This window comes from Paramacrobiotus metropolitanus, unplaced genomic scaffold, assembly GCF_019649055.1.
Source record: "Paramacrobiotus metropolitanus isolate TYO unplaced genomic scaffold, Prichtersi_v1.0 Parri_scaffold0000011, whole genome shotgun sequence".
Lineage (NCBI taxonomy): Eukaryota > Metazoa > Tardigrada > Eutardigrada > Parachela > Macrobiotidae > Paramacrobiotus > Paramacrobiotus metropolitanus.
Genome location: NW_026570231.1, coordinates 935,593 through 1,166,571, shown reverse-complemented (window position 1 = coordinate 1,166,571; position 230,979 = coordinate 935,593). Strand labels below are relative to the sequence as shown.

Sequence of the window (230,979 nt, the reverse complement as noted above, 5' to 3'; positions counted from 1 at the left end):
TGCCGGTTTGTATGACGCTTTCCACTGCCATAGTGCGCGCACCGATTGTCTTCAGTACGTGCAGGTGTCATTCTATCAATGGACAACCTTGAACGTGGAAGAAAAGTGCCATCAATTCAACACAACAAAAAGCGAGTACGCAAATTTTCTACATTTCCACCACTGCGAAATGTACGGATTCCGGTATATTCGATACTGTTGAATTTGCGTGGCTGATTGCTTATTATTGTGAGAAGAGATCTTTATATGGCCGAAAGTACCACCGCCAGTTTTACTAAAGATTCAGCGACCTTAAACGAAAGCTGCACTATTTAAAAGTACTTCATAGCAACTCAGTATCTAGAAAAAAATTACATTGTTTGCGTTCATCATAAATATCTGAGTTTGTTAATGTTAACATGAAACTGCTGCGGTATATTTCGTATTATTTATTGGCTGCGGACATATATCGTGTTTCTCGTCTGCGCACATTTAATGTCTCTTGAATTAATAGCTTTGACAATCGGATCAGTAAACTGTTAGCTGATGTTAAATATAATGAAGATCTATCGCGGTGAAGTGCTGATTCAAAAGAGCCTGATTTCTTTTCTCAAGTTCAGAATACACATATCAGCGCGAACTAATACGTTTGGTCAGTTATTAACCGGTGAAAGCAGTGTTTACAAGAACATATATGAACACACACAAATATATAGACTCTTAGCAAGTGCCACAATATGTACCATCTAAAGAGCTTTACAACTGTGTATGTACAGAGCAGATTTTGTAATGAAGATTTGAATTGCCATCCAAACAATCCAAGTGTTAAATGCATACATACAAAGATAGCTTAGCCAAATTTGTTCAGAAATACAAGTAGCAAATATCAATTTTACTATTCCCGTAAATATCTCTTAAACGGCACAGGCAGCGTATGTGCATGAGCAATAAAATGCGTCGTTCTTCCACAGACAACAGCTGATCGTGCAATTGGTTCTCCCTAAATATAATAACCGATTACCGACGAATGACACAATTGTCACATAATTAAGGGCTACTGCATTTACGGAGTTTGTTAGAAGTCTAGAATACATCCATCAATAAATTACGCTGAATCTCCGTAATTACAGCCTTGTTGTGCTGTGAGCAACTGAAAAACTGGTAGTGAACTGTGTTTGGTTCTCTGGCTTCAAAGGTCACAGGCGCGCCTAATATACTATTACATATCTGGTAGAACATTGGCTGTAATCTCAAAGTAGGACACAGCGCGCGGTCGTGTGTATGATGGAAAACTTTTTCGAGAACACACTTATATGCATCCTGAGAAGTATTTTTAAAACATATTTTCTCGATGGCACCAGTGTCATCGTATATCAAGAATCACTTCATGCCAGCCTAGACATCTCGATGATTCGATCAATCTTTTTCTGTTCTTTATGATTTATGTGAAACGTCCAAAGCGCCATTGACGGGATCTTGCAGCAGAAATAGCTTGCCGTATCTACTTTGGACGGCGTAAAATTTGAAATTTCGAACCTACTCATGGGTTTGATCACACTGCTTATACGTAGATAAGTTGCAAAAGCCTTTCTTTTATCTATTTTACTCTCACAGGTATGCATGGAAAAGCACTTCAAATATAGACAGCAGACCTAGCAGAGATAAGTTTGCGGTAATTTACCGCCCTGATAATCGTATGCTATAGCTGGAATAATGCGCTTTTGTGGAATGCAAGCGTTTAAAATCAATATTCAAATAAATAAGAAAAAGGACCACCATATGCCGCGATACTTCACTAAACACAATCATCATAATTATTACATACAAGTAGTTTTATCGCAGACCATACGTGTCATTATATGACCCTACGCAAGACGGCAAGATCTAGAGCTCTACATATTTTAGAAAATTCACGGAAGACAAAACTTCATGAGCTTGTACACCTATATAATTTCTATGTATGCAGCGTAAAATAATTTTTGAATAGCCCAAGTAGTAGTTCAACGTGCTGTTTTCCTTTACTAAACTGAGAAAATAAAAGTGCGCCAGTGTATTTCGGTAATCAGCAGGCTGGAGATAGCCACACGTCTTGCAAGAAGCAAGCAACCGAGCTGATCGTTATGTATGGAAGTATGCAGTCTGAAGAATCTTTAAATTATTGATTTTCTATAAGAGCGATGCAGGCGGCTCGGCATGTACTGTCTACTAATTTAAAGTAAACATGCATCACCATAATGGTGCATAAAAATATAATTGCTTTGATCGAGCTGACCACCTATCGGCCCGTTTAAATGTCAAATTAACGGAATCGACATTACGCGGCCAGAGTGTGAACGCTGACAACCAGTCGGAAACAGGTTCACACACCGGCACAAGCTAAGACAGGCAGAGATCCGTTAGTTGTCCTAATGGGTGTCCTGATGAAAACAGCGGCGTAAAGCGTCTTGTGGTTGTGGATTGAAATTTATATCCATGTTGTGGAGGGAATAATGTACTCTTAGCGCACTGCGAACTATTGTCATGCTAGACAATGCCGGAAAAGGTTTTGGATGAAAAGGCCAAGAGAGCGTTGACGAGTAAGGCCACAACAAGTAAGACATAATTTGAAAGGAAACGAGAGCATGTGAAAAGAGAGAGAAAGAGAGTGTGTGCGCATTGCCAGGCAGAGGAAGCGGTTCAATCTATCTAACGATGTGGTTGGCATGGTCAATTGGAGCACAACTGAGGGCCAACGAGGTTGAACGAGGTGAACTAATATTGACTCAGTAAATGCCCAACAAACTCATTATGAAGATGGAGAATATCAGCGCTTATGACATATTGCTGGCTTGTTTGTCGCACTGTTTTGCATTCTTTTAAGCATTTTAATGTACGACGGAAACGTAAAAGAGTCATGTATAAACGTATAAACAGGAGGACAAACACAGATTCGGACCCCAATGTTACATACATAATTATAGGCAGAAACATTTAAGATAAGCTGCAAAAGCTATTATCGACCATTTGTTGAATTTAATCTGCGACATCAGTTTTACTTACTTCAGTTTTTATGTGTTCATTACGATTAAAGTTGTGATCATGAATTAAACGAGTGACCTTCTGCTACCTGAACATCGGTAAATTTTGTATAGTTTTTGGTATTTCGTATATATACGTACGTATCAATGTTTGCAAATTGCTATCACTACTTCTATTGAAGGACATAAAAAGTGAAATAACGACCGAATAATTTATTGAAATGTTGATAACAATTACAACCACACAGAGCCAAATGAGTTTCTGCTGATGACAGCAAATTTTCTGCCGCATATTTGACATTTATTCCAGTTTTGATTGACAAGAATTTCCGCCAAGGATCAAAGCCTCCGAAATAAAGCGCGCACAACTGAAAATGGCTCTCACGACGTCGTCGCTTGAATATTTAGTGCCATCGAAACGGAGCTGTGTAATGCACAAACGCCGGTGCGAATAGAAACGAACAACGACGACGCTCCATATTCTCGAATTCATGGTGCAGTATGTCTGCCGTCAAGCCATACAAACGCGAGTTGATCAAAAGCAAATCCGTAATAATCGCGTTGGCGTCAGCGGAATTGTGGCAATGTTTGTTTTAGATTCAAGCTCAAAGTGCATTACGCTTGATGGAAATTCACCTACCTGTCGTTCTTTTTATCGCGCCACTCCGCGAGGGACTACGACATATACAGCGTGCGCACCTATCCGTCTCACACGGAACTCTTTTGCTCTCGTCGCTCGACTTGATCTGGCGCTGGCTAAACACTCGGCTCATTTCCAATCGGCTTATGGCTTACCGGAAATATTTTTCACCATCTTCCAAATATAAGCCTCTGTCAGATGAAAAGGTCTCAAATTGTCATTTTATGCTGCAGCGAACGGAATCGCAGCCGAAGCCGAAAAGGTCACGGATTTTGTAACATCTGTGCAGCTTTATTTTAATGACCTGTAGACGTATATACGGTAATTTAATAATGAGTCATTGACCTCATTTTCGATAAGAATACGCACAAACAACAGCTTATAAACCATACGGTTTTGATAGGATTAATGCCTCACGGATAATTCGCTGCTAATTTGTTGAATCATTAACCACAGTGGCGTCCGGTATTTGAATACACTGACGTCTATGGCGAAATGTCTATATACATCGTCAGCAAGTGCAATTGTAACCGCACACATTGAACAGCGCGTTCGGCAATAGAGTGGACTTATTTATTTAAAGTTAAGAGGGTTCTTCAAAATTATTAAAAATGAGATAGTTAGGCAAATAATACCTGAACTTGAAAGCGCAAAGATTTTCAGGTGACACAAACTTGTTGATCTATATTTATTTTCCACTGCAGTGTATTATACAAGCAGTCTCATGTTTAACTTATACAAATTTGCACTCTCGTTTATTTATCCACTGCGGCATACCGGCATTGTTTAGTGCGCTTTGAGTTTGTTATATGATTGTTCGGCTATAGTGTATCATTTCTTTGGTTTGTTGATAAAGGCAGCTGTTAATCAACACCCTAGAAGAATAAAACGATAACAAGTACGTGTGCGCTGTAAACTTGTACTTCAGCGTTCGTTTCTAGTGTGTACATTGTACATTATTTTATTAGTAAATTCTCGCGCGTGAATTTTCTCTTGGAGCAAATACATTTCGAAGCTTAAAAGGGCAAGTATGAGAAATGAGAAACAGTTTATGTGTACGAGCTACGTATTTCAGATATCATAATATTGCGTAAGAAAGCGGCAAGTACTTTGTATTATAAACGTAGAATTCGCTTTAATACTCTTTACCGCTGCACTTAAAAAAAATAATTAAAGTAACTACATATTTCCCACTTGTAAAAGTACGGTGACTTCCCCCGCAAATGAGAAAGTGTGAGAACACTAATGTTATAAAAATTTCGGTTCAAAGTCGCTTTGGCACAGAAACGGATGTTGGCTTTGGTAAATATTTGTGCGATAGTTCTGTAATACCTTACATTTTCGTTTTTAGACTGTGTGTTCAAGGTTGTACGACTTTGATGGATGGATGAATTCCATGCAATCTTTTGGCTGAGCCGCTGACTAATAATTTTGGCATATTTTAGTAATATTCTAGACATGCTATATCGTTCACAGTATGCGGACTTTTTAGATCGTACAATGTCATAATTACAATGTGTATCATTCAAATACAAGTATTTAATTAGTTGTTGTGCGCATTGCGTTATCTTTGAAAGTTCGGTAACGATATATCTATCGGGTATATTCTGTTTTGATCGTATATGCACAGGCAGAAATAAATAAGAGTTTTTAAATATAACATTCCAAACTGTCAGAAATGCTGCGAAATGAACAACAAAATGTCTTTCGGCGGCACTGGCAGCACTCCTTACAACATGGCCTTTTCTTGCTCCAGATGAATATGTTATATACAGAGGAACAGTTCCAAAACAAGAAACTTATAATACGCGTATTCATGCTAGTTGGCCATCTGGCCACTTTTCGATTTCCACAAGCGCTTTCACCTGGCTTGTTCAAGTACAGTTTCCGAATAGACTATGAAAGGCATTATAACGAGGAAAGCACAATTTACAGGGTGGAAAGTGTTGAGATCATTATTACTGCTGCATGCACCAGGATGTATTCCTGTTTGAAGCTCAACTGCACAAGACACTGTCTGTTGACCTTAGATCGTTTCATAGCCTTCTGTCAGAATAATATGCCCTATATGGTATAGTAGCCACATAAAAATTGCTAATAATATTCCCCTGCATTCAAAATTAAATCAGCTGTTATTGCCTGATGTATGGAACCGGGCTGATATCTTTTCACTTCGATTCGAGGGATGGCAAGGGTGTTTCTCAATCATTTAAGCGATTCTCTCTTCCTCAATTAGTCTTCTGGTATTGCCCCGGCATAACAGCCTTAATTAATAATGAGACACGCGTTCGACAAAGGGTGGTTAACCAACCGTGCTACGCGAGCAGTAAACAATGGCTCAATTAGTCCTGCTGTGAGCGCATTCGTCAAAGTGAAAACACGATGATATCTATAAACGATATCGATCGGCCCCGAAACAGCCTCGCTAATTCCTTTAATATCACAATTTACCACCAGGAGGCCTAATTGTTCGATTAAACGCCGCAGAGATACAATCTGGGATTTGTTGAAGGATGCTGTGCGAATACCGTAGCGCAGGACATAACTGATTTTCACAAGACGTGATAATTACGTATATCTCCACGCATACGGTGATGCTACTTAATAATATAATAAGTTTCACAAGATTTTGGGTTTTCGACACCCTGCTTTCGAATTAACGGTTGGAAATCGTTTTTTGAAAGCTTTATGCCAGAGAAAACATTTATTTATTAATTATCAAGTGCAACAAAATTTTCGATGATGCTGTATCTTTTGTGTGTTGCTTAACCGTCTTAACTGTGTTTTTAACTGTTTTATGCAGTTATCAAAGGCTATTTCATCGTCGCAACCAACCACGCAACCGAATTCTAATTATTATGTGCTGTATGCTGCAGTAAGAACTGATTTTTAATGATGAATGAGACTTGGTACTTATATCTTTAGAAGCTAATGTAAAAGCTAACATATAGTGGAGCATGGTACAATTAAACAAATTTTTCTTTTGATTAGAATAGTGTTCGTAATGAACAATTTTCATTACCAGATTTAGGAATCTCTGTTATTCCTCTTCAAAAACACTCTTTCCATATTGAGCATCCGCTATGAAATTTTAGTTGTACCCATTCCGATAAACGAGAAATAGATATGAAAACTCGGTACATAAACAGCCTTGTAAGAGCGCCCGGTCGGCATCGATCGCGGCATGAAAGCTAATAAAAGTGTGCTAGTGTACGGGCTGACCTTATGTCAACACATATCGCTGTGCGCTTCTTCATTATTGAAAATGCCTCTTTGGGAGGAATATCCCTTCCTCAATCTTCCGGGCATACATATGCGAAATCCATCTATAAATGCGGACGCATAGACCAAAATGGAAATTTTATTTAGTTCACTGCCCGACAGAGACTGCCTGCTCGACTGTATATTCAGTAGTGACCAGCGATGGATGCGGCTGACCCATCCCTGATTTCCGTTGTGTATTATTGATGTTCGATATAATTCCCTGGTTTCGGCATTTATTATTGTCGTACTGGTCACCCTGGCTGGCTGGTTATACATGATTGTTAATGCAGTGGGATATGTCTAGAGAAATATAATCGTCTATCGAACGCATCAGTCGATTGGCGAGCGGCAATTAGTTGACGACAAACGTCCTGCGGCTTCACATACTGCACACGGACGGCTCTGTACCGGATATTACGCGGTCTAACTGGATAGAAATATATGGTTCCGAACAAAAACGCTTTCTCCCGCCGGCGGCAATCGTAATAACTTTCTTTATTTTGTACAACGGAGAAAAGACATTTTGTTAGTAAATTTCTTTTCCTTCGACAAACAGTAATTACCCACATTGAAAATACCGCTCTGGTGTTTTTCCCTTCTCTTCTGCAGAAAACCAATCGAAAGCAATTAGCAGTCGAGCATTTACGGGCTTAATTCATTGATGGGAGGCCTTCGTAATACGCTTAGAGAAAATATGATCAAGTACATTTTGTGCGCAGAGCACACAACAGACATGTCTGTATCGGCAACCAGGTTGTGGCGGTGTGTTTCCGTGTGAGGCGCAGCAGAGCGCATTTTCATTTTGGCCGACGTGCCATGATGATGGTTTGAGGATAGGAAAAAGGATTCGATTAGCCGTACTGTTTGCACAAGCCTGATCGTGTTACCGGCCCCAGTTGCCCATCCAGCTTATGCGTCTGACTTCGGAGTCGGATGTGGGAAAACGAGTTTTTGCCCCCGATAGAGATGACGATGGAACAAAATGTAGTGGTAGTCGGACCCATATGCACGCTCGTTCCCAAATGGATTCCTGTGTGTGGCATCGCTCGTACACGGTTACGTGCCATAGCACTTAATTGATGTACTCAAAATTTCCATCTAACTAGATTTGCGCCGGGCATGCACTTTACGCTAGCCCTAAGATGCGAGCGCGTAATCAAATGCGATTTGTCGTTAGTCTTTTATTACCGGGCCCCTCTTGTTGAGGGAAAATCCTTTTATCGAAGGAAAAAAGAGTGGCTAAAAAGGTTTCGTGGACTGTGAGAATCGGGACAGCTTTGTGCTGCGCGGGATGGATAATGCATGCGTGCACGACTGACATTTCCATATCCGGTCTGATACCATTTTTAAGGTCGCCGAATTTGCTCAGTATCTGCCAAAGCTTTCGCTTAAATAACTGTAGTAAACGTCCACCGTAGAATTATTAAGTGATTATCAGAAATTCAAAAGTGTCGAAAACAAAGGTCACTGCAGCACAATTACATTTATTTTGATGTGTAGTGACGGCAACTCGTATGTACTGCACGCGCAACACAACAAAACGCAAAGGATTGGTTTTCGCCATTATTGTAGTACGCTCGATGCATCATCCTAGCATAGCACAACGTGAGAATTGCGGTCAACCGGATCTCTACAACAAACAGAATTGTGAATAAATTGTCTAAGTGCCCAGCCCGAACAGTCTTGAAAGAGCCTTCAGGAATGCCGAATCGACGGGAAAAAAACTAACTTGAGATGATCACCCTGACCACTATCTGACCCTGATATACACTGCCACATAATTAAACTGTTTTCTTTGCATACAGATAGGCAACAAAAGTGCACCGGAAATGCAAACGATCATCGCTTCATTCAGTTATGTTTATTTAAGATACACTTGTGTACATTCAAAGAAAAGGTTTCTTTGCCAATTGTGCATGTCGCTTTCCCAACATCAATTATAGCTTTTATAATTTAGAGGGAAGAGAAATGACGAGTATATTCACACGTGCATTCGATATACGAGTACTTATCACATTTTATGTAATAAGACAAATCGACAGCACTGCAACAATACAGAATAAAATTTCTTAAACTTGCCTTAAATGTGTATATAATAATTAGTTTGTCTAGTATTTTTTAAAAGGGCTGTATTTAGCCGGGAAAATAATTTCTTGATATCATGGTTTGAACATAAACATACGCGAAAACCAGTTCTCAGTGGTCGAGATGAAGTTATAAAATACCAGTTCATTTCCATCGTTAAACTGTCGCTCTTAACAGAGACGACTACAACAAGGGTGATTTATCGTAACGGATAAGACTTTTACACTTATGCCGTACAGATTAATCTGTGATAAGATAATTTTAAGCCGCCAATAGTCGGCGATTGTTTTATTTGTCATCCATAACAATGACGTTAACGGCTTAATTTCCAACTATTGTTTGCTTCCTTGTTTGCGGTTTGCAGCCAAAGTAATCGTGCATAAACTGATAAAATCATCCATAAGCGCCGTGTTTAGCAGGGTTTATCGTCTGTCTACGTAGCAGGGTTCCGTGTTCCCAAGTCTGTTGTAAACTTCCGGTGCGTTTTGTGCCGATTTTCATGGGTTTCCAATCATTTTAGCCCACAGTGAACAATCGAATAAAGCTACGAGCACTACGAGTATTGGAGTTGTCTTGGTAGACAGTTATACAGTGCAAAATGGTATAATTATGCAGAATGCAAATCTATTCTACACTGGTCGTTAACCGGATCGTATTAAAGATTTAAAGATTTGTTGGGAACAAAGATCTTGCTGCACTGCAAACGCTTCTTTACCCTCTGTAATTAAGCAGTTTTAAGTATAATTAGTAACTACTAATTAACACAATTATCCAAGAGCGTAAAATCAAACCAGACGCCTTTTATACATCAAAAGCATAACTGACAATATAATTATGCAATCGAGCTCTAGGGAAAGTGTTTTTTTCTTGCTTAAACTACGTATAGCCAGTTAAAAAGATAATCACAGGAAACTTGTTTATTTTACCGTATACGCATTTGCATATAGTAAATAAGCAGTCTGTTAACGGGGCATATCGAATCAACGGATAGCATCGCAGTATATCAATACAAATGTTGACAAGTTTGTATACGGAACAATTATGACTATCATCATTTGTTGCTAAATCAATTCACGGGCACAGTGAGTGCCGTAAAGGGAATGTTTTGTTATCAAATATTAGTCAAAGATATTTATAAGGGTTTACTTTACAGCTTCCTCAGTGTGGATATTTGCGCCTGGCCTCATCTGGCCCGAACAAATTCATGCAAAATGGTTTCAAGTTTGGAGAGATGATCAGTTTAACAACGCTTCTCTTCTTTCCTCTGCAGAGTGCAAACCCACTGTGTGCACGTATTATTGCTTGTTTATAAACGTGTGTTGTTTGGCACTGTATAAAATGACTACATGCACATCTTCCTTACTGGACTTTCCACACTTTAAAGTTAACACTTTCTCCTTGACAAGCCGCACTGTCCAATCACCTTTTACACACCGTTATTCTGATGAATACAGTCTTTGTGCACACTTCATAAAAGATCTTTTAATGATAAATTTGTCGTCGTCATTCATTATCTGCTATGAGACATATTTTGTGCCGCACAAGTCAAAATGCTGTTCGCTATGGTCGCTGTTATCTCGAGCGAAAAATTGCTGGCTTCTCAGTTCTCACTTCTCAGTGCACCGGTTACAAAGGCCATTTACATGTACAGCCTGTGCAGTTTGGCAGCGGCCGGTATTCAGCTAACTACGGCGATGCCGCCAAACACAACGGCTGATGCTTGGGTTTGACCTTTATCTGCATTTATTTAGCCTTCTCTAGTAGAATCGTGACCCACCATGCATTAAATAACACACGAACGTAGTAGAATTTAACTGAGCAAAACGAAACAAAGTTGTCTCACTTATTTTTTAAATTTTATTCCTACCCAGCACTGCGATTTTCAAAATATCCATTCCTTGCCGTAAGGGTTGATATCATGCAAATGGTAAACGAAAACAGTTTTTAAGCTCTTTATCAATTTAACGATGTTAATTTTAAAGGTTTAAGCCGGACAAGCAAGATCGCGGTGACTTTTTACGAACTATGCAGTACATTGGGCTCGATGGCGAACGGTATGGTACGCTGACTTGCAAGTTCCAATTTACTAATGAGTATCCGTTTCACACGCTCTCAACATGGTAAGAGCCGTTTCCTCAATATTTTCGTGACTTTTCTACGGTGGTGATTGATCTCCGTCTCAAGACATCGTAAGAGGAAGCATCCGGTTCCTTATAGCAAGATTTGCGCATTATAGGAAGTATCCGTACATTCAGTCACTATACAGTCTTAGGTACATGTTTTAAAAGATATTGTGAAGGATAGAGACATGTACAGTACATACAACAAAGTAACATTAATTTATATGCAGAACGCCAATAAAATTTTTTTTATATATAGTTTAAACGTCATAGTTGAAGGAATTATGGAATTTATAAGTACAGTACGGCATAAAATCAGTTATATTTAACTGAGTCACCCATTATTGGCGGCAAACTGCAAACTTAATATGCGTAGACAGATCAATCAGAAAGTTCGATTACAGACATAGAACTGAACTGCAAATGCATAATTCACAGTTACTGAACTAGCGGTATTTACAGCAAGTGGTCAGCTTTTACGCCCCAGTTGTAATGAAATAAAAGTTAGCAACACTTTTATTTGGTCTGGATACCGTGAAATCACAAACCTGCGAACTTAACGACTGATTTATGCATTTACAATTTCCTTTTGTGCCGTGTAACCTCCAAAACAACTGAACGTGTTTCGTACAGTTTCCTGCCATAATCAGACTATGAGATTGGCTAAATAATGATCGAAGACCACTGCCGTCGAACGAGCTACGGAGCTAGGTAATAATTTCTTGTGGTCTCTGAAACGAAATACTAAATTTGTGAAACAAAAGCAATGTGCTGCTGACTTCAAAACGTCCACTTTCAGCCTGAAATTATTTGTACAATCGTCAAAAATATCGGTGCTGACAGCAAAATCGAGTTCAGTCTTTATGAATGCCGTAATGCTAAATAAAATAACTGCAAATTAATAATAGCTACTGAAAGAATGACGAAAATAACAAGGAAGTAAAAGTGCACAGAAAATTAATGCGCAGATGGGAGCGCGCAGTCAAAAAGTGCCAAATTCAACTAAGCCGGCAGGCATAAGTGATGGATAGACGCATGATGCACTTCCCTACAGCTGCAGCTAAAAATTGTGCAAGACCATATCTATCCATCCATATTTTAATCCACAGCAATTGAATCAAACTGTTCAATCGAGATCACTTGGCCGCCAGCTATTGGACAAGATGGCTCAAAATTTTTTAATTGTGCAGAAAGTCGATTTAGTTGAATACGAGAGGAGAAGCACTCGAGAAATTTTCTGCACAACACAGCATCGCGCAAGCGCAGACTGCCGTTTCCTCTTTCATCGCCCGTCGAATACTTGTCTGTAACAGCTAACTAGTTCTCCGGCATTCCATCACAAGAGGAAATGAGTCAAATGCTTTTTGCAAAATACTCTAGTATTGTTATTATCATCGGTTTTCTATAAAAAGTGTCAAGCGAAAAAGCGCTATGAACTATCAGTATCGATGCAGCCGCAGACTATTTGCCGTTTTATGTAAATGAGATTCTTTCATAATGCAAAGGTCACGAGAATAGAACAGGTAAAAAAATACGGTACAACTACAGTTTCTATAGATTTTTTTATTCAAAGATTGATAGCATTGTTTTCTAATAAAAACATAAGTGAAGCGGTAACCACCAAATAAAACGAAGCTTTTCATAGAATTTTGAAAACATGAGCTATTTAATAGCTGTACCAGCAGTGTATGCTAATACCGCAATCATCACCGGATGAACTGATGCTTTCGCAGCCTTTGATGCATGTTGGTTTATGATCGTTAATGGTGTAGTCGCGAGACTCTTTTAAATGTCTACTTAACCAACATAATATAACAGTGGACCGGAGAACCGGAATTCTGTGGTGAAGGAAATGATCGAATAACTGCTCAAGCCGAAGCTCGTTGATCAATCTTTTATTGAAAAAATAAACTTCTAATCACTGTACAACACGCGTGTCTCGTGTGTTAAAAATTTCCAACAGGACAACAAAATAACATAGACGAGTGATTATTATTGTTATTACCCACTTTTTACAGCTGCTTCACAGGCAAAAGTGTACATAGTCAAATATTTAGTTTCAATACATTAAGAATGCCAACTTGAAAAACGATACCAAAAGCCGGCGGGCCTATAGTCTGTACTCTCGCGCGCTTGGCACTTCAGAATTCAAAATATTTGATTACAATACCAATAACTGCGGTAAAACGGTTAATAAACATTGTAGGCTATTCGATTATTAATGCTTAAAACTGGAGAGAGCGTGAAGAGAGAAACAAACATCAGCGTTATTTTGTCTTCGGCGGACAAGTGCATATAATTGTATCATTCGAATATTAACCGTCAACATACACAATAAAACGTGTACACAATTAAAACAGGCAAAAAAAGAAAAAAACAACAGTAGATCATGAAAGGAAAGAGATTATTGTTAAAGAAGAGGTAAAACGTCAACTTAAATAAAGTTTTTGGCTTTTAGGAACTATTATCCTGAGAGACAAAGAAAAACTACTGCAAAAACATAGGTCATCTCGCAGACTAACCTATACATAGGTCGGCCGGATCCTCTGGTATTGTTATAATTTTGCTAATAATATTTGTACAACGCACAGACATATTGCGATCATAGTCCCGATGTGCTGTAGCCGAAATATGATTCGGGATTGCTTTGAAATGCCGGCGGATAGGCGCTGGTCATGGAATTCAGTGCTGCATAGGAACTGTCGTACGGCCCATTGGCCGACACTGTGCCGCTGGGCTTATAATGCTCGGACATAATCCCGGGCAGGCGATTCTCCGAACTGTACGGGCCCTGAGCGGCCATCAGGTTGGCAATGGAGAAGTGGGCCGGATGGAGATGGGAGAAATCCGTGCCCTGAATCTTCCACTGACTGGAGAACAGCGCCGGATTCGAGGCGAACATGGACGACGAGGTAGCTGCTGTCGTGGGATAGTGGCTTTGGAGATTGGCCGAGGTCATGGATTGTGTCACCGGGTTCAGACTGCTGCTGTCTCCTATTTTGGCATTATTGGGATTATTGTACAAGGAGGCAGGCGAATGACGCTGTTGCTGTTGTGCGGTGGAATTATTAGGTGGTTGGGTAACGTTAGGTCCGGCAGTGATGCAGGATACGTTAACCGGCGCTGGAGAGCTGTTGTGCGGACTGGCTGTGTTGTCGTTGACGGCGGATGCGCAATCTTCCGATGGCTCAGATTTGATCGGCGCATCTTCGCTGGCAGCGTCTTGGTTCGAGTCTTCGTTTCCGCAGCTATTGCTCGTTCCACTTGAACCTGTCCAAAGCGAACTCGAATTAGATTACTGGACGCAATAACAACGTCAAGCCAAACCGAATAATTTTGATGTACATTTTCGGATACAAAAATTTGATGTACTAGGAGCATATTCACAACTTGCTCTGCATAATGCGCATGCACATAATTAAACTTGTAACTAACAGTTAGTGTGACTAGAAATATCGAGAAATTCAAAATATTACCGGTGCGCAGCACAAAAATTATTCGTTTTCAATAAGCTTGCTGACTCTCACACGTTATGGTTAGCAGGCGTCATAAAGAAAACGAATCAGAGATAATTAAAACTGAACTACCATATCAAACTGACAGAACATATCTTAATATAGGTAATCAGGCAATCGCTTTAAAGTTATTTAATAATTAAAAGAAACCACATTAGCACAATGTTGTCAAAAATTTTGGTACTGGCTGTTTTGGTCATTAGTACAACTGTCACAACGTGACTGCGAATAATAATATTGAAACGGTGTACTTGCAGCAAGCTATATGAGCGACCATACGCACGAACTGGCTAATTATAATTCGCGGGGACTGTCCCCATGCACCACAAAGTCACATTCATGTTAAATATACATGTATATGTAGCACAGTGAGAATAAGAATCGGTTCTATAAGAACTAATATTTTTGTTGAATTAAGTTGTATGTTTGTTTGTACAATATCATGAGACAACAATTTACGAGTGTTTAAGGAATCTATTCTTTAACGACCACCAGCTGGCATCATTGACAAATCTAGCATAAATAAATAAACACAAGTAAACTGATTATACGTTTAGATTCACCCAATAACCGCAGGAATTATCTGTTCCTCTTATGCTCTTCTTGGACAAAAATAACGATTTTTAATCGTAGTCGGCAACTTTAGTTACTCCAGAACTTAAGGCCGCAGTCAAACTAGCGAAAATATATTTAATAAAGAGTCGTAAACGTTGTAACATTATAAATGTGCAGTGTTGTGCCAAACGAACAAAAATTTCCGCAGAGTTTTCTTAAATTACTGTTGTTAGAAAACAGTGCATTTTATATTGTCTTTAAATCCACCAGGAAATGAAGTTAAGACGATTAAGATCATGTGAGTGTCAAGAAAGCGAAAATTCATCAACAACTGAAAAAATAACGGGCCTGTCAACACATATTAAGAGCAGCCGAGCTGCGCGCACTAACCTTTGTTTGTGCTACGGCTTGCCTCACGTTTCTCGCACTTGAACCGTTTTTGTCGTCTCAGATAACAGCCATTTTCAAACATATTACCCGATTCCGGGTGTAAACCCCAGAAACTTCCTTTGCCCGGTTTGTCAGGCGTACGAGGCACTTTAACGAAGCAGTCATTAAAGGATAATGAATGGCGAATACTGTTCTGCCATCGTTGTTGATTCTGGCGATAGAAGGGAAAATTATCCATGATAAACTGATAGATCTCACTCAATGTACACATGCGGGCCGGTGAATGCTGGATGGCCATGGTAATCAAGGAAATGTAGGAATACGGCGGTTTGGCGTGAGTGTAATTTCTACGATAACTCTTCTCGGGATTCCTCGAACGTTGCACCATTAATGAAGGTGATAAGGCATCGGATGATACGCCATTCTGCGTTAAATTGGCGCGCACATTAACGGGCGGCAGATTGGTGGTGTGGGCACTGGAAAAGTGACCGGGCATGGCCGTAATAGTGGATGGTGTATGGGCGATAGCGGATGTCATAAAATTCCCGGCCGCATAACCGTTATACTGCATGTGACCACCGGGCATGGTGGCCGCTGTCATGCTGGACATTTGCGGAAATGTTGAGCCCATAACCGAATAATTATTAGTAATATTATCCGCCGAATAATGCATGATGTTGTCGGCTGTATAGTTGTTATTAATGTCCACACAGTGTCCTATGTCCACAACATAAGGAATCTTGAGATGCAGAGGAAAAAGTCAATAAGAAATTAAAAAAGCGGATCACAATTATCCGCATCAATTCACTCTACTTGCCGCTTACAGCACGGACAGTGCGTAAAAACTTGTTCGAATGTTCACCATAAACACCGTGGCTAGAAACACTTGTGCACAACCAACGAAGTGACTTTCGCAAGATCTCCGTATCGCATAGCTGATTCGAGTTTTCGCTTCTTGAAACGTGGGACCAAGCAATACATACACACACTCACTCGCATACCAATCAGCGCCAGCGTACAGATCTTTTTCTTGAATATATTTCAAATCAGACCAAATCGCTATGTGCCGGTAGAACATATCTTTGATGCACTCGGCGAACAGCGGGTGGGCTTTCATCATATAGTGTTTCCGACATGATCTCCATGGCGAGGGGCGGGTCAAGGTGGGCACAAGACCGGCCCTGTCGTGTGCTGGTGCTATGAAATACGCCGCATTCGAATCAGTCATCGATTATTACGCACCAATGATTATCGCCCGCAAGTCCCAAACCGGCTAGTGCTATCGATCGTGCACACATATTCCCAAGATTGTAAAACTCCGGAAAAACTTACTTAATTCTAACGGTTACGTTTAGATTAAGCTTAATTAATCATTGCCGTGCACTGAAAAATTTTTATAACTTATCAAATGTTTTTTATTGTCGTTGTTGCAGTTCAGTATTCAGTGAGTTAAATCTCATTCTTGAGCTTCTGCAAGTTGGAGTGTAGTCATATATACAAACGGTACAAGTAAATTTATTGCGACCGTTACCGGCATCCTTGCCGGCATGTTGTAACCAACTGCAGTTCTCGTGAACTTCCTGCTCTCGTATGCTGATATTATATCCGTTGAAAAATGAGTCATTAGAAATTTTGACATTTACTGCTGGTAACTGATTAAGTACCCATAATCGCATATGACACATCATAACTTAATCAGCAGAAACTACCTGCAAGTAGGTAGGATAGGTATAGATATCCGCCTGGCTACACCCAGTTCAAAAATATGTTCCACGAAGGACTCCCGACAAGCATTTACTTCAGAGTTGCCGGCCATTTGCGGCATGCTGTGCCGAAAACGAATATAAAGGTGTCAACAGCTTTAAGAAGGTATGTGACCAATTAGTACCAATAATAACATTTGTCCGCTTAACAACTATACCACACAAGTTGTTGATAACAGGGCTGCGAGCCTGCGAAAGCCGACTATTATCAACCAGCACTACGTTCGTACTGCCACGCAGTATTTTCTGCACTTTATGCGCACTTTCAACCGAAAATACAGCTCTACATCAGAACAAGCTACCGAAATGCAGCTAAAAATTCTGTACAAAGTACGACTATGATCTAACGAGTTCAAATTAATATTCTACAGATTACGCGCTATACTTGGCAGTCCATCTCTTTAACTTTAATTGACCCAGAAACTAGCCAATAAGTAACAAAAACCCAAAAATTTAAAACATATGAATGCCGCACGTGTTTCTAAAATGAACATACCATACTTACAAGTTGAAGGTCTACAGTTTTTACACTTTTAACACTAGAAGTACTGCAGATTATATCGGTGCGAATTATTAGGTATCCCTACCTCAACGCTATTGTCAGCTGCTAATCAGTTGTATAATTTGTGCAAAGCAGCCGCGAAGCAGAACAGTTCTCCGTGCGCTCTTAGTTTGTTATATTACGGCAATCAAAAGAGCATCATACCGGCTAATCAGAACTGCCTGGATTGCTTTACACAATCATGCCCTGCCTCATACTGACCGGTGCTTTTGTTAATACGCTAATTGTTCCAGTGGGCACAATATATCGCTTTCACGTTCTGCCATCCCACTAAACTTCCCGCTAACAATTGGAGTTTGACATTTTCACACCATGTTCTTAATTGCTATGTTTATTCGCTACATTTATATTGTTTGATGACCACCGGTAGGTAATACAATAATATGAGCTACTGTGATAAAAGGTTTTCCATCACAGCTGACCAGCGATGAAAAGACAATCATGTAAGTCCACGTGCATCATGAAATGGAGATCTCTCACGATGTCCTGCCTTAATTAAGGACAATTAATCCTTATTGTCCTTACGGCCAACTAAAGTTCTCTTGGTCTTTTGTGATGCTACTACAATCTCAAGCTGTACTTCCGCTGATGTAAGAAACCGCAACACGTGCACCGTAATCATTAATATCAAAGCATTCCACTAAATCTTCACCTGCACTTTTTCTCAGACAATTACACAACCTTGTCGAAATGCCCACTAAATTCACCAAGAATCTCATTACCTTCCAGAATTTCATTAGAAATTTTATGCAGTATCGGTCATGGCTTCATGAAATTATTGGTTATCACAGAGCAGTATCGAAACTGAGGTTTGAGTAACTCCATCTGAGCCCATCACATAATATTAAATGCATTTAATACAATTCGCCGCACATACAAAGCACCGATCTAATCAGATGACACAATATTAAATCCGGAACAAAATACATTTTCCTAACCACTAGACTCTGGTAAAAGTTTTGACTAAAACAAAAGCGTCCATCGATGCACCGCCGGAACAATAACAAAAAATCTCCTTTCCTGCTTAACTTAAGTTCCATAAATTACGATTCCAGACAAAAAAATAACTGAAATACAAATCTGTACAAAATGTCAGCAACTGGCAAGAACCAAAGAAATATGTGCGAAAACGCAAATCATTAAACTTAAAAGAAAAATCCGAAGAAGTCCTAAGACTTCTGGTTTGGATGGGGATATGGTGCTCCGTCTGCAAACTTCTTACCGAATTCCTTGTACTTGTAATACTCCGGATGATCAGTTTTACGAGCAATTTTCTCAACCAATGTCTTCGGCATTGGGTTGGGATACGTACATTTCCCACATGTGCACTACAAAAATATACATGACTTCTGAAGTAAGCACTAAGCACACCGCCATGAGCTCTTAAAATATGAAATTACTGATCTTAGATACTTGGTTTCTTTATGTTGCACATACCGAACGAGCCGCCAGGCCGTACGGAATCCAGTCTGACAACGCCACATTTCTTGCTTCCGCCACATTGTCGCCGCTGTTGAAGCCGCCATGATATGCGTAAGGAAAGGTAACAATAATCTGATGCTTTCCTTGGCTCGCCTGAACAAACGAGTAATTAAACACGAAAATAATCATATGACAGATGCCATAACCGGACAACAGTTAGAAATTAATGTTAAAAATGTGTTAATCATAACTTCTTCCCTACATTAGCCTGTACGACTATATACAAATCCAGAATACGAGCAATTTGGCGATGAAATCTTTATCCATTTACGCGTTTCAACAAAGTTTTAAGCACAACATGTCCCTAACCGGTAAAATACTCCTGCCGTTCCGAATAATGAATGCTACTGATAGTATACAACTAACCCGATAGACAGGAACTCCTTCCTTCAAGAGGACATCCGGTCGTATCACATGAGACTTTTCACGCATAAAAGCTGGACATTTGTCCGGTCCGTACTGGAAGAGTTCTAAAAAACATCGAATCATAATTTCCGACTTAGTTAAGTTAACAAACAGCAATGGTTTTTCGAAACACAAGTGCAAAACTGACTAATTTTAACCTGTATCCCGAACTATCGCTAGCTTACATGTGTAAGCTATAACCATTCAAACAGGTCTAAATTCGGATGAACGCCTACATTTAAAAGACACGCATGTTGATCCTTCGTACGAAGGCGTCAAATATCTGTGCCATGGAAGCACTAAACGTGTAGTGAAATGCTTTCCCTTTTTCTGGATTTATGGAACAAACATTTTCGATTCACAGCCATACAGGTTAACAGTTTGATCTAGTCAGTGTTATTGTCAGGCAAATTTAGAAAATTCTCAAAACTACTTTACTGATAGTCTATCATTCCCAATAACTATCTTAGTAGGGGCCCGATATCTTATCTACTTAATCTTACTTTTAACCACGTTCTCCAATTTTTCACCATATGCCGCGGGAACCGCGGTCCATTCCTTTGGGGAGCCTTCAACTAGATAGTTAATTGAATAGAGATCCGCATCTTCCGTGTGATACCCAAACGTTGTCCCGAATGCTCCAAAATACAAATAAGGTGACGTCACCCCAGGAATGTTTCGCTCTTCGCGACCCAGGTTCTGCGTGAGGCAATGTAAGTTACCGCTTCCAAGATTCCAGTGCTGCAAAACAAACCATAAAGCAAGACAGAAGACAACAAACAATACAAAATGCTGTATATTTCTTAGAATACTAAGAACCCTTCGCCCAAAACCCGAAACATTAACAAAGACGTTCAATAAGTTATCGTCATTTCTTAAATTCAGTGTGTGTTTCTCCTGGAACAGGCGCACTGAAAAATGAATATGAACCTCAAGCTCCTTTCTCATGAGCGATCCAGAAACATCCGCGGCATATTGAGCTCTCTGGCTCAGCAGTGTGGACCAGTACTTCTCCGTCTTGTCGGAGAATGCAGACTTCGTTTTTCCCTTGCAGATGTCTCGCCATTCTTCATCTATTACTTCGTCGTTCTCCGCAACTCGTCTGCCCCACACACCCAGATTTATTTCCTCAGGTTCATCTCGATAGAAATAATAACATCCATCACATTTCTGCTCAAATGTCTGCGTCACGACAGGAACTGACGTCAACCGCTGAACTGCCGAATTGTCTACCGGTTGCCATGTCGGAGGACATACAATCTGGCAATTAGAGAATCGACACTGCTACACAGCAAAATAATATATTGTAAACTACATAACGAAACAAGACGAGACATCAGAGGGAGTACGCTAGAGAGCAATTGAAATTAACACACCATAATATCGCAAGACTGTGAAACAGTGAAATAGTGCATAAAGACTAAATCATCTAGAATTCATCAAGCATTCATGACGAAAGGGCCAAATACTTCATACTTACCTTAATTATCCCACAGCGCATCCCTGCCTCTTTCACATCCTCTCTATGGAGAAAACATGGCATGTCCTGAAATTCCTCCCAGGTGGGCTCAAAAATAGGGGCTTCTTCAATCCGGAGAACTTTCGAGGATTTGACACGCGAGGACGAGTCTTCATCCTCAGCATCCAGAGGGACCTTTCGCTTGGACCGTTTAGAACGGGTCCGAGACATTCTAAGCGCACGAGCGTTCTGTAAAACTAGAACTGAAACAAGAAGCGACCGAACGTCTAAATTCAAACAGAAGCTATGGCTTTCAAAAGATTGATTCACTAAGCCTAAGGAAAATGTGCAAAAAATTCCTCAGGCAAAAGCCTACAAAGAACTCAAAGGGAATCCGACGAACGCTTTAAAAAATTCGAAAGTCGTATGACTTATTTCTATTGTATCTCGATCACTGCACGGTGTACGAAAAGCAGGCCGGTTGGCACAGCCAGAACACGGTAGACAGTCGCTCAAGCCTTGGCAACGTACCACGATACCAGAATACTTCGCGTAAAAGTTAAAACAATAGAGTAGGCAATTAACGACCCTGCGCTTGCAGACATTGCTGAGTAATTATTGTGATTGCTAAAGTTATTAAACCATGACGAAAACAATCGCTGATGTCAGTGATGTGAGTGATGTCACTTTTTATCGAACGGGTACAAAACTAACAAAGATAGAGTACGTTTCCTTTTTGTGTCGTTCAAGGTGCCATAGTCACTCGCAACCCAAAACGGTGCGCGACTACGTTAAGTACTGTTTCGAAAAACCTTTTTGCCTATACTTTTTTTACTGTAGGACTAATCTGAATCTGAAAAGTGAAAACCATATAATAATATTTTAAAAAGTTGCTGTTATTAGTATTATAAGGAATTCTGTTACGTTCAGTCCTCAAAGTGTTGGAGGAGTACAGCGTTCGGGATTCATTTACGCTCTCTCCCGTTAAGACATTTTCAGCCTTGTCGAGATTTGTTTGCAAAAAGTCTTCGAAGTGTGCATGGGAGCTTATCTACCTGGTGTGGTGGACCTACGTACTGACAATTGGAGTATCCGTATCGAATATTGACTAATTGTACATTGCTGAAGTGGGATAGTGATCTGTTTGCATTAACACATTTAACTGGACTGCATGTCTGGACAGTCTTCCAGTTCTTTGGTGCTTCTTTGTGAATAAATTGTGCTTGTCGTGGATAATTTTGTTTCTTTTATAAAACTTCGGATCTTTTGCTATAAAGATGGCAGGGCATCACGATCTCGATAGGTAAGTGAAGTCGTGAATAATGAATTTGCATAAATTTGATTTGGTGATAGGACGGATATGTTGTTAGTTTTGCTGTGTACATCACCTGTAGTACGCTGATGTAAATGATACATGCAATAGAAATTTCTACATTTGAAGAGCTCGCTGCTCGGGTGATCAAGCGCGCACAATCTACATGAAGATTTTGTATTTTCAGGCAGATCGAAATGTTGCGACAATGTGAGCCTATTTCGGAAGCTGAAGTGAAGGCCCTGTGCGCCAAGGCGCGCGAGATTCTCGTGGAAGAGGGCAATGTACAGCGAGTGGATGCGCCTGTTACAGTAAATGATTTTATGGGCTTGACATTTTGTTCGTATTGATTTTCATTTTGTCTCAACTTTTCTGTTAGATATGTGGGGACATTCACGGCCAGTTCTACGATCTTAAAGAGTTATTCAAAATGGGGGGCGACGTTCCGGACACAAATTATTTATTCATGGGCGACTTCGTGGATCGTGGGTATTATTCCGTGGAAACATTCCTCCTTCTCCTGGCCTACAAAGTAAGTACAAATGATTAAATTTCCCTGGGATTGCGCGTTGGAACATACTGTATTTCTGCACCAGCTGAAAATTGTAGTACATGTTGAGGTTTGTGACTCAATGTCTTGGAAAGAATGTGCGTTCGTTTGGTGCTTAAGTTTTGAGTTTTGTAATGGTTTAGGAGCTGTTAATTTTGATGTGATTAGTGGCGGTGTTTCAACAGGTGCGGTATCCAGACAGAATCACTCTGATAAGAGGAAACCACGAATCGAGGCAGATCACACAAGTGTATGGATTTTATGACGAGTGCATTCGCAAATGTAAGAATAACTGATTTGATTTGGATTTTTGATGAATTGTTATGGTTTGGTGTTGTTGCTGGTAATTCATTTGATAGTGACTCAATATGTTGTAGATGGCGGAGTAAATGTGTGGAGATACTGCACAGAAATATTCGATTATCTTAGCCTGGCAGCGCTTATCGACGGAAAGGTATGGTTTTTTATTTTTGCATGTACAAGTTTTTATTTGGTTAAAACCATAGACAATGGAGAATTTACTAATTCGCTGTGGCTGAAAAGCTTTTTTTGACTGTCTTATTTAATGAGATCGGTATCTTTAAGGGAAGTGGCCCGGTACATGGTACCAAATTCATGTACATGCACGAAATCTTTCACTTTCGCGCACTCCCAAACCGTTTTTTCTCTAGTTTTATGACATTCTGTAGTCAAATGATTTGTATACACAGGCCTGAAAACCGTTTGCGCGCGCAACATCCGGTTCGGGAGTTATGGCTGTAAGAAAATTCCCAATAGTTTAAATGCTTTCAGGTGTACCAAAAGTCTCATTATGGACCGATCTCCTTCAAATTTTGCATGTAAATGCACATGGCCATGAAGATCGTTTTTACACCGATCCAGACTTCCACAATTTTTTTCAAATTTTAAAATGAATTTTAAAATTTTTGAAATTCATTTTAAAATTTGAAAAACATGCTAGAACAGTGGATCGGTGTAAAAACGTTCTTCGTGGTTATGTGCATTTACGTGCAAAATCTGAAAGAGATCGGTCCATAATGAGACTTTTGGTACACCTGAATGCATTTAAACTTTTTGGAATTTTCTAACAGCCATAACTCGCGAACCGGATGTTGCGCGCGCAAACGGTTTTCAGGCCTGTGTATACGAATCATTTGACTACAGATTGTCATAAAACAAGAGAAAAAAGGGTTTGGGAGTGCGCGAAAGTGGAAGATTTCGTGCATGTACACGAATTTGGTACCATGTACCGGGCCACTTCCCTTAAGTCAGGATGTTCCAATTAGAGTGCTTATTTTGTTATAACTTCCGTCCGGCCGTCTTTCTTCCGTTTAGCATTTAGCATTAAGTTTTTTTAACATCTTTCTGACATTCTGATACGAAATTTTAAGTTCATGTTTTTTAATAAGTCACCGATGAAAGAATGGCTGAGAAACCATAATATTGAATTTTGTAGATTTTCTGTGTGCACGGTGGGTTGTCGCCCTCGATTCAGACCTTGGATCAGATTCGCATGATCGACCGGAAACAGGAAGTTCCTCATGACGGACCGATGTGTGATTTACTGTGGTCGGACCCAGAAGACAATAACGAAGGTTGGGGCATCAGTCCGCGAGGCGCGGGATATCTGTTTGGATCTGACGTAGCGCAGACTTTCAACGAAGCTAATAATGTGGAACTCATTTGCCGTGCGCATCAGCTTGTAATGGAAGGTACGATATGTACTTCGTATATCTATATGATAATATAGATATAAATACGATATAATATACGTATAACTCGTACATATATTACACGGATAAGATATGATATTATATTATTGTATTTCGTATATGGTTTTTGTATACGTACATCGTGTTTCTGTTGTGGAATATCACCTTATTACCTTCTAAAAATATTTTTGTAAGCATGTTATTTACGGAAACAACAGACTTACAGTTACTTTTCTATGCGGCGTGATCACGGAGAAGTGCTTTTAGGTTACAAGTGGCATTTCAACGAAACTGTGCTTACTGTCTGGTCAGCACCGAACTACTGCTATCGGTAAGAAATAAGTATGGTAATAAGTGGTGAGTGGAAATTTCACCGATCTTTGGTTTAGGTGTGGAAATGTTGCTGCTATTCTTGAACTGAACGACAAACTTGGGAGGAACTTTATTATCTTCGAAGCAGCCGCCCATGATCTCCGTAGTGGACCTACGAAAAAGCCACAACCAGAATACTTTCTGTGATATTTTGTTTGTTTCTGAGGTTCGTTTTAAACAGTGTTGCGGATTCACACGACGCTTTCGAGGCTCTATTCCTATTTATTGCTGCATGCCTTTTGCGGGTTTTTCCTTAGACTTCTGATATGTTTCAGTATGAACTGTTTTTTAATCAACAGAATTTTTGTAGTTTGATATTATCTGCAGACCGTAAATTTGTGGTCAGTGGTCACCCAAGTGGTGCATGAAAAGCTGTGCTGTTTTTTGAATTTCAAGATTGTGCAGAATATCATCAGTAGATAGCCAGTAAGCACTTTACTGAGGAACGAGTCTTGTGCTTTTATTGTGGAAAAGGAATTTTTACCGACTGCTGTATCATGTAGTAATACAAAGGAACAAAAATTGTTCAAATAAAAATGTGTAGATCAATGTGGCAAAATTAGAAAAATGCTTTGTCGCACTGCTTGGAAAAGGTTAATTTATTTCTTTCCATACTGCGAGGGCAGACCTACGGACGATCCATAAGTATTACCGCTTATGGGTTGTGCGGCATAAATCTGCTGCTGTTGGGCATATCCACCCAGCATCCCTTGGTTGTATCCGCTATATCCCTGATTTCCGTAGCCTCGGCTCATTCCATATCCCCCAGTAAGTCCGGAGCCGTATGACCCGTAACCCGACGTTCCCAAACCAGCGCCGTATCCGGAGTTATATCCCTGTCCGTAGCCCGATCCCAGTCCAATTTGAGAACCGTACGAGCTGCCCAGACCTGCACCCATTCCATACCCGGAGCTGTAGCTATTGAGACCGCTCCCCAGTCCGTTGTAACCGCTGCCATAGGTTGATCCATAGTTGCTTCCCATACCGTAACCGGTGTTGCCATATCCGCCACTGTTTCCGTATCCGCCGTTTGACCCATAGCTGCTCACACCACCGCCGTATAATCCGCTGCCCAGTCCGCTGTATGAGTTACCGAGCCCGGAGCTGGTGCCGTACGATGTGGTCGTGCCATAGCCGCTGCCCAGTCCACTGCCGTATTGCATACCCGAGTTGTAGCCGCTGCCGTAACCGCCACCTAGACCGCTGGTGCCGTATCCACTGCCGGTTCCATATCCACTACCAATACCGGACAGACCGTAGCTGGATCCCAAACCCGATGAACCGTACCCGCTGGACAACCCGGATCCGTAACCCGCTCCAAGACCAGTGTTGGCGTATGTTGATCCATATGAACTCAGTCCCGTGCCCAGACCGTAGTTATTACCACCGGAATATCCACCACTTCCCAAACCTGATGATCCGTAGCTGTTACCATACAATCCGTTGTTCAGTCCGGACGTGTATGAAATACTCAGTCCACCGGTGTTGCCGTAGCCGGTATTTCCGTAACCAGTGTTTCCATAGCCTGTGCTGCCATAACCAGTGTTGCCTCCGTAACCGGTACTGGCGTACCCAGTGTTGCCCCCATAGCCAGTGTTACCGTAACCAGTACCACGGTTACCGTATGTTGAAATGGCTCCGCTGTATAATCCACTGCCGGTGCCTCCTCCATATCCTCCAGAAACTCCGCCTCCTCCGTATCCTCCAGAAACACCAGCTCCATATCTATACCATCAGCAATCCAAAATTATTATCGTGAAAGCTACCAGTTACCTAATCGTAAGATGCACACCTACTATAATAATGTCTTGGATTTGCAAAACTTGCACTAATACGATGGCTTCTACATTCTACCGTTGGTTTTTTTCGTTTTGCCCACATACCAGTATGTATAACGCACTAAACGAAGCAAACTGAGACAGATACTATAATATACTAACTATATTATTAGATCTAAATGTAAAGTTTATCGCTTAACTAACTTCCAGTTTTTTACGCTGATAAGTGGGTAAGAATGACCAATCATTTGTCAATACTGAGCACTCACTGACTGGTGAGCTCATGTTTACTATCCCAATAGGCAATAGCTGGCACATCTACTGCAGCTCTACGCTGGCAAATACCAGTAAATAGTAATGTACGCTAAAAGGTCTTTCTGGAAAGCTCAGATTTCAGAACATCTGTATTTAATGTAGTTGCCTCTGTACAATAGTCGATCGCGATGACTTTAGTTAAATCACGAACGTGTTATAGCGTAAGTGCAAAATAAATATTATTATTATTTAATTTTATAAGTGCTATAACCTAATCGTAAGCAAAACCGTATGTATAGGTAGAATAGAGATCTCATCGTCAGATCACTACAGCCAGAAGACTAAGATGAAGAATGCCGGCGGATGCAGACCGTGGCACGATTCCAGATTTAAAACGAAACCTTGGTGGCCGAAATTCCTTTCAAATTTCTAGATGCTTAGTTCCAGTTTCCTAATATTGTCGGCCGTTTTGGGGGCGATATAAGCATTAACACTTACCCCTGACCAAGAAGGCTACCACCGCCATAAATCTGGGCGGCACTCAAGCGCGCTAATAACGCCATTACAGGCACGACAGAATTTATTCTGAATCCCATTTTATGGAATAAAACTTGCATCCACAAATTGAAACTGTGAGATTTCGAATTAAAGGACGAATTCAAAAATTTCTGCGTAACGGTCGATCCCGGGTGCCGAGAAATTAAACAAGTTTAGCTAACAATCAACGGTGCCTCGCAGTGGCAACTGACCACAGCAGCTAACGTAAGATGTTTGTTTACCGTTATAAAAGAACAGTTTGCCGATCCGGTCTAGTTTATATATTATTATCTTGATGCCGTGCAGGTTATTAGTCGGCTCGTTATCATAAATATACAATAAAAATCGGTAAGTCTGTGAGAGCAAAAGACAATCTGTATGATTAGGGAGGGTGTTAGCATGTACGTGCTGTTGAAGATTGTCAAAAAACAGTTGATCACTGGCCCGGTGTCTTCATCTGCTGGATAGCGATGCACAAACCGATTTTGTTCGATCATCGTCGATCAGAAAATACCCTGGGAGGTGCCTTAGGGGGCATCCATAAATTACGTACGCAGAAAACCACGACTTTTTACCCCCTCCCTCCCCCTTCGTAGCGGTCCGTCACGTTTGCTTGACCCCTCCCCCCTGGTTCGCTCAATCATAATACATGGAGCTGACCACCCCTCCCCCTAGGTTCGCCGGGGGCCGTCACAGCTTGTCACATTTTTTGGACCCGTCCCTCCCTGGTTCGCTGCGTACGTAATTTATGGATCCCCCCTTACAGTACATGACCGGTGATACTAAATCGCCCGTACGACATCGTTGTCGGCCGGCCGACAGCTGAATCCTCTCCACTGAATTTCCTGACCTATTGTTCGTCCATTCATACAGACCAATGTAAAGCTTTACTGTTTGCTCAATCGGAAATTGTTGAGTAACTGATTATATTTATGTTGACGTGCAGTCACAATGTTGATATTAATGCTCATCTTTTCATAATTTGATACGGTGATTAAGCAACATCAAAGTTCGCAATGAATCCAACCAGAGCGACACGCGCGACTGTTATGAGACTTCCTTACCATATCAGTTTCAAAAACAAAAAAAATGGTTTGCAGTATGATTATGGACATTACCAAAATCCGGTGGCAACTTGTAAGTCACCAACGACACTGGTGATGGTAACTAACTGAAAGACAAACAGTATATGGAGAAGAAAACTGCATTTTACGCGAGGTTATGCATGATGACAATCACTTTCATCAAATCACTCGACATATCACAACAAATCAGTTTTCAGCAGTTAACGCGGCAAGTAATACCCACATACCACTATATACACACTCAACATTTATGGTAAGCAGAGCAATCATTCATTAAAGAAATCTAGCTGAATAATTACCAGAATGCATTTGCATTTAAATGATTTACTGTAATAGAAGGATGTCTGAAAGGTGGCACGCATTAAGTTTCAGCAACGTTTTCCAAAGTCCCTTGAAATACACATGATATTGGGCTAGATCGTAGCCTTGTCGCCAGAAGGCAGAACGTAATATTCCAGTCGGAATCTGCAAACACGATCCCCAAGGGTTTTGGATTTAAACAATACAGTAGCAGTAGAAAATGCGGGAATTCCACTCCAAGAAACCGGCAAACTCTGCTGAAATAAAATTACATAATTACTATTCTTCAGCTATGGCATTTTCTTTCGAATGCAAACGAGAAGCAATGCGTTTCGCTTCTCAAACATTAACGTAATGTACCGATTTACTAAAGCATGACGCTCACGCTCTTGAGCTGCCGTGAGGAAATATTCGGAAAATGATGTATCCTTACTTTACCTTCACGGCAATCAGAACACGATCACCACGAAATAAGGAGCGTAAGGAGACCAGCAGAACTGCACACACTTCTGATATATGCATACGGCCGGTAAGTTTTTTGTGAGCCCGCACTTACACATACAAAGTCTGTATATTCGGTACAAACCGAAGCCACAAACTGATGAACCCCGTTATCACTTAAACGAAGCTACAGATATAAACATAATTTCACGAATTAGTTACCGTTATATTATTGCCGATATCAAAGGCATATCGCCGTTCCCGCAAGAATGGGGCAAGTGGCAAGTCCATATCATCAGCCAGGCGCAAAATGCACTATAACATCCACAGATGCGGAAATCCATGGATAGACAATAACGGTAAAGTATTCCTTCCAGGATCACTCAGGATCAATCCTCGACAACAGCCGTCTGCGATTTCCCGTTGGCATGCTCGAATGTAACTGTTTACCTTCTGGTTTCCACTGACAACTGTGCTATCTGATCAAATTGTTTGGCTAACCGTAAAAGATTCACTGGCACCCGTCGCAACCTCTTGTTCTGGAACGAATTGAACCGAACGTTTCTCTGGAATGACGCCTTTAGTCTCCAGCGCAGGCAGAACGCTGGCAACCGAGGGATTATCACTATAACAAAAATAAGCATTTAACCATACAAAAAGTGTAAAACAACATGTGAGGTCGCCCTTAACCGTTTACCCAACGTTCCCTTTCCGTGTTTCTCTTACTTGCGAAGGGGCCATGGTGCTCAATGACAGATCCACCAGAAACATTACGCGCGGCCACCAATGCTATAAGCACGTGGGATTAACACTTCCATCCCATTCGGATCCGATTCCGTCTCCTTCCCCGTAGCACAGTAAACTTTCTGAAATCATCCTTAATCGAAATAACACTCTCCGAAAAATCTCAAATCTTTAGAAAAATTTAAATTTTTCCAGAAACGGTAGTAAGTTTAATTAATTCCTGCACTAACCTAGATTAACACCTTTGCAATTTGCTATTTGCAATTTATCCAAAACAAATCCCTTGACGTCGGCGATGTTGATATCATGCGGATCCACTGCCAACATCGGGTTCTTTCGCGTTTGCAGTCTGAAAATGAAAGCATGCTGTAAATAATTGTACAGACCACGGAAGTTGACTGCACAATGGAATGATGATAGACTATTCCGAGTAGGATGCCATAAATAAAAATTCAAACATTTGTTTTCAGCTTCTGCCCCAACTCGGGACTAAATTCACCGTTCGGGACATTGCACTGCCATACAAAATCAACCGTTCGAATGAAACCTGTGTTATAAACTTATAATTATAATCGATGTACTTTAACTTACCATAATATGGTTTTCTTGAATACAGGTCACAAGTGCACTAAAATTTCCTCGCTCAATTCGAGCGACCTGTTCATGGGGATAGCTGGCGCTGTCGAAAAGGGCTGCGGCATCGACTCCACAGGAACGGGTGACTCTATCGTACGAACGCTTACCAAATACCACCCTTACCAAATACCACCCTATTAGAAATAATAATATTATAATAATACAAAATTGTTAATGAAAATTAATTTTTACTTTTAATTATGTAGTGGACGAAAGCCTTCGCACTACGATACAAAACGGCGAAACCTTTCATACACTCCGGGAGGCAGCCTGCACAGTTGCGGCATGGTTGCGGAATACTTATGGATTTCATTCCTTTTTCAGTCACTCACTTTCTGTAAGTACGAATGCCTTAGAAGTTTTACTTGTTTACGGAATAAGCTTGTTTTATGTTGGTCATACAATTCATACTCACAAAATAATACTGTACATACTCCCAAAAATTGCTTCGATTACGTTCTGCCATTCTTGGAAAATGTCATTTAAAAAAGAAACCCAATGCTATGCAATTATTGGCGGAGGTGGATACGTTGGATGGAACATTGCTCAAAGTCTGGTTTCAAGCGATCCAAGGTGTCTTGTTGTGGCAGTCGACATAAATTTCTCCCAACATCAGGACTGCACGATTAGTGGTCAAATTAAATTTATAAAGGTTTGTTTACCGTGCTTGCTTGCTGCTTGTGCAATACGTAATGGAAAACGGACTGTGCTTTTTTATTTTTCTGTTCACTTGTAAACTCGTATGCTAAAGTGTACGTATACTAACCCGTAACTTAGTGCACCACATGACGTCCACATCCTTTCATAGTTCACACATTTCCCTCTACTGACAGATTGACGTTCGAAACGCTGGCGAGCTGGAAAAATGTTTAATATTCTGGAAGCCGGACACGGTTTTCCACGTTGCATCATACGGAATGTCCGGAAAGGAGATGGTATTAACTGATAACTGTTAAGTGTTCCATCAATCACTCTGTGCAGAATCTTATCTTGCCTGCTTTTTGGAGCAACAGGTGTACGGTCGGGTACCAGTGATTCTGGATTTTCGTAGTTAAATAAACGTCTGATAGAAGAAGTCAATGTTGGAGGAATCAAAAATGTCCTTGCTGCCATCGTAAAAGCAAACGTTGGAAGCTTGGTATATACTTCAACCTATAACACAGTATTCGGTGGACAAGAAATTATCAACGGGGACGAAGCAACACAGCCGTTTTTGCCCTTGCACCTGGTATGATGGCATGAGGGGTGCTGCTTAAATGATTATTTTATTTTTAATTTGAGTACCGTGGTTTCTTTTATTTCAGCATCCGGATCATTATGCATTGACCAAGTCAGTTAGCGAACAGCTAGTGCTTATGGCCGACCGGAAGTTGTGTCGCGATGGCCAGACAATACTACGCACTTGCTGTCTTCGGTTGGCAGGAATTTATGGACCAGGAGAAGAGCGGCATTTACCGCGAATTGTCGACTATTTGGAAAGGGGGTGGATCAAATTTCTTTACGGAGAAGCGATAGTGGATTTCGTTCACATCGATAATGTGGTCCAGGCGCATACCAAAGCAGCGGAAGCACTGAAGACGGATACGGAATTTGTTGCTGTAAGCAGTACAGTAGGATCAGTTTTTTACGAAAAGTATACTGATAGAAACGAAGATTGGAGCACTTTTATCGCACTACTCGCATCAGATTTTTCAGGGTGGAAATAGTTACTTTATCAGCGATGGACAACCGATCAGTAACTTCCAGTTTTTTCGACCTTTGGTCAGTATCAAGTGATGTTTCGTGCATCCTGTTTGTTTGTCGCAGTTGTCTTATGTATTCGCTGTTTGTACTGTAGATCGAAGGGCTTGGATATTCGTTTCCGTCCGTGCGATTGCCTTTGGGAATAATTTTTGCCTTTGGTAAGCAAACTGTTTGTGTGTTCTGTATTGTACACAATTTTGCAGTCGTGATTTAGTGACATAATTAATATCGTCTTTTAAGGAGTGTGGATAGTTTGGCATAACAGTTAATAATGGCTCACGAGCTTAGTTCAGATGGCGGTCAATGTCGTGTGCTTTTGCAATTTACTGGTACCTAATTTATTGGTATTAACTATTCCGATTCAGTGTGCACACTATAAACGGGGTACCCTTTTGCAGCTCGTATTTCGGAATGTGTCTCCGGGTTCTGGTTTTTTACTCAGCACCGCCTTGACCAATATTTGCCCTTGCTGACGCGCACAGAGGTGTTCAAGACGGGTGTGACCCATTTCTTTAGCATCGAGCGAGCGCGGAAGGATTTAGGCTACGAACCAAGAACACCTCCAAACGATTTAACGGAGACTGTTAACAAATTTCTGTTAGCAGGTAGACAGAAAAAACGTTTTTCCACGCACGCCTCCTTGATTCACTTTTTTGTGATATTTATTTTAGGCTTAATAGTTATTTTATTTTTTAATTTTGTACTCGTACAGTAGTCTGAATTCTGACGATGATTCTGTAACTACCACTCTAGTGTTAAAGACATCAACTTATTTAGCTTCGTCTCGATTTCCCTATTTCTAGTCATCTGCTGTACGAACAGCAACGGATTTACAGATGATACCTCTAGAAATAGGAGATAACTCCAGAAATACGAACATTGGTACTTGGAATTATTACTAAATTTAACCCTCGACAAAAATCGTACGTATGCTGTAGCTCTCAACTTCTGACAATAAGCATTACAATAGTACTGTTACAACACATATAGCTCATTTCATTTAATTCATTGTTAACAAAATCACAGCAAAGCTGCCAAGAAAAACAACATCAGGCACTAATCATTCCCGACCAGCCAATCTAAAAGCTAAAAACACATCATCCTCGTTATCTCTCATGTCGTTAAAAGTTTCGAGGACAGCCACTGCACTTCCTCGTTGTATCAGTACTGATTCTCTGGCGCAAAAACTCTCCCAACCGTGGGTTACCGCTACATTCGCAAATCTTCTTTGATAACTCCTTAAAAAATTTCTTTGTTAGCGGTCCAAGGGTTCCTGTAGTTTCAAAAGCCAGAGGATGTATTACACATATTGCTTTTACCTACATGTAGTTCTGATTAGTTACTACGCAATTTACAAAACACGAATCGTACACTTGCGTGTGGCACAACGAGCATGCAAAAGCGCTGTTCCGTTTTACGTATACCCTAGAAGTTACAGTATAATCTAGTCGTTGCTTGTGTGACCTCTTTTGTGATCGTTCAAGTATTATACTGAAACGAAAACTGTAGGAGATGCGTGGAACTTGGGTGGTTTTACTTAGCACCGCTATGTGTATTGGATTATCTCACGCCATGTACAACTCTTGGGAAGGCCACCAGAATGCCCCTTTCGGTCGGCAGGCTGGAAATCCCAGCTATAATTTTTGGAATCAAGAGTCTGCGGCGTTTCAGAGACAAGGCTACGGAAACTTTGAGCGGGTCGAGAACAATTTGCAACGGCAAAGCCAGGCTACCCCGTTAGCCGACCAGTATTTCCTTTTTGGTTTGACTCCTTTCTATTCTGACGGCCCAGACTATGATTAAATGACCGATGAGGTTGTAAGCTCATAACCCTTTTTTGAGTTCGGTGACGGGCTTTTCGTTATTATCAGCCCGCAAAATGGATTTGATTATTTTAGTTCTCATATACAACTTTAAGATCAACCTATGTTTTTATCGTAAACAAATCATTTTCTCTCCATTATCGACTCACAATATGAATCGTTACGGTAATACTCGTACTAGTACGGAAGTGTCATACTCTGGACTTGGAGTACAAAATCAGTGCCATCAACAAATCCAGTTATGTTCGGCAACGTTCGCAAAAACAGTAGCAGCATTTCCTTGTACGTTTCTACTTTCTAGTGCAATTTGGGTAAGTAATTTTTAACTTGCCGCAGAAACAACTGTAAACACAAAAACTAACCATAAAGTCTGCATAACGATTTGCCATAGCTGACCGCGATGAAATTGTTAGCAGTGGCCGGCAAATTAACCTTGATGCTAGCTAGCAATTGTAAGCTGCGTTTTGGCTGTTTGCTATTTCGCAAAATTCAGTTTATGTTTGTATAAAAAAATCTGTCACTTTTCTACAGTTCTTGGCGTAAAAACAATGCTGCCTTTTGCTAGCCATAAAAACTGTTAGAAATTTAAAAAACCTGTAAAGACTTAAAAAAGCGTAATACAAAAATTCAGTTGGTTATGTGTAGGACTGTTTTACTGACCAGTACGGATACAAATATAAATTTGAATGACATTGTATCTTATGGTTAGAGTGAAACTTAGAGCATCATAGCAATGATACCATTCGAAATGGAGCTCTTGAATTAAAGTTGTTCAAAAAGCTGCAGGGTTCGAAGCAAATCCTGCAGGAGCCACGAAGTATCGATTTTTTGCGTGGGAAATATTTGGTTGCATGCTGCCTTTGCGCAATCTCGACGGATATTGTGTCTTACAAACTGCATCATAATCCATAGCACGGCAAGCCAGAAACAGCGCGCAGACTGCAGAGTGCAGAAATTGTTTTTATGTACAGTACTTATAACTTACGGTAGCTAGAACCTTGGACAGATGTGGTGACCAATTTGAATTATTTTTGTTTTCTGAAACTGGAAACAGACATAAATATTGAGACAGTTGTTTCAAAAGTATCGAAAAATCGTTACCCTTTATTTTTTAATTCTTCTTATAACTTTGATCAACAATGCCTAAGAATAAAGGAAAAGGAGGAAAAAATCGTCGACGTGGAAAAAACGAGAATGAGAACGACAAGCGTGAGCTGGTTTTTAAAGAAGATGGTCAGGAGTATGCCCAAGTAATCAAAATGCTAGGCAATGGACGAGTGGAGGCCGTGTGTTTTGATGGAACGAAGCGTTTGTGCCATATTCGCGGGAAACTACGGAAGAAGGTATGGATTAACCAAGGTGACATCATCCTGGTGGGTCTCCGCGATTATCAGGACGGCAAGGCGGATGTTATCATGAAGTATTTTCCCGAAGAGGCACGTCTGTTGAAGTCCTACGGTGAAATTCCTGAGTCTACGAAAGTTAACGAGGCGACCTTCGTCGATCAGGATATGGAGAATGACGGTATTGAGTTCGACGATGCAGCTGGCGGAGGAAGTGCCAGTGAAAGCGACAGCGAGGATAGTAAAAGCGATGTTGATGTGGACGACGTGTGATATTGCAGTATCACAATCTCTGGTGCACCGTGGAATTCTGCCGGGAGGCTCTGTAGAGATCAGGGATAGATCCGAGGTGTTTCCATTTCAGTTTCACTTGTTAGCACTTAGCATCTTTGCGTAATCGTTCGCTCCCACTAATCGTTCGTTCGTCTTTTCGTGTCAGTCACAGTCAGTGGATTAAGTTTTCTTCCAGCCTTTTTCGGTGGTGAAAAGATTAACGGTTTTGTAACTTACAGAAATTATTTCGGTTTTGTAAATTGTATTGCTGATTAAATTTATTATTAAAGACGAAAGATGTTAACATTCGCAGTAACTGTACATATCTTGTCGAAGTTGTCATGAATACTCGTGGCACAATAAATGAATAGTACATTTTTTATTAAAAGGATGCCATGCTGTACTGCGGATTTTTACCATCAACTTGGGTTTGTTGATTTCTTTATTATAATTTATAACCACTATTTGCGATTCATTTTAAATCAAATATCGAGTGGCCGATGAGAAACCAGAAAGTTTACCGTGAACTGTTTACGGAACCTGAGCCTATAAGTTACAAGCCTAATTTTTAAGCGCGGTGTTCCGCGAGTGTCATTTTATTTCGCATGACGAGTGTTATAATAGACAGTAATGAGTGTTTTGCAGAATCGTAAGTTTTGTCGCTAATAATTCGTCATCATCAGCAGTTTCGAATAAATGTAAACAAATGTTCCAAGTACGGCTCCGACACCACTATAAGTCCACAACATGATTGTTACACATAGAAGTATAGATATAGCTGCTCGTAACCGAGGAATAATTTTTATCTTTTCTTTTTGTCTTCTGGCACTTGTCTGCTAAGATAACTTATTTCTGATAGAATGCGAATTTCTTGAGTTCTCGTCGCTTAAGGCATGTTACTTATTTTGTAATTCGTATCTGGGCTTCAGGAAACGTTATGACTCACGCCTGCCCTTATGAAGTTTTGGCACTAACACATTGTGCGGCATCGTTTTTGGTTTTTTATGAAGTTTTATTGACACCTGTGTTGGCTATTGGAACATGGAACCAGTTATTAGCGGGCGCATGCTGTTTCCACATGTGCGCGGAATTCGCTGACACTCTTGAGTTCACAATTGGTCGTTAACTATGGTTTGTCCATAAACCTCCAAGGCGACAACTAATCCATTCATTCCAAGCTTTTGCGAAGCCGCGCCTGACATTTCTAAAACTCTCAATTAGTTTCTATAAACCTTTAACAACTAATTTCATTACAGCTTGATGAAACATGGACTAGAGAGCACCATCGCTTTCCGCATTATATATATTAACAATATTAATCATCACATCAGTGTCCGAAAATTGAATAGATCCGTCACGTGTTAAGGAATGAAACCGTTAAAAGTGACCACTGATGATAACGCGCCGAATTATGCAGCAACTAACGGAATTAACACCACAACTGACGGACATGCGATTACTGCGGGATACATACCCAACTCGAATCCTTTAAAAGACAGCGACTGGACACTGGAGGAAAGTACCGAGCGTTGTGTGACTACCGGCGGTGATCCGACAACTAACGGCCTAAAGCGGACCGCTATCGGATGCTGTACATTGCAGAAATGGCGCTCCAGATTGCCCATTTCCTTATGGCTGCCCAAATATAGTTTGCTGGATTTCAAGGGAGATCTCGTTGCGGGCTTAACCGTCGGTATGAGTTTGATTTTGTTTTTATTTATCTGATGTATGATGCAAACACAGTCCAGGTTTCCTCTCGCTGCTTTAACATTTACGATTAGTAACATACACAATTACATGAACGACGTCTTCTTACTGTTAGTTGATACCAGAGCTGGTCCGATATGAATTTTTCGCCTCCGCTACGATACCGCTCCGATACGATAAATCCGATGATCCGATAAAAAAAACCAAAACTTTCAAGTGAAAATTCGCGCAGGCCGGCATTCACCAGTGCATTTCACAAAATTCAGTTTACGATTTTAAAAAAAATAAGCTGCTAATATTTTGGCGGAAAGTGCGCTTCATCAGTTTCGTGACGTCTTTTAGTGAGGCACCAACATAGAAAGTCACCTTCTGACTCATTTTTTTCTGAAAAAGTTCGTCGAAAACCTTTAGAACTACGTTTTTTTGCTTCTATCGGGTGGAATTTCCGCTACGCTAAAGATTTTGCAGCTCCGCCCGATAAACAATTTTTCCGATCCGCTACGATACGCTACAGAACTTTTCCGATACCGCTTTTTCCGATGAAAACATCGGAATTATCGGAGTTATCGGACACAGCGGAGGTCTCCGATGACTTATCGGACCAGCTCTGGTTGATACGTATAATAATCGTGTTTTTTCGTAAAACTGTCTTTTACAGGCCTTACCGTGGTGCCACAAGGTCTGGCGTATGCAGCGATCGCGGAAGTCCCTCTCGAGGTTAGCATTTATGGGTAATAATGTGAAGTGATTGAGCATTTATACGAGCAGGACGTCTCTACCGGTTTTCCGCATGACTGATTTGCAGTTTATTGTCAAAACGAATAGTTAGCTACTGCCTGTAATATTACTGTATACGCCAGATAAGTTCGGGCATCATCGTAAGTTAAGTGTTGATATACTTATCTTGCCCGATACACGGTTTTGTAGTTTTATTATATTCATTTTATCAGAGTAGTTTTTTTTGGAAATTAAGATGCAGATGTAAAATTAATCAAGCTAAGCGTGACACAATATGGGCACTACATACTCTACATGATACTGTCGTCAGTCTATTGTGTCTGGACCGGCGTTGCGAGGCCGCACATCACAGAATTTTTCTTAGGTATCAATCCTAATTAAATTATTAAAAGAATGACTGTTATTGTTTACATATTGTTTAAATGCTTCTAACAGCTTAGATATCTTTCAAGGCTTCCTGCTTCGAGGTTTGCATAATTTTGCTTTGGTTGTGCAAAAGCCTACAGATAGCGTTTGGACATCTTTTTGCAGTATGGATTGTATTCTGCTTTTATGGGATGTTTCATGTACACCTTATTCGGAACCGCAAAGGACATCACTTTAGGACCAACAGCAGTGCTATCCCTGATGACCGCTGCCGCTTTTCCTAAAGATGCCACACCAGAAGACAAAGCACATTATGCTGTGATACTCAGCTTCTTTTCCGGAGTTAGCCAGTTGTTTTTGGGAATATTTAACTTAGGTAAGGTCGTTAGTATAGCTGAACTTTTGCAAGCCTCTTTCGAACATTTGCAAGATTTTTTCACATTAACAATAACAGGAAGTATCCAGCTGTTTAGCAATACGGTAACGGAACATGTTCTTCGTTTTCGCATGTGAAAACACTGAGTACGGTAGGTAATGGATGAACTACGGTTATTCGTAGTCATTGCGCAAGATCCCGATTCATATCATATCAATCTAAACAGAGCAGCGTCTTTATTTGTTTGTATTTGGTTGACTGACTTTGGCTGTGGATGTCCTGCACCGAAGCCTACCATAAATCATGGCTCTTTTATAGGTTTTCTGATAAACTTCATTTCGGCTCCAGTGATCAGCGGCTTTACTACCACATCCGCTTTCATCATTTTATATGGACAAATAAAAACGCTAACGGGCTTGAAACTTCCCTCCAAAATTTGGACACCTAGTGGAAACAAAGCATCCGCAGACAGCGTGTGGGAAATCAGTCAGGCATACGTGATGAGTATCCGAACGATTAAGTAAGCGAATACTGTAGTTAACCAGTCAGCGATAAATTTAATTAAATCCTTTTGTAGAAGGATAAACAAAGCTTGAAAGTTGCAATAATTATTATTATTCTTAGCTTGTTGAAGTTCCAATACATGGTCACTATCGTTAATTAATTTGCATTACTCGTGCAGTCGTACCAGACATTTCCTACCAAGCAATAGCGACTTAACTAAAGCGAATTCATAAAAATAATTATTATGATAGTAAATTTGCAGTGGTTGGGATACGCTGATGGGTATGATCTGCTTGACTGTCCTTTTGTTGATGAAAGAAATGAAGCTGCCCAGGCGACCACGCTTTGGATGTTCCAAACGCACTTGGAATATTCTTCGCGAAGTCGTGCGCACCATCTGCGTGACACGTTACGCATTAGTTATTATTGTGGCTACGGGAATAAGCTACTACGTGACCGCTGTCCTAGGGATCAAGGGATATTTAAGTATAACCAGTGATGTCAATGCTACCATTCCCAAGTTCGGTCCACCGGATTTCAGTTGGAATAATCATTCGGCATCGGCCAGTATAGCAGCAATTTTACCAAGTGTTCCCATGATTGTCTTGGTTGGTGCCCTGGAGTCGTAAGTAAAGTTAAGTCGTTTTGTCCAGTTAGTTTCGACTAGTAAGGGTGACCTTTGGATTTCAGGATTGCTGTTGCGAAGGCGTTTGCATTCCAGTTCCAATATCGCATAGAGCCTACTCAAGAATTATTTGCTCTTGGCTTATCAAATCTGTTATGTTCATTCTTTCATGCTTATCCGGTGACTGGAAGTTTCACCCGATCAGCATTAAAGGCGCAATCTGGAGTGCGGACACCATTCGGTTGCACGTGGACCGGGGCGTTTGTCTTAATAGCGATGTCTGTAATTTCTCCCGCCTTTAAGTACGGTAAGGATTGCGTACTTGATGTTTTGCGGACATTTTGTTTCGTAAGAAAGCATACAAGCATATTTGAGGTTTCTTTTTGGTTACCCACAAAATATAGAAAAAATGAGGGTTCGACTAACACCGATGAATTACAGTTCCCAAATCAGCATTAAGTGCGGTGATTATTGCGGCTATCTTGATCCTGTTCGAATTTAAAATCTTCAAAGATTTGTGGCTGATCAGCAAAAAAGAGCTTCTCGCCATTGGAACTGTCGTCGTTATTGGTTTTACATTCAGCGTCGACTATGGAATTTTGGCAGGAATAGGGTAAGTTACGCTGATGGGCATTTTTTTCTGTAAGTAGTTGTTTTGATTTTTATGCTAAAACTTTAAAAAAAACTTTGAAGAACGTGCGTTTCTTAAGCTATTCAGACATTTGTCATGTTGAGAAAAAATGAGTGTAATTTGAACTTGGATACTTGCATGTGTAATGTTCTCGATGATGAGAATTGACGGGAATATAACCGGAATAATTCACTGGAACAGGCGTGATTAACCCAGCGAATCTCTTGCGTTGCAGGGTATCAATGCTGCTGCTATTGTATCCTATCGCGCGACCTGTAATTATTGCGTATTTTAAGCAGTCGCTGTACAGCTTGCGGCCTATAAATCCGACAACCGGCAAGCGCACGATAAATGTCGCCGTGACGCCTCAAGGCGCGATCTACTTTCCTGCTGCCGAGTACCTCAAGGATTTCTTCCAGGATGAAATTGTGACTAAGGAATATAATGATGTAACTATGTCGCCTACGAATAATTCATCCACTCTTTTGGAGATTGCGGAGATCAAGGAGGAGATCGTCTTCGACGGGATTCATTTGACTGCATCTGACTATACAACGCTGCGCGCGCTGCGATCGGTGGTCATGAATTGTAAACGCTGGAACAAGAGCATCCGCTTCGTCAATACACCAGCGGAAATTCTGCGGATTGTGCTACCAAAAGATCTCCGCAATGTTAACGATGCCAGATCTGAAGATGGAAATCGCATGGATGTTTCTACCATCGATGTTTTTTCACAGTCCACAGCTGAACGAATGGCTAGTACTTCCGAGGTGGCGATAAGATCAATGGAGGCAACGGAGAGTGCGTATTCGACGTCTCAAGCGGATTTATTAGACGAAGACGAACTTGAAAAGCTGGATTACGAACAAAATTTACCAAAATCTTCGCCGACTTTGTCATCTTTCTTGCGGAGGACATCGAGAAATAAATAATTTCGTTTGACCGTGAACTAACCCAATCGTCCACCCAATTTGTAATCAGGTGACCGCATATGCGGTTGCCATCGCATATATTAAGTCAAATCGCGGCGGTACACTGTTTAAAATGGCATTCCCTCTTAAATTCAAAACCGGTTATTGACTCATTGACCACGCACTATATGGTTTTTGCGATATTAGCCGCTATTCTGGAACTTAGCATTTTATTACAGAATTCGGTTCTAAATTATGAATACACTGAAGATTTGTATTTTCTGGCAAATTGTTGCTGATATCTCGTTCTGCCGGTGCTCAAACCGATTACTCAGTTTTTGATTGCGTTTTATTTTGCATCCGCGGGTTACATCCCGGTGTGTCACTCAAAAGGTCATGGAGTTGTAATACAAAATCAGACATGTTTTCACTGCATTGTTGAAAACCAAGTTATGCCAGGTAATTAAGTTCTACCAAGGGGTGCATCTTTGAGCGCTAAAGGAACGCTAGAATGTCACAGTTGGACAAACAGGATGCTGTTTAGCAGACTATATGTTGGTTCAGAGGAATCTTGTACATGCGGTATCGGTAGTATAGCCTGTAATGGAAAACAATACGTAGGTTTCAGTGCAAGTATGTTGTTTGAGCGAGCTGCAGACGTAATGTTAAGAAAAAAGCTTAGTTTGACTCGCAGCACTGCAGGAAGTGACTATAGGTACTTCATTTACTTGAAACTGGAAGGATCTAGAAAGGTCGCAGTACACTCTTTAATTCGACTCCATGGTGTGATGTCCGCATGTTCCTCGTTAGCATGTTCCGCTAATTTTTTAAATTCGAAAAGGCATTCAAACCGATTTATCAAATCAGGCGATGAAATATCGTCAATATCCACAATTTGCACTCGTAGATTTCCCTGCAGGTTCACAATGTGGATTGTTAGCTTGCAGGAGTTGGTGTATACGTAATTAGTTACGTACCGTATTTCCTAGTTTCTTTCCGGGACAAAAATCCTTTGAAACAGCTTGGGCAATATTAAAGACATCTTGATTGCTAATCTCGTAAAGTATCTGGTATGTTTCCGGATGCCGTGGTCCAGGCCATATTGCATAGGGTGATTCCCTGCAATGTAGGTATTTTAATTTTCAATAGTTGCGAACTGCGTATACTGCAGAGTGCAGAGTCCAATAAACAAAATATTGTGCCGTATTATTGTACCACAGTCAAACGCACTGAATCTACTTAATTTAGGTATTATGGTAGATTACATCTCACTTAAACTATGTTGTACTCACTACTCAGTGATCCGAATAGGTATGTATTTATACAACAAACTAGTTAGGGTGCTAACTGTTAACTGTTAAAAAACTGTTAAGTTGCACTAACTGTGCGCTCGCTTGAGCGAAAATGTCTTTATACGCGACCAGATAACTGACCGGTGCTAGAAGTTGCCTTACCGTAACGCAAAGTGAATGTTCTTTTTGGACAATTCACAATACATACGATATATACTCGTACCCAACATTTGATGGTTTCCGTATTATTTCGCTCAAAGTTCACATTTAGTACGAGCTTTGATCCACTTACACGTCCAGATCCACGGCGATTCGGGGATCGCATTTGCTGACAACATCACAGTATCGTCCATCAAACATCAAGGAATTAGGATTTTCAAAACGTACAAGTTGCACTTGAACTCTGGTGGCATTTGAACTCTAAAATTCAAATAGGACAAGTAGCTTGAAAACTGATTGAAAAATGAAATAACTGAATGGCAGATAGTCAGGAAATTCAACCCGAGTTGAGTGCTACAGTAGTGACGTGCAAGAGCGATTATCGGCCTGCCGTTCGCAAACTACAGCAAAACGGAAACAATTAACTGCTGGATATAGGATTAACGCGGAGTTACTGTTACATTGGTTCTTAATGAACTGGTTGTTCATTTTATACCTTTTAAACTTTAGGGCAGTAAAAAGAGTCAAGGTTAGCGTTGTTAAAACGCATGCTCAGGGTTTTTTAATTTGCCGGTATGTTTACATTCATGCTCTGTTGTGGATATGGACACGACCCATGCACCACGCTGGCAACTTGATAAGTTGAAAAATCTGACCTCGTACGCTAAATATAATAATAATCAATAAAATTAATAATTACTGCACCTAAATGTCTGGAAATGGAATTCAGAAATAATTTGCTGAGAAAACATAATCAGCGTTTTGGGCAAGAAATACCGCGACCGGGCAACAGTTTACAAAATGTTTACAGGACTTGAAAGGAACTACACGTCTAAACTAAACATAAACATCTGTACCGAAAATTAGATAACAAGAGAGGAAGTCTGAATTTCGTTTGCTCCGGTCAGTAAAATAAATGCACCGAGTCAAAGGTAGGGCCGTAAGATTTCAATACTTCGAGATTCGAGTGCTTTAATTTGTGAAACAACTCTGTCTGGATCCGGAATCCGGATTTTAAACCATGTTTTGTTTCGTGCAAAGGCTTTGCTTCAAGTATATTGATATCACGGAGAAACAAAAATCTACGATGGTTTTCGTAAAGGGAATTTGTTGAAGTCCTAAAAGGCTTTAACCGCCATTTAAAATACGGAAATATGCGATAAGTATCGAGCAGTATTATACTCACGGGCGTAAGTGCTGTTTCATTCATATCTTGCGTTGGTGTTGAAAGCGGGGAATTGGGAAGCAGTGCTGAAGCATTGTCTGCAGCCGGTAGAACTTTGGCTAGGAACTGCGGACACAGTACTCCAAAAAATAGAAAAGTAAGTAGCTGCAAAGTGCAAACCACTGCCATAAATTTCAGTAAATTTTTTTATTATTGAACGTTGTAAATACTTCCGCAAATGCCTCAGTCAATTTACAAAAACACACAGAGTATGTATAGAATATGCACTGATTCGTAGCTACAACACCTACGGTTAAACGTTACTGATAAGTGATAACTATTGCATTTTAAGTTATCTATTTGCGCACTAATACTCCAGTTACATACCTTCCCGTAGGACATTGAATGCGTTGTAGTTTGTAGCTCCATTGCAAAACAAAACATTTGTTTCTGCAGTGAGAAAAAAGAAAGAGAGAGGAAGAGAATTTAAGGTAAATTAAGCTAAACTGTAAAATTCTTTTGTTAATCACTAACAATAGGATCAGAGACTTAGTACAATATCCACTAAGAATATATGTTCAAAAGCGACCTTACAAAATTCCCCGCCACACGGCCACAGTTGCAGTGCCTAAAACTAGAGGAATTGCTTTATATATACATTCCCCTGCAGTTTCGCACACGTTGAGACGGCGCAAGAGACATGGATGACTGTTCTGAACGATTTCCCGATTACACTACCGTGATTGTTTGAGGAAGAAGTTCTTCATTAAACAGTAGTACGAGTAGTACTTCCTTCGTCGGCGATCATGTTCCGGCATAACTGACTTTCTTCGATTCAGCAGATTCATCGGTGCATAATGTTGCCGGACCATACAGCAAGTTTAAGGATATATTTACTGTTTTATATAAATTAGTATACGAGTGAGTACCTTTGCACTGGAGAAACTAGGCTGAACTTAAGAACCACATGTATAATTATAATTCTGCCATACCAGGACGTTATTATCGTTCCTCATTGACTCAGACTTTTGAGCAATTGTGCCTCGACTGGCTGCATTTAGCACATCAACAATTTGCCACCAAAATGGCAAAAAGATAAAGCAATTTTCTCACGAAAAATTCAAAGCACGGATAAAATTTATGCCATACAGTAAGGACTGCAAGACGTAGAAGGATTCATAAGTGGATTCATAAATGGAAAACCGAAAAACGGTGTCGAAGTTCAGAAGAACTGAAGATGCGGCTCTGTCGTAAAGCGCATGCCCAATTCCTTTATGTGCAGCCGCGCGGTATATGACTCGTTCTACAATGAAATTTCAAAGCATAATACGGGTATAATCTAAGTTGACTTATGTGAAAAGTTGTACTTACCTGTCGGCTGACGCACAGGTCACTGAATCTTAAAGTAGCACTAATACTAATATAATACTAATTCTAATAATACTAATAATATAACGCTAATAATATAATACTAAACCACCATTAATAAACATCTATCGATTGATGGTGATAAAAATCGCTTAGCAAACATTTTTTTACTCAACTGTTGAGTTCTTGTTCAGGTGAGGTACCGCTGTTATCTCGTGCTATCCGAACTACGTCTTACATTCCACTTATACCAGCTATTTATTGTCTCCCATACCATTAGCGCTTCATGCAATAAATACTCCAGATAAAGCCATACCTCAAAGAAATACTTTAAACCTTTAAAATCAAATCACAGCACTTGTAGCCAAATAGACGATTAAAGCGCACAAAACTGTATAACACTTGGTACACATGCGATACTTTCTGTTCCACAGATAGGTCATAATCAACTCCAGCAATACAAGCGGACAATACAATCATTATTGCAGTGCCTCCTATTTCTCTCATGCGCGGTAAAATCCACTAGTACAAGACAATCTCAGGATAAAATAATCAAACCACATGAACAATCCTATGATAAATCTTCCGCTCACTGCGGAGTTCTCTGAGGCGGCGGGGGAGCCCCTTGGCCGGGTCGCTGCGGCACGAGAGGCGCACCCGGGCCCATCTGTTGCATCATGTTCATCATCTGGCCAGCCATCTGCAGGCCGGCTCGCACCTGTTCCGGTCGAATGGGCGGCATACCCGGTGGCATCATGCCTGGTGGAAGAGGACCTCGGGGCCCTCCCGGCGGTGGTCCACGGAAGCCCGGTGGTGGCGGGCCGCCTGGACGCGGTGGCGGGGGACCGCCTGGCCCTCCGGGTGGAAGACCTGGACCAGGAGGTCGAACGGGCTGCGGTGAAGGTGGAGGACGCCGACTGCAATTGTTTCGTTACATGTTTATTTGTTGTTTTGTTCATATACAAATGCAAGTTTAGCCAGCCACTATGTAGAACAAGTGTCGTAGATGATTGATTTTATGGCTTCAATCATTCTAACGTATTTTGTAGTATTAATACGTGCACTTTTAAACACTTCAAGCAAAAAGTAGATGAATATGCAAACTGCAGACACCAGTTACTACGTTCCAACCGAAACCTAATTGCGACACTGCACAATGCACACTTACGCTCCGCCGCCGCCGGGATCTAATCCAATACGCCAATCATTGGCAACGGGAGCCGGTAGGGGTGTCGACACCGTTTGCATGGACACATCACCGATGATTCGTAAAGCCTCACTACAAGCATGGTACATCCGCAACATTTCATCGCGCCGCCGGGACTCTTCGGGACTTTCCTCCATCAACTGTGATTGATCGGTTGTGGAGTACAACTGAGCTAGCAGCTCACCGTGTATAAACTCTTTAGTCTAGAATAGCCTCTATTAGAGGACGTTTTCCACAGAAGCAAGACTGAAGCTCTGCTAATACATACTTCGTTCATTAACAGATGCATCACGGTCTTCGGAACGAGATCTTTGATTGTTTTATTGATAATCTGCATGTATGAACCGACAAGATTGCGAATCGTTTCCACCTGACGCTCCAGCTGTGGATCAATGGACGCGGTGTCCGCCGAACCATCCATGCCCTTTAAGAAAGAACGGTCATGCAATATTTCGAAATAAAACAAAAAAATGCTTATTACATTTTCGTGTGGACCGTTCTCCTCTACTCGCTTCTCCGGATACACACCCGCCCGCAAAAAGGACGCTTTCCAGCCGTCCACATCATCCTGGCTGGCACAGGACAACTCAAGCTGCTTGAATTCCTTGTAAACATTTCTGCCATCGGGATAGAAAATTACAAACATAGGCCTGCGTGATAGAAAACCCGCGTCCAAATCCTTCAGTTTTAGCCCATCCAACATCAGCATGAATTTCTTATCCTTCTCTTCTTGGTCCCGAAACCACGCTAAACTTTCGCTGGTTAACACGAACCAGAACTCTTTCGAGCCACCGCGCATTATACTGAAATTGTGTATCGCCATCCAGCCTTTTCGTATAACTTGGTTACCGATCTTTTTCACTGCTTGGGCTGCGGACTGGTCTGTTGATCCGCTCGTAGCAGCTGCACTATAGATCAAGTACATTGCCACGATTTAAGGCAATTTACGATAAGTAAATTTTAATTATTTTGTTATAACCTATCCTTAGTTAAGCCATCGGTAATTCTGATTGGTTTTTGAACAATGATTACTATACAGTACGCTGCACGCCTTGCACCATCGAACAGGTAAAGACAGTTACCGGCAACGGTGACCTTTATAGCAACGCTACGATACAGTTACCGGCATTACGTACGCGCTAAAACCAACAAAGTCTTCGTGGTTGGTATTCATGTAAGCCAGCTCGATCTCAACCAGGAGGTTCAATTGATTTTTGGTGAACTGCTCCCTATCGCGAATATGTTGCGCAACGATCCTCTCAATCTCCTCCCGTAGATGAGGATATCGATTCATCTGCAAGAGGTACCAAGAAAGAATGTGAAGGAAATATGCTAATACCACCCGTTCATCCACAAGCGACGACATATATGGATTAGGTCGAGCTGTACCCGTTCACTACATCGGCGAATCACACTGGATAATTCAGCTACCACCAAATCCACACATTTCAGTGATGGCTCCTTTAAGCGGGCAATTTGTCGTTTAGTCATGGCTTCGAATGCTTTATCAGGCGTGAACAATCCCACGCGAATGCCGTGGATATTGCGGATGGCATAAGCAATTTCGCGGCGCAGCTCCTTCTCATCGAATTCCATCTGTACAAAAGAGTGTTATTATTCATGCCATCACTACTAAATAAACGGGAAAGAAGGTAAATATTTCAGTTCGGTAATAAGGATCCAGTTAGCTAAATACGCCAATTTCAGAATTTCGTTCACGCATTCTGTTAACAATATAACTCGTCGACTTTCATTTAGAAAGATACGAACAATTGTTGAAATTCAACAAGTCGTAGGAGCAAGCTAAATCGAACAAGCTAAATTAGTCGAATTAAGCAATAAAAAAACTTTTCGCACCTTGACAATTTCAAATGGAAATCGTTCGTGGAAGATGCGATTGATTTTTGCACCACCTGACAGCTCCAGTGTGTTGATTTCACCTGTTCCCATAGCATTCCCTTCAATGTTCTTTTCGAAGTCCACAGCGAAAGTCTGAATCATTCTGCGTCACACAAAACAGATTTAGGAAAGCAATACAACGCATTGTGGAATCAATCCAAATTACTAATCGCAAACGTACTGCATCATCGCTTTGGTTTTACGACCAGGATCATCTGGGCGGTAATTCTTATACTCGGCCACATCTTTTTCCATGGCTAATAGTTGTTTCTGCAGTTTATCCCGTAGACCAGGAAGAGTTTCACGAATGTGGTTGGTGAGCTGCTGATTCAGGACGCGTTGGAGATAAGATGTTCCCATTCGTTCGGCAATATGTCTAAAATTTGTATGTGTGAAGTGACAGTTACTTATACTTAATCGCTTTCATTTTTTCGACAAACTGCTTTTTCATATACTACTTTTGTCTACTCATTTAGGCCAGCTATTCGTTCAGCAATTTCCTCTTTGAATACAAAAGCCGGTTATAATTGTACTGCATATGCAGAGTGAGTGGTTTTTTTAAATGTCTGGACCATCAGTCCAGACGCTAAAATTACCAATTACCGATAAGATGGGTGCGTAATGAAAAATTTTCTCTCCGCATCTTGTGCGGCTTTGATGTCCTTCTTCCCGTCGATATCCCGCTGGCTGCGATTAACAATGCCAATGTATCCACGGCGCAAAGGCAGCAGTTTATTCTCCAATATGTCCCGTGCGTCCGTGCCTTCGTCCATAAGATCCAGTTTGGTAATAACGCCAATTGTGCGCAGTCCTAAACGAAAACCATCGATAAAACGTACGGAAGCACGAAGAGCGTGAATACTGTGTAAATGTGATATACCGTACGAGTACTTCTTTGTGCATCACTCGAAATGAACAAAGCGCAACTGCCACGGGAATTTCTTTAAAACGGATACTCACCTAACATTTTTTCTATCAGGTAAGTAGTTAAAAATTACACCAACAAGCAATTTATAAATAAGTATTTAAGCAGCAGTTAAAAATTACTGCTTCAAGTGCTAACCTTCTGGGTCAACTTCCTTTGCAATTTTTAACGCATCCGAATTAGCGAGATCCGAGTTGGCCGGAGATACAGCCAAAATTAGGCAGTTTTCGTTAGAAATAAACGTCAGAATCATGTTGCGAATTTGAACTTCAATATCAATCGGTTGATCACCAACGGGCACTTTGGTCATGCCAGGAAGATCAATCAGCGTTAGGTTCAACACTGTAAAAACGTTAAAAACTAGGAAAGCATAGAAATGTAGAATTTTTCTCCAGTTACCGTGTGGCGAATACACTCGGAGGTTGATGGGAGCCGGTGAAATGTTTTTATCGCTACCCGTAACACGTTCTGTTTCATCCTCGATTTCCTTACGTATCGCATCAAAGTCTTGATATATCTTGCCGCGCTGATGTAGAAATTCTCCATATTCTAAAGCAAATCACAATGCACAAAAATTATAATACTGAAATTTGCGCAGTTTATTGTAAGAAAACACCAGCATACCGGTTGGACTGTTAATTAGCTGCAGCACTAAAGGTCGACGTGTAACGATTCCAGAGCCTCGAGGAAGGAAATCTCTGCAAATCAATCGGGGATTAAGTAGACGACACGTTAAGTAAACACGTTTACGTTATGGCTTCCTTACTTAAATAATTAACCTAATAACACTGGAAGTACAAATAAGTGTTTCTTCATAAAATTTTGACATCTTAAAATACTACAAAGAACCACAAAGACTGTAACTTCCTCGGCGCCTCGAAATATCGGCTCAGTTATGTAACCTGTACACTGTACAAGCTGTACTCAAATTGAGGCCACTTTTGATTATGCGATAATTTATTGCTCTACTGTATATGACGATTACCGGACGATGCGTCACATTATCCTAATTACATCTTTTATGACATTTTTTTGCGATCTGAGTGACGATATAGTTAGCCAAACTTGTATTCATAATGCTCAGTAAGCTAATTCCTTTTGCAAAACAAAATTATTCAGTTCATTTTCACTACATCACGCGCAAAGTACTACATAGCCATGTTACTAGTATTACGCAGTTCCCATCACCCGGTAGTCGTTGCCAGCGAGAAAGACTTTATTTCAAAATCAAAATTAACTGAATTTCAACTAGAAACAGCAATCGTGATTTAATAGCATGATGTATTCGTAGTGTGCGTAAACAAAAAACAAACAAGTCTGGTTGGCGATTACTGTGATTGCTAAGTCATCGTACAACAACTCGATCTGAAGGATTTCATCCATAATTACACTACGCGGCTAGCCCAAAGCTTCAACGAAACACCCTGCACATGGGAAAGCGCATTTCCGCTCCGGCCTGCGACAATCGATTTTCAAACAACACAGAAGACCACACACTCCTAACAAACTGACTGGGATACGCTGTAACGACCAAGCCAAAAATGTAGGCTTATCGCAAAGTGCTTTAAATCTCCAGTAAGCCCAACATGTGCCCGTTCCCTGAACTAAAGAAAGCTGAAAGCAATTGCGTTTCTTACCTGCCGACAAAATTCTCCAAGACACTACTTTTTCCGGCGCTTTGACTGCCGACCACAGCAATCTGTGGCAGATCCAGCGATAAGGGCACACCCAACTGGGCAAAAGCATCCTGCAGTTTGTTGACAATGGGGATCAGCTGTTCCATCCCGCTGTTGCCCGGTGCCGCCATTGTTACGAGGAATGCGATGGAAAGGCTCAAAATTAAAACAATGGCAACACGGTCAACCGATTGGTGACTAGTTGCGCTCGGCGATAGCAGCAGCTACAGATCCGCACAATGGACCCTGGAAAGGGAGCGCCACACTGCCAGGGATCACAGAAGGAAACAGCGCATGCAGCGGGAAAAGGGAACTGCGCGGAATGACAAGGCGCGGTGGACTATTATGCATCACATGTGCGCCTACTGTTGAGCAGCGCTGGCTGACAGCTCAGGACTCTCAGCGCACTCATCCATTTCCCTCTCTACTGATTCCCTGCTCCGCGTGATATATCGACGATCGTTGAATACTGTTCGGTTCAATATTATTCCCTGCTTCGTACGACAACCACATCAGCCGGACGGTTCCAACAGACAAACAACTGCCATAGGGTAAAAGCGGAGATCCAAGTCGTACGCGATGAATCCGGCGTCAGGTTTATTGTACACAAATCAAAATGAGTCCCGAATATGCTGTGAACATCAGTGCGTGGTGTAGCGCGGCACGCATTTAAATTGTGTTGTCTTCGGTCTGGCGAATTGCCGATTGTTATCGCTGTCATGATGGGCAAAGGCGGGACCGGCATTCTAATCACAAACATTAATAATTTGTATAATTTGTATGTTAGCAGCAACAATTAGTTTGCTCGCTTTAATGCTTTTGCTGTAACGCGATAGCGGCACGTCGACAAATTAAACCTCTTAAAATTAATGCGGAACAACGCGCAGTGATTCACTTCCAGTGGCCCTTCCGGGATCAACAACAGATCTGATCCAGCGAGGAAACGCAGCATCTACTATAGCGTACTCGTGCCTATACTGTGAACAGACACCGGCGGCGAATTTCCACGAAATTTTTCAGTTATTCGACCGTCTACATTTGTCGATGTTGTGTGACTCAACTTGCCCAAAATTCCACATTCCTGTGGTTTTTTGAATTTTGAAAAATGCCGGGTTGTAGCACGCATAGAATAATTGTTTCGTCTTAGGGTTTCTTACCCTCAACCAGCTCTTCTGTAACGGTATTTTATGTTTTTGATGCAATATGGAACTGGATTGCTTTGTATTTTATGGTAATCCAAATTCCTAGAACTATATAGATCCCGAAAGGACAGAAAGAGCGGAAAATTAGCAAAACGGCAGCTTTACGTTTTTTAACACGTTATGTGTCTTGAACTGTCTTCGACCGAATCTGTGTACCTACTGTGTTACTGTATGAACATGAACTTTCCTACAGTTGAAATATTACACTTTGTAAAATTTTTTTTACATCTGTAACTTGGGAATAATACCCATAAAAGACACTATTAAAGGGAAGACTTTTTATAGGTTTGTACAGGTGTACCGGCTGTAAGTCACATCCCGAATATTATAGATATACCGATTCCATAACAAAGACACTTCCACCGTTTGTCATTGCACTTCCGGTTTGGTACGATGCATTATTACAGTACGTAGCGGTAGGTGCAATGTGCAACTGCAAACTACGCTGCACGGGAAAATACAGCAGCGCAAAGGCAGGTTTTCCGGCAGGCGGTGGGGTTGCCACTGCGACAGAGGGTGTTTAGCACCCGAGACCATATGGCTCTGTTGTGTAGAATTTGTAAGGGTAGTCTTTTTTGTAGAAGCAGTAGTTTAGCCATATGTGTCCTGTCAAGGACGATTTTCGGGTTGGGTGTTTCGATATAAATGAGGCCGCTTTTAAAGTTCTCTGACGAAATGATTTTGGATTGGAAGTTATCGGATGGGGGAGGTAGGTATTTGCTGGTGATTGGTGGTTTTGTGAAGTATAGTGTGCTGTGGGTATATAAAAGGAAATCGGAGTGCGGTGGAAATTTAGTTGGTTAAGGGAAGTTGTGAGAAGTTTGTTGTCTGGATTGTGTTGTAAGATTTTATTTGATAGTTTGATAGTAAAGGTTGTTGTAGTAAGGTGGAGAGTGATTTGGAGTGCCCGGGAAGAGGTGTTTGAAGGGATTTTGGCAGATTTGTGACAAGTAAGGAATATTTGTTTATAGTGAAATTTTTTTATTTATTGTTAATTTTTTAATGTATTTGGTTTCTTAAGTTAAATAGATTAAGAGATATTAAGGAATAAATAGAGTATTGGTTGGCTTTTGACTTTATGGCAGTGTGGTTTAAAACGAGAGTTTTAAGGAGGTTAGTTAATTTTTTCTTGCAATTTTATACAGTATATCTGTATATTCGGATGTTTGGTGTGTAGATGCTATTGAGAGTACGTTTATAAAGTAGAAAAACTAGGTGTGCATTGGCAGACCGGAGCGCAGCAGCTTTTCGCTTGTGTGAAAGATAAATAATTTTTAACGTGCTACCAGTAGCACTTTTAGTGCTTAACATTATCAATAATTTAACCTACAATTATAACGAGCTAGGAACATTTTCGTAATGACCTTTGGTAACAACCTTTCGTAACGAACACAGATACATTTTTGCATTGGCGCTGAACTTAGAGGACTTTCGGTACGATTTAAGTAAGGAAATTGATTTGATTCTACGAAAGATTTATTTAGATGTTATATCATCATTTAGTTTCAGACTGTCAAAAAAAGTTGGAAATGAGTGATTTGGATAGGCAGAAGTTAAAATGAAAATTATCTTAAGGTATAGTGAGTTGATTAATAGGGTGGTAGAAATAATATTTATGTTAATAAATGATGAAAGATATTATGTAAGAAAAGGAAAATATGGAATATATGAAGGAAAATAGAAAATATATTACGGAAAATATGGAAAAGGATATTGTGGTAAAATATAGAAAGAATAAGTGGCATTATAGGAAATTTATTTGGCATTATGGAGTTATGTTGTGTAGATATTGTAGTTGATAAAATCAAATTAAAGAAACAGGTGGATGTAGTGTTCCGTATGGTTTATTGTATAGTACATGGTGCGTATAATGTACTGTAAAGTTGACTGGTTTTATGGTTTGAATCTGGGTATATTATGGAGTAAATATAGTTATGGATGAATGATTATTTGTGTGGGAATAAGATATTTTGAAGAAACAGGTGGGTGTAACGATCCGTATGATGTGAAGTCTGTTGTATTTAGGGATTTTTATTTTACTACAGCTAATAAATATTTTGAAGAAACAGGTGGGTGTAATGTTCCCTATCATTCAGTATTTTAGGGTATTTTGATTCGTTTGGAGATTGGCAAGTGAAGTTGGAGTTATGAGAGACAGGTGGGTGCAATGTTCCGTTTAGAGGTTTACAAATGTTTTTATTGTGGATGAAAATCGGAAAAATTTGGAGAACATGATTTTCATTCCGCTTTTTGTTCCGGTTGTTTGGTTGTATGTTGGAGTTGTTTTTGTATACATGCCATTTCAGGTGTATGGTTATTATTGGTAAGTGTTTTAATTTAATTTGATTGTGCAAAAAGTTTTATTTACTGGTTTTTTAAGGTATTCAAAGGAAAGTGGGGGACAAGAATTTGGGTAGGTTATACAAAGATGGAAAAAAGAAGTGTTAAGCTCAAGTGTGAAAAGAGTTAGAAACCTAAGAAACAGATTAAAAAACAAATATTTGGCAGTTCATATCTTAATAAAATCATGGTTAATTATTATCCTTGACTGAGCCGAAACCATCGGAAGTTACATTTGTCTACAAGCCAGTAACTGTAATTACGATAGTCATGAAGCATAAGGTCATAATTTATATTATAAATTCTTTTGTTATTATAGTTGCAAATCGTTGACGACAGTGGTGTTGTGGATGTTGTGGGACATAATCAAATTCAACAGCAATTATTTGGACATTCAGCTGCTGCGCATCAAAGCGGATTGATTGGGATTCCCGATTTCTCAGCTATGAATAAGCAATATCGCGTCATACTGAAACAGGCTTATACTAATATTGAAGTTAGTAATAAAAACGTTTCATAAATATAACAAGATAATAACACAAGTTATAATTTTTAATTTTTATAAAATATATAGGGTCGGAGCAAAGAAACAATCAGCATAACGTATATGGAAGAAAAAAAGCCAGGTATAACCTTTTTACGAGAATAAATCAATTATTAATATTCAAAATTAATAATGAATTTTTATTTTGATAGACGAAATTCCAGGAAGTGCTATGGATATTGTTGTCAATGACGACAATACAAGCGCATTGCAGCCTGAATCCAGCAAACGATCTGTTGGTAAGAATTTAAATATAATTATTAATTTAAAATTTATTTTTTCTAAATTTATTTCTTTATCATTTATTTGTTTATACAGGAACTCCGAAGAAACGAAATAAATGAATGGAATAGCATGAACCGTTGCTTTTACTTTGAGATGGACCAACCCTTTTCATTTTTATTGTTGTTATTTGAGTGATTCATCAATTTATTACCGCCATTATACCATTTTTTCTAAGTGCATTATAGTTATCTGTGGTATTATTATCTGACAGTGGTGGTGCGGTATTAGTATCTATGTGATGTAATTATGTTGAATTACTCGATTAATACTTGTAAAGTTTGTATCTTAGTATTTTTCTTTTACTGAAATACACTATTATTTTGTTTTTTTGTATTGGTTTTGTAGTAATTAACTTTTAAAGTTACCAATAAATAAAGAACGAAATAAATAAGGCAGTTTCTTGTTTTCAAGTTTGAGTAGATCATAATATTTTATAAATATGCGACCTACTGAGTTCAAGTAACAACTTACTGGTAGCTGAGAACCTTTAATAATTATCATGGTACGAGTACAAAATATGCATTAGAACAAAACGGCCTTAAGGAAAAGAACAGTTGTATTATGCTATCCTGATCGGTACTCATACCGATTACACAAACCGAAAGTCAGCTGGTGTGTGGTAACAATAAGTGAAAATAAAATTAAAAATTAAGACGTGTAAATTTTAAAATATGCGTCCAACTGCGCCCAACCAGCATTTACTGCCAGCTCGTAGGAGGTAGTATTTAGAGTCAGGTGTGTGTTATAAATATGCGCCCAACTGCGCCCAACCAACAGTTACTGCCAGCTCGTAGGAGGTAGCAGTTAGAGTCAGGTGTGTGTTATAAGTATGCGCCCAACTGCTCCCAACCCACACTTACTGCCAGCTCGTAGGAGGTGGGATTTAGAGTCAGGTGTATGTCATAAATATGCTCAGTTAGTTTATGTATGTTATAAACTAACTGAGCTACGTCTCTATCAGAGTCCTACGCACAACCATACTTCCAACTTCATTAACCATTCTTTTTCATTAACCCACATTCAATCATTTATACAAACACCAGGTGGCGCTTCTAACTCTTAAACCGCCTGCCACTTGGCCGCCTCCTCCGAGGTGACCGCCCGTTAGGTGTTCATACTTCTTATCGTTAGTACGTGTACGCATTGGCGGCATTGCGATGGAGTTCGTAGTTTAAAACCGGAACTTTCGACTTTACAACAAAGTTCGATCTTAGAGTCGTCTGCAATGATATCGGCATCGGGTTCGGGTCTTTAAGTCACATGTACCTACAGTGTAAACGCAATACTTTACTACAACTGTAGTACCCTTTTGATCCTATCAAAGCACAACTCAAGCTGCAGTTTGTAATTGAATTCCCATGTGCAGCGATCGCACCTGTGTGCACTGAAGTTTTCGTAAACTCAAGGTCGAGTTTTTTTCAGTCGCGTTACTGCTTGTGTGTAGTCGATAATTTTAACCCGTTAATTAGGATTTTTGGTAAAAGTAAACAATGCTGTTGTAACTGTTAGTAACGTGTGGTATGCTTTACGCTTATCTCCCGAATGAAATATGGCTGAAAAACAACAACATCTGGCTTTATGGACGGCATTGTCGAAATACGTACAACAGTATTAACAATTCGTTAGAACAAAGATTTTTCTAAAGTCCACGATAACTCATCATCATCTGTAAGTGAATGACTCGATAGTCGAACCAAATAAATTTCCTCCATCGAACACGACCAATTAACATACAGTAAGTAGCTGGGTGGAACTTTCCGGTAAGCGAGCAATATAAAGCAGTGCGTATATAAAATTGAACTTTAATACGAGTACAATATTATTATGCTATGTTAAATACACAGATGCAGCACTTTAATACGTTTTCTAACAACATCTACATTTGCATTGCGTAACACTGGATGTCGGCTGATACATTACTGAACTTTGACAAATGATCTAATGCACAGACTCACTTCAGCAAAATCGGCAATGGATTCCGTCCCCGAATCACCACCACCTATCCCGGAATCAGTTGAGGCTTACTGGAAGCACAGTGAACAACGAAACTCACCTCGTCCCCGCTTGACACGTCGAAGTTCATCCATGATGGATCTCATGAAATACAGTATGGCCTTGTCCACCGAAGCACCGTATCCCGTTTTTCGCAATCTCGGTATGCCACATGCACGGTGCACCTAGCCGTATGATGTTCTTGTTCGATTCCTCGGTTACTCTTACAATTAATGCAAGCGCTTTGCAAATTTTACGAACATCAACGATTAGGCTAAACGCTTCTACATGTATTTGTACCAATCTAACGACATATATATAATATGAGTTCAACTACGGCTTTTCTACATAAATGCGATACTTATCTACATGCCGCTTGCCTGATTATTGCGCCATGCGTATTTTACCAATTATAACCTGGTCATGCACCTTCCTGTTAGACTGCAAATTTGTATGAACTAATGTACAATTTAACATTTGTTCGATATTCACAATTTTTTAGCTTATTTAATTTTACCTAACGCACTTTTCCATGGATGTTACTCCTTCACTATTTGCCGGTACGAGTTTGTGACCTTCTTAATATTACTAGATGACTCCAGTCTATCATCGGCCCCGTCAGGACAATGCACATGTTCATCAAATTCGCGAAAAAGAAGAACTGAAAGCGAACCAGCAGAACAGGTCAGAAAACTATTACCTAACTATAATCAAATTTCTGCAATACTTATTACACCCGATTTGGTTCGGTTTTATTATATTTGCATTAAATGACCGTGTACAAAATAAGATACGGTATGTCGGTACTGTATCTGTATTCAATCATTGCTTGGATTAAATAAGTTTTATCACGTAGTAATTTTGCAATCCAGATTTTCTTCGGCAGTGAACTTGGTAACAATCAAGCGATTTCAAAATTAACTTAAACACAGTACGTTAATACTGTATAGTGGACAGCGAAGAGATAAAAATATAGATTTAAAGAAAATTTTATGTGCATCGCATGGACGATCTAGCGCATCAATGCACGGTGCATCTGGCGGGGTATATTATGACAGCTGATTCACTGATTGCGGACGAGTACGCAGTAATGCAGTTGTATGCATTGACAGCATAGCTACATACACATTGGCAATGGCATACGATCATACTGCACATGTTTTGGTTTCAAAAATTGTGACACAATAATGTTGGTGTGATCAGACATTTTTACAAATTTATGTGCTCGCTAGAGCTGATTCTCGCCAAAATTTATTCGGACAATAAATCCTGATGCGCATGACCGGATAACTGCAGCGGTTTTTATCGATATCTAGTTTCGGTCGCGCGTAAGCACCTGGAGCAACAGCGACTTCATGGAGCACAGTCAGGACCATGTGGACGGACTCTTATCCCGTCCAGCTGTTTTGCCCTATACACCCGTCAAGAGTCATTGGTTTTTCTGTCGCAAGGAGAATCACAAAGATGGTTGGGTGCCGTTCACAATGTATGACAGTGGCCGTCTGGAAGAAGCGCACCACAAACGTAAGAATGGCCTTCCATGAAAACCCTGAGTTGACGGATTCTGATTATGAGTTCGCTGTTCAAATGTGAGTATTGGTTTCAACAGATAAGCGCGGCGAAGGTGATGTGGAAATGGTGCCTACACAGGGGGGACGCTATGATGTTAGCTTGAAGGAGAAGCGTCTCTTTGCCGTTTACTGGGATGAAGAAGCTTATCCTGTCCGTCGAGGCACATGGTTTTGGAAAGCAGCTGGAGAAGCATGGGTGCCTTACGAAGAACCTGTTGCTGAAAAATTGGAGGTGAGTAGATTCGAATTTCGTAATTGAAGTAGATGGAATATTCCGTAATCCATACTGAATGAAATTATTTTTTTTCTTCGAAAATGAAAATAATTTACAGGGTTCAACGTTTTGCAAAAATTGAAGTTAATTATTTATTCAGGATAGTTTCCAAATTATCTGCGAAATGTTGTCACTGTAGATCATTGATTGGGTTTGACGTTTGGCTGTTGTTATTCATTTTTGATTTTTACGTTCCGTATGTTTAATTTATCAGTAAATAAAAACTGTTGTGAACTCTGAACTATTTTACATACAATTTATGATGTTTATAATGTATTTCGAATGTCGAAAAAATTTGTGGCAATATCATGGCGCGAAGTTTGCATAAACCTTGCCGTCTGTATTGGGAAGAATATAAGGAGCATTTCGAACTTGATAATTATGGAGGATAATTATGGAGATACTTACGGTTAGGTTATTTGGCCATCTCATCAAGTGCAATATTTTAGGGTGAATACAAGCTGATTTGCCGAACAGGAGAATGGCAAAAGCGGATTGATTTACCTGGTGGAGAAACAATTGTCTTACATTCCGAGACAACAATGATACATTATGACTCCACCAAGACTTGGGCGGATATGGCTGTACGTAGACGTGTTTTGGAAATGGCTGACGCTTTCTATGTATGCGAGTTTTATGGTTGATCATAGGAAACATTATACAAAAATCAAAAGATTGTCAAACGTGGTTGGGAAGGAATCTGTGTTCCGGATGAAGGAGAATGGGAGCCAATTGACCATCTTGTCTTCGTTTCCCATGGAATTGGTTCATATTGCGACTTAAAATGGCGCACACTGAATCAGTGTGGTATGCGTTATATTTCATTCTACATAATATTTTGTACTGTGTTTTGTGCTGTATTTCTTAACAAGTTTTTTTCATTATAGTCGATGCGTACAGACTCATGGCCAGAAATTTAATCGCTGAGCATTTTAATTTCGCTGGCAAGAAAGGAAAGAGTTTCCGTGTGGAATTTATCCCTATTAATTGGCACGGTATTCTGCACAGCGATAATGCAGAACTCGAAAAGTATGTAAGGAATTTGTATTGTATAAATTGTGAACTTCTGATCGAGAACATGTTTATATGTTATTTTTAGCCGAATAAAACGAATTACTTTGCCAAGTATACCGATCGTGCGATATTTCGCCAATGATTATGTGCTGGACATCCTGTTTTATGCTAGTCCGATGTATTGCAGGGTAAGATAATCGACCCTTTAATTTCAAATAATTTTGCACTTCTTGCTCTCATCAGAATGGGTGTTGCTACGCCAGTTACCATTTGCGCTCCGTGGTGTGTGCGTGTGTGTGTTCGTTTTCACTTGACTTACTTTTTTGCTTTTGATTGGATCGTTTTTTCTTTGTAGCTCATTGCAGATCATGTGGGCGATGACATGAATCGCCTGTATAACCTGTTTCTCGATAGAAATCCTGGATACAAAGGGAGCGTTTCCATCGTCGGCCATAGCTTAGGTGAAGATTTTATTTTTATCATATTACTCATTAATGTATCGTTTATATGGTAACATTAATAGTGCAAACTTTGTGTTCAAAGGCTCGATCGTGCTGTTCGATATGCTATCGCACCAGCCTGATCCAAATCCACCATCCAGGCAAAAGGAAAACCCGATGGATACCGACTTCTCCACTGTACAAAGGGAAATAACGCTGACGGAATCATTAGTCGGTGATATGGAGCCACGGACAAGTCGGCCACTGGTTGAACGTCATGGTAGGATTTCCGATTTGCAGTCTTTCGCACAAGTTGTGAATTGTATAAAAAAATAGTTGCAGCGCTGACTTCTTTCTTATAGTGTTATCGAACACTAAAATTAGTTCAAATAAATCTTATACAAAATTTTTCGGGAATCTTTGGTGTTAAAAGAGACAAAAACAATGTTTTCTGCTGCTGCTTGTGACAATAATTGTGTTTTTGCTTCCATATTCCTTATTGCTGACCATGAATTGAGCCTTCATGTTACATCTAGTAGCTCTGGCGTGCATTAATATGACATTTTTGTTTTCATTAATAAGAATCCCGAGTTTCGGCACCATACACAGTTCCTGCTTTCTCCGGCGCTGGCTATCCGTCCGTTCAATACCCACGACTGCAGTTTCACCCTTCATGCTTCTTTGCTATCGGATCTCCCGTGGGGATGTTTTTGGCTGTGCGGGGCGTGACCAAGATTGGAGAGGATTACTGTCTACCAACCTGTCCGCGTTTTTTAAATATTTTCCATCCGGTGTGTACGCTGTGGAAGATTTGTGTGATAATGGATGTGAATTTATTTTATTTTGCAGAATGATCCTGTGGCTTATCGTATTGAGCCGCTGATTATTCCTGAAGCTTGCCAAGTCACGCCTTCTGTGATCGAACACCATAAAGGTCGCAAGCGAATGCATCTCGGTACGCAGATCTTGATTCAATATTTCCTTTTAAGTTGATTAGAATTTCCTCAACTTCAAAGAAAAAATATAACAAAATTAGTTGCTTTTTAATGGATATGATTATTGACAGAGGTGCAGAAAAATATTGCTACGGCGGCTTCCACAATTAAATCCAGTCTACTGGACCCCTTCAAACTGCTGTCCAACTTAGCCACAAGTGCCTCTAATTTCATTGGAAAAAGGCGCGCCGAATCTCGTGACCGGGAACAGGAAGGTGTGAATGTCACATCTCCATCAGAGGAACGATTAGAGCGACCGAAAAATACTCTGGGGCCAGCTGCACCCGTACCATCGAGGCGATCAGTCAATGGAGAAGCACCAAAGATCACTAAATTTGGATCCCTAAATGGTGGAAACCGCGTGGACTATGTGCTACAGGAAGCACCTCTGGAAAGTTTGAACCAGTACCTGTTTGCCCTTAACAGCCATGCGGTTTACTGGTCAGTATTAGCATAGGTGCCATTCAGCTGCATTTCGTGATTTACATCGAATTTTGTTCGGTTTAGGGATTCTGAGGACACTCTGCTCTTGATGCTGCGTACAATGATTGATATTGAGAAAGATAATCTGACGCTTTCGCCAGAATCCAGTGAAGAAGAAGAGCATCAGTATATCTAGGACCGGAGTTCTGTGAACCGGTGATCGAAAGTGATTAATTAAAAATGCTCATCCGTTTCTGCCTTTATTTGGGTTTTTTCCTAACTTCCGTTTCGAAGGGGACGGTTGCCTTATTTTCGTTGAGATTTATTATATGATGTGCTCATAATTTGTTGGCCAGTTTGTAAAGTAAAAATTGTTTTCCTGTGCTTTTACGCAGTACGGACCCACAGTTCAGCACTTTCATCTGTTCTTTGTAACTTTTTCTGGTGTTTGCGAATCTGGAAACTGTTTTATCAAAGGGTTCGGGAATTAAATGCAGAAGTATTCCAAATAACGAAAGTTACTGTATCTACAATGACTGAGCAAAACTGCGCCAATCCGAATGCTAATGAACTATTCCGAAAGACTCCAAACAAAGAGAATAATTCAAACAATAAATGAAACAAAATCAGAAATTTCAGCGGTCAGGCATGAGAAAATCCGTTCAAACTCACTGACGACAGGAAACTTCCTCTTCTAATAGCGTCCCATTTTGGATGAACCACCTCTGGATGCGCTGCAATCACAGATCCAGCTACGCACGTGTGCCCAATTAGAAACAGTCAATGTGATACCTTTTTGGTTTGCTGCTCCGAAAAAATTTGGACACATTCTCCATTCTCGGACGGTAAAGTTCATCTGCCACCATGTGATGGTCATCGCCCATGGAGCCCTTGACGTTTTCAATCTAGAAACAAATAAATATTTCGACGTAATAACGTGCAAACTGGCACAAGGACCGTACATGCGCATACTTTATTGTCAATCTGCTTCTTCTGGGCTTCGGCTTGTTTCTTAAATTCTTCAACCCTGGCAGTTTCCGACTTTAGTTTTTCCATGGTGTTCTGACAGGCCATCATGCTGCAACACATGATATGCAGAAAAAATACCAAACCCCTTACACCCAACTAAAAAATCAAAGGCACCGCTTACAATGTGGTGAGTTTAGCCTTAACCATCTTTTCATCGTCCGGCTCAATGTCGCGAGTGACGAAATCCTCCACGTACAACATCTGAGCCGCTTCGTCAATTTTTCCTTTGATGTAACCGTAATTCAGCGCCTCAATGAGGAAGTCGAACACTTGCCATTGATCGCCCAGTCCAAGTTCCTCCTCGATGATGCGGAACGAGATCTTCTACAAAATTTACCACAAAGACATTGCTAATAGCACTAGAAAAACGTTAACGCGATTTGCTATCCGTAGAATTAAAAAAAGAATAATAATACCTGGCTAGAGGAACGCTTCGCCAATGACGCAAGTGATAAGCAGCGTAAGTTGAACACCTGCTTGTTTGACAGACTTGGATAAGCTCCGGTATTTCCTGCATTGCATACATACTGTTATCCACGCTTCCTCAATATTCCTGCAAATTTTTTCTTAGAGCTCACCAGCAAACACCTTGTAGGTTCCAGATGAGAAGAGCGTCAGCAGCTGCACTGCGGGCAAGTAATCTGTCTTCCGGAGCTAAAATGGCAAACAATTATGCTTATTGAACTGAATTTTGCCTTTGGTGTAACCGTAATTCAGCTAGCTGGAGCCGTAATTCCGAACTTCTGGGAGCTAGCTGGAACTACTGACAGTGACCACAGGTCCACATGTCGTGCGTGCACTTACGTCCTGTATGTTAGGGAGCACTAAGTAGTTCTGAAAGCGATAGACGTCGGAGATTTCCGTAAGCTGTCTGATCAAATCTGCTGCCATACGTCCTTTAGCCTTCTTCAGCAAAACTTCCACTTCAGGAAGACGTCCTCGCGATTCTCCCTCCATTATCGCGTTCGACTGCAATATGTGCGAATTTCAGGTCCGAACAGTTCTTCCGAGTACACTGCACACTATACTGTCCTGTGTACGGTATGCACTATGCAGTATTCACTACTATCAGTATTCAGTGAACATAAGTCCGGTACCCATCGGCTCAGCACTAATACACCGTAAAGAGTAAGTACTAAAACTGAATGCTGTGATCACGAGAAAAATAATTCTGCACTCGATGGATAACAATACTTATGATGAAGCCAAAAGAAATTAAGAACTTTTTAATTTTTTCAAAAATTAACAAAATCAACTTTTCATGCGACTGACTTGGACTAAGGCCGAGTCTTGCACGGAACATTTAGTACTCAGCAGTCAGCATTGGCACTTCAAGCCAGATCCCGGAGCGGATGGCATCATGGCACCGCGTACCATGTGGGAACAGGCCATGATGGCTAAGGGCTTCCTTGCGAAACTCAAGCCTGCACCACTGCTCTCTGCAGCCACGGTGGATCTGGTTCTTCATTTTCGGCTGTCGCGATCTGGAGAGAAGTGCTCGAAACGACTTTCGGATAAAAGTGAAACTTCGGTTTATTATTCATCTCCCGATCTAGCGAATCACTGGAAAATGGTAATTACTTGATTTTCAGGAACATTGGGGGATGCCACCCTTGATTGCCTGCTGTATCTTTTCAGGCTGTTAAACGCCGCAATGGAGGTCGCTCTAAGCACGGACGAGGACATGTCAACTTCGTCCGCTGCACAAACTGCGCGCGATGTGTTCCCAAAGATAAAGCAATTAAGAAATTTGTTATCAGGAATATCGTGGAGGCTGCGGCAGTGCGGGATATCACAGAGGCTTCCGTTTATGAACGTAAGTTCAGGACCTCCGCGTTCGCGTCGTACTGCTCAGTGCTAATAGTAGGTTCTTCGTACACTGTATAATATTCTCAGTTCTACGAATTTTGGTATCGTACTTACGTTTCTCAATTTATCAGATTCATGATTCTCTTTTCTAGCACATTTGTTTCTAGATAACACTCTGTGCTTTTCGTTGTGCTTATTACGTATACTGTTTTTCCACATTGAATATTTGGAAGTGGCTTTCTGTTTACTTTCGGATCGTGACATGGAGAATTATATGTTGGCGCCCATAGCGGAATCATAACTACAAAACGTCTACTGTATCTCTGGAATTTATGTTGAAACCTGTTTTGAACTTTTATTCTTAATAGTTTCGTGTCTCGTGTGAACTTTGAGTGAACGACTGCCTGTTGCACAGTACTTACGTATGGTTATAGTGCTCTAGTTGCTTAAGTTCTTAAGACTTGACTCTTAAACTTCCGAACTGACCGTGAGATTTATAACGTACGATGCAGAGGCTCGCGCTGTTAAAATTGCCTGCTTTACATGCATGCACTTAAGTGCTTAATTTAAGAATTAAGATTTAAGAGATACACTGTAAAAATATTAACAGTTGATGTCTTGTTGCAGAATATGCTTTACCCAAACTCTATGCAAAGTTGAACTATTGCGTGAGCTGCGCGATTCACTCTAAAGTCGTTCGCAACCGATCGAAGGAGGACAGGAAGATTAGGACTCCTCCCCAACGATTCCGGCCAACTGATCGACCTGCACAACGGGTAAGATTATTAAAACCGAGAAATTTTTGCCCTGGGTGCCCTCTAGATATGACTGCAACTGCCCAAATGATGCTGTGCCGATAAAATCATCTTCTGTTTTCTTAGGACGGCCAAGGTGGTGGTGCTGGACGTGGTGGTCGCGTCAACGCTTAAGAGGGTTTTTTATGATGCGGGAGTATGCTAGTTAAACTGCATAACATGCGCGCTGATTGTCATCGATTAAAATTAATAATGTGTGTTCCTCTGTCATCTATGTCCACCCGAGCAGGAAGATGTTATAAAAATCTTGAAGTTCAACATTCTGGTTTTGTTCGTCAACGATTAGTACACTACGAGCAGTGAGATTACAGTATGGCTATAGTGTGCTAGACTAAACAGCAAAATTTCGTGCTTTTATGATTGAGCGGCCCCATGATTCACAGGAGCATTGCATGGCAGGTGTGGAAAAGTAGACCCGGTTCAATAGGGAATTAGGGTTTTTAGCACCTTGGAATCTGTTTCGCCGGTTTTTGCATCACGTGATACGATATTCGGCTTGTGAACGATCCGGGTCTAAACTCGTACGAGTGCAATACTTAAGATTTGCAGCATGGGCTTCTATGGGAAAATTCACTAGTACGTACCTAAATACATTCTGGTACGAGTATTAAAGCGTAGTGGACTACTGCCTAGTTGTATTTACTGTTTAGTGTTTACTTACTTGCATAATCTATATGTTTCTGGCGTTCTGGGATAATTTCGGACGTACATCAGCGGTTCAGGCTATTACTCACCGACCACCGTTATTGTAAACCCCTTTAAAGAGGTCAGATTTATTAATATCGTATTAATGTTGATAGCATTTGAGAGAAAACTGGATTTTGAATCCGAACAGGGATCTTGTGCTGCATTTGATGTTAAGGTTAATGGGAATTCGGAAGGTATAGGTGTGGGATGTGTACTAATATCTATATAATTTACGGTGAAGTGGTTTTCGTTCCGTACTCGTATCTGTATCTGTAGTGCTTTCTCGCTATGGTTTTCCCTTTATTACGGATGCAAAATCGGCCAATTTTTTGAGAGCGTCGCAATACGGTACTTTCTTAAAAAGCATTACAATACATAAAATTTCAGACTTGCAGTGATTAGGCTGTACTCGAACGAAGTAGAGAATATCATTAATTTTAAAACACTCGTACAGGAAATCAGAGCAAAAACGATATGCTAATAAAAAAAAACAGCCCTTTGCGATTGCTTTATTTCGGCTACGAGTAAGTAGTTGTTTCGAAGGTAAGTACTACTGTACCAACTACCAAGCAAGTACCGTACAAGAGAGCAAAAATTGCGAAATCGCAGCCACGAATCTGCCTCCAGTGCTCTAGGACAGTGGCGGCAACTCCGTGAAGACACCCCATTACCACCGTCAGTGGTGGCAGTGTCGTGTATTATAGGAAGAGTACGTGTATTGTGCAGTACCTACAATACGTACCGTACTGTTTAGTAATACTACTGTTTATTATTTGTGTAGATAGTAATTTTAGTTCTTCGCTTTTTAGAAAAGATGTCATGGTTTACAGTTTTACGACAGTGTTGCCGCTGTGGGCTTTTGCATAGTATATTTTCAACGGTGTTGGCTGAGTAAAATGATAAGCGACGAAGAGCTATCTTGTTGGACCATCAGTCTATCTTCGGTTTATGATGTTTATCTGATTTGCTGAGTTTGCTGCCATAAGCCCATAACATAATCATACTTTCTTGAAACAGCGGCATCTGCAGATTGCGCCTGAAGGGAATTTCACGACCACTTAAAGTTTAATTCTCCATCAGGGTAAGTTTTTCAGACACTTTCAATACAGTCTATCCTATATACGCGTTGAACGTGGGCCCTTGTTACAATACGTACTTTTCATAGCCTTTTATTAGGACACTACTTCGCCCGGACAATCAGACTCCATTATTTCAGCACTTATTGTTCTTCTTCAATTTTCTGTGTTAGCTGATTAATTTGCCTTGAAGTTCTTTTGTATTTTTTTATTTATGAATTAGTAGCAAAAAATCGGCAGACATGGGTAGACCCGACGAAGAAAATCTCATCGCTACGTTGGATGTGGGGACAAGCAGTATACGATGCATGGTACGCGATTGCGTCATCTGTGTGGCGCAAGCTTATAACGTTAAATTACGCTTGTTGTGGATTTACGCAGTCATGCTAGAAATGGATCTTTACAGATTTTCGATGCCAAGCGCCAGGTGCTAGCCAAGCATCAAATAGAAATACGACGAATTTATCCGGAGCCAAGGTTTGTAATCTCACTGATCTGGGTGGTTTATGAGGGCAGAACAGTACATCAGTGTTGGATTGTTAGGTTGTCACAGTATTTGTAGTGCGGTCTTTGTTAAGACTGGACTTGTTTCACATTTAAGAGCTTTTCTAATTCATATTACAATCATAAAAATCAGTACACATTAGGGGCGTTGCTACTTGCTGGTTTAAGTAAAAATGTATATTAATTTTTGTTTCCGGAAGTAGAGCTGCATAAAAATTATCTCTATCCCATATTAATAAGTGACTTTATGATTAGCTGACGAACCGGTTTTGGTGTTTAACGTTGTTTATTTTGCACTTTCTGAATGAGCTGTTTATACCACTGATGACCTCACGGAGGTGTGCCGCCACATCCTTCCGTACGCGTAAACGTTAGAGTGCCGGTTGCGGTTTTTGTCCGCGGTTTTCGCCCTTCCCATGATTTCGATTTCTGGTACTTACTTATTGTCTACAGTAGGTGATGTTTATGTTGTAATGATGTAAACCACAGACTACTGATGTCGAATTTGATATTTTATACGAGTACAGAAGCATTGCGATAGGGAAGATAGAAAGTACATATCTTCAGGACTTTCTCCCCTGATAGTTCTGTTGAACGTGTTACTTGTTTTTGTAGTTGGGTGGAACAAGATCCTCACGAAATTGTGGATATCTCCATGTTGTGCATGAACAAAGCGGCAGATGATTTGGTTTTTGCCGGATACAGTGTTCAGAATATAACAGGTGCAGTTGGCATTTCTCGGTTATTTTCCCGACTAACTGTATGATTGTTAATACCGTTGTTGGAAGACTTGAATGAAGTAGGGACAACTCCGTAATATTGTCCGCCGACTGGTATTTTAAGATCTGTTTTGCAGGACTGGGAATTTCAAACCAGCGGGAAACGACTGTTGTTTGGGATAAGAAAACCGGAAGAGCACTTTACAATGCGATCGGTAGGCTGAGTTGGGCTTGTCAACATTATAGCATTGTAACATCATAACATTTTTATAGCGATCACGACGATCTAAGGCGAAGAGCAAGCCCGTTAGGGCGTTAAAACTGATATCGCGACGTTCTATGGTAGCCGTAGTTTCAGAAAATGGTTGTGGAAAAATGTAATTTCTGAACTAGTTGTGAGTGGATGTATTTTGAGCAGTGTGGCTGGATAATCGAACTGCTGATTTGGCGGCGGGTCTCATTAAGGACAAAGCCAAGGGGGATCAGGATTACCTCAAGCCATTATGCGGCCTCCCCATTCATCCCTACTTTAGCGCACTCAAGTTGCGCTGGATCATCGATAACGTCGCTCCTGTCCGGGAAGCCATTCGCAACGGGACATGTCTGTTTGGTACAGTGGATTCATGGGTCCTTTGGGTGTGTGTACAAGTAGCTTTTTGGAATGCCATATTAATAATTTTGCCTTGTATGAATTTTTAGAATCTGACGGGTGGTCAAGACGATGGTGTGCACAAGACCGATGTTACAAACGCCAGCCGAACCATGTTGATGAATCTGAAAACAATGGACTGGGACAGCAAGCTCGTGGACTTTTTCAGTATACCAGTGTCGGTTCTTCCAACGATTTGTAGTTCCAGTGAAGAATATGGAATTATGAAATTGACGAATCTGGCGGGTAGGCCTGTTTGTGGGGTACGAAAAGCATGTGATTTCTCCAGCATGTGTTTTGTTGGCTTCCAAGTGGGGGATGTTGCAGATTTTGGGGGATCAGCAAGCGGCGCTGGTTGGCCATGGTTGTTTCCGCCCGGGAATGGCGAAATGCACGTAAGCTGGCCTTCCAGCGGTAGTGAGTAACTGGGCGCTCATTCACTTTTGTGTAGAGTTGTGAACTTTGTTTCCTATAGGTGTTGTGCTGATGAAAGTTTAGAGCAACAAATAATTGATTGATGAGCTAACGATATCAACTGCACTGTGTGCAATAATACGATGATATTTTTAGGTATGGGACCGGTTGTTTCCTGTTAGCCAATGTTGGATATGAGGTAACAGAGCGCTCAGGCTCTTGGGATTTGCATGTAAAATTCGTTAACACGGATTTGACGATTTATAGCCTAAATTATCTCATCATGGACTCCTGACGACGGTGGCATATCAACTAGGTCCGAAATCTCCGGCCGTTTATGCCTTGGAAGGATCGGTCGCGATGGCCGGCGCAGTTGTTAACTGGCTACAGAAAAATCTCGGTGTCATTCAAAAAGCGGAAGATTTAGGTATGTACAAGCGTTTTATCCTATATCTGCAATTTACGTAGAAAATATATAGGAAATTCTTTCGATTTGGACCGTTTACGATTAGAGGTTTTGAACCCCCTTCTTTCGTTTGTTTCAGATGGTATTGCCGGTTCAGTAAAGGATTCTGGAGGTATCTATTTTGTACCGGCTTTCTCTGGATTACTTGCTCCTTACTGGGATACGGAAGCGCGAGGGTAATGGAAAGTCTTCAGCTGTAGTGGCACATAAATGGCATATTTGCTATTTAAGTACTTTACTGTGCTTGTATGCATCTTTCAGGATTATCTGTGGATTAACTGAGTATATTGAACAAGCTCATTTTGCTCGTGCTGCTCTGGAGTCTATTGCTTTCCAGATATGCGAGGTAAACGTCTCAGTGCATTATCGTTATCATAAACTGCTGTATGTACAAATATAACTTTCGTGGATTGTCAGGTTGTGGATGCGGTTAAAACTGACAGCGGTGTTAAATTAATGGGCCTCGAAGTCGATGGCGGTTTGTCGCAAAGTGCGCTGCTGATGCAAATCCAGGCCAACTTTTCCGGCCTACCTGTTCGTAAGCACAGTTTATTATCTTCGTGGTTTGAGGTACAGTAACTTAATGATTCCGTAACAGTATTGTCTGATGTTTTGTATTGCAGATGTGCCGAAAATGTCTGAGATAACTTCCGTGGGCGCCGCGGTAGCTGTGGCGCACGCGACTGGGGTTAAAACGTTCTTGGAAAGTGATGGAGAGCAGTCAGATAAGAGTGGTCTGCGATATGTTGCTGAGATGAAAGATTCGGAACGCCGAGAAAAATACTCTTTTTGGAAGGAGGCAGTGCGCCGATCAATGCACTGGGCGCGCGATCACAGCTCCAAAAGCGAGCTGAAGGCACAGTCTAAGGAAACTTCGGCATTTGTTATCGCAACCGGGAGTGTGTTGTCGACATTGGCTGTGGTTGGTGTAGCTATCTTTTTATGTAAAAAGTATTGGCACTAAAGTATGCGTTTCCCCGCTCTGTCATTCCCCGGTTTCTGTCGGTTACAGCAATTAGCAAAGGCTGTTGAAGCATGTTTGTAAAGCGCACTTTTGGTTTTATTGCAGAGTTTTTATTCAGATTTTAACGTTATTTCGGTTCTGGTTTGATGTGTTTCTAAGTTTTTAATGACTTTTATTAATGTTTTACTGACGTCGTGCGTGCTTGGTACTAACTTTGCTCATTTTCCGTGTGGTACTACGAGATAGCGCAAACCAAGGTTTAATAAAATCATTTATTGTAGAGAATTTTGGTTCTCAACAGGAACAAAAACTGACGTACAAAATCGAATCAAAAATTTGGTCAACAGATGACGAACACAGAGGAAAGTGTAATCCAAAAAAACTGTACAGAAGAAAAACTCCCAAAAGAAAAAAAGCTGCATATTGCAGTTTCCTTGATTGGATTGGACAATGGACAACAGTAGAAAAGACGAAAATTGTACGTATAGGGAAACAGTTGCAGAAAAAACCCAGAGTGAGAGAGAGACAGAGAGAAAAAATACTGCACTCAACTGTTGAGGAGAAAAGGAACATAGAACATTTTATTCTCCAGCAATGCTGCAGCCGCCGCGTGGATCTGCGGATTGAGATTAAGCAGCAGATGGAGTCGCTGTTGTGCATTGCGGCCATGAATGCGTACCAGGTAGCACATCAGCGCATTCATGTATTTCTGTTGGTACAGACGTAATTGCGGCGAGCCACTGGCTGATGAATCCTGCAGCATAATCAGCACCTTCAGTGCCACATACTCCTCCGTGGTCAGTTTAATGTCACGTAAATGCCGGATAAACGAGATCAACTGGCGCAGCATGCTCCCGATTTCCGCTTCCAGCTCATCGTACTCCACATCACGACCCAATAAGCGGCGCAGATAGTACTGCAAATGCAGTAGACTATGGCACAGTTCCTCTTTAAAACTCTCTTCACCGGCAGCAAGAATCGGTTTGGATTCGCTAACTTCACTATCACTGGGATTTGTGGATGATTCTGGTAGTTGAGAATATTTCAGGTCATCTGCAATGAAATGCACAATATAAGTCAACTGCACAAACGAAGAAAAAAACTGACAAAAATGATGAGAATTACAAACTGCAAATCAGATCAACAAAAGTGGCAAAATTTATAAAGAATGACCAGTAAACTACCATATAAACATATTTGCCACATCATGCAGCGTACCCTCCTGTGCAGAATATACTCATGCTAACGGAAAATCCTTTGTAAGACCGAGCCAAATATGCTTTGCAGTTTGCATTAACAAATAACGTTATAAACTGCAAGTACAAACCATCGATATCGCATTTTCCTTTGGTCATTAACTTCTCCTTCCCATGAATGGCTTTTTCACCATTAATGATGGAGTTCTCCATCGGGAATTTGGCGTCGGAAATCTTTCTAACCTTGCGCCATCGGTTTTGTGCATTATAAAAACTGAAACACCAAACACCAAGCTGCAAAGAATTTGTTAAAGAAATACCTGAATTATTTTATCTTACCTTGTAGATAGGAGTAAAATCAGATGCCATCGGTACGTCAAGAGGGACGTCAACAAATTGAGGGGTAATGAGCTAAGGTACGGCAGTCTTTTGGTCCACTCCACCAGTTTAAATACCATTTGGTCCCCCATGGAACGTAATCTCACCGGCAGTTCCACACTCGTATCAGAGAAGAACGACTCCATACTCTTTAACGTAGCTATATCCTCTAATTGGTCCAAATCAATGAGCTTACCCAGAACATGAGCATCTTCTGTAAACAAAAACAACAAAATTAAATTACTAGCATAAAATTTGACAAATAGAAAGCATTAAATGCAAAGAAACCATTAAACTTAATGTAACTTCCACGGGAAAACAAATAGAGCGTTGCGCAGATTAAACAACCTCTACTGCTTTCTTTTTTCAAATTGTCAATTTACCGGGTTCTGAAGGAACAGTGGATTCCGGTGTCTGTTGCGCTTTTATGTGCGGACTGGGCGGTGTGGACTTGTCCACATCGGAATCACGCGGACTGTGATGACCGCCATTCTTCCCCGTCAAGGAATTCTTCCGTTTCCGCGTCCGATACTTGACTTTGTACAGATTATACACCGCGCCACTATTCCGGCCTCCCGGCATGCGGTCTTCGCGGACAGCCGCCAACACCATGCCCTGCTTCAAGCACTTCTGGAAGCGGCAATACTGGCAGCGATTACGCTGTGTCTTGGTTATTTCACACAGGCCACTCCCCACGCAAGTATACACCCGCTTGTTCTGCACGGTCCGCTTGAAGAATCCTTTACATCTACAGAAAACAGTCCGAATGTCAATGCTAATGCGCATGGTGTGCGTAATAATCGGTCGACATTGAAACCAGCAACTGTGCTTGTAGATATAATCGTTACGACAACAAAGTAAGTAAATGATAACAGCCGCACAGACGCTGACCCCAGCATTATTACGAAAAGGCAGCGCCGTAGGGATGCATTTTGTGTAACTGATAAATACGTAACCGGAAGTTCACTACGCCGGAGTGGTATGAACGGACTTCAAGGGCGCCATTTTCCACACAACACACACATCGCAACCTATCTATTAGCACACGTACCCTTCGCACGTAATGATTCCGTAATGCAGACCGGTGGCTTTATCCCCGCAGATCATACATATCATCGGCGATTCCCGCGCCGTCCCATCAGCTTCCTCCTCATCCTCCGATTCCATTTCGCTTTTGGATGTAATGGAACTGGTCGATGGTAGTACTCGTCGTGCCCCGCTGGACGAACTGCTCTCGGGACTCTGTCGGCCCAATGACAAGTTCACCGGCTCTTCGCTGACCTTTGTTGGTGTGGGCGTCGATGTGTGAACGTACTGATTGGGTGAACGCGCCAAGTTGGCATACGACTCCGCCATGGGCATCCCACGTGGCTGCACCAGACACCGGTACAGGATGTTACCGACGAACTGGGTAGCCGCGTTGACGTTGGCTATCATGGCGTTGGGCGGGACCACGATGGAGCCTTTCTGATTGACCAGCTGGAAGGCCGGCTGCGGGAAGACGGTGGGAAAACAGCCGGGATGGGTGGGCAGAGGATTCTTATGCGGTCGTAGTGCTGCCGCAAAATTGACCGCGGGCGATGTGGCCATCGGAGGTGGCTGGCCATTGCGCAGCTGGTGCGATGTGGCAATTGGACTAGATAAAAGTGAATCTCCATCCGATGACCTAGTCGGGCTGATGTCACTGGGTGACCCGGTTTCGCGCTGACACGTACTGCTGCCGCTGCTGAAGCGGCGCGGATGCAGATGGGTCTGATCTAGATCGGTGTGTGAGGGTGATGATGGCGGACTGGAGGAGTCGGCATCGTGATCGCTCACCGAGGAGGAGGATGAATGGGGACCATAGCTGATATCCGGTGATGGGCCGGAAGTGGCGCCAGTTTTCTGCCGTTTGAGTTTCAAATCATAAAAAAGACTCATTCCACATGAAATCCAAATCCCATTAATGTATACTGGGCTCTCTTGTACTGAGATTCAAGCGGGGCGTCCACTTTCCCATCAGTCGCACCATATAGCGGCAGTGTATAATGATCCTGCAAAACGCAGCAGTCTTGTACAATTTGACCTATAAACTCTAGACTCCTATATAATTAATCATATCGTTCGTTTTATTTTATCCACTTCAGCTCCTAGCGGGTTTTGCACTATCTAACGACCGCCATATAAATGGCAGTTTTCGAGAGGAACCGGCGCGCGCTGGGTGATAGGAAAGGCAGTGCGCGCCGCTAAAGTTTGAATCGATCAAATTGAGGTCAGTACGGTATGCCGTATGGAGAGAACGAATCTAGCGCTCTCCCAGGCATGGACTGAGGAACTTGTCGATAAAGTGAACGTGGCTGGAAAGAGAAAACGACAGAAACCAATGCCATGCAGTAATCAACCTATTTCGGACCAAAAGATCTAGGTCAGTCGATGGACCGTAAACTGGGTACGATCTTTATGCCGGAATCCAACTCTACTGTCGTCATAAAACGAAAGAGAAATCTCGTAAAAGATTTTTTTCAATTTCAATAGGTGTTTCTTCCTGAAGATGCACATTTCACGCCACTTCGAGTACTGTACATGTACCAGAGAATTGGTAAAGTTACAGCAGAGAAAACAAAAAGCATACGAGTATATGTGAGGGATCTACGGCTACATACTTCATTAACCTACTAGAAAATATGGGCGTATTTTTCTCATGTCGTTTAATGGGTTACAATTTTCTGCAACCAGCACGGAGACTACTGTAACTGTTGTCGTGTTCCTGACGAACAACAACTGCGTACAATCTACGAAACCTGTGAGAAGAAAATACAAATTTCTGCTCCACTTAAGAACGCTGATACACACTGCAGGAATCTGGAAATCAACTGCAACGTTATCATCGATAATCGTAATATTCGTCATTGATGCACCCGTAATAGCAAACATGTTGTTTAATCACGTTATTCTGGTCTTGTCGTTCTTGTTCGCTCGATGGCTTCCGCATCGCATAACATAATCCATTGCATAATAGCCTTTACCTTCTCCTTGGCCGATCATTGGACTATGCAGTTTCTATTACTAAACGCGACCATACATTAGCACTGTACGATGCGCGGCGGCGGCATCACTGAGCTTGAACAGTTTCACGATGACATTCACCTAAACACATAATATTACGATTTCAAACGTGAAACTTGACTTTTCTCTCCGTTTGTATATGCGCTTGCAGCAGCTTCGTCATTTTCAACTTGACAGAGATTGCGTAGTTAACAAATATTGCTTGACCAGCAAAGCTTGATGACCCAGCCGTACTAGCCAATAGCAGAGCTGGTAGCAGTAAAAAAACGGGTAAATAAACACCCCAACACACGATACGGAAAAGCACGGTGGATTAACAAGTTCGCGCACAATATTTTTCCACGCGGTATTCTTGACCCTTAATCTCCGTCGTGCGAATCCCGCACTTCCTGAATAGACACTTTCACATAACACAAATTCGACAGACACTCTACCCTCAAGAATTTGTTAAAACTACAGCATCCGAGCGCGGTCGTCCGTCAGAATTCGGAACCGGCCAGGAAAGCCGCCCAAAGATTATTGCTGCGTATTAAACTCTAACAAAACTATTCTATAACAACAAATAACTAAAGCTTTATTTCTAGTGCCTCCAATGAGTTTTGACTTTTCTTAATCTTAATGTGCCTGGTCAGTGGTCAGTTTGGAAAATGTCATGTTAATAACATTAATAACAAAATTACTGTAACAAAACAGTCATTTCTTAACAATCAGGTTACCAGATTCAAAACAGTATTCCTCGTAAGTGCGTTTTTCACACTATTATCAAATCCAACTGCGTTTTAACACTGTTTTTCACAATCTTACCCAACCTCGATATTCATGTTTCTAATTATTGTAACTGAATTCTACTGCATTTCTCGCTCTTCTTAAACGGAATATTCTACTTACTTGAATAATAATAATTTAACAATAATACTGTACTATAAAACTGTTTGACAATTACCGGTGTTTTATATAATGGGAAGAACGAAAACAGTCAAAACATAGTATTCTAGGATTTACGTTACAAAGAAACAGTAAAAACTATGTATGTCAATGTACGTAAAGTGACAATGCCTCAGCAATATTGCTGTACAATAAAAATAAAAAGCATTTCTTATTTCGTTGGTTAACTGATAACTTTTCAAACGTAGAATGCATGCAAGGATCCAAGAAATATGAGCAACTCACTACATAACACTTGGAAACTGCCGCCACTCCTGTACCGGTTGCCGTTGCACACACTATCAGCTGTTTGATCGTAAGATTATGTACGCGGTCTACAAGTTAGAAGAACCATGCCGCACCAAAAGTTCGGACGGATGTGCTTTCAAAAATTCTGGGAAGATCTGCACGTTAAGCCAGTAATGGGTACAACGTTCACTTACGATGCTATTCCAAATTTCTCAACCAAGAAAGGCCACCGGAAGTTAAATTCCTTGCGTGAATATCGGCCATTGAAAACTTTTCTCTTTCAAGTAAAAGGCTTATTGGAACGGCAATAAAACGAAAACAAAAGCGGACCGGGAAGCTCATGCAGCTGACCTGAAGATGACTCTAACGGAATGGTCAAGAAAAACGGTATTATTGGGTGATTTTAAGACCGATAAGGAGAGCGCACTTGAAAGGCATGCAGCACTTGCCGGTCGAACACAATCCATACACACAGCCGGCCTACTTTTTTTGCAAGTCCAACCTTCGCAAGTGCGTTGAACGGGGAACGACGCAATCAGAAATCAGAAATTAAACTCTAGCTAGGTCGAGGCTATCGAGCTTATTTCACCGAGCGGGAGTGTGTGTCTGTGGTATACGTACAACACGTAGGGTCTGTCATGTTGTGCTTCGAAAACCCGGCGTGCGTACGCTACATGCCACACTGCTGTGGTTAGAGCGAGAAAGTGATGGCACAGATCAACGGCGTCATCGAACGACCTTACCGGACATGTGCTGTTGATTTTTCATGCCCGATTTTCAAGTTCTTATGAGTACGGACCAATAGTGAAGTGCATTGCTGGTACGTTTCCGTGTAATTTAGTTACAATATGTTTCGTAATAAGCCGGTGTGAGTTACTCGAGAGCGCTCTGCTATGTGCCGGCCTCGTGCGGCCAGCCGACCCATTCGGACGCAAGAAAATGAAAGTTATTACAGCGACAGAATCCGAGATCATCTAAACTTGAATGCCATGAGAAGCCTAATTGAATGTCCGTAAACTAGCACAAGTTCAACACAAAGGTGCAACTTATGCAATGGAGAACATTAACTGTTTAGTGTTTACTCGTGCGTACATGCTCGATCGACAAGGCAGGCATCCGCAGAGATCTTTGCATTTTCAAGATGGAAAAGTGCTTTCTTTATCGAATCTACTTGCCCTTATCGTTTAAACAGCTTCCTAGCCAGAAGTAAGGAAGCGTTCAACGGCACTACACCGTACTCAGTATTGAGTCCTGTTACGACTCCTGTAGCGTTTGCAATTAATATTTCATGTTCAAAAATCGTAACCAAAACTGTACGTTCGATTACTTCGGTAATTATAACTTCAGAAGGACACTTTCCGTATCGCAACGATTCCTGAACTTACGTTTAGTATTAAACAGACTAGACAATGAGACGAGTATTAATACAGACTGTACCAGTACTTCGAAGTACTGCAAGTCTGCATACACTTTTAAGAATCTGATAATTAAACTGCCTGTTTATGTTTATGAATATCTAAGCACGTACAGTCCACAATAACATGAATTATATAAATAAGATAAGATGCGCTCATTTCTAATCGAAATCTATGTATAAGTATGTAGGAAGTACTAGGAACGAAGTATGAGGTATTAAGCGGATTTTCCAAATTCCATTTCATTTGAAGAGAAGATGGATTTCAAACCTACCGATAATGCTCCCCTAGAACATTACATTGCATACAAGTTTCCGTTGTACGGTTAGAAAAAAATCCCGCAAACGTGATCTAAAAATGTTGTCCTAATAATTGTGACAGGCAAAATACTGCGGTAACAATAATTTTAACAGCGACGCACAAGTTTCTTTGTGTCGAATCATAAGGACACAAAACCGCCTTGTTAACGCGCCCGGCGCCGGAGATATGCCGCCACGAGGATCACGCGCCAGAATCACATGCCCGCCATTTCTTTGTGGCTATGCCGATTACGAACGCACCAAGCAGGCAAACTAGTGAAACTACCAAGCGCGTATTGTGAGTTCGTGATCGATAAGATCCAACACAGCGGTACTTCATCAGCTCAGAAATATGGTTATTGATATTCTTACAGCTGTTCGTACTGCGATTTGGTACTCAAAGTAAACTTTAAGTAGCGATATTTTAAATGCGATACATAGCTGGGTGGGTGCATACAATATTTTTCAAGATGAACTTGATTTAGGTAGTCTTCAGTAAAGGGGTCGAAATGAAACTTGTTGAAAAAAGTCAGATCATGCAAAATTTTAAAACCAACTACGGAAGTTTGACCACCACAAGTATCAATAAAACTAATAAGGTGACAAGGACCGCTGCAATATTATAACACAACTCGCAAGCAATTTATAAACAAAGCACGTCCACATTAGAAAAATTCGCTACTGGCCAAGTACTTACTATAGTGTGAGTACTCTACCTAGTACCTATAGTAAGTTCTTGCTACTGCTTAAAAATCAGACTTCCTCCAAAAGTAAATTTGTATTTCCTTGTATTTAGACATGAGAATGAACAAGGAGCACAGAAAAGCTGTGCGGGAAGTTGGAAATTGTAAAAAGATGATTTTTGTTATGCCGTTATGTAAGTTATACATATACTACATCTGTTTATGAGTTCAACTAAATCGCTTAATCGGGGAAAGATAAAAGTTTGTGTTTTCACATTCAAAATTTCAAAATATCATTCACTCCGGTCGACGTTCTCAATGTACAATACAATATGTACGGTACGCAGAAAAACATTCAGATCGCAGAATCCACTATCCGCATTTATGAAGGGCACACTGAAAATCGCACGAGATTTTCACCGAAAAATTGTCAATTTCGGGCAATAATAATATGCACAGTCAGGTCAGCAAACATATGTTTTCGTACTTGAGGGCCTCATTGGGCGACATCGATTTCCAACAGACCCACCGTCCACTACACGGTATTTCCTTACTGCCAGCTACGGCACAACACGCGATGGAAGGCCATTGCCCTGCCGCGCCGCTCAATCTCGATCAGCGATTAGGTGCATACATATACGACACACGGACACAGTGTGGGCAGACTGATAAGTTCCTTTGCTCTAGGCCTCTCTTCCTTGCTTATTTTCCACGGTTTTGAGTCGGGTAAATGACTCGGCTAACCTTGGGGAATGTGTAGTAGTTATGATAGATTCAGCTGGCCGGGCATCGACCTTATCACGTTAGCATACCCATGCACTTGACCTTAACTGCACCAATTAAGCGTTCAACGTCTGCTAGGGAGTCAATTAACAATATCCCCATCACAATCATCTAGATAAAAGTTCAAAGGTAGTCCAAATCCAACAATTTTATCGATCAGCGTAACCACCAAGTTCACAATAAAGCGGTAATGTGCCTTGCAAACAACAAAGAAAAAATGCAGCGGAAACGTATGTATAAAATTTTCGGCCATTAAGCGTTTGCATGAACAATGACTTCAGGAAAGATAATAATAATTGGGCTTTGGTCCTCTCTAATGAATCGACACATTCTACCGTCTCGACGTGAATTTGAAGAAGTCGTCAATACGGATACTCCATAAAGTACGCAAATTTTCATAAAAATTATCTGAAGTACAACAGATGATGACCAAATCTGACCAAATGACCAAATCTGACCAAATGACTAAAATGTTGACCAAATCTGTTTTTTTTATTGAAGTTAGCAAGTTTCGCTGAGCATGCTTTGGTCAAAGTGGATGGGGTTACCCTATCCACCTTGCTTTGATCAATAAATCAACGAAACGTTGATATTTTGAACATATGTACTCTTGCTTAATTCACAATAACGTACGAATCGCAAGATTGTACAGAGCGCTAACATCATAATATTATTATACCTAATAATTACCATATACCTGCTCATGCCTGCAATCGTTCTCCAGGTAATGCGATCCGTCTAAATTACGTGCAAATTAAATTAATTTTATACTAGCAGCTGAATTGAGTTAACACTGGTTAAAAATGTGACACTAGAAACTTGGATTTAATGTATTAAATTTAAATGTTTTAAACAAAAGTTTTCAATCTGAACGCCATAAGCCGCATACCCGGGTATGATAAGCGAGCGTAATGACCCAATAATAGAGCAATGCTGCACTCGAAACGGCTCAATGAATTGCGATACGAACGCTACGTCAACATTAGCCATTGGGAAGCCAACTTCTCGTAATAATTACCGCTTACGTAATCCTAGAATCTCAAGAACAGTTTGATAGTCCAACAAAATTGATGACCATCGTCCGAATTTTCCACTTTATGGCAATACAAAAATCAAAATATGGTTCAGTTGTTGCTGTAACTTGTCGTAATAAGGAATAATACACGAATATTAATAATCGCAACAGTCACGCAGCAAATTCCAATGGTTAAGCACAAGCTGTTGTCAAGATCAGCTGTCAGTCTTGGTCAATCCAGTCAACGTATTATTATTTTTATTAATATCATCGAGAACAACAAATGCGTGTAACACTCCTGTCAAACGTCATGCAGTAAGTAACTGCTGTTGACCTGATTCATCAGCTCTGCACGTTTGAAGAAAAACCGAAATAAGTGAAATGATTTCCATCATTATCGGACTGCACTCGATAATTCACAGAGCATTACTAGATTACTAATCACGTTCAAGTTCAAAATGCCGATTCCGATCAAGCCATGAATTAGTGAAACGTAAAATATTAAAACAGAAAAATAATCAGCCTAGGCCATATTATTACGATTGCGGTAGACTGTCATTGTCATGCCGTTCAGATAAGAAGTTCAACAACAGTGTAAACAAACATGGTTAAATCAAGCAGAGTAACGGCTGGTCAAAATGGATCTACCGTATTTACCTTGAACAGACAGAGATTCTATATCCTGTGTGTGCAGACCGCGCACAGGAGATTGACCGGAGATTAACAACATTACCGGGATCAGACCTTGTTATGGTGGCGTCACACGGCCTCTTAGCCACTCCTATAATTACGTCTGGCCGGCGAATCAAGCTAAGGAACATTTCCTGCACAACCCGGCATCGCTCGTATTATTTTCGGGTTGGCACAGCCTGTTTAAGGTCGTGACTTTGATTCAAAGATGTGTGTTAGCTACGCCCACAACGTGAAATTGCCGACGAGTACAGTGAACCGTTATCAAAACTAGGCCAGTCAATCACCCCATTTTCAGTGGTAATGCCGTAATGAAACCAGAACACGGTGAAGTGGTTTGCTGTATAATGCAGATTTATGTGGTTACCCATTACACGAATAACTTGCGTAATTCAGATATATAATTAGACAGAGATAACTGATGTATAAATCTGCGTTAAAAACGAGGCCGAATTGACTTGAGCAATAATGAGTTTATTAAAAAATTCTAATCAACTTGGCGTAAGCGTTAATCAGAAAATGCTTGTAGTTGTAGGTCGCAGCATGCTCGTAATAAACAGTAGTGCAGTATTCTGGTACTAACGAAACCCACAGTCCCACACATGCTAAAATATTTGCAAATTATAAGCATTTTATTGTTAATAAACATTAATCATAATCATACTATTATCATAGCATGGACAGCATTGGACACCTTGCGGCGCTCACTGATCGCTGGACTCACTCTTAAAACTTGCTAAATTACTCATCCGCATTCCACAAACTCGGTCCAATTAGACATTGCAGTGATTGTACATTGCAGTGCACAGCATTTCGGTCTGATTATTTTTATGTATTTATCTAAAATTCATTAGTAATAATAGTACTAATGAGTTTCCTGTAAATTTATTTGTAAACCCAAGCTGATCCTGAATGCTCGTCAACCCTCGTAATTTTTTGAGACCTTTCAGGGTTTACTTTTCAGTATTTACCTTTTATACGCGTCACATGATCAAATTCAGCCGTTGCATCCCGCGTAATCCAAATCTTTTCCTTGGTTATTGCCTTTTGAGCTCAAAAAGCTAATCATCCTTGCGTTATTAAAACTGTAACGAAAGACAAAAATGTTCAGAAAGTTATCGCAATTTAGCGACCGACAGTTCCTGCCGCACAATTCGGCTCTTACCGGTTGCTTGAGCGTCATCGATGTCTGCGGTTGGCAATGCTCTAACACCTCCAATCCACTGTTTTTCGGAATTAGAGCGCCAGTTGATAATGCCGAGCTGAGCTGCTGCAGTGTGTCGACGCCTTTACGATGTCGGCGTTTGAGGGTTGACACAGTTTTTGCAGCTGAACCAAAATCGCTTTATGCTATGACACAATCAAGTCCTCCTCGGCGAACTGTGACCCACTTCCGCTCTCATCCCTAACCGCCTTGCTGCGGGAATGTGTCAGCTACAACGCGGTCCACGCGTACGTTCAAACCGGAGAAAATGGAGTACTAGTGTATGTCGCTGACAACGTTATCTCCGCCAACGCCAGCCGCCGCGATGAAAAATACTGTCAAATAACCGCACTGTGGGAATATCCTGCCCTATCGAGCATGTGGATTCGTGGTGATATATCCAGCAATGTACAATCAATAGGCTCGGATGGTCAACGTAAATTTGCTACGCATAAACAGAATGCGCTACAAATTCAATGACGGAGGTTGACCTAAACTTGAACATTACGCGTTTGACATTCCATTTCGGCTTCCGTTTTCGTTATATACATGATACATAAGATGTTCATTCTAACGCAGCGAGTCAAATACAGAAGAGAGAGAAAGTAAGAGCGCATAAAAAACAGAACATCTGTCTTGAATGGGAGCCCAGTTTTGCAGTGTATGATGTGCAACAGCCAATTTATCGGCTGTGCTACACGTTCTTCGTGCCACTTGCACAGAAACTGAAAGTAACCTAGAAAAAACCTTTTTATGTCTCTGGGTCAGTAGTGTGCCATTGAAAAAGAAGCTCATCCTCAGCATCTACATTCTACGCTATATACACGAGTAGCCCAGAACTTGTGTGCGGCTTTCTCTGTCAAATAGCACTTAACCAAAAACAGCCATACAACACATGCGCAATCAACCACAAACATCATTTCCATTCAACTAATGCGTAGTAACAAAATTACGCGTTTATAGTGCCATTGATCATGAGGCCGTACATGCTGCCGGTGCTATTGCATAACATTGCACACTTCGGCTACAAAACCGCATTCTCTTAATGCTAATATGATGCCATGTTCTTTACAATACGATTTGCGAATACGATCTTGAATTACGTACACTGATTATAAAGTCTGACAAAAGTTTTAATTCTTGTTGACGGTTTCGAGTTTGTACACGAGCACTGGCTACTGAGTTACAGAGGTCTGTACATATATATAAGACCTGCCGTGACTGCATACTGTAGTTAGTGTAGTATAACTTGTATTTGATTTATCGTATTTAAATTTTAAAGGAAGTTTGCACTGCACAAAATTATTACGTAGTGAAAAGCAAGGTACTAGTACATGGGAGAAATCTTATCCCTCCTATACTTTTATTCCTGGACCAAAGCATGCCTGAATGCGGCCTGAACTTGGTACGCATTAAGTAAGCTTTCAAACATTTTAAACTGCTTTGTATCTGGTTTGCACCACGTTCGTTTAGCGATAGTGATCGTGAGTTATATCGCATTTTTATTTCGTTTAGCGATAGTTCTTACAACGGTCTGCTACTCAATTACACAAGTGCTGTAAATAAGTTAATTTAAACACAATTCACACATAAACAAGAATGTTATTAAAACAAAAAAGAAGCAGTTCACCGATTCGCCTGATTTCTTAACTCAACTTTCTCAAGATAACACCGCAAACTATAGCGCGATACCATCCCATTAGGAACGAAGTTACTAAAACGTTGAGGTTGCAAAATAAACAAAATCAAAATACAAAGTTATGAGGAAAACGCACTGGAACGACCGCTCGAACCAATGAGTTCAAGTGAGCAAATGACAACAGTTACGGGAATAATTTAACCGCTGAGCAAAAGTACTGGAACTATAACCATCCGCAAAGATGTTAATGTGCTACTCGATTTCAGGCGCAAATTCAGGATTATTCCATAGCTGCATTTTTCCATGGACCAGGCTTTTCTTTAACCAGTTTTCATTAACAACATGCACTCCACTGCCTGCCGCCGCATCCCGCAGTGCTTGGCTACATGAGCGTTCAACCACCAGCACTTCAACGCTTTGCAGATCTGAAAATTTTAAATTAAAAATAATCCAAAAACGCAATCTAAACGCCGCGCAATATTCGATACCAGACAAAGACTGACAGAAGTGCCATATACTGTACTACAGTACATACAGCAAGGCCGCAAGGCACAAATGCGTTCTCCGCGATTACGTCTTTGGAAAGTCCAGAAGTCTACCGACATCTCTTCTACTTAAGTCTGAAGTTCCAATACAGGAGCGACAATATCGCATAGAAATAACCTATCTAAAAACTAACCTTTCACAGCGCTATCCGGGTCAACCACATGAACATCCACATTTCCGGACTTGAGCGCCAAAAACCACGTTTCGCACAATTTGGATGCGGCCTCATACAGGCCAATCCGCTGATCGCCAAACATAAAGGTACGTGGATTCCTAAAATCCACCCGTTTTAATGCATTTTTCATCCTTTTTTGGAAAAGTACTGTCTATAACCAAGCGAGCCTGCTTGATGAAACTGCAGGTTTGTCTTCTACCAAATGCTTCCAAATCTCATACACTACCAACCAGAAAAGTAGTTGTAATAACAGTTACGAGTATACAGCTCAAAATTCACCGGCTTAAAGCGTTATAAAAATTACAAACAAGAAACCATACAAGAAAATTGGGCATTTTTGTAAATTTACAGATACTAACCAAAGAACTACTTGCTCCCCGTCCATTCCTGCCGGTAAAATGTATGGACTGATATCCAACTTGGACCGGTCATTGTGGCAGTCGATGATCCACTGGTACGATACGCAGGGAATGTTGGCCGCGAGGCATTGGAAAAACTTGGGAGTTCCACAGGTACACGGTGCGACCAGGTACTTTTCCTCTCCCTGCTACAACACAAGTTAGCAATAAGCAACTTTCGCCAGCGCTTCTGCTTCTGCTCTTGCAGTTGCCAGACTTTATATATTTAATAATCCTTTGCTCATTTCTCTACTTCCGGTATATTCTGTAATTCAATTAAAACAACACACCAGCCTGAGCAACAATTTATTCATTAAACTTACCGCAACAAGATCTTCGAACTTTTTCACTACACTGCCACCCAACGCCTGGATCAGCCCAATGATCTGATCATCGTCGTATCCCTTGAACAAACTGTTCTTCTGCGACGTCAGAATGAAACAGCATCCTCGAAAATACGCTGTGCGAGAACCTCGTGTGACCGTGCGCGGAAACAAATTTGCCGATAAGTTCTGCAGAGCAGCAGCTTCATGTGACTCCAGAGCTTCGTTTAGATATTCTCGTTGTCCATGATCATCATAATCTTCGTATTTCTCATCGGGAACAAATATATCCGCGAGATGACACCTGTTGGTCACAAATATTAACCTTTCCTTAACAGCCACTTATAACCTGCCATGCCACTAGCGGTAAGTACCAAGTAAGTTTAATCGCAAATATTTAGATGCAAGCTGAAAACTTTATAACCATGACGTACCGCTTTTGATGGCCAAACAAATTGAGAATAGAGCAAGAATGGTTGCGATTACGGTCCACAAAAACTGCTCGATGCACTTCGTCCTCATTTCTGTATCGAATTTCTTGGTATGGTTTAAGAACCTCTTCCAGAGAGAAGACGTCTTCTGCTCGTAAACTGGCTGAAGAATTTGCATGCATCCAAGCAACCACAAAGCTGAAAAACGCATAATTCAGAATAAATGAAAAGCCTAAATTAGCTTGGGTAATTTGTTCAAATTTTTACCTGTTCTCCAATTTTTCCACCACTTCTGCGGGATACAAACAGCCATCCCGCGCTCGACCAAAAACCACCGAACCCGGAACAATACGTGCAGTCGTCTGGCCATCGTTACCATCCACGGTAGCAGCCGCCGCCATCGACGTCAGTCCACTGTTCGCAAACATTAAACTATCCGTGAGGCTCTGCAGATTACACTTCTTCTTGCTGGCCCCATTCTCGTTGCGGTGATCCATCTTGGTTCCTTCCTGTGTTGCACCTCCACGATTATCCACGTATGTTGTTTCCACGGGCGGAACAAAGAGGTTGGCTCGGACGTTCTTATTCAGATCGGTCGACGCTACGGAGGCTGTATCATCCGATGTCCCACTGGCATCCGGCGACGCCACCGATCGCGGCGCATAGCCCGGCAGCTCGCGTTTAACGGGATTGTTCTTTCGTTTGCTCTTTACACCGTGACCGTTCATCTGCGAGTGATGCTCGGTTTTCGCGTCGATGACCGGGCTACCGGATGGCGATTCGAGCAGCGATGACAGGGTAGAGCGAACCGCACCGTTGACCACCGGAGGGACACGAATCACGGTAGCGGGATATGCATTCCGCTGAGCCACGGCTCCGTGGTTGGAATCCTGCCCAGAAGCCGAATCGCTCCAGCGCATGGTCGTGCGGTCAAAGGTCACCTGCGGCATCGGTTTCGGTACTTTGCGGCGTGGATCCGAGTAATTAACAGGAGATGGCTGCACATCACGCTTTTGTGTGTGGCCATTAATATAGACACTCGTGGTCGATGAGCTTGAATTACGCCGGGGCACGGACTGTTCAGGATTGCGGGACGCGGCGATCGGTGGTTCCGGAGCGATGATAGTGTTTGACTGCTGCTGATCCTAAATGGATAAAAAACGAATGTCAAGGATATTACTTACAAAAATTCAAAAAAAACCTTTGTGCACAAATTTTATTTAGAGATTAGAACAGTATTGAAGGGTGAGGTCTGTATCATGGAAAACAAAGGTGCAGAAAGGTTACTGGGAACTTGGCAAAACCAACAGCGCTTTAATAAGGCATGAGACTGAAGTTTTTTCAAAAAAATTGATTTCGTATTACTTCTTGGTATCTCCTACGTACCCGGTCTTCCTGCTCAATGGAACGCAGATCCACGAAGGGAATTTGTCCCACTTGCACCAACTGTTCGACCAAATTCATAATTATGCCGACATATTTCTTATTTTTATTGCGTAGACGCTGTATTTCCGCATTGGGATCTTCTCGTCCTTCAGTGCGCACACGAGAAGGTTGGCTAGCCTGCTGGTTCGCATACTGTGCCGTCTGAGTGCCATTTAATTTGGGAGATTTCTGAGGATGACGATCCAAATCCAGCGGTGCCGAAAACTGCGCCTCATGACCTCGATTGCCATCCGCTTTTGGCAACAATGATTTGAGAATGCTGGCATCCTGAGTAGAAAAAAACAACCCGCTGGTCGCTGCATTCACTAAAACGCACTGCCGGTGGCTCAGAAAAAACACAGCCTTTATTGAGTTCTTGTTTTTTACATTTTAGACTTGAATTTGCATTTGTATTTTAGACTGAAATGTATGTTCTTACGTGCTCGTACGGTATCCGATTCTGACTGGGGGGAAATGCAAGAGAATTCCCAGTGAGAGGGTTAGCAAAAGTAGGAAAATTTTTTTCGGGAAGACGCGAAGGCAACTGCGCCAGCTTCGGCGACATATCGTAGGTATCATTCGCGCCCACTCCCATTCCCTCATCATCTCCATTGAAAGGACGTTTACGCTTTTCCTGTTTCGGTGGAGTATCGTGAGCGTTATCCTCTTCTTTGGATTCGTATTCCGCATTGTCTATTGGATATGTTTCCGTTGATCTGAAAAAAACATTACAAGTTACCTTTTTTTACTAAAAAAGTCAGATAATTCATTGTCGCACTAATGAGTGATGACCATATCGCACCGTGGATTGAGGTATTTGAAATCATTGTTAGCGATGCTAGACTTGAACGCATGAGCGATCAGTGTCAGATCGTTGTGGTAGCGGCGGCACAGAAAGGTCAGCTGGTTCATACTAAGTTTTTCTTTCACTTGATCGGTGGGGATATTCGGAAAATCCCTTTCATTCCACTTTGTAATAGCCAGAACGGCCACTTGAAAATCCTTATGCAAAAGCTTGCAGATTGTCATAACACCGCGGTCGTGATTGCCGAAACTGGAGGGATCCTGTAAAATTACGAGCACCACTATAATTTCCCTTGCAGACTGGTTGTGATCTTTGACTATGAGAAGCAAAAGATACCACGGGGAAAACGTACTTTAACCGCATCAAAATTAATAACAAAAATTAGTCACAAAAAAACGCTAGCGTGTGTTGTTTGAAACTCCTACTGGTATTTGTGCAAGGCTCAGTCGCACGGTATAGCCACATACCCGATCCGTAAGAATACTTCCAAGAAGTTTTTTCCAGTAAGACACAATTTTTTGGCATGCTCCGGACTTTTTGGATAGTCGCAGACAGCCAGGTGGATCGAATTCCACATTGTTCCAATTGTCCAAATCCGATCGAATGGCAGCCAAACCGTCTTCACCGAAAGGATTGCCGGCTGCTGACAAATCCGCCTCTTTGCAAGCCATATACAGTGTTTGCCGGTACAACTGAAGTAAATCCGGAATCGAGAACTGAGCGCGGCCGGTTGGAGCAGCGGTACCTGAGTACCATGGTAATTTAAAGATAATATTGCACGCAAGTTTTTATTTTAAATGCAAGTCTATTAGCACTGTAATAGTTTTTTCGGTTCACAAATTTTTACTTTCTTCAACCTTTGCAATAAATAATTCAACAAAGCAGTAATGACGACAACAAAATTTCATTAAGATTCTCTGGGTTTTCCTACTCTGGGTTTAATGCGAGCATGGACGCCGCATTTGAAGTAAAAATTTTTTAACCGTCATTTATCAAAACCATTTTAGCATATAAAAGCAAGTTCGCAACGAGTGTACGAACTGCATGTGCCGGTGTGATCAGTATTAAGTACCTGCATCGTTACTCGTATATAAAATTATAGTTTTATCTTTTGTAGTATCATTCTATTTACTGTTACTAATAAAAAGCCGGTAAACTCGATGAAATATCTAAAATTACAATTATAGATCCAGAATTATAATTATAAGAGCACATGTTTTTGCGTCGGAGTAAACGCAAAAGTTTTTTTGGAGAAAAGCAATAGCTTTTCAAAGAAAGAGTAACAACTTGTGCCGCTGAAACGTACGGCATCAACCCGAAGTCAAACGTCTCACCACAACAGAACAAAGCGACTTGCACTCATAACATCACTGCTGCAGCAGCCAGTGGCCGGCAACCACAAGGCAAACTTGCGCCGAACCACGGCAGATGGCCACTGGCGAGCAAGCTTTCAGGCTTTCACAATTGTCAGATGCACAGGGATCACTATACGTCTATCGTAAATAATGTCCGTTGGTGAGCGCTATAACTGTCGGCCCCATCCTTTATTTCTACCAAACAGGACGCAGTAAAGTTTTGCAGAAATCCAGCACGATGCTGATCATGCTGTTGCAGAGTGCAACTGTTATAAATATGGACTTAAGATGGTGTTAACAGAAACCCCTTCCATACCAAAATATTTAAAATCTATCATAAATCCCACTCAGGAATAAGTTCCGTGCATTTACAACACTGTACCTTAACACACAACCGCCCATAATCGATCCCAAACAATAACTAGGAAGGCGGTAGAATTGTTGTAAGTAAGGATACTGGCTTGTACAATATGAGTATGTACAATGTCCGCTCTATCTCACATTATTAAAATCAAACCAATATTAATATTCCTTAAACTACGTATGGCTAATTGTAAAACATAATCGGCATGCCGCCAGCGCATAATTTTGCGCAGTCTCATTTTTTGTAGATGTAAACAAACAAGTCCGTTACTTATTGTTAATTACCTGGATCCATCGTTGGAGCAGCAGAACTGGACGACTTAGAACGAGACATTATCGTGCCGGCTCGGAAACGAATTTACCACCCGGCAAAGCTGCGTTGCCACTGACACTAACTGGAAAAACTGGAGCAGGCTGCAACAGCCAACGTTAACAAGAACCGAACTGCTGTTGGCAGGTGTCCAAGAATGTGCAACAATCACCGGTGATGTAACTACGCTAGGATTTGCGAGAAGTTGAGAAACGTACGTGTTCAGCAGATGACACGGTGTCTACTGTCTAAACATACAAGCTACTTATATTAATACGCCTAAACTTTGTACAAGATCATCCTGTACTTATTACAAAATTAGCATTGTCGGTAAAACATGCACTCGTGGACCCAGCCAGAAATGCCAAAACATATGGAGCAGGTACAAGAAGAGTTCGCAGACTACGAAGCGACGACTGAATACTGCAGTTTGGGCGAACTAATTTTGTGGAGACTAACAGTTACTGTACTGACGATAAAAGCCGTGCAGCCAATGTCCGGCTTCTTTCTACGGACAGCCAGCCTTTTGAGTGAGCTGATGTTGGACCTGTTATTCAAACCCTTCTGCTGTGTGGTTCAGCGTATGACTGGATGCCTGCTGGCTACTCACAGCGTTGTTCAGTCCTGCCCCTGTTTCGCAGCTTACAAGTGTGATGGCCGGCTGCAAGCAGCAGCAGCATACCCAGCACCTGCTTTACAGGGTCCGTTATTGATTGTAATTTGGCCATGGCGAGATAACTGTGCGGCCTGCAGCCCCGGTTAACGTTGTGGCCGGGTTGTTTGGTGAGTGCGGTCATGTTGTAGCTGTATACAAGCGCCTACATACGCATGCACGACTGACCATAGCGAGTTATCTCCCTGGACAAGAGAGCGAACTGCTGCTGACCAGTGCGTGCAGTAACAATCTGCTGGAGGCAGTTTGAAGGGGAAAGAGAGAAGTGTAGCAGGAGAACGTAAACGTTTACAGTAGTAAATTGAACAAAGAAGTACAACCGTTGGATAGTAAAGCCCATGCTTTCAACTGGTCAAATACAGTTGGTGCCCTGGATAATGTGGCCACTGGTCAACGGGACTATCGACGCATGCACGTGTATGCTATGAATATCCTTCCACTATTAACGAAAAAGCAAGCCCACGCCACACACATTTAACATCGCCCGAGAAACGATGTTCCAAAGGTTATTTACCAGATCCACCGATCTGCCAGTTTCTGCGTTCAACACTTTTAATTCGTAACTTTCCGAAAAACTTCCGTCCAATAAAAAAATACATAAATAATTTCACAATGATACCCAAGGAACATGGAATTTTTCCATAAACAATTATTTACTTGTTAGTTCCTACGAAACTTTTCTTCCAATTACAGTATGTTGGTACTTAATTCATCACATCACGTGTGCGGTGTCATTATTTACACCTACTTAACAATTAACGAACCGCATGCTGTAAAGCTGGCGATTCGCCGATTACCCGACAAAATGTAAAAATTGGGATTTTCGCATAGCTTGTCCATTAATTTGTGCGTACGTCATCGTGGATTCTCCGAAACACGGAAACGGCCAGTTTATTGCTAACGCTGCTGAGTAGTTGCACGGCATAACATTTGTCAGAAATCCTCAGAACAAATCGATGGCGATGCAGCCGGAACGAACATAGTGCACATCACATACGGTCTTCTTGAAACGGTGGGCTACACGTTCAAACGTGGTCAAACTTCTCTCGGTCTAACAAAGTTTACCCACGCCGGCTGGCGCGAGCAAAGGCAAACTTTCCAGAGCAGTGGTGGTGAAGAGTGGTCACTCAGTGGGCAGATCAAGGAATCTAGGTCAAGTACGAGAACATATTCAGCAGTGTGGTGGTTTGGCAAATTAATGTACAGTACGTAAAGGGACGATAAAGTTCGCATGCATATCGCCATGCGGCTGATAAATGACCATAGTCCATAGCACAAATAATGTACATGGACTCGGGTCCGGTTAACATTTCCTCTGCGGAGCCGGGTATCATTCATTAATCAGTAATATCGCCAAAACCGAAAGCATGTTAAAAACTAACTGGAACTGGAAGATGCTAGTAAGGGTCACTAGCGGAAGTCATAATTTAATCGTGGTCCAAAATATTAAATTACTGTATACTGCACAAGCTAAGCAACGACAACGATACTGTATAAAGCAGTTACAGTACTTAAACAATTCCGTCAGCGCTCTGTAACCTATTAGAACTGAACCTCGTCCGTATGTTTAATCCTTATTCCGGTTTAGAATTAAAATTGCCTGCTTTTGGTACTTCAAGATTCTAATGTAATGTTCTCAAACTGGAAGCATTAGACAAACTAATGCCTTCAATTTGGGTAGTACCATGCAAAAATTAACTTATCACATTTTCCAGTAATCTCAGCTTTCGATATTACAAAATAAATTTCGTGCCTGATTTTCACTACAGCATTTCTTAGACCGCTGGCGGCTAAGGAAATATAATAAAAAACAACACCAGACTTACCTAAAAGAGCTGCTGCAGTACACAACCATATACAGGATGCAAAATTAATGATGAATAGTACTGAATTTTACTATCCAGACTCTCAGTCGTTCTCCGATTCTTTGAACTTTTTAGATAGCAGTTCTCTTTCGGTAGCGTATTGATAATAATGTGGTGCAAGTTCATATAACCACTGCGGTTCAATGGCGGTCACATCTCTCATGTATTCCTGATTGGTCTGCAGAACTTCATTGTAAACAACCCTGAAATAACCAAATGACAATCACTAATTAGCAGAGCTTTATAGGGATAATCAATGCACTGAAAGCACACATAAAAATTGTAAAGAACAAAACGAACACAAAAGGAAAAAAAACTCTACTGCGACTGCTAAAACCAAGAGCTTATTGTTACGTAATCAAATTCGGAAGAAAACGCCTACCAGTCTGGAGGTTTTTCCGTATAAAGGACCGATCCAGGATGAATATGCAGCTCGTGATCATCTCGTACCGTACGATACGATCCGGAGTAATGTCGATATGCGGCGTTAGCAAAAAATCCCGATACAATGCAACGGCGAACGTTGTCAATGTCATATAAAGCACCCGCAACTTGCTCTAAACAAAAATACCATAGTTACTCTTGCTCTGCCACGGGCTAATACAAAACACCCATCGCAAAACCAACCTGCAGAATTTTTGGCCGGAACTTTTAACCGGGACAGCAATTTAACCAATTGTGCACGGATTTCCACGGCCCGACACAATCCCTTATAATGCAGAAAATGCTGTCGACACCACTGGCTACTTTTCCCATAATGGAGAAAAGCAGTATATACATTCAGCAATGTGATATGGTCGCCCTCCAAAACGGAGAACTTCCTTCGACACCGTTCAGCGTGGACCTTCAGCTCACCCCGGCCCGGCTTAATGAATACTTGTTCGACCTGGAGGATGGCGGCGATGGATAAGGCCTCCTCCACACAGTCATGTTGGTGCGCAGTTAGCAGCATCTTGGCTAACATGGGCTGCAACGGTAACTCAGCCATACGCATCCCCAGTGGCTCTGTCAGGGTACCATTCTCATCCAGCGCTCCCAAACCATGTAACAACTCCAGACCCTGTATCATATTTTCCGATGGCGGCTGGGACGGATAATTAAATCTCAGGATGTTATCCACACCCAGGGCTTTCAGCTGTAAAATAACCGGTGCCATACTGGTCCGCTGCAGTTCCGGTACGCTAGCGTTTTCTAGAGTTCGGTACGCATCCTCACTATACAATCGGTATGCTTTACCCGAGCGCACACGCCCTGCACGCCCGGCGCGCTGTTCCGCGGATGCCTTACTGGTGGGAACTATGGTAAGACTGTCTATTCCACTTCGAGGATTAAACGCGCGAATTTTCACGAAACCACAATCAACGATGTAGACAATGCCGCTGATGGTGACGCTAGTCTCCGCTATATTTGTAGCCACCACCACTTTCCGTGTTTTTGCTAACGGTAACTCGAAGGCTTTCAGCTGGTCGCCAGGAGGAAGAGCGCCGTACAGTGGTCGAATGCTTAATTTAGTGGCTGTCTCCCGTTCCAACGCATCGGCATGCTCGTCTAACAAGCGACAACACTGGTCGACTTCTTCCATGCCGGTCAGGAATACCAGAACATCACCCATTGGCTCACTGCGATGGATTTTTACCACAGTTTCAACGGACGCATTCAGGTAGTTCGGAGTTGGATCTTGAAGATAAAACACATCTACCGGAAATGTGCGGCCTTCGATAGTCAGAATCGTGGATGTTGGATTAATACTGTCTTTCATGTTAAAAAAGTCTCGAAGATATTCCGCATCCAATGTGGCAGAACTAATGATCAGTCTCAAATTCTCTCTTTTTTTAAGAATTTTCTTTAGCAGTCCAAGGGCGATGTCGGTCTGAATGCTTCTTTCGTGAACTAAAAGAAGTGGACTAACGATTTATTAAAAGTCCCGTTGACAATTTTCAAAAAAAAACTACATAAGCGACTGTTAATGATTTAATCTATTAATAATAACGTTTAATGCGTGCTACGGTAAAAAATAGGTATCACAAAGTTAAACTTTAAGCAAAGAAAGGAGTACTGTGCAATACCTTCATCCAGCATGAGAACACTGTACTGTTGCAGCAAGGGATCTGCCATCATTTCGCGGACAAGAATTCCGTCAGTAACGAATTTTATTTTGGTCTGCGCGCTGGAGCAATCATCAAAACGCACAACATATCCTACTTCGCGACCAAGCTTAACACCGCGTTCTTCTGCTACGCGTTGAGAGATCTGCGAACACACCATCATGGAGTCAGTCTTGTAAATAAAAAAAAGTAAATTCATAAGCTTTTGATTCAAACTAGTCATCCCGACGATGCATACCGTAATGGCTGCAACTCTTCGCGGCTGCGTTACGCCCACTCTGGTTCCTGCTTTGGAACACCATCCCGCCTCCACAAGATACTGTGGAATCTGAGTTGTTTTTCCACATCCCGTTTCACCCACAATAATGGTAGTCTGGAAGTTCTCCAAAGAATACAGGATGTGATTCCGAAACTTGAAGATCGGCAAGCGCTGTCGTTGCTGATCGATCGAGTAATGACGCCATGGATTATAAACAAATGCAGCCCCCGAAAATTCACTGAAATTGTCGAAGCGCTCCTCGCGCCATCCCGGGGCCTGAGGAGCATCATCTGGGACAACATTGACAACACGTATTACAGCTGCATTTACCACAAATTCACCCATTCAAATCAACGACGCAGCCATACTATCTTACCCTGTTCTTAGCCTCGAACAATTTACATACTTTAATTGACCAGTTGTTAGTCTCTAGAGCCTGACAGGGAACATTTTGATAATAGTTCGACGAATAGATATTTGACCGTCTACGGTTGTACCTGGCTTTATAAATCCGCGTTCTTGTGGAGGCATGTCACCAACAATGTGCCAGGGCCACCAGTGTGTTCATACGGTAAAAGGAAAACAAAAAAGTTCCCTAACAGGAAGCTCTTATCAACAGTTTCTCCTGACAGATTCTTAAACAAAACGGTGCGGAACACGGGTGGCTCTACGATTTTTAATTTTAAGAATATCAAAATGCTATGAAAGTGAAACGTTTCGTTAGGCACTATCTTGCCAGCCGTCACTCGCCAGGATATGCACAGCGGGCAAGCGTTTGTGAGGTCCTGCCGGCACCGGAAGCGACCGGTGGCGGTGACCCAATCGAAAGAAGTGTAGAATACTGTCCCGCCCAGTGGCGCAGAAAGAGTCAGTCTCTCACACAAAAATAAGTAACGACGCAACGGCAAATGGACAAATCTCAAATGAGATTATGAGACAAATGCCAATAATGAAAATTTTATGTAAGTATTTTCATCGCTGATTTTCTTTCTGAACTTTACTGTATTGGCTGATTCGGTCGAGTTTGTGGGCATTTCATTTCAGAAATCCTGGAGCCTGGAGGGCGTCTTTTGAAAAGTATTTTCGAGTAGTGCCGCAGTGCCAGGATAAGCCGAGCTACATATATCCATAATGTCTTCACACTATCGGTCTTCAAATTATGGATCAGGAGGGAACGAGTCTCTGGAAGGCCTTACAGAATTTCTCACCCATGATGAGAGTCCAACAGCTCGGACCTTGTTTGCTGGAAATGTGGATGCCCGAGTTACACGGAAAATGTTGTACGAGTTGATGGTGCAGGCAGGTCCAGTAGAGTCGATCAACTTGGTTCCTCCTAAAGAACACGCAACGAAAACTATGGCTTTCGTGCGTTTCGAGCACGCGGTTAGTGTTCGCTATGCTATGCTCGTGCTCGATCAAGTCACCTTGTTTCGCAGTTCGCTGTCGCTGAATTATTCCGGAGTACATAAAGCCAAACCACGTCCTCGGTATCCGCCTTTTGCTCCGACGTTTTTTGAAATTCCGCCTGGCCTGGACCAAGTGAATGACACCAACAAAGAGCTGCTGGTTTCCGTCAATGCCATTCCGCCTCTCAGCTACCTGTCTGGATATTTTCTGACGCCGCAGCCTAGCGCGTCGCCACAGGAAATACCGGGTCAAAATTACGGTTATGGAGATTTAGACAATCATGGATCTTACACTGCATCCGCTTCTTATCGGGGGGATTCTCGTGATGCACGATCGCATCACTCTCACAGTTATGGTTCTCGATCACAGGATTCTGCGTACGAAGATTCACGATATTCTTCTAGCACTCGTCACGATGAATATTATGGAGGCTATGAGAATTACAGTAACCGCGATTACCAGCGATCATTTTCTGCTGGATACAGTCGCTCTGACTCGTATGGGTACGATAATCAGCGAAACAGGGATCGACATGACGCTTACCCGAGCAATCCTCATAAAAGACCACGGCGATGATTCACATCAATCCTCATCGTCAAGTTTTATTAATGGAGTATTTAAATTCCAGCGAGTGGAATTATGTGGCTTTGCTGGTGTTAGATAGCGTCGAATTTATGCGTTGTTGGGTAATGCTGATTTTTGTGTGCGTCAAAATCAGACGTTCAAAACAGCGCTTCAGTGAATTGTACAGTTCCCTTTGTTTTTAATAATCATGGAATAGTTTCAATTTAAAATTAAGAGGTACAGTACATAATTTGGATACGTACGTTGCCTTCACAGCTAATTACGTATGAAAACCCAGGGTCCCAGACTCCCAGCATAGTAAATTTCCACAAGATTAACCACAACACAATAAATGTACACACTTTCGGTAATCATCACTGATTTCAGTAAGTACAGTGTCAGATTATCAATTTTGCCGGCACAAAAAAGGACGTTAAGAATACAAGAAATGCAATAAAAACAACAAAAAATACAAATCACGGGCACCCAGCAAAGAGACAGCACTATCACATAAGGTTACCTAGACACGCGCCCTTTTAACAACCTGTCGTTCAGAAAACATAGGCGGTGGTCTTGTAGTTTTACTTTCTTTTACCAGAGTGGAAGCCTTTAACACCTTGGATTTCCGCTCTAGCCACTGAACAACCATCGTCTGTTCGGCTTTTCCGGTTTTAAGAAGTTGCACCTCCGACCTGTCCAGTCGATTTGTGTATTGCGAAAGAATGTCGCGATGCGTGCTGTTTGACCAGTCAAAAATCTTTCGAAATCGATGAATAAAAGTCTGCAAAATTAATCCGAAACGGTAAATACCCAGGTTCGGTATCTTCGCAATCCAAATTGCAGATTTGCATTTTTCAGTTCTGTTCCTGACTTTCTGTACTTTTGAAGTACTTACTGAAACTAGTCTACGTTAGTACGTATACGAGTGCGGAAATATTTTTTTAAATTATAGTTTTTCATTGGTTAAGTATCGGCAACTTTTGGCAGATCAAACAGGAAAGCCAGAACTTACAAGTTAGAGTAGCAAACAAAACGCAGAACCGCACATAAAATCAATTACAGTATAAAGCACTGCCTCTATGGTCACAATTTAAAATGTAAATATCACCTATACTTCTACTCATAATTAATTTACTAAAATAATTATAATGAGGTATTGTAACAGCCACTATGAGTAAGTACAGTACTTACTTAAAAGTACAGTACCGTCTATGATTCTATGCTCACCTCGTGTCTCGTCACATTTAATAAATAATGCCAGTGAGACAGTGGCAATTAACCGTAACTAATATTTTCAAAAAAAATTGTTTACACCTTTAGAACCACCATTGTGCTTTTTGCTGCAGCTTCAAGCTAGTTTTATACGCTGCACTTGTAAAACCAATCTCCGATAACTATTAACTACATTAGTACTGACTACTGAGTTAGTAATAATTAATTAATCTCGTGATAATTACGTAGCAGTAACTACTCGAGTAATAAGTAAGCTCGTAACCGTTCGCACCGCTTCAAATGCACCAAAGTTTCTCGCAAAGCGAACATTCCACAATTGCACAACATACTTACATCCGTCAATGATTTCTGGATCTCAGTACGGTCCCTGACTGACATCGGTATCACATAAAGTCCCAAAGCATAGTAATTTTCCGAGAATCTCCATTTCGCCCCAGCTGTGCATTCTTTACGTAGATCAACCACACCGGGATCGGCCTTCAAAATACGTCGAGCATCTTCCTGGTAGGCTTTAGGCACACGAACTTCGACATGTCTCCGGTCATATAACGCTTGCGCCATCCACAACGGCAAATCTAAGACTGTGAATACATTTGGATGCGGAGTGGCAAGCAAATCTCCAGAAGCACTATTAGGATGGATGTATCCTAAAATAAAATAGCAAATCTGCAAATGACCAGATGATAAATTGTTAACAAGTTATGAACTCCCTGCCAATCTACACAAATCACACGACCAACAAATAGCTATTCCGATTTCTGAATGTCAGAGCGCTATTGCTAATTTACTAAACAATAGAGTAGGGAACGATGGCATTACAGATTAAGTACTTCTAACTTAAATCAAAAAGTACGAAAATAGAAGATGCGGATTTCTTACCGAGACCCGCGAAATCGACCCGAAGTGAACAGCTGATTTTCTCCTCGGTTACCATGATGTCATTCAAACTTAAATAGGATTCGTGAGTGGTGCCCAGATAAACATCTCTCATGGTTCACGAGACACTAAACGTGGAGTCAAACAGCAATAAAACTTGCGGGAAATAACTTTGCCAGGCTGTTAAGCTGGGCAGCTGGAGAAATCGGTATATTCTATACAGTCTGCAGCGGAAACTTTTGCAGAATGTTGTGGAAAGGGTCTCATCGCGTGATTCTGGACGCAAACTCGATCGTTCTTAACTATATAAAATCCCTTAATATCTAACCATTGACAACAAGAACAGTCATTTCTATTTAAAAAATAGAATTTATAAGCGCTTTCTTTTAATCCGTCTACAACAGATTTCTACCATAATATGGTAGAAAGTGGAAAGTGTAACAAATGCAGTTCTTCAACGATCCTACAGAAAGCTAGGCTGGAAGTTTGGAACAAGGAACAACAGCCAAGGCAGCAAAAGGAGGCACTCAACTACCTTTGACGTCATGTACACGATGCAGGGCCGAATGGTTTATCGAGCAGCCTACATTGTAATCCTAACCATTCATTTGGACTGAATGGCTTTCCATCTCTTTTATTGTGCGCCAAAAGTTCTGTACCGCGGTACGTACGAGCACTTTTATCGCTTGTCAAACTGAAACCGTGAAACGCCGCAGTTTGAGTTGCCATTAATTTTTGAGCTCCGCGCGCACACCTCGGTGTACAATTTATTTTCAAACCGAATCTAACGGTTAGGTTTTCCCGAAACCCGAAACTTGCATTAATTTTTCTTGAAAGGTTTGACTCTATGGTGGTTACGATACCCACTAGAAACAGTCAATTTTTCTTTCGTCAGGACTGTAGGGACATCGGGACTGCTTGACGCCTTGAACTTATAAACTGCTGTTTTCGCATTTTGTCGCCCTTTCAATTTATTTGCCAGGATTTTCAAGGTATGTAGACCGACTGAAACTTAACGACTAAAATTCAAGCTGCAAAACTCGATTGTTATTGTTTACGTCAGTGGCTCTCATGATGATTTGCACCGATGGTATAATTACAAATACAGAAGTACTCTTTAGTTAATAGTAATAATACAGTTATAAAACACACACTGTTAATATCATAGTACAATTATCATATTATGAAATACAAATACCAATTATAAAATACAGATAATTGAGATAAAACTGTCTTGCCGCCCTAAATTAAATGTTTTAAATTAAAAGCTAAATAGCGTCGTTTTTGATTCTGTTACTGTAAAACGGAGTCACTAGTACTCACTACTAGTAAATAGTCTACTACTATGTCAACGGTAAGTGAAACAACAAAAGTTCCAGATTTCGAACCTATCAGTCTGCGTGCGGTAAGGATACGATATATCGGTATTAAACTAATTAAAGGCTAGGATCATCGCTAAAATGTTTTGAGCGGCAAAATGATAAAGCATTCTTGATTCTATGGTCTGCCATCTGCATGCACGTACCAGACTGTTCCGCTACAAGGCGGGAATGGTCTAGCATCATCCCGGTGGTGATTCCGCCTACTATTTTGGCGGCAAGCTGATATGCATGTTGATGGTTGGCAACTTGGCACTTACTCTAAGTAGAGTCTACCGTAGATGGTCGAACAATTCATTGCGAAATCGCCGAAATGAACATTGATAACACGAGTTTTGAGTGTAGTACTGTACATGAAAGTTAATAATAATAGCTTTTGTATTTTTTTTTGCTATGAACCAAAGCTTCGGCAAATTTGCGAATGCTGTAAATTATTTAGTTTTTATGTTGGCATGAGGCGTTTTTAAGAAGATAAACTGTGCTACACGAATTCACCGCAATGGGTTTTGCAGTATATATTTGCAGTTTTGCAGTATACTTTGAAGTGTTATTGATTGTACAAAACTGTAGCGGCATACAGCACTTGTAGTTGAAAACTTTAGGTAAAGAACGGCTGAAAACCGAACGCCTACAAAATTAATAAGTACTATGTATGGCGTAGTTTACTAACAAAAAGCGTGCGATAGGGGATACCGGATAGCAATCACGAAGTTTCATATTTTGTATTTCAGTTTCCGGTTCCAGCATGGCTTCGAAACCTTATTCAAGGCCTTCCCCGAAGAACTCCCCAACTAAAACCCTGTATAAACCTCTGGCCGAAATGAACTTAAGCAGCCCCAAGAAAAACCCCATTCGCAGCCCCTTTAAGGCTATCACGCCCTCAAAAGCCGAAAATACAGAGAACACAGATCGTGAACCGCTTCTGGAGGAAAATCCCGGACGTTTCGTTATTTTCCCCATTCGATATCATGATATCTGGAAGGTGAAAACATGCTAGAGTATTCGGTATTTTCAATCTGATTTCCTTTAAGCTGGAGAAAAATATTTGATTCGTAATTTTTAATATTGTCTGGTATGCATACTGATTACTGAATTTCGGTAGATGTACAAAAAAGCCGTGGCATCCTTCTGGACAACCGAAGAAGTGGACTTGTCGAAAGATGTCAAACACTGGGAGTCGCTGAAAGACGATGAGAGATATTTCATCTCTCACGTGCTTGCCTTCTTCGCCGCTAGCGACGGCATCGTCAACGAAAATCTGGCAAGTTTTGCCTTTGATTTTCTGTCTCCAATTCTGTCAAAAAATAGTAATAACGAATCTCACTCTTATTTTACAGGTAGAGCGTTTCAGCCAAGAAGTGCAAGTTACAGAAGCTCGCTGCTTTTATGGATTTCAAATAGCTATTGAAAATATCCATTCGGAAATGTACAGCCTACTGATCGATACATATATCAAGGATCCTGCTGAACGGTTAGTACAATTACAGTTCGTTAGATTGTTTGAATAACTGCTTTGGTATTTGTGTGTTGAGATTGTAAATCTTTTGTAGATTAATAATAATATACAGCAAGATTACGTAATCTAGGATTCTTTAATGTGTTACTTTTGTAGCGAATACTTGTTTAATGCGATCGAAACAATGCCATGTGTGAAAAAGAAAGCCGATTGGGCGCTGAACTGGATCAGCAATACGAACGCGACATATGGGGAGCGGATAATTGCCTTTGCAGCCGTTGAGGGAATTTTCTTCTCTGGATCGTTTGCATCCATCTTCTGGCTGAAAAAGCGTGGTTTGATGCCGGGACTGACATTTAGCAACGAACTAATCAGTCGCGACGAGGTCTGTGTATTTGCATTATTGCAACTATAAAGTATTTGACGATTAGTTGTTACAGTACGTTATTCACTGAAACCGGCATGACGGCAGGTTTGACATTAAATGCTTCTGAAAACTGTTGATCATTTGTAATACTCATGAAGCTGACTCGGTCGTACACAAACTTGTAGCCGTGCAAATGTGGTATTATTTTCAGGGACTGCACTGTGACTTCGCCTGCCTGATGTTTTCTCACCTCATCCACAAGCCCCCACAAGAGAGAATCAAAGATATTGTATGCGATGCTGTAACGATAGAGCAAGAATTTCTCACGGAAGCCCTTCCGTGCAACTTGATTGGAATGAACTGCACGCTCATGAAGCGCTATATCGAATTTGTAGCGGATCGCCTTCTGATCGAGTTGGGCGTCGATAAGGTGAACATTTGTACAGACAGGGCCTTGTAAAGATAATAATAAAAGTGTCAGGAATCAACGAATACAGTAAGCATGAAGTGATTTGGTGCTGAAAATTTGTTGTTGTTTGATTGTTCTATCGAACCTGTTGCAGCACCAGGCTTTTTGATTGTATTGTACTTCACAAGTGAGCTTGCTGACCGTGAATGGGTGATTTATTTCAGGTTTACGGCGTTGATAATCCTTTTGATTTCATGGAAAACATCTCCTTGGAGGGAAAAACAAATTTCTTCGAAAAACGAGTTGGAGAATACCAGAAGGCCGGTGTCATGAATAATCGTGCCGATTTGTTCGATTTCACAACTTCCGCCGACTTTTAACGCAGCCAAAAGGATCTCCAGTTTGGAGATCGGTCATGATTATTTGTTTGGGCAGTTGTCATTATCGCAACATTTTACCTTTTCAGTATGCTTTCAATCTATCTGAACTTAATATGTTCTGTGCGCGCAGTAAGTACTGTAACGTAGGCATTTCCGCAACCTAACGTAAGTGTTGAAAGTGCTTGTTAAGTGCTTGTTAATTTGTTATTACGCGTTGGAATACTATTTGTACGAGAAATTTTGAACAGCTGCTGTTGCCTTTTGCTGTGTGAAATTGCACTTGTTTTACGACAATCTTCTAAACTTGTTGTTTTTTTCGTTATTTATTGTGTTGAATTCTACAGATTCGTGGACCTTTTTTGTGCGGGTGTGTATTGTTAATGATGAGACATTGAAGACAGTTACGTGTTTGAACGGTGTTTCCCTTATTATCAAAAACGTTTTAGCACCACCACGGTGCTACGAGTGCAGTAAGACCATTACCACTGTTGGCTATTAGAGAAAAAAATGCTCCGGCATTATTCGGTCACCGATACAGCAAGTACTAAGTATAATACTCTCCATTTCAACCAAACTCCCAAAAAGTAGATTCCCAACGCTAGCAGCACACAAAAAGTTTCAACGAAATCTCCAATACCATTGTAGCTAAAAAGTATAAGCTCATCTATTTTTTTTGAGTCTGTACTGTACATGAAAATTCTTAATACTTTTTAATTTTATCAATGATCGAGTGAGTACGTATTAAATTAAAATCATTTGAATGGATTCAAATCGCAATTTGTAAGCCATTGTGCATAATTCCACACCTACGAGCGACAGCTACTTAAATAATGGTAGCCTGGTATTGGGCAAAGGCGAAAGACTGCCAGGGATCTAGACTTCTACGTAGAGTCTCGACTAGTTTCAGTTTGAATTTTTGTGTAGTGAATTTATATAATTTTTATTTGCCAGTCAAATGTTTGACTCTTAAAGACAATTAACAATAACGCCTCACAAATTCCAAGCAGGCAGATTGACGGATTCATCGCAGCGAGAACGGTGAAGTGTGAACTAAGTGGAGTGTGAAGTGGACTGCGATTCGGATTTTATCCTTAATTTTATCATTTTTATGATCCTTTTATTTTTGATACGTTATTGAGCAGCTGTTCGGAATCTTAATTTCGCGGATTCCGATTGAAAGCCGTTATCGGTACAAGCCTACAAGGTTCCGTGCGCACTATGGACCCATCATACCGCTCGCCGTACATCAGACGGAAAGATCCCACTCTCGATCCCCCGGAGAACTGGGTGGAGAAGCTCTCCAACAGGCCCAAAGTTTCGTGGACAAGGAAGCTGTTCCGACGTTTTCGCCTTCGGGATGAACGGACAATTGCTGGGATCCTGGTCGTTGTTTCCGTGGGTACTTTCTTTTACCCTCTTTTTAAAATGGTGGTGGATGATGCGGTAAATTGTTGGAAGCATCCAGGTGAGGAGTACTTGGATAACTGCTGCAGCGCTATGCTTGAATTGTATTAGACTTGTAAAGTTGGCGCGGTTTCATCGTGTAATGTTTCTTTCCTTACCACGAACAGTGCTAACAAATAATTGTTTAGGAATTACTGTCTTCATTTGTCTGGTTACTTGTATGTATTTAGGTTAATGAAGTACAGGTACATGTAGACTAATAACCGTAAGTAGTAGAATTAATTAGTAAATAGGCTAACCGCTAATACTCAGCCTAATAGCTGTAGTCGTGCTTTGTTTCGCAGTATTATCGGTATCATAAACAGTATTACAGTAATTGACAATTTCTGTTGAACATTTTAGAACTAATCGATATATTTGGATATTTCACGCCAGAACAAAAGGCAGAAATCCGACGAGAGCAAATGAGTGTAAAATCATTCAGTGATGCAAGAAAGTTCATAACGCGTCGAGCGGAGATCAAGGAAGAATATCAACGCGAGCTCGACGAGCGATCAGCAGCAGTGAAGGCTGCCAAAGCACAAAAACAGCTCTAAGTTCTTGTTCGCATTGTTGTTTGAATATCTAATTTCTCAGCACGGCTTCAACTGTAAACAAAACATCAAAAAATCTGTAACAAAAAAATTGTGTGTTGTACTGCAAAAATAACCCGCGTGAATAAAAACAATTCGTGTGATATTCAAATCCTGAATGAGATTGAAAAAGCTGGAAAGGAATCATGAAATCGCCTAAACCTATACAAGACCGATTACTTATCTAGTACATATTATTACACCCAACTCGCAAACAATCAAACAAATACATTCAGCGAAGTGAAGGACTGCGGATCGCCCACGCAATGATACTTTTCTCTGATAATTTAGCCGTCAGGGGCGGCCTCCTGGTATGGCCAGCTAGCGAATTCCATTTTCTTTCCGTGAATCAGAGTCTGAATCAGCCATTCCACTGTTGTGACAGGAACACTGTCTTCCTTGCAACCACTGATCAATTCTGCGGGAGCGCGATCTTCGACAATCACCACGTCGAACCGCTTCATGTCTGCAGAGAGCGTCATTATTACAGCCATATCAGTCTTATCAAACCAATAATAGTTTCGCTCATAATATTAATGAACAGCTCGGAAAAAATGAATGACCCGGGCTTACTTGAATCAGTATCCTGATCCTCCAACACTGTCGGTGTAGCTTTCGCCTGTTTAAGCGCAGGAACCCACGTCGATCGGAACGACACGCCTCCATATAAAGCAATCCGCATATTGTCCAACAATGTTTTTCTCGGCGTCCTATTAAAAGTTTAGCAACATGTAGGATTTAACTACGAATTATTATTAAATAAGGTTTTTTCCATGTACGTACAAAGTTACAAACATATGCAATAACGTCTGAATACACTACACATACTACTAATCGTACTCGTACTGTAAGTACTAATGTAATGCTATAACAATGTTAAACGTGTAAAGTAATCGGCAAGGAACATGCATTAGAAGTCAAAATACTTATGTGGTTACCCACTAGTGTAACAACACATTTAAGCCAATATAAAATTAAGTATGCAAAAACTACCTACTCTAGCCATAATTCATTACTGATTTAAAATCGAAAACAAAAATCGTAATTCGGTATTGTATACATTTGCCTTAGGCTTCATACCAATCGATCAGTTTTTGATCCGTGCTTGACTTTCCAGTTTTTAGTCGATACTTGCCACAATCAACGAACTTATTCTTATCGGCTATATCCAGAATCCATTTATGGGATACGCATGGGAAATTAGCGGCCAAACACTGCAGAAATTTGGCGGTACGACAGGGGCTGGGAGAAATCAAATAACGTTTGCCAGCAACCTAAAAATGTGAGACTTTCACTGAATTATATAGTCCACGTGGTTAAAGTCAACTTAACAGTCACATACGTTCACTAGATCGTCAAACGCGTTAAGAACATTCCCTCCCAACTCCGTAACTTTCGAAACAATATAGTCACGATCGAACGACGGATCCTTTTCTCCGCCACTTGTTATAATGAACGAACACTGAGACAACGGCGGTCCTTGCGTATCGCGTGGTGGAGATTCCTCCAGTGGTGAAGAGGCCTTTGCGGCTATTCATGCAAAAGTAATCAGTATTGCCTTCAACATTCTTTATCATGGGACTTTTTTCAACGCTTATGGACCTTACGGACTTGTCAAAATGCAAACTACTGTTGGAGGGGTATTTACCAGGCTTCTTTGAACTTTTTGCCGATTTTATCTCGTCTTCGGAAGAGGTCGATCGCGCACGTTCTAATCAAAAGTAAGAAAGTTAATCAATCAAGTTGGTGCTAAAAATAAATGGTCTCACAACAGATAACTCACTTTTTGTTGATTTATCCTGAGAAACCCTCGGACTCGTCTGTTTGGCCGATGGAGTCGCCTTTGATGAGGATTTGGGCGTTGCAGTTTTCTCCGTCGACGACTCTTCTTTAGAAGTAGTAGGAGTTTTCTGGGCTCGCTTCTTCCTCCAGCGTCCAACTTCATCATTCTGGATCATCATTTCCTCAAACTTCTTCCTGTCAGTCGCAGGGCAATAAACATCACCATCACCATTTAAAAAACAGTGTAAGTTACACGTACTCGATCACTTGTTTCTTTTTGCTTTTCACAAGATGTGGTCCATCATCCACCCACTTCTCAAACACAACCTCATCGTAATAATTCTTCCCCTCCACGATCACATTTACACGAAGTCCTTCCTCAAGGATATCGGCAGCGCGAATAATATCCTCCATTACCAAATGGTTCCGCTGTTGGTTTTCACACCAAGAAACTTCCAGTTTTCTGCTCAAAACAGTTTTTTATCACAACTACTTCAAAGTTCAAAGTGAGTGTCTTACTTATCATCTTTCTGAAAACAAGTACTTACGACTGACGAACTCCCGTTACCCATGCAGCATACCAGCGTCCGTCTTCCCATTTTCCGAACACTTGCTCTTCTGCAATGTGAAATGTCAGTTTAATGCCGTTTACCATGATTTGTAACCTTATAAATCTGTATTTAGCAATGAAATGGGTGCGAGAAACCAAGCGTACTCATTTGTATTGTACTTACTATGCTTGAATGTGGTTTTCCCAACCGTATACGTTTGGCCTTTATCGCTCTCAATGGACTTCCTAGACTGATCATCTTCATCTTCTTCGTCGTCGTCCTCGATTTTTATTTCTTCTACCGCTTTTGACTTTTTAGCAGAGGCTGGTTTCGCTTTTGAAGCCGATTTGGGTTCCGGTTTTGCCTTCGGTGTGGCGGTAGCTTTTTCCGGTTTGGACGCAGCAAGTTTTTCTGGCTTCGGTTTGGGCGGGGAAGTGGTACTACTGATGCGCGTAGACTGTCTAGACCGTTGGGGGGTAGACGTATCGTTGGAGCTGGTGTCAGTATCCTTCTTGGAGACCTTAGCTTTCTGCACCTTTTTGACCTCGCTTTTATCAAAAACAAGCTCGGAAATGTGAACACTGCAAAAATTAAGAATTACTCAAATTTCCAAGAGCGAAAATCAGAAAAAGGCATGAAGCATTTACGAAAGACATGAGGTACTGTCCCACAAAGTCAAAACGATACCGTAATTCAAAGCTAATCATGGGGTATTTTGCTGATGCAGTACTTACTCTTCTTGTTTGGTAGCACTGAATCGCACCATAGCCTGTGTAGTATCTCCGGTACCAGTTACGGAAACAATTTGTCCCTTCTCGTACGCAGTCTTAATTTTGACTTGAACGGAATGATCCGCTTTAACCATATCTTGAGCCAGGACAAGTTGATCAGCAGACAAGGTTGCTGTTTCGTTATCCAAAAATTCGACGTCATATTGTTTGTTCTTGCTATTAAAAGACGTGATCTTTCCAGGGTAATAACATCCATCACTCCATTGCCCAAAGACAACCGTCCCTAAAACCAAGAAGCGGATGGCAAATTTAATAATCACATCATTAGGGTAGATCCGATAAAGTAACGAATTATCCTGTGACGTTCTTTCTGGCTTTCTCTATACAAAATGCTTCGGGACTTTTTTATCAGTTACCTTCATCGAATTCCGCCGCAGATACTGCATTTTTATCTACAAAAGCATTATGAACATAAGAAAAAACAGTCACAGCGTCAAAATTTGTCAGCATATTACGGTAACGCAATCGGAAGAAACGATCCTCTTCAAATGCTTACCAGTGCCAGTTCCATTACCAAATTTTTCTCGAAGCACTTCATCCGCTTCAATTGCCACTTCAGCCAAATTAACTCTGAAAAAACCGCATATTGCAAATATGAGAACTCAATAACGCACACCACTACACAGCTAATGAGAACAGAGTAGCGTACACACTTCGATACCATTTACATTATATTATTAATGCCAAGCTGCTACCAAAACGATACGCAGTAAATGTTTAAAGAATTTCTTACGTTTTGGTTTCCTTGCTGTCCTGGATTTTCACAATGTATCGGGGAGCTTTACCCTCTTCTTTAATCAGTTGTGTGATCGTCGCGCCCTGATATTCTCCCCCTTCAAGACCGTTTCCAGCTTTGATGAGAATAGCACGGTTTACAGTCAGCCAAACACCCGGTTTCAACAAATCGGTCTCGTGAATTTGATCTTCTTCTTTCGAATCCGTAAATTTAACGCGCCATCGACTGCGAATGAAATTATAAATCGGTATTAGAAAAAATTTCTGGCAACAGATAGTATGGAACTGCAGTGGGTTTCACACCTTGGCTGAGCGTCCTTCACGATAATCTGGGCCGGATAATAATTGTTGTCATTATATTTAGCCAATACGTAAGTGCCTATAAATAACAATGCAACAAACTGAATTATTGGAAGAAACTTGAACTATAAATTTCGAAGCACAACTCAGGAGTTGCATGAAACTACGGACCTTTCGTATATTTCTCCTCTACTGGCTCGCTGGATTTCCGTCTTTTCTCGGTAAGCTTTTCAACCTTTTCATCCTCCTCGTCTTCACTCAGCAGAGTCGTCGCCCTGCTGGGACGCTTGCGCTTCACGATCTCACCATCGTTGGTATCTACGAGGTAGAAAATGAAACCAGAATACATGGCAATTCCATCTTGCAAAGGATAATTAAGCCGCAGTCATACCAGAATCGTGAAATTTTTCTGGCTCCGCTTCCTTATCCACAGAAGGAGTTGCGGTGCTTCGCCCAGCAGAACGTTTCTTGGCGCGCATCTCACCCGCCCGGAACGCTTCATCCGTGCATTCGGTGATGTTAACGAAAAAATTGGGTGGGGACGTCTCCACGCGCTGAATGTCCTACAATCCATAACTACACTTAAAAAAATTTCACAGAATGCTAGAATATTTCGCACACAAACTTACGGGCGGATGCGAAAAACGCAGCACTCCATCATCGTAATACTGCTCCGTGACGGTGGTCTCCTTGATGTATTTCGTATTTTCCAAGCGCTTGACATACTTTCCCTTTGAGGGGACCTGCTCGCTCTTTCCATACGATCCCGTTCCATTCTGCATTTTGGAGTCATCCGAAGTTCTCGCTGTTGACATGGTTAGACTTGGCTCGGGTTTCACGATCTGTATCGGCAGCTTTTTCTCCTCGACAACGGACTGGCTGGCTGGCTTCGTATTTTCGTGCTCAGAATCTAAAATTTAATTCTTCAAAATAATGTTTTGCTTAACATTTCTAGTTCATAGCCCACAAACCAAAGCGTAATCTACAGTTCAACTGTTCAAGGTTTAAACTGGCTATAATCTTACCTGTGGTGCCACTTTCAACACCGTTGAGTTTGTGGTTCTCGAGCTTCGCTGCAATCGTATCTGAAAATCAAAAGCAAGTTCAGCGTCAGCATATACGGCAAACAATTACTCAGGTTCCTCAGAGCTGGAAACCATAATACAAAATGAAAAAACCATCAATGTTAGCGCTATAATGTCAATAGTCCGTACCGTGCAGAGCTGGATGTTTTGAAGGAGAAGCGTTACGGTCCTCCACTGCACTCTCAGTGGGGCTTACATCCATCCTGCAAACCAGTATAAAAATTGTCACTACGCTTCTCTCCGGTTGGTAAAACGCAAAAAAAACCGCAGGACTTGGAGAACCAAAACAACAGAATCACTTTTCCAGTTCTATACAGGAACTCACGTACCATCCCTCTCCGTATCAGATGGTCGAAACAATTTAAAAATCCGCGACCGATAAATCACGAAAACTTCTTCAAATTACTAAATAAATATACCAAATAAATATAGTTTTTCCGCAAACTCTAAAGCAAGCAGGGCCTTGCGTTTGAAGTTTTTAGATGTCGAAAAAATTAACTTCTATGCCAAAAATCTTCGCTACAACATTACAACAACCTAAAAAATCAGCGATTTGTTATTTATACGAGAAATTTTGCACACGGATCTGGTTAAAGTGGCGGTACGGTGGTGGCGTACCGGAACTTATGCAGTGCCGGCAAGGCGCGCAAAATTGCCCTTCGTAACCACTAACGCCATCTGCCGGTTCACCCCTCATGTGAGAGATCGTCTCGTTAGCAGGCAGTCCTTATTGGCTTATTCAACATGGCAAACCGCCACGCAAGAAGTGTTCATTTCTTTTATGCTTATAACGCTTAAAAAAACGAAGCTCAAGAATATGTGGAGGACTGGACGTTTTTCTTTTACGCAAAATCTTTTCGAAATTTAGTGATTGCAAAGTCGAGTAGGGTGCATTCTGACCAGAGTCCGAACAACTACGAATTACGGACCAAACGATCTGTCACCATACGGCATACGATCATGGTCTGTTCACGTACTATTTAAACGGTATATGTACCGTACACATTGTACACATCATGAAACGACCAACTTTGCCAGGCCCTGATTTTTCATTAAATTTTATGGAGTACTGCATTATGCTGAATGGCTTATCTAAAATGATCTAGGAAACTAAGGAACGATATAATATTTCAGCGTATAGTCATACTAATTTCGAAAACGAGCTAAGCAGCAGGGTAATTATTAATGTTCAGGTGCTCTACAGTCTGCAGTCTACAGATGTCTCTGAATTCTGATGAGTACTGTGCTGGCGCACAGTGCTGCTGTGCTGGCGCACAGTGCTGCACCGCCTGTGCGTAAAGTCGATACCCTGAATTCCTCCCATGTTTTGGGTTCGCGACATCAAAGTTACCGCCAATAAGCATCGATGTTTAACGCAAGATCACCAACATAAAAAAAGCTAAATCCTGACTCAAACATAGCGAATATAATTTACTCCTGTTACTCGAAAGTCGAAACGTCGTAAGTCTCGTAACGGTAATTGAAAGCGTTTAATAAGCTGTATTAAAGCTTACTTGGTAAGTTGTAAATCATTACCGACATGGTTAAGTTGCTATGGTTAAGTGTATGGCTATGGTTAGCATTCAAAATTCTTTTTTTACCGGTGGAAACTGGAAGTTACAGCACCTGTAATAAGTATCACGTCACAACCACCTCTTCAAAATTCTATGTCCAAGATAAAAAAACCGTATTGCACTGGGGTGAGGCGCAGATATTAGTAATTACTGTACAGTACCAAATTCGCACCCATCTCACCATCAGAAGTAAAAGCTCTTGAATCTGTTGAGCGTACCGGCTGCGTACGGAACCAAGAAGTTAGTTTTTGGTCAAATTTTGGATAAATTAAAGTACACAGAAAACTATGAGAATCTACGCACTTCTGTCTAAAAACTGCAAGGCTTCAAAGCTTGTTAAAAACCCACTTACCTTAATGCTTGAATGTTCAAGGCCGCAATAAACAATTGGGACAAATAAATATGCACGTTTTAAATAACCTGCTAAGCAGCTAACGCACGTTTTTAAAATCTGGAGGTGTTGGAAATCGCGGACAAATGAACAAAGATCATTTTGACGGCTGGTTCAATCAGCTGTTCACTAGTGTGCAGACAAAGCACTGGCACTGGTGACAGCAGACTGCATTGAAGCGCGAAAGTACCTGCTTTGTGACGCCGTCGACCCGCCTAACGTCAGCCTAGCATTTCGAAGTAGCCGGCAGCTGAGCAGGTAGCCCGGTAGCGTGATCAGAAAACTCTAAAAATAAGTAAGTACTTAAAAGTTAAAAGAAGTAGGTAACTGAAAATTGAAATGCTTTAGGCGGCTGCAAGCCGCAAGGTCGACCAGAAGAGTTTAAGTACTTGTATTTGTAACAGTATAACTATTATTAATATTAGCGGCACAGTATTCAATAAGGGTTAAATTTCTATTTATCGGTATAATAACCGACCGGTTTATACGATATTTCAGTTTTGCTGTATACAGTACGCACTATAAACTTTATAGTATGTATAAAGTGGTTTTAAGTTTAACCATCACCTTACTCGCAACGTATTAAACACCAACAGCGGTCACTGCGATCACGCACCGTGAGCACTTTTTATAACCTACAGTAACTCTTAATTTGTAAAGATCGTACAGATTTTCAATCAAAAACATTTTTTTGCTGAACTATCACAAATAGAAACAAACACTTTGTAATGGAAAACCTTGCACCAAAACAACCGTACTCAAAACCTGAAACTAGCAAAAAAGATTTCAACCCTTTCTGTGACATCATAGCGCGCTTCCACAGTAGTTTATTACTGAAATCTGAAGCCTTCAAAACAATTTTATTTTATTAATCCATAGGGGATCCAAATGCAGCCAACCGGATCATGCACGAGCTGAAATATCGAGCAACGCAATTATAAACGGGAATACCAAGGCACATCCACAGCATCTCCTTCTCACCCGATTATCGCGGGACAAGCCGCGGTCTATTAAAGCCACAAAGTAAAGTAAAGTAATGCAGTGAAGTAAATGATGAAAGTATTTTTGTGCACAAACCTGTCTACGTATTCCATGCCATTTTTGTAAATAATTGCCACAGTGATGCCCAGTGCACCGAACCACAAAGCAAACCAGGAGAATCGTGTTGTCCAGTCCGTCTCAGCTGGCGACAAAATGCACAAAGCACACATGGCAGTAGCGGCTAAGGCGCACATCAGCAGCGTGGTCCAGAAAAATCCCCGCTTGGCTTCTAAAGGGCAAATCTTCGTAGCTCCTTCTTCCTCTTCCACAACGTAGTTTCCCAAAAATAAGTCAATTGCATCCTGTCGATATCCATCCATGAAATTGTTTTTAACCCAACGCTGCATACTGTTTAGACCATCGCGCAAAACACCATAGAAATTCCGCCGGCCAAAACGGGTAAAGTCACTCTTAAGAGCGCCGGTGCCAGCGTACTGCTGTGAAATGACATCCCCATTGTCAGCCCAGATATTCCGGAAAATACTGTGAGCAGAAGGGTCATCTTCCAGCTTTTCGTGCTCCCCAAAAATTCCAAAATAGCGCATTTGGTCTTCGAATTCCCGTTTAGCAATCAAGCCCTACTCGACAAAACAAAAATGCTTGTACGGGGTTTATATGCTTTTTCAGATGAGCAGTTTATGTGTTGCATTAAGTTGCCTTTAACCTAATTGTAGCATAAAATGCTTTTGAATCCATATCTTGCCTGTCCGTAATTTATAGTACAACTACAATAATGGCACGAGTGCCATGATGTCACTCAATATTAATTGTATAATGAAATACTGCAAACTTTCCAGTTTCCACGTACAACGGAAACAAGCTTCTCAATACACCCACCTTGCACATCTTAAAGTAAAACCCAACTTTGCAATTGCTGTAATTTAGGCTGGAACAGAGTTTTCAAAAAGATTGTTGTACCTGCACGACATTTGTTCGATCCAGGCAATCCATACAACTGGTGCGAAATATACCATTTTGTACTTGCTTCACTGGTCCATCTAAAGGTTTAACGAAGTACTGCTGTCGCACCCTTTCTGCTTCAATACGCTCCATCAGCACACTTAATCGTTCCCATTTCATATGTTTGGTTTCCGCGTGAAAATCGAATGCCACAAATGTAATATTAGGGTGACGGGACAAGTGAATAGCATCACGAACGACAGCCCCAACCAGTTCCTCTCGACCGTGATGGTTGACCAGAGTGATTACAGTTTGAGGGCCATACAAGACAATCTGCTCCTGGAAGTGCGCTTGAAGTGCAAGAAGATGATCATGCTCAACGTTGACACGTGGTTTGGGCAGATAACTAAAAACATTTAAAGTTACCTAATTCCTGTTTTCATGGTGTCTTTAAATTTATGTAGCTAATTCATTCGCACCTTAAATCCGGCTTTTGTGACCAATAGATCGGAGCAGAACCACGGCTCTGTACGTAGCTGACCAGGCGGTTGTTGCAAATGCTAATGGCTTCCGATTCGACATAGTTGGCTACAGCGCCCGTGGAATCGATACCTCGAGTGTAAAGACGCACGCCTGCGCGCCAAGTGCTGCGACGGCTAATGACCACATAATCCACTTTGACGTTATGGATGTACATTGTCTGGATTTGAACAAATCCATGAAGCAGAGGAAGCAGATAATGATTTAAGTTCTCTGATGAAGACGATGTGAAATTGAGCAAGAGATGCCGATTCCATACAAACCGTCGATCAGCACGCCGGAAAAGGGATTCCTGCAACAGGAAAGCATTTTAAGCCTAACAAACTGATGCGAAAACAAAAGTAATAAAAAATTTGTTGACAATCAGAGCAGCACAGCAGCCTGCCAGTTAATAAGTACATTGAACATTTTTGGATTTCAGTACAACCGCACAACAAAAATTTGTTACTGAGCATCAATTCGATCCGATATCAATTAACAAATTAATAAGTCTATTGGGAGTATTTATGTAAAACCTGCATGACCGCCATTACGACTGAAAAACTTTGATGTAAAACGGATGCGGAGTAACAATAAAGGCAAACAAAAAACTGTCAAAAACTGACTCGTACTCGTAGCCCTTCAAAATTAAACTTAAATATTAATGCATAATAAAGCCATCTGAAGCGCAGTAAAAATACTTTAATCTATAGCGAACTTTCAGATTTTTATTAGCATAAAAGCATTTAAGAATACAATTCTGCTGCTGAGATAAAGCTACGACAAGTCTGTTCCTGTACTGGTATTTACAAAGCTACAAAGGCACACTGAATAACTTACTCGCAAATGTTCGCGCCCGTGAATCATAGCCAAACGTTGGTACGAATGTGTCAAATCATAACTAGCAGAAAAGTACAATCCTGGCGTTTTCAAAACAGACTCCACCATGCCTTTATAGATGCTGTTGAATTCCAGCTGCTTCGTACTCAAAAAGAGCAGACTTTTGGTGTACGGCACCAATTCGGCTCCCGTCATTCGCCATATGGTCTGTCCTTCTACTTCGCCGACTCGTTCACGTCCCGTTACAACCACCAAGTACCATCCTCCGATCAAATGAATCCGTCCAAGAATGCCAAATACCAATTTAACATCGGCAGTGCCGTTGGCAGGCAGGGTCGCTGAGCTGCGGAAGACGGTCTCCTGGGTGATGCGATCAATCATAAGCACTTGGTTCACCTCTGCATCCAGGGGCTCAATAAAGATTCTGTCGTTGGCTAGATGCAGATGGTACGTCTCATACACTCTCTCCGACCAGGGGGTTGCAGGGCTTGCCATTTTGGTGTATTGGGTTACAGTTAGTAAAATGAGTATGCGAAGGATGAGATCCACGGTGGAATCAAATTCGCGGATTACCTAACTCCACGAAACTGCGCACACCATGCAGTAACTTCGGTTACAAACGAAGCATTGGGCAATGGGGAGTGCAAGTGCAGACGATTCAAGTCCCAATGCCTATACCTACAGAAAATGCTGTGATTGCAAGCTTTTGAATTTTTAGTACGAAACTCGGAAACTGTGAAGTATAAATACTTAACAAACGGGCGTAAATACTAAATAGTACAGCGTCATCACACGACTAGAAAAAAGGAAAACGTTTCAGTCGGTTTGACACACGATTGCAAAGTTTCTTGCTAGCAGCTAGCCTACAGCCAAATGCCATTGCGAGCCGGGAGGAGGCTACATGTGTCTTCATTTTAAACTTTTTCAAAAATTTTCATCTGGTTTATCCAACAGTAGTGAATCGCAATTCGCAGTGACAATCTTGCTTTCTTTCTTTCTTCGATGCCCTTTGTGATGATAATTCATGCAACACTTATTATCCGTCATTAGAAAAACTATCGTTAGTGCAACAAAGGGTTAGGAGCAATTTTTAGTTCACCAGACTGTTTAATTTACCCAAAAAAAAACATAAAAGTGCGGCAAAAATTTGTATTTACGTTATGGTAGTTGTGTTGAAAACACATTTTATGAGAATAGCCAATTATGGACCAACAGTCATTACCATGATACGAAAACACCAGAAAAACTTCAACAATTCTTTCGCGCCAGTTCACGAGCAATCAAAGTCTAATAAAATTCATTCCCCATTCCGATTGACGAGAAGCACAAAAGAGCACGAAGAGCAAGGAATAACCAACTGCGGGGTTCGGGTCGTCTTTAGTCGGTCTTGAGACAAACAGTAGGAATCACCACATCGGCATGGATATGAGAAGGTGGCAAAATCTACGAAATTAATTGTTCGCACTACTTAATGTAAGCATCCTTTTGGACAAAATATTAACTCATAAACAAACTCACTAAAACTTAACGAAACCGACAGAATATAAAGTCATCTACCTACGAATGACCGTATCATTAAACACAGCCGAAAAAAATTGACGAATTTCAAGCATACTAATAAGTAGTAAGTAGTAGGTAGTGAAAAGTATAAAATACAGTAAAATCCTAGTGCGCGCCTGCAAACGTTGGTTTCAAAACATTCAAACTTTCAGCTACCATAGGCGAATACAGAGAAGCCATGGAAATTTTAAATAAAATGCGTGCACCGCTACAATTAAATTTTCAAGCATATATCTACATCCACAAAAATATTTAGAAGGCTAAAACAAAAGCAGTTTAGTTACACAATATTCAATGCAAACATTACCTTCCAAATAAACTAAATCGGATAAATCCACTTCTGCATATATCAGATGAGCCTTCTCTGCGTCTGCAAATATAATAAAGTCAGATGGTAATGAAAATATCATGAAAATACTACTGTCATCTCACAATGTGAAGGTTATAATTATTAAAAGAATTACCTATGCCGGTTATGCGTCCGTATGCTTTACAGAGCTGATATTTTCTATAAGTCTTAACTGTTGACATACTATACCCAAAGTGTACAGTGCACACCTCGTCTGCATTTATCGTACTCTTTCCTAATTTCGGGATTGCTCAAGACACGATACGCTTCGCTGATCAGAAGAAATCTGGAGGGATCCGCCGGGCTATTCGATGATGAGTTTGACTTATCAGGATGAAGCTGGAAAAAGAAACCATCGTCAATGAAATTAGAAGACTTATTCCGGTTCCGCAGCAATCTGCTTTCAAACTATAGCACGACACCGTAAACGGCATAAATTCATTTTTGAAATCTCGCTCCACAAGATGCACTCCGGGATAACAAGGGAAAACCAGACAGAAACCAATAAAAGCACGAAGGTAACAGTTACTATCTACCTGCTTGGCCAATCGTCGGTAACTTTCTTTTATGTCTTCAGCCGAACACTGAGATGAAAGTTCCAGCGACTCGTAATAATTATGAAGAGGCATTCGGTCCTCTGTCTAGAAAAAGTGACAGATACAGCTAAGCTTCACAAAATCTGGTGGCCTGGAGAGAAAACTGGGATTAATAAAAACCCGAACCCAAATGAACAACAGTTACAACATAAATTCATTTTGATGATTTATCATAAATCAAAACGATGATGATTTATCATAAATCATTTTGATGATTTATCATAAATCAAAATGAATTTCGCCGCCAACTTGCCAGCGATGCCTGTCAGCATTTCGCGTGGATAGTGGATACGTAGCGAAGGAAACCGACGCCCAATGGAGATTCGACCGGAAGTTCCAATAAATGGAAAGGATTGGTTTGTTGTTGATTTCATTTTTTCGCTCATGAAAGCGCAGAAACTCGTCTATCAAGACTCGAAAGCAACATGATTGTTGACAGGCTTTCTTCGTGAAAATTAATGCTATGTTGCCAAAAGTTGGAATATTTGGAAGCAGCACGTTGGCCGCCGCCATAATCCGAGAACTGCAGCGGCTGTCGTTTGAATTGGTTGGATTGTGGGATCAGCATATGAAAACTGCTGTCGCATGGTGTCAGCATTTCCAGATTCCCTTTCCGACCGATTCAGTGGAGGTCTTACTGCAAAACCAAGAAGTCGATCTGGTTTTTATCTTTGCTCCGGCCTATTTCCACAAGGAAATCGCTACAAAAGCCTTGGCAGCAGGCAAGCATGTTATCTGCGAGCCACCTTTGGGGATCACCTGCGCAGACAACGCTGCTATCATGCAGCAGGCTCTCTACTATCCTACACTATTAACAATCTCCACATTTGGATTGCGACATACACCAGGTTAAAATATCACTGATCTGTTGTTGAGCTAATGGGAATATTTTTAGATTGAAGGAATCATCATGACACTTTGCAGTGCCTTGCTGCTTCACAATTTTCTTGTGGTTGTAGGATTTTCCAAACTGCGAAGCATCCTCGAAAGTGGCCAGATCGGTGCAGTTCAGTCCGTTGAAGTGACAGTTAACTGTGGGCCGAGTGCTCCCGTCGGGCAGTTGCCGTACGATTGGACATGCATCGGTCGTCTCCTGGGCGGTCCGCTGTTCACACTGGTCTGTCACATTGTCGATCTAATAACGTTTCTGTCCGGGAAGCGGGCCTATTCGGTGTGTGGGACAGTGCGCCGTTTCCAGCGTAGCCCAGCGCACTTCCAGTACGATCAGCATATGACGCGCGAGGATTTCGTCAGTTGGCAAATGCTGCTGGAAGGCAATATTCCCTGCACCTGTCTCGTCAACAGCAATCAGCCAGGCAGCTTCAACTTCCGGTTGACTATTTCCGGACGAGAAGGGCTAGTCATGGTAGATGACGGTGTCATACACGTACAGAAATCTCCGGAGTTTTGTCGAGAACGGATAGGCACAGTATTGGATGATAGGGATCCTGCGGTGCTGCCCGATAAGTCGGTAAGCAAGTGTTTGCTAGCTGCTATCAATTCCCAAACACATTGCTGAAGTGGAACATTTAATTTTAAGCTGAATTTACATGTAAGCAGCCGATTTGAGAATTTGTAATCTGAATTCTTATGCCATTATTTCAGTACTTGCTGCAATTGCCCATTTGTTTTATCTGAATTTTATCATTTAATGAATGATGGTTATTTTGTTATTGTGATTAGGAACTGGCTGTGGGATTCGACTATCGCCATCCGGAATGGGTGGTATCCGGTGTTGTGGACTTGTGCAGTATGTTGAAGACAGCGTTCCAGCAAGCAGCTGAACGACGTTGTTTCTCCCCAGATGAGCTTCAGGCAGCCGGTGGATTCGTCGATTGTCAGTACGCTCGTAGTGTGTGCGATGCCATTCGCAGTTCTCACGAAAACCGGCGCTGGATGGAAGTGTCAATTCCATTGCGGAACAATAATACAGCTTCCACAGCTCAAACTGTTCTTCTTTCGCTCAAGCGTTTCCATATAGCCAACTCGGCATCTACGTAGCTTTTATGGTTTGTCGCTATCAGACATTATTTTTGAATCTTTTTTTGTTTGAGTTCTCGTTTCTGTTGTGAAAACGGTGCTTTCCTTGTTCGGTTCCTTGTCTCAACGAAAAATAAAACCAGAGATCGATCGGAAACGGATGTTAACTCAAAGCCAAAATTATTCAACGACCTAACTGACAAAAAACAACAATGATCAACATAAATAATACTCAGTTGTACAAATAAGACGCTAAAATGCATAACGATTTCGAATGTCTTCCAGTTTCTTCGCCACTTCATTCGGTGTTCTGTCAAGTTCCTCTGCAATTTCTTTTTGCTTTGCGTAATCGAGTGCGTTATACTGCTCGCACAAGTCTCCATCAACGACCCCCTGCGGTAAAAAATTCGACAATAAAAAACCGAACATAGGCGAACAGGTGGTTTATTATTTACTTCTATCTCTACGAGTATATCAATATATCTATACGTACTGTACCTTAACGGGAAAGTAGTATGACCGAAAGTGCAGGTGATCCCGGCCACACAATGGAGGCTTTTCGTTGCGTAAGTGCATTTCCAAATGCTGGAAAAAATCACGATCCTGCAAAATTAATCGTTAGAAACGGGAAAATACTGAAAAGCGTCATCTAACAAACGAGAATAAATTGCTTCCAGTATCAATTAGACATACTTCGCGTGATGTGAACGGGACCAATGCACCAATCCGACCGGACAGTGTCGTGAAAACCAACGATTCGGAGCCCCCAGGAATAAGCGTAACTTTCTGAAGACTTGACAATGTTTCTCCAACATAATACATGCAAACCGTCTCCGCCTACGATTCAAAAAACATGCCTGATTATTTAGCAGTCAGCTTATCCATACGTTTCCATGCTATTTCTACTTTCCATACGTTTCGCTGCTATTTCGGACTAACCTTTTGAGAAGCTCCATTCAAATAACCTCTGTCCCAAAACGAGGCCGGGTCGTCTTCGTGATCTTCATTCACAGAGCTCGGCAATCGAATCACTGACACGTTTCCGAATTTATCCCCCACAGCGATAGTGTTGTAATCCAGCAACACGGAACAAGTGATGAAGCGCGGAAAGGTATCATCGGCGAAGATGTTCAGAACATTCTCCTTCGCTTTGTACTTGATGAAAAATAGGCTATCGTTGGAATCTGATACGTATAAACGCGGTCCCATCGTTTTAATATCCACAATCATGTTAGGAATAAGCTAAAAATTGAAAGATATTGGGTGAGCTCATGCCGCTCATCCATCACAAAGGAGCAACAAAAGGAAACCGAAGAACATTCTCACCTTGCTTTCACACTTTCGAAGAAGTTTTTTCCTTCCTAGATCATAAATTCGCAAGGATCGTCCGACCGCTACGGCCAACCTGCCTTGGAAAGCCACTATGGAATGCGGCACTTCGTCGACAGGTGTCACATGCAGCAGCTCCAGTCTCTGGTAATCTGCTCCGAATCGATACGTTCTCAAACGTCCCCCATCCGCCAGCTGCCGCGGGTTCAGTTGTAATCCAACTGCAGTTCCCACAATTACAAAATATTCTTCCTCTCCACTTTTTCCACTAAACTTAACAACAGCCACGCTAAATGCCGCCTCGTTCTGCGGAAGATCCTCTACCCAGATGGTCTTCCCTGCAACCGGGTGAGTGATACGAACACACGAGGCCCATTTCCCAAGTCCAGCCTTTGGCGCACCGAAATCTGCGTCTGCAAGGTCACTCCTCAGGATCTCCTGTACCAACTGCTTGGCCATCTCCTGCTCATGAGCTTCGGCACTGGACAAAATTTCTGTGGCCATCTGCTGTTTGCGAGCGATCTTCCCTTCCAGTGTATACGCATTATGATCCGTCTCAATCGTCACCATAATTCCAACGCTCGGGTGAATGGCGAATTTCCTGGGTGTGTAGCGGAGTGGGGTAACGGTTTCATTAAATACTGTACCCAGTTTGTCCAGAGCCAAAATCCTCAAAGTATTGGATGCAATGGCTACAATGCCCTCTGGGCACTGGTCCGACGAGAAAGCTGATGCATGTTCCAGCGTTTCGTATGATAAGGGCGTCAGGAGAAACCGATTTTGATAGTGATAGCTGAGCCATGATCGGCTGGATAAGGCTAAAACGGCTTGACTGCCTTGGACCGATGTTCGAAACAATTTTACAGGCCGCGAGCCTAAATAGCGTGTTCTTGTGTCCGACAAATCCCCGGTAACCGGATCGAGAACAGAGCGAAGCAGTACGCCATTTTGTAGGCCGATATTCAGGTACAAAACACCGCGTTTTAATCTGGCTTCCGCTGGAGTAGACGTGTCACGTCGAAAATCCCTCGATCCCAGATCAACGATGTTGAGACTTTCTGCAGGAGCTGGAAGAGCCTGTAGGCTTAAAGGGGACAAGCAATCCTACATACACATACATAAACGCTGCAGTAATCGTCTTTCATTGCAATGGGCTGTTGTTTATACTTAGGACAGGATTAAAGTACCTGGACATCCAGGGACAGCAGCCGTACGGTATTATCAGCCAATCCTACCGCCAGAAAACGAGAGCGTTGCTCGCCGGGCGGGATGTCTCCCAATGCCATGCAAACGACATCGCTTTGCATTTCCTTCCGCTCCGTATACTCGTTAAGTTGACCGCTCTACAAAAATGCATATAAAAAAAGAAAATAACAATGAAAGACAAATCGACTTACAGCATCCATTTCAAAGTATACCAGTTCGCCTCCGCTCAAAGAAATAACTAACTGGCGCTCATTCACAGCACACTTAGTGATCTGGCGTTTTCCCGGACTTTTCCATTCATTAACGCGCTTGTCAGCTCTAATATGGCGGATTCCATCGGGATAGACTTGGATCAGAGCATCATCACCCAATAGCGAACAGGCAATGGTCGGTGTCGTTCCCAAGAATCCCGAATCGGCAACTTCTTCTACCGTGTCTCCAATGGAGAGAACCAGCGTGGCATTAACGAAAGAAACCACAATGTAGGCATCAAACTTGTCTACAAAAATTCCGGAAACAATATCATTTCTATTTCATGTCTAATTCAATCCGCACATCAGAACTTCGGCTTTTATTTCAACATGCACACACAAAGAATATTAGGACATTATGTATATCTTAGTTAGCCTAAAAAAGCTTATCAAATTAATGAATTTCTCATTAGGTTTACTAATAATGACCAAAATTTCTACTGACCGTCGGCGTGTTTTCGCACTGTCCACACCGCATTCGGATTACCAGGAAGTTCAGAGACAGCCATCTCCGTTATCTCCAGGCCATGTCGCAGCACTCTCAAAGTGGATCGCGCGCCTGTTCCACACAAAGTATAGAGCTGTGGCGTGTCTTCGTTAGCTAAATCCAAGATCTGGAGCGACAAAAGGCAAGGTGTTCAAAGTATCAAAATTTAACGGACAAACAGTAATGCATCTCACCCGGCTATGCAAAATCGGGGACAAGCTCTGCAATTCATCCACCATGATCAGGTTTTTGGGCTCTCGGGGACGAAAATAAAATGTATCACCTTCTTCCAACGGGGTAGAACTACTGAATTCGGGTTGGTCATCTGTTTGTGAGTCGCCCAGGTGGGCAATCTGGCACAACCGACTACAAATTCCGTCATATTTATACTGAATGGTAGCTATGACAGTAGTAACCACTCATTGTATGTCACTTACTGATTGCCGAATTCCGAAGCAACAAAAAGAAATCCAGTCCGTAAAATACACAAAGCCGAGGCAACGGGAATCGTATCAAGATACTTCATCCGTATTTCACTGACCTAAACAGAAAATACGATACGTGATCGCATCCATCATAAATCGAATTCAAGCTCATTTTATCGACTCACCATTTCGTCGTCCACGGTCAGAGTAACTTTGAACACATCCCCTTGTTCCGTTTGGAGCAAGAAGAAAAACAGATTTTTCGTTTTATGGGCAGCGTAAGTCACGAACATCATGCCTCTATCGGGGTCTTCCAAATCGTGCTGCAAAAACAAAAAAATGATACACTTCCACAGCAGCTATGCGTAGCACAGAGATCAAGTTCGTAACTTCATACCCTTCGCCTTGGTACTGGTGCTCGAACCTCTGGTTGATCGCCGAGATTCTTATAGGTAATGTAGTTCTCTGAGCAGACCAAAATTCCGCCAGGCCCATCGTTCCCACCCGGTACCGCAATTAAAAAGTTTGCTCGTTCTTCAAGGGTTTCCGTAAACTTCCGAACGACGTGGTTCAAACCAAGATCCAATTCGTAGTATGTCAAACTCTGCTGTGCTTTCTGGGCTGATTCGCCAGTCGGATCATTATCCGCTTCCTAAATGACAGATCAGCCAATATAAGGAGAGAACAATAATAATAAGCTGACGCTAACCTCATAATCCATTTCTAAACAAGCGAACAAAGGGTTCTCGAATCCAACATCAACACCAATAACATTGTATAGAAAAGTGTTGGCTTTGTGGGCTTCAAGTGGAGAGGAAATAGTCAACCGCGCCTGAGAGTCTCGATTCATGATATAGACGAGTTTCTGTTTTTCCACAGCACCTGTTCATAAAATTAATTCATTAGTATTAGGCACTGGTTAAAGCAGAGAAAGGGGGTAAAAATAATAAAACAGTTCTCATACCAATCATGACAGCGCGACCCTTTGGATCAGTGGCAAGATACTGTCCAGGAACAATGCGGCGGCAGCCGCTTTTACCAAACGTCTCCAAATGTATCTAGAAAAAAACAATTAACGTTGCACTTAACGGTAGAACTGCGCGCTTCGGAAACCGACCGACAATAATATAACATTTAATACGAAAAACTGTAATCACCATATCTGAAATTGTATGCAAGCACTATACAAAGTCCGGAAGCCAAGCGATTCTTCCGGTCACCTGATGGCACTGCCAGAGTCAGGAAATTCAGAATTTACATAACTACAGTAATTCTGACAGCTACGAGTTATCAGCCAGATACACAGTCAAAGCAAAATTTATACTAGAGTACGCTAGGGCTACGCTTATAACAAAATAATTCAAAAATTACTCCTATTTTACTGTAATCTGTTTAGTTATTAATGACTAACCCGATCAAAAGCATTTTTGGCAGTGTTGAATTCCAGAATAGCGATCTTTCCTGAGTCCGTACCCAAAATGAGGTAGTCTGCAGAAGTCAGAAGTGCGTTAAGCATTAAACTCCGGATAATTCTGACTGCGGACTGCCTGTGTAAAAGTCAGCTTTACCTTTGCTACCGCCAATGAGTCGAAAACTAGCCAGGGAACGGATAACGCCAAAAACATCTGTACTGTGCAGAATGTGCATTTTGCCGGAATCTGTGTCTGGACGAATAATATCCAGACATTGTCCGCGACTGAGAACGATCTCTTGGTGCTTGCCTCCCGTGAAGTTACCATGAACCGCACAGTTTATACCCGTAGGTCGCTGAAGAGTGAAGCTGTATAGGTGCATATTTACTTCCACAGTACACAAATCAACGTAGTATGCGACGGAACGAGGGAACTGGATGTACAGATAAGTGGCTGTCGGAAATCCAAATAATACGAGGACGGAACAGTTAAGAACGGACTAGCATCCGCAATTGCGCACTGATTAACAAACGTCACGATCTACAATACATAACTGGTTAATGGTTACGTTTCTTAATAACCGATTTGTTGTTAACTCCAGCTAACAGTACAGCAGCAATGCTCGAAAGCTATCCTAAAACATAAAAGACGGTTGTGACAGTTTAGGATTTTATTTGACACAAAAACTATTAAAAATAATCATAATTCGTAAGTACTTGTACTCGCTACGCGGTACATCAACAGTTCAACACTGAAATTAAACTGCATGTTGATCGAAAAAAGACTGGCCAAATTTCGAAATACCGACCGACCAGTATGAGACCGACTTGAAAGTATAATAAGTTCATACAGCGCGTCGTGCCGACGTGCCGTACGGCGCTCACAGTCTAAGACCGTCGGGCTTCCATTTTACAACCGATCGTTTACTATGCAGCCGGCACAGCGCAAAACGGTCTTCTCTACGAGTAATAATTTTGTTTCTTGTTTACTTTTACAAATTTTTTACTTTTTGCTGTTTGCCAGATTACGATCGCATTAGCCATTATGATTTTGCTTGCGTCAACATTTACTCATTATTTCCACAAGATTTTGTCATTGTACCTTGTGGAGAGGGTACAAATTTCCATTTCTGATTCTTTCGAGCGATTGCTCTTCGCTAGGATTCTACAGACCATTTGATTGTCCTGCATCTTTGCATTTCTCGAATATTTTATGCCTGCCATACATTATACTGCCTGGAGTATACATCAGATGCTTCCCACTGCATGTTCCTGTACTTCTTTATTGTTTTAACATTAGAGCTTTTTGAATCGCTGTGATATCGCAAGTCTCCGAAGTAGTGAGTGCGTGGCTAGTTCTAAACCTTCCGTTATTTCGGAGTATGCCGGATTTTGGAGATGGAGGATGATGACTACGAGTCCTTGCCGGAAGGTTTGCCCATGGTTACATATATGGCAGCTGGTTCGCTGGCCGGCATTATGGAGCACAGCATTATGTTCCCCATCGATTCTGTGAAGGTAAAGAGACAGGATGGCAAAACAGCAAGAAAATAGCGGATAAAATTGTTTTTGTCCATCGTAGACCAGGATGCAGAGCATAACCAGTGTGACGAGGAATGGCGGACCGTTTCAGGTTCGAAAATCAGTTTATTCAGCTGTGTTTATTTATGCACTTGAAAACCTGGTGATTCTAGACCCTCCACCTGATTGTTCGCGAGGAAGGTCTATTTCGGCCTCTACGCGGGATGTCCGCCATGGTCGCTGGCGCTGGACCCGCGCACGCACTGTATTTTGCCTGTTACGAACGCCTGAAGCGTCTGTTCGACTCGTTTTCCATACTGCATGGCTCCGCGGCCGTGGCATGCGCTGGCGCCGTTGCCACGCTCCTCCACGACTCCATCATGACACCCGCGGACACCGTGAAGAATCGCATGCAAATGCGTAATTCTCCGTACCGGAACACTTTCCAGTGCATGGTGTCCATGTATCGATCCGAAGGACTGAAAGCCTTCTACCGCAGCTACACTACGCAGCTGGTCATGAACATTCCCTTTCAAGCTTCCCATTTCGTCATCTATGAATCGTCACAGGATGTATTAAATCATTCGCGGCAGTATTCACCGGCCACCCATGTCGTTTCCGGTGCCATTGCGGGAGGCGCCGCCGCTGCCCTTACAACGCCACTGGATGTGTGCAAGACCCTATTGAATACGCAGGAGCTGATGAAGAAGCGCGTGGATGCTGCCGGTGGGGTGGGGAATGTGCGAGTGAACGGGACGGTGATCAAAGGCTTGTTGGGCGCGCTGAGCACCATCTATGCGCACAGGGGAATGTGGGGCTTCTTCCAGGGATTGCAGGCCCGGGTAATTTATCAGATGCCCTCAACAGCCGTCTCCTGGTCTGTGTATGAATTTTTTAAAAATTATTTGACAAAAACTGAACGGTGACAAACCCAACCGATCTGTTTGTGATAGAAAAGATAGCCTTAAATTTTTGTGACATTTTATGCTGTTGTTAGCTTTTCTTGTTTTCGTGCAAAGTATAATTCATGTGCTGCTGAAGTGTTTTCAAGATGATAAAAAATAAATATGCAGGTAAATAAAATTTGCGCAATTACTTCTGCGACATAATTTACCCTTAAACAACCAACATTTTTTTCCGGAAATGCTAACATCTCCACGGAATATCTTAATACTCATACAGTTGTCCGCCGTGAATTGTCCGGTTGTGAGTTTAAATCAGATCGGTGGAGCTGCAGCTGTTCTTATGTTACAATATGCAAGAACAAACCAGCAATAATAATTTGGACCAATTTATCAGTCTCAGACTCTCAACTCAACTACTACTGTACAGTACCCAATCGTCCGGTGAATCGTCGCTGAAATTCTTATACTCGGTATGTCCGATAGTGGAATTTTTTTTCTTTTCCTGGAAAATTACGATTGAGTGGTTTTTTGACGGTGTGCCTGCGTTTTGAAATGCTGGTCCATGATTCAGCTTTACAATTTACAGTGACAGTGACCTTTCAGTTACATTTGAACAGAATGTCTAAAGTTCTTTTAGTTTTCTCTCCGTAACATCTGCATTGAAACCGGTGGACAAGCGTAGTCGTTTGAACTATTTATGTAGGTGCAACGCAAAGCCGAAAGTTGAAAGGTCTGTCTTGTATGTTTTATCCAGTCCCACTTCGTCATCTTCTCCGCACAGCTGCCGCCGACGTTCTTAATGTGGTCCGTGTTTTTATTTGCAAACTGGAACGTCGCGATACAGTTTTTGCCTTCTCCCCCGCGAAATAGTAAAGCGAATTGTTAGTGAGTATATCACCTCAATTAGCAAATGACCGAAAACAATGCTAATTTTTTGCTGGGCTCAAAGTCCACGCCAAGCGATCGGCTAAATCGTTAATAAAGTACATAACCTTCTGTTTGGCATGGCTTCTGCTGTTATTTCGGTTTGTGACACGAACGGTTCATACTAATTTGAACGTAGTTGAATAACCCGAATATAACGTAGATTCCAAAACAGTGGTGGAAAATGAAGATCCTTCTGTCGTTGTTGGTGTCGGTGGGCATTGCCTTTTGCGCGAAGCTGGACAAAGAGTGGAGCAAGAACCATGGGGATTATTCCACCGGCGCGAAGGATGCCGTTGTGAAGCTTCTGACCAGCCATGGAAATGCTATGCAGTACTGCAGCAAGGATCGGGACTGCGAACACGACCTGCAAGCACCGGTGTGCGACACCAAACTGCGACTCTGCAAGCCGCGTGGAGCGCCAACCATGGAACTTACTTGTAAGTTGCACGCATGTTAGTAAATATTTTCGCGTTAGTTATTGTCCATAGGAAAAATTTTCTATAACACTTAGCATATTTAAAGTTGGCCATTTGAGGCTGTAAAATAGAGAAAAGCCATGGTAATTACTGATAACTGTCCGGCTTTCAAAATTAAAGCTTTTACTGTAAAACAGGCATTCGCTGAAAACTTTTTGACAAAGTTATTCTTGGTGTATTAATACAAGATAACGCTGGTATTCCTGTTAGTAGTTATTAACTGGAAATTATGTGTATGTACTGCTGTACTGATGTATTCAGTGTTCAATTAAATGCACCTGCGTGCAAAATGTCTTACATCGAAGAAATTAAATTTTGGCGTATTTAGGTTTTATGATTCTGATGTTGGTGTTTGTTATTGTTATAATTATGGTTGCTGGTGTGCATTTTAAACAAAAATGATCGGTGTCGATGTTTTTCAATACTCTCTTATGAGATTTTGGATCTTAATGGGTGTTGTGCGAGTCACAAAAATTCAATAAAAACTGTTTTAGTGCGTTTCGTTCTAGTTTCTAAAACTTGCGTATCCTCGGTAAGTACATGTTTTGTGAAAAAGCAACAGTTACGAAAAAGCTGAGTGGGAAAATTTATGGAATTTAGTGATATTATGATTGTAAAAACACATTTATCTTTGGGATTAATTTTTATTGCAATATTACCTTCACTTTTTACAGAAGGTTTACAAACTGTATTTTGTAGGGCGTCGAGAAATATATATAGATATTTATAATCATTAGTTTGTTCCATCGACAAACTGTATTGCAGATGGCACTTGCTCCAGCGATTCCGATTGCCGCTCTTTGTATCGATGCCACAATGATGTCTGCCAATTTTCTGGTCCAAAAGTAAGTTTTTTTGTAATTTCGGGTGAAAGACTGCGAGAAGTGTCGGCTTACCAGTTTTACTGTTAGATTAATTTGTACACATTATATATTTTATCAGCAGCCGTATCACAACTGCCATTGTTAAAGCCTGAAACTAGTTGTTTGAATTTTGAACGGTCTCTACACGTGCATTCCATTCCAGCCGTGCAACTCCGAATCTGATTGCCTCCAAGGAGTGAGTGACCTCTCTTTCAAATGCCAAGAAAAGCGAACTTCCGTGCCGGGAAAGCGTTGCTGGCTGAGTACGTGTTGTTAATTTTATGCAGTGACGTGACTGTGACACCTAATTAAATCTAATATGCAGTATGCAGTAATTAATATGTAATATGCAGTAACTGATTCGTGTGCACAAAGGTTTATTGCTCTAAAATTCAATTGTTTCCAAACTTTAAATGTCGTAGAATGCCAAGAAGATAGGGATTGCTACAGCTGCCAAGGTTCCAAGTGCCGAATTGGTCAGGATTTGCATTCTCTCATTGGATGCTGCGAGGTACAATTATTCAGTACCCAATACATGACCTTTTCCCAACAAGCTTGTACAGCAATACGCAATGTTAATTAACACCGGCTTGTACCCTGATTCACTTACTTTTTAAATGATGGTTAAACAAATTTAGGCTAGAAATATGCAGATGTTTATTACGTTAGGTATCTGTACACTATGTTAGTAGTAGCATACATATCCGTCTTGCGCTCCTTGTCAGATGTAAAATCTAAGCGCATAATTTTGCTGTCATATTTCAGGGAGTATGCCAGAAACGATTAGCCTGCAGTGCGGACTCCGGTAACGACAGTGAACGACCAGCGTGGCATTCACATCCGATCCAGTCCGGATCCGAAGAACAGTAGTAACTTTCTTCGCACTGAGTTGTTTTATATGAAGAACGATGGCACTATTACTTTGCTGTTAATTGACATGGGTGCTATTATAACTTACGTATACAAGTGATCAGATTTACAGTCGATGTTACGCACTCATTAGACTGATCTGGAAGGGGTGAAAAAATCAACCCTTACCTTCTTAAGAGTGAAAGCTGTTAACATTATTTTTTATTGAATTTTCAAATTTGGTCGTTGGGGTTGTCGGACATTAAACTGTACAGTAGTCCAAAAATTGGTAAGGGAATTTTCATGCTTAATCTGCTGCAAAATAATTAAGCAGTCAGGTTAATAATTATAATTAGGCTGGCTTTGCTAGACCGGGTTGATCATATCATGTTGTAGTTCGATACTTAAAATTTATCTTTCATTCGTTTGATTTGTCTTCGATTCGTTAAAATAGTTTCAGAAACGACTGATTAAAATTTGAGCATCATTATCCGCATATCGCAGATACAAGATTAATATATTTTTAATGTCCAGTTTTTAACATTAAGAAAGTCGAACTGTAAAGATATCGGCAAGCTACAGATATGTACTGTAGTTCAAAGCTACGTAACATTTTTATAAATATAAGGCTTTGCCAACATTAATATTATCAAAATTTTTTGGCGCATCTCGCGCATGTGTTCTTCCTCATCTGGCTCGTTTGTTTTGGTACACCTAATAGTACCAGAAATTAAAAGTTTTTCGTTTGCGCTCATTGTAACTGTTCATTTGAATTTGAATTAGTAAAGAGCTTCCAGGCACAAAACTGCAGTACAACTTTGGTTATGCATGCGTTTGACAAAATTTTCCTAGAAAGGGTGATAAAAGTTTGTATTAACTCAACATTATGCAGGTTAAAACTCTCTCCGTGATGTACGCAAATATTAATGCAAAGTTAGTAACTGTTATGAAGATCCTTGCGCCTAACCACAAACAGCCCATAACAATACTTGTATCAGTTGTATGTAGATATCTCCAGTTACGATTACCGCAGTGCCGCACAACCCTTTCAGTGTATTTACAGAGCTACCTTATCCGAAATCAATATTTTCCGGAAGCACATTGTTTTACCAACGTACAGCATCCACTTTTATTCACCATGAATTATTTCAAACCATAACATTTTATCGACAGGCTGTGGCTGCGTAATGCATCGTTGGCCTTATATGCAGACGCATGCACATTACGCATCATGGGGCCATATATACGCCGCATAAGTATATATATAGTCCAGCACAAGCGCCAGCGCGGTACTCATGATAAGCGGGATAGCAATTCTCTTAACAAAGCCAGAGCATAAATCGAAGGCTAAACAGCGAGCCATCATCCTTGTCAGTGGGTGCGTGCCATCGTCAAACAGAATCTTTGAATGATCCGGTGAGCAGGTACAGCTGCCTGCTGCTGCGCTCAGTATGCGTTGATATAACTGGCGTATAAAGATTTGATGAAGGCCCACGTAACGCTCTCCCTCATCCCTGCATGTGCACCTTAGAGTCCTTCGATCGGCTGGCGTTTTTATCAATATTCGCGCACCTTTCAATGCCGGTATTCATCCCCTGAACAACGTAGTTATGATCGTCACGTCCGTGAACCTTTCCCACTGTTGATACAAACGCTAACCCTTTTAGCCGGTATGGTGGATATGCGCTTACGTTAGGCAGGTCGGGGTCTGTGTAAAGGGACGTCGTTTCCGCATCTGCACCCAGGCTCAATCAAGTTCACCGATTGGGTTTTTATCCACAAACATGGTGAGATCACCGCACGGAAAATAAAATTATGGATCATATCACCTACCTGTCCGCCTGGTCCTTCCCAGCAAACAGCGTCTTTCACCACATACTCATGATATAAGTGATTTAAGCACAATAAGTTTCTTGCTGTGATGGGACATAATTACCTACAGTACGTGTTATCTAACACAGTGATAATATAATAAAACCTTCGTAATGTGTACTGATCGATCGGGGTCTACCGCTGTTGCAAAATTTATCTTGGGAAAAGTGAGACGCGGGAAGGCTGGAAAGTATAATTTGTCTACCTGGAAAAGTTTGTTCTTGGCTAATTATAAACCACAAGGAAGATACGGCAGTATGTGGATATGTAGCTGACGGTGGTCGTCAATCGTATGCTGGCACAATTATCTATGGATCGCTGTGTAATTATCGCAATCATTTTGGAATCCTTGCTCACCGGGACAGGTGCGTAGGATGTATTCCGAGATCTATTTGCCAAAATATAGCAATATTTTAATAAGCGCTAAGCGAGCAGGCAATATGTATCGCTACTCTTTACCGGAAACTCGCAGTCATAAGTTGCCCTACTTACAATACTTACTGCATATACCATATGCAGTAAAAAATTATAAAACTTTCTGCTGATGGATGCTTGAAAACTTTTGCGGAATTTTTTGCTTGAGTTTTGCTTATTTATTTGTAGTTGTACTCCAGCAAATGTGTCCACCTTTTAATATATTTGCATGCATTTCCTTAAACAGTTATTTAATAGGGAAACTTTCGTTAGACAGGACGTCAGAATAAAGAGTTGGTTTTTGTATTTCGTTATGTATCGTATTGGATATAATTAGAGTAAATAACAGCCTAAATAAAATTAAATTATAACTGTTTTTGTAATGATTACGTACGCATATAGCCTCCGGTGAAGTGAAGTCATGCATACGTCAGTATTCATATCATGCAGTACTTACTAGCTGGGGGCGATAATGGCAGTAATGAGCAAATTACGGGAAAATCGTGTGGATGTGGGTTACACATCTCAATCAGAAAAAGTGAAGTGGACAGTTGAAGTGGTACTTTAAAATGGCTGCTATGTTTAATTGCTGGCATTTCTGCAAACTAGTACTCCAAGGCGTTGGTCAACCCGGTAGCAAAAAAAGAACGATAGCAAGAGAGCTAACGAAAATATTATTGAAGAATCCTTTGCTTATATACAACTTTATCGGATTATCTAATATCCAAAATCAGGCTATTATTACAGTGTATCCGCAGACGTATTAATTTACACATCTAATGCAGAATTACAGATGCGAGAAGAAGGCAGAGCTCGGGCAATCCGCTTTTATCACTTGCACCGGCGTCAATGCGAACAAAAAAGATTTGCTCAACGCCTGACCTGCGGCAAAATTTCAATATGACGAATAACTCAAAACATTATTAATTTTAAGAAATAAAAAAACAACAGCGAAAATATGCGTCAGTTGTTTGTCCTAAACTTATCCTTTAAAAGTGCCCTTCAAATTGCGCAATCACCGTTCGTTGGCCTGATATCGTGAACCAAATCGATTGCCCTAGCTTCGCCCTGCGATTTAATTCTCTAATAAGAATTTAAGAACCATACATGCTTCTGTTTTTCAAAATATAGAAGTCCGTACATTCGTACTTACCTAATTAGTGGCCATTGAAATATAAATTATTAAAGACGCTGCGAAAGCAGCTTATGCAAATCGTTGTAGCGCGCTGCTCCAGCCCATATATAAATTTAATCATTTTCATGATGTAAATTGTTTCGCATTCTTCAGTTAAATCACTGATCGGCATTATTCGTACTATATCTTCGTGAAAGCATAAGCATTAGTATTTTGTAATAAAAAGAATTAGAAGAGATATTTATATATTTGCTAGAATTTATTTAAGAGAGCCCGGAAGTTAAAGTGATAAATAAGTGCACCGTTTCTCGCTAAAAACTATGCGAGTACTCCGCTTTTTTACATCAGGGCAAAGATGACAAACTCATTCGCAAAGAGCGAGAAAGATGTGGATTTTTTAAGTTTAATAGAAATCACAAATTGGAATCAATAACGTAATCTCTGATAGTACGAATCCGAATATGTTTGCGTCTTGCACACCACCAATATTATAATTACGGTAGTAGGCTTCCTCATGCGTAACCATATCCAGTATACTGTAACTGCAATATTTGAGGCTTTGGAGTTTGGATCATGAAAAGTATATACTGTGCCTGTGGTATGATTCACCTGTTTGTTGATAGGTCTTGCTCAATTGCGCGATCCACCTCGTCTATTCAATCGAATAACAAGCTTCAATTGCCTTATTTATCCCCACGCATTCCACTGCGTGGCCGACAACGGCTGTATACCGCCGGAGCGCGTGCACGACGGCATCAAGGATTGTCCGGACGGATCAGACGAATCATCCGGCGTCAATATCTGTGATTATGCACCATATTTCCCGGATTTTCGCTGTTCAGCCTACGCCGACTGTATCCCGCAGCCGGACGGTTACGCGTGCCGGTGTCGTAGTGGGTATTTTGGCCCGGGGGAAACCTGTCAGCCCGCGCCGCTCAACATGCCGCAGTTCGTCACATCAGCCAAACCACTAATTATCCAAACATGGCGCACCGACACCACCGCTGCCATGGATCATTACATAAACGCCACTTCTCTGCATGACTTGGGCACAAACGTACTTGAAAGGACTACACCGCGGCTGCTGGCGCAACCGGAAAACGAAGGTAATGCCTCGATATCAGCCAGTGCTTTGTGGGGCGCTCGTCTTACCAGCCGGCATCCGTCAAAGGTCACCGTTAGAGAATACCGCAACATTGAGGAGTCAGATTCACCGGCGGCCAGTAGTAAAAAACACACCACAACCGCCGGCCTGATTCAAATTGTACCGAGTGCGCGCATTGTTTGTCGCAGTCGATCGCTAATGATCAATGAGTCGGGTCAAGTATGGTGCTTAGGACTATTCGCCAATGGCAGCGTGGATCGTGCCAGCGCTGTTCGACCATCGACACCACCACAACTGCAAATCTTAAGCAATTTACCCGCTAATTTCATACCTACTACGCATGCTAATTCGCCTGCTAATGGGACAGGTTGGGTGACAGTGGAGCTCGCCAATACGACAGAAGCCGGTGTGGATGAAAATGCGGCGACTTCCCAGTATCGACACGTGGCTGAATTCCTCGAAAAACTGCCCAAATTTGTTGTGACAACATCGAAGGATAAACAACTGGTGATAAATACTTCAACGCCGTACTCTGTCAACTACGAGCAAAGTGACGCGAGCAAATCGAAACTTACGGATCTACAAGCATCTCAAGGTACAATCTTGTGCTTACAATTCCGCAGTTTCCTGCTGCAAACAATTCCAGAGGTGTATACTCTGAGATTAATTATAAATAATCGACCTTGTAACACAGCTGCAGTGTTTTATCTCTACATTTCACGTTTATCGGGCGCTTATGGAAAACGTTTTATTTTTCAACGAAAAGGGCAGCTGAAAGTGTAACCGCTGCTGTTGCACGTTAAATTAACTATTATTTGTACAATTAAATGCTCTGTTGATAACTTGATACAGAGTAATTTTACAGTTTCTTGTGGTACATAAATTTTGCGGAACATTGAAGTCGTAATCGAAAAAGTTTATTCAGATTTCTTTTTGAAAGGTTTCAATGGAGTAACGGAAGACGGCGCGATGTTCGGTTATATGCCAACGCAATCAACATCCCGCAAACCGGGATCGTTGAGCAATCCAGAGGACCACGTGACGGCCTGGGCACCGGGTAGCATTATCACGCCGATAAAGATCTGGAACGCCACAGGAGGCGCTCTGATGGCGTATAAGATCACTGCCAACACGACGCTCCCTATAAGCTGCCTGAATGCGCCGGTCCGAATGTTTCTGTGCGCTAATCGCGGTGCGTGTATTCGTCCCGAGAAACTCTTGGATGGACATGAGGACTGTGGCGATGGGTCGGATGAAGTGCCGGAATTTATTGATGAATGCTCCTTCGCGGTTGACTGGCCGCGCTTTCAGTGCGGTGATCATGCTGATTGTACGGATACGGCACCGGGATATATTTGCAAGTGCAACGGTGGATATTTTTGGGATGGGAATACCTGCGTGATAAGTAAGTCCCGGAACATTATAACGCTTTTTACGTTTAAGTGATCGTTGAAGGCTTGCACGCGCAAGTAGTGCGCACTGGGCAGGTAAAAGCATCGAAGTTTTAGGAATGCAACATGCAGGAAGTCAAGTGCTTAAGACTGTTTTGTAAGAATTCAGAGTGTAAAAAACAATAAGAATAACAACTTTCGCAGTGATTGCGATTGCCCGCGTTGTAATCAAAGATCGGAAATAATTGATTTTTTTTAGATATGTATTAAAAAATAATCATTTTACTCCCAATATTAATGAGGGTGTTCTAATAAGAAAACGTGGTGTGCCTGCAGCTGGTTTTTTAAGTTATCAGTTTCGCTACTCTAGGTGATAAGGTTAGTAAACTTCGCATTTGTTTTTCAGTACCATCAAATCTCTCCGCGCTGTCACAGAAGGTCATCGACGATCTTATTCGAATGGATGGGTTCACCGGAACTCCAGTTAATGCTGCCAATGCATTAAGAGTACGTATTTCAATAAAAATAAAATCGACAATCTAGGCTATACTCTGTATAATCAGATAACAACTGCGGTATAGTGATCGTAAGCAGATTCAGTCCCATATAACCGAGAATGGAAGAGCGAGCCAAATACTAGGTGCTACCCCCGTAAATGTCACACTCGAACACTGTTTGCGAACTGGCTGTTGTTCGTACAGATTGCCGGTCTTGAAACGAGGATACGAATTTGAAAACAGAAACAATATGGCTATTTTTTTTAAAATTCTTGAAACATAGCCATAAATTAACGAAATTAGATTACAAGTAGAGAGAGGTAGACGTGGACGAACTAGACGTACAGGGAAAAGGTCATAATATTAGAGATCGAGCTATATTTAAAATGTTTTGCATGGACCATCGCTCGTGTCAGTTGGTGTTCGCGTTTATTAATGAGATCTCTCTTTCAGACTTGAATTTATGTAAAAACGCACATAATAGGGGAGGAAATACGTTATTAAATGCAATTTTATGATTATACCCCATTATCCCTTTAAAAGCCATTTGCTACGGCTATCTGCAGTTACATAAGCCAACAGCCATGAATTATTCACCGCCCTCCCAGATCATTACGCAGCGCATCGTGTGGCCATCTCGCAATCAATACTATGAATGGAAAATAAATAGGCAAATCTCTGCAATTGTTTATCTCAATTGATTCGGGAGAGGTGGTAAAGGGCAGGAGATTCTTGTATGTTCACCTCCTGACATGTTGCGCGTTCATTTTTCCATCCATGCGCATGCAGACATTGTGCATCAGATGATCGGCTGCGATAGCTATATAGCAGCGTTGCCAATGTCAGTGCGCACATGCGAGCTCTTCTATTTTCTTACGCATACTGTCAATTTTCAAATTTTGAATAATTTTTGCGCACAGTTTGCCTTATTCCGGACCAGCATGATCTGTAGTGTAGAAAGTTTCCATTATTAATTGTACTGGCACTTCATACTACCCGGTTGGCCTGTGCATATCTCACAGTATTATGTACAGCAGTCGGCGAAGTATTCACAACGGTACCATGCGACTATTATTAATAGAAATACTTCAGTTCGGGCTCTTCTCCGTTATCTCTACGGTACGAAACTAGTTTAGTCAATTTTCTTACGCATTTGGTACAAGTCACTGCAATGTTGCACGGTACTTACATACCGCTGGAAACGATAATTGAAAGGAAGCTAAATTGGCTATAAACAATTGTCAGTAATCCAGTTATACGTGTGCATGTATGATGGTTTATGATGTTATAGGCCAGTTTGAACGCCAGTAATCTGCCGGCATCCGTTGATATCCTCGTATACCCCGGAGGCTCAACATGGAGCGTACGCTCCAGTAATTCAGGATTAAGCCCATTAAGCAATTACTTGAATCAATCAAATCCCTACGTTGTCCTTCCTAACTGTGAGGACTGCATTCGTCCTGAGTTTGTAACTCTCGGCCCTACTGAAAACGCTGCGCAACAATCGGAAGGTACATCTTATAAGTAGCGCTTAATTGTATTTATCTAATTTACTGAATTAATTACCTTTTTTGTAACGCCATTAAGTGGCCGTCAATGGTTATATTATTTATATATGACACCTCTGAGAAATAATGCGCGCATATGAACCGTAATTTTTAGAGATATATAAACTCCAAAAAACGACAATCCAAAAAATATGAGTTGCGGTGAGTTTATATTATTAGCGATGTAGTACGTTGCTGTTAAATACAGTTTAACTGATTAATATCAAGTGTTTAAACAATGAATGCAATTGCCCGTTCAAGCTAAATCTTTCGAAGAACTGACCAGCATTTTGATGATTAATATTGACAGTTTCTTAATTATGTAAATGCGTAAATAATTTGTTTATGTATTTAAAAAGTTTGCTGTTGGCAAAATTGCACTAACGCATGCAGTAAAATTCAAGTACTTCTAGAACATATTCGTTTGGTTTCACGCCGGCGTTTGTGTCTTGTATTAACTTATAAGCTACATTTTGGAAAGTAAAGCAAGTTTTCTTCATTGTGTGAAACAGGCCGCGATCCTAACCGATCCGTCAGTCGCACGTACAACAGCAGTAATCACAGCAATCTGTCCCTGCCATCTGTGGACGACCGGGTTGACCTTCAACAACGTAATACGGCAAACCCTAACACCAACGAATCCAATGCAGGGGTCTCCCAGTTCCGTCCAGGTGCGACTATTGCGGGAGTGTTCAGTCCGAGCAGCCAAATTAATACCAGATCAGATAAATCCAACACCAGTCAGATTAACAGCGCACATAATGAAAGGTCACCAAACTCGTCGGCTGCAACCAACAATCAGAATTCACAAAAAGCGGGAACAAGCAGTGATCGTGACTGGCAGGCTGTCTTGGATGCATTAAGTCGGTTCAAAGCTCAATCATCTTCTACCACAAGTAATCCCATAGGGAACGTCCCACTGGATTCTCTCGCAACCAACCAGATTTTCTCAAACATTTCCAATGCGCCAGCAAAGCAGGGTGGCATTGAATCCTCGTCATCGACCAATCGCACCAACCTTACCCCCTCAGTCACTTCAAGTACTGGCGGAAGACAACAAACTTTAGTAATTTCTACATTGCCCACACCGTCGATATCGGTATCTCGGTCAACGATGTCCACACAGGGAAGGCCACAGAGTGGAATTGAAATTGTTACCCCACAGTCTAACGAGCAACATTTAGACACTACAACAGTAACCGCATCCCGATTCAACATTGCCGGTCTAACCATTTCAAATGTACCGCCATTTTCATCTGCAAATTCCTCTGCGGTGAACAGTAACACTACAATTGCAGACTACATTAACAGCGTGATCAATGGGTCGACTGTCCGAGGTATGACGTTAACGGGAATCGGGCTGACTGCCAATATTACCGATGTCACCGACACCACAATGACCACATTACCCACCGGGACTACTACGACATCACGCTATAGAAATGGCAGCTTGCCAGAAACAACGCCCTCCACTACAAGCCGTCCCGTGCCACCACAGCCGGACTATTTCACCATCTACCGACCTTCGCGACCGACCCTGACCACACTGACACTCCCAACCACGTACACAAAGGATACGACCGGCACCGAAATAGACAATGACACCATTACAAGTATCGCTGGTACATCGCACCCTCTTTCACCGAATGCAGCCGCAAATGCAATCCAGGAAGCCGGTACACCGACAAAGGTCACCAGCATCCTGGAATCTAGTACAGTAAAAAGTTCAGCTAGCAATGTTGCGTCAAACAGTAACACAGTGCGGATGTCGTCCTTGTCGCCGATGACGACCGGCGGTGTTCGGATGAATGAACCTCTGATACTACCAGAAACCACAACCGTAGCGCTAGCGATAGCCGACCATGGCGGCAGTAATAATAACACAATCATTCCCGTGTTTTTAAACCTTTCCACGCTGCGACGCAATGCCAGTAGTATTTCTTTGGGCAATAATACCAGCGGCAATAATAATAATACTGTTGGTAATGGTATTACGCGCGGCAGTATGACGGATATTCACAACTCAGCACGACCAACCGCTCCGAGCTCCCGATCTGACGAGATGGATGCCGGGACCGGCAGTTCTATGGGAACAACAGTCGCGTTCACCACACTCTCCCCAACAACAAAACCGCCCACGCTTGCCGTAAACACCTCAAGTTCAAACCGTCCGCAAATAAGCTCGACAAATTCGTCGCCACCGTCCATACAGACTAGCACGCTGCCTCCGCAAATTAATCCATTAACCTATCCAACGGGGGTATTCTTGAATTTTCCCACCGGACCACAGCGGACCGTTACCGACAGTCCGGTGGTTGTCAACGATACCGGCATCCAATTTGAAGTCATGTACCCTTGCTTTCCAGAATTATTCAGAAAAGCCTACGCCACTCTGCAGCAAAATATTAAGAGCTGTGATAAGAGCTGCGATGTCAATGCAACGGAGCGGTGCAATAGTGTGGCGGGCCGGTGTGATTGCCTGGCGGGCTCAACTCGCACGTCTATTACAGGAAAATGCCAAGGTGGGCACCACGCGATTGTTACACCATTATGATAATCAAAGTCACTGTTAAAATATGTATGCGTGTTTTTACTTTTTAGCATCCGTCCAGTACAGCGTTGGACTAACTATGGCTGAATTGTGCGGGAAACCGTTGCTATTTCAGTCCTACATGTTTAATTTCTCAAATCCCACCACTCAACAGTTAGCGGTCGTTGTGTGCTATCAAGTAAGTACAGAGTATTATGTCTGCATAAATATAAATATTTGCATTTCGCTATTTTGTACAGTAATATGCATATATGATATTAAATTTTAACAATCAGCCAGACCTTGCTCAAGTACTGGCATAAAAGAACTGAAACCGACAGTGTAGAGAAATGCCGAAATAAATTACTGCTATCAACAGAATGCAGTTGCAGGAGAACTATATTGTAGTGCATATGTATTTGCGTACGTGAACGAAAGGCGTTGTGTGACCATGATGTAACATTACAGATGGAGCAGTTACTGAACAAATCCGGCTTATCAGCTGGCCAGTATAGTCCCGGTTCGTGTAACCCCCGCAGCTTTTCCCCCGGAAGTGTGGTGACGAACGTCGGCCTGTCTTTCGTACCTGCACGCGACGATAACGTTTTGCCAACGGAACTGGCCACGGCGCTGGGTACCGCGCTAAACAACAACCAAGGCGCCGTTGGAGGAGATGCCGGTGGGCTCAAAGTGCGTCTGGCTCCGCCGGACGCATCGGGGAGAACTCAAACCTTTTTTCAGCCGCCCTCTGTTGGGGGTAAGATACATGCCGAGATTGGCTGCGTATGAAAACGGACTATATACGTACAAAAATCATGGCTTTTGTAAATGTAGAAACTACCTGTTTTGATTCATAAAATTAATAGTTGAACGTCGTGCAGAATCATAGATGCCCTGGGATACAATCCCGGTCTAAGTAAATTAATGCGTGCGTCATTAATGGTCAGGTCGAAAATACCAAAAGGAAACACGTAAATCCTGACCTCTTCCGCTCCACTTATACGAGTAGAGGCACAAAAGACTGTCGATATCACAACGGCAGCGCAGTTTTTACCTGCACCGAATCAAAATTATCTCAAGTCTTTACAGATATTAATGAATGCGATATTAACCAAATGGCCTGCGGCGTAAATGCTAATTGCCAGAACACTTTCGGCGCTTTTACTTGCGTATGCCGGCCTGGATACACCGATACGAATCCGGCATTTCCTGGGAGGAATTGTGTGAATTCATCCCTTATTGCGGCCAGCGTCCCTGTCAACTTAACCATCATTACGTAAGATAAATTTCATGTCATTCTTTCTTTTATTAAGGTTGATGACGACAATCGTCTATATTTGCAGATGCCCGCCGGAAAATTTCGTTTTCGCCAATCTTTGCCTATATAAAACGTATTGTAAGTAACGTTTTGGGGCTACCCAAGAGTCAAAATGACCTTTAGTTAATTGTACGCAGTCTAAAGCGATATGCAGAGGATCTTACTTAATAGTAGGAAATCGTATCGCATCGTATCCTCCAGGACAATATAACAAGTAACCAACGTGTATTTTACGCTGTTTTCACTTTTGCAGTCATATTACTGATTATTGCTATTATCCTCGCTTGCCTGCTCGTCCTGTTTCTCCTTGCCTGCATGATATACTGTTGCTGTCGGAATTGTGGCAAAGAAGAGTAAGTTTGCCCTTTAATTTTGCAGTAAATGTTAATCTTAATTCTTACCTATGGAAGTTTTCGTAGTGTCGTTTCGCCTTTATTTCCAGTTCATACCTATCAAGCTATATATTACCGAAATGTGAAATTGTCATCTTAAGCGCCGTATGCAAAACTTGCAGAAAACTGTAGTTGTAAACTTCGAATGTTATAAGCAAAGCGGCTGCTAAATTTAGTGTTATAGGTATACAATGTATATCAAACACTTGACCCCGACTTAACCAAAAGATTGCACTTGTATTGCATTGTAGGTGTTAATATAATTAATTGTGGAATTTGTCCTGTTGTGGCGACAATCCTAAATCAATTTCATGGGACAAATTTTGCAATCTGTGTTTAATATAACAGGCAGTACAGCGCACCTGAGGTTGCCTTAATACGAGCTGCCCAGCGCAGTCCACGGCAGCCCAATTCGTCCATTGCCCCTCTACCCGTGGGCGGCTATCAACAGCTGAAACCGGAAGGCTCTTCTCTGGATCCCAACGCGCCCCGTCCCGCCCCCTCAGCCATGGAGCCGGATCTCGAAAAAGGCTTGAATGACCGCTCTCGCATTCTGCCGCAAACTGACAACATGAGTAGAGAAGTCGAGAACAAGGAGACTATTCGCGAAGTTGTCACTGAAACCAAAGTTCAGTCGGTCGATAAAAGCGGCAACGATGTGGACACCTGGGAAGAAGTGGAGGTACCAACTTTCACAGAGAAGGAATTAGCGGAAGAAGCATCCATGAGGGCGCTTAGCCCTTCGCAGGGATCAACCTTCTCTCGGACCCAAAAACTTGGTAAAGGTCACGATTGGTCAAAACTTTTACAATCGAGCCGTTTCATTATTTTTTGCCGTATTTATTTGCAGAGCAATATGATATAAATTAATACTTAGTATCAGATAATCTGTTAAGATTCATTGAAGCTTTTACAAAGCCGCTTTTCTAATTTTTTACGTTGTGTAGAAGCAACGGAAGCCGAACGTGTACCAGGAGAACCGATTACCGAAGAATCCAACAGTTTTATGACTATATCCGAAACCCAGGTGCGAGATGATATTCCAGAAGCCAGGGTACTGGATGATGATGTACCTATGCAGAAGACCGAAATTCAGGAAGGAACATTACAGCGAACGGAACCGATGCTGGAAGAAGACCAAATCCGACCGGTCAATAAAGACAGCATTGGCAGTGTCGAGCCGGAATTACTGCGCACGGAATACGAGTTGCCGCCGTCTCCTTCCAACTCGGTCAAACAACTGGCGGCTGCTAAATTATCAGCACGAAAGTATCACCTGGAAGCGCAGAGCAGCATTAGACGCGCCTCCAGTGAAACACGCGAATGGCTGGCTATCCCGCGAACGGAGAGTCTGGTTATGGAAGACGACGGAATGGATGTCGATACACTGCCACATAGGAGCTACGACAAGGATCCGCTGTATAGCATGAATTCACCGGTCGCCGGCACGGATACTCGTTTCGATGATAATGAACTGCGTCGACTAGGTATGTAATGATTGTCTTAAAATAAATCGGTAATAGTCCTGATTACATGGCAGCGTGTATATCATAGCTGATTGCTTTTCCCGCTCATCACAGCACCAGCTACTCACCAATTTATAACGGAGACGTTACTCTTATAAAAGCAATACAAAGTAATGAAAACGCTTACTGCGTGCTGACTTATATAGGAGAACAGAGACCTACTGCTGAGAAAACCTATTAACTGTAAGAATACATAGATGTCTTCCAAAACCAAACTACAATTTCTGTTGATAAGAAAACCTCACATTGACAAGTTAACAATGCATGTAGCCATATAATTAATCAGGTTGTACATTTAATCAGGTATGGGATTCCGGGATAGCTTCGATGATGTTATGGAGCAGACATCCCGTTTCTACAAGGAGTCCAGCTCGGACGTGGAGTTCGAACGCGAAGTTGACCTTTCGCAACTAAAAGACATTGAGGCACAACAGGCATCGGTAGATCAGCGGGAGGGCAAGGGCAAAGACGACGAAAGCAGCGATGACGATGATCAAAGCGACCAGATCACATCTATCCAACGCCAGCCGGCCTATGTTCTGGAACAGCGCGGCAACGTTAGCTCCATTGAGCCGTTGGATGAGGAACTGTCAGATACCGAGCGCAACGGACAAGCCAGTCCGGAAGACCGGCAAAGCCTGAAATCCAATGAAGAAGAAGAACTAAAAAACCTGGGGGGATCGCAAATGTCGCTGAAGGACCGGAAGCTAACGACAACGGAAGCGGATGCCCATGATGACGTCATTAATGAAATTGTCAAAGTGCAGCCGGCGTTTTATTCGCGCCAAGCCAGTTCGGACGAGGAAATGTATGACACCAAGGAAGAGTTAAAGGAGAAGATCATGGCGGAATCCATTAAAATGGTAAATCTATGGACTTACAAAGACGTACAGATCGAGATGAGACTGACGAAAAGATTCTTAATTATAATGGGCTATCACGAACGATGCTTTTTGCAGAATCTGCCCGATGGTGGTTTGGACCGTAAGCCTTCCGAAGTTCAACGAGAAATAGCTATTAAAGAATTCGGTGCGCTGGGGGAAAGGGATAGCATTGATGACATGCTGGATCGCACGCAGCCGTTCTTCTCGCGCACGAGTACATTGGACAGCTTCCAGTTGCAGAAGAACGACAGCACAGACGATGCAACACCATCCAGTCGGGTAAGTTTACTAATAATTATTATTATAGCGATTTCGTTGTGATCAAAGGAATGGTGAATGTATATGTACATGGTGAATGTATGTATATGTATGATGGCATATGTATAATACATTTGTGTATTGCTGTATTGGAATTTGCATACGAATTACTGGTGTACCAGCAAAATAGTAAAGGTCACCCAGTGTTTGCATAGTTCATACTCGAATACGATTTCGTTGCAGAAGCCAAGTCAATCCCTTTTGGCCGTGGATAACAATGCATCCTTAGAGCAAAGCCCTCGAGTAAGGAATACCTTAGCAAAATTAATGATGTTTTAAAGAACTCGGTTAATACAAAGGTCGTGGTTAATTCACTGCTATTATTTTGTATCTGTAGAAGCGATCCTTGTTGAAGAAGCGCAGTGCATTCCATTCGCGGGACAGTATGAACAAAATTATGGAGACTACTAGTATAGCCGAAGATGGGATGGGCAGCACCGAAGGCTTGCGATCCGAAGCTACCACCCCGCAAAACGGAAACGACACGGAGGAAACGGACAAAGTGTTCGCCGACAACGATGCATCCGAAACCGTTGTACGCCCGGATTCGCTGCCGCGTACGATGGCAATCGATGACGATGACGTGGCTGACTTCTTTGCTAACAAACCTGGCGATGGTGAAGTGTTCACGGAAACCATTGTGCGTAGTGACAACGCAGAAAGTGAACCTGCTAGTTCCGGTGTGTTAATGCGGTCGGAAGCGCTGCCGCGCGGTAACGACACTGGCGAGCATTTAGCGGAAGCTGTGCGAAAAGAGAGCATCCAGAGCGAGCACAACTCACCGCGAGAAGAATTTGTCTACGAGAATCTGCAACAAGAAACTCGTGTTCGCGACAGCGAGCAAGACGATTTGAAAGCGGAGGGCAGTGCCATGAACAATGATACCGTTGTGCGAGACGATCGGGACGAAACCGGCTCGCCGGGAATCTCTAACCAACCGCTTCTACAGCAGGAAGTTGCATTGGACGGAAAATCGGTATCAGAGCAAAACTTACAAAGGGTAACGCTAAATACTATTAATATTTTTGCAATGCTTTTTTTACAAGCTGCAAGTGGTTTCAATATTTATGACTGCGCTGTAATGTCAAAATGTTCCGCCAGTTTATTTATTGATTATTTTTTAGGATGCACAATTTTCCAGTCCACCGTTTATTCCTCATGACAGTGACTCCGGCGTTTATGTGGACGCCGGTCTGCTGGATGGCTCCTCCGCCAGTCGGCGGAAAGCCAACATTATGTCGTCGCAGGACGACCTGCAGATCCTGGAAGGTCAGGAAGCCCGTCGCAATGGTTCCGGTAGTTCGTACCAGCGACTCTCCCAGTCGGATGACGAAGAAGAAGTGATTAAACGCTACAGTGCAGCATACAAAAATAAGTTGAAAAAGACAACGAAACGCGTACGACATAATTACGAAATGGGTCCACCGGAAAGCCGGCATGTGTATTACAGCAGCCGGCCCAAACGCATGCCTCCCAACCGGGAAGAGCTGGATGTGTGGAAGGATACGACGTGGTGGCGAGTCCATAGAAAGTAATACTTTGTACTCGAGGGTGTTGTAGAGTCCTTTAACAGAATTCGCATAACCGGTATAGCGAATTGCCGCGCTCAAAATGACTACTGAGTTTCTAAAGTTCATGCGTTTTATTCCATTATTTGCTTTTATTTTGTAAGCGATACACTTGATCTTTCCTAATACAGCAAATACGTATTTATTCATCCCGCTTTGCACCGAACTCCGCGCCGTCCATAATTTCTCTTTCCTGCTTCGGCGATCTCGAAAATGTTTTCACTTTTCAGCATCTCGCACCATTGATTCTCTTTTTCGCAGCTGTATACTGCTCGACTGTAAATTTAGCACCATGCAGTTCGTGTGTTTTCGATGTTTTGTTTTTGTTTAGAACCGTGTATGCAATAAACTGAAGGAAAGTCTTCACATGTTTGATGCACCAAGATATATCTTTCCAGAACAGATACAAAGAAACATGAACAGCAAAACAAACAAAAAATCAGTCAGAACTTTAAAGACCGACTTTCAGTGGCTCTTGCAAAAAAACAATGCACTGCAATGCAAACCATTTTCTGAAATGGAAAGAATTTCGTTCACTTGTTGATCTTCCAGTCAAGTTGCAGTCAACCGGAAAATTTTTTTTAATATGCAACGCAACACAATGGAGCCACCGTGTGTACCACACCACTTTCAGAAGCGATATGGTGGATCAGATACCTATCTGTCTTATAAATCTTCCGAGTACATTTCCTACAAGCGAACCACATTTAAGAGTAACGCACAGAATTGATCCCATCTGAAAACTTTTATACAAACAATCTTTCGACATCGAGCTGAAACAATCTTTCCGCACCCTCAGAAACCGGATTTTAATACGAACCGCAGAACAAGAAGAGGTGCGGCGGAATAATTTATTTCAAACTAAAAATAATTCAATTAAAGCTATGCAAAGAAAAAAATAATTCGTTAATAATAATTAACCTCTTTCCTCAATCTCCCCAACAACGACACAACGCAAATGCAATCAACCCAGACTTCCATCATACAAAAAACCGTAATAACGTCGCATTTTGCAGGGAAAAAATACAAAAAACTTCCATAAAAAATTTGTAAGAAAAATAGATCACCACAGAGAAAAAACTATGATTGGATTCCCAACGAACGGTCGAAAACCATACTATTTCTTCATGCAGCACCCGTGTGTGTACCAGACAGATCGGAAAGCGGCGGATTAACTGAAGCATTCGTCACCCTGAACGTGCTCACCTCCCATCCTTCCCATGAGAGAATAATGATACTGATATCAAGCAGCGCGCGCGCGGGAAGAGCCTTAATTACTCATGAGAATGTAGCTTGAGATGATGATAACGCAGCAAAGGATACAGAAACCGGCCAGCGCAATAGCCACCCGTTCGTCTTTCAAATCGATGGCACGCCATAATCGCTGTGGGAATGACACGGAAGAAGGTGAGTTGTTCACTCCAGGGACGGAGGAGGAATCCTTCGAGGTAGCGCCGGCGCCGGAAGACACTAAGGGCAACGTGTAATTGGCTACTGGGCTCCACGAGCCCGGAATGCTGCGAGCATCACTCAGTACACGGACGGGTTTCACTCGAAACTGATATGGCACGCCCGGCTCCAGTTTACCGAACTTGTACGAATTGTCACTGCCTTTGTATACCTATAACATACCATTAAGAACATTATCACCTATTTCCCACGCCACATCAGCATCAGCTTACTGCTGCTCAACTGTGAACAACGAAATTAGTTTTACGTGTTACAGTTATTAGGAGAAATGGCCATCACGAGTTCGCTTTTCGAAAGTCCAAAATTATTACCAAATTCAACCGCAGTGAATCAATAAGATTAATTTTCCAGGCTAATAAAACTGTATATACCTATTACATCGCCTCAAGTATTTTGTACATTGCAAAACCGATTCAGCGTTATTCAGTTTACGAACTCGCCTCGAGAAAGCTTCCTCCGGATTTCGACACTTGAAGGACATAGGAAATGTCTTCACCGTCACACTGAGGAAGTCTAACCCACTGCACTTGACAGCAATCGTCAGTCGGAACGATTTTCGGTACTATAATGGCGAAAGCGAAACCAGTAATTACCATGTCAGTGCATACATTAATTTAATAAATTAGGTACCTTTTATGGCAGGAGGCGGCGATTTCGGTGTGCGACATTCGACAATTTCCGATTGAGGGCTATCACCTGCCTCATTCACGGCGCGTACTCGAAAGAAATACAACGTCTCTTCCCGTACTTTATTTAGCTTATGAGACGTCTGGCTACCCCGGTACACTGTCTGGAAACTACAAAAGGCAGATATATATGATCACTCTACATCAAATGCAGGAAATCAACAAAGAGATAAAAACTACATTTGAGAAAGTGTAATCAGAAGCTGATCACCCAAATCAACTCAGTATTATAAGCAGAAATATCAATAAAATCAAGTTCTCAAATCTCTTCAGCAAATTCGTATAATGAATCCTCAAACAAACCATTTAAAACTTACACATCCTTTTTGTTGAATGCCATTTCCAGCACATAATCCACCTCGACGTTATTCTTGACGACATTCGTCCATTTAACCTTAATACTATTATGGCTGACTGAAACCACTTCCAGCTTGGGAATGTCGGGAACGACCGGCTTCGTCTTAATCCGGATGTGCTGAGAAAATGGGCCATCGCCAATACCGTTTGTAGCCTGAATTCTTATTCTGCAAAGTCACATTCTAATGATAAACATCGACATGGTAATTATCTCACATAAGCGGCATCCTGCCACTGAACAGGTACAGGCAGACGGAAGTGGTGTCTACACCATTCGTAATACGACTTCAGATTAAAATCCGTTTTCGTAGGAAAAGGTGCCACCATAACATGAAATGCACACTAATTGACAAATCCTGTAACTAAGCACTGCCCGCAGCAAAAAGCTGACACGATATAGGAGCTAAATATGTCACCGGATAGTTAAACGTACTTGTACAAAGTATCCGGCTGGAGGCCATCCAGTAGACACTGCGGTACAGGCTTGTCCACAATGCGCAATTGGTGCTCGAATTCCACTTTATAGCCAGTTATCGGACTGCCGTTATCCTCTGGTGGCGTCCAAAATATAGTAATCGCAGTGGCTGAGACTAGATGGGTCACCTTATCGCTCTGGATACTGCCGGGACATGCAGGTGGTGTCCAACAGGAATACGGCGGACTGAATGGTCCGTGGCCAGCCGCATTCGATGCCGCTAGACGGAAGAAGTACTGGGTGTTGGGTTTTAGGTTCTTGATCTCGTGGCTAGTTTTGGCACCGTTATAGACCTGTCACAAAATCAGTTAATATTTGTGAAATTTTACTGCCCGCTATCAATAAGTATTGTAGAATAGCAAGATTTTAAATATTTTTTTGAAAAACAACATCGCGTTACTGCCAGATAACATATACCTCCCACACTATACTGCGTTGTGCTTCAAACGGAGTCAATGTTTTGGCATGGTTAAATTCCAGCAGTTATAATTTAGACCTATACCGGAAAGGCAGCTATAGCATTGCCATTGCACTCATTTACCGGTAAAAACGACTGTTCATCAGATTCTTCAGCCATTTCTAATTTGTAATCCGTCACTGGTGCACCGTTCGACCATGGTTCCTTCCACGCCGCCATGATGGTGCTGGCATTCTTGGCTTGTAACCTTAACGATTCTGGTGCATCAGGGGGACCGGCGCCAGTTTCCACTTGAGCCACTCCCGACCATGGACCGGGCTGTAAATCATCAAAATGTTACAGCAACCTTTTCAAGCAGTAATTAATGTAATTTTCGTGTACCCCCACGGAGTTGTAGGCGCGAACCAAAAACAAATACACCTTCCCGGCACTCAATCCCTCCACGTGATTCTCCTTGGCTGGACCATAATACACTACGACACCGTCGTTTTCGGGCGAATAGCCATCATAGTGAATAATTTTCTTTAATTCATAACTGGCTATGGGTTCGCCTCCAGTGTACTTGGGAGGATCTGAAATGCAAGCGGTTAATTAAATATTACTCACATTATTTTTAGAAATAAGTACACTATTGCTCACCCCAACGCAATGTCACACCCGTGGCTTTGGGTTTTCCCACGAGGACAGGAGGAGCTGGGCCACCTGGTGCTACCGGCGGCGTATGGACCATACATACGTCAGAATAGGCGCCCTGCCCGGCACTGTTGCAGGCATGTACACGTACGAAGTACGTTTCACCGGGCTCAACGCTGGACACCAGGAGCTGCGACTCAGGACCACTATGATCCAGACGAAAGCCGTCTGTTCCAGTGCATTCCACCACATAATGGCTAATACTTTCACCACCGGTATCCGAGGGCGGATCTATTGAAGCGATTACCGAATTAACTCAGACGTTCGTGCACACACATAAAGCATATGAATTGCTTAATTCGAAGAACAACCGTTATAAACATGCATAACATCTTCAAAATATAAAACAACACTGTATCAGTGTATCCAAGAATAAAAATATATCTACGCACCCCATTGTACGCGAAAGGAATTTGGCGATGCTTTCCCTTTGATGTAGGGCTTGGAAGGCGCACGCGGCAAATCCGGCCGCGTAGTTATGCTGACGATGTTACTAAAAGGGCTAACTCCTTCACAATTTTCGGTACTCAATCGCACTTTATAGTCGGTAACACGGTTCAGATCTTTACACGAGCAGAACGTTTCAGGTCCGCTGTAGGTCGTAAGAAAGCCATGACCCTGTGGACAATCGTCAAAATAAGACATCAATGACAGTCTTGACGTTTCGCACAGTTAGCCCACCGAAGTTGGATCTTCCAGTTGTAAAACAAAGGTATCATCACACGGCCGGCGTGTCCACTCGAAAACGACATGATGTGCCGTAACCTCCACAATCCGTGGCGGTTCTGGCTGGGGTGGCGGAACACCAGCGGTGGATAAGGCCAGGATCGGTGACGCCACACTGGGGCCCAGCTCATTCTCCGCGTACACACGTATTCTGTACGTTGTATTGGGCTGCAATCTCGTTATCTTTAACTGTTTATCGTTGCCGCGATAGCATTCTATCCAGCTACTATCGTCGTTCTGGCCTTGATCATGTTCCACAATATATCGCAGAATCTTCGCACCATTATCGCATCGTGACGGCTACGAGAACAAACAAGCAGTTTATAAGAACATCCGGCTCGCCAACCACACGTCACCACCATAAAAATGCGGTCAGTTCGTTTTATTACTCTCTGTACTACTCGTGAACCATTTCATTAACTTTAATACAGACACTCACACACATTACACACTCACCAGCCATTTGACGGCGAGAGAGTTTTTAGTACGCGCTACAAGCCGCGGAGCTTCTGGTGGTTCCGGTTGCGATTTAGCGGTGCGAAAAGTGACAGCTATAAAGAAAATCGTCCAAATATTAAGCAGTCATGTAGATAACAAGATTTCACTGATGGATCATCGTGTACAAAATGTAACTTACATTCACTTTGCTTGCCTTTAAGATCACCATATCCGACTTGTGTACTAAAAATACAGCAGTATTCAGCTTTAAGTTTTATCGTTCCATCAACAAGACGGCCATGCTCTGAAAAATCTGAAGTAACCATACACGCTTCATCAAACCACAAACAAACAAAACAACAACACCGAGACGTTAGTTTACGCAGTATCTGCTCCAGCCCAACAAAAGCCTATAAATAAATGAAAAATCTACCGAAATCCACCCACGCTAACTGAACACCAATAAAAATCGCCCAAAAGGCATCATTAACTTTATAAAACTGAAAGAAGTTTAGATATTTCGTTATGCAACGGTAAAAAAATACACTTCGCTTATCTCACACCATATAGCAACAATTCACTTAATAAAAATACGGTGTAATATGAAGTGACTAATCGAACCACTGTAGCAGATAACTCTTAACAAAGTTATTGCGTGCACACCTGACCTTGTACGCAACACAAACAGTCAAAAACACTTACCAGACTAAATACTCCGTATTAGGACGCAATTCCACGAGCTGTAACGTCAACTGAGGCGCCGAACCCGCATTGAATATCCGCTGTTTATCCACGCTTTCACCACAACATACAAAATATTCCAGATCACCATCTTTAATATCAGCATGCTTTTCCAACTGAGAATAATCCAATAGCGAGAAATCCAGAGGAGTACAAGTTATGGTAACCGAATTGGCTTTAATGTTTTCCACCTAAAAAAATTATCGTTATCGTTTTAACCAACCAGTTCTTTCTACAATCATAACAGACTACTCTTTGAATAAAAACGAAAATTTCAAGACGTGTCGGCAGTAGCGTATCGCTTAAGCTTGATTCGAAGGCCCGTTACCACAATGAAAAAAATTCAAAAACTCAGAATTTTGTTTTAACTGCAAAAATATCCAAAAACCACAAACTTTCGCCTTCACCGACTTCACAATCGAAGCAAGCACTCTAAGGAAATTCATTTCGAAACAACTTAGAGTGCTGATTTTAGTATCATTGCTACGAAGTTTTCAGAAGTTTTGACCAGGGCCAAAAATTTCAAAATTCGCGCATCGACGTTAACTGCTCGGCTGGTGCAATAGCGTTATTTCAGCCTTTAAGCGGATAAGTAAATGTGTTTTATTATCGAAAAAAATCGTACTGTTCATTATTTTTATTACTTTCACGACGTCATAGACTGTTCTAAATATTTAAACATTTTAAATTCTTGTTGTACAAATATGTGTATAATTACGTACAAAATGCTGAGCAAGCCATAGGTTAAACTTTGAAATCAAGCGCAAACCGTGGTAAAGCGATGCAATCAATGGACGACTGCCTAAGTTTTCATTTTGTTGATTAAAATCGCCACAGTCACCATGTCAATGTGCTCAATACACCGCAACCATTTCACAGTCGTTACAGAAAAGTCCCCAGGCCATTTTGGCCATGGAGTACGAGATCGGCCAGAAATGCTGCACGTCTGCATGAGAGCGATCAACTTAATTTCCACAATCAAGCTCTCTGTCATTGCAAACGATGTTTCTTACACACACGGCTTAATTCTTTAGCAAATATTCCGATAAATTCTACGCTTACACATTATTTTCTATTTTACCTACATGAATTGTTACGAACGCTCAACTTTAACAGCAACTACAAAGTACAAAAGCGATGCACAGAGTACGAGTGTCACGTACCATAACAGGTTTGATTGTGCCAAGGAATGCGGCCAGTACATCATCTTCGTTTTCCATCCCATTAACGGTCGGCGGCGGACTGACTGATCCACATCCCTCCGTATCACCGTTCTCATGCTCCGTGTCATATAGGACGGCACCACTATCGTTGCTCTTTTGATTGTCATTGTCGAATTCCTGATTATAACGCCTGTTACCCGCGCCACCATTACTATTGTACATTGGTCGCTTGCGTTCGAATTTCTTTTTTAGCTTTTGACGGGCAGCATAATTACGGTCATCCAATAGAGCAGGATTTTGCGGTTGCTGAATATAGTTGTGATGATGATAATCTAGACAGAAACGAAAATGCATGTTAAGCTGCTCAATTTAAAAAATGAACTATCAAGCACGAAGTTTGTCATTTAGCATCCACAATAAATTACGTAACAAACATGCAAATTTTAAATAAGGCGCAACAGAAACCGGTATATCGGAGAACATAGTAATTATCAATTTCTTAGTTTGAATTTCCGATCGTGAATAAGAAAAAACGTTGCACAGTCAGTTATTCAATTGAGCAAAATTTTACGTTTTATTAATGCCTGCACGTTTTTACAAAATCTTCTGTGAAGAAACTTTATATCGTTCTGCCCCCAATTTTACATCGTTCTATTCTGCTCCGATGTGGTTGACTACTGGCCCAGCAGCAACTTCGCAGAAACCGCAATAAACAAACAAAGCTTTTAATTGTAGAAGAAAAAAGCTATGGATATTGCCGAACACATAACTACAGTCATCTCCTCAAGAGAAAATCAGAACAAAAATAAAAACTGACTACCTGGTGGATAAACCGTCGACGGTTGTGTGGCATAACCGTTCTGTTGCATCCCGTTAGTTAGGGGAACAGCGTGGGATACGGGATACTGAGCAGGAAAGCTTGCAGCATGTATAGGCATCTGCAGTTGCATTTGAGCAGGAACCTGTACAGACAAACACATATGTACAAGACAGCCTATCCGTACCGAGCAGATAATATTTTAAGGTCTTATCGAAACGAGGCCAGATAAAAATAGTGATAAATGTGCGGCAAGAACGTCTGAGCTATCCAACAAGCAGATAGGGTGCGACATGCACCAATCATCTTCTGACACGGTGTGCCGCAGCCAGCAAAAATCGCAACATAAAGTCAGCATAATGCGTGATTAATCATAAATGCAATGGTATGATTGTGCTGTCTGATGCCAAAGCTCATAAAAACCAGAAGATTACAGGTAAGATGCGCACTCACATAATAGCTATGCTGAAATGGTTCCAGTGTCGCACCATCCGGATAGGGCTGATTAGAGATATAAACAGAACGCAATACGCCGTGATCGTCAATCAATTGTTGAACATATTGTCCCGGAGGCACCGTGACGGGAATGGCAGTCGGTGGATTGGAACAGTTGGACATGATGGTTACACTGGCGGGACCTACAACCATAATATTTTCCCTTTATAATCCAAGAGCAATATCAGTATCCTCCGTCTGCGTCTACATCAGCAACCAGGAAATAATGCGCAGTTCTAATTCCAAAATAATGATCACGGATTCGCGATCGACACATATGGGACCATCATACATCGCGTACACTGGATATATGGGAAGAAAATGTTAATGATGTTCGTAAGGACTCCACGCGACTTAGGCAGTGTCTGCCATCGAAGCTTGTACCGAAATCGGACTTATCCTACTTCTCAACAGACTCAAGGTCTACGACATTCTAATGGCCGCTTAGCTATGCATTATTTGTGTACGGCAACCTTGAACCAACGTCAAGTGATGCAGAGAGAAAGAAATGCGTACGAGTGAAGCACACAGATGCAGCAGCCAGCAGGCACGTACCTTATTCCGGACTCACAGAAACGTCAGATCATAACAAACGCTTGCTGCTTGCAACATGACAAATGGCCGTTCGAAAGCACATGCGTGACCGAAATAAAACCTTTCGCAATAAAAATTGACAAAGATCAAAAAGAAGCAGTCGTTAAAATTTCTCTCCACTTTTCTGTAAATTAATCGAACCTTGGAGCACGTCGCCACACTTTTAAGATTCAAAAAAGTTGTTGTAAGTAGCGCATATTCACTACCACTGGCAAAAAACAGCGCAGACACATCTATTTTTGTGAGGTAACCCACTGGCGTCGATTGCGGAAAATAACACGTCCTTGTGGTGAGCCGAACCCTACAACCCCAGACACGCAGTGCGTCGCTCCGTGTAATTTGAAGAATAGAGCCAATGCAATGCATATGTACGAGTACTGCACTTACAGATACAGTAAACTCTGTTGGCTTCCACTAATGTACTGCGCAACTGGCCAAGATTTTATCGAAAGTTTCGACAGAATCTGAGATTTCCATTTTTCGAAACCAAACATAAAGTTTACGTTTACATAAGACGTAAACATGTTATACACTAATGTGTCCATAGAAGAGTGACAGTCCAGGAATGCGCCAATAATAAATCTAAAAAAAACCACCTTATTTTCGCAGTAAAGCGCGCGAAAGCACCGGCTGGGGATATCTGTTCATACGTCACTGTTAACCAAGGCGGGCACCCGTTTCACAGCAATCTCGAGAAATGAACGAACCATTCATTCACTGCTGGGTGATCGTTCTTGTGCGCAACAGTTAAAACTTAAATGTACATAAATATTAACGATAAATTACAAAGAAGTTAAACCGAATCCTTTTTCGAGTAAGGTGAGAAGTTTAAAAACTTTAAAAACATGCTTGCTTATTAATCTTGCTAGTTATATAGCGTGACATACATACAGTGGCTATCGGTTTAAAAAACATCAATCCTATCCAAAAGGACCAAACGAAAAATACTTCGGTTCTTTTTAAATTTACCTTAATTGTTATTTCCCATAAATTATTGTGGCAAGAATTGTAATAATATTTCTTATTGGAAACTGGCTACCTGCCTGCCTAATTATCAGCTGCATCGTTTCTCATGTACAAGTACTCGTACTTATTTTCACAGCATAATGAATCGAGACATCCTTTTGACGTTGCCGGATTATAGTACTTTGTATGTAGCTTTTATACCGCTAATAATTCATAAGAGTATTTCTGACATCAGCTGACGTCTTAGAAAAACGTTTACCTTGAATAACGTGAGTCTCCGGGCCATTATGCACCTGTACAACACTACCGGAAGCGACATGGAGATCCACAAAGTATGGCGCAACACGGAAGGAATTATTGGGGGCGGAGTGTCGACGGTCAAAACGATGATTCAGTGTGTTGGCGTTTGGAGATCCCGTCTGCGTCACCAAAAGAAATGGTTGAATTTGTAGCTGCTGGTCCGGAGCGACGGATACCGGTACGGGGGGCGTGCTGTTGGCTGATCGATACGTGCCATGCGATACGGGAACGCCGCGCGGATACCCGGTGAGACCGTTGACGGAGCGGACAATGCTTGTGGTTCCCACTGCCCGTTGACGCACTGTACTATTAGGCGCAATTTGGCGGTATGTCAGCGAGGGAATGAATTTACGGGGAAAACGCGGTGTGGTCGCGTTAAGATTAGACCGAATTTTTGGTCTCACGTGCCAGGAAGGAGCACCGAAAGGCGGCGGCACGGACAGATGGTTAGGATTGACTATTGACGTATTTGGCTGCTGGTTCGGAGACTGGAAGGTGGCGTAAAGGTCACCTGTATATCACACAACTTTCTTAAAGTGCGCCACACAATATTCTGCATAAATACAATATAACACAAGTAATCATGCAGTGTTCTGCAGTACAATTTAGAATTAATGACTGGCTTTTGGTGATGGTGGATTTGTAGTTGTGCAAGTACGACAAACTGTTTCAGTCACAAAGAAAGTTTACCCAAGAAATTGTTTGTAAGCAAAGCCCTTTCCGGCTTTTTCGCGCGCATGGGTGTCAATTTCGTAACAGAACGATTCCACGTTTTTTACTGTAATCGATGCGATGTGTATAGTGATGTTCCGCCTATCTGTTACAAATGCAGTACTAGCAGTATATTGCTCACATTTAAGCGTGCATGATCCAACGTTAACCAACTGTTGCTTAAATCAATACTTTATTTGTTCCCAATTATTTCGATCTTTTGTTATGAGATATATAATAGTCGACAATTTATGCCGTATACAGTTGTTTTTTAATTAACGAGTCCAAATGCAAAAATTCTATCGACAAACTTGCAACCATGATAGGTTTTAGCTCCATTAGTAGGATCGAATAGTGAAGTATCTTTGCAGAGGATATTGTTGCAATTGCACTAGAAATATATAGATTTTGCTTACGTACCGTAGGCAAGGTTACGTTACATTGGAACAAAAATCAAACATGGTTTTTAAAGGATAACAAAAAATTTGGAAGTCCCTGTCCGATTAATCAAAAAACGTATTGCTTACAAATTTCAATCCCGTGCAAAAAGTTGATATTTAAACGAATATTATTTATAAAACATCAGACCGGGTTTAAACAGGCGCTTGTTGCTACATTTATTTACAGGCATAGTTTACATGCAGCCTGAAATTTAACTAGTGCGGTACGACATTGACATCTGATGCATCGTGCACGTAACTTTGGTAGACCCTGACGCTGATTGCATAGTTATACGTAGTACGAACATAAGTAATCCCCAATTCTGAAGAGATATAAAACTAAATAATTTATTAACTGATGTTGAGCATGAATTGTTGTTTCGAAGCTACTTTTACAGAATGTGGATATAAGCATGTGGATTAACGCAACGATACCCTGCGAGGTACGTATTACTTATCTAATCCCCACAACGTGGATTACAATATTAACCTTCTTAAATGTACAACAAATGTAAGTCACATGTACGGCAATTATATATTCGCTAACATGCACGAGTACCAGAATAGAATGGTTAACAGGCGCACATTCGGAGTACTGTACCTGGAAAAATTTGCGTGACAGGATTGCGAAAAGCCGTCGGATCCGCAGTCGGTTCTAGGATCCGCGGGATAGGTCCATGCATGTTAGGTGCAGGGAACATTCCACAGCATGGCTGAATTATTCGGATTCATTGCATTTTACCGCTTCCTCACAAAGTGACCTCAAAAGAAATGCAAAGTGTTAAACTATGTAGCATTCACAGCATAGCATCACTCGTACGTATACGATATCAGTACCATGGCAAACTAAATACTAAATACTACTGCAGATTTAGTTTGCAATGCTCTTACTGTCGTACATACGGAAAACATAATGATTTTACACAGAAAACGTTATTATCACAACAATTAATACTGCTATTACAGTTAACGCTGCACGTGGTATAGCACTAACGATAACGCACTGAACTAGAATTACCCAAATTAAAGAATTCCGGAGAACTTTCCCTTTACTTTACGAAGTTGTAGTACTTGGTTGCCTTTATTAGAAGATTTATAAAAAAAATAGACAGAACATGCCTTTTCATTTTTATTTTCCATATAACGCATTTTGAACCCGAGCTGGTAATCCAAGCGCAACAAAAATGAAAAGTCATAGATCGATGTACTCAACACACAAGTAAGTTTACTAAAGCTTCATATGTGTTGTCTATATGCAATTTCGTAGTACAGATATAGTTTTCGAATAAGTTTATCATAGATTAACAGCGATTTTGGTCAGCCAATTGGCTTTGGATTACGGACCAATACTGTCAGCAATGGCAAACACATTCCTCGTAAGCTGTACGCTATTACATATTAATAATAAAATAAACGTCCTCGTTAAATAATTTTTTCAACTGTTGCTTGCATCTTTATACGCCCAAGCACCCAGCAGTCAGTAGTTTACAACTTCACACTGCCATGCAGATGGACAAAGTTTTGTAGTCATTTGTAGTTTTGTTGTGATAATTATTAATTAACTTCGACTTAATTACAATACAGAATTAAAGATACTGACGTGCTCGCGCAAAGTTCGACTCAACCATTTTGATTGCGCTCATATGCATAAATAACATTATTGTTACAAAATGATCACGAATTGCTAATAAAGTAATATTTTTCAAACTGAGCATGTCCCAATCAGAAAAATAATGTTATCAACTGTTTTTATCACTAATGACCAAACTGTCATAAACATGCAAAAGGTGAACATCCAGCAACATCTTATTTTAACGGCACAAATAAATGACACAGATATCTTCGAAATCTGAAAACTACCTTTGCTGTAGAAGAGCAATACACACAGCGAACGCTATCGGGCAGAGGCGGAAAAACAGGAAACAGTTGGCGACTAATTTTAAAATCCATCTCACTGCCAGCTGTTGCTCGCCGCAAAAATTCAGGTCGATCGCAGCCACTTTAGCTACGCCGACCATTCTCACGATCATCTTGGCGCAAGTTTCAAATGCTATACCACAGCATGTGCATATGGGCTAACACGATACAGGCACCAATCTCCTGCTACCATATGGAGCAAAGATTAACCATGGAAAAGCGCTACATTTAACCCTGATTAAGGCTACATCTACTTCTTTCAGTTATTTTTATCAATACGGATCAGAAGGATACATTTACGGTGCGGGGATAACCGTGGCCGACAGCTTAAGGAAGAATCCGTTGCCACATAGGACGATATCTTTTGTGCCACCTACCTCTTTACCGGCGGACGTGTTGTCAAATCAGGCCATCAACACACGCGCACTCCTATTATAAGCATTATAATGCATCCAACAGATACAGCGCATCATGATCTTTTTCAGTGTGTCTTCTCCCATTGCGCGGATAAAAATGTTTTGAAGGAGAAAATAACCCTTCTGTATTTTGATTTACGTGAGGACAATACGCGGCGTATAATAATGAAGTCTGTTAAGAAAATCCACAGGCTGTGGTTAATCGGCAGCAGTTATAGACTATTATGCCGACGCTACCATTGACGCAGTCAACATATCATACTTGATCCAGAATACTTAGGCTCCGTGCGTCTCCCGCTCGGCTAGGGAACTACGCTACAGAAAGAGAGGAAAGAGAGAGAGAGAAACATAAGAGTGCGCGCGCGAGAACCAGACAGTTAGCTCTACTTACTGCGAATCACATGTTATGAAAGCGGATCTGCTGGATGTGGATCAGTACGAAAATGTGCAGTGATCCTGTGCGCACATTGGGAGATTTGCCGATCGCGCCACGATATGTGCTGTATGGGAGTCTACTTTGTGTACCGCGCTCTGTGGCTCCGTGTGTGTATACATGATGTGTGACGACAGGGGCCACCGTGATTTAAGAACACACCATCGATTTTCCTTTGACACTCACGCCTTTTTTCCAATGACGCAAACACAGCCAATTTAACCATCATATATCTAGTTATATATATATATGCAATCGGATCCCGTATGGAGGATAAAATTTATAAGGTGACACAGCTTGACGGATGCATAGCCTTACCTATTCTGCGCCGGCAACCGCTGCAGTCCAATCCGGACGTACCGCGGCATATACGGATATTAAAGCCTGGCGCACCTTAATTAGATCATTTTTACTTGCGCCCTTTGGATCTACGTAATTATGCGCACAACCGGGATACAGGTGCGTAAAGGATTAGCTGAGACAGCAACAACATTGGAGCACTTGCTTGACGTTCAACAACAATGGCGACTCTCATCATGGCTTAAAGCGAAGCGTGTAATTAGGGATGGATTCCAATTCGCATGCAATATAATCGTATACCTGAAACCGTTATTCCAGTTTGAATAAAACGGCATTGAGGATCTGTTTTACATGTTTATGGCAGTAATCAGTATGCAACATCTAGTTATGTAGAGATATCGACATCATTCAACATGCTGCATGAAGACGTCATGGTCAGGAAAGTTTGGCGCGAATGTTCAGAATGAAGTTTTTGGGTGGATTTTTCAGCTCGCTGATTCGAGCAGTATCTGGAATTCGGGAAGCAACCGTCACTGTGCTCGGGCGTATAGTGAAATAAATATGCCTATCTGAAATTCAAAAACTTACAATCATGAGTCTGTAAAACCGCATCCGCTGAATTAATGTCTTCAGTTTCGACGGTTCTAGGTACAACGCAACACCCTATATAGCTAGCTACCTGCCCAGAATATAACCTGAAAGTCTGAAACATAACTTGTTGTTCTTAGTAATAATCGAAAGCAACTGCGCGTTAGTTTCGATGTTGTAACAGCAATATTATCTTTCGCGATCTTCAAAAATCAAGCACTATATTCCTAACAATAGTGCGCTACTGCGCTTAATAGCACATTGTTGCTACGGTAAACAAAGGCAGTTACCGTTACTGTAATTATTGTTGAAGCAGTGGACTTTATAAGGACTAGGCTGTATATTTATGCAACAACAACAACTGCGCGTTTTACACTGCTGGTATACTTAACTAATAATTGCTGTGGCTTTTATTTTAAAAAGGCTTGCGCATATTCTTTTTAAAGAAATTACCGAAGGGAAAAGGTCACTGTCAACTAAGTACTGTGCTTGTATTCTAATTACCTTAACTTGCAGCTAGTGATTGCGCTTTTCAGTACTATAGCATTTTAGTAATAAAATATGTTTTTTAGTTGTAAGTAGGCTCAAGACATATCATATGCAACACTTCTGCTGTAGGCTGTGTATGCAAGCATCTATTAAACAAAAAAAGGTTTTCCGTGGTGTCGGCGGGAGTACTTCCCGTGTACTTTACATTTTAACAGAAATAAATTTTCTGTTAAAATTTTCTGTCTCTTTCTGACACTTTCTGAAATTTTTTGTCTCTTTCTGTTAAACTGAGAAGTACACGGGAAGTGCTCCCTCCGTCACCGCAGAAAACCTTCTTTGTTAAACTGAGAAAGTACGCGGGAAGTGCTCCCTCCGTCACCGCAGAAAACCTTTTTTGTTTGAAAAATGCTTGCACATAGGTAGTCTACAGAAAAACAGAACTGTATTGTATACGGTACGTCTTGCGCCTACTTTACAATTCACTAAGCAAGGATTTCAGAGCCAAGATTTTATGAGTACGTAGAATTAAAAATTAATTAGAACCATTACTACGTACACGCACTAATAAAGGTGCACTTATAGTACTCACTTTAATTTTCACAAATCTCTTACAGTACAGTAACTAGCAACCAGTGTGTATGTGTATCTGATTTTGAGAAGAACTTTTTCCTGAAACTGAAACTGAATTCGAAATCTGAATGGGGTCGCAAAAAAATGATCGAGATGAGACAGCGCAAAATGTTTTGTCGGATGTTACTCCTCTTCCGTCTGGTGAAAATTCTGGAATCGAAGAACTTCGCCACGAAAGGCCAGATGTCAATCAAATACCATCTGAAAAAAATGTCGGCATGCGAAGCAGCAGCGTTACGATTATCAGTCACCGGCACAGTGGTCCCGCGGGGAGCATAATGCGAAACGAAGGAAGCATTATGGGTGCCGGCATCCGAAGGTCATCCAGGGCCCGCAATAGTTTCATCAATCCTGCTCGGGATTCCCTGACGACCATACGACAGCGATCACGACGAAACTCCCTCGGACCAGCTCACGCTCAAAGCTCATCCGCACGCGCGCCTGAAGAAGACTTTTCTGTGTTTTTTACTGCAAGCAACACAAGTTGTAAGCTGCCCAACATGGTATGAACGGCATAAATACAGAGTACAATGCGAACAGTCTGTAATTAAAATGCGGGTTTATTGAAAGATATTTCAGTATTCCGTAGGCGTAGTCAAGGGATTCTTATTATTAGTGATATTCCGACACGTGTTTAAAATTTTTCAGCAACAGTTTCCTGTTCACAGAATGATCACAGTGTCCAGAATACGTGGTCAAGGTCTTGGCGAAGCAACTCCTTCTTCAACGGAAGTTTTAGGCACGTAAGTAATGTACAAGATGCAGCAATTTTTTATAAATAACGCCTTAGATTGCATCGGTCTGTAATGCTAATAAGCTTGCTGCCCACCAATTAAAGCAAAACTTTAATATGCTTAGATTTACTGTAAAACAGAACAGTGTTTTTTACTGTCGCTTAGTGTTGATATGTTGTCTTTACATATTTATCGTTAATTGTGCATCCGCCAATATCTGTACTTGTTTTTTCTTGGTCTATGATCAATAACCATCGGCCGAGGCATTAGACGAGACTTTTTTCGACAACAGCCAGTTTCCGTTGTACAATAATATATATACCTGCACAAGTAGACACGGATAAAAATGAATCAACATTTAAACTTTGTAGGACCTGTTTTTTTTTATGACGGTGGCTCTGATTTAGTTACATCTGCACTAGCAGTGCTCATTGTGTAATAGTCAATACTTCTATAGATATCACTCGTGCGCAGTTCTACATAAGGTTACTATTAATTTTTCAGATTACATACACAGCATTACCGTTGCTAAATCCAGCTTAAGAGAGAAAATAACCGGCTACAGTTTAATATATTCCAATGTTGCCGCTTGTATGTTTGAGGTAGGTGTTATTCGTGAAAATCTAATAAATAACCTGCAAATAGAGTTCACAATACATTTCATTGAGTGCCTGGCGCAGAATGCTGCGATCTGCAATTAATTGCAGTGTTCCTGTATATATATACCTGCAGGCACATTCGACAAAAATCGAAGAAATTTTTCAAAATCTGGATAATCCAAGTAGCAGTTTTTTGGAGGATACGCGAATCGTCTTGTTTCTTAGCGATGTCCCAGCCAGAATTGTTAACACTTTCGTTCTGTTGCCTGTTGACACCGCACCTACTGCTACCGTATATTCGTCCGGTGATGTTGCCGCTGTAGCAAAGGATTTCGTGGAGAAGATGGTTCATTTCAGCTTGCTTCTCTCCACACTGTACACAGTAAGTTGCCAATTTGCTTGTGAATTATTCAGTCTGTACTTCCGAACCTCAGCTAACCCGGACCCCGGTCATATTAAGTTAATTCAGCTGTTACCTGCAAGCTGATTATGAGAAAGGTTACGAGTACATTTGTACATCTTCGTTGCTGCATACGGTTACTACTCCGGCTACAAAATTATATTAACTGGACTTCATTGAAGAAACCGTTGTTATAAACTGAAATATCTCGAGAAACGGTTCAGTAACATAAAAAGTTTCTCTTTCTTGTTTTCAAAATTGCAGCTGGAAGAAGACGAGCAGGTAAAGAATGTGTCATGGAGTCTTGAAAAGGCTATTCTCAATCCAGGTAAAAAATTCAGCAGTGCTGCAAAATACGAAGTGCATACATACTTAATTAACCACAAAACGCTAATTTAATTGAAGCGTATTACTGCGGCTTTCAGTGCTGGTTTTGTCTCCAGCGGTTTTGATGCTTTATCTGGTTTTCGCTTCTCTACAGAATTGATTGACATTCTGATCCGTTCGGAGTTGACGTTCCCGGTTTCCGCCTTCCTTCAGTTTTATCACGGGCCGTTGCATCTACCGCGATTAGGCGACGGTGAGGCGGCGAGTGAAATTTAAAATAACAAACCCGAAGTCCTTTTAAGACAATAAATAGTTATTACTCATATATTAGTAATTATGCCAATATATACAGTAAAATATCTTTAATAATAGCTAATGTTTATCGGGTGGAGCATTGTTTATCCTCTAAAGAAAGCTTGTAGAATAAATGGTATGATAGAAATATAAAAAAACAACGTTAACATCTGAAGCGTAAAAAATTTAGCAGGGCAAAGTTTATTCTGTCCGATGTAAGATGTCTCTTTTAGAATTTGAATGGGCATATCCGCCGGGCTCTACAAAGAATTAAAGGCGAACTCCACCAACTCCATAACTATCTAATTGTAATTTGTAAATTTAATTTTATTTAGTTTAGTTACTTTAGTATTATTAATATTAAGATCCTCTACGGCTTTTTAAAGCCTACACAAGCCCAATAAGGTTTTGTTCGGGTCGGTACGCGCGCACAAGCCGTACCAAGCCCGTGACCCGAACCGGTGACACCCGCTGCAATCCAGGTGTGGTTCATTGTTCGATTGACTGGACTCGGTAAAATTTCAAAACTTCAGTTTAAGCGCGTGATTGTTAGCGTTTGCACTGTTTGTTGACACTAATTAGGTAGATTGGCACGTCGAAGGTTTACAGTGGGAAACGGTAAATTCTAGCAAACGGTTCTTCCTCCAGTTTTGGTGTACATTTAATTTAGACCTACACTGACATTGTTCTGAGCGATCCACCATGCCTAAACCTAGACTAGCGAGCAGCAACAAAGCGCAACCAACTCCAGAAGTGGTAAAAACCATGAGTGCACCCTTAGATTTCGAAGTCGAACGTATCATGGCCCACCATCAAGAGCCATCCGGGGCAGTACGCTATCTGGTCAAGTGGAAGGGTTACGCTGTCACCGAAAGCACCTGGGAGCCGGAGCGCAACCTGAGCTGCCATGAGCTGCTGGAAGAATACTGGAAAGGACCACACAATAAAGAAGCGCAGCGTAAGCGAGCTGTGATGGGCTTGTCCACCAAGATTCTCAACGGGAAATCACCGACTCCGTCACCGGAATCCTTGAATGGCGTGGAGAGTCCTGCAAAAAGGAAGCAGGGTCGACCGTCCGGCAGGAAAACTTCAGCCATCTCTCCGCCTGGAGTCGGTGCGGCTGATTCGACGACGGAGGACATCAACGGAAATGGTGGCTCTGTTTCGCACCGGAGAGCTTCGCGGTCTGTGTCTGGCTGTGCGGCTAAACGATCGGTTTCACCTGTCAGTGGGAATGCGGTCTGCAATGGAAAACGTCATCGACGGGGTAAGTTCTGTCAAAGATCTTACTTTGAGACAATGCAAGATCGAATTCATTTTACAGTGTTCTGCGTTTGACCAGCTGTAGTGTTCGTAGTTTCTGCTCTAATTGCCTTGTTTTTTTTATAGAAACACAGTCTCGCGACCGTGCCTCCAGATTCTATGCTTATGGCGCAGGCGAAGTTTCTTCGTTGGTACTGAATAATGGGCGTGAATTCACGGGAATTGTCAACCCGGACAATGCGAATGAAGAGTTGATGATTCCGGCGCAAATGGTTTTCAAAGGGAAATGGAAAGAAGAGGAACCCAATCGGCGTCGCAGCAGAAATGAACCGATTCCAGTGGTGCCGATTTAAGATTTAACGTCACGTGGTCCATTCATATTTCTGTGAAGTAATCAGTGAACTCGAGGGATATATTACCTTCGAACGTCCAGACAGGCTTGTTGAACTCTATTTCGTATTCTGAACTTCTCCCTGCAGCCACTACCCGCTTTAATATCTAACAATTCATAGCCTTAAAATTTTTTTGTTGGTAGTAATTTTGCGTACTAGTAATTTAGCGTCTTCTTCGTACATTACGGACGGGCTGTGTTGCGTTACTCGTTTCTCCCTTTACAGTTTTGAATGTTTTGGACTTCTGTTTTCAGCGTAGTAATATTTTGTTGTCTACAATTGTTTTTATCTATTTGTAATTTTTGTTGGAGGAGTTGTAATAGTTTCGTACTTAAACTCAAACTGTAGTGTGTTACCGTTAAAGCAACGTATTTTTGCAGTGTACAGTGTCTACTGTTTGAAACCGGCTATTTGTTGGCGTGTGAGATCAATTAACACAATCACAAAATGAGATTTTCGGTTAATCATTTGCACACATAAATTTCTAACAACTGACTGCAGTGTAAGCAAATCACATTATACACACAGGAAAACAGGAAGCTAGACCAGATTCAAGACTTCAAATTTCTCACAAACAAATTATGCAGAAACCTATCTACTATCTACGTGAAATCCTTCGGCATATGAGAAAATCATGCTAAACGGCACGACTGCAAACCCTAAATGCAGGGAAAAACTGGAACTCTTGTTATAACACTCAAATCAAATCTAATTTCACAAGAGAAAACACAACAACAAATGCAGACAAAATGACAGAAAAGGGCAGTGAATCCGCAATCCATCATCCATACAACCAAAATCAGGTATGAACTTCCCTATGGCTGGTTCGTATTAGCGGGCAGATTAACGCCCATTCGTTTAAGCATGACCGATGCCGGCCCAGCCAAACCTTGCTGTGAGTTACAGCTTTCGAGAATGTTTTTCAGCAGGTTAACGTTCACATTAACAGGATGGTAATCGTCGTCTTCCTCGTCAATGGATTCGTTAGAATCCCCAGCCATAGCTGAATTCTTACGATCGGGAACCGGAGGCGGAGGTCGGCGGGGAGCTTTCGGTGCGTCAGTCGAGGATTTTCCCAGCCCGATGCCGTTCTCCCGGGCAAGGGTCTTCTTATCGGACGTTTTGGCCAATTCACGATCCATCTTTTCCTGAAGATATGACTGGATACTTTCCAGTTCGGTTTTACTGCCTCTCGGCATATCAAAAACATGCTCCTCTTCGTCGCTGTAATCTGTCATAGCGGACGAGTTCCGTCCTTCATCATCCGTCTCGGAAATGTGTAATTCCAAAATTTTACCAATCGCATTATCCATTGCCCGGGTGTCCATAGAATTATGATCATCTTTCTCACTACAAAATTAATAAGCTACAGATGCACAAAATAAACGACAATACTGACCGCGAGCAACCCTTAAGTTTTTCCAGGTAACTGTTAATTTCAAGCATTTCAAACGATTACGTACACATTGTACGGTACAATATGCAGCACCAAATATTAACCTGCCAGCCTATATTGAATGGTGCATTCCATTAATTTGTTTCTAGTACTTAAATACTTAATATAACTTCAAGGGTGACACTACTGTATATAGACACCCCAAACACTCCCGTTTTTTATAGCCACCCTTTTTCCGCACTCAATTAATTATAGGCACCCTTTTTTAATCAATTAATTTCTTTTTAGACACCCTGTTTTTTATAGGCACCTCGTAAGTAAAGTAAATGAATTTTCACATTAGGACGAGCACTTTACACGTTAGATACGGTCACCTCTAAAAATCTCAAAATGCCATTTGACGTTGTATGGCCACAGAAATATACTGGAAAGGCAATCACTGTTACCGACGTCGCAAACATTCGAAACAAAGTGACAATTATCGAACGTGGAGGGAGAACCGAAAAAATGTCAAATCACGTCTTAACCAATTCGCGATAAAGATCCTAACATTATCGTTGATGTGATTGCTTCCGGCCCAGAAAGGTCACGAATATCACGTTAATAACAGCAGAAAGTCGGTATTGCAGTGACGTTGAAAGGTGGTGGCTATAGTGATTTCCTAACTTTAAACATCGAAATTGTTAATTGTATAATTTATTATACACTTGTATAAAGCTTCTTCCAAAGTTACACGATCCAGAAGCAATAAAAGTTTTGTATGGTGACACGGTACAGTGCAAACTGTCACATAAGCTTCGTCGACTTACTGTAACTCTGTAAGAATGCTTAACGCTTTCGTGCTCTGTCCAATCCGTATTAAAAATTTGAAATATAGTACTAAGTTCCACTTTGCGCCTTAACGCGGTAATGTTCTAAAATGTGTACAATTATATCAACGTGATACTATGGTTGCACGATTCAGTAGCTTAACGTTCGCCTTACTCTGGAAATTCTGCGCTTTCTAATCCGGACGCGATATCCATAAAACGCTTCATGCTCTCGGTGATTAATGTCGGGTCAAAAGCCGCTTCACGGCGCTTAGCCGAACCATTTCCCTGTGGTCCCGACCTTGCCTTCAATGTAGTTTCCACATCATCGGGCGCTAAATTCACCCACGAATCATCTGTGTAACAATAACATACCCGTTAAACCATTATTACCCTGCATTTTTCAGGAGGACTTACCATCAGGTGGTGCTAGTTGGTAGCTCTGCTTCTTCAGCGCATCGATATCCACATCAGCGGTACGGAGCAAATGGAGCACGTATGCTCCATGTCGTTCTCTGGAGGAACATGTATCGTCCACACGTCGGGACTCAATAAAAAAATCCCTGGCCCGATTTAGTTTATTTGTCTGTTCCCCTGAATCTTTTATGTCCTGTGGCGACAGTCAGACATCAATATCAAATAACAATACGGAAAAGCACGCAAACAACTCCATCGATCTATACTTCGTATACGACAAACCTTGACATACAAAAGTATGTCATCGAGTTGGTACGCACAATGCATGGGAAGCGTGAATTTACTGTGATCATAAAACCAATTTCGACCTAGCATGTTTGAACTAATATTTAGACTTATGCAACCAGACAAGTAATCTTTTGCGGCTCAAGTCAATAACAGTTGCATATTTAGTATTTACTCAGTGGCGATACGCACACCCTTTTACGTCCGAAACCTGTGCGATCTGACAGCTGTTCGTTCATGAAAAAACAAGATATCGACCTGCGCTACAAACATCGAACACTAATCATTCCTTTTTTCATTTCTTTTTTCCAAATTCCTTCACGAGATTTTGTAAGAAGCTTAAATTGCAAATATGTTGCACTTTTAGTGACGAAAAAACTCCAAATCACATAAAATTTAGTTACGGAAGTAAAGTTAATATGCATGAGAGACCGAGAAAGAGCTCAATGAAAAACGCTTTTCAATATTCGAACTCGGCAAAAACTTATATCTGATTTATTACAAATAAAGCAGCTTTTGATAATTACAATTACGCGTTGCGATATCACATCTACCGTAGGTAAATCGCGTAACGTGTAAGGAAACATAAGCCAGGTTTCTAAATGCAGCCTCTTTTTGGTTTAAGTTCTCCTGCACCTTCAGCCTAACCTTTGTCGAGATTACTTACTGTATTACTTATCATAAATATGTGCCACAGTATGGTTTTTATCAACCAACTGAAAGTGAATTAGGATCCGAGAGATTACATACCCGAAGATAACCTTTTTTCAACAGTGTTTCATGAAAATCTTTCCACTCTTTGTCAGCGTCCAGCTCCTCGTGAGTTAATAATCGCGTTTTTCCTTTGATTTTTTCACCATATGCGCACAGGATTTCAAAGCCGCTAGCCTAGAAAAACAGTCCCAAAATCAGCACCGCGGACGCACTGCGGGAAGTCCAACACATACAATTTTCACACCAAGATCGAGAGCTCGATAGTGTGGATCATCAGTGCCAGGCAAATCCCATCCGGTCCTCTTGTCTGGACAGTACTTCTGCTGTAAGAGCTGCACATACTGCAATTTCGAGGTGGCGACCTGTTACAGCGCGGAAGTGGGTCACGTAGGCAAGGCATTCAAAGAGTGAGAGGCTCATCAGCAACAATCAACTTACATCAGTCAGCACACGCGTTTCCGGCGGGAAATGCTTCATTGCTTTGCAAGCCTGTAATAAGTCGGAAAAAAGTCAGCGTCTGGGACATCGAGACTACTGTCCACACTAGTCTTACCCGCAGATCGATAGGATCTCGTAAATAAAACGCTTCGATCGCCGCTGATAACACACTGGGTTTCACTTTCATTAAAACCGCCACGGATGCCGGCACACAGCAGTGCATCCGATGCTGCGCATCCGAAATCTTTTTTGGATAGCTGCATGGAATCAAATGTTAGGACACTTAAAAGCAAATCCTTAGAAAAAAACGTGACAGATTTCTACCCAATGGAAGATTAATGCACATTTCCGCAATGTTGTTTTTTGTATATTAAAAACGAGAAAGACCGTAACACAAGTACTGTAATCAGTCACTGAAAATACAAATACCCCTGAAAAACCCTTACCCATTAATTCTTTTATTTATGGCGTTTTCTACGGCCTTTGGTGCTACTGTCTGCGCCGGCTCTTTAGCCAAGCATGCCAGCGCTGCTTCTACGGAAAACTCTTCATCTCCAGCATTTCCTGTGCCCTGTTTAGCGAGTGTTTCCGAAATGATATGAATTCGACCTCTATGTATCCATACCTGCGGGACACAAGTCGTAACAATAATACCTGACCCAATTTTTCCTGCTACAGCAACAACTACAGTCAATGAGGCTAACCCGGTTGCGGCTATTCTCGGGTCCCAACCAAGCCGGCAAATGTTCTACCGCTTCGATGAGCAGGAAGTTGCCAGCATCATCATACACACTGCAACAGCAAATTAAACCCTACATATTTCGCAAAAGCACAAAAAACACGCAACAGCGACGAGCTTACGAGATCGCGGTGTTGGTATATTGTTTTGATAGCTCCAACAAAATGTAGACAATAAACCATTCATCTTCAGTGTTGTCTCCAAAATGCGTACGGCCGCCAACATGCGGAAATGGCCGCTTGAAGGGAGATAGGCGAAAAGGCTCGTTATGCCATATGTAATCGAGAAGCGGCTTGGCCAACAACGAGTAAACATCATCACAAAAGCGTTCAAGTTGTGGCCAAACATCGCTGAAATCCTTCTTTAAAACACCCGTCTTTTCAATAAAGAAAACGTTATATTCTACAGTGTTTTCTGGCAGCTTTGGATAGTCCATTTCGCGCGTGAAAAGATGGATTAAGTCAGCCTCGTGCCAAGTCTGTCAACAGAGAAACGAACACCGGAATTACATCTACGATTTACAAATGATGAGAGAGACACTCAAGAGCGATGTAAACAGTGAGCGAAATTACATTTTATCATGCATAAAATTCATAGTTTCGCAACTTGAAAACCGGGCAAAATAAATAAGATTATGCAGCTCAGCCAGTATTAAACAGCCAAGCGACTGCGAAAGTGTACGAAGCTGCTATGTACTTACTAAAATGGTTAACTGGGATCCGGTTAACCTACCCGGACTTATGTTAATAATTTTGACATTTCTTGATGCTACTCGTAGTAAACCGCCACCTGATGCAGTTTCAAAATTGATATCATAAAAATAATCAATACAAATCAAAATAAGTGCTTGAATTTTAGCCCACAAAAAAGCAGAATAATAACAAGACAGATTTACTTCTACAGCTGTTATAGTGTATCTGTAGTGTTGCCATAAATTGCGCGAGTACCTATCCCCATTTGGTATAATGATTTGTATCGTTCATTTCACATCGATATCACCAAGGTATTTAATAACGAAATCTAACTGGTGTTAACTGCATTTGCACATTTAAGACAAAAACGACCAAAACTGCGAGAACAGATTCTGTAACAGAACAACAAAATTTCAGAAGTGTCTTATAATCCAGAAAGTGTGTGCTGCAACGTTTTCGACACACGCGTACGCCACGATTCACGAAGTACGAAAATAAAAATTACAAAGAATAAGCTTAGAACCTAATTTTATACCAATCAGATTATACAGTGTGGACCGTGTGGCACATGTAACGCAGTACATCCATGAACTGTTTTTGAGTTTTTAGAAAAGCTTAAATGTTATCTGCTTTGTTTTATGATTATAATTAATGCAGTCATGCGATGACATAAAAAAATCATTAAATCATCATCATCATCAAATCAATTTATCAAACCATTTAAATCTGGAAATATGCATATGCATAGTTTTACTGTTAACCAGTTAACGTTTATTGTGTCCGCACTTAACCTTAAAATTCGACCGACAGATGTTGTCAGTGACTCAAGCTCACATCCGAACCTATCAGATCACCATCTGGACAGAATACACATTTTTGGTAAAATTAGAATCTATTTGATTTTTAATAAAACAGTCCAGTTATAGCAGGAAATCACAAGGGTTCTAAAGTCCTTGTAAGCTACCTTATTGTAACAAGTTAACAAATTTTGCAATTATTAATCATGGTTGCAATCAGAATTTTGTATATATTAATTGTCAATACAGAACGTAATTTGTAATTTAAATAAATTAAATGACTTCTATATATTTTAAAAATAATAAAACCTTTTTTTGCACGGTGAAAATAAATTCGAAGTGTGTACAGAGCACATTTAAAGACTTGAGCACATAAAAAAAATAAATACATAAAGTGTGGATATCTCACATAAAAATACTTTATGTAAATTGTAACTTTTTTCCTTCAGCATGCTAGGAATCACATCCAGAATTACCAACAAACTAAAGTAAGCGTTTTTATAGTTTTTGACTTTCACTCACCAAACAATTCTTTAAAATTACTCCGAAAGCAAGCAGACCGCTGGCGCTGTGTCTAAAGCAGGATTCGTCAGAATGCTCCCAAACATCAAAGGTAAAAGAAACCAATAATATCCACAACAGCGCTGTCGCGATATTAAAGTTGTTCCGAATATTAACGAGTAGTAAGTATGTAGTTACAGTACTAAGTAGTGTACTGATTCCCAGTCTATAAAGCTTGGCTACGTTGTACGGCAGCACTCGCCTGAGGCAACAGGATGCTTATTCATCAAATACGAAGATGTTGCAGACTACGGTATCAAAAAGAAGTACCGACGGCGTCCGACGCATGCAGAGAAAAAGATGAAATATTGCTTTGGAATATTTCGACAACTGAGAATTCCTTTCTAGACACTTTTGTGTATTTTATTGTTCAGAGTTCAGACAAAGTAGCGGCAACAGCGAGCAGTAGGACTATGTCACTATCTATATGCAGTGTATGCACATAAAATCCAAATAAAAACGGCAACAATATTAATATTTAAAGCGGTAGCGTTTCAGCAAGGCAAACAAAATGCTTGCACAGTACCGCCCTTTGGAGGCCGGATCTGCCGCGGTAACAAACAGCCGCGTAGGAAATACGACTTTTCTAATCGCCCATTCGCTATTACTATTCTGTTAAGGCAACTGTGTTTGCATTTTCCAATATCGCACATCTGTCTGCTGATTTCTCAAACGCCGTGCAGCCTTGCGTCCCAAGAATTTTAAGCTTTTTTCCCCAATCCCAAGTTCTTTTCTACCATATTCGTTCGAGGCAAACGTATCTACTGGATTATAATCGTCAGAAAGTTTAAACAAGCTTGTTACCTTCCTGTTTTGAAATTGGGATAGTAGGAAATGTTGCGACCGAAAGTTCTATCTCAGATTCTTAATCAGTCGAACACAGGAGGAGTGCAAAGCACCTTGTAAGTACAGTTAATTGAGTTAAAGACTGTGAAAGTAATGCAAATCAGAATATAGTACGCTAGTACGATGTCTCTGACTCTCTATCAGCATATCCAGCTGGAATCTGGTGTTTCATCCAGCGAACTGGAATAGGGTCAGCTGGGAAATCGATAAGCACTGGTAGACTTTTGCTATAAGTTGTAATTACACTGGTGGCAGCCACTGTGTGTGAGTTGACTTACGGTTTATTAAAGTGACTAAACTCTCCAAAGTTCTGGAGTAACATCTGCTCGTTTCATTTGATCCGAGTTGTTAAATCAAAAGACGGCTGATAAATTACTTGCTGCTTTGCTTGGACCGTTTTTGACATGGATGGGAATCCAGCTGCTTTAATTTGACTGATTTGGGTAGAGATGACACTTCTACGTTCGCTATAGCTGGAACATGCAATCAGCAATCCGTCATTAATCACTGCATTGTAATTTATAGATTACTGAACAAGGAGGGTGTCCTGTTAGCGTATTCGGGATATGGCGACAAGGACGCGCGAGTAACAGGAGCGATCGCTAACAATATTTGGTCTGTCTATGAAAAGAGTGCCAGGGCTGCTTTCCATGATGACAAGCTGCAGTTTTTGGTTTTCGATTGCATGGTAAGTGTGTAAAGTCTACCGTTCTATGACACAAGGAAAATTGCTTACACTAGCAAAAATATTTGAAATATTTTATTTACAATAGTACCAGTAATAATAAATGTGATGAATTGTGGCTGAAAGGCCTGTAATAAATTACAGGCTGTGTCATTACTACTGTATGGCAGCCAAAAAAGAATCTGCATCCTGCAATAATAGCTGATGTAAGTGTAACTGATAATATGGTTTCTTCCAATCATAAATTTCTTTCCATTTGAGAAAATATAGATCTGGATGGTGGATTCTAAGTAATTTATAAAGTGTTCGATTTAGGATGGAAAAGTCGGCCTGGGGCGGGTCGCCAATTTGATCTTGTGCATGTACGCCAAACAGGACGTCGGACTGGGAATGTTGATGGCCAAGATGAGGGCCATGGCCAAGTATTTGGAAAGCCCCTTGACAATAATCGCATCGTCGTCGTAGAGATAATTTAAAACTGTAACTAATTTTGTGACCAAAGCCGCTTTCCTATCCATTTTGCTGATAAGTTGATAACTGGGGGTTTTTGGCTGTCAAGCGCGGGATTACAGTTGTCAGCACAATTCCAAAGTTTTGTTTGTACTATTTGGAGTAGACCAATCTGTTCCCTGGTTTATACAGTAAGGGATGTCCCTTTATGAATAATTTTGTTGATTTCCTGCAGTTGATCATAAAAAGTTTAATATTTGAATGTCCTTTCTGCTAACTTACCTTCAGACGGAAGAACGTCAGAACGCGCACTTTTTGGCTTTCGATTTTCGCGCACATCCAGCCCGGCTGCTTGTGCAATTCGGAATACGCATTTTTCTCATCAAAATACAAATAAACATCATTACAAGCCACGCCATAATCACTGGCTGAACGACAACACTGAAAAACAGCAAGACAGAATTGGTTCCATTTAGTATAAAGCTCCAGTCAACACACATTTTGCGGTCACTTCCAGGACGATGTAGCGCCAGGGAAAAAGAGTTCTCAGAATTCGGTTTTTCTGTGGCATGGTGAGCCAATAGTAATTTGCGACGCGGACTGAAATGGTTCATTGCAAGTATGGCATTTGTCACAGCTTCCACATTAATTCTAGAACGCGAATGAATTTTGAATGTCAAGGTGCATGAGCAATGCGTCACCGAATGATTCGAATCAAAGGATGCATTTGTGGGGTACTAGCCATGTTTTGACTGTCCTGAGTTTTAACTTTTGACTATCCTGAGAACACCAAAATTAATAACCATACCATACCAACTTATGAAGTTATAATTATTATGAAATTATAATGCGGATACGAATACAAATTTTGGCATGCCATACGATTACACAAACTACGATACTATAATAGTATTACAGGAGTAGTTTATATAAAAACTGCTTTGGAGGCATGATACCATTCGTCGAATACAATCGGCAATCGCATTAGGTGTTTATCTACGGAACTTCGTAATAACAAATATATTAATTAGAAATATACTCAGTTACGTAATTTACTCATCAGTTTCGTGCTTTAATAATGGGACAGACCATCGGTCACAAGTTTACCGGTAAGTTAACCGAAATCTGGATGTCATATCACACATTTCTGGGATTACTACGGGTAACTGCCGGATTGAGTGATTAAAACGTACGGTATAACTGCGCAAGCACTGGTATCGATCTAATACGTGCACGTTTGCGAGGAATAATTGGTATAATCGCTAATTAATATTATGCACTAATGCCGCTGATTATTGATATTTCAATTAAGCCGCCGATCTGTCGGGAGCAAACATGAGCAACTTCGAATTCTAAAAGCTTGAGTGCGTCGAGAGCAGACATACTATAGATGACTGCTCTCGTGCGTCTTTTTCCGCCATTTTTCATGTAGAATATGCAAAACAGCTTCGGGTCGCTCGTAACCAGGCCTTTCTTCCATATCAAAAACTTGCCGTGTCGCTGTCCAGTAATTTTGTTGTTGATAAATATAAATCATGCAGGTCTTGGTGATGCCTGTGGACCGTAAGTAAATTTGGATGCAACAACGCAAACATTAATAATGAAGTACAGAGTGTAGAGATGTAAAGTCCATAACCCACGACCGGTAGGGAACTGGGAAATGCGTAAAACCAGTGCGCTGATCATGAACATTAAGTGATCTTTTGTTTCTAAATGCACTGTACGCTTCTGTGCGTAGTTCTCTACCCTACTCGCAGCGCTGTTTGTTACATTGCGTTAATTTAGCAAAATCGAGGACAAAACTGAAAGGAATTTGTGTTAACGTTCTCGACGCACTGAAAGGCGGCGCCCTTCGGAGCGCTGCTTGGACATTTCCCAGGCTGATCACGTGTGTTCCGGCATTCTAAGGAGGCAACGTTTGGTATTGAGCGAGCCCAAAAGCGTTAACGAATATTGTTCGTCCACTTTGCAGAAGAATTATCTCACAATAAATTCATGCTAAAGTACATTTTTTATCTTTTTTTGTTTATCGACCCGTATTGGCTTACCCTACATACAGAACAGTGTATAAAAGAAAACAAATTGCATCATTAGTATGAGGACATTTGTCATTTATGCAAATTGCCCTCTACAATCTACATCACCTAGTGTACTCTGCAGAATATTTCCCAAACTCCGGCAAAGGGCTCTGCGGAATGTTTTGAAATTTTATCGATGTGACAGCTAGACCTTAGAAGCGACCCTCAAATCGGCTTTTCGAAATTAACTTTTTATGTTGTTTACATGTTAGGCGCGGGTCACAGCACACCGACGCCGGCAGGGGGGAATTAAACAGGCACAGAGTATTGACTATTGAAGCCGCTTAAATACACGAATCTGTGGATGTGCTTTAATTGTGGGTACTTGCATTAAATATAAGGTGAATACGGGCGCAAGTGCTTTCCTTTGAAAGGTCACTTATTGCAATTGGACCTCGGTGTCTGTCGACACGCGGACAGTCAATAATGCACCACTTTCACGATGGGAATTAGTATGATTGCGATTAACAGGTTGACGCAGTCACGCGTAAGCTCACAGTTTTGATTAAGAATCCGGAACTGTCGCCAGCCTGGAGTAAAGCGCAAACATACCGCGTGGCACGATCCGGTGGATGCGTTGAAGCAGCCTTAGCGCTATAGGCATACGTTGTTTTCTTCCCAGGAGCGCCAACAAACCGTCGACCTGACAGGTGGTCTTCAACGTACAAATCTTTACGATGAACCATTTGCGCGCATTGCCGTTTGAAGTGCATAGTGTGCACATCCTACTGGCGAAAGGCGAAAGCTTGTTATAAATGACTGTCCAAGAAACGTCTTTCAGTTACACCGACTCTATAATGGTACCTTGTATCTATCCACCTTATCTCTTGCGCCTGCTCTGATCGTGATGATCGTATTTTACCCGAATTTCATCCCTGGTGTGAAGACTGTTTGCCGCTAGTACTGCAAGCACTTGTGCCGTTCGCTTTCCCCCTTACACCACAGAATATCATTCTTCGTCAATATGAAAGGTCACTCTGCTCCGAAATGGGCCTCACTCTTGTCAGCATTAGTAAGCCAGTATAAATGTGCATTCAGCAGTAGCAATATTATTTGCGTTTTAACTGAAGCAGACAAAACGGCATTAATCAAATCTTTTTTTGAAATTCTTCAATTAGAGATGCAAGGGATGAACGATGCACTTGTATGATGTGCATGACACACTGCATAGCATTGCCCGCAAGTGTTCAATTCAAGATCGTGTTCAAGTGTTGATGATCCTGACATTTATTTCCATACTTTTTGTCAAAATATAGAGGTAAATGTAAAAGATGTCAATAAATGCTTCGAATTCGAATGTGCTTATTGCCGTCAATTACACGGCCACGACCAACTGGACGGCAGCAAATGCGACTTTCTGCTCTCAAGATGATCCAGCGTGGACTGGGTCCGTCATTTTCGAAGCTGCCGCCACCGTCCTTGCGATCATCCTCAATACGGCCGAATTAATTGTGTTTCTCCACTACGACCATCTCCAGACGGCGTTTACGTTAAATATCATGGCACTCCTCGCATCCAATATCGTGCTGTGCGTCATGAACTATCCACTGGATATCATCGGCAATCTCTACACCTGCTGGTGGCTGAGTATGCCGGCATGCAATCTGTATCTGTACGGAAATTGGGTTCTGGCGGGCGGCATGATGTACATGCATGTTTTAATAACGGCCAACCGCATCTGGGCTATGCAGTTCCCGCTGTCTTATAAACGCCAACACGGCAGCAGTCACCGCAGCGGTTTTCTCCTTATTTTGCTGACATGGCTATTTGTGCACGCCATCTGCTTGCCGGGGGTCATACTGGATGCCCTTTATTTCCGGCAGTCTCTGTCAACGGGTTGCGGTATCAACGGTGAGGCGCAGGTGGCCTGGATCAACACCGCACAACTACTTATTTACGACATGCCGGTTGTCTTCATTGCCGGTGCATACCCGTTTCTTGTTTACAAACAAGTACAACGTCAATCCAGAACAAATGAGCGTCGAGCTAGCTGCATGATGCCTAGTACGATGAATTTACAAGCGGCAAGCGGGAACGGACCGATTTCGAGTCATGGTCATAAAAACTTAAAATTGTTGTTATCAAGAGAAGCCACACGGGCTTTTCTCGTACTGACGGTTCTCAGTGCCAGTGTCTGTATCTGCTGGACACCGTCACAGGTCTACTGGACTATTCGACTAATCAATCCGGCCATCGAACTGCCCGACACGTTTTATAAGATTGAAGCGGCGCTCTACGTACTGCAGTCCGTGATGGACCCAATTCTGTTTGCCGTGACCTTTAAGGACCTCAGGGACGTACTGCTGGCGTTATTCAAAGGGTGGTGCAATGCTGAACGAAGAAGAAATCCATCTGTATGGTTGAGTCATACAGCACAAGTTCATCCGTCATAAGTAGAGTGACCGCAGCTTAAGCACAAAGCCGGTGGCAGTACGTGTGCAGACGACCGGTTCGTTACCCTAATATTGTCGCATCCATATAATCACTCTTCAGCTGACAAGTGATTTTACAGACTTTGCCTTTCTTAAATTAAAAAAGAAAGTTCAGTTTAGATGTTGTAATATTTGGAACTTAAGTAATTCTCGCATTCTTGTTAAAATCAACAACACGCAACCTTCACTGTTAAGCTATTGTGCGTCTTTGGTGCCACCGGCCACAAGCCACTTCGAACTTACGGCACTAGAATTTTTGTACAAAAGTAGCGCAGTTTCCTCGGCTTATTGATATTTTTGCATGATTTTTCGGCTTTGCATCGCATTAAAATACAGAAATCGGTTGAACAGCGTTTTGGATAACTTTTGGATGTTCTTAATTAACGGTCATCTCAGATACCGACAACCGATATTTGCAAATTTTTAATTCCTCGAAAATTAAAGACGAAAATGAACTGCCTTTGGCACATACGGGCAAACATACCTTATCCAATTTCAAATACAGTAATGCTATCGAAGTACGATACAAGATTGCACAATCTGAAATATCTTGGTAGATATTCACCGGAACATGGGGGCAATTTCACCGGTCAACAAGTTAAAAGCATCGAAATTCAATGCCAATGCAAATGCTGTACAAGCAAACCAGAAACATTTTTCATACTATCACTTCTCTTATCGAATCCAACTTGGCAAAACACCTAATTTGGTCAGTACTTTCGGCAGAGGCTTTTTCAGAGAATTAATGGGAACAGGCAGCTTTTGCGTCACTCCTAAAACACTGAAATCTTCATTAAGGTCCCAGTTCACCAGAGGAGCAGTGACCCTGTTCCTGAATGATGTGATCAGCTGCTTTTTGACATCCAGTGTAGCCTTCTGCATTCCACTGACTAATCTGGGGGTGATCTGCAATAATATTCAAAATAAATAGATATGAATAAGTTTCTGCTGTTGTTGACAATGCCGGAAAAACGCTATTCATCGATACAAAACTAAAGTAACACTTATGCGGTGACAAATAAACACTACGAATTGGATTTTCCGTGTTACGCTGTGTTTTCTGCACTTACATATCGTGACATGCGCTCGGAAACGTCTGCAAAATATTGCACCTCTGGTTGCGCCAAGAAAACGCCCCACAGTTCACCAGCATAGTCCTGAACCGTGCCGACACAGAACAGCACATAATCTTGGATGGTAGCATCAGCAGTCGGAAGAGAGCGTTTGGAGCGAGTTGGTTCCAATGAATCGGCTCCTCCATGGAAGCAGACACCCTTCTCAGATGATCCAGGTGTACAGTACTGCAGGCGGGGTTCGGCGCGTCCGCCATACTGCGCCTGACCCGATAGAGATTGTTCCTGGTTGTTGGACGCCGCAGCTTGATACTGGCCACTTCCGCTGTATGTGGAGGGGCTGGGAGCAGCTGGTTGTTGATAGATTTGAATTGTTAAACGGGTGTCGCCCATTGGGATGGTGTGCGAATACGAAGCGCCTTGATTGTGAGTCGAACCTAAAGTGTGAAAAAAATACCAAATACAAACTGTAAACGTTAAAATAACCACCAAACTACACAAATCATAAGTCACATTTACTAGTAAAAATATTACCCAAGCTTACAGGTCGCCGCATGCTAAGTTGTCACCAAGATTTTATTCATTTTAAAAATTTCTGACTAATTTTGGGATGTTTCTTTAATTTTTGCTTTTTTCGCTGTTATTATGCAGCATGCTTTAAGCCAAAGACTGCCAATATATGAATGTTTTCAAGCGAAGTTTAAAGAAAATAATGAGCTCTGTGTAAAGCGTGGTATTACCGTACCTGAACCATACTGTGACTTCTGGGAGGCGTGCATCTGGGCACCTTGAGGAGGCTGAGCATAACTGGGGACTTGCTGGGACGCTTGAGCCTGCGGCTGCGGTTGGGATCCGTACGAAGGAGAGTATGACGGAGGGGAAGGTGAACCGTAGCCACTGGAGTAGGAAGCCGAGCCCGATGCGGCATATCCAGAGAACGATTGTTGGCGATACGACTGTTGTTGTGACTGGGATGGTGAGGCGCCGGATGAAGGAATGGTTATCTGGATACGTTGGACCGAAGGCGAGGCTACTGGTGCCGGTGCGCACTGGGGTTGGGCCGGAGCGCCACATCCGCCGCTGACCACGTTAACGGAGCTGCTGAATGACTGGTGACCCCGCGAGCTCTGCTGCTGTAGTTTACTCATCATGTCCTGCATCATCTGCTGGAACTGGCTGTTTACTTGGTTGGCAAAGGAAGCAAAAGAGTCTGAAAGTGTCCGTATGAACAACACGAGAAAAAAATTTGACAACCCAACTGGGGTAGAAGTAAACGTTAAAAATCAATAGTTTGTTAATACAGCGTAGCACATACGTACTAAAACTGACGAAAAGAATTACTGTAATAATTGTAACATAAAAATGTGTAAGTAGCATAAAATGTGAACACTTAACGCGTTTACTACTTATTACGTATAACTGCTTGTAAGTAATGACCTGACCTGCAAAAGCGCTAGAACTGCTGCATCCCTGCGATGCTGACGAGCTGCTACCGCATGCCGACGGGGCGCTGGATCCCCCACCACAACCTTGTTGCGGTGGTTGTTGGCCACTGTCCGCTTGGCTACCGGAGCACTGAGATGGTGGGAATCCATAATTGCGGCGTTGTCGTTCCAGCATATTTCCCGCAGATGAAGCTAGCGATGACAGAGCGTTTAGCACCGGGATGTACGCTTTATTATCGGTAAAAGTCTTTCCGACATCTTTCAACTCCGTTTTGGAATACTGATATAAAGAACGCAATGTATCCCATACTTCCATTACTTTAAGAGACACCAAACCCTGAAATATGAAAAATACGTATTAATCAACAAGTATATATGCAAATAAAATACGCTCTTGTGCAGACGAGGTTACCTTAACTCTGTTGGTGAATGTCCGGTTCCAACCAGCTTCTTGCACTAAAATTTGATGATTTTCCAGAGCCATGCGATACAACAGTAATGCCTTTGTTTCAGGATCCACGAAGCTGACGTTAACATGATTATCGTCCAGCATTGTGGCCAACACTGTGTACGGAGCGGGCTGATCTTGCGGCAGGAATACTTTAGCCGTCACAGAACGATTTTTTAAATCCAAGACTGGCATCACGTTCATGATCACTTGGTCATCAACAAGGAACATCAGCTCCCAGTTTTGAGGCTGTTTAATCGTCTTGAGACCGATGGATTTTCGATGGGGATAAGGGAAGAGCGGGTGTTCAAATGATACAGTCTCGTGAAAACGCTCCGGCCACGATGTCTCACGGATAATGCCAAATTTCTTGCTAAGGTCACGACTAGCATCCCAAAGAATTTCGAAACCTTGCTTTTCAGGACCACCTCTGAAATAAAAATGCAAAAAATGCAGATACAATTGTGTACAACTAACGTACTGTGAATGCTTTCCATCACAATAAAGCCGACGCGCTCAAAAGGCATCAGAGAGAGAGAGAGAGAGCGAAGGTGGCCGATTACCTGAACAGTCTTCCATACAACGATCTCTCCAAAAATCGCAATTCCAAATCGATATTCTTTGGCGCCTTCCGATACGTCCATCCCATGGGGTTCTCAATGTCCAAAACCTTCCCAACATCTACACTGTACTCCAGTGCGTTGTCCACCCTATCGACTGACCTTTTCACCATCCACTCGATATCGCCCATACCACTGGACGGAAACTTGATGGTGAAATTGGCCGCATGTGTCGCCACGGACTTCAGCTTTAACACCGACTTCAGTTCGGGATACCGTGCCATCACATCGTTGGACGGAGTGTAAGCTTTTCCTTCCACTCTAATCACGGACACATCATTGACCATCACATTGGCCAGCATACTGCGCGTGCCATCGCGATCCCGCAGTACGATGCCATGCAGCTGCGCCTGCCGGAAGCGGTCAAACGGTGTCGTAATGGATAAATTCGACGATAATTCCACGTCGCCGTAGGAGTAATTTCCATGATAGTGAACATCAATTTGCTGGGTGGGGTTGCGTGTGTTCCAGGTGGACCGGAGTTTTCCGGTGATCTGGCGAGTGACACCGTCGAAGTCAAACTGCGACTGCACAGCGATCGTATCGGCCGATCGACCGATACGGATTAGAGTCCCGTTAATAAATCCTTCTGTCGTCACTTGTAGTATTCGTGGTAGGTCCGCAGCATAACGCACTGTCCATTTAGAAAACAGCGATGTTGTTGCCTGATCGTTGCGGGTGTTAATCAAACGTACAGTGTTCGTATGGGTGTTGGCAGCAGTTATGTTATGATGCATAACCAGTTCAATGCGATTCAGTCGGAGATTAGTGTATTCTGCCATAAGGGTGGCAGCGGTCGCATGTGTGCCATGTTGCACATCCACGTAGAATATGGTCTTTTTCGGAATCTCAGAGAAAAAATCGGTTGTGACCTTTAAGTCTGAAGTGTGTTGGAAATTTCGAGTTAATTGAGTCAGATGTTGATAGAAGACTTCTCCGGACTTTTCTCCGGCATATCCACGCATAAACACAAAAAATTTCAAAGGCGCCCTGGGATACGGGAAATACCCGGCCTCTCCGCCATACCGAATGCGGTTAGCGCCAGCGCTTAACCGTTCAACTATTGCGGTTGCCGTAATTCCCATCGCGTTAGTGATGTTTGATTCGGTGGGCCGGAAGCTGATTTCCGTTTTCCATGCTTCGTCACCCCGATGGTAACTGGCCGCAAGAGCCCAGTTCAACAGGCCGACGAGCTGCACGCGGAGTTGGCCGGTGTGATTCAGCAAATTGAAATCCGAAGTCACGCTATACGGATTCCACGACACAACGTGCGTTGAGGTCAGCAATGAACGCGTGTCGCGCTGGATATCCAACTGTATGCCGGCGTCGGTTGGGGTCATGCTGGCAGCGCCAGTGATAGCAATTGGTCGGAAGATGGTGGATTTGGCTGAAAAGTGGAAAGGGTACTGCCGAGAAAGGGGAATGCTGTCGTCACTTAAACCGCCCTGAATTGTGAGCGAATGCACTGGTGATGCCAACGAAAATTCCATCTGCAGCCTGAAATTAATTAACTGCTTCAGGAAAAACGCTACTACTCGAAAGATGCTTTTACAATTCGAGGATAAACTAATATTTATGGTATAAAGGTAAAACAAATGCTAAATGGGCAAAATGGCTGACCTTTTATTGACTCGCCAGTCATTGCTCCACATCAGTCTGCCGGTATTTGTTGTTTTCGAACACAGCAAAGTGAGTGCCCCGTCGAATTTTCCAAATCCACTATCCCACTGCTGAACATACTGTATTCTGTTTTCTGGGATCAGCACTCCGCTAATGCCGGCATTGACTGTCAATTTATTTGACGAGCTATTCTGTGTCATATGGTACGCTGCCAGCACCGTGATTTTGCCGTTATCATCATTAAAATTCCGCCGGCGAATTATGGTTGCAGTTTCCAGCTGCTTCCATCCGTTCGGCGATCGCAATACATCCACTTCCACTTTTGTGTTGAGAGCAGGAAACTGTGTCGACTCCAGGCTAGTTACCGCGGCCACTCGCCACAACCCACTCTTCATCGGGAGCGGTTTGAACTGATGGACAAGCGCAAATTCCTGATAAGGCGTGCCCGGTCCGAACTGATAGGAAACCGTAGCTGTAACGTTATGCCCCTGACCTCCTTCGTAATTCCCTCTCGTTCTTGCTCGAACTACTCCGGATGTAAAGCTCAAATCTACAACCACCGCGGAGTAATCCATTTTCATATTAACGTCACCGGAAACATCCACACTTCCGATGGTAGGTGATTTCAGGCGTAGTGACGGTTTGTAATTCATAACCGGCACAACAGCTGGTGACTGGTAATTAACACTGGCATAATCATCCATCATCCGTGTTGCCAGTTCAAAAGCGAGTGTATGCCGACGGGTGTCGTCTTCCACCACCGTCACATTCAACCCAATAGGTGTCGGCCGGTACTGTCCCTCTAAAACGAATTTCTTCCACGGTGACACTGCCGCTCCCGAGAGAATGCCGCTTAACGAATGGAACGTGTATCCTAACTGGAATTGTCGGTTAATCTTACTGCCCGGAGTGTCGAAGAGAACATTAAACCCATATACCGGCCCTTCGCCGCCTCTAGGTTGCGGATATTCCATGACGAATTTATACCCTCTCATGGTTTTATCGGTTTTGCGAAGGAATGCACGGAAATTGGCTGGCATGAGACCGTTGCGCGGGATCGACGTATTCTTCGGATCATTAGACTCCAGCTCCATGCATAGCTCCATGCCTAACATGCGGCTGGTCAGTGGGGCGGTGCATTCGGATAAACTGCTGCGCACCGAAGGCACCGACGACTCCACAATCAGGCGTTGGTCATCGCCCTGGATTCCATACGACTTCGTCTCAAAGTTGATGAATTCCACTTTGTTCTTTGGGAGATCGATGTTGGTTCGGAAATACTGCCCACGAAGGTAGCTTACGGAACCGCTCAAGCTGGTGGAGGAGTGGAGGGTGGAAACGGTCTTAAAACCGGTTGGGATGCCGGTTGTAGCGATGGTGACCTCGGCTGTTACCTGCACGGCGGCACTGGGATGAATGTCACCGCGAATACTCATTCCCGGTTCAGTACTCAACACTCCGCCGATGTTTAAGGCACCGCGCCCTTTCAGCTGTGCGTGGGCACTGGCTGTGACCTTTAAATTCACGGGGAGACCGGAAGCTGTGGGGATGGTGTAGGCAGCGTCCAGCAGCATCATGTGGCGAGCAAACCCAAATGATTGTTCCTTCGTAAGACCCATGATGAAGTCGAAGGTGGCCAAATTACCAATCGTTTCTTCCACATCGCGACTGGTTAGAAGAGCAATGTCGTTGCCAAATAGGCGGACATATGTAGAAAAATCAACCTATAGACACACTGCGCATTTAGTAGTCGTAAAAAACACATACTCACTTGGAATAAACCATCAAACAATCACAAAACAATCAATCTTGTACACAACCATAAATTCAGAGAAAGCATAAAAACAGCTATACTATCTCATAATTATTTAGTTAAAGAAAAACAGATGTACCAAAAAATTAACTACTGTACTTCTAGTCTTCTACCGGCAAATTAAGTTGAGCTTTGTTGTAGCATTTGCCGGCTTACTTTGTTATCGTTCGGTCCCCGCCCAGCCAAAAGCGATGCGATGCCGGTTTCCAGTCCTTCTTGTCGGCCACCGATCTGACAACATGTTTTCGTTAAGTTTTAGTGGTATTTATTCAAAAGGATTAGTTGGCTTGTAAACGTGAACTACTCACCCTAAACACATCTAATTTTCTCCCGAAAAGTTCAATGTTGACACCCAGATCAGCTGCTCGTGGCAGATAAGAATCGGCAAATACAATACTGCCATCAATGCTGCCGTTGATGTGTGCACTAACGAAGGCTTTCTGGAAAAATAAACAAAAATACGAGAAGTGTCCGTGCAAGGTGCAAGGGAACATAACAACGCGTCTACCTGAAAGTGCTTAGATGACTGTAGCCAGTTTGATGCTTCCGGTGGATTCAGCTCAGTGCCTGTTAAGAGCTGACGGAACTTTTGCTGAGAAGGCTCCGTAGACGACTGGATGTCGCTAATATAAGAGTAGATGTAGCTCTTGACTATAAATTCAAATGAAATACACATCAGCTGAATTAAATTAAACGATAGATACAGCGTTCGAAAGAAAACGGCGTTTTCTTCCGAAACCCAAAGGCACTTTTAATACTTTGCTTATTAACAGTGCTGTCTTCATACAGTCCTGTAATGGCTTTGATAACGGATTCAGTTGGACACTCCATTAACCGCTGTACACTCGCTATCCTGACTTCCACATCTTCGGTTACGTCCGATGATATGCGACTTAGTTCAGTCTGTACATGCAGCCGGCATTACCAAATGCTTCATTCCCACATTGTCATACGCGTTATATCTGGAGACACGTACTTCTATTTGGGAATTTCGATTACAGTTTCGGTTGCGCAAGGCCTGCAGCGCCGCGACACGGACTGATGAAGGCTTTTTCCCACATCGCACAATTCGAGTAAGGGTGTCCAGTGTATTGCGGCTAACGTTCAGGTTTCCCAACGCCAACAAGCGAGCCACTTGCTGAAATCCAAAGTGTTATACCTAGTCTTTATAACAAGATTCGCATTATTGTACCTCGTCCTGTTCAGTTTCCGCCACAGTGTTGCAGGTTTTATCAATACGTCGAGATATGTCATTCTCCACTGATTCAATCAGTTTTCTATCGCATCCGCTGTGATATCGGCAGTAGTTCTGGAGAAGGGCGGAAATACCAAGATATCCGGAACGAGGGAGTTTAGCATCTCGTAACAATGGCTAAAGCAAAGCTCTTGGTGATTATATTACCGCAGCAGTAGTTGCATGTTTCTGCTTCCATAATACAACCGATGGGTTTATTAAAGATAAGACTAATTAACAAGTAAAACAACATAACTGAATATATATTTCAAAAAATACCTTTCGAGTGAAAACCTTTTTCATTACGCATGCATCTGCGATTCTGCGGTAAGTTGACGCACCAAGGTTTACAAAATAAGAAGGATTTTATACAGCCTTACCTGCAACGTATCCAGCATTTCTTTCTCTGGTCGTTTAATGTACGACAACGAGGCAAACCACGTGTCCTTATCGTCAACATCGTAATCCTTCTCCCGTAAAATATTCGCCATCAGTTCAACAGCACACGATGTGCCGGCTGCCGGGATGGCATCAAAAAGTAGACGCTGCCGCTGATTCGGCGCCAAGCGGGAGCAAACCGAACCGGAAACCACCGACCGATAGATTTCCATCAGATTGGAACAGTTCTTCTCCATGCGGAGTGCTTGGACCACATCGGTGAAAGCCGTTGGTGTGTCGGGTCGAATGTCGTCACTAACGGAATTGCACAGGCTGTCTAACAACTGCGGAACAGCCTGCTTTGGAAGTGCCGAGGTATCCAAAAGTGAAAATCGCAGTTCGCCTTCCACTAATTCACCTGGAAAAGAGAACCAAATTTTTCATGCCGTATGTGTCGCTGTCTTGTAACTTACAAAAGTGTAACGAGATATTTTCGAATGATCCTGGTCAAAATATTGTTTTAATTTATCGGTATAAATACCAGTCAGAAAATTTAACCATATTCGGCAGAAATTCAACAAAATTTTCCAGTAACGGTTAACGTTAAATGTAACATGCAAGAAAGTTTGAATTATAACCTTATGGATTGATGCACAACAATTAAGTTAAATCGAAAACGACCTTGCTCCTTCGGTTGAGGATTAGTGACCGTTCCCTGAAAGGTCAGCTTTTGGGTAACACGCATGCTGAAAGAGGCGGCATATCCGCGGAATGGTCGCAGAGCATGACTTTCCACACACAACGTGGAGTGCACAATACCATTCCGGACCACATGTTCGCAGTTGGGCCGCGAGACAGTCAGCGGAGGGGTTTTCAAGTCGGAACCAAAATATGCCGTTAGATGTGTCCGGGGTAAAGATTGCGAACATAGCGATGTATCGCGCGTTTTTTGTATTACATAGTGCCCGTCGCTGCTGTTTGATATGGTATAAACCGTGGGACATTCCCCGGCTAGATCAACCTGTACCAATTATAAAAAATTCTTAGGATTATTTTTCCGTATTGCGGTTTAAACTTTAAAGTACCATTTGGTTTATATTATAATTAACGAAATGGCTGTGCGCCCCGACAAACCGGGCGCATAGAATTTAGCTATGCGCCCCGAATGCTTGGGCACAGAAAAATAGCAAAATTTTCATGTTTCTCTAGCAGTTAATTGTTTTCCTAATTTCTTTTTGTTCGATTAACCACTAAGGTTGAAGGAGAGAAGGAGTTGAGAGGGGACTGCAAAATCTGAGGACACTTAATAGATAAGTACGTTTTCGTTTAGTTAATCGCCTTTTTATCGGCTGGTTTATTGAAAAAATTTCCAAAACATCACAGAATCAATCTAGCAGATCCTGATTTTCAGTAGTTTTACCATAGAAAGTAAAAGCCACTTTTATTTTCTATGGTTTTACAGTAAACAAATAAGCAACACTGGTTTTTCCGTCATGTGCGTAACAACGGCTATAGGCCATCTATAGGCCAGGACGACACGGAAGTCTACTGGATTACTACGCACAACGGGCACAAGGCCATAGTAATCGCTAATAAATTTACAGATTGAGGCATAGGCTGTCCTTTTTTCATGCGTACTTATCTATAAAGTTAGCAACTTTCCCACTGCCTCTCCAGATTTTTTGGAAAGCGCCTGTTGCCTAAAGTCTAAATGCATTCTGGTATATGACATCATCAAACAATATAGCGTATTCTACAACACGACAGGAAAATTAAGTGGCTAAATACATAAAGTAAAAAGCGTCAGAAAATTAGAAAATCGCCGATATTTCTGCGCCCGGAAATTCGGGGCGCAAAGCAAAACGCGTCCGATCACTTCGGCCGCGTTACATTTCGGCCACACATGATCACTTCGGCCAACGTTCATTTCGGCCGAGGCTCACTTCGGCCACCGCTCATTTCGGCTTTGGTAGATTTCGGCCGTTTTCTTAGATTTCTTAGGTTCCTTAGGTTTTCTTAGGTTTCTTTGGTTTCTTAGGCTCTCAGATTTTTTTAGGTATTCTTAGGTTTCTTAGGTTTTTTAGGTATTTTAGGTTTTCTTAGATATTCTTAGAATATTCTTAGGTTTCTTAGGTATTCTTAGGTTTTTCAGGTTTCTTAGGTATTTTTGGTTTTCTTAGGTATTCTTAGGTTTCTTGGGTATCCTTTTGGTTTGCAAAATTCTCTGCGCCCAGACACCGCGGGGCGCATAGCTAAATTCTATGCGCCCGGTTTGTCGGGGCGCATAGCAGTCACCTATAATTAAATGACCGGGCTAAATGACCGTTAATTATATGTGTCGAGAGAAACATTGGGGAAATTTTCTGCAATATTTAAACGACAAGGATATATTTATTTAATCCTACTTTGAGCAAATTAACGAAATAGCTAATTACTTGCAAATTTGAAAAAAAACAACCTTACCTCCACAAAAGTGCCGCTACTGAATCCGGCATCTTGTGTTGCGGATATCTGCAGCGTGGATAAGATACCCTTTTTAATGCTGAGTGCTGTGGCATATTCAGAGTCCGCGGAACAAACTTCGCCAATCTGTCCGTTATAGAAGCCGAAGTACAGATCATTGGCTTCCAGAACATTTCTGAGATTTTGGACAACGGATTCGGTTGGTATCACTCCGTTGTCCTTGACACTGCGCAGTGTTGTGGTTAGTTTGTAATTGCATGGACTCATGACGCTTAAATCAGCAATCAAATCCACTCCATGTAATGCTTCTTCGCCGGATCGGACTCCATCCGAGCTGACATTAGTCTGATATAGGTAGCGATATGTCTTCCCCGTTTCGTAAGCGAAGACGCCTAGAAAAATAATTATCACCAGAATCTGTTTGGCTGGTCACAAAATTACGGATTATTAGCCATAACTATAAGCTTCATAATTTCATAATTATAATCTCCAGAACTATAAGCTCCACACTCGGTATTACAAATGCGCTTAATTCTGTTATTACAGGGTTACATGGAACCGAGATTTTATGTACTTCTGGGGTTTGCAGTTTCCGTTGTTGGTGAAAATCGCGTAATTTTAGGGTGGCGAAAACAAAGACAGTTTAGAAACGCGCATCGATGGATCCGATGACCGCAGTCAATGTTTTGATAAACGAAACTTTCCACACTTTTGATAATGAACAATACCATACTGACACACAGCGCGTATGGTAATACGCGCTGTGTAAGTATGGTACCAATGTCACTGAAGTAACGCGCGTATACTGTATATGGACAATATCTACGAGGGTCACTCGGAAAGTAATGATAACTATCGCACGATTTTTTATTGCATCAGCGCTTTCCTCGTATTTTCTCAAAACAATGTCCCTTAATCTCTATACAACGTAAACAGCTAAACAGCCACTCATCAAACGCTTTCGAAAAGAAATTAGGCGGTATCTTAGAGATCGGTGTACTGATATTTTCTTCCAGTTCTTCATCATTTTCAAACTTTTTGCCACGCAACAATTTTTTCAAGCCAGGAAATATTTCGAACAGATAAAGGACTAAGGTAACCTAAGAAAATAATGTGGAACGATACTTTTACTCCAGGCCGAGAAAAAAAATAAAGCAATGACGGAGTGCTTATCTGTGGATTTTCGCGATATTGCACCACACGGGTGATACCGTGTCAAAAACCATTTTCTTCTGCTTTATCAGTAAGAAGCTGCAGCACACCCTCGACACCTTTCCTTCCATAATGCTTAGACCCTCTGCTATTGCTTCGGGGTCGGAAATGAATACTTCCCGATCAGGGTTTCGACTATGAGGACTTTTCGAAAGTGAAAACGCAAAAAACATTCCAAAATTTGAGCACCGTTGTCAAAACGGATTTCTCGGTGCGAGTTCGCTGGAACCAGCTGGCAACATCAGCAAAGAATGGTCCTTATTAAGGCAACAGAACAGGCAATGCAGCATGAAAAAATTCTACACTTCTCTCTGCAAATCAATTTTTCAAAATAATATCATGAAAACTGGCCAGTAATTAAGGCAACGTTTTCAGTGATCAGTGAAAAATCAGCGCTACCCAGCCATGTTCAGAGTCTTGCAAACCGCCAACCTTAGGCGGTATGGCCACGGCCATTGCCCTATGATCTAGTTATGAATGCTACAGTTTTTAAAAAATTAGTGCATAATTTTATGATTACTAACTGATACTGATTATCATTACTTTCCGAGTAGCCCTCGTATATTCACAATAGTGATACCTACGGTAGTTAAATCGTTGAAAAAACAGTATCATTTTTCCAAAGATGCAGAATGGAACAGCAAGTATTCACTTACAAATATCTTAGTATAACACATGTCGAGCAAACTAAATACTGTACAAGTTTGGAGTAATATTTAAAGTTTTTACGATATTAACAATACTCCCAGACATACCATTTTCCTCTGTACACGATTTTTTTGCGCATATTGGGGGGATTTGGTCGGAAAGCCCTGAAGAATATTTGAAATTGATTAAAGCATTGTAACAATTTTACTAAATTCATTAAGAACGTCATTTACCTGAGACAGTAAGTATTCCGCACGTAAGAACAATAAACAAACCTCCCGGCACGGTCATTGTGACCGGCTTGCGCAGAAAACACCGGTTCCAAAAAGCACAAACCGGTAAAAAGTGTTTTAAAAATCGAGTCAATATCACACGAAGAGTTTATTAGCAACTCCTTACATGGGGTTTAATCGATAGCTGGACAAAAGTTCTCGTTTTCGTAACTTGTTCTTCTTCGGGTGTAATTCCGAAAACCGTAAGATTATTTGGTGATAACAAAACGTTTAACTGTCGATCGGTCTGTTTGATTCGGCAGCCCGCTGCAGCGCATTTAACAGCAAACCGGAAATACAAAGTGCAAGAGCTTATGCCATAGAAATTGCACCGTACGACGGCTGACCAGACTCTTTTTAACGTCCGGCCCCGTTTACTGATTGGACTCACAATTTTACTATATACCGATACGTAGCGACATCATCGTTGAGTTTCTCAGTGGTCATCTGCTGCCTCTATGACGACTTACTTATAAGATTGCCACTTTTAATTTGGCATTCTTAAAAAAATCATTAAATTATATGGCAGGTTATATATTTGTATAGTACGTACTGCCTGCGTACAATACATGGCTATATACGTTGCTAAGTTTGACGATGTTATACTAATACTAGTAACTGAATGCGAAAGCATATACAAGTATATAAATTTATCAGATTAATCCAAGGACTGTTTTTGTGTAACTTTGATCATATCAAAAATCCAAACGTTGCCAAGTTTGTCTCCGTTTCATGGGGATTCTCACGGAAATAATAATCAAGAAAGTTGAACGAAATAAATACTTTGCTTTGACCAGCAAAAATAAAGGTTTCGTACGCTAAACAAGTGGCCATCTTGACCTCAAAATAAAACAGCAGCTCAATTGTTATTATTAATAAGGATGGATTTCTTAAATGTGATGTTCCAAAATACGACGTCCAAAATCTAAATTCAAAATTTCAGCTTAACATAAAAACTAAAATTAGCTTATCATTGCACCGTAAGATCGTGTGATGATAACAAAACAATTAATTCCGTTTCCAACAGCAGTTTGTTATCCTGCAAAATCTCCAGCAGGCTGTCAACAGCAACGAAGGACTAAGACGATCACCGGTTTGAAGTTTATTTATACAAATAATATTAAACACTGAGTAATGATAAGGCCAACATGAATAATACAGTAAAACAATACACCCAGTGAATGCAAAACACCACAAGTTAAAAGATAAAATAAAAAATCTCGTTAAGTGCGACCAAGTGAGCCATCAAATCACTTTGTCAGCTATCGGACATTCACAGTTAAAACGAAAATAAAAGATAAAACATAAGCGTTCTTATAGCCTATCCCTACATGACAGGAATTTCTATGTCAAATTTGTACAAAAGGACAGCCGACCATTGCTAACACTGTGGACCACTATGCACGTGCACATTATGAACGTAGAGATTCTACATTTATCCACAACAATCACGGGAGCGCCGAAATGACGTTGGTGCGCTGCTCGGCTTATGCGTCGCTCGCACATTCGTAATCTGAGCGTTGTGAAAATCGGACAGGCATCTGCGAAGCTTATTAGGCATTAAAAGCGGACATGGTTTGATTGGTTGAACTTCCCAATATTGGCGGATCACTTCTTTCGTCATTAAGATAAAATCATCAAAACACAACAATCCGTTCACTTCTGTTCAAGCATCAGCATCCTCCCCTTCAATGCCTTTTAAGCGGAGGCGAGCAAAATCTTCAAATATGATATCATCATCCTGATCCGCGTACACTCTTTTGTCCTCACTAAAGCACAAAGCATTTTTTTTAAGAATCACTCATTATTACATCAACAAATTCCTGGATTTTACTCGTATTAATAAACTAACATCCATTCTTCTATACGTGTCATTTAACCAAGTACACTGCCAGCATTTGATCCAGAATTCCAGAAGCATTTAAAAACGGCTCTCTCCTCAGCCAACACTAAGCTATATAGGTCCACGCCCGTCTGCTAATTATAAAAAATGCACTCTGCTTTCCAAATCTTTGGAAATTAAAATCCAAAAGCAAATAAATATGTGTTCTATACGATTCGTGTAGCCTTTGGCAATAACAGGCAAAAAGAACTACGCCCAAACACCAATAAGGCAACGAAAAAACCGCAGATATTTCCCGCTGGCCACTAGCGCAAGCCTATTTACAACACGATCGCAGAAGCCGCACAAATGCACCAGCTCAAAAAGCAGCCGGTTTCCCTTCCACGGAAGCGAAGAACGTATGAACATGACCGCACAATATTAATCCCTATCCGCCACCCATGCTAACTCATTCCCGCGCCAGGAATCAAAGACAATCTGGGGAACAGCATGCTCAGAAACCTACTTGGTATCAAGCTGGATTAAATTAGCATCCACAATGATATCCTGCGCGCTGTCCGACACCTTGGCCGTCAGGGGTCGGGATGGCGGCGGGGAATCCTTGGGCTTGGGATGCGTAAGCGTGAATGGCAACTCGGCTACCAAATCCCTAGGGTGCCAGGAATCATACCGATTAATACAAGAAAACATATGCAGGAGTCTGCCCACACTAGACCATGTGCACTTCTGCCTACCCACTGAATCCGCCCAATATCAGTTTAACCTTGACACGATACTGCACGATAATTCCCAGATTCTCCTTCTGGATTGTATCGCCCAAACTAAAAACATAATAAAAATGGATCATACCGCAACAAATGTGCTGAAATCATAATTTTAGAAGAACCTGGTTACACAGAACACATTTGTAACTACATGCGAAAACGGCGTAGTCCATAAAACAAGTTTTGGATTTCCATGCAGTGCCGATGGTGCACACATGTCATAAATGTAGAAGAACGTACTTATGACAATCTAGATTCAAGCATAAATTCAAACAACAAATATAAGTGCTGCTCCCGTATTTGTAGAGAAGTATTAGTGTATTCAAAGCCAATGCCATACTTATATCCATACCGAATTCATCGCTTAAAGATAATTTCTCCCTTTCGAAAAATTTCGAACAAGTAATTCAAATTGCCACATATTATAAGTAGCAGTGTTTACGAAACCTTATTCTAAAAGTAATACCACACAATTGTTTTACAACTGTCCCCAGCAAAATAACTCTCGAAATTACCCATATTTCCAGCTGGAGCGTAATCAATTTAATTCAAATCATGCACGCACACTTAGCTTGATATGGGTGATCAATGAAATTTTAATGATGCCAAAAAACCTTTAATCGAATTAAATGAGCCCTAGCGTTCACGTCGCATTTGGTTTGACTTTTCCTCACACTTATTCTTGACAGAAAAACCCGGCATCCATGATGCTGTCACTCTCCTTCATCAATATTACCGCCCTATTTTCTCTTTTAGTATACTGGATGGAAAGTTTGTTTAATTATGAGATTAAAATGGAATCCCAGAAAAAGGTTCACCGCTAAACCACTTATTTTCGATTAAGCAAACAAAGATGCCCAAATCCAAGATGCAGATTCCCAACAAAAACTTACACTGTGGAAGACGCGAGATTCGTATCTTCATGCTTTAACTTGCCGTCCAGAGCCAGGCCCCGTTTATCCTTATTATTAGCCAGCAGCGGTGTCAGATAATACACTTTGGATAACGTGAAGCCAGGTCCAACCGGGAATCCTTCCCTGCATTGACATCAGTTCCTTACAATCTAATTCATCACCGGTCACGTAAGCCCAAAACAATCGTATCAGTTACATAATGGAATTCCGTGGAAAAATGCGCCCGAAGCAAAGGAATGCATATTTATATATCCTCACATTACCGCCCAGCATTACGCAGTTATAGATAAACTACTATACTAAAGTACTACGCACTCGCTTTCGATTTCCGCCACTGTGCATTTGTACTTGGCCGTTGAGAAGAGGCAGATGTCGGCAACTTGAATGACTGCAATTGTAAACTCATTATGACATATAGGACGGCCACAGAAGGCCGAAAGAAACCAAGCTAATCCAACTCGCATCATCACATACCCCCGACTTTAATTCGTTTGACAGATTTGCTACTGTTATTGGTAATTTGCACATTCACAGCGATCGATTCTCCATGATAATACATCTGCAAATCATAAGAATAAATCACACATAAGCCGTCAACACTAAATAACCGAGCATCAAGCAGTAAAAACTGCACAATAAAAATTAATGTTTAAAATGGAAAATTTTTCCGGAAAAGTAAATATTTGTCTTTTCTGTCGTTAAATTTTTTTGATTAAATATGCCAAAACACAGAAATGCAATATTTACGTCAGATTAAAAAGTAATTCTCATACATTTTAATCTTGCACAAAAAAGTAATTTACCTAATCTAAATTAACTAAACTTGTACTACAAATTAAAATGTCCTGATCTTTGACCACATCCAGCAATCAGACCACGAACTGAATGGAAAAACGCTGTACACTTAAAGTACAAACAAGAAATGTGTTTACTTAATCGTGCGCTCGGGGGAGAAATTAATAACTTTCAATGTTTCTGCACGAAATAACGTTTTTCCAACAGCTCAAAAGCTGTACAATAAGCTCAAACGGCCACAATAGTCGATTTGGAGCTTTAAGAATTCAATTACACGTGCCTTGTTTACAGAGCAAACATGTGCACGAAACAACGCAACTGAATACTTAGGCAAATACTTTTGTCAGAAAAAAGTTGGCCTCGCTAAATTTCGTATTCTCAAGATGGTAAAACAGTGCACCCAGATCGAAAAACCGACTTTCTGGCTTCGTGCAGGAAAAAAACCGCGTGAACCGGAAATATCGATGATAATTTCATACATAAACTTTCACGTTTAATTTAGTCAGTTGATTTAATTTCACTAGTAAACACAAATATTTCAGCATATCCAGTGCCCACTGTTCCGTACCTCTTTGTCTAGTGTAACTTCCAGATGCAGCTTTGCGGGACTCATAACAAAATCCTTGCTGATCTCAATGGTAGGCTGTTCACGGCTAACTTCCGGTGCATAATATAACTTCCGGATAGCCAGTCGGACGGTATCCCTATATCAGCACTCGAGCCATTATGCACCGATTGATAATCGATTAAATCGCTTTTCTAAACAGCTATCACGCTTAAGTAAATTACTTGACGATATCCTGTCGAAAAAAAACACACACTAAACGATGCGGCCCCGCCAATTAGCTGATGGCTCTTGATGAGGATGCCGCTACTGCTGCCGAAGCACGCATTACAAAAACATTAAACACAGATTATTAAGATTAGCCTGATTCCATTCTTTTTCCCAAGACCGACAAGGGCTCACACTGCCCTTAACCAACTGCATTTCTTATACAATTCTCAATCTAATTTTCTCAATACTGTTTTTTGTACACATTGTATTCATATTTTGAATGTTCTAACAAATGTTCATTACCGTTTGTGCGGCTTATCATCCAACGAAGGCGCAATGTATGCTTTAAGTTCATAGTCGATTCCACAAGGCTAAACAAGAGAAACAATACGTCAACTTTTCATCAAAACTGGCTGTTTATGTAACCACCATAGTTTATTACCAACCTTTCCGGTATCTCCCGGAGCCGGTTGTAATGTCACACTTGCCGGCGATTGCGACGGAAGCTGAAAAACATGTTTCTAACAACAAGAACCAATTTTTGCTTAAATCAGTGTCGACACGACAGCTACTTACTTCAAAATGAAAAGGATAGGCATTTTCGCCTAACTTTTTTATTAAGCGTTCTTGAAGTCTCGACAAGGGCCGCTTTTCTGACGGATCCGGAGGGAATATCTACAACAATAAAAACTGCTGCAGGACAAATTCGGCTACAGCTGCACGAAAAAATGTAAAACCCATTTTTATAAGCCGCTATAAATAGCGAAAAGCAGACAAGCGAGTGATCAGCCAGCTAAGAAATGACCATGCTAATTTCACGCCGCCAAATGTCTAAATGTGCAAAAATATCAAAAATGCCCCTAACTATATTGCATGTGATTACAGCTGTTCTAAGAAAAAGCAAACGAAGCGACAAAAAGCAACAATACAAATGCGTAAGACCAATCTTCTCTATGCAGCAAACTGCACACTTCGCACCAAACAAGAATGTAATTACAAAGAATTTTGAAACTTTTAACAAATCATATTAGCCAGTCCTTATCAAGGCATGCTGGTGCGCAGCAGCATGTCAGCATGCCACCAAATAGACCGGAAGCTGTCAAAACAACCGTATTTTCGTATGGCATCATGAACACATACACAAACACAGTGCGTTATTGTCGGGAGATGCACTAAAGTAATTCAATTCAAAAACCACACAAAACGCACGTTTATCTGGTGCACAGCGTAATGTAAACTTACTTGAGCGGATGCCAAGTAGAGATCTTTGCGAAAGGTTAGTCCTAGCACGTCCAGGTCTTCTCGGCCGTAACGAAATGCCGCCAATACGTGGGCAAACACTTTCTGATTTTGAATGTATTCAGGATCGACGAGAATAACACCATCTGCAACACGGTAATGAAGCATCAACGGAACGTGCTGTGTGGCAGCACCGCTTGGTCAACTAACAACAACACCAACCGACTGGATCCGCATGCGACAGATGATCCACGAAATCCCGTTTTCCCAGATACACCGTAATCTGTAGTCGTACGGATACCGTTGGGCAACACGTCAGGAAAATCAGTGACAGTCGCATGCTGCCGTCCACTTACCTTTCCATTTGGGCTACTTTTTTTGAAAACCCTGAAAATAAAATTATTTATATTACTGCTTACTGACTGGTATCTGCCATCGTTCCACAGAATGACACAAACTACAACATACTGCAACGACGACAAGGCCATTTTGGAAGCGCAAGGCATTTCACTTTTTTAAAGTCCAAATCAAGAAACTGATTTCTCAACAGAAAAAGAAACTTCACATTTTTTGCGCATCTTGCGTTAAGCATCCACTTTAAGTGGATTCAAATTGTGAATGGTACACTGTAAATGAAGTCCAAGAACAGAAATTGCAACCGAAATTCGAGGGAAATGCGATCAAAACGTTCGTAAATGGGAAGCAGATAGTCTACCCAGATGGCGGCTTTGGCTACACAGTATGTAACAACGATAAAATAACGATGTTAAATTGCAAAACCGGTACCGTTTGCAGCGTTATATACTTTACTTTCAAAGAGTGTTGCCCAATGGCGCTTAAATACAGTAACAAGAGTGATCTGGAGAAAAAAGAGCATTTAAGTACAACGTGTGCACAGGGAATGAGTTTCTATTAAACTGTATACAGGTACTATTTTTTCCGTCACACAAACAACCGCCCACAATCTGATTGCACCAACCGGAAGCCAGTGATCTCAAGTCACGGCAACATTTTTGCGTAGGAAAATACGTCTACAGCTTACGCAATCGCTCCACAACAAAAATCTCGATCGAGAAAATTTCCAGAGATTTATCAAGCAAAAGCAACAGAACAGTACTATTTAAAATGACTTCAAAAAGAAAACCACGGCATACAACCTTCATATTAATTGTCAATGGGCAAAGCAACACTGCCACATTAAAAAACAAAGAATTTAAAGTTGCAACCTATGTAACGCAGATTGCCAGCTTCTAACTACTATAGTTAGTGTTAATAGGAGTACTGCTAATTTTCTTTTGGATTTAAATTCAAGCAAATTAATAACATTTTAACGCTAATGCAAAAGTTACTGTAATATTCATTTATATATAATATATATGTAATGAAAAAAATACTATAATATATTTAGAGAAAAAACCAGGAACACATTTTACATTTAGAATATTTCGATTGTCTACGAGTAGGAATAATCAATAAAGTACCACAAAACATTAATACAAGTACGGGCACCAAATACGCGAAATTAGAGTTCCAGAAATGTGAAGTGTCGGAAAAATTAACTTTGAAGGATCGTCGCAATACGGGTAATGTAGCTATAGTAAGTAATTAACGCTACTAACAGCAAATGTCACATACCACGCGCAACACCTGCAAACTTTTCATACGAAAACGTCAAATAATCCTCGCAGATTGCAAAAGTTGCAAAAGTTCTGATTCTATAGTATTTTCTATATTATATTATAAATATTATAATACACAACGTACTGTAGAAATCGACGCTTTTTTTGTGCAAAAGTGCAACAGATCGCAAAATGCTACTCGAAATCTCTAACAGTAATAGTTAACGCATTTTAGTAAGTAAATTGCTCCGCAGAAAAAAAAACGTCAAAAAATTTTCATTTCACAAAAATATCAACATCTCACTTTTTCAAAATTATGAACATTTCTCGAAATATGCGCGCTACAGCGTATGCTCACTTGTACAGGCTGTAGTATATTTATAATTATGTTACGGCATAATGTAATAAAATTTGCTATTTTTCTTCGTAAAACCAGTGATTTCACATACTAACCGTAAGTCTTACTAAAACAAAAGCTCACATCAGCGTCCTGTCCTGTCATAATTTTACTGTATAGCACGCCTGCAGTACACTGTATATCCTTCGTATACTTCTACTGTATATCCTTTGTACAATATTGCACCTATAGAATTTTAAGTATTGTATTGCCTGGATGTAGCATCCCAGTCGAAAAAGCAAATTACTAAAATTAAACGATTCACATCCACAAAACGAAAAATGATCCAACCAATGATCCATGGTAATGATGGTACATAATACAAATTAATTAACGATCAGATGAGCGAAACTACGAGCACTTTGACTTGTATAATGTCATAATTTTTATTGCAGATATATATTCAATAAATGCGTACGTGTTGAAACAGTCGTACAATTATCGACGAAATATTATAACGGATTAAGGATATCTCTGTAATGCACCTCTGTACAGTAATTAAAGTCTGCTCCCATAAACACAATCTCGGATTTCCAAGTGAAATTGGTACAGCAGGTGTACAATGTACTGTTCACAGCTTCGTGTATCACTTCACGCAGGCTATCGATTAAAAACGACCGCTGAAACCTCGTTCATACCTTGACTTGTCTGTCAGATTTGAATATTTGTGAAGAGCTTTGAAGTTAATATTACTGTGCACAACGCCATATTAAGATGATTCTCATAATACAAGTTACAACTTACATCCCTGATGAAATACTTAGGTAAATCATTACCGTAGTTTCGGCAGTCAGAATTTAAATACAATACAGTAACAGATAACAGGGCTGCAATACTGTTGCTCCGCGCATAAATAAATAACAATACAAAATAAAACGCACAAATAATGCAACAGATTACTACTGCAAAAAAAGTCGCAATTGACGACAAGTCACAAAAGTGAAAACTAAGTTACTAATAATACGATTTGATGAGTACCAAAATCTGTAGTAGGATCCGTAAACGAAAGCGTAGTAAGCGAAAAATCAAAATGATAAAAATTTATTAAGGCACTTCAACTGGAATTTTGACGGAGCAGGAAACTCCAATTAGGATAGGACTCAAGGCTCAACAGTCAACTAGCAGTCTAGCACTGTTCACCGCACGTACGCTTGAAATTTCCAACATAATTTATTAACGAAATCACCAGGTATCAACGACTTGAAAAATATCAAATTCTGTGCGATTTTCAAAGTAAAGAATACGAAACATTTAATCAGGCTCAATCAGCCATTGACCAACTTAAAGGGGAAAAGTGCAAAACGTTGAAATGGAGTCGCACCTGGTTCCTGCTTTGTCCCGTCCGTCGAAATCGTCATCGTTAGCCATGCTCGAGGAGAATTCCGTATCACGTAAGGAGCAAATTAGTAAAGAATTCGACAAAAAGTAAGCGATAATCTGCTGCTGTCTAACTCTAAAGCGAATCGAGTCTAAAACAATTACTTAGCAGATAACACTTCTTCTGCTCCAAACTCCACACTCGCAATGGTACAAGCACCTCACGGTGCAGAAGGCACAAAACTGTGTTACTGGAACTACACTAATACTGCAGCGCAAGAAAGATGCATATTAGTAAATACATGTGGAGCAAGTGTACCAAAACAAACCATACTTCGTAATCAATCTTAACCAGAGCATAAAGAATCGATTTTTGAGCAAATATCAGAGTCAAACGCGAACACCTAGGTAGGTAGCAGTTGTGCAAGCGTTCGCAAAATTGAAAATAAGTACTGCAATGCTTCGAAGTTCGAAGTTTTTTCAATGCAGCATTATGCAGCGACAGAAGGTATTAAAGTATTCTGATACATCATTACAGAACTAGCAGTAGGCACAGCATTTCCATATCGTTTGATCTATCATAGATTCATAATACGCATATTTATTACGAAGGCGTTTCACGCAGTTTAAACGAGGAGACGACGTCGCCTGCCTGCGTTGTATTGCATCAGGGTGTCAACTGTCAGTTCATTTTGGCGTATATGTATACGAGTCTGCGATTTCCGGCAGCCTTCCCCTCTCAAACGGTTTTGCCAGTTCTTGTGGAATAATTAAAAAAATAAAAAAAAAGGTCTATTCGATTTGTTCAAATTCATTTGCAGACTGGTATAAGGCAAACGTTGTTACTGATTCCAGTTTCTCTACATCCAGTAAATACGTCGTCGGCCGGCAGAAGACTGAGAAGAGATCAAATTAAAACGATCTATGCTCCAACACATCGCACACATTTAGTACAGCTGCTGTTTACAATACAAGTACTCGTACACTGTACTACATATTACTGTCGTACTACATATTACTGGTATTAACGTAAGTAAGAGACAGAATTGCATATTAAATTGTGTCTAATGAAGCTTGGGTAAATCGTTCATAGTAAATTCTTCTGGTTAGACTACTTACTTTTTTTCAGATTTTTTCACACTGCCGACGCATGGCATATTCATGGCACAATGGGTTTGCGGAAGACTGAAAACTGAAGCTAACTTAAATTAATCACGTTGGATTACGACAACAATATTTGCATAGCTAAAAAAATATTTTTCTTACATTAAGATTTTAATAACATCGTATTTTGTATACAGGAGATAGAAAACGACAAACCCTTGCAGCAAGCAAAACAAACTATGGTATCACGGCAGTTTTGCTACACCATCTTTCTCGGGAAGACCGGACTTTCCATCAACTATTAACTGACACAAACAAGCACTAGGAAATCGGAAACATTCATGCCCCTTTTTATCGGAATCGGTATCTTTGGCGATTAATCCATATCGAACGTATCTTTGTGCGCACCGGGCTTTCCCTCCGTTCAGAGATGTGCAGCGGTCCCCAAGGGCAACCGGCGTCGTACTATAACAACACCGTAAACCATGTAAAAACTAGAGAGAAAATCATGCAATCAGCATAAACCGGCGTTTTGACTTACACGCACTCCTCGGTAGGAATCCCCACCAGTTTATACACTCTCAAGTCTACGACTTCACGTTTCTGTCCCGTGCACGTCTCCATGACCACCGGCGATTTAACAACACCTCGCTTCACCCGGCACATCCAAGGGTCACTAAGATACGACCCATCCAGAAGAGGCTCCGTTCCGTTGTTGATCATGTTGAGATCAATATCCGGCGTGACTTGTTTAGCCGGCTTCGAGTACGTAAGTTTTGGCTGCGGCTTAGCACTGGCTGCAGTGGTTGTCAAGATGGTTTCCGCTGCCTTGCCCGGCGTTGTGCTTCTCCTTCTCCTGGAATGACCCGTTGCTGCCGCTGCCGCCGTGGTGGTGGTGGTAGTTGTGGTGGGTGTTGTGGTAGTGGTGGTCGTTGTTGTGGTTGTTGTAGTCGTTGTCGTCGTGGTCGTCGTTGGCTTCGTTGTGGTGGTCGTAGGAGGATTTGTTACGTCATCGTCGTAGTAGTAGTCGTCGGAAAGGGTAGTGGCTTCTTGCGCAGATTTACCTTTAGTGGTGGCTTTCTTCGTAGTGGCTTTAGTGGTGGCAGCACTGTCGTCATCGTAGTCATCGTTGCGTGAAGCCGGTGCAGCAACATTACCGGTCTTAGGTGCGGCGAGGGGTAATTGGTCGTCGAAATCTCCGGCTCCCAGGAATTGGCCCTTATTGGATGCGTCGTCCGCTAACGCCACAGGCTTTCCGGCAGCGACTCCCGGCTCTTCGACTTTGCGCCCCGCGCGGCCTCTTTTGTCGACCTTATCTTTATCAGCTTGCATTTTTGGCTCACGCAAGAAAAGCTCCACAGGATCTTCAAATAACATTAGACTAAGTGAGCATAGTTCAACAAAACAAAAAATTGTGACCTATAATATGTACATGTTCACTGCCCAACATTTCGGAAAATATCACGATCTGCTAGAATAAATTTTGTACTGCAGCAATGCAGCGCGCGATTCACATATTACAGAATATAGTAAATCAGTTTATTAGCGGCCTTTGCATAGCTCCGCAGAAAGCGTAAATTGCACTTCCAAAAGCGAACTGCATGCATAGCACGGTTGCAGCCACGACGGTTTGGATTAAGAATTCCCGGGAGCTTAATCGTAACAATCCCTTGGAGCCGGGGATTTATTTGGAGCATAGGTCAATAATACTTTAACTGCACTTATAGTTTATTAATAACAGAGTAAGAATAACAGGCGTCACATGTTTATCAACGTTTCTAACGGATTGCTAATATCGAATCCCACACTTACAGACTACAGTACTCTAGTAAGTAAACGTAACGGCTTAATTGTTTACTGGTAACCACGTTTGGTACCGCGTTTGGTACCGTTTGGTAACCACGTTTGGTACCGCGCCGGCAAGGTTGGCAACCGTATTTGGCGTTATTACTGCGCAAGATCTTGCGCTATCGTACTTTACCGTACTTGCTGTAAGTACCTTTTGCCGGTGATTTAGTCCCTAATGTCATGCTAGTTTTGGTCCAACTAGGAACAGGTTTTTTCGAGGCTTCAGTTTGAGTTTTGACGTCAGACGTCGTAGAGGCATTCTTTTTCGATGCAGTCGTTGACGCAGTAGTGGTAGTCTGTGCTGCAGCAGTCGAAACTATAACGTCTGTTTCCGTTGTTTCAAGGGATTCCGTAGTGGGCAGTTCCGTCGTCGTCGTTATTGGCATAGTGGGATTCCTGCGTGCCAAAGCGGACAGGGGACACGCCAGCAATAACAGCGCCGCACATACGTAACATCCCTAAAAACAAATTTCTCAATTTTGGAATCGACATAGAATTTTTCCCAAACTTACCCTTCTATTACTGAAAGACGCCATTTTGCAAAAGCGTAATTATCGCCGCGGTCCAAAAAATATCATGCGCGGAGGCTTCAACGTATATGTAGAAAGGTTCGATAACAAAACTCTTCGCAGATGCCATAATTTGGCTGTTTGTCCAACAGATCTACCTGTTCAGCCTCGGGTGGTAATGCTGATACTGAATTAAGACAATAGCCCATCAGAACATTTAGGTGTGGGTCAGTAGGTAGTCTGCACTTGTCCATCACATGTTGCTCGCTCAGTGCGAAGAATGAATCAGCTGCAATTTGGTTATGACCATAAAATACAAAACAACAACTGCTGGGAAGGCTGGCGCACTTTCCGCTGGCTTACTGCTGTTATAAAAATCAACAAACAACCGCGAATCATGCCGAAAGTAATTCGCAGATGCAATGCGGCCGTGAAAAGCGAAAAGCTGTACCATGATCTCGATCACGAACTGTTCACTTCATCAAGGTCATGGGTAATTTAGTAGATGCCCAACGGCTATCGACACGATTTCTTTCGATCGGTATATCGTACCAAATGTTTTCTCTAGAAACTATTTGTGATATCACAATCTTACGACGGTAGACGCCATGCAGAATACACTTTCTATTTTACGGTTACTGTTGCTTTGCGGGCTTCAGCATGCAGATGGACAGAGAAGGACCGCGCCCCGGAGGACGACAGTGGAAGGTAAGAAATATCGTATACGTAATAGTAAAACTGATAACAAGTTAATTATGATACTGTAAGAAAAAATAAAATTTTTACGCTTGAAAGAGACTAACAATAACAAAGGCAATGTTTATACTTATTAATACACATATACTTGTATTGTAACGTACATAATTATTACGATTATAATATTTTTGTGATTACTATTGCTGGATGTTAGGTTCCACCGGCGTACGCTCTGTTAATGCAACAACCGTAACGTATTTCGCAATATCAGTTAAAAATATGGTAAAACTAACAAAAGTATTAGCGCAACTATGAAGTATAAAGCTCAGGTTTTTATCCGAAGGTGGTACGTATGGAACCGAAACCTTCCCAACAGAGCCTCCGACTACTCCCATGCTAACGACCACATCAGCAGCGAAAGTTGCAGCCCTGCCGCAACCTGCTCAGCTACCTCCTCCTCGACCCGCGGCATCTGTTGGACAATGGAATGCACAGCCTGTAGCCCAACTACCGGTACTGCCTTCTCAACCAGCCGGCCTACCTTCTTTTCCGGGCCTCCCTGACCTTCCGCCGCAACCAGCCGGATTTCCTGCATCCGGATTACCGCCTCTACCCGGTTTCCCAGCCGGTGTCGGTGCACCGTTCGCGCCCGGTATTATGGCCATCCCTGGCGCGGTACAACTACCATCGGCGGCATTTGCAGCAAGACCAGCTGGACCTCCAGTAACAACGACAACCGAGCGATATGACGATGACGCCGGTATGCTACCCAACCTTCCAGTAGATAAAACGCCTGTTGTATCGTTATGCGAAGAAGTGGAGGAGATTCTCCCACCGGGGACCACCCAGGAAGAGTGCTTTACAGCCGATCCAATTCAGCTGCGATACTGGCAACCATATCGCGCACTGAGGAATATTAAGTGCAAATACGGGTAAAGAGTTGTTTAACACTGAAGAACTGACGTCGACTGAGACAGTAGCCAAAACACTGAAATCGCTCATGGCAAAAGCAGTTTTTGTATTATGGCTGTTCGTTAACCGGGACTTGTTAATTTTGATTTCAGAAATGATACCGCTCCACCCCAAAACTACAAGGACCGTTGCGGTGCTGCCTACAAAGGAGCAACTTGCGTGCAGAAGTATCAGCAATTCGTCGTTTTGGCTGCGATGGGTCCTGCGGCGTCAGGGTGGTCCTGCGTACGGCTCGGCAGCGGATGTTCATGTAGCGTTAGAGCAGTTAAACGTTTAAGAATGACTGACTTCGAACAGCGCACTGACTTGCGTGAATTTATGCGCAGTTAAATGTTTGTTTTATAATCACGGACGCGAAAACACAGAAACTTTACCCAAAAAAAATGTTGTCATCTCTCGCTTACAATAGCAAAATAAAACTATTCACTTGTGACGTCTCTTTTTTACCATTTCCGCTAGTCCGCCAAATTCAAAACTTTTTAAAGGATCTGCTTTTCGTTTCTGCAAAAACAGAATTCAACAAACCCAGTGAAAGAACTATGCCAGGTGCATTTTGCGCAAAAATACTTACTCGATTGCGAAATGCTCCCTTGCTAGGATGAACCTTCTTCGTGCTGCTGGTTTTCGGCGTGTCTGATCTGCTTTTCACAACTGGTCGCAGCACTGGTGGCACCAAATAATCCGGTACATGCTTTAAATGTGGCTGAACACGGACTGTATGAAGAGTTTTATCATGCCGGAGAACTTGTAAATCTCGCGGATTGTCTGTGAAATATGTTTTCAGCTTCTGCGAGTTTAGCATTTCCTGACGAATTTCCTTAATCCGAGCTTCCCGCACAGCTACTTTGGTAACAGCTCGCATGGCATCCTGAATAATAAGAATCAGTTTAATTACGATAACATCGTGGATTAATTAGGTTATCGCATCAGAAATTCTCATAAAATTAGTCCAGTGGTCACTCAGAAAACCATTGACAATGGACACTAACAGTCAGCATATAACAAAAGCAAACTCCTGTACTTATGGGTAACTCAAAAATAGTCAACCAGGTTGCTTGTTTAAAGTGTTCACAGTAGTGTTAAAGTCAACAAATTAGTAAAACAAGGGTTTTTTATTATCTTCATTGGCCTATATTTCATCCGTGCTGAGCTAACATGAGATAAAACAATAAACACAACAAAAGCTGACACAAAATACGGTACGTACCTCTGCACGGTATCGGAAACCCTCGATCTGATCCATTCGAAACTGATAAGGCTTAAATACAGATGCTGCTTCCGTAGGTACTCCACCGCCACTATCCAGCGCTTCAGAAAGTAGCCGATCAACTTCCTCAAGGAGAGGTAATTCCATGGGCAATACAAAGGAAAGCGCAGTGCCCTGGTTCTGGCCTCGTGCAGTTCTAAATGTCGGAATAAAAAAATATAGTGGTTTTCATGCCTTGACTAGTCGCTCCACAATTGCTTCAAGATTTACAGATGTACAAACCTTCCCACACGGTGCACATAAGCATCAACATTCAGAGGGAAATCAAAGTTTATCACATTGGATACGTTCTGGAAGTCGACGCCACGGGACACTCCATACTCTTTGTCAGATTTTCGCTTATTCTTCCCTTTTGCCGCAGCTGGTTTCAGATTGATCTCGTCACTCGCGACGAGGATGTCGTACACATTATCGTTGAACTGCTGCACAATGTGGCACCTAAAGAGAACATACTCCACGGCGTTATATCGATGTACCATCGTTATTTCCAAAGATAACACACTTGCCTTGAATTTACCGGCAGTTCTGAATTCAGAATACAAGCTTTAATGCCAAACTGTTCCAAAAACAATTTGACCCTATAGCAACGCTCCACACTGTTGACGAAAACGATGGTTTTCCCCTGGATGAGATTCAGCTTAAGCATCGCATACAGCAGGACAAACTTCTCGGTGGCATCGCACTGAATGTGGTATTGCGTTAACTGATCAGCTTCTGGGAGGCGACTTTCTTCCAGTTTCAGCGTCACCTAAGAGGGAAGATACTTTTGCATCAATATCAGTGCGAAATGGACATGCTCACTCACGGGATTATGTAAAAACAATTTCTTTAATCTGACAATATCCTCGGACAATGTTGCTGATGTCAGAAAAGTTTGACACATCTCTGGCAAATACGGTTTAATATTCTGAATATCCCTTTCGTAGCCGAATGAAAACAAAAGATCGGCTTCGTCAAAAACGATGAATTCCAGCTTCTGCTTCGGTGTCAAACTTCTACTTTGTAAGTGGGCAAAAATTTTGCTAGGGGTACCGATGACGACATCCGGATTTTCCTTTAAGAGCGGTCTAGAATACAATGATAACAGTGCACACAAATCCTTTATTTTATTAAACAGCTTTTTACTACATGAATGTGCTTTACCAAAAACCTGCGGACACAATTTTCACGTACAGTATTTAATTAAACAACAAACTAGACTCTTTACGTCAACCAATATAAACAAGTTAACAGGAAATAGCCATCAAAAGCAAACGTAATATAAATGGATAAATGCAACGCAGAAATACTCTGAAAAGGAAAATCTTCACAAAGAAAAGCAAACCAGATGCTAGTACAGTTACAGTCAAAGCCTTGCAAACTATTTAGTCTTAAACCTCAATTATTTGTGTAACTTACTTTTCAGCTGCAAGATCAGCCTGGTTTGACAAATCCACGCATCTTACTTGTGTCGAGCACACAGCAGTCAACTCCTGCAATAAAAACCATAGATTTCATCAGAAAAAAGACCGCGTAGTTTCAAGTTTCAACCCACTAACCAGGAGGTTCTTGTAAGCCTGTTTGGCGAGCTCTTTAGAAGGAACGACGACGAGAGCGCGACAACATGCTTTCTGATCCAAATCGGATTTTCGTAGTAAGATTTTTTGTATAATGGGAATAAGGAAAGCAGCAGTCTTTCCTGACCCCGTGCGTGCTCTCGCCACAATATCTTTGCCATCGAGAGCCAGAGGGATCGCCCGCTCCTGAATCAAAGTTGGCTCCTTCCATCCCAAATCGGCAATGGCCTGAAAACAAACCCCAGAAATCACAACAAGTCCCTCATAATGGTCCTACGGAGTTTTTCAATAACCTTTAAAATACGCTCATCCAAACCCATATCAGCGAATGCAGCGGGGGATACAGAATCATCCATTTCTGTGTCCTGCGTTTCTAAATGTAAGATCAAAAGAGTGAAATGATGGATCCTACAGCGGCGGACAGGTCGAAGGCTTGCAGCGATTCATATGTGGGAGTTCCACAAACAAAGGAAGCTACTCAGAAGAAAACATTTCGTTTTGTATTCGTGCTAATGCAAATCAGATAGGTAGATCGAGATCCAGAACTAATCAATTCCAAACATTCTGAGACAAGTAATAGTAAGTACCACGACGACCGAAACCCAAAGCTGGAGACTGGACGGCGAAATTCTGTGAAGGCTTTGCGCAATGATGTCGACAAACTGCCGGCCCGCAAGGAGCTGTAGATACGTCTGCAGTAATTAAAGTTACGCCGGAAACAAAAACGTCTGTTTTAAAATAAAACAGAAATAAGTAAGTGTACAAGGCTATTACAAACCTAAGTAAAGGGAATGTTGTCAACGTTTTGAAATCGTGCCTTTTTCCCTAGTAGGGGATTTTTTGCCGCATAGCAGCAGATGGAACTCAATAAAGTTTGAGAACTTGCGATATAAATTGTAATTGCAATTAAATTACGTTCGTACGACTTACGAGCGCAGAATAAAAAAAAAGGTTTATTTACTTACTAGGTATACGAGTAGGTTTGTCCTAACAAATTCTATGACCGCGTATTAAACCATGTCCGATGGGCTTTTTGAAAAAAAAATTCCAGAACATACCAAAAATGTTTCAACGAGTGTTAAAAAAATAATGTTGTAACCGGCCATCGGGATCAACCGGATTTAACAAGGGGTTAGCGGAACCCAGCTAACTAAAAAAATGTATGAAACAGGTATCTAGCACATCGTTCACCAGCACATGCGTAGTGCGTTAAATAAAAAAGTTTGAGCAATTGGCGTTCAGATTTTGCCAAATGTTTTCTTGCTATTCTTTTTACCTAATCAATTTTTTCATGGCTTGAGTACAGACTGTACGAGTACAGTTAGTGGAGGTTCCGACTCTCAAACCAGTGCGAGTAATACTAAAATTTACTTTCAGGAATCTGACAGCGGTTTGTCGTTGACTTTATATCATGAAGGGAGCTGCACTCACAAGTCAGCCTTCGAATAACAGAGTAAGAGATCAGCAACCAGTCAAGTATCGTTTCAGATATTTTTATTGTAAAATATCAGTAAAGAAGCAAGATGCACATGAGATTTCAAGTAGTCTTTTCTCTCGGTCAGAAGTTCGACGTGATTCGGCTAATAAATAACGTAGTTCTCCAGTTTCACGTTTCGATCGCATTAAACATCTTCCAGATCAAACGATGCATTAATGCAGGCAACCGATTGTTCTTGTTGCAGGAGGATGACCTTTACTTTGTAAGCACCTGCAAAACGAACCATGTAGTAGGGCATAATATTTAAGCAACACCGAACACGGTATTTGAAAACAGTAACAGTTTAAGGGAAGAACACAAAACATTAACTATAATTTTAAAAAAATAAATTTTTAATTTGACGCACCTGCTCCGATGAATGACGGAATGTTCGGAGTTTCGCCTTCTATATTCATGCGCATGACGAAGTTGTTCATTTCGTGCGTTCCCTGTAGAAATAAGGCTTATTTTCAACAGCCTATTACGTACGTACTATATTATCAAAATATGTTTATTTTTCACTTGTCAAAAGTGAAGTATGTTTTACGTCGTTCGGCTTCAAGTAATGGGTACTTTGCTAAACGCAACAAACAACAAGCACGAGCTTGAGGGCACTAATTTAACTTCAAGTTATGACTACAAAATCACGGAAGAGAAAACCATATTTACCGCTGGGAATGGGCATCCGGGAGGAAGACCATGAGCAAGTAGATCACCGGTCAAGGTTTCGGATTCAGCCATTTTGGCGCAGATATCGGGATACAGGCAACTACCAAACTTTCCCAACAGACAGGGAATCTTTATCCAGAACAGAACGCGTTTTTGAATTTCAAGATCCAACTGCAAAAATGCCGTACAACAATTTTTATAATATATGTTTCGAGTCTGAGTGACTGCTACATCTAGTAAAAGAGATCATGATCGACCTTACCCCCAATGGAGCCACAATATCATCGAGCATTTCTGCTTGAGCCGTGACCGCCAAGTCTGTAAAATAAAACTTTGATAATGTACGTACGTTATTATGTAATTTAGCACGGGGGTATTTATGTACCGACTACAATAGCACTTACAAAAAGACTGCATTTAAAATGTTCGTAAATATTTTGGCATTTTGTCAAGTTCAATTTTTTTAAAGAGTTTATGTAGCGCACAAAAGTTGGCGTACTGTCATCGAACGATAGACCGTGGAGGATGATGCGGTCGTTTACAATATTTCCGCAGCGTGACCATGCCAAATCTTTCACTCTGTATCCAAGCGCAGATAAGGGAATTGTCTAAATTTATGGACACGTTTATTTACGTGCGAGCTTTTCATACGCTTTAAAACAAAATACGCTTGAATAAAAGCTACTGCACTTACAGAAACATAGAATTTGTTGACCTATCACTTACCACACGAGTCCCTGCCGGAAGAATATGCTGTAAGAATGCGGCGGCATTAAATTTGCCGTTGGGTTTAAGGAGGGACGCTGCGTCGGAAAATGTGGCCGTAACCGCCATAACGAAAAAAACTACTGCAAGCTTTGCCATGCTTGGTTCTGTAACTTTACTTAAATTCTAAGATTTGAAATGAAAGGAGTGCAAAACAAAATCGGACATGCGGGGCTATATATATGCACTATCATGCGATAAGCTCGAACTTCACACCGCTTGCTTTATCAGATTTTGCTATCCCTACGTAATTTCTCAAATTTCTTGTTTTTAAACCACCGATTACTGTATTGTATTCTATCAGTTTAAAGGAATTTTTGAGGAGCCTTCGAATCGATTATCGGTATAAGCATTATATCGTGTTATCATAGTGTGCACGTGCGTCGCCTGTATGTTTTTCAGCACTTCCACCTAATCGTTTGTTCTTTCCCCTTCAATGTCAATGAAATTACTGATTGCGATAAGCTACCAAGCATCTAAAAGATTTAAAGCTCCGATCGAATATTGCATTATGGTCCGGGATTTTTGCATGGCTGTAAAGAGGGAGTTTGAATTTGATAAGATTGGTAGCAAGGACAACAACTACTGTTCAACGATTCGATGTACCGTACGTAATCAGAATAAAAACGAACTCGCTAACATTTCAAATAAACTAAAATTGCAACAAAAGTAAGTACGATATATAGATACTTCGAAGTATGCGTAATGCTTTCACGGTTTGTACAGTACATTAATGTTGTTTTATTATGATAGAGTACATCGTCGCATTACGCCAGTTCTTTTAGCGTTCCCAACAATTTCCAAGGTTTGCACGACAACGAAATTATAAATTTCTGTTTCTTTTGAAGAAACAGGAATTTCAATTTCTTCAAATATTTAAAGGGAATTGCCATATTCTGTGTAGGTATTAAAAAGTATCTGTATGTAAGTTTTGATGGCTACCGGCTCACTTTATTGTACAATGTACTCTGTACATACACGCTGTTGCTTCTAATGATAAGGGGATGTGCAGCCCATCGGTTTCAAGATACGCAGATGCGCAACAGATCTTCGGAAAACCTTAAACTGCATGTATCGGATGTACGCAAGGGTGTAATAAATTTCTCAAGTAAAAAGCAGTTTCAACTTTCCCAACAAGACGAACGTATCCAGGCAGTTGGCGATGCATTACACAGCCACGATAATAATGTGTGGAAGAAAATTTTAACTACCGACCCGACATCTCGTCGCACAAAGACGGAGTACCGCCCCTTTGAGACTTTCTTTCAAGCCGTTGAATAACAGAGAAAAATTAATGCGAAATTTAAGCCATCCTTAGGATTTTTTCATGAATTCAGCGGCAGTAGTTAAAGGACAATTGGGGACTGATTCGTGGCACTATAAGCTTCTCTTTTACTTTCGTTGTCGTGCAAACCTTTTCTCTCATAGTCAAAGAGGGATAAACATCAATGCTTCAAGTCGAGCATTCATGAAGGACACAGCATGCTTGTATTATTGTCAAAACAATGCTTCGCGCTTCAAAATTACGGGGTTTGTTGAATTGAATACCAAACTGCAATTTATTGCTCTATCCATTCATTGATATAAGTCTACTTTCCACAGTAGCCTTCAGCTTGCATATGGGATAGTTTTGTTGTGAATAGATGTGGACGCGCGCACTGATCATTTAGTATTGCATGGTTTGGTCATGTATCACTTGAATAAAGTTTGTCATATCATGACATAGCCATTACAATTCGAGTTACACTTTTGTGAGGTGTCGATTTTAGTGTAGATGCATTTTCAGTATGTAGAGGAAACTTAAATTTTCTTTTGGTATTAAGATAAAGTACGCGATAGCTGTCTTACGCATCAGTATCACAATCCGCACTTACCGGTTAAAAAACAGTTGGCCGTTTGGTTGTGCATCTTTGAATTTATTATATGCCGCATGCGTGTTTTTGTCTTCCGATTTGGCTGACCACTTACACGGGATTAGGAAAACTTGGCAATTTATACTGGAACGGGTCCTGGCCTGATCTCCCACTTCATGCACTTGCATGGTAGCTACATTTTGACGTGTGATTTAAGGCCTGTGGATTCTACAATTAACAACAGCCCGCTGAAAAACTGCATAGGTATGGCTAGGTATATCTATATTCACAGTTTAGCTCTTAGCAAGGGACACCTCTTATTGACCTGTGAGGGACACCGATTTACCGCAATTCTGTTATAGATCTATTCAATTATTCATTCCGAGTGTAATTTTTATATATTTTCCCTCTTTGGAATCTTTGGATATTTGCTGAGATTATCTAACTTTGTCATGATTAAATACTACAAAACTCACTGTTTGGACATCATCGTTTTCACTTGTTTCAGCTTTCGATTTGGAAGAAATTTCTGTTGAAGCTGATAAAAATATACTGACTGAGACATACTTTAATTCTATGTAGAGCTTGCAGTGTTTTATTTCGCTTAGCTTTCAAATCTTGGTCTAGGAAAACAAGAATAAGTTCCAGGTAGCCGTCAAAGGTTTCTAAAACACTAGTTTTCTTATAACGCGTAATAACGCGTATCGCTTCGATAAGCAGAAGTAAATACATACTTAAGTCTTAAAGTAAGTACATAATAAAATTGTGTGCTTGTACAGTATGCGCCATGCAGACGTACAAAAATTGACGATCAATAATAGCATCGCCAGATGGCAGCACGATAGAAATTTGGGAGATCGTCATACGGTCAGTACGGCAGTACAATATTCATCGAAATTCGAAGTTTTGCAGTCCCTGAACTGTCGACAGAACAAGATCAAAGAATGCAGAAGTAATGTAAGTTTTGATTCATCACGCTTGCTCTTGTAAAGTATGGTGTTAGTAGTGCCACGAGAATTTAAACTGACCATGAGGAGCACTTGACGTAACAGCAGTCTGAAATCGACGCAAAATAGTTCTCTTTTTGTAAACTTCATGAGAGAACTATTAAACTTGCCCAGATGGTAAGCTATTAACCATTGCGGTTTCTGACGATTTTAGTGAAAGTTGGAACAATGCTACCGGAAATTCAACAAAGATCGTAAAGATTAATCGTGCCTGATCTTTTCATGGCAAGAAAAAATTTCGTGAGTTATGAATGTGGTGGACAATTTAGGGTGGTTACTATAATATCCGGCCTCAGCTTGGCTGAATTCTGAAATAAGGTGTTTTTCCATAATGATTTAACTATAACCCATCATGTTAATATATGTCGTTTATACATTAGTTAAGCTGCATCACATTTGGCCTTACAAAACTCAATATTGCGGCCGGAGTATATGCTGAGATCACACATTTTCAGTGAAATTAATTTTGACAAGAGCTGATGCGGTGGCAGTGTTCACTTTTCACGCTTTACAGATTTTCGATCGCGCATATGCACTAATCATATATAGTTCGTTCTGCCTCATTTAATTTCGTAGTAGATGGAAGTTTAAGATAGGACACCTGCCGTAACCGTTCTATTCATTCCTGCGGTTGCGGCCGCGGAAACGGTGATGTCCGCCAGGTGACCAGTGCAGCTGATTAGTTATGCCTGGCTGTTCAACCATATGAAATTGCAGAGAGCAGACTGAAATAAGAACAGAATACGAGCTCGTCCTTAAATATACGGAAAGTCTGTATCCAGAGCCAGAGGATGATTGAATAGTTAAGCGTACTGGCTTTAATAAGGTCTCCCGTACAAATGTCGTCCTTCTGTGAAACGTTTTAATGAAAAATTTGAAACAAAAATGAGTTCATAAGCAAGCGTTAGCAGCTTCTGCACGCATGTCATAACTCAATTTTTTTATTGAATTGATGATATATAGAGATTGCAGTTCGTGTTTGACAAATTGTGCAATTTCAAAGTTAAGATTGTCGAAAAATCATAGGTGGAATTATTGCGGAAACGTTGTAAGGCCAGGTGCGTAATTCAGTTGCATAAAGTTGATAAAAACCATTCCGCTGAGTTCATGCTGTGTGTTCCTACGTATATTACATGGGCAGCTACATTGCTATACATGTGTTAACAAAAACGGTGAACATGGGCGTAATAATCTGATATCTGTCAGCAGCGGGATTTGAACGCTATAAACACTTTGCTCCAAGAAGCATTATGTGGGCTGGAAGCGTGGTATAAATCACCAGTAAAGGGATTATGATATTTCAACAGATCCAGCGCAGAATTCTGGTCATGGATTTGTAATCCGAACCCGTTTAGAAATGGAAAAGGTTAATTAAAAGGACAATTGCTGAAGAGTGTCTTATCCCATGGGTGTTTTAATCCAGAAACTGGACCTCAGCGTATTTAATAGGAAAAAATTGATTTCTCCCAGCGTCAATACATCGGCCAGCGCCAGCTAAAAGCCTCGGTCGACTAAAAGCCCTAAACAATCAACAGCGCGGGATATGTGGGGGCCAACACTGGTAGCTGGGTGCCGTTATTGTTCCCTTTTGCGAGAAACGAGCATGCTGGTCATTAAATGTGGAACAGGATCCTATTTTATCCTATGAGAAACGGATATGGAGGCGTCAATGACAGGAAATGGATTTCTCCAACGGACATTCGGTGTTACCCTTTTCCGGCTTGAACTGCGTGGTGATACTGGCTTATTTATCAATGCGAACGGCACTGCCCACTTGCTGATCAGTTGACTGCGCGTGTGATAAATGCTCATAGTTTAAAGCTGGAAATCGTGTCCCCGTCAAAAAATATTTTTGGAGAATCAAACACAAATCACAATTTTTTACACTGTTCCAGTATTTTTAGCTACAACACTTACCGGGTACCTTAGAAGTTATTTACCAATTACACTTCAAAAACAGGTCTAAACATAAATCTGATTTCGACGACTGCCTCTACTTACTAAAAAACTTAATTATCAAAGTCAGAATACAATATTATTTTTTTGATGCTTTGACAACCCAATATTTTATATCCGAAGGCCTGTCACAAAAAGTTTTGTTAAAAATTGGCTGTATTAATTATCTGTGTAATATGAACCATATTAACTTTAAGTAATTAGCAAGTTTGCATATGTTAACTGTTGCGAGAAAGAGCTAAAATCTCATGTATCTGTATATGATTTCCCGGTATAATATTGTACAGATCTTTGTATTGTATGTAGCACGAGTAAAGAGAAATATATGCCGGGTACGGTTCACGAAACACCATTACGTTGTGCCCATCATATTTGCAGTCCCTAAATAAATTTCTAACATTAATAACGTGACAAAAGTCATCTATAAAAATAGAATAACCGGAACTGCCATTGTTCTTCCCGTGAGAATGGATAGTCATCGGATCAAAATTTGCTACCAGCAGTCGATTGGCTACTAAATATTTCCACAGTGATTTGTTGTATCGTCCATATATGCTTTGCAAAATTCAACAGTGCAGTGCCTGCAAGGTTTTTAAAATATCGTTCAGTAAAAGCTATGCAAACATATTCAAGCATGGTGTTTGCACAACTTAAGTGGTAATTGCTTGATTTGGAATTTCTGTCACTTTACTGGAGGCATAACTGGCAGTCCTTGTAACCACCGTGTAATCTATCAGCACTTTAGCGATTTGCTTGCTTACAGCAATATAAATAAATTACTCCGTGCAAACTAATAAGTTTGATTATGTTTTTTACATTGCGGTCGTAGAACTACAAGTTGGTGAACTGCTAGCTTTGGGGCAAAACGCGTAAAGGGCACTCAAAATATTGTACAGCGTTCAAAATATGATTTGCAGGTTCGCAGTCGCAAAACTCCGCAGTTGCACGCAATGCCGCTATCAAATCATAGTAAACCGGGACTCAGTGACCAGTGATGTGTAAAAATTGCATGCGGTCCTTCCTTTCTAGGCACAGGTCCGTGACAAAATGATCGGAATCGACAGTCTGCTCATCAGTCGCATGCAGATGTTTACCATACTGTCCTTTATTGTTGACCATTTGCTCGTAAAGTGATTACAGTTTATGTGTAAATAACTCATGTTTGCCTGTTTATTTGAAATATCACTTCAACGTCTGTTCAGTTAATCGGATAAGCTGCGATGAGCATTTCGACTCAGTACATTCGACTAGCTTTGAGTCCCGAGTCTGTTCTGTGAAAACGAATGAGAAATATATTTTATTATATAAGGATATAACGTTTTCTTACTAACTGTCTCGACAAAACTGTCAGGTTCTTACTAACTGTCTCGTTTTCTTACTAACTGTTTCCATACAGTATCGCAAAGATGCTCCATATATTTTTACACACTGAACGAATAGTTTAACATCACACATATACCCAACCCGGCTTTGGTGACCTTTGTTTCTGAATGGTTGGCAACAAAAGCGCAATGTAGTACATTTACAGCTTTTTAGCATCCAAAAGCAAAAACACAGAGCACCCCTTTTTGCCATGAAATCTTTTCATTCACAGCAACACATTTAGTCGTATATTTTTTTCCGTTTCGGTTCCCTGCCTAATTTATTATGTGCTGTAATGGGAAAATTTATCTTTTCTGAATACAACAATGCATTTAAAAATATAATTATTTAAACTAATTCAGACGAAAGTGTTAAGCAGTCAGAATTTTTAAGCAAATAGTCCTGATAGAAAGATTGTGGAACAATTTCTGTCTAATGATACCGCATTTGTCAGTGAAAATTGGCTCTGTCTGTGCGATCAACTTCAATCGCGCTGACGCTGACACTCATAGCAATTACGACAAATTTGAAATGGCTTATTGATTGCTCTACGAAAATCTCCGCTCGCGTCGTATAAGCAGTCGCAGCAACACCCGGGAACACCATATGATCACTTGCACACAGACGTCGCACGCAGGAGTCCAGAGCCGATCGAGCCCGGGTGCATCTGAATACTTGTACGTGTGTGTGCGTCCACAAATTGATTTGTCCAACAGTCAGCTCTAACCCTGTTATTTAGCTAACACAACTTTCCCTCGTACATTTATGATTAATCATGTTTGTCGGACGATTCTGGACAATCTGCATTAATGTAATTGGTAGCCCTTTCTAAATGACTGATGAAGATGCAACGCTGCTCCAGATATTTACGCTTAGACCGAAATCTGCGGGTGACATCCACTATATCACCGACAACATACAGGATCTAGGAAACCCCAAGGACATGCTCGTGACATGTACCGCCTAGGTATCCCTCTGGGATACATGCCCTAATAGGACCAGCATACGTATTGTACAAATGAATGAAGCATACCGAAACTCGTTAATGTACACGTACACCGAATATGTCAACATCCGTTAGATGGGATTACGTTTTTCGGTTTCAACCAGACCGACTTAATCTAGGTTGCATACATAGAGAAGGGCATTATGGGAAATAACTTGCAGCTTTAGGGGCTTTATATTAGTAAATCTTGGAATGAAAGGGGATTAAGGATCATAATGTTGGTATAATACTACGCAAAAGCTCATCTAATCAGCCGCTTTGCGCAGAATTTGCGTCAGTTACCGGCTTGCAGTATCCATACACAAGTTGTCTTTTGGAATTTTAATTAACATTTTCAAAGGATAGAAATTTCGGAGGATACGAATTTCGAATTAACATTTTTGCAGGATGTCTTGTTAAGAAGCCGAACATCGTTCTAACTCTTTGTATGGCATATCAGTAGTTTTGCGCATCTAGTTAGATAATGATACTTGTACTGCTAGTTAGAACACCCATAAGGGCACTTCGTGAACAGACTACTGTACATACAGATAGATGGTGACCAAAATGCCAAATTACAAATTCTTTAGTTTGCTGGTATAAGTATTGTGAACGTAATTGTTTTTTTGTGCTTTATGCTTTCTGAATATATCAGCTAGCCACAGCGACCAATAGGTTACCAGATCATTCTAAGCTCTAGATTAATTTTTTTGGCTTGAAATTGTTACTATTGCATGGGTGCTATAGAATCCGCTACGTAGTACGCTTAGAACTGTTCAGCGAAACGTGGTACGCAGATCAATGGTTAATGAAACTTTAATTCGGACAGCTTTGTTGCTAATGGGATCCTGCCAACTTCCGCCGGCAATCAAAGTCTCTCCAAGACGCATTTCCTGCCTTGCTGTCCAATTTACTTTTGCATTAGAGAAATCTGATGCATACATCATCTAGCTAATCATTAGGGCGCAGCAGGACTGCGATGACCTTTTAGCTTTCCTGCTACCGTGCACTTGGCATAGTGTGCAGGCGCTGCTCTGCAATACGAATTAAACCACTGAATGCCGCATCCAGGGCAACCGTGCACATTTCCCTGACATGGTGGACATGAGCACACAGATCCAGTGTCATAATTTCCCCTTTTGCACATTGCTCGTAATTGTGGAGCATGGCCTGGGTGTATTGTCAGCCGGCCCAGCTGCACGGGAAAACTGCTCGAATCTATAACTATCAATAACGCGATTTTATTGGCAACCGAATTTACAGATCATTGTTTATTATCCGACAACGGATTAGGGTCGGACGTTTAACGATTAGAAATTTTGATCAGCAGCCAGAGCGCCGCTTTAGATTTGAGCCGTCTGGTGAATCTGTACTCTGACTTTTCCTACAATATGTGATGGCCAATGGAGCGAGCAAAGATGGGCTAGTTCGGGAAAAGCGATCGAAACGTGCATGTAACGAATGGCATGCCTCGGGTTAACACAAAAGAAGAGCGTCTTCAGTATTATGACGCGGATTCATGAGCTAAGATGATTCCATCTCCTTTCATGCAGTATCACAAAAGGTTTCCTCGTGCGCTATGCTTGGTAATGCCACACAGATAAGCAACTTCAAGTGGGGAATACGATTAGTGTTTTACATCATTACGAAGCAGATCAGGATAGCTGATGATGAAGGGAGCGCTGCCGCAGCGCATATACGTAAGCATGCCGCGCTTGGAGCATTTGGTCGACCGGCTGTTTATTGCCACCTAAATCTTATGGAGCGAGACACGCATAGTTAACTGTCGAAATTTGTTTGATTCATTTACGGGATCGTGAAGCTTTTGTCAAGGAATAAATGAAAGGAGAGGGGACGCTAGTTGTTATGGATTCAAAGGGACCTCCAGTTAGCTTCCTCTCGCAATGGCCCGGAATTACAAAGCATATAACGCAGGGCCTGTTGAATATGAATGCAGTTGCAGTGCGCCAATGCAGGCAACGGCGCGCTTTTCTTTTCTCGCTCGTCACTCTTTGAAACTATGCAGCCAAGACAAGACGGAACTGATGATATTCAGGAATTGAAAAAGAATAAAAGGTTCATAATAATTCCCTTTTCTACCATGCGTCTCCACCCCAACCTCGTTCAGAGACTGCGGTTGTATACCAGTTGTGTGTTGTGCTGTGTGTTATTCGCCTAAACACTCTCAAATAATAAAATTTCCAACAAAAACCCTTCATGCAATCCACTATCTACTCTTCCTCCCCGAGAATTGTAATAGCCCCGTCGCTATTGCCGGGGCTAGGCTCTTGAATATTTCTGAAAGACTCGGAACAAAACTGATTGCGTACCATTGAAATCCTAAAGAGAATATATCTATCTATCTGCATTACTTGTATAGTGTGCGCATGATCACCATCTCCCCAGCGTCGGGTTTCTGTCTATATAAAATGTTCCTACTTGTAAGCCTTTAGTCGGCATTTGCTTTTTCCATGTCCTTAATTGACCGTCTGTCCAACGCATATTTGGGATAAGAGTTTTGCTAATATAAAGCTGTATCTATGTGTACGGAACCCTTGCAGATTATACTACACATATATTGTTTCCGGATTAACCCTGCAGTATGTGTTTCATGGGATGTGTACAACAAAGTAAAATATATTAAGTTACCTGGAACTGCGTACTTAATTTTATTAATTTTGGTATCAGAACCAACTTACGGAGTTGCTGGCTAAATTGCATTATCCGCAACACCAGCTGATGGGTCGGATAATGTACACCTACGCGGAATCGCATATCTGGCGGCGTATATATTCGTACCATATCGGATTTCATCCTGTTTCGGAAAATCTGTGTTTTACATGTAACCGGCATCTGGATACTGCTACTCTAGCGTATGCCGCCTGAATCTGAAGTAAGCCATAGAATTGTCTAGTCATGGCCAATCAATCATTTTAACACGTCCGAAATCCTCGCATATTTACCAGTGCCCGATCTCCGTTTAAGTGAAAGGGGACTTTATTTTTTTTTAAGAAGACTATTCCGCTTTGGTTTAAAAATGTACGCATGCTGCGGCATGCAGGAATAGCCCATGAAAAGCCCTTTACTCCTTTCGACAAAATAAAGTACGCTTTGCGCCTATTTTTCACTTACTTTAACAGACGAAGTATTTCGTACTTAATTTGATAACAGGGTAATTAAATACAAAATCCTAAAAGTAAAAAGCACGTACTCTACTATTAATTCTAGAGTACACGTTTAGAGTTACTAGGTCGTGGTTCAACGTCTGTGTACAACTTTTGTGCATCTATTAATTCTATTAAATGCAAAAAATAGACTTTTCTCATGAATTGGCAATAGTAGTGCAAAACATCTGATATACACATACACTGGAATGTGCACATCAAAATCCGTAATCCAGCTGAATGCCGTGGCTCATAACGGTAACCAAAATCTAGTCCTGCTTGCGATATATAGATATGCGATATATGTATTTATTATGTGCTTATTTCTCTGTAAACATAAATCTAAAAAGAACGTTTGCAGTAAATAGTGCGACCCGATCGCACTGCCTGTTAAAATTATCAGTCGCACTGCCTGTTAAAACTATTAGGTATTATTTGTCAGTTTTTCCAATTTGATTATGCTTTGATATTGCGCAGTACATTTGCTGAGAGTCACAATAAAATCGACATTACAGTGTACAAGCAGTACATGAAACAAAAATTAATAAGTATACGATTTTTATTTGCACGAGTTCTATCACTATGATGATGCCATAATGTGAACACATTTAAGACAAGCATATTTCGGCAATATTAAATTAATATTATTGAAATATTAATAATAAAAATACTGTTTAATAATTATATAAAAATTTATAGTAACCGCATGCATGTTTAACAACAAATTAAATGTCGCAATATTATGCGGCGATTATAAAGTGGAACTAATAAATTGCCCTGCCCGGACCGCCCATTGGCTCATTGCAGATCCCAGGAGTGAAACGAATTCATTGCCCTCTTCAAGTCACTTTATTTTCATTGCCCAGATGTGCTAAGCTGAAACACCAGTTTTTATGATTGATCAGCCATGGTTTATGCAAATCCAAGAAATTTGCTAACCATTCGTCATAATTAGATTCTGTTCCCTAGAAATCTTGGGTTAACTTGCATGGCTCCCCGTTTCCTTGATCATAAGATCTTCAGTGCAACAACACGCTGACTAATGTTTGAAAATCTCTTAGGAACTCTGTAATCAGTTTTAAAAAAGTATAAATCAAACTTTTTTATGCGGACGTACTATTAAATATTTCTAAATGACAGTCGAGCTTTAAACTGTAACGGTACGGTTACGCGTTAATGTGTTATAACGGCACGGTTTCCATAATTTGGAAAATCCATACGTAACAGTTTGCTCGCGTGCTACTACGCGGTCACTCTGGTGACCTTTCGACTAAATGATTGATTGGTATTGGCACGAACTTGCAGCTCGACTGGCTCGCAGCACAATTCCTCAGCCTAGTAAAAACAGGAAATAGTGTTGATTCTTACTTTCTCAGGATCGTCACTGCATACTACGCCGAGAAGAAGCTATTATATTCGGTAACTGCTTACTCAGGTAGCCAAGCAGTCGAACATGTCAGCAATAGGAAGAAAATTTCTATTCAGACGGTTGTGTACTGGTCGATAGTTGTGTGAAGAATTATATTCTTTTGTGATATGAAACGTGAATTTACTAGTAGCTACTTGTGTACTGTAGAAGAATAGTGCTACTTTCTCGTTATCGCTTTGCATATTCATATGCGATATTCCGCACAGGATAAGGCAAATATGCAACTTAACTATGTGGATAAATCTTTTCATCGCTCGGACCGCACCCCGCTATTTACACCCGAATTTATCAATAACGCTGGCCATCGCTTCAAGCTTTAGCCGAGAACATTTCATAACCAAATCAGCTCAATCAATATAATAGCAATTTAATAAACAGATCATTTGAGTTTGACGATAAGAGGATTTGAATATTTAATCAGATATTGTTTCGATATGATACGCATTAAGCTCTGAAAGGGATCACAGTACAGTGTCCGAATCCGACATATCATGGCAACCGCTTCTGTGCGCTTCGAAATTATGTAAAAAATGGTTTTCGGGTTCAAGAAAAATTATTTTCCGTAATAGGGTGAATATAGTTTTGATGCAGTTGTTAGGCGTGTGCAGGAAATGTATAAGTGAAACTTTAATTCTTTATAAAATATTCGATTGTGGGAAAATGAATACGCAAAAATGTAACGTGACGCAAGAGTGAAGCTGATGCATTCATGGCAGTTACAGTGTTTGGGCTGTCGTACCGTCTGAACAACATACAAACGTTATTATACAGCATAATCATGCAAAGTAAAAGATTCTCAGCTTTTGATTAACTAATTATGTATTAATACATAATTAGTTAATCAAAAGCTGAGAATCTTTTACTAAATTTAAAAATTAACTGCAGCTACTTAGTTGCGTTATCAGTTTTGGCTCATGATACTTTGTGAACTGCATATAAGCTGCTTCGTGAGTGGGATTTACATAGTAGACATTTCCAACACAGCATACCAAAGAAAAATACCGCTACCGTTAGATGCCGATCCGCATTATTTACCAAACAAGCTAAGCACAATTTTACCAGTATAGGCAAATAAAATGGTTGCCATAACGGCAGGGATGAGAAGGAAAATTGCTACGTAAACTAATAAAGTGCTGCCGTTAGGGCGAAGTGGTGGTGTAAAGTGCGGAACAGAGTAAGATGACGAGTGGTTTTGTAATGTGAGATAGTCAGCTCAAACGATGACGGTAGCAACAACGCAGGCAAATTTTAGAGCAACTAAAGAGAAAAACAAACATACCGGCTTTCACGCACTAACAAAGCTTCTTGACACGTTCTCTTCAACTGTTTAACCCAACTTTTATGTAGGATTGTGCGAAGTAACCATTTGTAATGTGCAACCAATATACAGTAAGTGAATATAGAATAATTTAATTTTTAGCTTTCGCTTCAGTCCTAAAGGTGCAAATTATTAATTAAGGGTCGTCAACAAATGAGCACAAACAAGATCCAACAGTTTCCATTTATTGAACAAGTTTACTAACAAAAAGACATTACTACTCCTCCAGTTATTGTTTACAGATTTCCTCTCTTATGTACAAAGTAGCAGCTAACCAAACGTTTATGCATATAATCTATCTGTTATCCAAAACCTAAAGTTTAGATTACCTTGCACTGGACTTTATTGAGCATGTGATAACATATTATATTCGTTAAACTGTCACATGGAACGATTCAAGGTATTCATGTTGCCAAACGTTATATCTGTACGGCAGAGCACGTCAAAATTTACTGTAATTAAAAAAGTTGTTTGTGCCGGTGCGGCATGACCTCGCACGCAAAGTTGTAGCGATGCAGTTAGATATATTTCCTACTATATAGTACGTAGTGTGAACGCTGGCCATGAGACTTAGTCGTTTAAGTTAACCTGTCGAGGCTAAAAGTGTTCTGTTTGTTTTTACAGAGAATGGCTTGAATTACAGCAAGTTGCCTCGATCAACTTACGGCATGAACAAAGTTTGCAATGTGCTGCAAGGAACACATATTTAAAGACCAACAAAGTAAATGACTACAAGTGCATTTCAAGACGGCTGTTTTGCGTTTCGGCCATGAAAATGAAGTTAACTTATCAAACAGAAAATAAAGAGAAAATTCACAGTACTGAATTTACTACGTGCTCACGTGTCCTGGCTTCGTTCCCTGACCGATGGGCTGTGTAAACCAGCCAAATGCAACTTCACAGGTGTGCGAACTTATAATTCATTCAGCTTTCAAACTCTTTGTGATCCGCTGCACTGTGATGTTGTTTTCAGGATCTGCATATGCTAACTAGATTGTGAACACATTAGTATTTGTACTGGATGTCTACCCTGATGCAAATCTTAACAATTATTTTGTGCATATTACACAGTTTATCTTACTATGAATGATGTGTTTTTCCCGGTGAAAAACAACAATTAAATTGTGCATTCTGGCTGCAAAGTGATTAGCAACCTCTTTGTTTTTGCATTATTGGTAAAGGTGGAAGAAAACACTTTATAGCTATTCGTGATTCGAACATTTTAGACAAACGCGGACTTAGCTGCCCACCAAGTGGCACAAAAATCAGAACGAAAATAATATGCTCACGTACGTAGTGTCAAAATTTTAACCGCATCATTCGAAATGTCTACGTATAATTAGTATTTAAGCAGTTTCGGTCAAATCAGTATGAAATATTGCGCCATTATGTATGACTAGGTAGTGTGTAAAACACACAGTGTTCACATAATGACACATGTACAATTTTCAACACTAGGCACTAACGTGAGAAAGCTTATTCTTGTGAACGGCATTCATTATATTGTGCATAATTCAAGTTTACATTTAGACTCGATCATGCTGTCAATCACCAGTGAACTGTAATTAATTTCAACAAGAAATTTTTTCCACATACTGTCTAAACCGTTTGTGCACGCATCAGACTAGTTTCCTTGGCCGCAGACAAAAGCCAACACGATTCACTAGCTTGCTAAAAACGTCTCGGCATATAATTTATTTGCCTGCAGCCTGTATTCTCTCGGCTCAAGTAGTTTGAAAAATACTGATGGTTAGAACATGTTTTCTTCTTCTATACGCAGAACTAACCAGCAAAACATTCTCTGCCAACAATATTAACCGGAGCCAAAAAATCAGGCTAC

At 41.4% G+C, this 230,979-nt stretch overlaps 39 protein-coding genes and 3 long non-coding RNA genes across 87 annotated transcripts; 20 read left to right on the top strand and 22 right to left on the bottom strand.

The window, feature by feature from the left end:
• Positions 1-13,360: 13,360 nt before the first annotated feature.
• On the bottom strand, positions 13,361-16,663 carry LOC129583751 (forkhead box protein A2-like). Its single transcript, XM_055475696.1, has 2 exons — positions 15,566-16,663; positions 13,361-14,375 (listed from the first exon to the last, which is right to left on the bottom strand). The coding sequence occupies exons 1-2, from the start codon at positions 16,236-16,238 to the stop codon at positions 13,708-13,710; spliced, it is 1,341 nt and encodes a 446-aa protein (XP_055331671.1). The 5' UTR covers positions 16,239-16,663; the 3' UTR covers positions 13,361-13,707.
• Positions 16,664-18,742: 2,079 nt separating this feature from the next.
• Positions 18,743-21,843, bottom strand: LOC129583753 (lysine-specific demethylase 4D-like). Its single transcript, XM_055475698.1, has 6 exons — positions 21,258-21,843; positions 20,708-21,037; positions 20,281-20,518; positions 19,739-19,842; positions 19,328-19,465; positions 18,743-19,218 (listed from the first exon to the last, which is right to left on the bottom strand). Exons 1-6 carry the CDS (start codon positions 21,465-21,467, stop codon positions 19,060-19,062), a joined length of 1,179 nt encoding a protein of 392 aa, XP_055331673.1. The 5' UTR covers positions 21,468-21,843; the 3' UTR covers positions 18,743-19,059.
• An 8-nt stretch (positions 21,844-21,851) lies between these two features.
• LOC129583754 (serine/threonine-protein phosphatase 4 catalytic subunit) lies at positions 21,852-25,730 on the top strand. The gene is made up of 8 exons (XM_055475700.1): positions 21,852-22,539; positions 22,736-22,859; positions 22,928-23,080; positions 23,284-23,380; positions 23,476-23,552; positions 24,555-24,810; positions 25,078-25,141; positions 25,200-25,730. Exons 1-8 carry the CDS (start codon positions 22,514-22,516, stop codon positions 25,327-25,329), a joined length of 927 nt encoding a protein of 308 aa, XP_055331675.1. The 5' UTR covers positions 21,852-22,513; the 3' UTR covers positions 25,330-25,730.
• On the bottom strand, positions 25,628-28,139 carry LOC129583752 (uncharacterized). Its single transcript, XM_055475697.1, has 2 exons — positions 27,714-28,139; positions 25,628-26,907 (listed from the first exon to the last, which is right to left on the bottom strand). The coding sequence occupies exons 1-2, from the start codon at positions 27,830-27,832 to the stop codon at positions 25,782-25,784; spliced, it is 1,245 nt and encodes a 414-aa protein (XP_055331672.1). The 5' UTR covers positions 27,833-28,139; the 3' UTR covers positions 25,628-25,781.
• Positions 28,140-28,830: 691 nt separating this feature from the next.
• LOC129583550 (uncharacterized) lies at positions 28,831-31,266 on the bottom strand. Of its 2 annotated transcripts, XR_008689793.1 has the most exons (6): positions 31,151-31,266; positions 30,914-31,092; positions 30,553-30,671; positions 30,305-30,444; positions 29,801-30,203; positions 28,831-29,391 (listed from the first exon to the last, which is right to left on the bottom strand). It is a non-coding gene; the product is annotated as an uncharacterized LOC129583550 (long non-coding RNA). The 2 variants fall into 2 exon arrangements; XR_008689792.1 differs by having other exon boundaries at positions 28,833-29,391; positions 30,914-31,196.
• Positions 30,224-33,473, top strand: LOC129583549 (short-chain dehydrogenase/reductase family 42E member 1-like). 2 transcript variants are annotated; one of them, XM_055475370.1, is made up of 9 exons: positions 30,224-30,856; positions 30,939-31,051; positions 31,165-31,610; positions 31,792-31,893; positions 32,010-32,186; positions 32,263-32,556; positions 32,645-32,719; positions 32,796-32,859; positions 33,100-33,473. In XM_055475370.1, the coding sequence occupies exons 3-9, from the start codon at positions 31,434-31,436 to the stop codon at positions 33,414-33,416; spliced, it is 1,206 nt and encodes a 401-aa protein (XP_055331345.1). In that variant the 5' UTR covers positions 30,224-30,856; positions 30,939-31,051; positions 31,165-31,433; the 3' UTR covers positions 33,417-33,473. The 2 variants fall into 2 exon arrangements, with proteins under 2 accessions (XP_055331345.1, XP_055331346.1); XM_055475371.1 differs by having other exon boundaries at positions 30,225-30,856; positions 32,654-32,719.
• A 2,190-nt stretch (positions 33,474-35,663) lies between these two features.
• Positions 35,664-36,140, top strand: LOC129583724 (eukaryotic translation initiation factor 1A, Y-chromosomal-like). Its single transcript, XM_055475657.1, has one exon. It carries the CDS (start codon positions 35,664-35,666, stop codon positions 36,138-36,140), a length of 477 nt encoding a protein of 158 aa, XP_055331632.1.
• A 7-nt stretch (positions 36,141-36,147) lies between these two features.
• On the top strand, positions 36,148-42,426 carry LOC129583511 (sodium-independent sulfate anion transporter-like). Of its 2 annotated transcripts, none has more exons than XM_055475317.1 (9): positions 36,148-36,789; positions 37,070-37,833; positions 38,506-38,564; positions 39,117-39,327; positions 39,646-39,847; positions 40,094-40,456; positions 40,522-40,763; positions 40,898-41,069; positions 41,323-42,426. In XM_055475317.1, exons 2-9 carry the CDS (start codon positions 37,509-37,511, stop codon positions 42,017-42,019), a joined length of 2,271 nt encoding a protein of 756 aa, XP_055331292.1. In that variant the 5' UTR covers positions 36,148-36,789; positions 37,070-37,508; the 3' UTR covers positions 42,020-42,426. The 2 variants fall into 2 exon arrangements, with proteins under 2 accessions (XP_055331292.1, XP_055331293.1); XM_055475318.1 differs by lacking the exon at positions 36,148-36,789 and having other exon boundaries at positions 36,915-37,271; positions 37,397-37,833.
• Positions 42,336-45,465, bottom strand: LOC129583512 (uncharacterized). 2 transcript variants are annotated; one of them, XM_055475319.1, is made up of 7 exons: positions 45,353-45,450; positions 45,002-45,248; positions 44,636-44,779; positions 43,583-43,710; positions 42,976-43,117; positions 42,727-42,911; positions 42,336-42,596 (listed from the first exon to the last, which is right to left on the bottom strand). In XM_055475319.1, exons 2-7 carry the CDS (start codon positions 45,056-45,058, stop codon positions 42,539-42,541), a joined length of 714 nt encoding a protein of 237 aa, XP_055331294.1. In that variant the 5' UTR covers positions 45,059-45,248; positions 45,353-45,450; the 3' UTR covers positions 42,336-42,538. The 2 variants fall into 2 exon arrangements, with proteins under 2 accessions (XP_055331294.1, XP_055331296.1); XM_055475321.1 differs by lacking the exon at positions 42,727-42,911 and having other exon boundaries at positions 45,353-45,465.
• Positions 45,466-46,221: 756 nt separating this feature from the next.
• Positions 46,222-58,265, bottom strand: LOC129583705 (dynamin-like). 2 transcript variants are annotated; one of them, XM_055475636.1, is made up of 15 exons: positions 58,114-58,253; positions 58,016-58,059; positions 51,651-52,435; positions 50,638-50,711; positions 50,413-50,562; positions 50,152-50,355; positions 49,692-49,899; positions 49,270-49,464; positions 49,047-49,191; positions 48,579-48,785; positions 48,326-48,483; positions 47,671-48,097; positions 47,458-47,613; positions 47,151-47,392; positions 46,222-46,899 (listed from the first exon to the last, which is right to left on the bottom strand). In XM_055475636.1, exons 3-15 carry the CDS (start codon positions 51,818-51,820, stop codon positions 46,572-46,574), a joined length of 2,664 nt encoding a protein of 887 aa, XP_055331611.1. In that variant the 5' UTR covers positions 51,821-52,435; positions 58,016-58,059; positions 58,114-58,253; the 3' UTR covers positions 46,222-46,571. The 2 variants fall into 2 exon arrangements, with proteins under 2 accessions (XP_055331611.1, XP_055331609.1); XM_055475634.1 differs by having other exon boundaries at positions 47,458-48,097; positions 58,114-58,265.
• On the top strand, positions 53,377-54,454 carry LOC129583709 (uncharacterized). Its single transcript, XR_008689811.1, has 3 exons — positions 53,377-53,600; positions 53,774-53,841; positions 54,395-54,454. It is a non-coding gene; the product is annotated as an uncharacterized LOC129583709 (long non-coding RNA).
• Positions 54,978-55,978, top strand: LOC129583708 (uncharacterized). The gene is made up of 5 exons (XR_008689810.1): positions 54,978-55,214; positions 55,272-55,304; positions 55,551-55,727; positions 55,806-55,857; positions 55,928-55,978. It is a non-coding gene; the product is annotated as an uncharacterized LOC129583708 (long non-coding RNA).
• LOC129583706 (SEC23-interacting protein-like) lies at positions 57,333-63,293 on the top strand. Of its 5 annotated transcripts, none has more exons than XM_055475641.1 (15): positions 57,333-57,795; positions 58,021-58,215; positions 58,645-58,736; positions 59,369-59,576; positions 59,662-59,855; positions 60,347-60,481; positions 60,548-60,704; positions 60,785-60,926; positions 60,997-61,099; positions 61,267-61,372; positions 61,455-61,631; positions 61,934-62,142; positions 62,201-62,306; positions 62,418-62,787; positions 62,854-63,293. In XM_055475641.1, the coding sequence occupies exons 2-15, from the start codon at positions 58,032-58,034 to the stop codon at positions 62,963-62,965; spliced, it is 2,295 nt and encodes a 764-aa protein (XP_055331616.1). In that variant the 5' UTR covers positions 57,333-57,795; positions 58,021-58,031; the 3' UTR covers positions 62,966-63,293. The 5 variants fall into 5 exon arrangements, with proteins under 5 accessions (XP_055331616.1, XP_055331613.1, XP_055331614.1 ...); XM_055475638.1 differs by having other exon boundaries at positions 58,010-58,215; XM_055475639.1 differs by having other exon boundaries at positions 57,333-57,820.
• Positions 63,162-65,053, bottom strand: LOC129583707 (COP9 signalosome complex subunit 7a-like). Its single transcript, XM_055475642.1, has 8 exons — positions 64,896-65,053; positions 64,603-64,767; positions 64,377-64,452; positions 64,215-64,309; positions 63,920-64,122; positions 63,742-63,847; positions 63,562-63,674; positions 63,162-63,503 (listed from the first exon to the last, which is right to left on the bottom strand). Exons 2-8 carry the CDS (start codon positions 64,753-64,755, stop codon positions 63,464-63,466), a joined length of 786 nt encoding a protein of 261 aa, XP_055331617.1. The 5' UTR covers positions 64,756-64,767; positions 64,896-65,053; the 3' UTR covers positions 63,162-63,463.
• A 168-nt stretch (positions 65,054-65,221) lies between these two features.
• Positions 65,222-66,680, top strand: LOC129583682 (40S ribosomal protein S26-like). Its single transcript, XM_055475598.1, has 4 exons — positions 65,222-65,371; positions 65,437-65,614; positions 66,235-66,383; positions 66,489-66,680. Exons 1-4 carry the CDS (start codon positions 65,369-65,371, stop codon positions 66,534-66,536), a joined length of 378 nt encoding a protein of 125 aa, XP_055331573.1. The 5' UTR covers positions 65,222-65,368; the 3' UTR covers positions 66,537-66,680.
• Positions 66,681-67,122: 442 nt separating this feature from the next.
• LOC129583506 (glycerol kinase-like) lies at positions 67,123-72,186 on the top strand. 7 transcript variants are annotated; one of them, XM_055475304.1, is made up of 15 exons: positions 67,123-67,188; positions 68,127-68,190; positions 68,286-68,496; positions 68,592-68,662; positions 69,305-69,411; positions 69,546-69,623; positions 69,827-70,044; positions 70,108-70,320; positions 70,385-70,452; positions 70,628-70,670; positions 70,739-70,898; positions 71,017-71,113; positions 71,199-71,283; positions 71,355-71,475; positions 71,561-72,186. In XM_055475304.1, exons 3-15 carry the CDS (start codon positions 68,428-68,430, stop codon positions 71,899-71,901), a joined length of 1,671 nt encoding a protein of 556 aa, XP_055331279.1. In that variant the 5' UTR covers positions 67,123-67,188; positions 68,127-68,190; positions 68,286-68,427; the 3' UTR covers positions 71,902-72,186. The 7 variants fall into 7 exon arrangements, with proteins under 7 accessions (XP_055331279.1, XP_055331282.1, XP_055331283.1 ...); XM_055475307.1 differs by having other exon boundaries at positions 67,124-67,188; positions 68,409-68,496; XM_055475308.1 differs by having other exon boundaries at positions 67,132-67,188; positions 68,412-68,496.
• Positions 72,158-84,467, bottom strand: LOC129583505 (hormone receptor 4-like). Of its 5 annotated transcripts, XM_055475298.1 has the most exons (7): positions 83,744-84,467; positions 83,550-83,663; positions 74,527-75,508; positions 73,859-74,223; positions 73,437-73,689; positions 73,229-73,371; positions 72,158-72,954 (listed from the first exon to the last, which is right to left on the bottom strand). In XM_055475298.1, the coding sequence occupies exons 3-7, from the start codon at positions 75,393-75,395 to the stop codon at positions 72,449-72,451; spliced, it is 2,136 nt and encodes a 711-aa protein (XP_055331273.1). In that variant the 5' UTR covers positions 75,396-75,508; positions 83,550-83,663; positions 83,744-84,467; the 3' UTR covers positions 72,158-72,448. The 5 variants fall into 5 exon arrangements, with proteins under 5 accessions (XP_055331273.1, XP_055331275.1, XP_055331274.1 ...); XM_055475300.1 differs by lacking the exons at positions 83,550-83,663; positions 83,744-84,467 and adding an exon at positions 81,892-82,542; XM_055475299.1 differs by lacking the exons at positions 83,550-83,663; positions 83,744-84,467 and adding an exon at positions 81,899-82,542.
• Positions 84,468-85,277: 810 nt separating this feature from the next.
• LOC129583663 (uncharacterized) lies at positions 85,278-91,975 on the bottom strand. 2 transcript variants are annotated; one of them, XM_055475551.1, is made up of 11 exons: positions 91,528-91,975; positions 89,992-90,269; positions 89,522-89,784; positions 89,159-89,435; positions 88,681-89,007; positions 87,562-88,439; positions 87,298-87,492; positions 86,864-87,167; positions 86,502-86,689; positions 86,101-86,240; positions 85,278-85,846 (listed from the first exon to the last, which is right to left on the bottom strand). In XM_055475551.1, exons 1-11 carry the CDS (start codon positions 91,574-91,576, stop codon positions 85,674-85,676), a joined length of 3,072 nt encoding a protein of 1,023 aa, XP_055331526.1. In that variant the 5' UTR covers positions 91,577-91,975; the 3' UTR covers positions 85,278-85,673. The 2 variants fall into 2 exon arrangements, with proteins under 2 accessions (XP_055331526.1, XP_055331527.1); XM_055475552.1 differs by having other exon boundaries at positions 86,502-86,686.
• An 821-nt stretch (positions 91,976-92,796) lies between these two features.
• Positions 92,797-97,288, bottom strand: LOC129583699 (probable ATP-dependent RNA helicase DHX35). Its single transcript, XM_055475626.1, has 7 exons — positions 96,952-97,288; positions 96,434-96,744; positions 96,157-96,340; positions 94,718-95,980; positions 94,473-94,647; positions 94,052-94,293; positions 92,797-93,373 (listed from the first exon to the last, which is right to left on the bottom strand). The coding sequence occupies exons 1-6, from the start codon at positions 96,983-96,985 to the stop codon at positions 94,134-94,136; spliced, it is 2,127 nt and encodes a 708-aa protein (XP_055331601.1). The 5' UTR covers positions 96,986-97,288; the 3' UTR covers positions 92,797-93,373; positions 94,052-94,133.
• Positions 97,289-97,422: 134 nt separating this feature from the next.
• LOC129583701 (RNA-binding protein 7-like) lies at positions 97,423-98,870 on the top strand. The gene has a single exon (XM_055475631.1). It carries the CDS (start codon positions 97,586-97,588, stop codon positions 98,435-98,437), a length of 852 nt encoding a protein of 283 aa, XP_055331606.1. The 5' UTR covers positions 97,423-97,585; the 3' UTR covers positions 98,438-98,870.
• Positions 98,607-101,013, bottom strand: LOC129583702 (DNA replication complex GINS protein PSF3-like). Its single transcript, XM_055475632.1, has 3 exons — positions 100,538-101,013; positions 99,992-100,305; positions 98,607-99,206 (listed from the first exon to the last, which is right to left on the bottom strand). The coding sequence occupies exons 1-3, from the start codon at positions 100,647-100,649 to the stop codon at positions 98,946-98,948; spliced, it is 687 nt and encodes a 228-aa protein (XP_055331607.1). The 5' UTR covers positions 100,650-101,013; the 3' UTR covers positions 98,607-98,945.
• A 235-nt stretch (positions 101,014-101,248) lies between these two features.
• On the top strand, positions 101,249-104,944 carry LOC129583700 (ribonucleoside-diphosphate reductase subunit M2 B-like). 3 transcript variants are annotated; one of them, XM_055475628.1, is made up of 7 exons: positions 101,249-101,526; positions 102,645-102,895; positions 103,016-103,174; positions 103,251-103,384; positions 103,526-103,754; positions 103,948-104,166; positions 104,370-104,944. In XM_055475628.1, the coding sequence occupies exons 2-7, from the start codon at positions 102,659-102,661 to the stop codon at positions 104,523-104,525; spliced, it is 1,134 nt and encodes a 377-aa protein (XP_055331603.1). In that variant the 5' UTR covers positions 101,249-101,526; positions 102,645-102,658; the 3' UTR covers positions 104,526-104,944. The 3 variants fall into 3 exon arrangements, with proteins under 3 accessions (XP_055331603.1, XP_055331604.1, XP_055331605.1); XM_055475629.1 differs by having other exon boundaries at positions 103,016-103,178; positions 103,255-103,384; XM_055475630.1 differs by lacking the exon at positions 101,249-101,526 and adding an exon at positions 102,233-102,515.
• A 461-nt stretch (positions 104,945-105,405) lies between these two features.
• Positions 105,406-106,661, top strand: LOC129583703 (uncharacterized). The gene is made up of 2 exons (XM_055475633.1): positions 105,406-105,990; positions 106,332-106,661. The coding sequence occupies exons 1-2, from the start codon at positions 105,744-105,746 to the stop codon at positions 106,523-106,525; spliced, it is 441 nt and encodes a 146-aa protein (XP_055331608.1). The 5' UTR covers positions 105,406-105,743; the 3' UTR covers positions 106,526-106,661.
• Positions 106,527-113,914, bottom strand: LOC129583698 (uncharacterized). 2 transcript variants are annotated; one of them, XM_055475625.1, is made up of 20 exons: positions 113,732-113,914; positions 111,935-112,008; positions 111,746-111,805; positions 111,350-111,630; positions 111,112-111,283; positions 110,892-111,038; positions 110,724-110,799; positions 110,419-110,646; positions 110,182-110,255; positions 110,042-110,077; positions 109,629-109,908; positions 109,078-109,475; positions 108,892-108,961; positions 108,603-108,806; positions 108,345-108,538; positions 108,210-108,272; positions 107,904-108,091; positions 107,642-107,835; positions 107,135-107,271; positions 106,527-107,027 (listed from the first exon to the last, which is right to left on the bottom strand). In XM_055475625.1, the coding sequence occupies exons 2-20, from the start codon at positions 112,005-112,007 to the stop codon at positions 106,849-106,851; spliced, it is 3,054 nt and encodes a 1,017-aa protein (XP_055331600.1). In that variant the 5' UTR covers position 112,008; positions 113,732-113,914; the 3' UTR covers positions 106,527-106,848. The 2 variants fall into 2 exon arrangements, with proteins under 2 accessions (XP_055331600.1, XP_055331599.1); XM_055475624.1 differs by lacking the exon at positions 113,732-113,914 and adding an exon at positions 112,135-112,356.
• Positions 113,915-114,383: 469 nt separating this feature from the next.
• LOC129583592 (phosphatidylinositol-3-phosphatase SAC1-like) lies at positions 114,384-117,905 on the bottom strand. The gene is made up of 5 exons (XM_055475444.1): positions 117,071-117,905; positions 116,191-116,543; positions 115,730-116,117; positions 114,848-115,389; positions 114,384-114,777 (listed from the first exon to the last, which is right to left on the bottom strand). Exons 1-5 carry the CDS (start codon positions 117,563-117,565, stop codon positions 114,756-114,758), a joined length of 1,800 nt encoding a protein of 599 aa, XP_055331419.1. The 5' UTR covers positions 117,566-117,905; the 3' UTR covers positions 114,384-114,755.
• A 112-nt stretch (positions 117,906-118,017) lies between these two features.
• On the bottom strand, positions 118,018-119,811 carry LOC129583548 (DPH4 homolog). Its single transcript, XM_055475369.1, has 4 exons — positions 119,516-119,811; positions 119,189-119,318; positions 118,938-119,000; positions 118,018-118,513 (listed from the first exon to the last, which is right to left on the bottom strand). Exons 1-4 carry the CDS (start codon positions 119,606-119,608, stop codon positions 118,368-118,370), a joined length of 432 nt encoding a protein of 143 aa, XP_055331344.1. The 5' UTR covers positions 119,609-119,811; the 3' UTR covers positions 118,018-118,367.
• Positions 119,812-119,907: 96 nt separating this feature from the next.
• LOC129583546 (glucose-fructose oxidoreductase domain-containing protein 1-like) lies at positions 119,908-121,728 on the top strand. Its single transcript, XM_055475368.1, has 3 exons — positions 119,908-120,423; positions 120,535-121,046; positions 121,259-121,728. Exons 1-3 carry the CDS (start codon positions 120,039-120,041, stop codon positions 121,574-121,576), a joined length of 1,215 nt encoding a protein of 404 aa, XP_055331343.1. The 5' UTR covers positions 119,908-120,038; the 3' UTR covers positions 121,577-121,728.
• On the bottom strand, positions 121,603-127,381 carry LOC129583545 (splicing factor 3B subunit 3-like). The gene is made up of 16 exons (XM_055475367.1): positions 126,822-127,381; positions 126,665-126,741; positions 126,218-126,311; positions 125,963-126,135; positions 125,651-125,905; positions 125,439-125,576; positions 125,266-125,369; positions 125,023-125,194; positions 124,787-124,955; positions 124,282-124,589; positions 124,072-124,227; positions 122,882-123,988; positions 122,495-122,797; positions 122,249-122,392; positions 122,054-122,158; positions 121,603-121,948 (listed from the first exon to the last, which is right to left on the bottom strand). Exons 1-16 carry the CDS (start codon positions 127,045-127,047, stop codon positions 121,808-121,810), a joined length of 3,672 nt encoding a protein of 1,223 aa, XP_055331342.1. The 5' UTR covers positions 127,048-127,381; the 3' UTR covers positions 121,603-121,807.
• A 270-nt stretch (positions 127,382-127,651) lies between these two features.
• Positions 127,652-129,254, top strand: LOC129583645 (mitoferrin-1-like). The gene is made up of 3 exons (XM_055475531.1): positions 127,652-128,182; positions 128,247-128,297; positions 128,359-129,254. Exons 1-3 carry the CDS (start codon positions 128,063-128,065, stop codon positions 129,109-129,111), a joined length of 924 nt encoding a protein of 307 aa, XP_055331506.1. The 5' UTR covers positions 127,652-128,062; the 3' UTR covers positions 129,112-129,254.
• An 832-nt stretch (positions 129,255-130,086) lies between these two features.
• On the top strand, positions 130,087-132,491 carry LOC129583691 (uncharacterized). Its single transcript, XM_055475612.1, has 5 exons — positions 130,087-130,454; positions 131,259-131,338; positions 131,520-131,619; positions 131,779-131,867; positions 132,122-132,491. Exons 1-5 carry the CDS (start codon positions 130,199-130,201, stop codon positions 132,224-132,226), a joined length of 630 nt encoding a protein of 209 aa, XP_055331587.1. The 5' UTR covers positions 130,087-130,198; the 3' UTR covers positions 132,227-132,491.
• Positions 132,492-133,389: 898 nt separating this feature from the next.
• On the top strand, positions 133,390-149,063 carry LOC129583564 (uncharacterized). 3 transcript variants are annotated; one of them, XM_055475396.1, is made up of 19 exons: positions 133,390-134,442; positions 136,250-136,732; positions 137,099-137,326; positions 137,672-138,136; positions 138,529-138,629; positions 139,911-140,130; positions 140,679-142,688; positions 142,768-142,895; positions 143,165-143,453; positions 143,786-143,972; positions 144,040-144,092; positions 144,268-144,367; positions 144,755-145,185; positions 145,354-145,893; positions 146,236-146,795; positions 146,892-147,095; positions 147,318-147,377; positions 147,472-148,134; positions 148,259-149,063. In XM_055475396.1, exons 1-19 carry the CDS (start codon positions 134,370-134,372, stop codon positions 148,667-148,669), a joined length of 7,206 nt encoding a protein of 2,401 aa, XP_055331371.1. In that variant the 5' UTR covers positions 133,390-134,369; the 3' UTR covers positions 148,670-149,063. The 3 variants fall into 3 exon arrangements, with proteins under 3 accessions (XP_055331371.1, XP_055331370.1, XP_055331369.1); XM_055475395.1 differs by having other exon boundaries at positions 136,250-137,326; positions 147,472-148,110; XM_055475394.1 differs by having other exon boundaries at positions 136,250-137,326.
• Positions 149,064-149,434: 371 nt separating this feature from the next.
• LOC129583678 (fibronectin type-III domain-containing protein 3A-like) lies at positions 149,435-162,814 on the bottom strand. Of its 3 annotated transcripts, XM_055475580.1 has the most exons (19): positions 162,487-162,814; positions 160,794-160,953; positions 159,001-159,552; positions 157,140-157,324; positions 156,690-156,831; positions 155,870-156,201; positions 154,668-154,897; positions 154,165-154,208; positions 153,984-154,078; positions 153,483-153,827; positions 153,194-153,419; positions 152,748-153,032; positions 152,490-152,680; positions 152,232-152,426; positions 151,649-151,983; positions 151,176-151,382; positions 150,803-150,969; positions 150,613-150,734; positions 149,435-150,323 (listed from the first exon to the last, which is right to left on the bottom strand). In XM_055475580.1, exons 2-19 carry the CDS (start codon positions 160,891-160,893, stop codon positions 149,973-149,975), a joined length of 4,104 nt encoding a protein of 1,367 aa, XP_055331555.1. In that variant the 5' UTR covers positions 160,894-160,953; positions 162,487-162,814; the 3' UTR covers positions 149,435-149,972. The 3 variants fall into 3 exon arrangements, with proteins under 3 accessions (XP_055331555.1, XP_055331556.1, XP_055331557.1); XM_055475581.1 differs by lacking the exons at positions 159,001-159,552; positions 160,794-160,953; positions 162,487-162,814 and adding an exon at positions 157,737-158,003 and having other exon boundaries at positions 157,140-157,483; XM_055475582.1 differs by lacking the exons at positions 159,001-159,552; positions 160,794-160,953; positions 162,487-162,814 and adding an exon at positions 157,737-158,003.
• A 33-nt stretch (positions 162,815-162,847) lies between these two features.
• LOC129583680 (uncharacterized) lies at positions 162,848-168,019 on the top strand. Of its 11 annotated transcripts, XM_055475587.1 has the most exons (8): positions 162,848-164,498; positions 164,631-165,468; positions 165,614-165,704; positions 166,204-166,301; positions 166,432-166,680; positions 166,963-167,026; positions 167,180-167,278; positions 167,553-168,019. In XM_055475587.1, the coding sequence occupies exons 2-8, from the start codon at positions 165,034-165,036 to the stop codon at positions 167,591-167,593; spliced, it is 1,077 nt and encodes a 358-aa protein (XP_055331562.1). In that variant the 5' UTR covers positions 162,848-164,498; positions 164,631-165,033; the 3' UTR covers positions 167,594-168,019. The 11 variants fall into 11 exon arrangements, 10 of the variants coding, with proteins under 10 accessions (XP_055331562.1, XP_055331567.1, XP_055331566.1 ...); XR_008689807.1 differs by having other exon boundaries at positions 162,848-165,468; positions 165,614-165,708; XM_055475592.1 differs by having other exon boundaries at positions 162,848-165,451; positions 165,634-165,704.
• Positions 168,020-169,412: 1,393 nt separating this feature from the next.
• LOC129583679 (protein ecdysoneless homolog) lies at positions 169,413-178,555 on the bottom strand. Of its 2 annotated transcripts, none has more exons than XM_055475584.1 (11): positions 178,086-178,555; positions 173,895-174,250; positions 173,738-173,825; positions 173,480-173,658; positions 173,149-173,290; positions 173,034-173,084; positions 172,829-172,957; positions 172,632-172,769; positions 171,597-171,789; positions 171,355-171,535; positions 169,413-170,324 (listed from the first exon to the last, which is right to left on the bottom strand). In XM_055475584.1, the coding sequence occupies exons 1-11, from the start codon at positions 178,140-178,142 to the stop codon at positions 169,790-169,792; spliced, it is 2,049 nt and encodes a 682-aa protein (XP_055331559.1). In that variant the 5' UTR covers positions 178,143-178,555; the 3' UTR covers positions 169,413-169,789. The 2 variants fall into 2 exon arrangements, with proteins under 2 accessions (XP_055331559.1, XP_055331560.1); XM_055475585.1 differs by lacking the exon at positions 178,086-178,555 and adding an exon at positions 175,784-176,283 and having other exon boundaries at positions 169,414-170,324.
• LOC129583681 (ragulator complex protein LAMTOR2-like) lies at positions 176,453-178,069 on the top strand. Its single transcript, XM_055475597.1, has 3 exons — positions 176,453-176,724; positions 177,194-177,356; positions 177,669-178,069. The coding sequence occupies exons 1-3, from the start codon at positions 176,657-176,659 to the stop codon at positions 177,816-177,818; spliced, it is 381 nt and encodes a 126-aa protein (XP_055331572.1). The 5' UTR covers positions 176,453-176,656; the 3' UTR covers positions 177,819-178,069.
• A 2,597-nt stretch (positions 178,556-181,152) lies between the features above and the next one.
• LOC129583723 (uncharacterized) lies at positions 181,153-182,394 on the top strand. Its single transcript, XM_055475656.1, has one exon. It carries the CDS (start codon positions 181,153-181,155, stop codon positions 182,272-182,274), a length of 1,122 nt encoding a protein of 373 aa, XP_055331631.1. The 3' UTR covers positions 182,275-182,394.
• A 283-nt stretch (positions 182,395-182,677) lies between these two features.
• LOC129583764 (uncharacterized) lies at positions 182,678-195,935 on the bottom strand. 2 transcript variants are annotated; one of them, XM_055475715.1, is made up of 18 exons: positions 195,501-195,935; positions 195,375-195,431; positions 193,408-193,799; positions 191,626-191,965; positions 190,947-191,362; positions 190,525-190,704; positions 190,309-190,470; positions 190,091-190,235; positions 189,841-189,983; positions 189,641-189,772; positions 189,489-189,563; positions 187,520-189,243; positions 185,843-187,396; positions 185,244-185,709; positions 184,829-185,168; positions 184,132-184,596; positions 183,384-183,823; positions 182,678-183,219 (listed from the first exon to the last, which is right to left on the bottom strand). In XM_055475715.1, exons 1-18 carry the CDS (start codon positions 195,556-195,558, stop codon positions 182,989-182,991), a joined length of 7,320 nt encoding a protein of 2,439 aa, XP_055331690.1. In that variant the 5' UTR covers positions 195,559-195,935; the 3' UTR covers positions 182,678-182,988. The 2 variants fall into 2 exon arrangements, with proteins under 2 accessions (XP_055331690.1, XP_055331689.1); XM_055475714.1 differs by lacking the exons at positions 195,375-195,431; positions 195,501-195,935 and adding an exon at positions 193,982-194,353.
• A 691-nt stretch (positions 195,936-196,626) lies between these two features.
• Positions 196,627-205,753, bottom strand: LOC129583741 (arrestin red cell-like). 2 transcript variants are annotated; one of them, XM_055475685.1, is made up of 14 exons: positions 205,207-205,753; positions 202,226-202,256; positions 202,092-202,152; positions 201,873-202,015; positions 201,207-201,305; positions 201,077-201,136; positions 200,934-201,001; positions 200,424-200,559; positions 199,535-199,619; positions 199,376-199,448; positions 199,040-199,183; positions 198,117-198,203; positions 197,888-198,031; positions 196,627-197,308 (listed from the first exon to the last, which is right to left on the bottom strand). In XM_055475685.1, exons 1-14 carry the CDS (start codon positions 205,251-205,253, stop codon positions 197,206-197,208), a joined length of 1,281 nt encoding a protein of 426 aa, XP_055331660.1. In that variant the 5' UTR covers positions 205,254-205,753; the 3' UTR covers positions 196,627-197,205. The 2 variants fall into 2 exon arrangements, with proteins under 2 accessions (XP_055331660.1, XP_055331661.1); XM_055475686.1 differs by lacking the exon at positions 205,207-205,753 and adding an exon at positions 202,338-202,744.
• Positions 205,754-206,299: 546 nt separating this feature from the next.
• Positions 206,300-208,948, bottom strand: LOC129583740 (integumentary mucin C.1-like). Its single transcript, XM_055475684.1, has 4 exons — positions 208,667-208,948; positions 208,306-208,612; positions 206,848-207,670; positions 206,300-206,771 (listed from the first exon to the last, which is right to left on the bottom strand). Exons 1-4 carry the CDS (start codon positions 208,688-208,690, stop codon positions 206,552-206,554), a joined length of 1,374 nt encoding a protein of 457 aa, XP_055331659.1. The 5' UTR covers positions 208,691-208,948; the 3' UTR covers positions 206,300-206,551.
• Positions 208,949-209,126: 178 nt separating this feature from the next.
• On the top strand, positions 209,127-210,781 carry LOC129583742 (protein diaphanous homolog 1-like). Its single transcript, XM_055475687.1, has 3 exons — positions 209,127-209,371; positions 209,703-210,291; positions 210,424-210,781. Exons 1-3 carry the CDS (start codon positions 209,272-209,274, stop codon positions 210,659-210,661), a joined length of 927 nt encoding a protein of 308 aa, XP_055331662.1. The 5' UTR covers positions 209,127-209,271; the 3' UTR covers positions 210,662-210,781.
• LOC129583739 (probable ATP-dependent RNA helicase DDX56) lies at positions 210,634-214,241 on the bottom strand. 6 transcript variants are annotated; one of them, XM_055475682.1, is made up of 11 exons: positions 213,933-214,090; positions 213,742-213,834; positions 213,448-213,628; positions 213,137-213,382; positions 212,997-213,070; positions 212,404-212,665; positions 212,105-212,346; positions 211,821-212,036; positions 211,539-211,734; positions 210,903-211,199; positions 210,634-210,832 (listed from the first exon to the last, which is right to left on the bottom strand). In XM_055475682.1, exons 3-11 carry the CDS (start codon positions 213,508-213,510, stop codon positions 210,755-210,757), a joined length of 1,674 nt encoding a protein of 557 aa, XP_055331657.1. In that variant the 5' UTR covers positions 213,511-213,628; positions 213,742-213,834; positions 213,933-214,090; the 3' UTR covers positions 210,634-210,754. The 6 variants fall into 6 exon arrangements, with proteins under 6 accessions (XP_055331657.1, XP_055331658.1, XP_055331652.1 ...); XM_055475683.1 differs by having other exon boundaries at positions 213,742-213,846; positions 213,933-214,089; XM_055475677.1 differs by lacking the exon at positions 213,933-214,090 and adding an exon at positions 214,120-214,241 and having other exon boundaries at positions 213,448-213,882.
• A 285-nt stretch (positions 214,242-214,526) lies between these two features.
• LOC129583633 (ganglioside GM2 activator-like) lies at positions 214,527-216,264 on the bottom strand. Its single transcript, XM_055475519.1, has 6 exons — positions 216,027-216,264; positions 215,800-215,908; positions 215,563-215,618; positions 215,301-215,471; positions 214,999-215,080; positions 214,527-214,862 (listed from the first exon to the last, which is right to left on the bottom strand). Exons 1-6 carry the CDS (start codon positions 216,162-216,164, stop codon positions 214,777-214,779), a joined length of 642 nt encoding a protein of 213 aa, XP_055331494.1. The 5' UTR covers positions 216,165-216,264; the 3' UTR covers positions 214,527-214,776.
• Between the last annotated feature and the right edge of the window lie 14,715 nt (positions 216,265-230,979).

What these genes read in the sequence shown, in the direction of transcription:
- LOC129583548 (XM_055475369.1), bottom strand. Translation starts at nt 119,608, where the DNA reads ATGCCTCTTCATAATTATTACGAGTCGCTGGAACTTTCATCTCAGTGT. An exon ending in GTACGATAAATGCAGACGAG is followed by an intron (nt 119,001 to 119,188) that starts GTGTGCACTGTA and finishes TTATATTTGCAG; the next exon opens with ACGCAGAGAAGGCTCATCTG. An exon ending in CGATTTAGTTTATTTGGAAG is followed by an intron (nt 118,514 to 118,937) that starts GTAATGTTTGCA and finishes TTAATTTCGTAG; the next exon opens with ATTTTGCCACCTTCTCATAT.
- LOC129583691 (XM_055475612.1), top strand. Translation starts at nt 130,199, where the DNA reads ATGAAGATCCTTCTGTCGTTGTTGGTGTCGGTGGGCATTGCCTTTTGC. An exon ending in GCCAACCATGGAACTTACTT is followed by an intron (nt 130,455 to 131,258) that starts GTAAGTTGCACG and finishes ACTGTATTGCAG; the next exon opens with ATGGCACTTGCTCCAGCGAT. An exon ending in CTCTCATTGGATGCTGCGAG is followed by an intron (nt 131,868 to 132,121) that starts GTACAATTATTC and finishes GTCATATTTCAG; the next exon opens with GGAGTATGCCAGAAACGATT.
- LOC129583724 (XM_055475657.1), top strand. Translation starts at nt 35,664, where the DNA reads ATGCCTAAGAATAAAGGAAAAGGAGGAAAAAATCGTCGACGTGGAAAA.
- LOC129583706 (XM_055475637.1), top strand. Translation starts at nt 58,002, where the DNA reads ATGCACAGACTCACTTCAGCAAAATCGGCAATGGATTCCGTCCCCGAA. An exon ending in GATAATGCAGAACTCGAAAA is followed by an intron (nt 60,927 to 60,996) that starts GTATGTAAGGAA and finishes TGTTATTTTTAG; the next exon opens with CCGAATAAAACGAATTACTT. An exon ending in CTAGTCCGATGTATTGCAGG is followed by an intron (nt 61,100 to 61,266) that starts GTAAGATAATCG and finishes TTTTCTTTGTAG; the next exon opens with CTCATTGCAGATCATGTGGG.
- LOC129583752 (XM_055475697.1), bottom strand. Translation starts at nt 27,832, where the DNA reads ATGCAAGTTTTATTCCATAAAATGGGATTCAGAATAAATTCTGTCGTG. An exon ending in GGTAGCCTTCTTGGTCAGGG is followed by an intron (nt 26,908 to 27,713) that starts GTAAGTGTTAAT and finishes CTGATGGTATAG; the next exon opens with ATATGGAGCTGGTGTTTCTG.
- LOC129583680 (XM_055475587.1), top strand. Translation starts at nt 165,034, where the DNA reads ATGGGGTCGCAAAAAAATGATCGAGATGAGACAGCGCAAAATGTTTTG. An exon ending in TTCTTCAACGGAAGTTTTAG is followed by an intron (nt 165,705 to 166,203) that starts GCACGTAAGTAA and finishes TTAATTTTTCAG; the next exon opens with ATTACATACACAGCATTACC. An exon ending in AAAGGCTATTCTCAATCCAG is followed by an intron (nt 167,027 to 167,179) that starts GTAAAAAATTCA and finishes GCTTCTCTACAG; the next exon opens with AATTGATTGACATTCTGATC.
- LOC129583753 (XM_055475698.1), bottom strand. Translation starts at nt 21,467, where the DNA reads ATGTCTCGGACCCGTTCTAAACGGTCCAAGCGAAAGGTCCCTCTGGAT. An exon ending in TGCGCTGTGGGATAATTAAG is followed by an intron (nt 21,038 to 21,257) that starts GTAAGTATGAAG and finishes TCTAATTGCCAG; the next exon opens with ATTGTATGTCCTCCGACATG. An exon ending in ATTGGAGAACGTGGTTAAAA is followed by an intron (nt 19,843 to 20,280) that starts GTAAGATTAAGT and finishes GATGTTTTTTAG; the next exon opens with AACTCTTCCAGTACGGACCG.
- LOC129583512 (XM_055475319.1), bottom strand. Translation starts at nt 45,058, where the DNA reads ATGTTTTGTTTTGCAATGGAGCTACAAACTACAACGCATTCAATGTCC. An exon ending in GAAAGAAACTAGGAAATACG is followed by an intron (nt 42,912 to 42,975) that starts GTACGTAACTAA and finishes GTGAACCTGCAG; the next exon opens with GGAAATCTACGAGTGCAAAT. An exon ending in CTAGATCCTTCCAGTTTCAA is followed by an intron (nt 42,597 to 42,726) that starts GTAAATGAAGTA and finishes TTTCCATTACAG; the next exon opens with GCTATACTACCGATACCGCA.
- LOC129583505 (XM_055475298.1), bottom strand. Translation starts at nt 75,395, where the DNA reads ATGAGTCTTTTTTATGATTTGAAACTCAAACGGCAGAAAACTGGCGCC. An exon ending in GGAATCATTACGTGCGAAGG is followed by an intron (nt 74,224 to 74,526) that starts GTACGTGTGCTA and finishes TGTTTTCTGTAG; the next exon opens with ATGTAAAGGATTCTTCAAGC. An exon ending in ATTTTACTCCTATCTACAAG is followed by an intron (nt 73,372 to 73,436) that starts GTAAGATAAAAT and finishes TTGGTGTTTCAG; the next exon opens with TTTTTATAATGCACAAAACC.
- LOC129583549 (XM_055475370.1), top strand. Translation starts at nt 31,434, where the DNA reads ATGTCATTTAAAAAAGAAACCCAATGCTATGCAATTATTGGCGGAGGT. An exon ending in GTCAAATTAAATTTATAAAG is followed by an intron (nt 31,611 to 31,791) that starts GTTTGTTTACCG and finishes CTCTACTGACAG; the next exon opens with ATTGACGTTCGAAACGCTGG. An exon ending in GAATGTCCGGAAAGGAGATG is followed by an intron (nt 31,894 to 32,009) that starts GTATTAACTGAT and finishes GGATTTTCGTAG; the next exon opens with TTAAATAAACGTCTGATAGA.
- LOC129583663 (XM_055475551.1), bottom strand. Translation starts at nt 91,576, where the DNA reads ATGTCTCGTTCTAAGTCGTCCAGTTCTGCTGCTCCAACGATGGATCCA. An exon ending in TGCTCCAACGATGGATCCAG is followed by an intron (nt 90,270 to 91,527) that starts GTAATTAACAAT and finishes CATGGTACTCAG; the next exon opens with GTACCGCTGCTCCAACCGGC. An exon ending in GAAGTATTCTTACGGATCGG is followed by an intron (nt 89,785 to 89,991) that starts GTATGTGGCTAT and finishes GTAATTTTACAG; the next exon opens with GATCCCTCCAGTTTCGGCAA.
- LOC129583764 (XM_055475714.1), bottom strand. Translation starts at nt 194,138, where the DNA reads ATGGTATTGTTCATTATCAAAAGTGTGGAAAGTTTCGTTTATCAAAAC. An exon ending in AAATGCTGGATACGTTGCAG is followed by an intron (nt 190,705 to 190,946) that starts GTAAGGCTGTAT and finishes GCTTTGCTTTAG; the next exon opens with CCATTGTTACGAGATGCTAA. An exon ending in GAAGTCACAGTATGGTTCAG is followed by an intron (nt 183,824 to 184,131) that starts GTACGGTAATAC and finishes TTCACACTTTAG; the next exon opens with GTTCGACTCACAATCAAGGC.
- LOC129583506 (XM_055475304.1), top strand. Translation starts at nt 68,428, where the DNA reads ATGGGTAGACCCGACGAAGAAAATCTCATCGCTACGTTGGATGTGGGG. An exon ending in CAAGCAGTATACGATGCATG is followed by an intron (nt 68,497 to 68,591) that starts GTACGCGATTGC and finishes GGATCTTTACAG; the next exon opens with ATTTTCGATGCCAAGCGCCA. An exon ending in CGGGTAGGCCTGTTTGTGGG is followed by an intron (nt 70,321 to 70,384) that starts GTACGAAAAGCA and finishes GGGATGTTGCAG; the next exon opens with ATTTTGGGGGATCAGCAAGC.
- LOC129583751 (XM_055475696.1), bottom strand. Translation starts at nt 16,238, where the DNA reads ATGCATTATTCGGCGGATAATATTACTAATAATTATTCGGTTATGGGC. An exon ending in AAGCCGTAGCACAAACAAAG is followed by an intron (nt 14,376 to 15,565) that starts GTTAGTGCGCGC and finishes CGCTTTGGACAG; the next exon opens with GTTCAAGTGGAACGAGCAAT.
- LOC129583645 (XM_055475531.1), top strand. Translation starts at nt 128,063, where the DNA reads ATGGAGGATGATGACTACGAGTCCTTGCCGGAAGGTTTGCCCATGGTT. An exon ending in TCCCCATCGATTCTGTGAAG is followed by an intron (nt 128,183 to 128,246) that starts GTAAAGAGACAG and finishes TGTCCATCGTAG; the next exon opens with ACCAGGATGCAGAGCATAAC. An exon ending in GGAATGGCGGACCGTTTCAG is followed by an intron (nt 128,298 to 128,358) that starts GTTCGAAAATCA and finishes TGGTGATTCTAG; the next exon opens with ACCCTCCACCTGATTGTTCG.
- LOC129583546 (XM_055475368.1), top strand. Translation starts at nt 120,039, where the DNA reads ATGTTGCCAAAAGTTGGAATATTTGGAAGCAGCACGTTGGCCGCCGCC. An exon ending in TGGATTGCGACATACACCAG is followed by an intron (nt 120,424 to 120,534) that starts GTTAAAATATCA and finishes TTGTGGTTGTAG; the next exon opens with GATTTTCCAAACTGCGAAGC. An exon ending in CGGTGCTGCCCGATAAGTCG is followed by an intron (nt 121,047 to 121,258) that starts GTAAGCAAGTGT and finishes TATTGTGATTAG; the next exon opens with GAACTGGCTGTGGGATTCGA.
- LOC129583698 (XM_055475625.1), bottom strand. Translation starts at nt 112,007, where the DNA reads ATGGATGTAAGCCCCACTGAGAGTGCAGTGGAGGACCGTAACGCTTCT. An exon ending in TGTTGAAAGTGGCACCACAG is followed by an intron (nt 111,631 to 111,745) that starts GTAAGATTATAG and finishes ATTAAATTTTAG; the next exon opens with ATTCTGAGCACGAAAATACG. An exon ending in GACAGCAAGGAAACCAAAAC is followed by an intron (nt 110,256 to 110,418) that starts GTAAGAAATTCT and finishes CGGTTTTTTCAG; the next exon opens with AGTTAATTTGGCTGAAGTGG.
- LOC129583682 (XM_055475598.1), top strand. An exon ending in AGAGGCTTCCGTTTATGAAC is followed by an intron (nt 65,615 to 66,234) that starts GTAAGTTCAGGA and finishes GTCTTGTTGCAG; the next exon opens with AATATGCTTTACCCAAACTC. An exon ending in CTGATCGACCTGCACAACGG is followed by an intron (nt 66,384 to 66,488) that starts GTAAGATTATTA and finishes CTGTTTTCTTAG; the next exon opens with GACGGCCAAGGTGGTGGTGC.
- LOC129583700 (XM_055475628.1), top strand. Translation starts at nt 102,659, where the DNA reads ATGGCTTCGAAACCTTATTCAAGGCCTTCCCCGAAGAACTCCCCAACT. An exon ending in GATATCATGATATCTGGAAG is followed by an intron (nt 102,896 to 103,015) that starts GTGAAAACATGC and finishes GAATTTCGGTAG; the next exon opens with ATGTACAAAAAAGCCGTGGC. An exon ending in GCATCGTCAACGAAAATCTG is followed by an intron (nt 103,175 to 103,250) that starts GCAAGTTTTGCC and finishes CTTATTTTACAG; the next exon opens with GTAGAGCGTTTCAGCCAAGA.
- LOC129583681 (XM_055475597.1), top strand. Translation starts at nt 176,657, where the DNA reads ATGTTGCGACCGAAAGTTCTATCTCAGATTCTTAATCAGTCGAACACA. An exon ending in GGAGGAGTGCAAAGCACCTT is followed by an intron (nt 176,725 to 177,193) that starts GTAAGTACAGTT and finishes TGTAATTTATAG; the next exon opens with ATTACTGAACAAGGAGGGTG. An exon ending in TTTTGGTTTTCGATTGCATG is followed by an intron (nt 177,357 to 177,668) that starts GTAAGTGTGTAA and finishes TGTTCGATTTAG; the next exon opens with GATGGAAAAGTCGGCCTGGG.
- LOC129583703 (XM_055475633.1), top strand. Translation starts at nt 105,744, where the DNA reads ATGGACCCATCATACCGCTCGCCGTACATCAGACGGAAAGATCCCACT. An exon ending in AAATTGTTGGAAGCATCCAG is followed by an intron (nt 105,991 to 106,331) that starts GTGAGGAGTACT and finishes TGAACATTTTAG; the next exon opens with AACTAATCGATATATTTGGA.
- LOC129583705 (XM_055475634.1), bottom strand. Translation starts at nt 51,820, where the DNA reads ATGGCGGCACCGGGCAACAGCGGGATGGAACAGCTGATCCCCATTGTC. An exon ending in GCTAATTAACAGTCCAACCG is followed by an intron (nt 50,563 to 50,637) that starts GTATGCTGGTGT and finishes GATTTGCTTTAG; the next exon opens with AATATGGAGAATTTCTACAT. An exon ending in AAAACCAAAGCGATGATGCA is followed by an intron (nt 49,192 to 49,269) that starts GTACGTTTGCGA and finishes TGTGTGACGCAG; the next exon opens with AATGATTCAGACTTTCGCTG.
- LOC129583742 (XM_055475687.1), top strand. Translation starts at nt 209,272, where the DNA reads ATGCAGAATACACTTTCTATTTTACGGTTACTGTTGCTTTGCGGGCTT. An exon ending in CCGGAGGACGACAGTGGAAG is followed by an intron (nt 209,372 to 209,702) that starts GTAAGAAATATC and finishes TTTTATCCGAAG; the next exon opens with GTGGTACGTATGGAACCGAA. An exon ending in AATATTAAGTGCAAATACGG is followed by an intron (nt 210,292 to 210,423) that starts GTAAAGAGTTGT and finishes TTTTGATTTCAG; the next exon opens with AAATGATACCGCTCCACCCC.
- LOC129583701 (XM_055475631.1), top strand. Translation starts at nt 97,586, where the DNA reads ATGTCTTCACACTATCGGTCTTCAAATTATGGATCAGGAGGGAACGAG.
- LOC129583740 (XM_055475684.1), bottom strand. Translation starts at nt 208,690, where the DNA reads ATGGCGTCTTTCAGTAATAGAAGG. An exon ending in CGTCTTTCAGTAATAGAAGG is followed by an intron (nt 208,613 to 208,666) that starts GTAAGTTTGGGA and finishes ATTTGTTTTTAG; the next exon opens with GGATGTTACGTATGTGCGGC. An exon ending in ATTCCTACCGAGGAGTGCGT is followed by an intron (nt 206,772 to 206,847) that starts GTAAGTCAAAAC and finishes GTGTTGTTATAG; the next exon opens with TACGACGCCGGTTGCCCTTG.
- LOC129583511 (XM_055475317.1), top strand. Translation starts at nt 37,509, where the DNA reads ATGAAACCGTTAAAAGTGACCACTGATGATAACGCGCCGAATTATGCA. An exon ending in CGTTGCGGGCTTAACCGTCG is followed by an intron (nt 37,834 to 38,505) that starts GTATGAGTTTGA and finishes TGTCTTTTACAG; the next exon opens with GCCTTACCGTGGTGCCACAA. An exon ending in TTTGGGAATATTTAACTTAG is followed by an intron (nt 39,328 to 39,645) that starts GTAAGGTCGTTA and finishes GCTCTTTTATAG; the next exon opens with GTTTTCTGATAAACTTCATT.
- LOC129583702 (XM_055475632.1), bottom strand. Translation starts at nt 100,649, where the DNA reads ATGAGAGATGTTTATCTGGGCACCACTCACGAATCCTATTTAAGTTTG. An exon ending in GGTCGATTTCGCGGGTCTCG is followed by an intron (nt 100,306 to 100,537) that starts GTAAGAAATCCG and finishes ATTTTATTTTAG; the next exon opens with GATACATCCATCCTAATAGT. An exon ending in TCCAGAAATCATTGACGGAT is followed by an intron (nt 99,207 to 99,991) that starts GTAAGTATGTTG and finishes TTAATTTTGCAG; the next exon opens with ACTTTTATTCATCGATTTCG.
- LOC129583699 (XM_055475626.1), bottom strand. Translation starts at nt 96,985, where the DNA reads ATGCCTCCACAAGAACGCGGATTTATAAAGCCAG. An exon ending in ACGCGGATTTATAAAGCCAG is followed by an intron (nt 96,745 to 96,951) that starts GTACAACCGTAG and finishes ATGTTGTCCCAG; the next exon opens with ATGATGCTCCTCAGGCCCCG. An exon ending in GAAGAGTTGCAGCCATTACG is followed by an intron (nt 96,341 to 96,433) that starts GTATGCATCGTC and finishes GTGTGTTCGCAG; the next exon opens with ATCTCTCAACGCGTAGCAGA.
- LOC129583707 (XM_055475642.1), bottom strand. Translation starts at nt 64,755, where the DNA reads ATGGAGGGAGAATCGCGAGGACGTCTTCCTGAAGTGGAAGTTTTGCTG. An exon ending in AACCTACAAGGTGTTTGCTG is followed by an intron (nt 64,310 to 64,376) that starts GTGAGCTCTAAG and finishes TATGCAATGCAG; the next exon opens with GAAATACCGGAGCTTATCCA. An exon ending in AAGGCTAAACTCACCACATT is followed by an intron (nt 63,848 to 63,919) that starts GTAAGCGGTGCC and finishes CATGTGTTGCAG; the next exon opens with CATGATGGCCTGTCAGAACA.
- LOC129583723 (XM_055475656.1), top strand. Translation starts at nt 181,153, where the DNA reads ATGTCAATAAATGCTTCGAATTCGAATGTGCTTATTGCCGTCAATTAC.
- LOC129583592 (XM_055475444.1), bottom strand. Translation starts at nt 117,565, where the DNA reads ATGGCAAGCCCTGCAACCCCCTGGTCGGAGAGAGTGTATGAGACGTAC. An exon ending in TCACAAAAGCCGGATTTAAG is followed by an intron (nt 116,118 to 116,190) that starts GTGCGAATGAAT and finishes AAATGTTTTTAG; the next exon opens with TTATCTGCCCAAACCACGTG. An exon ending in ATCGAACAAATGTCGTGCAG is followed by an intron (nt 115,390 to 115,729) that starts GTACAACAATCT and finishes TTTGTCGAGTAG; the next exon opens with GGCTTGATTGCTAAACGGGA.
- LOC129583679 (XM_055475584.1), bottom strand. Translation starts at nt 178,142, where the DNA reads ATGTGCGCGAAAATCGAAAGCCAAAAAGTGCGCGTTCTGACGTTCTTC. An exon ending in TATACCAACACCGCGATCTC is followed by an intron (nt 173,826 to 173,894) that starts GTAAGCTCGTCG and finishes TTGCTGTTGCAG; the next exon opens with TGTGTATGATGATGCTGGCA. An exon ending in TGAAAAAAGGTTATCTTCGG is followed by an intron (nt 171,790 to 172,631) that starts GTATGTAATCTC and finishes CTGTCGCCACAG; the next exon opens with GACATAAAAGATTCAGGGGA.
- LOC129583678 (XM_055475580.1), bottom strand. Translation starts at nt 160,893, where the DNA reads ATGTTCCCTGCACCTAACATGCATGGACCTATCCCGCGGATCCTAGAA. An exon ending in GTCGACGGTTTATCCACCAG is followed by an intron (nt 156,202 to 156,689) that starts GTAGTCAGTTTT and finishes GTTTCTGTCTAG; the next exon opens with ATTATCATCATCACAACTAT. An exon ending in CAGCCGGATACTTTGTACAA is followed by an intron (nt 151,383 to 151,648) that starts GTACGTTTAACT and finishes GTGACTTTGCAG; the next exon opens with AATAAGAATTCAGGCTACAA.
- LOC129583739 (XM_055475677.1), bottom strand. Translation starts at nt 213,510, where the DNA reads ATGGATGATTCTGTATCCCCCGCTGCATTCGCTGATATGGGTTTGGAT. An exon ending in GAACTGCCGGTAAATTCAAG is followed by an intron (nt 212,037 to 212,104) that starts GCAAGTGTGTTA and finishes TGTTCTCTTTAG; the next exon opens with GTGCCACATTGTGCAGCAGT. An exon ending in AGGGAGCATTTCGCAATCGA is followed by an intron (nt 210,833 to 210,902) that starts GTAAGTATTTTT and finishes CTGTTTTTGCAG; the next exon opens with AAACGAAAAGCAGATCCTTT.
- LOC129583633 (XM_055475519.1), bottom strand. Translation starts at nt 216,164, where the DNA reads ATGGCAAAGCTTGCAGTAGTTTTTTTCGTTATGGCGGTTACGGCCACA. An exon ending in ATATTGTGGCTCCATTGGGG is followed by an intron (nt 215,472 to 215,562) that starts GTAAGGTCGATC and finishes GCATTTTTGCAG; the next exon opens with TTGGATCTTGAAATTCAAAA. An exon ending in CCGGATGCCCATTCCCAGCG is followed by an intron (nt 215,081 to 215,300) that starts GTAAATATGGTT and finishes TTATTTCTACAG; the next exon opens with GGAACGCACGAAATGAACAA.
- LOC129583545 (XM_055475367.1), bottom strand. Translation starts at nt 127,047, where the DNA reads ATGCACCTATACAGCTTCACTCTTCAGCGACCTACGGGTATAAACTGT. An exon ending in CACCAGTACCAAGGCGAAGG is followed by an intron (nt 125,577 to 125,650) that starts GTATGAAGTTAC and finishes TTGTTTTTGCAG; the next exon opens with CACGATTTGGAAGACCCCGA. An exon ending in TGCTGTCCCTGGATGTCCAG is followed by an intron (nt 123,989 to 124,071) that starts GTACTTTAATCC and finishes ATGTGTATGTAG; the next exon opens with GATTGCTTGTCCCCTTTAAG.
- LOC129583754 (XM_055475700.1), top strand. Translation starts at nt 22,514, where the DNA reads ATGGCAGGGCATCACGATCTCGATAG. An exon ending in GGGCATCACGATCTCGATAG is followed by an intron (nt 22,540 to 22,735) that starts GTAAGTGAAGTC and finishes TTGTATTTTCAG; the next exon opens with GCAGATCGAAATGTTGCGAC. An exon ending in GCATCAGCTTGTAATGGAAG is followed by an intron (nt 24,811 to 25,077) that starts GTACGATATGTA and finishes AAGTGCTTTTAG; the next exon opens with GTTACAAGTGGCATTTCAAC.
- LOC129583741 (XM_055475685.1), bottom strand. Translation starts at nt 205,253, where the DNA reads ATGGCTAACGATGACGATTTCGACGGACGGGACAAAGCAGGAACCAG. An exon ending in GTGGCGGAAATCGAAAGCGA is followed by an intron (nt 199,184 to 199,375) that starts GTGCGTAGTACT and finishes ATGTCAATGCAG; the next exon opens with GGAAGGATTCCCGGTTGGAC. An exon ending in TTAATCCAGCTTGATACCAA is followed by an intron (nt 197,309 to 197,887) that starts GTAGGTTTCTGA and finishes TTTGTGCTTTAG; the next exon opens with TGAGGACAAAAGAGTGTACG.
- LOC129583564 (XM_055475394.1), top strand. Translation starts at nt 134,370, where the DNA reads ATGCTGGCACAATTATCTATGGATCGCTGTGTAATTATCGCAATCATT. An exon ending in ATGCTGCCAATGCATTAAGA is followed by an intron (nt 138,630 to 139,910) that starts GTACGTATTTCA and finishes ATGATGTTATAG; the next exon opens with GCCAGTTTGAACGCCAGTAA. An exon ending in CGCTGCGCAACAATCGGAAG is followed by an intron (nt 140,131 to 140,678) that starts GTACATCTTATA and finishes TGTGTGAAACAG; the next exon opens with GCCGCGATCCTAACCGATCC.